The sequence below is a fragment of the Anser brachyrhynchus genome (assembly GCF_964034855.1).
Source record: "Anser brachyrhynchus genome assembly, chromosome: 25".
Taxonomy (NCBI): Eukaryota; Metazoa; Chordata; class Aves; order Anseriformes; family Anatidae; genus Anser; species Anser brachyrhynchus.
This window is the reverse complement of record NC_137718.1, coordinates 5,996,143-6,265,697: the sequence shown is the minus strand read 5'-3', so window position 1 is coordinate 6,265,697 and position 269,555 is coordinate 5,996,143. Positions and strand designations below refer to the sequence as shown.

At 47.2% G+C, this 269,555-nt stretch overlaps 8 protein-coding genes and 3 long non-coding RNA genes across 47 annotated transcripts; 6 read left to right on the top strand and 5 right to left on the bottom strand.

Moving 5' to 3' along the window:
- Nucleotides 1-19,921: 19,921 nt before the first annotated feature.
- On the bottom strand, nt 19,922-33,547 carry LOC308182802. Its single transcript, XR_013942093.1, has 3 exons — nt 33,148-33,547; nt 20,391-24,694; nt 19,922-20,319 (listed from the first exon to the last, which is right to left on the bottom strand). It is a non-coding gene; the product is annotated as an uncharacterized lncRNA (long non-coding RNA).
- Nucleotides 24,369-45,872, top strand: LOC308182801 (uncharacterized protein; the record flags this gene model as incomplete). Its single annotated transcript, XM_080567992.1, has 7 exons — nt 24,369-24,722; nt 26,010-26,115; nt 33,567-33,660; nt 33,845-33,920; nt 34,375-34,452; nt 35,083-38,085; nt 45,097-45,872. 4 exons carry the CDS (start codon nt 24,369-24,371, stop codon nt 33,879-33,881), a joined length of 591 nt encoding a protein of 196 aa, XP_080424118.1. The 3' UTR covers nt 33,882-33,920; nt 34,375-34,452; nt 35,083-38,085; nt 45,097-45,872.
- A 17,192-nt stretch (nt 45,873-63,064) lies between these two features.
- On the top strand, nt 63,065-77,833 carry TMEM45B (transmembrane protein 45B). Its single transcript, XM_080567576.1, has 10 exons — nt 63,065-63,266; nt 63,610-63,822; nt 64,689-64,873; nt 65,768-65,913; nt 66,455-66,568; nt 75,152-75,348; nt 75,619-75,831; nt 76,312-76,496; nt 76,876-77,021; nt 77,248-77,833. The coding sequence occupies exons 1-10, from the start codon at nt 63,083-63,085 to the stop codon at nt 77,372-77,374; spliced, it is 1,710 nt and encodes a 569-aa protein (XP_080423702.1). The 5' UTR covers nt 63,065-63,082; the 3' UTR covers nt 77,375-77,833.
- Nucleotides 77,834-78,716: 883 nt separating this feature from the next.
- On the top strand, nt 78,717-86,612 carry LOC308182800. Of its 2 annotated transcripts, XR_013942091.1 has the most exons (5): nt 78,717-78,863; nt 79,658-79,780; nt 83,906-84,124; nt 85,107-85,230; nt 86,489-86,612. It is a non-coding gene; the product is annotated as an uncharacterized lncRNA (long non-coding RNA). The 2 variants fall into 2 exon arrangements; XR_013942092.1 differs by lacking the exon at nt 78,717-78,863 and having other exon boundaries at nt 79,501-79,780.
- A 6,566-nt stretch (nt 86,613-93,178) lies between these two features.
- On the bottom strand, nt 93,179-141,234 carry APLP2 (amyloid beta precursor like protein 2). Of its 8 annotated transcripts, none has more exons than XM_080567975.1 (18): nt 141,067-141,234; nt 117,517-117,690; nt 116,218-116,347; nt 112,608-112,720; nt 110,906-111,081; nt 110,142-110,359; nt 108,313-108,480; nt 106,132-106,247; nt 105,847-105,921; nt 104,498-104,656; nt 103,968-104,096; nt 101,366-101,465; nt 100,611-100,781; nt 99,977-100,012; nt 97,028-97,110; nt 96,125-96,199; nt 95,519-95,674; nt 93,179-94,726 (listed from the first exon to the last, which is right to left on the bottom strand). In XM_080567975.1, the coding sequence occupies exons 1-18, from the start codon at nt 141,145-141,147 to the stop codon at nt 94,625-94,627; spliced, it is 2,262 nt and encodes a 753-aa protein (XP_080424101.1). In that variant the 5' UTR covers nt 141,148-141,234; the 3' UTR covers nt 93,179-94,624. The 8 variants fall into 8 exon arrangements, with proteins under 8 accessions (XP_080424101.1, XP_080424102.1, XP_080424103.1 ...); XM_080567976.1 differs by having other exon boundaries at nt 97,031-97,110; XM_080567977.1 differs by lacking the exon at nt 99,977-100,012.
- A 193-nt stretch (nt 141,235-141,427) lies between these two features.
- Nucleotides 141,428-158,800, bottom strand: LOC308182798 (uncharacterized protein). Of its 10 annotated transcripts, none has more exons than XM_080567991.1 (4): nt 155,321-157,171; nt 153,897-154,028; nt 146,704-146,750; nt 141,428-143,844 (listed from the first exon to the last, which is right to left on the bottom strand). In XM_080567991.1, the coding sequence occupies exons 1-4, from the start codon at nt 155,436-155,438 to the stop codon at nt 143,833-143,835; spliced, it is 309 nt and encodes a 102-aa protein (XP_080424117.1). In that variant the 5' UTR covers nt 155,439-157,171; the 3' UTR covers nt 141,428-143,832. The 10 variants fall into 10 exon arrangements, 1 of the variants encoding a protein (XP_080424117.1); XR_013942081.1 differs by lacking the exons at nt 141,428-143,844; nt 146,704-146,750; nt 155,321-157,171 and adding exons at nt 152,107-152,497; nt 157,724-157,768; nt 158,700-158,800 and having other exon boundaries at nt 153,897-153,961; XR_013942082.1 differs by lacking the exons at nt 141,428-143,844; nt 146,704-146,750; nt 155,321-157,171 and adding exons at nt 152,107-152,497; nt 157,184-157,273; nt 157,724-157,985 and having other exon boundaries at nt 153,897-153,961.
- A 1,916-nt stretch (nt 158,801-160,716) lies between these two features.
- PRDM10 (PR/SET domain 10) lies at nt 160,717-205,550 on the top strand. 11 transcript variants are annotated; one of them, XM_080567959.1, is made up of 25 exons: nt 160,719-163,929; nt 164,030-166,096; nt 169,533-169,647; nt 169,730-169,919; nt 171,770-171,934; nt 173,594-173,653; nt 176,444-176,563; nt 177,588-177,795; nt 178,161-178,402; nt 179,460-179,663; nt 181,736-181,808; nt 182,285-182,402; nt 183,343-183,472; nt 185,639-185,866; nt 190,411-190,758; nt 192,583-192,738; nt 193,754-193,933; nt 194,695-194,805; nt 195,893-196,093; nt 196,662-196,805; nt 197,904-198,074; nt 199,221-199,361; nt 200,164-200,332; nt 200,949-201,061; nt 202,040-205,550. In XM_080567959.1, the coding sequence occupies exons 4-25, from the start codon at nt 169,827-169,829 to the stop codon at nt 202,274-202,276; spliced, it is 3,612 nt and encodes a 1,203-aa protein (XP_080424085.1). In that variant the 5' UTR covers nt 160,719-163,929; nt 164,030-166,096; nt 169,533-169,647; nt 169,730-169,826; the 3' UTR covers nt 202,277-205,550. The 11 variants fall into 11 exon arrangements, with proteins under 11 accessions (XP_080424091.1, XP_080424085.1, XP_080424089.1 ...); XM_080567963.1 differs by lacking the exon at nt 164,030-166,096 and having other exon boundaries at nt 160,719-160,966; nt 169,536-169,647; XM_080567961.1 differs by lacking the exon at nt 164,030-166,096 and having other exon boundaries at nt 160,719-160,966.
- Nucleotides 205,551-205,829: 279 nt separating this feature from the next.
- On the top strand, nt 205,830-224,529 carry NFRKB (nuclear factor related to kappaB binding protein). Of its 2 annotated transcripts, none has more exons than XM_080567955.1 (26): nt 205,830-206,035; nt 206,688-206,841; nt 207,291-207,492; nt 207,582-207,709; nt 208,773-208,947; nt 209,166-209,267; nt 209,837-209,910; nt 210,320-210,404; nt 210,856-211,036; nt 211,772-211,880; nt 212,367-212,493; nt 213,394-213,459; nt 214,252-214,331; nt 214,422-214,465; nt 214,927-214,984; nt 215,866-216,040; nt 216,651-216,757; nt 217,224-217,347; nt 217,806-217,885; nt 218,590-218,810; nt 218,915-219,188; nt 219,514-219,732; nt 220,243-221,028; nt 221,753-221,859; nt 222,610-222,745; nt 223,520-224,529. In XM_080567955.1, exons 2-26 carry the CDS (start codon nt 206,707-206,709, stop codon nt 223,643-223,645), a joined length of 3,921 nt encoding a protein of 1,306 aa, XP_080424081.1. In that variant the 5' UTR covers nt 205,830-206,035; nt 206,688-206,706; the 3' UTR covers nt 223,646-224,529. The 2 variants fall into 2 exon arrangements, with proteins under 2 accessions (XP_080424081.1, XP_080424080.1); XM_080567954.1 differs by having other exon boundaries at nt 214,924-214,984.
- A 358-nt stretch (nt 224,530-224,887) lies between these two features.
- Nucleotides 224,888-228,677, bottom strand: LOC308182799. Its single transcript, XR_013942090.1, has 2 exons — nt 226,843-228,677; nt 224,888-226,065 (listed from the first exon to the last, which is right to left on the bottom strand). It is a non-coding gene; the product is annotated as an uncharacterized lncRNA (long non-coding RNA).
- Nucleotides 228,678-228,929: 252 nt separating this feature from the next.
- Nucleotides 228,930-260,224, top strand: ST14 (ST14 transmembrane serine protease matriptase). 8 transcript variants are annotated; one of them, XM_080567971.1, is made up of 21 exons: nt 228,930-229,060; nt 233,746-233,894; nt 235,795-236,029; nt 248,224-248,383; nt 248,584-248,711; nt 249,250-249,320; nt 249,787-249,947; nt 250,454-250,489; nt 250,926-251,163; nt 251,398-251,537; nt 251,981-252,078; nt 252,632-252,741; nt 253,693-253,823; nt 254,114-254,218; nt 255,235-255,342; nt 255,761-255,874; nt 256,067-256,192; nt 256,584-256,770; nt 257,540-257,799; nt 258,085-258,221; nt 258,787-260,224. In XM_080567971.1, exons 4-21 carry the CDS (start codon nt 248,227-248,229, stop codon nt 258,946-258,948), a joined length of 2,469 nt encoding a protein of 822 aa, XP_080424097.1. In that variant the 5' UTR covers nt 228,930-229,060; nt 233,746-233,894; nt 235,795-236,029; nt 248,224-248,226; the 3' UTR covers nt 258,949-260,224. The 8 variants fall into 8 exon arrangements, with proteins under 8 accessions (XP_080424097.1, XP_080424096.1, XP_080424100.1 ...); XM_080567970.1 differs by lacking the exons at nt 228,930-229,060; nt 233,746-233,894; nt 235,795-236,029 and adding an exon at nt 236,123-236,366; XM_080567974.1 differs by lacking the exons at nt 228,930-229,060; nt 233,746-233,894; nt 235,795-236,029 and adding an exon at nt 236,427-236,596.
- On the bottom strand, nt 259,412-263,872 carry LOC308182797 (uncharacterized protein). 2 transcript variants are annotated; one of them, XM_080567990.1, is made up of 6 exons: nt 263,674-263,872; nt 263,518-263,603; nt 261,605-261,719; nt 260,915-261,021; nt 260,393-260,751; nt 259,412-259,961 (listed from the first exon to the last, which is right to left on the bottom strand). In XM_080567990.1, the coding sequence occupies exons 1-5, from the start codon at nt 263,707-263,709 to the stop codon at nt 260,733-260,735; spliced, it is 363 nt and encodes a 120-aa protein (XP_080424116.1). In that variant the 5' UTR covers nt 263,710-263,872; the 3' UTR covers nt 259,412-259,961; nt 260,393-260,732. The 2 variants fall into 2 exon arrangements, 1 of the variants encoding a protein (XP_080424116.1); XR_013942080.1 differs by adding an exon at nt 263,023-263,399 and having other exon boundaries at nt 260,393-261,719.
- Nucleotides 263,873-269,555: the final 5,683 nt, after the last annotated feature.

The window sequence follows — 269,555 nt, the reverse complement described above, 5'->3', positions numbered from 1 at the left end:
AATAAACGAGGGGGTGCGTAACAATTCACACACATAGTTCTCAAGTGACTTATTCAAGGAGTGTTCAGTGGGGAGAAAGGATTTCTTTTCTTTTCCCAGCTTCTTGCTCAATGATATTTGAAAGACTTTAAGTCCACCTCATCATTAGCTCTGCAATGGCACATGCATCTGCATCGGGTAATACTTACATGGCAAAACTCCAGCTGACTTCAGTGAAGTGCATTGCTCCACTCACTGTGCTAAGTACTTAAATACATTGTAATCTACAGATTTAGGTGTACCTACAGGTCTGATGCACCTAAATCTAAAAATAATAATAATAATAATAATAATAATAATAATAATAAATCACCAGAGTTGAGCAATGCTCTTTTGTAAGAAACTGAAAATCTCAGGCACTTTATGCAATTTAGTTATTTTACATGGAGATGGAAATGGGAAAACAGATTTCCCTCTCGCCTGTTGTGTTGAAAAATGCAGTCTGTGAGATACGAAGTCCTTCCTCTGCCATTAAGATGTGCGGAAATGTGTTTCTTTGAACCATTGGTCATTCTACAGCGCCGTAACATAGTCATGAGAGGCACAGGGAGAGGTGGCAGAACAGATTTTGGCACTTGTCCGGTTAGCTGGAGTTAGGATACAGTATGTTGTTGCAGATTCGTTATCTGTGGAAGTCTTTTTTCCTCTCCCTCTCTCCTCAAACTGCTTTAGTTCAACCATGTCTATTGGACTTGAAATGGCATTTAATTTAAAAAAGGCCTATAGCCTGTTTATACAGGAATTAGATTAGATGGTCTATGAAATCTATAATTGTCGTGTATTGTTCTTGGATAGTAGCAACAGCACTTATCTCAAACTAAAATGTTTCTACAAGTCTTAAGTGTGGTATTACTCAGTGAGGGTAAAGGGAGCAATTTACTGGAAATAATTTTTCTATTGAGTTTCACCAATTAGTTTGTAAAATAAAAAATAAAAATAATAATATTATAAAGTCTGCAATAGTCCACTAGATTTATTTGGATGCTTAAAGAGGTCATTAAATCAAATTTTCCGTGCAGATCATTCTGTAAACATTTAAAACAAACAAACAAGAAGTCCAACCTGACCTTCAGGGAATGCATCAAAGATATTTTAACTCCTCTGGGTTCAAAGTGGAGACATCTCCCAGTCCATTTTTCTAAAACTTCTCAGAGCTGTAGTGTAAGCGCAGCATTTTGTAAACTTTAAAATGTCAGTACCCTTTCTTTCATCCAAAATGCGTTCCATAAAATGGAAAATGCATATTGGATTTTTATTTTTGTATCTGATAGCCAGGGTGTTTGTCTGTTTGGGGGAATTTTGATAGATTTACATGGGGGTTGGGGAGAAATACAGAAACAGGAAAAATAATGTTCTTCTCCTGAATCAGGAAAAGGCTTGTGGTGTTTCTGTGCTACTCAATGAAAAGGAGAAATATGAAAATACAAAATCTCAAACTTTTTGAGGAAGATAAATTTCTAAATCACAAACAAAGCTGGTCATTTTCCAGCAAAGAGTAAAATAAGTTTTGGGAAATGTCATTTCCCACTTCCCAGATGAAAATAATTGTTTCTGACTCAACCCTACTTTACAGTGGGAACCATTCCAGTGACTTTTTTTATTTGCTAATCCCATTCTAATCACTTATGAGTCAATCTGGGTAAAAATGCAATACTCTAGCTGTCTGGGCTAGTTTTTAATGAGTCCATAAGACATTGAAGATCATTCTGTTCCTCATTTAGATGAGTAGCAATCTTAGCGTCTTATTTTTCAGTGTGATTAAGTGCAAAATTAGCTGTCTTTAAATGCTGTCTCATACTTGCTTACACTAAATTACTTTCACTGGCTTTCCTGGTAGCCTCTTGAATGTTCATGGAAAGCATGTTCTGAATGCATATGTCTGGATGGAAGGAAAACAGCAGGGGATAAGTGGTAAAAACAATGAATTATCTCTTGGATAAATCTTCTTGTTTGTTCTGTGTCGCATCTGCAGCTGGAGAAAAACATCTACAAATTCTAGTAGCATTGAACACTTACTCTAGTCGTTGTAGGTAGGCAAGTGATCCTTTTCCTGTTTTGAGACTCTCCTCCACTGGGTTTATTTCTCCTTATTTCTCTTATTTCTTCTATCTGTTGTCAATACTGGGGAAGTGTTGAGCTCTGTCATGCCTAGCAAGGAGAGGAATTCTTCCTGGATCTTGAGGAGTTTTTGCTGAGCCAAAAGCTTGACATGTTTGTGAGTTTTGTACCAGTCCGTGGTTACTCCTGAACCACCTTTCATTGGGCTAGAGCTGTATGGGCTTTTCAAATTTTGAAAATTAAAAGTGCATGTTGTTCCTCAAAGACCAGACAGGACCACAGCTCTGCAAATACCCAGTGCCCCCAGCACCACCATCCCCAGTCCCCTTTCTGTTAGAAACAGTTTTGTTGGTTCTCCCCAGTTCTGACATGGCACATCTCTGAAGGCTTTAGCAACAAGTTTCTAGGAGACAGAGATTCAGCAGAAGTGCAGGTTGGGCACTTGTCTCCAGCTAATTCACTGGTGCCTATTTAATTTTTCTGTCTCTATCAGCAGTGTTCAGATCACGCCCTGGAGTAGCGATGTCCTCAAACCCCTTGGCACTGAGACGGTCCCCTTGGTGCAAGGTGCAATACTTGGAGATACCACTTTGTCCTGGAAAGAGCCAGAAACCTTAGAGATGAGGAACTTTTCAACAAGTATGCACAAAATGTTTCACCTTTACCAACAGAGTGGCATCAAAGGGCTTTCCCAGTGTCTTCACGCTGGTCCTGAAGACAGTTTAAGCTTTTAAAAGGCCAGTGAGTGTTTGCCTCCCATGTACTGAGACCTCTTGTCCTAGGCTGGTTTGTCACCTATCAGGGGAGTCTGATCAGAGACGTGTGCCCTTGGGGTTGAGCCTTGCAAATGTTCAGGGGTGTTTGGCTTCCAGTTCTAACAGCAAGAAACAAGCCCTGATGTTGAAATCCGAACTCCCCTACAGGGATGGAAAGTGCTCATATCCGGAGTTCTGGCTGGGACCCACCTTTTATTGTACCCACTGTTTAGATAATTTTGCAAAGCACTGAGCTCATCCTACAAAATGGTAAGTTCCCTGAGGTCCCAGCAAGGATGAATGGGCTGTCGTCTGTTTTTTAAAAAAATAGTTTAGCTCCAGGCCAATACAAAGGAATTGGTGTTTGGGTGGATTTTCAGTTCCACTTTCCATCACTTTCTTCAGAAGCAAAATGGAAAAGGGATGTAAGAAAGGAAGGAGTGAACAAAGAGAGGACAAGGATGTGAAAGAAAAAATAAAGCTGAAAACATTAACTGCGTCAAACTATGTGAAAAATAAAAAGTTGGCAGAAAAGTAATTTTGTTGAAAAGTGAACTTCAAAAAAATTTTGACATAAAGCTCTGGCTTTATGTCAAAAGACAGATTTTTCTGGGGTTTAACTATATATGCAAGAATGATAGTTTTTCTGCAAATTTCCTCTTATGCTATATGGTTAAAACATATTGAGTAAAGAACAAGACATGGTTGAGTAAAGGACAATTGGATTGGATTTAAGCTGCAATACAAGACTTGGGTACAAATCTACATCTTGAAAAAGACATGGGTTTGAAGTCTAGATCTCCTGGAATCTGAGGTGTTGGGTGTGAACATCCTGTAAGAAACTTGTTCTTTCTTCTCACGGTGTCATACCACAAGTTAGGATTTATCAGGTTTTACCATAAACTTAGGAATAGGTGTTTGGGAGGCATAAATCTTTGGAACGCAGTAACTTTTCCTGCTTTACATTGTAAACATAGTTGCAACTCAAATTGCTTAATTTAGCATTTTGGTTAAAAGACAAAAACAAACAAACAAAACCTGTTGCTTCCTCTGCTCTGGGAATCCATAGCTAGATGCTAGCTTTAGACTTTGAAATCCTGGAGTTCTTGAATATGATTTTCAGTGCTGGGATGTGAACCCTATGAAAATCTAAAGATATTTTTTCCCTAGCAGAAATAGATTTTTTTTCTCTCGTAACCAGATACCCCATGATTTCTGGGCTTTCCCACCATTCTAGTCCCCTCCCATATTGTTAATCTCCTTGAACATACTTTTCCAATGCACTGGAATAACTCTGCCTTAGCATGGCAGTAACAGGAAGGAAACTTCTTATCGCTGCTGGGATCCATAGGTGCCAACAGGGAGATGTGTGCTACCTGGCTGCTGCCAATGGAGAGAGTTAACCCCTCCAGGCTGTTCTGACACGTCCCTTACCAGCTGGAAACACTGAAGCACTTGTTTTGTCAAACAACTGAGAGTCATAGTTACTCACTAAGAGAGGCTCCTGCAGTCATCCCAGTCCTGGGCCGCCTACTTTCCTTCATGCATCTGCGAGGTTTGGTTCCCCAGAAATTAGTGGGAAACACATTTTTCAAAAAGAAATTTCACAAGACAAAATTTCCTGGGCAAGAAGCCTGCTGAGCATGCCAGAGCACTGTCAAAAGTAGAGGAAGCGACGGTACCCTTTGGGCAAATGCTTGCAATGTTTGCTGAAAACCAAAGTAACCAAACCCTTGTAGATAAAACAAAAGGAAAACGATTTGGGCCTTTTGCACTTCCCAGCTGTGGGCCACTGACATCTTTCCCAACCAGCAGCTAGCATCCTTGTCAGGTGGGAAATGTTAAAGGTTCCTGGACACTGAGGATCCTTGCTATTGTCAGAGCCCAGCTCTTACTGTAGCCAGAACAAAACCTTTGGTTGTATCAGGGCTGTGGCACCCGGTTCTGACGCTGTGCAGATTCTTACAGCCTGCAGTGAGCTGGTGGGGTTTCCTTAGGGCAGACCTACACACGAGAGATCCCCCACCCCTGCAAGCTGTTGGAGAGGCTCTTGCAGCAACCGAATTAAGTTAAAGCAGTGCTGAGAGCTCCTTTAATATGCAGTTCAGTCAGTCACGTCCTGGTATTTATGCAAGAAGCAAGCCCATAAATTGTCAGCAGCATCCTTTCCTGTCACAGCTAGGAGGCTTGGGTGGCTGCTCCAGCCGTACCACCTGGTAGTTATGATGATGTGGTAGTAGTCTTTGTGGAAGTCAGAAAAGAGAGGTGTAAACTGTCATGAAAACGGCAGGGCTCCTTCCTTGAGACTGCTGGATACAGACAAATCCTGCAGATTTCTCTGGCTCTCGAGCGCTGTTTAGCAAGCTTGTGTTCAGAGGGAAGGTGATTTTTGAAGGCAGGTTGCTCAGCTGCTTTCTGTGGAGGTTTCCTGGTGCCTCTGGAGATACTGACTCTCCTGGACGTCTTGTACCTAAATGAGAAACAAACAAGCTGAAAGTGGTGGATTAAAGGGATAAATATACAAACAGGTCCCAGGCTGGGGGTTTCTTGCCCACAGCTGTTCTTCTGGGAGTTTATGGCAGCAGCTCAGTGAAAACAGGTTAACTTTTCCTCCATCACCCATCCCTGTCCCTAGTGTGTGTGTATATGTGCACGTACAAGCCTTGGTGCTCTGGGCACCCGAGGTTCTGCCAGGAGAGATGGGGATTTCCCCATTTACCCAGACCTCGGATTAGCCCTGATTAGCTCTGGTTCCTGCCCCTCTCCCCAGCCTCCTGCATGAGCTCCTTCGGGCTGCGGCAGTATGGGGACAGCACCACTGAGGATGCCCAGAGCCTGAATCTGCCCCCAAACTGCAAGCTGCCCATCCCACTCGCTTTCTGCATGCAGAGCGATTGCTCTGGCTGTGTCCCTCCCTGGATTGATGTGGGATGGTGGAGCATCCCATCCTGCAGGGACCGATCCCTTGCAGCTATCTGCAAACCTCGGGGCAAAGAGCAGGAGCCCCGGCCCCCCAAGGAGGGAGGGCTGGCTTTCCATGCTGGCATTTGCACGTAGGAACCTCTTCATGCTGAAAATTAAATGCAGCTAATCCATAACGTCATTTGCTTCTCCACACGGAGATATTTCTATTATTTGGGTGGGGAGCATGACTCAGAGAAATTATTTCCTCTCTTGTCCGTGCTTCTCATTACTGGAAATACAATGGTATTTTTTCCCCTGTGCTTCATTTTGTGTTATTGAGGATAATGATGCTGAGGAGGTGTCTGATAATGGGATTAGAAGCCCAGACTGGGAGTTACCTGCCTTATTCTGTGTGCCTGAGTGAATATTTACCCCTGAGGTAATAATTAGATCCATTTGTGCAGTGAAAAGTCACCCATCAGGAGCGGTAATATGAAGATGTCAAAGAGCAGAGGCCGGGTTGACGTTTGCTCTCAGCTCCTGCCAGGAGAGATGGAATAATTCATTCGTGAAGTGCCAGCCAAGCATTGTCCCCACTGAACATGGGCTCTGAGGTTCGTTATTTCCCTTGAGCTCTGGCCCCTTGTGCCATGTGGCCACCTGGGCACAGGCAAAAGCCCAGCGTTTTGCTCTCCTTTTCATAAAAGCTCGTCACAGCCGGTGGCACAGCCCCTGTTATCCCCTCCCTGAGGAATGCTCCACTCCCTGGCTCCCAGCCTGGCCTGAATTAGGCCAGATTTGTTGACCTTTTGGACACAGGACGAAGCCCATCTGTTCGAGCAGGAATTCATGGAGAGCCTGAGGTAGCCGAGCACGGGGTTTGGGCCAGATCCCCTCGGCGCTGTGTGCAGTTTGTGTGGGACGCGGGCCTGGGAATGGGGGCCAGGAAAGACTTCAAAGTCTGAATTTAAGACACCCGAGAGAGATCTTGATTTTCAAGAAAGAGATAATCCTGCCTCTGAAGATAAAGCTCCTTTGAGGGAGTCACGAACAGCCTCCTGTAGAGGTGGCTCTCCTAAGTCAGAAGTTACTGCAAACACAGCAACTGAGTGCAAGGCAGGATTTACTTACTTTTTCTTTCAGCAAAGAAAAGTTTTCTACTTTTCAGCTCTTTCCTAATAATTCTTTTTCAAGATCTGCTACCAGCAAGGAAACCGAGCTCCAGTCTTGTAAAATAAATCTGGAGCAGGTAAAGAGGCGAGTGCTGCCAAATCTGGTCCCTGAGTGCTTCTGAGGGCCGCGCAGGCCTTCGGGGAGGATCCTATTTTTATCAGTTTCATTTCCCGCTTGTTCTTCCTAACAGCTCAGTTTGATTAAACTCAGCGCAGTTACAATAACAACAGGCGGAGAAATGGATGCTGGTGAAGTGTGATACAACTATTCCCCTTTCCCTGTGCAACAAGACTCTGCTGATACAGCTCGGGGTGCTTTGTCAAGGTGGGACCCTTTCTGATGGCAGGAGATTAAAGTTCAGGTCTGAAGGGTCCTTCCAGGCTATGAAGCTGCAAATGCACGTTAGTTTGTACTTTCCCTTTCATAAGTATTTCAGTCACTGTTAAAATCAAGAGGAATCATACATTTCTGCTTCTACTGGAAGGCTGGATCAGAGGCAAACTCCTGTGACAGTCCTTCATTAGATTGCCTATCTACGCCTATGTATGTCCCATTTAGCTGTCTTTTATTTTTGTCTTTCTCTAATATTGCCCGCTGGTGCAAACCGCTTTCCCTCTCTGCTGCTTCTGTCCCGGGGTATTTATAGATAGGGATCATATCTCGGAGCAGCCTTCGTCCCCTGTGCTCTCGCAGGCTTGTCTCATGAGATAAACTCCTTCCTCTGATCGCTCCGCTGTCCTTTTGCTGCTACTGTTCCAGGCTGAGTTTATCTTTCTTGAACACGGGTGATAAAAACTGCACACATTGCTACCGCCAAGCAGTACTGTCTCCAGCAGGAATCTGGCTCATTTGGAGTTACATTTGTGGGTTTTTTTCCTACAGGCCACCTGACTTCGGTAGCCAGAAACCTCGGTTAATCATTCCCTGGTTACCACAGGGTATTTTGCTCCTCCCATGTCTCATTCCCCTGCTCCAGCCCTCACTCTCCTGCTTTTCCTGCAGGTTATACAATCCTTTTCAGTAACTGCAATCTGACTCAGCTTTTTGTCATCAGCACACTTTGATGGCTCAGCCCTGCTTTTTCTGCCCAGGGTTTTAATTAAAGTCTTGTATAAAATTAGTCTCAGTCTGAGTCCTGAACAGCTCTGTTAATAAACTTCCTTGAGCCCACTTGTTTCCCTCTGAAAACACATTTTTCCCTTGACCTCTAGCTGCCTCCATACCCTCTCATACAAAACCTCATTTTTGTCAGTGAAGTCATTAATTCCCTATCCAGAATTATGCAGCTTATAAAAATTACTGCTCTACTGCATTTCCTTTGTTTAGAAAGCATTATCTTATTGAAGAGAGAGATTAAGCATAGCAAACTTCTTTCCACACTCTCCCATTTCCCTGTATAGCCTTAAGTACTTTTTAGGGTTGTTGTTGTTTTTTTTCCCCCCCCCAAGCTATTAAAGTCAATTTTCAGTCTTTTTGCTTATTTCAGATTTTCTTTACAGTTCTTGAATACGTGTGACATTTCTCCAGTGCCACCTCTGCCTAGGTTGATTTATTCGAGCTGTTGCTCCTGGATGCGTAGTGCTGTGATAAGCGCCTTGTTTGTAGCACGAGCGCGCTGAGATTTGTTCCTTACTGGATCTTTTAGTACCAGCTTTTCTGCCCTAATGTCCCCCCAGATCTGATTCCTGCTTTCAGCAATTTGAGTATTTGCTTTCCCTTGGCTACATGGAATCGAGGTTTCCATTTTATAGAGGCAAACTTTGCCTTCTATGAGTGTGGCGATGCCCTTTCCCTGATTGAAGAGGTCCCGGTAAGAAATGGGTACCTGGGGGGCGACACGGGGCAGTGGATCTGCGCTGCAAAGTCACATCTGAAGACAGAGCTCCCCAATGCTGACCCAAGCTGTTTCCTTCTGTGAATTCAAAGGTCAGCCAAAAAGGGGCAGGAAATGCGAGCAATCCTGCACAATACAATTTCAAACAGTTTTAATGACAATATCCCTTCGTACCTGCCAGTTGATTTTTTTTTTTTTTAGCTCTTTGGCATTGTTATTCTTTTTTTTTTTTAATCTTTTTTTTCCCTCTTCCTCTCTGTTTATTTTTGTTGCAGATTTATTAGGTGCACAGTTAAGTGCCATTTAGCTTTGCAGAACTGTCATCACCAGCGCTTTATGAATGGGATCATTCACTGACAAAATATTTAAACACTAAAAGGGGGGAAAATTTACTGCTATAGGTCAATGAAGAAGCCAAGATCAACTGAAACTCAGCTGCATTTCTCCTTGAATATAGGAATGTGACGAAGGCGCTCTGAGTTTTCTTTAACGTATCCTCATCCTTAATTTATCCTCACGTGTCAAACTGAATGTCACTCTGTTTTGCAGTGGTATTTTACCTAAAATAATGCCTTTCTTTTTGACAGCTTGCAAGAGCCAGCCCGGAGATCTAAAAATGTGGCTAAACAGGCAGTCACACACCTGCTAATTACGGCTATGAATAATCTGTGACCAGTCATGCAGCCACTGACAACCAGTTCCAGGCAGGGAAATTTTTAGGAAAAAAAAAAAAAAAAAAGTGAGGAGAGTTCTGTGGATCAAATACAATCCTGGTTATTCCTCAAAATAAATAAATAAATAAAAAATCATGCAATCTTTTCATATTTCTGCCCCGTAGCTGGCAGCAGGGCAGAGTGGGGCTCCCTTCTTTCTACCCATAATCTCAGAGCTTTTCAGGCCAGGTAGCAGGGCTGCACTTCCCCGTGGTCACTTGCTGAGGTGTTTTCCCCTCCCTCCGTCCGCCCATGCAGTGTGGCAGAGCTTGCGCGGTTCAGTGCAGGGGCTGCTGAGGTTGTCACAGGCAGTTCTCTCTGCCCACTTTTGGCTGAAGCATCTCATACAAAAAGGGGATCCGTGTATGAAGGCATGCCTTCTTTATTTTAAATGTTCTCCCCACTTGTTGAAAGGGAACCGTCTCCCTCTTGTACTATAACGCATGTAGCCTTCGTGGATCAAGGTCATCTGCTTGCTTGTGTTATTTAGTGTGTTTAACCAGGTCCTTCACATCCTAACCTCTCATATTTGTCTTTAACCAGCAGGGAGTGTGTAAATATATATTTTTATCCTTGTGGGTGAATACATCTTCGAAGCAGGGCTGGACGAGCTCCAGGAGGGCAGCCGGTGGGGACTGCCTGGTGCGGGGTGAGGGAGCTAGGTGGCCTCAGGTTTCCCGTCTCTGATGCTCTGACCCTGTGAATTCCACGGTTTTTTCCCTAGTGAAAGTTTTCTCTTCACCTGATCCCGGGATATTGCCAGGCTTACTGTTCATTATACACGGGGGATCAAGTTGTATTGTAAAGTTGACAAAAATGACAATTTTATATATTTTTCTCCAGCAATTCCACGTTGCTGTGCAAAGCTTCTTGACTAATCCACTCAGATTTAGAGTTAATCCTCATGCGCTTGGTATATTTGTGTGTAGGTATTTGAGAGATTTAAATGGACACCGCTAACCCCTATGGGGTCTCACTTCTTAACATACCTTTAGAAACATAATCTGGTGGAGGAAGATGAGACACAAAGGCTTCTTTTCTGTAGCAATCAGCTTTAATTTTTCTCTCTTCACAGGCTGAAATCAAGAAATCAAGAACTCCACTATCACAGTTTTAAGTGTTTGGCCAACATTCCAGCATTACGTGATGCAGAACTTCTAAATTAGGTGCAGTGCCCATTTTACAGATATGGAAACTAAAGGCACAAAGAGGTGAAGCACATTTCTCGAAATAACAGAAAGAGCTGAAAGAGCTGGCAAGAGTGCAAAACCCAGGAATCCTGTCTGATAGCACTAAGAGCATGAACACGAGTTCAGCTGCTCATAAGAAATGTATTTTAATTCCTTTGAAAGGCTTTGGCTTGTGAACCAGGGTATAAATCTTGCCAGAGTTTCTCGTAAATTCTCTTGAATTCCTATGCTTTTGATGCACGGGGAAATATTACAACAGACTTTCTGGTAGTGTTTTATCACCTGCAACTCCAGCCAAAGTCAGCAGGTGCAGAAGGATGTGAAAGGCAGGGATGGGAGCAAGCTGTAATTTTCAGGTCTGGGGCTGGATTATGAAAGTCGTGGTGGAGCTCGCTGTCACGGCTGACTTTGTGGTCACCCAAAGCTGCCTGTTAAGAAACTCAGCCTCAACAACAACAAACGTGCTGCTGTGGGGCTTTTCATCAGCTTTAAAGTGATTCAGGTCAAAGCCACCAGCCCTTAAAATCTGAAATTGGGTCTTCACACCCATTCCTGGTGAAGCCAAGACACTTCAGATCTCTCAGGCCCCATTACTGGTTTGCCTTTTTGTAAAAGTGTGGTTTGAAGGCCACTGGAGTCACTGGCAGCCTTCGTATTCACTGACTTAAAGCCTCATGGGCCGTGTCTGAGCCTACGTGGCTCACTCTGGGATGCCACAGGAGAGAAGTGAAGAAGGCAGCTCATCCCCTATTTGTGCTTTCACTTCTGACAATGAAATGTCAACAAATTTAATAAAGGGAGGATTCCCATACCCAGATTTCTATATTCATTCATATTCTTAAGATGGATGAACTAATACCAGTGGATTTCAGCTGGATTTAACAGAAATGCTGTCATACCTGCTCAGTGGAAGGGGCTGTGATTTACACTTTTTGCTGGCTCCTTCTCCAGCACTATCCTCCAGTTTCAGTTAATGGTTGGATCACTTTATCAAATTTTTGTTGCTTTTATGGTATGTAAAAAATGAGGTCTCCCAGGACTGACAATTAAGCTGCAAGAGGTGAGTTAAGAAACTTTAATTTTATTATTTTTATTATTATTATTTTTTGGTTAGGGTAGGCATTTTTATTCTCATGTTGAGAATCCGTTGGGCAATGCAACACAGCAGCAGCTTGCAGCGGTCCTCCCTTTGGGTGGGATTCATCTTGCCTCACTTCAACCATCTAAAACATTGCTGTTCGGTTGGAGCTGCCTGTCCCCTTGCCACCTATGGCTGGCAGGGAGAAAGCAAATTTATCTGCTCCTAGAGATGCCTCTGACTGTAGATAGAAGTTAAGTTGGTTTCCTTAACTTAGATTGCCACTTTCTAGACAAAACCTGAAGCCACCAAAGCCTGATTTTCATGTCCCCGATACAGCAGATGTCTTACAGTTTGGCTACGTCATTCTGCCTCACCAAATGCTACCTGCATCATCGAGTGGAAATGGGGAATACAAATTTAGAAAATCGGTGTCCACACAGGAGGCTCTAATTTGTCCAGCTCGTGTCAGCGTTTGGTACCAGATGGCTCCCTCAGATACAAAGAACAGTAGCAGGCAGTTGCAGAGCAATCTCTCTTCCACGACAGCCCTTTTCCTAACCTCTAACAGCTGGCTTCACCCTGCTGCATGATATTGTATACGCCTTCCAAATGCTTCTTACTACTGGCTATAATGACCCTAGGTATTATTATCCACATAAATTACACTTTGGCTCTTGGGTTTCAGGAGCCCCGGGTGGCAGTGGGTCCTGCAGCCTCATTAAACTCTCAAGTACGCCCTTCCTTCTTGCTCCTGTGCCAGTCCCTTCTTGAATGGGTGCACAGACCTGCCCCGGACATCAGCGGTGCACGGACCCGCCTCCCCTCCCTCAGCCCATGGGGCTCCTGTGGTGTCTGTAGGTGAGAGCAGAATCAGGCCATAACCTCTGTAATTGCTGGTGATTTTAATTAATAGAGTTCTATTTTTAACCAGCTTTTTTCAGGAGTTATGGGTACTTTGGCATAATAGCAGCCAGCACATTAAAAATAGGTGAGCTTGCTAAACAGGCTGTGAATAGTTACCTTACCTTCTGTTCTTTGTTTTTGAACTTAGGGGAAGAGGAGAGAAATATCTGTGGTTGCTTAATGGAGTATTAATATCTCACTGCTGTGATTATTCCATCTGTCAAACGTGGAAATGTTCCCCCGTGCTCAGGCACAGTGTTTTTGAATGGAGACAGAATTAACGTGGCTGAGGCTGTACGAATCCTTCTATTCATAGGGCACAGTTTCTTGCTGTGCCAAGTCCCTTTCCTTGCATTCTAGTTACATTGTCAACGAGTTCATTAGCTCTTGGTCCAGAGTCAGAAGCAAAAGAGCCTTAATTGCAGCTTCTGGAAAATAATGTCTTTTGGGGGAGGTGTTTTTTTTCTTTTTTTTTTTTTTAAATTAACATAATTTTGCACACATTAAAACAAAAAAGAGATATAGAAGTTGAAATGACACGCATCTCATTTTTAAATCTGCTGGATTTTCCCTAATGGACAGAATGGATGATGGAGACGGCAGGAGCAACCTTTTAGCAGTGCAGCTAATTGACCATGGCGCAGCGTGCCTAGGTTACGGCGGATTTTCCATTACTGGAAATACTGATATCCAGACGGAATTTCTCGTCTTAAGAAACTTCCTCTAGATATAATTAATTCTGTGCCCGCGTTAAAAGGGAAATGAAGATGGGGGATCACGTTGGCTGCCCTCACCGTGTTACATTACCTCTGACTCCAGTGCTGTTGGGATCACTGCAACTCTTTTGGACAAGGGCTGAATAAAATCCGGGCTGAACACTCGCCGCTGGATTTGTGGCTGGTGCAAACCCTGGGCTGCAGGCAGTGGGGTGGTGCAGTGGGGCACGAGCAGCACCGTGGGGCTGGGGTTGCTCTTTCAGCCCCAGCACATGGTGTGCAGAAGAGCTGGGTTGGCGGCGCCTGGAATTGCTGCAATGCAGTTGGGCTTAATCCTGCCTTGGCATCGTGTGCCTGCCTTTACCCGGCATGCCTGCGTACCCTGCTTTATAAATAGAGGAGCAGAATGCAAAAATTAAAAGAGAGGAGCGTTTAAGGCCCATTACACGGTGTCATCATACAAGAATTTGCAGTGGTGAGGATGACATCGAGCTGCAGGTGCTGCTCTGCCCTGCCCAGCACTGGGATTTCTCCTCGCTCCCATCCCTGCCAGCAGACATCTCAAGGTGGGCTCTGGGGAAGCAGCTGAATGACAGCAGGAAAAGAGGGGAGGGACAGGCTTCCTCCCTTCTGTAGGCAGGACAGGCTGGAAGGATGGAAAATGTGGAGAAGAAGACATCTGTTAGTACATAAGCTTTCCGTCCCTCACCCGGTCTACTTCTATAGAGCTCCCCCTTGGCCATAAAGAAATCATCACCGAGATGCCAAGCATACCTTCTCCACAAGTATCTCCCACTGATCGTAAAATGAACTTAGGATGATTAGCTTTCCAGATGATAAGTTTAGGGAAGCTTTAATCCACCCATGGAGCAGATCCTGAACTTTGGGTGTTACAGCTGTGCTCTTGTGCCCTGCTTTGCACCAAATTGAGTAAGTGATGCCTGGACTCTTCAGTCTGCAAGCAGCTATTCTGGCAGCGAATGTGTCAAATGCCCCATGAAAAACACCCCAGCCTGATCATGCAGTTGATAGTTCCCGAAAAAACAGAGGCTATTTACAATTTCTTGCAACACCCCATTTTCAGCATTCCCAGCTTCAAAGTCCTGGAGTTTGTAAGTAAAATACTGAGGGCTTTTTGTGGTTTATTTATACAAACATGAACATTGAATCCAAGTGTAAGCCTCTTCCTTTCAATGCATGCAGCGTTGTCCATGCAATGTGTCCTCTCTGCTGGATAAGCATTAAAAAAAAAAAAAAAAAAAAAAAGCCAACAGGTGATACTGTGTAAAGAACTTCAAGAACTTAGATAAATAGCTGGTGGGGGTCCCTTCTCTCTCTCTCTCTCTCTCTCTTTCTTTCTTTCTTTCTTTCTTTCTTTCTTTCTCTCTCTCTCTCTCTCTCTCTTTCTCTTTCTTTCTTTCTTTCTTTCTTTCTTTCTTTCTTTCTTTCTTTCTTTCTTTCTTTCTTTCTTTCTTTCTTTCTTTCTTTCTTTCTTTCTTTCTTTCTTTCTTTCTTTCTTTTTAAGAAGATGGCAATATGTAGCCTGTTGAGGCAGAAGAAGAAAACCCCCTCATTCTTTTCACCTGTTGCAGTAGCTTCAAATTTTTTCTTAGCTAAAATTACTGGGTTCAAATGCAGCATAGCCTGATGCTATATAGAAACCCAGAGACATAGCAGAGTCATATTTTCAGCTGACATAAATCAGCGGGGAGCCATTTATACCCTCTGAGTATCTGGCAGGGGATTAGCTATTTGCTCTCCTGCCCTCCCTGCCAGAGGCTCACCCCGTGAAGAAGGAACGGCTTTGACCCAAAGAAGTTGTAAAGAAAGGTCGGGGTTACACATGTATGCTACCGCCGGGTCGATGCGGGTGGGAATTTGCAGCAGGGCAGTGCCCGTGGGAGGTGATTTAGCCCTGCTGTCTGCAGAGGGGACGGCACATTTCCTTTGGCACTGGCATGCCGAGGGATGCCCAGGGCCGGACGGCAAAGGTTTCTGCCCAGGCACCGTCCCCGGCAGAAGATCCCTGCAAGGAAAGGGCAATGCTGGGAGACAATGGGAGCCTTAATTGCAGATAAACACTGGGAAAGTCACATGAATCATTAGCCAATGCATTAAATTGTTACATAAATTTTGGAGAGGAGAAAGAAGAGACTTAGCTGTTGAAATCTGGCATTGACAAAAAAATCTGTTCCCACCTATTATCCTCTGAGGCAGACAAAGGGTGAAGAAAAAGGAAAGACGAGATAGAAACCACATATAAACATTAATTAATGCTCTCCAGGCTTCTTCTTCTTGGTCATGTTAAACCTTTGATCCCCGGGATTTAAAACAGTGCCTTTCTATTGGTCTCCAGATAATGAGTTTGGAAAGGAGTGCTGCGGGAAAGCCTTTGCCTTCACATCCTCACCCAGCCGGCCAGAGCAGCAGCGCGGGCGCTACCGGCACCAGGATGCTTCTTTTCACCCTCACCACGCTTTCTTCGTGTCCACCCCTCTTGCTTTCCACTGGCAGTGCATTAAACAAACGTGTAAGGTCAGTCGTGCCACCACCGCCGAAAGGCGGTAATTTCGCATGATGTATCACCCCAGATAATCACAAATGTCCAAATGCTCTTCCAAAATGCACTAGCAGCCAGCTGTTCCCGCTGGCATTAAGGCGCAGCCCAGGGGGAGCAGGGTGCCTCGGCTGCGTCCCTGCCACGTGGGCTCGGTGCTGCTGGCAGGGAGGGCTGGGAGGGATTTCTCCCGCAGCGCTTGCTGCTGCTCTTTGGCAGGGGAAATGCTCCTTCGCGTGAACTCTGAGGTTAAGCCACACCATTCCTGAGTGTCACTCAGCACTTAAAGGTGCTGTCAAGAAGATGACACAAGAATTTGTTAAGAAACTAATGTTTCCCCTCTTCCCCTGCTCTCCCTAAGGGCTCGCAGGCACCCAGGCTGAGGAAGCGCTGACGAGAGGGGAGGACCCTGCGCACGGCAGCTGCCCCAGGGCCGAGGCAAAGGGGCTGGCTCCATGTGCCCGTGCTGGGGCTGTGTGTCCTTCCTGGGACAGAGGAGCACGATGCACAAGGCCTGGTCACTTTTTTCTGTCCGTATCAGTGAACCTTAACCCCATTTATTATCATTTCTGGGATGCCAAGGATCCTTATTCCGAGCGAAGAGTGAGCTTTGCTGTGGGTGACTGCGACCTGGCTGCGCAGCATCGGTGTCCAACCTGGGTCACTCCATCAAGAAATAGATAATATCCAGATAATACCAGTCTCAAGAGGTATCAAATGGCACATCAGCACAGATGTTTCTCAGAGCCAAATCCACAGGCAGCACTTGGCCCATGACAAGTAGGAGCGAGCCTGAAACGCAGCCGGAGAGGGGGCGATGCCCAGCCCGAGAGGGGTCTCCTCTTTCAGGAGCTGAGCTCTCTGTCATTTGCAGAGCAAACCATTCATTTTCTCTGGCAAATAATGATAGTTTAGGGTTAAGATTTATGGCATGGCTGTTAGTTCCTTGATGGTAGATACGCAAGGTTATTTAGCTGTTGCCGAAGGTGGAAATCCATAAAGATGATGGAAGAGTCTCTCTCCAGACAGCACAAAAGGTCAATTCATTTTTTCTTTCTGAAGATCTCCCCGACCTGGTGATGCTGTTGGTTTTCCTCTCCCATTTCCCTTGGCACTCATAGCTTTGTTCCTTCAGTTTTATGTGCACGCAGGAAAGGAGCCACTCTTCTATATTCTGCCCCTATATATTTGTATTTCTCCCCTAACGTCTTACTCAGGTTCAGACCCCCCCAGTCTGAGCACTTCTGCCACCACCCTGCTGCCGGCCCCTTGTCAAACCCTTCCTGGGGCTCCTTCCCACCCCGCTTGCTTCACCCCACCCTGAATGTTTTTGGTGTGTTTTGCATGGTTTCTTGTTTAGTTCCTGATTGCCCCCTCAAAATGAGCAAATATTTCCCATTGGGAAAACAAAGCGAGAGAAAACCCAAATCCTAGCATGTTTGTTTCTGGGTATTTCAGTGGAAAATAATAACATGGAAAGGGCAATAGTGGTTGGGACTGCATGGGAAACCGAGTCAAAGTCTGTCAAAACGGAGCTCTCTGTCAAAACAAAATTTTGGCTGAATTTTCCCAGGTCAGAAGGGAGCCTCGAGTGTGGGGTTTGGTGGGCAGGCAGTGCTGGTGCTGGCATGCCTGGACCCTTCTCCTCATCCCGCAGCTCCCTGCCGGCGTGGCCCATCTGCAGCCGCCCGGGACGAGGGCACAGCACCGCGATAAACAACAAACAAGGGTGGCGGAGCCAAGCAAAACAGAGGAGGCGAAAGCACCGGTAATTGTTTTGTTTTGGAAAAAGGATTTGAGAGCAGGCAGCGTGTGAGCGGGATGGATCCGTGCTAACACTTGGCACCCCCTGGCACGGTGACGGGGGCGTGCATAGCCCTGGGCCCCCGGCGAGGGCTGTCCCTGCACGCCAGCTGCAACGTTGCTGCTCATTTCTTTCATCGGTGAGGACGCCTGTTGGCTTCCCCAAAACCTCACCTCCCGAAAGACGGGTGGCCTCGAGGAAAGGGGCTTAGCCCATGCCTCAGGCAAACCTGCCCGACATCCATCCGATTTCAGGGAGAATGAGGAGCGCCATGAGAAAAGCCGGGATCCCTGCTGATCTCCTCCCTGGCAGCGGGCAGATGGCGTGGCCAAGCCCTGGACACCAGCCCCAGCCTGAGTGGTGGGGCCAGAACCTGCGGGTGACCCACCAACTGCACCCCGCTGGGAAACACTCCTTTCCCTGCTACACCAGTGGGTTTTGTGGTTTCAGGCTCGGTTAGTCCATTAAATAATTGGAATCGTGCCATGGATAGGCAAGAGAGAGCAAACTGGGCTTTTCTTTTGTGTTTTTTTCCCATAAGCACTGGGTGTGATGTTGACTTAGCTGGGCAGGAACGCACCAGCCTGGAGAGCAATGCCGTGCCGGGTGTGTGCACTGACACAGAGCAGCTGGTGTCTGCACTCCGTCTACCATCCCCAAACCAAAAACGTCCTGGGCAAAGCGGCCTGGGGACAGTGGCCAAACTCTTCCTGCCCAGTTCTGCAGATATTGCAGCCAGAACATGCCATGGAAGCTGGGAGAAGCGCTTTGAGAAGGTGCAGAAACCCTATTGCAACACCTGGCAAGACTATTTGAAACAAAAATATTTCGGGTTCTGCTCTCAGTGATCCCAATTTAGAGAGTTCTTTGAAACAAAATGGAAGAAGTATGCACTTAGTGGGGAAAAAAAGAAGAGGATGGATGGGTAACACCTCATTTTCTTTCAAATCCGATTAATTTGACTTCCTACAGAGTATAATCCATAGACCTTTATGTGCAGTGCCTGTGTCAGAAGATGCAATTGTGGCACTTTATTGTACGAATCATGGATCGTTGCAGGCTTCTGGCCCTGCACTGGCAAAGCAGACACAAGCTCACAGCAGCCGTGAAGATGAAGCAGGGAAAAATGCCTGAAGCTGTGCTCCAAAAGAAGGGTCTAACACATCCCCCCTGGACTTAGTTTGGGTGTCTGAAGCACTGGTGCAAGAGGAGAGGACACGGCCCCGGCGCAGCTCTCCTTGCTGTGCGGATGGTCTCTCAGAGGACAAGGAACGAGACAAGTAAAGGCAGCAGCTGCCCACGCTGTGTCCCTCTTGCTCCTGACTCCCTGCCAGGAGTGGGATGGGAAGGAGCTCTTGAATGAGATGAGCAGGCTGTCTCCTTTGCCTCACCGCTTAGTTGTCTGGTGTGGTGGAAATTCATTTCCCTCCCAGCCTTTTGGGAGAATCCTGCTCTTCTGTCTTTTTTACCAAGGGCTGCATACCAAGCCTCTGCTCATCAGCGGCCGGGCGAGAGTCAGGAAGAGCTTTGCTCCCCCCGAGGCATGGAAAGCCTGAGTGGAGCGCTAGCCCTGCCCGTTCTTGGATGCTCTCTGATAATGATATTTTAATAAAAGATCTGTCACTCAAATATTTCCGAATCAGTAAAGAAAAAAGGAATGAAACTGGGTAATCGGAACCGTAAGCCCAAAGGGGTAATTAAAAAAAAACACCACAGAGTGGGTGAGAGACCCTAAACATCAACCTCAGAGCCAGAATCCTCTGGGAAAGATTTTCTTGTCTGAAATCCAGCAAGGTCTGTGATTCACAGCCTGATCCTGCCCTGCGATGGGAGCTGTGGAGGACATGAGGCATATTCAGGTGTTAGGTGCTCTCTCTGTCCTCCACCACCAGGTCCAGTCCCTGCCTCGAGCTGGGAGAGACCCAGGAACAAGTGAAACATCTTGAGATGGAGCTGATCATGGACCAGACCTCTTGGTTCTTGCTCAGACAGCGCTCCACCAACACGAGGGCCTTGCCAGCTCCTGTGATTGTATGCCGCAGGTTGTGGACAGGTGGCTTTTGCCCCAAAACTGAGGTCCCCTTAGAGCCCCAGTTCTGGGAGAGGTAGAAATGGAAATAAATCATCCCCACCTCTTGGGGTAGCTGGGAAAAGCTTGAAAAAAGGCCTTCTTCAAGAGAAGAGCTTAGGAGGCAACCTTTATTGTATTCAAAATCTCGTAACTTTAAGGCTGATCTCATTATCTGTGGAGATGAGTCACGGGTTTTTGAACGTGTGTGGGTGGCAACATAAAAATTTCATCTGAGTAAGGAGAGTGGGGTTTGGAGAGTGGGCAGTTGGTACTTTCTCTCATCCTCCCACACGAGACAGTGTCACTTCGAAAGGTGATGGAGTGAATCATTTCTTCTTTCCGTGGCAGTTCTGGCTGAAGCATGTGTGCGCAGCCTGTCCCTGTCGTTCGACACCCGTTTAACACAGCCCTGCAACGTTTATCTCAGGGGGCTTTCTGCTAAGGGCCTTCCAGCAAGAGGGGCTTGCAGGCTGGGAGCAGGGTCTCTTCATCACCTTCTTGTCCAGGAGCATCTCCTCCACCTGGTGCACATGGTTAATTCAAGGACTGCTGCAGAGGTAAAACCATACTGCGGTAATTAATCAAAACTTACCGGTACGTAGGCACTCCATCGGCACTTGCTGTGCCTTGGGCTTATTTCACTGTCACTTGATAATGCACTTCTCATCCTGTGAAATGCAAACTTGGGTGGAGCTTCCCTTTTCACCCCTTTGATTGTTCATCTGGAATCCCAAGGGACTGGAAATGAAATACATTGGCTTAAGTGATGTTCCCCAGATCAGTAACTGGATCCTGGGAGGATTCCCTGGGGCAGTTTTCCACCAGGTGGGAAGAGGGATGTGTCTCGCTGCACTGACCCCTGCTAAGGCAAGCACATGCTTGAGTCACTTACTTATTTTTATTTGTGTGATTTGGCGCAATAAATCACGCTCGTGTTTCCCAGCCTGCCCTGTGCAGCAGTCCAAACGCTTTCCCATCTCATTTTGAAGTGCAGCCTCGAGGCTCTCCATCACCCCGCGCTGCCTGCAGGCACTCGGAGCAAAGCGAGCTCTGCCCGGGATTCACATACCTGTCCTCACCCATCGGCAGCACTGGCCTCTGCATCTGCAGCAGTCACCCTGGCAGGGGCAGATTGCACAGGCATCCCCTTGCTTGCCAAAAGGTGCAAAGCAGAAAGGACTTGTCCTTTGGAAAGAAACAGGCCTCTACTCAGCTTCCTGAAAAATATTCTCCAGTGAGAAATGGAAACATTAAAGCACGCAAATTATTCCTTGAAGAAAACGGTCTATTTGGAAAGAAAAGAAAAAAAGAAAAAAAAAAAAGAAAAAAGAAAGAAAAAAAAAAGAAAATAAAAGTACAACGAACCCACTTTTCAAAGATTTTTATAGTTATAGATATTTTGGCCTTGTTTTTCTAGCTCATTTTTCTGTGAATGAGAGCTTAAATGAATCAATTCCATCTTATCCTAACTGATATTATTTATGGTTCTATCTGGCCGAGGTAGATGGAAGCCCATCATTTTAGGCACTGTCTGGATAATAGCAAAGCTGCAAGTTTAGCACTTGCCAGCAACATGCCTAGAAATAATCCCTAAAAATCATGAAACAGAAGAATATACTCACTTCTTCCAGTACACAGAAGTTGTCTGCTTTTGGATACTTATCAAAATAGCTGTTCTGGAATAATTACTTTGGTAGGAACATTTGTGTTCCAAAATAAGAGTCTCACTTTGCCATTTAACTTAACCCAACTTGGAAGCTCATTTCCACATCTCTCGCGTTAGGCAACTTCTCACCAAGATGGCTACACACGGCCATGCGTAATAACACTTCCTTCTCACGCTGGATCATACGCCCCAGGATTTCCAGGTCTTTGACAGTTCACAGCACATTAAGCGAAGTGATTAAGCGCTATTTAATCTCTTCGGTACAGATGGGTAAAACGAGGCAGGAATCGGTGAAGCAACTCCAGGTCTTGCTGCAAGCTGGGGAAGGACCCAAAACCATTGGATTTGCTTTGTTTTCACCACCCAGCACAGCCCGGTCCATCGTGTGTCCATCGGGGCAGTGGGGAGCTGTGATTTCCCCGCTCCTCCCCGGCATCTCCGTGCTTTGGCAGGGCAATCGCATGCAAATGCACACCCGTAAACACATGGAGAAGGTTGCTTGATCCGCCTGGCTTGCCTGGCCTAATTGAAAGCGCAGAGGTCTGTTGTGGTGCCTGTTGCTATAAACACACGGGCAATTTGCACAAGTATGTGACATTGTAAAAGTTCCTGAAAGATTTTATCTCGTTGATCTTGGCTGGAAGCCCTTTATTCACAGAGAAATGCCAGGTAGAAAGACAATAAGCATGTATCCATGTGTATATTTTCAACTTCCTAAAGGCCATCAAATTGGAAAGGGAGTGAGTTTACTTTACTCAAACATCTTCTGACTTGAACACAAGGTAACCCAGGAAAAAGCCTTTCCTTTAAAAAAAAATATTGTGCTTGTTGGTGCGACTCTGTGCGGATTGTCTGGCAGATCTTTAACAATCTCTTGTACCTCTGAGTTATTTTGATTTTAAAATATTAGCTCATAACCAATCTTAAGCTGTCAAAACTAAAGGATTGTACAAAATAGCTTCAAGGTTACATAAACAGAGTAGCTGGGAAGTGATTCGGCAATGCGCATTTATCTCAAGAGCACAAGGCATTTATTTTTTAAAGAAATTTTCCACCTGAAGACTGGCCCTCTTTGTTTTGGGAAGCATGGGTTTGATGGGATTGGAATACTCTGTGTAAGGAGAAGGAAGTTCAGATGGCAGAAGGCAAACTGGACAGAGGAAGGCAGAAAAGGAGCTGGGGCAGCAAATGCCAAGCACACATTCAATGAGTTTTGTGATGAGAAACAACTGGGGATGGGTGGGAGCTGTGAGGCAAGTGGTATAAATTAGGGCGTGCTTGTGCTAATGATGTAAATAATTGGGGGGAAAAAAAAAAATCAGTCAAGGAGAGGAGGTAAGAATGAGCCTTCAAGCAGCCACAGGCCGGGGGCAAATGGAAGGGCAGGGGAGGAACTGCTGGGAATGTCGCCTGGTGCATGGCAGCAGGGCAGAGAGGGAGCTAATGGCAGATGGGGTAGGAGATGGTGGAGGGTGGGCAGGAAAGAGGGGCTGGTGTTTGGGGTGGGAGCGAGCTCAGTGGTGGAAGAAGAGGGCTGGGCTGGAGGAACAGAGATGGGGAGAGACCAGCTGAGAGAGCAGGGAGCTTGTGGTGGGACAGGGAAAGGCAAGGGGCAAGGAGCCCATTGTGGGGATGAGACAAAAGCGGTAAGGGGGCACCTAGCAAAACCCTCTAGTTCTGAGGGCCCATTGCAGTCGTCCTCCTCCCTCCTGGAGCAGGAAATCTTATTGCACAGGGATGTGGGCCAAGGTGAGCTGCCCCTTAGCCCCAGCACACATTATCTCACAAAAATAAGGAGGACTTGGTGTAACAAGTGGCATTGCCTGTCACAGTGCCCTCCTGAGCCAATGCTCCAGCTGTTCCCTCTCCTTCCTTTTCCTCATTATTTTTGCTGCATTTTTTTCAGACGCAAAGTTCTCTGAGCCACTGACTCCATTCATTTAATATTAGTGCAGCTTCCTAGATGCTTACAAGAGATGTGTGTTTATATCGACCCTAATTCAGCAAAACACTAAGCATGTGCCTAACTTTCAGCAGCTGAATGGGCCAAGAGGGGTATTATGTGATTAAAGCCAAACATAACTTGGTGTCTATTCTGTAGAGGGCCTACTCAGCTAATTAGTTAAATCTTCCACAAAAATTCACTAGGACTCTTAATAAAGCAACGGTCTGCAAACAGCTGTTGTGTGACTCTGCCCAGGTCACATTATCTTGTTTGCAGTTTAGATGCCTGAAATATCTGACAACTTCTTCCTCGTCTGGAGTTTAATTGTTCACGAGAAACTCTCCCTCCTTCCCCAGCAAGACCATACTAAAGCCACCGAACATTAATTGATTTAAATACACATGGTACCTACCAGGTAGATGCGGTAAATCACGATTGTCAGGTAATTAAATGCGACCCGTAAATCACATTGGAGCATGTGAACCAAGCATTCAGTGTCAATGCTTTTAATTAATGCTGTAAAACAATATTTCAGGCTTAGATCTAGTTGTACAAGGCAGATAACGTACCAAATGATGGCTAATGAAATCTCAGCCGTGGATATGGCACTAATGACCAGTAGCCGCTGTGATCTGGATACCCCAGTGGCACCCCAACAGGTGGCCCGCTGCTAGCGGCGGCATGCAATGTTATTGCAGGGGGATTACGAGTGGTCATTATACTCTCATTGCTCGTGTAATGCTGGATTAATTAACCAGCAAGCAGAATTATCTCCCCCCAGATTCATCACCTGTTAAAATGTGGCAGCAGGTCATGGAGGATTAGGCTCGGGGGCCTGATTCTGCCTGTCCTTTTGGCTCCAGTGCCCGTGTTGGTTGGTTTGCACCCCTGGAAGCAGCCGCATGTTAGGGAAGTGTTTTACAAGACATAGAGAAAGGGTCAGATCTTAAAACAATGCTATGGAGCATGACACAACGTTCACAGAGGAGTTCTGGTGCTTTTGCAAATCTCTTTACCTGTTTACTTTCCTGAAGGTCTCAGAAGGGAAGATGCTGACGGCTCTGAGCACCATTTCTGTTGCAGGAAGAGGAGGCAGCCAAGCCAGTTTGTGCCTGGCAGTGGTGGTGCTCGAGGGCTGGGAGTCAGGCAGGCTCCCCAAGCATTGCGGGGCAGGACCGGTGCCCGCGTGTCAAGGGCAAGAGCCTGGAGCTCCCTCACCGAGCGACGCGTCCCAAGTCCTGCACGCCCTTGGTGGGATTCTGCCCAGCTCACAGCAAATCCCACTCTGTGCAGAGAGATTTGGGGATGGATCAGTGAGTGGAAAACCTTTGCTTACCATGTGGGGAATGGCCCACAGCTGTCCGGGAGCAGGGCTCTGCTCTGGACTTCACACATGATACAGGGAGGTGAAACTTACCGGGGTAACTGAAATTTGTTGCATTTGAGAAGTATTGAGAAATTTATTGCAAAAAAAAAACACCTTCCTATTCAAAAAAAGTAATGCTCACCCAGCCATGCTAAGAGCCTTTTTTGTTTTTCAACAACAAAAAATCCTTTTTAAAGTAAAAATCATTGCTGATAAGTGAATGTTTTGCTGACAAAACCACTAACCATATTTTTTTTAAGCTAATGAAACACCAAAAGCCTCAAATTTTGAGAAAGGATCAACCCAGATCATTTCAAAATACTCACATTTCATAGGAAAGGAAAAAAACTTCAACTCTAAACCAGTTCTTTGCTTTCTTCTGTTACCTCTATACTCTCCCTAGCTTTACAAACTGTCCTCATCCCACAGAGCATTTCAATTCCATTAGCCCAGTGTTTCCCAAAATAAAGTATTTCAGCATTTCTAGGGGCTGCTAAGCTGGTCTTCTACTTAAATTTATATCTAATCAGTGGTCATGTTCCTTCTCTTCTCTCAGACACTTAGTTATTAAACATACCAAAATATTCTTTATAACCCACTTACGAGCAAATTATCTGTAATTTATTAAGGATTAAGGCTTACCTAAAACATACTGCTCCAGTCCCATATCCATTATGACCCGTATCCATTTTGAATTTATCCTAAAAGTGCTTTTGGCTCGCATAGCTCCCAGTGGGAGGAAGTTTAAGTTTAGACCCAATTTATCACATCCTAAATGCACGGTTGGAAGGAGCCAACATCATCACTCAAGATTTCTTGCAGATTTTGGCAACTTCACAGTGCTCCAAGACCATTGTTAAAAAAAAACACTTGTGCAAGTGAAATCCTGTCCCTATGATGTTCACAGCCAAATTTTAGTTGGTGGTTTGGGAGTGGGCTTTGAATGTGAGGCAGGTCAAGCTGGGTCAGGAGTGCGGGGATGTTACATGGCACCAAAATGGGGGCGAGTGGCATGGAGGTGCCGTGGAGCTGAATTTCAGCACCTTGCCCAAAGACAGAGATGTGTTTAACCCATGCCCAGGAGCAGAGACAAACTCCCTGCCTTCCCAAAGTGAGGACACACAGAGTACCTGCCCTTTTAGTCCCATTCCCAAGGCGCAGGCTGAGCCAACGAGGCTCTGGGCTCTTCTAACTCCTGGGTCTGAAGCTCTCCTCTTTCCTCCCATCCTTGCAGGGATTTGGCCACTCGTCCCCCCTCCACCGATCCCTGCTGCTGGGCATGGTGATAAAACACGCAGCAAATGACAAGGCATGGGAACCGGCGAGCATCGCCTGGCAAGGTGGGTAATTTATGGTCGTCTTTGGAAACCACAGAGCCGGGCTGTGTGTAAGCGGCGGCACAGGTGGAAGCAGCGGTGCTGGGAGGGGATGAGTAAATCATTTTTTTATCAAAAGGGCTATTTTGTCAGCAGGTCTATTGCGGTCTAACCTCAGCAGAGTTTGCTTAGACATCGGGCTCGGAGCGGGCTGGATGAGGAAGGGTATCACTGCGTTTCCTCTTCTGCCTTTTTAATGGTGCCATTGGGATGTTTGTTTTCACCCTCCTTCAGAGCTGCTCCACCGGTCCTCCTGCCTCGGGGGCAAATGGGAACAAATGTGCTTTGTGTGGTTTCTAGATGACTGTCAAAGCGCCATGGGATAAATATGAGTTGGCTGGAAGGGAAAAGGGCTCCAGAAAAAAAAAAAAAAAGCAGATAACCATTTTTTCCCTGATCTGTGACGCCTTTGTTTTGTTTCTTGATGTGTTGGTTGGTACATTGCCTGGTGCTTGCTTACTGCTCATCTTGCCAAGAGGACATGAACTGTTTTCCTTTTCCCTTGAATTTGTTTTTATTTGCTTATTCCTTTAGTATCCCTGGGTGAGGAAAAGGTGAAACAGTCCTCTGGCTTTCGAGACGGCTCGGGTGAGGCTGGCCAAGAGCATCTTACATTTGAATGGAGCTTTTTTCTCAGCTTCACTGCCCACCTTGATTTGTGATGCTGGAGTTGGATGCTATAATTAGGATGGGTCGACTAGGACTCAGAAGGTGCACAGAATATAAGATTAGGGAGAAATAAGTCTCAAGCTCTTTCGTGCATGCCTGCTGATCCACGTGCTATTCCAGATATGTTTTCTAACTTTTTTTTTTCATTGCCACAAAAAGCTGGAAAATAATTGTGAGCAATAGCTGCCATTTCTCTTTCATCTCTCTGCTCCCAGCCTCTCTCCTTCTTGCACATGTGAAGGCTGTGTGCTCTGCATATGCCAGCTCTCTGAGGGGAGGATTGTTTGTTTGGGTTTGGGTTTTTCAGTGCTTGGCACAGCCGGGACTCTGGGTTCTCCAGTAAACATAACAAATAAGAGCACTGCTGATGCTCTGTCACTCCGGGAAGTGGGGCATGAAGAAAACCTCTTCCTATGGTGAGCTGAGCAATTTTAGCACGAGCACTGGCAGCAGCACTGCCGAGCAATGCAGGTAATTTTGTGGCTGCAATGTGACAGTGGGGCCTCTCCTCTCATTTGTATTCTCCTCCATTTCCCTGCTCTTTTCCCTTTCTTTTTTCTTGTTTGCTCCAAATCCCCTGCCAGCAGAGCAGCAAAATAAAATGAACGCAGCCTCGGTGGCTTTCCCCTCGCCTTAGCAAAGCCAACCCCTGCAACCTGCTCAAAGGCAGCTGGAGCAGGGAGGAGATGGGGTGCTGCATGTCACCCCCTAACAGCTCCCAGCCCCTGAAATGCTCAGCAGCAGGCTGGCAATAACCTCCTGTACAAGCCAGCAGGATGCTTTCAGTATTTTAACACAGCCTGCTGTTCCTGGAGCCCAGGCAACAACTTGGGGCTGCTGGAGGTGGCAGCCCCACGTCCCCCCAGGTCAGGCACGACCCATCCCCTGCGCCTGTGTCACATCTGGTCCTCACAGCAGGGCTTACTCCGCTATAGGGCTGGATAAAATAGCTCACAGAGCTTAATTGTTCTTCCACAGAGCTAAGCATTTACACCCCAGGGCTTAATTGTTCCTTTGCGCTGATTGCCCAGTTGCACTCCAGGGCTTCCTGCGGATTTTGTGGGCACCACTTGTGGAAACAGAGGCACGGGGACAAACGGGGCAGCAGCGAGGGATGAGCTGGCTCTGGTTCCCCCTCTTCCTCCCCGTTTCCCGAGCTCTTCTCTCTCCAGGCACGCGTGTTGAGACAACTCGCAGCGAGCTAGGTGAGAAGCTGGCAGAGCAGAAGCTTAAATCTCAATTACCTTCCTCCTCGTCCGTTTGCGCAGGATCCTTATCTCTCCCCATGTAACTCTCTGTATTTAATTATATGCAATGATAATGCTTCACACACTAAGTGCATTATTAAGCAATTCCTAAGATAAGTAGTTTTCTGGATCCCCAATTATGATTAGATATTGGCATTCAAGCTGTCTTCCAGTCTCCCTCCTGAGCTACCCTGCCAAAAACAGTCATGTTTGGGTAGGTGAGACACGAGACCCGTGTGGGAAGCTGCATTGTGAGGAGAAATTGAGGCAAAAAGTGTTCATGGGTACAAGACAGACGTGGCTACTCGCATCCCTGGTTCAGACAATGACCTGGGGGTGGCCTTGCTGTCCCAGCAGGCTGGCTGGATGCAGAGGTGCGAGGTGTGTCCCCTCCTCCAGGGCTATGCAGCCTTGGTCATGACTTGAGTCATGGAAGCTGTGAAGCTGCCACAGCTCTCAGGTTTTGAGGCTCCCTCTTCAGTCTTCACTGTGACAGCCAGGATGGCAGCAGTCTCCTTTGCAGCCATCCCTCAGGACTTCAAGGTCTGAATCTGGAAATGAGTGGAAGTGAGTTTCTTCCATTTCTTCCCATAGTTTGTGTTCCCTGATCCTCTAGCCATCTCCACTGAGCTCATCTGCTCCATCCCTTTAAGCCTGTGCACCTCTGGAAACCGTACCTGTGCTGGGAAGATGAACTTGGTGCTTTCCAAACTTGATAAAGGCTTCCCGCCACCTTTCAGTTCATTTAGGTTTATCCTTCCTTGCCTTCCTAGTTACCCCTCCCAAATGCTGGCTCGCTTTGCAGAGCAGGGATGGGGCAGCAGAGTGTGTTCTGGTGCATGGGGTGAGTGCTCCTGGCCTCCCAATACCCAGCAAGGGGATGCAGTCAGGCTCCAAGGATGGCGGCACCTCTTGCAGTGTTCTCCCTCTTTTGCCCACATGCGCTACAGCATTTCTGGTGCTGTCTGGGGCTGTTTCCTTGAGGTCTCCTTGTCCAAGCGGTGCCCACCCCTGCCTGCTAAACGCGTGAGACCCGCCGTGCTGGCAGCCGGCGTATCATTGCTGCACTACAAAGGGCAAGGGATTATGGGGATTCCTCTTAATTCGGTACAGGAAAATGCTGTTTGTAAGTGTAATTGAGAGGATGGCTTTGGAGTCAATGACTATGAGCTTATGTTGTAGATGGATCGTGTTTCACCTCTTTCAAAGCATTTAAGAGCTTACCAGAAAAACAAATGTCATTGCTCAATCTGTGAAGTGTCTATATGCAACTTGCTGTCTCAGTTCCTTCCCTTCAAGATAAATTGGAAACAGATTTATTTCACGTCTCATACTCTCTGAAGGTTACAGTTGCCCCCTCCTTCAGTGTTGATGCATACGTGTGTATTTATGTATGCGTGTAAAGCGATAGCCTACGACTTGACTGTGTAATTGCTAAGGGTGCTTTCATCCACTCTCCAAGTATTCCTGGTGAAAGAAATATTTAGTTGTAGTTGTTCATAGGAAATCTTTAATCTTAGCTTTGCAATATATATGCTTCTATTAATTGCAGAAGGACAGATTCTCTGGCGGCGGCATAAAGGAGTAGGTGCTCAGAGCAGTCAGCCAGGCTGACTTACCCTGGCTGAACATCAGTCCAGAGAACATATTTTTTTCCCTGCCCAAATATTCAGTTATTATTAGCTGAACCTTGATTCTTAACCCTTTGGCTTTAAAATGCAAATGTATGGAAACAGCTTGGATAGCCCCCAGTAACTTTTCCACCCTATATTTGAGAATTGTTGGACCTCAAGCCTGGTTCTGGGGCTGTCAAAACTATAGAGATCTATGTAAAAGACTTTAAATGTTTGCAGCTTGCAAGCGTTAAACAGGAATTGGGGGATAGGAGGGCTGCAGGTCTCCAGCCAGGGCGAGCTTCACACTCCCAGTGCCGTTTGCATGCTGCCTACACCAGCAGCGCCCAACCTGCCCGGTGCCCCAGCAGGGCTCAGCCATCACCGCCCGCAGAGAAAGAGCCAGGAGCCCTTGCTGGCAACCAAATCATTGGGTAAAGCACCCCGCTTCCCTTCAGGAGGAGTAAGGATTGAGAAACAGCACAGAGGGTAAGCAGATAGCGAGCAAAGAGCTTCGCTAATGTTCCCTGGTGTGCCAACAATAATATATTTTCTGCAGTAATACTTTGCATTTTGCTAGCACATTTCATCGTGCCTCTCATGGTGTTCTGCGAGCAGTAATTAATTACAGTCTCATTACATCTCTGTTAGATCCATTTATTTATTTATGAAGAACTTTCCATCCCCAAGCACTCTGGAATCTGTTAATCACCGAAAGGCAAACAGCGTTCCCCTGCGCCCAGAGCCACGAGATCTGCTGCGAAAACGCAGCCGCTGCTGGGCTGGGGATAAACACAAAGAGGGCTCTTGTGAGCACGGCTCCAGGCTGTGATTTCAGTCAGGGTTTGACTCTTGCCTCTACTCCGCATTTCTGCAAACCAGGTCTCTTTAAACTGCCCATGGCATAAACAGGCTTTTTTTGGGGGGGCTAGTGAAGAGGAAGAGATGTTCTGTCTGAAACACTGTGCTCTGCACTGGGATTGATACTAATTTGCTTGAGAGCAAATTAAAACAGATTACTTAAAACCACAGCTATGGTTTATGAGGAAGCGGACGTTTCTTACTCTGTGCTTGCAGAGCTTGGGCAATTGGTTTTGTGTGGCATTGCCCTGCTGCTGCTTGTAGCTCCCACCTACCCGCTTTTACCGAGGGAGGTGAGGAATGCTAGGAGGAGAAGTTTTGGCTGACAGCAAGCAGCAAGCCAAACAGAAATAAGAGCAGGATTTCTGGTTTGGCTTTATACCATCTCCTTGCCATGAGATTTTAACAGGCATTTCAGTAGATAGGAGCAGGGCTTGGCAGACTGCATGGCGGATGGCATCTCCAGCTGTGAAATGCCCCGACTATCAGCGTGGGCATCGCTCCTGGCTTTAGGAACACGTTTAGCTTTGTTTGCTCACTGGGCTTTCCCAGGAGGTACCTGACCTCCCTGGTGGTATTCAGAGAACTTTACCACCCTCTGACCAGGAGGCTGGAAGCCTGGCCAAACTCCTATGCTATAGACCAGCAGTTCTGCTTATGTCCCTGGTGAGAAGGGTGAGCTGGGCAATGCTGGGATGAAGCTGGGCCGTGACGGGGCTGCCCCAGGACTTGAGCGCAGAGGGTCCGGCCGTGCCCCCCAGCCACTCTCACCCCTGGCCATGGTTCTCCTCCAGCACTAACAGATCTCCTCCGCTCGTCTGAACAAAAACACGCTAAAAGGCACCACACATAAGCAATTAGCTCCCATGAAACTTTCCACCATTAAGAACAATGGCTGGCTTAGTTCTCATCTGATTGAATTAATGATATTCTAACAAGTGACGTTTTTTTCCTTTTAAATTTTCTCATTTGGAAGGAATTGCTCGTCGTAAATTACACATATAAAAATTAGGCCGGTGTTTTGTATTGTTTACAACAAGCACTTCAGGGTTATGGATGTTACTCATTGATTTATAATGTTTAATTTTTTCCCCGCCGTTCAAGCTCTCCATAAATCAAGTGGAGATGTCAACTCTGTGTCAACATTTCAGTCAGTCTGCAAGTTGCGGGCAAGTTGGGACAGCAGATCTCATGGAGAAGGTTGACTCTTCTCCTCACTGTCTTTCCCATTTTGATGAAACAATAAGAAGGTGAGGCTGGCACTTGTCAGTTATTTCTGAGTCACATTTCATTAGGCCTTTTTCAAACACTCCGGAGAACAATGTTTGAGGCAAGCGATCCAAACAGCTCATGTTCCCGCTTGTGCACTTGTGGGCTAGGGCAGCAGCTGCCGTGGAATTACACTGGGAGGCTCAGCAGGTGTCTGATGGTCCTGGACCGGATCCGGATGATGTCAGGCAGCTCTCATCCTGGCAGGCTCCTCTTCCCCGAACCCCAGCGAGTTCCTGGGGTCATCATTTCGAAAGCCTGAAGAGCCTGGTTGTTTTACCAAGGCACCCCATGAGGTGATGGGACTTCCAGGAGCGTCTAAGGCAAGCTGGGTGCAGCTGGGGATGTGCCAGTGACCCAGGGTGGGTGCTTGGGTGAGCCCCAATAAAGGGAAGATTTAAGGAGTTTCAGCAAAGTGTTGCACGGTTGTCAGTGAAATGAACTGGAATTGGGGAGCTGAGGACACCTGAGAGCCTCTGCAGAAGTTTTCTTCATAGGGTAATTCAGGGTCTTTGGAAATCTAGGAAGAAAAACTTCCTTTCTCCAGAGATCTAGCTTAGAAGCACCACAGACTTGGTGAAGAATATCCAGAAATTTGGGTAACTTTTAAAGTTCCCTACATCAGGGCAAAACTGAGCACTTCTGGCTTCTCTCTTGGGTCTACTGCCAGGTTTCTGCTGAGCCCTCAGCATTGTTCTGCTGTCATGAGGGCACCTGGTGTCCACCCAAAAACCTCCTGACCAGTGGTCACAAGATTGGCAATGTACCCCACAGAGTCCGTCCTGTGGGGCTGAACATACGAGGCTTTTCTAGAAATGAGGTCTAGACTTACTGGATTTGAAGTCAAAGTGAAGGATGGAGTCACCGGGCTTACCATACACCGGGGGATGGCAGTCCCCAATTTCTGCCTCCCACCTGCCCCGTACCTACAACAGGCACATTAGGAGGAGCCAGGCCTCACGTTAAAACCAAAGTGCCCAGCAGATGCAGGTATGTGTGTGGGGGGCTATCTCTCATAATTCCTGCCTACTCCATGCCTACACTCAGCAGGCTTATCAGCCTGCCACTTTCCTAAGCGATAGGGCTCGCCCAGTTGTAATAACAAAAGTAAATAAATACATTTTAATGATCCGATGCTGGTAATTAACGAAGCTGAAAAACAGATGTCTCCCTGAAGAGCTCATAAGGCAGCCTATTGCATAAGCTCACCCATTATGTGGATATGAGTTGATTATTAAAAGAAAACATTTAGCAAATGCAGAACAGGATATTCATCTGCTATTACATAATGGTAATAAGCAATTGAATTCAAGCAGCGATAGTCTTCCAGCCCTTACCGAATGCCGAGTGAAGTGTATTTATGGCCTCCGATGTGAAATAGTCCTCCTTGTTTTTCCAAGACGAGAAGAGATCTTTCAAGAGATAATAAAGAAAATAGACTCTAGTTGCTTTAACATGAAGCAAGATGAGTCCTCCGGATTAGTTTGGATTAGTCTGTTGCTAGTGGCATGGAGGTTTGGCGCTCAGCCATTTATTCACCTAGAATACGTACAGCTAATTGGAAAAGCACCTGCGATGAGATGTAGCTCACCACCTGCACTTTGCTGAAATAAAATAAGCCTACATAATTGACTACATTACCTATTAATGTTATGAAATCACCCCCAGGCATTTTTATTATTATTATCATCTCCTCCCGCCTTCCCCCTCCCCAAGCTTTTATGAATCAAACTTTTGTCTCTTGCTTTTTCCTTAGAAGCCTCAAGATTGTGCCACTGTATCAAGACCAGGGCTGCTCCGACTGACTTGCTTCTCCCTGCAGGGGAAACCTGGGAAATTAATCCTCCTCGGTAGGGAGAAGAAATAGTTTGACATTTACCTGCTTGTTCTCGTGGGGCAGAGCCTTCCTCTTGGTCTCTGTCCTTTCTCTTTCTCCCCACAAAAGTCCAATGGGAGTCTTTTGACTGCCCTGTGTGGCTTTTGGGATAACCCTGGTCATGATGATACAAAACGTCTTGTTTTTTTTTTTTTCAGCAAACTGCACAGGGTGGACTTTGCCTACACCTCGTGAGCCGATGTTTGGTGGTTGGTGTTCTCAGTTGGTTTAGAGGCAGGTGGGCTCCATGCCTCTTAGTGATCGCATTTTAAATGCATTGGTTGTGTCATCCCTTGCTGGAAGACCTTGTGCTCTGAGCTGCAAAGAGGAGATGCAACAAGTGAGTGACAGCAGGCACCAGGAAGGGGAGGAGAGTCAGTCTCAGGCGGGCATGTGGTTCTGCGGGCTTGTGTGCTCAACACAGCACAGCCCTGCTCCTGGCAGTGGCCAAGGCTTACAAGGGTTAAAAACCTCAGACAAAAACCTCTGTTGCTGCTTAATTGCTAGGGAAATGAAGACAGAGATAGGAAGACTCATGGAGAAGAGCCATAGGAAATTCCTCCTGTTTTATCTTCTCCCCCTCCTGGCAACTTTGCCACAAACTTGAATCAAGCTCAAATCAAACCATCTCTGTGCGGCTCTGAAGAACCACATTAAGAGTCTCAGGGCATTTCCTTGGCTCTCACAGATCCTGATTGTAGAGGAGAGAAACCCCAAACTCCTGTGGTCAGAGACACCATGCCAAAACTTGGGCCTGATTTCCAAGGTGAGTGGCAGAACAGGGAATAAAAGGTAGGAGCCAAGTTTGTTCCTGAGCTAGCCTAAGTGTTCAGCTTTGCTCCAGTTGCCAAACCTTCATCCTCAGCATGAGCAGCTGGAGATGTTTTGGGCTTCAGCTTGAACAAGCAAACCCAGTTTTTCTTTGCCATTTCAAATCACAAAGGGAAAGTGCATAATTGTTGTTCCTGGTTTATAATTATTATTGTTCTGTATTGGTAATTACCCTCATGACTGCATGTACGATTGCATCGCTTTTGAATTCAATGACCCTACTAAAACTACTGAAGTGCCAAGAATAACCAGGGTCAATGGGAGGACTGGTTAAAATCCCTTTGGGTAGCAAAACAGCAGTAGATGGGGAAAGCTGCTGTCCATGTCAGAAATGTGTGGGAAGGGCTGGAGATGGTGAGTTTGGTGATCAAGGGCAGATGCGGAGGCTGGGATTTGGGGTTGAAAACATTTGTCCAGAAGCAGCAGAGAGATCTGAGCTCTTTTGAGCACTGAGCTTGCTGAATTGGCCCCGTTGGGTGCCCGAACAAGGAAAACTGCTGATTTTTTTCCTTTCTTTCATTAGCAAAAACAGTTTTCTGCAACTAGATTATTTATATATAAACAGGCCTGCTCTGAACATTGAATGCAGGTCGTGGAGTGTTCTCCCATGCAATGTGGTCATGCGAAGTCCCACCCATTGACTCACTGTTTGGGCCAAAGTGGTAACCTTAGTCTGGCTATTCGAGGCTGTGTGTGCAACGCGCTACAGCTCAGCAAACATTCAAGACCAGGCTGTGCTCCAAAAAGCTCCTAATCCAAGGAGGAACTTGCAGCAAGAAATAATGAACTCTCGCCTGAGGGCTGGGGGTAAAAGCCAGAGCTGCACAGCGCGAAGCTGAAGGGTGTTGGGACTTAGGAATCCAGCTCAGCTGCGGATGGAGCCAGCTGTGAAATACCATTGCCAATCAATCTTCCGGGCTGCACATGTTGCAAGACATCCCCTTTCACTTCCCAGAAGCTGTTTAGACCCAAGGGGTAGGGTCGGGCCCGGCATTAAGGGACATAGCTGTGATTTCTCGCTGGGGCACAATTTCCTCCCGTCCCTCACGGAAATATCTCCGGCGGAGAAGAGCCTTCGCAGCCACCAAGCCACATGGATAAAAGAAATCTTGCCACATACCCTGGGAGGCCCTAATGGGTGAGGGCCCCTCTGCAGCTGAAAAGTGCTTGGGTGCGCTTGCTGGAGGCCTGTGTGGGCTTGCTGTTGGCGCCTGTCGTGTTCCCATCGCTGTCACAATGGCCCCGGCTCAGATCCGCCGGCCGCTCGTGTTCCTCCGGACGAGGTCATCTGTGGGAAATGCAGTACCAACAACGAAGCTTGGATGTCCCCTCATCTCAGAGCATGTGTGCTCATGCCAAGCTCCTCTTTGGATCTGAATTAAATTTATCCAGCTTTTCTATATGTCCCTCCGATTTGCAGTTTGAGGATTGCACCCAAATATTCGAGGCAGGGACGCCAAAGCCAACAGGATCACAAAGGGTCCGGGACCCTTGCTGGCAGAGCTAACCTTCCTCCCTGGGGACACTTAGGACTCACCCAGCGACCCTGGACCTTATCTACAAAAGCACAAAAGATGGGCTGTTAGCTCAGGATTTGCAAAGCGTCATGCAGGGCAGCAGGAGATCCCACTGCTCCTACACCCAGAGCCTTGGCGGCCTCTGCAAATCCCTCCCATTCAGTTACAGCGCTCGATTCCCAGCCTCTCTGCTTGCTCACAATTATTTATTGTGTTGGGTTTGTTTTCTGTTTTCCAGGCAAAACAGGAAACAGTTTTGTCTGAGTTTCCTTGCTTTGAATGCCGGTGAAGTGTGTGTGTCTATGGCTGTATGTGAGGGAAATGAGATGCATCTCTCATAATACTGAAACCAAATCCAAGTTTCCCACAGTCAAAGCCTACTAAAAATGCAGTTTCTTTCCAGCAATGAGAAGACCTTGAAGACAGTGTGTGTGCCGTGAATCAGAGCAGATTTGCCTCACTGCAAGCTTCCCAACACGGGTTTGTAGAAGACAGCTCAAGGTGCTTCCAGCCAGGGAGCCACCGGCAGCACCGAGGTACTAAGGTTTAATGCATTACCAGCAGGAAGGTGGCTTCAGCAAATACATTTAATCCTGCAATTGCCCAGGGCTAGAGAGGAGCACCCAGGCAGTGCCTGCACCGCAGCTGACCGACGGCGATTTGCCCAGCTGCTCAGTGGCCCTTGAGTTTTTCCCCATTGCTGCCACTGGAACCGCATTTCAGGGCATCTCCGCTGCCAAATCAATTCACTTTGCTCAGGTGCACAGCACTGCAGCAATTCATAGCAGGGAGACCAGAACCAGGCCTCCATGCACCAAGGACTAAAGGTTCGATAACCCAAACCCTAGCATTGCCATGATAGCTTTTTTCTTCCTGAGGCTCCTAATTATTATTGCTCTTATTATTTTAATTGACCTCTGAGAAAAGAGCAGTGTCAAAACAGGAGCTCAGATTACCGAAGTTATTATCCTGTTGTGTACAATGAGTGATTATTTAATATATATATATAAACTCTTTATTTTGCAAAGGCAGCAGTTCAATAAATAATTAATGTTTCTTAATCCTGTAGCTATTTCTCTCGCTGTAAAAAATTAATTGGTTTTCCATCATCTGTTTCCCTCTAACCTGGAGGTATCTGGCAAAGCGTTCGTGCCCCTGCTTAAACATGCTCCTTGTAATCTTTGTCATGCCCATGGTACAGAATCTGGGGGATAAACAAACTAATCAGAGATATTAGAGGCACCTCCAGGAAGATTTAGTCATCGCAACACTTTGCGCTTATGCAGCATCCATCTGTCTGGGAATAATTAAGCCTCTCAACCCCTGATGAGGTAAATGCTGTGCTCATTGGTGTGCAGACTGGTAAACAGAGTCACAGAGAGGTTACATGGTTTGCCCCAGACCACACAGTAAGTCAATGGCACTGCCAAAAAGGGAAGATTTCCCCAATTTCTGTGTCACTATGAGGCCACATCACCTCTGAGACATGCTGAAAACTCAGGGGTGAATGTGAAGGGGCTGCAGTTTGTCCACCAGCTCCAGGAAGCACCTGGTATTAACAGTATTAACACTTAACATCTTGGGAATGCCGCATGTGGACATAGGCGAAAGGCAGAATGGCTGGCTCTTAGGTTGCAAATGCTTTTACACCCCCAAGTGACAAAAAGTAGCTGAGTTGTGGAAAGGGGGACTAACTCAGAGTTCCTGGCAAGCCCATACTGGATTAAGTGCTTACTTCTGCTCTGTGTGCTGGTCATGCACAGACGACCTGGCCCACAACCTGCCTTCCATACGGTGGGGACACAGCCAGGGACAGGGGGCTCAGTTGGGAACACAGCACCAGAACCCCCTTCCCAGGGCTACCAAGGCCACACTGGGGTTGTCACATTCCCTAATCACCCCCACCAGCCCCATCTGCCGCCTGGGGCTTAATTGTGCTTCACATGTGCAGCCTGTTGCTGCCTAATCCTCTGCTTCTTAGCCCCTGGCCTGCCTCACAGCAACCTCTGGCACTGCCACATCCACCACCAGCAGGGAACAACAGCGAGAAGGTAATTTTTACTGAACGACAGGCATATTTAAGACAAAAGTTTAGAGAAAAAGTTATTTCACAGGAGGGAAACAGGACTTGCTCTCACTGCCTGCCAATTTCTTTCAATGCTCCAGGGCTGCCCTCAATCTCAGTCTGTTCCCCAAAGCATTTCTGGTCCCTGTTCTTCTTCTGTAAATGCTATCATCCTTCTGATCTGCTGTATCTTCCAGCTTTCACCCCTTTGGCCTCAAACTTTGCAGGCTGATGAGGGAAATGAGAAGCCCTTAAAGCTTCTCAGCAGCCTCCCTAACAACCTTCAAGTGTTTGCTGAAGGGTGGCTTTGAGACATTCAGTTTTCTCCCAGCTTATTTCTTCTCTACAAAGCTTCTCAGCTGCTGGCAGATGCAGTTCACCAGGAGAGCACGCGGCATTCATAAATCCTCCCTGCATTGCCCGTGACAGCAAAGCTCTGCCTGAAGCTCCTGCCTTCCCCTTGAGTGCGTCCTCGCAGGTCGTGAGGCTGGTGTGATGTAGCAATGAGCTACTGCCCCCATTTAGCAGGGAAAAACGTGGAACTGCAGAGAGAAACAATAACTGCCAGCGAGCTGGGAAATGTGACTTTTGTACCAAATAGTTGATGTCCTGGCTATTTTCCATATACTGCGGAGAGCTATGCTTTTGGGTCTGGTGGCTCGTATGTCTTAGTCACTGTTGTTGGCTGAAATGGCCATCGCTGCTGTCGTTTCATCAGTGTCGTGGAGATAAAAAGCGGCATGAAAGATGCTATTTCAGGCTCCTGTGGTCTTGCATTAACCATTGTTCTTGCTCCCATCTCTCATGGGAGAGCAGGGAGAGATGCTGCCTGCGTGGGCTGAGGACAGGAGCTTGCTTTGCTGCCTGGGGGACTCTCAATCACTGTTCATGCACAGAGCGTGCCTGAAAGAGTTAACTGATGGGAAATGAGAGCCAGTTCAGCCTAGGGGAGCTAGCAAGTACAAGCACTTTCCTAATATGAAGCTTTGTTTAATTACGTCTGATGAAGGCTTCGGTGGGAGCCATCACTGCCATTGCATTTTCTGGAGCAAATTCCTTCCCTTTGATTTGTAATCTGCTAACATCCCTACCGGCCAATCTTGTACAAACAGCCCTACAGGCTGTAAAATCAAATGGAAAATGTGGGCTCACATGGCACAGCTAGAGTCTGAGCTGTAAGGGTGTGACAGGGGAGGCCGGGAGGTTAGAAGGTAAAGATTCATGCTTGAAACCATCTCCACACATGTCCAGACTGAGCTCTCACAGATGTCTAGAGATCAGGTCCCAGCACCCTGGAGCAGCTTGCCAGATGCTTGTCACAAATTCATAGAATCGTGGAATGGCTTGGATAGGAAAGGATAAAGGCCATCAAGTTCCAGAGTCCTGCCATGGGCAGGGACACCTCCCACCGGGTCAGGTTGCCCAGGGCCCCATCCAGCCTGGCCTTGAACACCTCCAGAGATGGGGCATCCACAGCTTCTCTGGGCAACCTCTAAATGGGGGTGTAAAATTCAGCTGGACGCTCCCAGTGTCCCCAAGCCCCCTGGGAACACTGTATTGCAAGCAGAGTTTCCTCTTGAGAGATCTTTGCAATGCTGAATTGGGAGGGGCTGAGGCTGGAGCATAGCACATAGGTGATGGCAGAAGCATCTATCACATGGGATGAGCTCGGGCACAATCCTCGTCCTCTGTCAGGAATGTATTAGGGAGATGCATGCCCTGAAAGAAAATGTACGCAGTTCTGAAGTGTAAACAAAGTTCTGAAAGAAAATGTACACGGATGTTTAAAAAAAAAAATTCTTTAAGTATATCAACCCCCATCCACCCTGTTGCAGATAGCTTTGAAACCAGTGTGCAGTTAACTGGTTAATATAGACAAATGATTTTACAGTCAGAAGCAAATGTAATGATTACCTAGGCCAGCTTCTTGCTAAATCCGGTTCAGAAAAGAATAGATATTAATTCCTACATCAAGCCATTACCATTGGGTTCATTTATAATACCACATTTGAAGAGAAGCCTTGTCTGGAAAACTAACAAAAAAATGCCTCATTCTACGTGAACTCTTGATCCAGTGGTTAATTACTTTATCTATTACCACTTACATCTTACTGCTAGTCCCACTTTGCTCTGTGTCCTCAAGAGACTCGGATCATGATCCTGCACTATGTAACCCACAGAGACGGCAGCATTTCCCGGTAGGAGCCGAGAGATCACAGCATCATTCCCCACGGGAAAACAGGTCTAGGAAACCTCACCGAGACACAGACTGCATAGAATCATCCCGGATATATTTATATATTAAAAGGTAGCAGAAATGACATGATAGTATAAATAACTGCATTTACTCATTACTCATACTTTGCCTTTGGAATTTTCTTCTTTTATTGCTGTTTTACAGTAGTAGCAGTAGCAGTTATAGTAGGAGCAGTAATACTACAGAGCATCTATCTAATTACACTTCAGTTTAATTATCACCCTTCCTCATGGCTCCATTCTAATGAGGTCTTAGGGTTGTTACTGCTGATGAAGAACTGGCTCTAGAGGTGTTATCTGCTTCTCACCTGAATAAAAGCCATTCCAGGCAGAGACCAGAGAGGGCCCTTGAAAGGGAGGTGTACAGCCTCTCTCTGCATTGCACACAAAACAATCCAGATTGTGAAATGCCTTTTGGAAAGGCATATTAAAAAAAAATTAAACAGCCACAGGGCACCCAGGTTGGTGGATGGGTTCCAGAAACATTAGGTCATACATTAATTTTTTTTTCCTCTCTCCCAAAATACTCTCCGGCACTTTTCCAGCAATTATCAAAAGTCACTTTTTATAGAGAGGGTGTCTTCTACAGCACAGCTCTCCAGATTCTCTTCCATTGGCTTTGTTCTCCTCTGATTTCAAAGCTTTTCTTTCTTTATTTATTTTACATTAAGGTGGAATGTCTCTAAAGGCAGGAAATCAGTTTTCCCTCCAGATCATCCCTGCTTAAACCAAAACGAACACCCCTAAGGTCCGTATGCTACTACCTGAACAAATTATCCTCCCTGGGAGCAGGGCAGAGGCCTTGCTATGCTTGCTTGGCTTGTGCTGTGGCCTCTGCCACTTAGGGCTTGTTTTCTGTTGACATCCTACAGGCTAAATAGCAAGTGGGGTAGAACCTCCTCCTTCTCATCTAAATAATTATTCCCCTGGAAAAACATAGACACAATTAATAGTCATTGCGATGCATTACTACACTGAACAAAAATCTATTACAGATGCAGAGCAATGCCATCGCTTTCAGTCCAGATAGCGTTGCTGAATGCTGCCTGGCCCAGCAGCCGGTCGTGCTGTGCTTTAGCTTCTGCCTCTAGTCTGGAAATCGAGGGAGGTGAAGCGGCTTAACGAGGGCTGTAGGAATCGGTGACAGAATTTGGGGGAAAACCACCAATAGCAGGGTGGCTGAAGAGCTCAGGCAGCAGGGTCTGCACTGGGGTAGCACAGCAGGCTCAATGGTCTTCTCTGGTGCATGGGAGCAATTCTGAGCAGCAGTCCCACCTTCGGGTTGTTCATGAAGCATCATGTCCCTGGAGCTGTGATGCAAATGGCAGGGTGACCTCATTCATCCCCGACATGGAACGAAGTTTACAGACCAAACTGTCGCTGTGTGTCTGCTACTTGCATAGTTTGGTTTCAGAACTTCTAAAGTCAACTAAAGATCGGGGGGCAAAGTCTTGTGCATAGTCTTAATCCAAGCTTCTAAGCAGCACTCCTGCTGAGTTTTCTTTAATGACTGATTATAAGAAAGAGGAGGATTGCTCTTACAATATCTGCTGTTGACTCTAGTGCTGCAAGATCTGTAGACTGGTTAAATACATGTCTAGCTATAAACATCCACTTCAACCCCGATATTGACAGTGTTGTACCCAAACGTTTTCTAGGAATTCTGGCAATGACAGAAAGCGGGGATGGAGAGCAACCTTGAATCACCTTCTAACCTACCTGTGCCCTCAAGATGCAAAGGCAGAGACAACTCCATCTAATCCATGTTTGATGCTTGTCTTTCCTATTCTTAAATGGCTCAAATTCCTTATTTCCGTAAGGAATCTGTTCTGCTTTTTAAATTATGTTTAGATGTTTCCTAAGGGTCAGCCTGATCCCCTTCACTACAATTCAACTATGCTCCTTACTCATCCTATTGAGGCTGAAGAGAAGCTATTTCACTGCCTCACTTTAATATTTTGCATGGCTTTTACCTCTCTCCCTCTCTCTCCCCAAGCTCCCTTTTCTCAACTGAGCAACCCTGTCTTACTTGGTCTTCCCTCAGATGTCAAGTTTTCTAGGCTGCTCATCAATCCTGCTGCTTATTGTGTTGCATAAAGCAGATGGATGATTGTCCTCAATCCACAAATTGAAATTCTTTTAAATCTAAGTAGATAATTGAAGCTTGTTGGATCAATAGCCCACGATGATCTAATATATTGACTATAGATAGCTATCTGAGCAGTAATGGGTTAGTCATCAATGCATAAATATAAGGGCAGTCACTTGCGGCCAGAGTCAACCTGGGCTTACAACACCCACATCCAGGACAGCTACACACGTAATTTGGGCTCCTGCTGACTCTGCAAGCACTTGCCTGATGATGGGGGCTGAATCAAACCCAGGCAAACCCCCATTACTCTCCTTAGCTTTGACTAGAGACCAAATACGAATTATGCATTTATATCATCCATCACAGAAGACTGTCATAGGGGGATGAGACAAAAGCTTTGGATTCTCCCATTTTTTATATAGCACTATGCCTCTCCCTTAGCAGGGCATTAGAAAGCTTTTTTCCCCTCACCGTGCAACTGCTGTTGCCTAAAATAACTGAGGTGGTCGGAATTACTGCCTCTCTCTCTGATGTCTACAAAGAGAGCCTAAGTCCTGAGGCTGAGCAGGGTGGGATGAACCTGGCTACCACTGAGTGCAATGGGATTTGGGCATGCTTTCACACCCAGCAACAAACTTCTCCAAAAGTTCCTGCTACTTCCATCTTTAGTCCAGGCTGTATTACCCGTCAAGCACCTTTCCACAAGAGCTGTGTTGCATACTTAAAACATCTAATCCAGGAGCTTACAAGCCACAGGGTATCTTCTGCCACCTTAAGTAGGCGGTGAGACATGGGAATCTGAACACAACCCAAATAGCCTGAGATATATCTTATACCATGATGTGGATTTAAAAGGAAAAAAAAAAAAGAATATATTAGCACACAAAATATTAAGTCATTCGTATTTTCTGCAATTAATTTATCTGTCATCAATGGACTCATAAACTATTTGACTCTGTGACAGCTTGGAAAGAGAAGATGCCAACTTTTCCTGCAGGTGTGCATCTGGTTGGGAAGACATCAGCAATTGTACGTGCAGGGAGGGAGGATGATAGGAGGGAAACAGAGGGGTTGTGAAATAAGATGGGAGTGAAAGTGTTGGCAAAAATGCTGGCTAGCTGCATTTGTCCTCCTTAAAGATGGGAAGAAAGGTTTGAGAAGCCCTCGGTTTCAAACAGCCTTCCCAAAAGTAGGTTGAGGGCCCCTTAATGCACAGTTTTATTGATCTGGCTTCAGGCAATGAACCCATAAAAAGAGGCCAGGACACTATAGAAATGGTTTAGCACATTTCCCATATTCAGTGTGATACTTAAAATATGTATTTAGCACCAGAGATCTGGTACTTACATGCCAGTGTGATCATAAATCCTCCTGATTTCACTAGGAGGTAATTTCCTTTATGTTTTTTGCGTATCTGCTCTTCAGAGCTTCTCCCTTGGCACTTATGTGTGTACCTCCACACTGAGCCTATTTAACGGCCATGAACAAAAAGGCTTTGGGGCTTGGGAGATTTGGAAAATGACACAAGTGAAGACAGATTTGATGATTCCTGGTAACGATCAAGTGCCAGTGGAGATGGGTGTTACAAAAACCAGGCAGAGCTATGAGTGAGCACCCCATCTCCCACCAGGCTGGGCACAGAAGAAATAACCCCGGGATATCACTGGGTTAGCATATCTCAGGGGTTTTCTCTGGACTGGAGCACCATGGCTTGGAGGAGAGACCTGAGCATCACTTGGGGCTCTGGGAACTGCCCCCCACCAACACTTTTGGCTTCATTAACAGAATGAAGCTCTGGGTGGGTAAGTCACAAAACAGCAGCACTGGCAAGGGAAATGTCCCAGAGCAGGGTTTGGGTCTGGTTTTAAATACAGCATTTTGTATTCCCCCCCACACACGCACCTATCTGGAGGATCCAATGTTTCACCCCTTGATTTCTGTTTTTAAATAATATGGTGCCAGATAATGTTGATCCCCAAGAGTCTGAGATACTTTTGCATTCAAATGATATAAAGGTTTTCTCCTCTCTCCTTGTGCAAAAAGTGAAATGAAATAAAATAAAATAATAAATAATAAAAAGGTGGGTTGGGGAGGAGAAAGCAAAGCTATTACAGCCACAAAAACAAATAACCCATGTGGAAAAGTTCTGATTTGAAAACTGTCAAGAGGAAGAACAGGTAATGGGTCTCAAAGGATAAAGGAAAACTAGTAGTGAGCCAGAGTCCTGGATAGCTTTTCGCCCATCTTTTGGCAGAAAATGAAGGAGAAAGGTAAAAGTAAGGGACTACACTGTCGTTTGGGTACCAGAATGGGAAAATGGGAAAAATCTGCAGTGACAAAGCAATTAGAGGCTGGACTTATGAGATAATGAGTGTGCTTAATTCCTGCTGAAGCCCAAGCACAGCTGAGGAAGCTGCAGGCTGCGAGCTGAGACATTTAAAGCGAATCAGTCTGCCCAACAAGCTGGCTGTACTGTGCATTCAGTATTAGACGCGTTGCTGTATTGCAGATTTGTTGCCCCCTCACACACACAAAGCTTAATTTTTATGTGTTACATGATTTTCCATCCTTCTGGGCCAGAAAAGAGCGGGGTGTGCGGGCAGCCAGCCTCCTGCTGCGCTCGAGTCCCACCTTTGTGTTTGTTACCAGGTGCGACGCTGTCCCGGCTCTTATCGCAGCATGCGGAGACATCTAATGGCCCCATAACACACTGCAGACAATTAATTGTAGCGCACAGCATCTTGCCAGCATGCCTGAGCAGTGACCTGGAGCTGCCACCTCTGCAGAGCTCAGCCAGTCCCACCGGCAGCAATGCAAGCAAGGCGTGAGCTTCGTGCCAGCCGCCACGATGGACTCTGTGACAGGTAACTTGTCACCAGCACGCCCACCTCGAAACTCAAGAAGAAAACGTGTCCTGGGTTGCAGAGGTTTTGAGTCAAATCCCTGTTAGTTGTTGCTCTGCATCACAATTGCAATGCTTGTATCCAGCTCACGCAACATGCAGTAAGTTGGAGGGGTGATGGAGCGATGCTCGCTGTGGATATAAAGGTGAATCCTTGATTTTGTGTGGCAAAACCCGGGTGGAAAGTGTGAGCGTTTCCCACTGGCTGCTGAAATCTGCAGTGAAATGTTTTACTCAGCATGCTCAGCTCTAGCGGCACAACCCACCCCTGGAAAGGAATTAAATAAAAATGGGGGGAAAGGGGAAGAGCAAAGAACCAACGCAAGGAATTTTACTCCACAAATACGGAAACGTCTCGAACGTGCCACTGGCGTGTTGCAGCAGACAGCTTAAGCTGAGAGAGAATTCTTTGGCAGTGACATCAATCCAGCAGTAAGTAATGCATTTTCTAGGGCTGAAATTCAAGTTAAGGTCTCTTCGGTGAGTGGAGTGATTGAATGGTATTTATAAAAAAAAAAAGAAATCAACAAATGAGACTCCTTTTGTTAGGCTCTCATTTGCCCGTAATTTAAAAGTTGTTTTTTTCCCTTTTTTTAACTACTTGAACTGTGCCACATGTACTGAAGTCTGCTAGAACTGCCTGGAACTTGGCCTTCTTTAGAACTTGCCACCTAATCCCACACGTCTAGAAGTCGACAGTAATGTTTTTGGATGCTGAGTGACTAATCCAGACTTTGAGGATCTTGGGCCCATTCACATTCACCCCTTCCGCCAACATGTTGGGACCCAGCAGAAGCCACAGGCCCTCTGAATGCTGGGGAAGGAGAGCAAGAAAAGGACAATTCTGAGCTGTGCATCCTGGAGAAATATGGCCCAGAACAAACTTTTTGTCCAGTAAATCGTGCAGCTTTCAGCAGTCAGTGGTTTATAGCCTCACTAAGCCAAAACCTGCCTCTGTTTAATAACCCCTAGCGAATCTCTCCTCCAGAAATTGTCGCCTTTTTTTCATTCTATAATATATATATATTTAAATAGAAATTGCCATAATTTTATGAGGGAGTTCTCACTGCCTATGAATTTAAAACTAGCCTGGATAATGCTCTGGTGAAAAAGCAGTAAAAATAGTTTTGTACCATCAAGGGAAGGGCTTAAAAGTTTATTTTATTGCTGAGTGACTGGAGTTAGGCAAAACCCATCCCCAAAGGTTTCATTGCTGGTGATGCAGCTGTAGGGATTGCCAAATACATACTCAACAGAAGACTAGTTTTCTAAAAATAGTGATTAGATCGTTAACTCTGTCTCTCTCTTGATCCAAATTAAGTCTGAGGACAGATCTGGAGCTGGTCTGAAGGGAGGGGGTGCCGCTGAACTTAGCACTTCCCACCAGCTCTGTCCCCTCGTATTCTATGGACCAGGGCTTAGGTGAGGCCTGCAGTGAGCAGTGCAGTGACACCACCAGATATCCATCTTGAAATAAGGTTTGGTTTAGGCCAAGGCACTGCTACACACTGGGGGAAAATGGGGAGAGCCTCAAACTTGGGCCGTTTTGGTGCAAATTCATGCATAGGATACTGTGCTTTTGTACAGTCTGCCATGCCTGGCTGCACAGGAGTGAGCAGAGTCTGCCTCTTGCTGGTAAAAGGGATTTTATCTCATGTACCTGTTTGCAAATGAGATGTTTAATTGAAGCTGGTTGGAAATGAGATCGTTGCTGGTTGTCTTGACTGCAGCAAAGGGAGATAAAGAGGGAGGTCAAGCCAGCAGCTCATCCCTGCTCTTACAGACACGTCTCTGTGGCCAGGGTGAGCTAATCCCTGGTGCTGCTCACCGGGTTTCACTTCTCTGTGGGTGGCTGCGTGTGGAAGGAGATGGTTTCGAGGTGGTCTGCAGCTGGACTGATTGGGCTGTGAGATGGCTGCTGGACTAAGAAGGGCTACAGAGGGTGCTGGAGGCTCTTCCTGAGCATCTCCAGTTCCACGTGAGCTTGACTTCTGAGAGATGTGAGTGCTGGCTACTGAAGTCTTCTGACCTTGCAAACAATGCCAGAAAAATGTGTAATTGTGTCTGAGTGCGAGAGGATGGTTTTGCAGAAAAGAGGGTTGTGGAGGGATGATCCAGACACAGTGCGGCATCTGTCCTTGGGGAGGGGAGGTGCACCGCTGGGATGATCTCTCCCAGACATGATCCTTCAGGTCCAGGTTGGAGCACTCCGTGGGACAAGATGTAGAAGAAGTTTCCATAGCTGAGCTGCAACCCACTCCCGAGGCACCTTATCTTCATCTCTAATTGTCTCTATTCACATGCAATCAAAAATAGAGGGATTTGGGATTAGATCTGCTCTGATGTTACCCCAGGCAAAACAGTGGCTGGGCGCAGTGTTTATTTTGGGTCTTTATGCCCTGGCAGAGGAAGAGGTTGCAATGTAAAGTGGGTGCGATGTAAAGCACGTCGCAGTTTCATGTTGTGGCTGGGCTTTGCTTGATGAGCGCAGAAAGCAAGGAACTGCAGATGAAGTCTCCTGTCTTGCCTCCCTGCCTTGCTGGTGACCACTATAAATTTAAAGCCCAATAAAATTAAATGCTGGGGAAAAAAAAGTTACAATAACACCGCCAGGATTAGACCAAAAGAAAACACGTGCCAGAGGAAAACCCCATTTAGAAATCAACCGCCACTAAATAATTCGTCTCTCTCCCACAGACCCCATTGTCCTGCCTCGTGCTTCAGTGACTTCACCATGTTGGTTTATAGCGTCGTCTGGAAAAAAAGGGGGTGGGGGGAGAAACGTTGCTTAAAAAGTAAGTCAGAGGCTCCAACATGTGTTCTTGGTGGGCTGAATTCAAGATGAGGGTTTTAGACTTCCCGTGGGAGCTCCCTTTCACAGCTCTCCCCTAATCCTCTGGAAATCGCCTGTTCCCTACAGCTGTCGGTGCGCCAGATAAACTATTTGTTCAATTATTCTTGGCCGAGATGGCGCGGGCTGCCTCAAAGCTGCCGGCCCCATCGCTCGGCCCACTTCAATCGCCTTTGGAGGAGCCCGAGCCTGTTTGAAGGCCACCGTCCTCCTCGCAAGACTGTCCCCGCTCCCGCCCCCGCGTCCTTTTTATCTCGCCACGACACCCCCAGGGCAGCCAGCGATGCTCCCGCAGGGACGGACAGGGAGGGCGGCTCCGGTGTCGGAGCGCCTGGGCGAGAAAATAATTACAAATGAAAGAGAGATTAGCAGAAGCTGTTGCGACAAATGCTCCCGAAATGGTTTCTGGAGCACCGGCGGTGGCTTCTAACGGGAGAAGTCAGCTGCAGCTGCCGTCCCTATGGCAATGCAGAGAAACACGGGCCCCGCTGGGACCCCGGCATGAAAGCCTAAGACCCGACAAACCACGGCTCGGGGGACGAGGTGACGGACCGGGACAGCTTCACGTCATGCAAATGGACCGGTAATTAATGCAATTTTTTTTCACATTTGTCTCTCCCCCTTCCGCCTCCAACCCCCAGGCTCGGCTTTTGCAGAAATGTTCAAACCCATCTAATAAATGGCTCGCAGCTGCTGAAAGATGGCTCTTGCCTGGTGCTGGGAATTGCTCCAGGTTCACCTTGCGAGGGGTCCAAGCCTCTCCAAGGCGGCCGCACAATCTCCCTGTGATTTGTCATGGCTCTGGGTAGGGCTTGTACCAGTTTGCCAAAACTCTTCCCATTTAACCATCAGATCAGGACAACGCATCACCAATAGCTGGAGATGTCAGTTGTACAGGACATGCAGGGATGGTCTTTGATGGTCTTTGTATGAGATCATATATAGTTGATACTTCATAGAGAGAGCTCCTGGCAAGTCATTCCTACTGAGAACAAGGCTAAAAGCATCCCATACTTCTCCCCAAGCACGACTTGGCCCAGCCAGGTGGGTATATCTGATGGAGTCGAGGTGTGAAATGGGTAGGCATAGCTTGCACTGCAAGAGAGCGGGTGATGAAGTTGCACTTTCTTCAACCACGTGGTGGTGGAGGAGCTGCCTCAGTCCTCCCGTGGAACCCTAAAAGAGAAAATAGAAACTCTCTGCCTGTGCCTGCTTCTTTGCAGACAGGAGGTGAGTGATAAATGAGAGCTGTCAAAAGTGGCAATTCCCAACTTTGATCAGCATGCCATTTTTATATATATATATATATATATATACATTTATTTATTTATTGTATTTTCCCAAAGAAATCCAAGTTCAGGACTAACTGTGGTGCCTAGTACTTCTGGAAAAGGGAGGGAGGAGTTACTTGGGGAGCAGCACACAGACAAATGGGTCTGCTGTATACCAGGCTGTTCATTACCAGTCTCCTGGGGGGGTTGACTCAGGGAGCCCCTGGAGGCAGAGGCAGTGGGGCCACTTAAGGGGACAGGAAAGTCACTGGGATGGATGCAGTGCTGGTAATTGCTGGGAATCTAAATGTGGGAAACGGGCTGGCAGCATGCTTTGGTGGCTTGCAGGGAAATGATGCAAAACAAAGCAGGGAGAGCACAGATCTGGAAGAGCCACCCCAGCTGAGCATCCCTTTGTTGTTCTTGTTGATAATTCGGAGCCTCACGGCTCAGGCAAAACCCTCTTTGAGTGAGGAGCTGGGAGCAAAGGGTCCTTTTCACCAGCAGAAAGCAGGTCCCTAAGCTTTGCTACAGCCTCTTCCCCAGGCTCAGAATCAGGGGACCGTCAGGATGGAGAGCAATCCTGCCCGTCTGCAGGCAGAGCAGGACCAGAGGGCAAGCAGGAGACCAAGAAGAAGACAGCATCCTTGTCTTCTGCTGGCCATCCATCCTGGCACCTCATGCTGACCAAAGGGAATTAAGAGTTGTGTTTTTCTTAGGGCTGATGAACACCGATAGCATTTTATCACCAGCTCTAACGCCATAGGCAGCAGGAAGAGTATTGGCTTTTGGCCTGGAGATACGGGCAAGCCCTTCCTTGATATTGCATCAAGGCATGGTCAAAGCCTGCTCATCCCACAGGATTAGGAGATGTTAGCATCGCCTTTTCCCTCCTCTGTTTCCACAGGTGAGCAGGACGTGGAGCCTCACCACGTCTGCACCCCTCTCCCTACCGGCTGCAGCCCCGTGCCTTGCGCTAAGCACCGCGAGTCCCTGGGCTCGACCGTGGCCCCCCGTCACCCCGCACCCACCACCCCCAGCTGCTCCCCGCGTCCCCCCAAGCCCCACGGATGGCTCTGGAAGCCCCGCGTCAAAACACCATTAGCGTGGCATCTCCCCACTGTCCAACCCCGGCCCCCTGGCCCCCTGCCCCAGCCGAAACGGCGAGGACAGGCCGGCGCTGCGGCATCCCTCTGGCACTTTGATGCGCCCGCCCGCGCTCGCTGGGGACAGCTGGGCCGTGCCACAATCCCCTCGGCCCTTTGGGCTAAGCCAACGTTTTAAAATAGTCGTGTGTGTGTCCCCCCGCCCCCAGCCCGACGGTGACAACTGCGCAATTATTTTAGATGCTGTTTACGGACTTGTGGAGTAACCGGAGCCCGCGGGCGGCGCGGAGGAATGGGAGGCGGTAGGCAAGGCGGCTGGGGGCGAGGGGGGCAGACCCGAGTGGGTTTCAGCCTAATGAGCAGCCCCCTTGGTTCTCACAGGGGCAGCTGAGGGTGGTGGAAAACCCATTAATGCATGCCAAAGTGGCAGCACCAAAGACTTTTATCCATGTTGTCGGCTGAGCCCGTCTGTGTCTTGGCCCTTAACTTTCAAAAAAATAGATTTTTTTTTTTTCAGTTTTAGAAAAAAAACACAGTTCCACACCACCCTAAAGTCATCCTCGGTAAAACTGTGCGTAACCTGGAGTCTGCAAGCAGGGACCGACTCTTCATTATCTCCCATCCAAAAAAAAAAGTAGGCAATATGATTTGAGATTCACCGCTAGGCAAGTTCAGACCCCAGAAGGGAGTTTGGCATTTGCAGGAGGGTTTGACTGCCTTCCCATTAATTTTGGGGCTGAGCAACAGCCCAGGGCACCTCCTCGCTGGAGAAGCGCTGCGCTGCGCTCCAGAGATGAACTGGGACAGGGATGGGGACGGAGACTGCGCGGCGCTCCCCTCGTGCCTCAGTTTCCCCACCAGCAAAAGAGGGGAGCGCTGTTCCCAAAATCGAGGAGCCTCCCGGGGGCGTGGGGCCGGCTCCACGGGTGGAAACACAGCGAGGCGAGGCGAGGCGATCTGCGGGCCCCCAGCACCACCTACCGGTCCCGAATGGGGCCGAGGGTCCGTGCCCCCAAGGAACCCCCCGGGCACGGCTCTGGGGGGGCTGCCTGGGAGGTATTGCCATCGCCCAAGGTCCCTAAGGAGGGAGGTTTTGCTCTCGTCCCCCCCGCCGCGGGTACGGGTTTGGATAAAATGTAATTTGGGGGATTGAGCAGAGCGCTGAAATTGGCCTAAATTAGAAATGTTTGCTCAGGAGGGCTGGGGAGGAGGAAAATAGCAGGCAAAGAACTGTAGCCCGTGATAAATATTGGAAAGAAGCGAAAGTAAATATCGGTATTAACAATGACACTTCCCAAATTTAATTAAAAACAGCGAAGAGCTCGGTGTCAAAGTGCCAAAGCGACGTGCTGATGCTCCCTGTCTTTTCAGAAGAAACCGAAGATGCTGCCAGCCCCTCGCACCTGCAGCTCCCGAAGGGCTTCCCCACCAGCCAGCAACGTCTGGGCCAGCCCCAGGTGTTCAGCACCAGCAGAACCCCGAGCAAATGCCGCTTTTCCCACTTTTTCTGCGTGATCGGGGAGGTGACATTCCTCCCTCCGCCACCGAGGTGTGCCCTTGCTCCACTCACTGCTGAATGGCAGCTTGAAGGAGGGGGGAAAAAACCCAAAGCCCTCTGGGAGGTTTTGTTTTATTTTATTTTTATTTATTTTATTTTATTTTATTTTATTTTATTTTATTTTATTTTATTTTATTTTTATTTTATTTTATTTTTATTTTATTTTTATTTTATTTTTATTTTATTTTTATTTTATTTTATTATTTCTGGGTTGGGTTGGGTTTTATTTGTGTGGGTTTTTTTGCTGTGCCCTTCCTCTCCCTGCACCAGCTCCCCTGAGCCCACTCAAAGGGCCTGTAAAAAAAAATATTACAACATATTTTGCCAGGAAGTGCTGCCACTGTGCAAAGCATGACCTGTGCAGCTGGAACATGGGGCAGCATCTCTTCGCTCTCCTGCCTTTTTTGCTCCATGTCAGCCGTCAGTTATTTTTTCACTTTGCTTGTCCAATGTTAAAATCTCCCATGGAGTTTTGCCTGCTCTGTGCTCCCTTCTCCATGTGATCTCTTCCGCCTCCATCACCTCTCTCTGTATTTCCCTTTGTGCCATCTCTCTCTCTTTTCTTGCTCTCCACCTTCACTTTCCCTTATATTTCTTTTGTCTGACCACACTGTTTTATTTCTAGTGATTTTGCTGTCCCTTTTTAATTGCTTAGCATTTTCCAAGCACTGTGCAGTGCTGGCATCCAGCTGGGATGGATGCGGCTGGAATCCCACCGTGGCTGAGCTCTCCCCACTTTTATTTAATCCCAGTCCCCTCTTGCCTGTATTTACCCAGAAAGGGGCTCAGATCTGTTTGGGGTGGGGGCGGTTATAGGAACCTTTGGGGTTTGCTTCACTTGCATCAATTTTCTTGGCCAAGTTCTGCCCCAAAGCAATCCCTTCTCAGCGTGTTTTCTCTCTGGCCGTGCACGGATCCTGTTCGCTGTCCGCAGCTGCGCTTTGGCGTGCCTTTGTGGGCCGGCCTTGGGAAGCTGCTGCAGATGTGCTGTCTCGGATTTATTCATTCTCTCCTTTTGCCATCTGGCAAACTTCTTGCTAGACATCTTTGCGAGGGAACAGGGTGTTTGTCAGAACCAGGTCACGTTTCACGCACAGCCCAAGGAGTCCCTTGCCATCTCCTTCGGTAACTCCCAGCCCGCACCTCCTTGGGGCACTTTCCACTCCCCAAATTTCACACCCTGCCTGGGGACTGGAGCCACCCGAGGTGAGGTGTAAATTGTGCTCATGGCAGCTTGGAGGCAGCCGCAGGACTTTGGCATCCCTGCAAAGCCGTGCGTGGGCTCAGCACACAAATGGCTCCGAGCTCTGGAGTTTTGAGCAGGAGACGAAGCATTGCTTATTCCTCAGCGTTATCCATCAGCCTGCTTTCACTGCTGCCCAGAATTTCAAATCCAAAGCTGTCCGCCCCTCGCCACGATGCCTGAAATATTGTTCTCGGGTTGTGATGATCAATTTTGGGATTGCTGCTGCAGTACTGGCTTATCCTGCACTGCAGCAGCAGCAAAGAGATTTCCAGACCCTTCCTGCCTGGTGCGTAACTCCGCGATCGGCTCGGGGAGAGAAAAACACTTCAAGTGAATGAACTTCTACCGGAGGCAAGATGCCTGAATGAGACAGTGACTTTGGAGTCTCATTTTCCTCCTCAATTTTAATTTGGCTATCAAAGATATTAATGGACCATCTGGATATATTATTAGCACTTCTACACAAGTTAATGAGATGAGAGGGTGCTCTGAAGGGATGCACACAGCCTATAGGGAAGGCTGATGTGACAGATCCGTTTGATAGTTATATGCGGGATGTGAATCCTTTCTGAGGGGCCAAGTCAGGTTTTGAGGGATTTAAAAGCAGGAGGCATGCAACTATTTTCTTGGAGATACGTTGCCCACGGTGGGTGCTACGCTGCACAGCACCCGCTCATTTAGGTGGGGTTTGTGCGCACCCATAACACTTCTGCACAGGTGAAAGGAGTACAAGATGTAACTACCTACTGCGGCTGGAACAACATCGATGACCCGGGGGGGGAACCATGAAAGTGTCTATGTCTGGGCGGGTGTGCCATGCAGCTCTCCAGACCACTTTCCAGTTTCCCCACATCCTAAAGTCTCAGCCAAGCCACGCAGCTCACCTCTGGCTGTGTGTCCGTGTGGCAGGGGGCTTGCACCCATCCCCTGTGCCAGCACACGGAAACGAGGGAACTCATTTCCTGGCTATAACGCTCCGCACTTCCCCCATTTCTCCGAGCAATTAATTCTGATCCCTTTCCAAGCTATTTTGTACATCCTGGACTAGGAATCATGAATTTGTGCCAGGACTGGTTTCACGTCAAGGTAACAAAGTTTGGGCGAGCTGCCGATCAGGACTCGAGCCCTGGCTTGTTTCTGCTGCCTGTGACATGCAGCGGGGTCACCCCAAGTCCCACCTTGGGTGGGAGCCCCACGTCTGTGGCTGGTGAGAAGCCAAAATCTGGACGCAGGCTGGATGAGGTCCAGCCTTTATGTGTGATTTCAAGGTCACTGAAGGAGCTGCGAAGGTTTTAAGGGGTTGCTGAACATTAGCGGAGGTATAGCTGTAAATTAGCTGACTTTTTGTCTGTGTTTTACTAGGAAATGGTTGCTGTGAACCATGGGGAAGTTGAAGAGGTTGAACACATTCAGATTCAGACTAGCCACCTGCTCAGGGATGGTGTTTGCCACCATAAATACGCACGCAGAGGTTTCCTATTTCCTTATAGTAAAATCCACCCCCCACAGGCACCATGGTTTCGTTCTGCAAATATTTTGCAGTGCAAATTTCCTGGTATACAAGGAACACCAGCAACAGGCAGCAGAGCATTCGCTAAGGGCACATTTCAATTTCAGAGTCAGGTTTCTGCCAGAGTAGCTAAACTGAGCCCTCTGAGATGAGGGGAGCCGTGGGATTTATAAACCCAGTCTAGCAACCTGGAATTTCATTGTCAATGGAAGAGCAATGCAAATTTTTGCACAGCACTTTTGGTGCTTCATTTACATTTCTGGACATCCTGTGGTTTTTTTGTTTGTTTGTTTGTTTCATAAACTTGCTCAGGAGAACTGCACCTCCCCAGCTAAGTAATTAGTTACATTTCCAGGCCCTCCACATCACACTCATTTTCCTCTCATTAGTTGCTCAGCCTCCCTTTCAGGTGCAGGGCTTTGGGGATAAACCTAAAGACCCCCATGTGTCTGCTGCAGAGATGATGTAAAAGTGTCCTGATCCTTAACCCATTTTATTCTGATTTATTCCAGGCTCACAGGACTGGAGTTAAAATGGCAGCAGGTTCCTAGGGCATCCATGAAAAAAAATTAATGGAGGAGCTACGTAGCTGGAGCAGAGAAATGCCTGCAGCTTGGCTTTTCTCTATGGAAAATGTGAGTCGCCCACCTGAACGAACATGCAGAGCTCGGGCGTCCAACCCCAATGCCGCAGCAGCTGTCAGGACGAGAAGCTGATAAAATCAGCGGGGAGAGGATGCCTGCAGGATGCTTTCTTCCTCCCCCGACTCCAGCAGCACACACCTCTAGAAAAGGGGAGCGAAGATGAATTAACGGGGCGTTATTTTTACAAGAAGACACCTGTTTAAAAAAACAGCACAAGATGGGGTGAGCGAATAGATTTGGTTTTAATAAATGCCCCACTTGGAAAAAAAAAAAAAGAAAAAAAAAAGTGCCAGGGGATAGCTAGACAGTGCTTCTAACTGCGAAGTCGTTTATGAAATGCAGTGGATATATTTAAAAATGTGCCCGGACAGTACGACTCGGCTTTCTCACTACAAATTCCCTGCGGCAGGTGTATTTGCTGCCGGTGATGTAAGTACCTGAGCTGCTCCATAAAAGTGAGTTAAACCAAGGGCTGGCGGGGCTATAGCACAGAAGGCTCTGTCAGTGCTTCTGTTACAAATAGCGATAATAATGCTTACCTCTCTCCCAAGGGTGTCGTGGGGGTTAATTATTTAACATTTGTAAAGCACTTGCAGGGCTGGGGATGAAAGTGGAAAGTATTATTAAGAATAAACTACATTTTATAGGAGGTCTGGTCAGAAAATTGCGTTCGGAGTTGAAATATGGGTTATGATCGCGGATCCCTGGAGGAGCATCTATCACAACCTGGGACGCAGGGAAAATGAAGTACACAGAAGCCGTGAAGCTGTTTGGTGGGTCCCCCCTCAACGTCCCAGCATTTTGGGGGCTGTGAAAGGGGGAAGGGGGGAGGGATGGGGTGGGAGGGGGTGATGCCCCAGGCACCCTGCACAAGGACAGCGATGCAGGGGGAGGGTCTGGAGAAGGGTATTTGATACTTGAGTAAAGAAATGGGGATTTGGGGTTAAAGATTTCAGCTGGAGCGTGGAGCCAGCGGGGCGAGGCACGGGCAGGGCTGCGGGGCGGAGCGCAGCTCACCTGGGCACAGGTGCGGCTGGAGCGGCCGGGCAGGTACCGAGGGGCGGCCGCGGGAAGGGGCTTCGTGGGGGAAAATGCGGTGGGAGATGGGGTGGGCAAATACACCCCGTCTCCTTTTTGGAGTGGGGCCTCGTGTCGGGTGGCTGGGAAGCCCCATGGATTGGGTTCCCGGGTGGGGTGGGGTGGGGGACCCCCAAATTCGGTGTCTGGACCAAAGCGATGAGGAGGGAGGTGAGGGATTGGGGTGGGTGAGGCTGGACCAGCTCCCCTCAGGTGAGTGACGTGGAGGGGGGGCTCTGCACAATGGGGTGTCCCGGTGTAACGGGGTGCAGTGGGGTGGCGGAGGCAGGGACTTGCTGCTGCCTCTGCCGGGCGGGTGGGAGGTGGCAGCGGCACTGTCTGGGGAGAAAGTTGGAAATTGAACATGATACAGGGGGCTGAAGGCAGCAGAGGTGAGACAGGGGCAGCCCGGGGGGTCCCCACGAGCCCCCCGCGCACCTCGCTGGGCTGCCTGCGAGAAGCCCTCCCCGGCTGCTCGCTCTGCTCCCAGCCAAACGAAACACAAAGGCCCTGTCCAAGAGCTGGACCGAAATCGCCCTACGTGCGCTGAAGCAGAAGGTCTTCCCCCACCCTCCTCTCCCTGCAGAACTGCCCAGAACGGTCTCTTTTAGCACCTGAAAACGGGGCAGGTGAGGAGGAAATGAGTCCGGGAACTGCCCTTCTCCACAGCCGGTGCCTCCCTCAGCGGGACGCCGCTGCAGGAGGTTTCTTCCTTCTTCCTACCAGCACGTCACCAAACCTAACAGCGTTTTGGTGTGAGCAGGGCAGTGCCAGAGCTTGAAGCCAGGCAGCCACAGGTATCCGATAAACCGAGGCACGCCGGCACCCGCGCAGCAGGCGGAGGTGAGGGTGTTTAAGGTGATTAATTGGCTGTGCCTTGAATAGGTTGAAACTGAAACAGTCTCTTTAATGGTTTTCTTGGGGAAAGCTTTTTCCTTGAGGGTTGTCAAAGGCAGCACTCAGCCTGTGTCCTATGGTGGGCCTGCCCAAAATATCCCCTGGGGAGCCCAGGCAAGGCAAGGGGGCTCCTTCCCCTGGGCAAGGGATGCTCGTTAGGGCTGGGCTCCCCCCGATAAATGGCAGGGGAGGAAGGACAGAGGATGAGGAGCAGGGAGCAGCCACAGATTAGTTGTTAAAGAGACGGCAGCAAGCGCCAGCTTTGGGACAATTTTAGGACGTGCAACTGTCTCGTCTTCAGAAAATACGGACTTGGCGGCGTTTCTGGTGGCAGCAATGCTGGTTTGGGGTCACGGCTGTGTGCTGGTACCCATGAGGTAATAGGGGCTCGCGGAGTCAGGGCGATTTCATCACCGTGCATCACGGGAGCAGGCGAGACCTTGGCAAGGCGAGTCCTATGGCAACCTCTACCTTCAGAAAGCACTTTAATCCCTAACGCAGAGGCCGAGAAAAATGGCTTTTAGGATGGTAACATGCATTTCCCAAAAGAGATCATTTTTAAAGTCAGACCCTGTTTCCTTAAAACCACAAATAAGCAAATGCACGTAGTAAAGAGAAGCAAAAGATGACAAAGCGCCTGCTCTGAGCCTGTGTAATTAAGATGGCTTCGGGTAATTTGTTTTATTGCTCAGCTTTCTCCGCTGGGCTGTGGCTGAGCCGGAGGGCGGTCGCTGCTCTGGGGTCCTGGGCTCACGTCCCTCACCACGGCCGCTCTGGTGGGGTAAAATCGAGCACAACCAAACCAAACAGCGGCACAGCAGAAGGCCAGCAGAGGAAGGGCGGCAGCAGGGAGCAAAAAAAAAACCTCCTCTCCTTTCGGTTTCTCTCCCCCAATGTCTCTTTTCATTAAGGTCTGTTTTGTCTATTACACAGACCACGCTGGAAGCTTTCATCACTTTGAACTTCCAGGTTTAATTTTCCCACTGCAAACCTAACGGCAAGCCTGTGTGTTAGGATGCGCTCAGTCTATCTCATGCCTCCATCCACTCCTGCTGTACAAGCTCCAGCAATGGAAGGTCCTTCAGCTATTCCCCCGCAGTTGGGCCCAGCAGGTTCCAATGCCGCTGATGATTTGTAACCTAAGACAAAACCCCCAAACTACCTTTTATAGGCAGAAAAGTTGCTTTCTTGGTTTTGCAGATGCAGCCAGGCTTGGGAGTATTAGCAACAAATAATATGATTGCTCAGTGTCACCAACACTGCCCAGTGTGGATGGAGGCAGAAATACAAGAAAACCTGGTGATAATGGGATGAAATGGTTCAGAGTGGGGTTTCAGGCTGACATTAATGCATTAGGGATCCAGCTCCTAGGGGAGCTAATGGAAGAGCTGCTCTCGTTAGAAGTGCCCCTGGGTCTGCACAGACAAACAGGACCGAGCTGGTAACGGCACGGGGCAGAGCACAGACAGCGGGTGGCCAGGACACGAGATAGGGGAACTGCCATTTGTCCATACACCTGGCATCTCCTGGGCGTCATCTTTGCAATTTTTCTGTCTGCAGCGGTATAGCTATGTCACTGCCACGGCTGCTTCTCCAGGCACCTCAATGCTGGACCATTTCTTTCCCTCCCAGCCTTTTTTTTTTTCTGTTTTTTTTTTTTTCTTTTCTTTTTTTTCTTTTCTGGTAGATCAGGCTGCGGGGTTATGTTGAATCCAGCACAAACCAATGTGATGCACAGGGAGAACGTGGGGGTGGGAACTGGGCTGACAGAGGATTTTTTTTGGCCAAAGCACTTCGGCTGCTGTTGGTCTCTAGGTCTGGCTTGATGCCCTCCTGCACTCTCAGATTCAGCACAGGGAGGCCAAAACCACCTCGAGAGGGTCAGAAATAGCTGCATTACTTCCAGACATGCACCTCAGTGGCATTTCCAGCTGGGATCCAGACCGAGCTCAGCCTTTTTGCGAGCCGAGGACATTTCTCTTCTTTACTGAGTCAGCGTTTCCCCCCGGGAACGCCACTGTCACACGAACGCGCCCTGAAAGCCACGCAGCAGGTCCCCCAGAGAGCCAAACAGCTCTGCTGGCTCTGAACTGTCCTGATTTGTGGAGGTTGAAGGGCAGAGTTAATTGCACGGTGATGGCTGTGAGCTGTTTCCAATCGCGAACTTCAGACCGTTAATTTCCAAGCTGGGGACGTGGAAGCAGTGCCCTGAGCAAGCCGTTATCAACGCACTAATAAAAACCTTTGCAAAAACAACAACAAGGAAAGGAAAGGAAAGGAAAGGAAAGGAAAGGAAAGGAAAGGAAAGGAAAGGAAAGGAAAGGAAAGGAAAGGAAAAGGAAAGGAAAGGAAAGGAAAGGAAAGGAAAGGAAAAGGAAAAGGAAAGGAAAGGAAAGGAAAGGAAAGGAGGGAGGGGAGGGGAGGGGAGGGGAGGGGAGGGTGAGGGGAGGGGAGGGGAGAAGAAGAGAGGAGAGGAGGGAAGGGAAGGGAAGGGAAGGGAAGAGAAGAGAAGAGAAGAGAAGAGAAGAGAAGAGAAGAGAAAGAGAAGAGAAGAGAAGAGAAGAGAAGAGAAGAGAAGAGAAGAGAAGAGAAGAGAAGAGAAGAGAAGAGAAGAGAGAAGAGAAGAGAAGAGAAGAGAAGAGAAGAGAAGAGAAGAGAAGAGAAGAGAAGAGAAGAGAAGAGAAGAGAAGAGAAGAGAAAGAAGAAGAGAAGAGAAGAGAAGAGCACACTCAAAATGTTAGAGCAAACAAGGCAAACTCTAAAGGCCCTGGGGCTGGCTGAAAAGAGACTGTCTGGGGCTGTCACAGGGAGGTGGAAGGAGGAGACAAAAGTCTGGCCCCCTGTCCTCACCTTCACTCCAGACTGCACCAGATGCCTTCCTGGGTGATTTGGTGCATTAGCTCTAAAACAAAAAGAAACCAACTCCTTTGGGGGGTGATAAGAGCAGATGAAAGAGTAAATCATTAAGCCAGCTCGGTGCACGGCATTGTAATAAACAGGCAGTGGGGCAAAGAGCATTAATTACGTGGGAGCAGGGAGACGGTGCGCTATCGAGTGCACAGATCAGATGAGTAGGAAACATGGCAAAGTCACGCCTCACAGCGATGCCCTGTGGCAGCAGTTGCTGGTGCCAACCCCGGCACCAGCTGGGTCTTCAGCTTTTTGATTTTTCCCTAATGTGGGGGACCACAGGCACAGCCCCGCTGCATTTGGGGCTGCATGGATAAACAGGAGCCACTTGCTCTGGGGTGCTCGGGGTTGAAATCTGAGCTGTTGGGTTTTTCTCGTGCTTTTCTTCATCCTACAAACGGGTTGTGTGTTTAACATCTAAAAGTAACCTTTAAGTTTCCCTGCTTTGACCGATCACTGTATCCTTTAGGTAATCACATTCTGACTGCATTGGGCTCATGTGGGAAACCCTCAGGTCCTATTGAGCACCGACCTTTAAAACATAACTGCTGGAGCTGGTTCGTGGAGTTAAATATTTGACATATAGGGTAGCATTATAACATGGTAATTATCGCATTAATGCAGTACGGCTGCAGGACTGTCTTGTCATGGTATTCTGCTAGGGGTTTAGTTATGTTAGGGGTTTAGTTACATTATTCTGATATAATACCTTTGCATGTACGTGATGTGGCTCGCTGCTCACCCAGAAAATACAGACTGTTCAGCCATCTCCCCAGCTCAGGCATGTTGCTCCCTTTGTCACAGGGATACGGGTAGATGTTCTGATTCCGTGGTCGTCTCCTTCAAAGGACTAAAGAGGCTATTGTATTAACCTACTGGACTGTGCCAGCAGTGCTGGTAAACAGCGCCTTGCTTTGATTTCATGTTTAATTACCCAATGCGCCCATTGTCAATAAATCCTTGCTTTTAAGTCATGAAATAAGGCAAAGCCTTGCAGTGCTCTGAAAAGCTGCCTGCAAAGCTGTTCTCAAATGCAGTAGGGAATCATGTTTTCGTGCACAGTATTTCCACCCAAGCATTAAGTCCCCTACTCATTTTTTTTTGCAGGAAAAGGTTATAGGCATTTGGTGAAGGCAGGACCGTGGCACCAGCTCGGCACAAGGTGCAGTCATGGTTGTGCAGGCAGCTGCATGCACTGGGGTGGTGTTTGTGCCAGAAGGCGACGTTTGCTTGCCTCGAGGTGGTGCATCAGCTGCTTTGGTTAAAGCAGCTCTCACCTGGCAGCAGCAGGTCTGACCCAGCCTGGCGGATTTTCCTGCCCCAGGACAGCTGCCTGCAGGAGATGCTATCTGCACATGGCCAGGACCCAGCGGCTTGGGCTCAACGGAGCGACACAGTGTCTTCAGGACAAACTGACCCCAAAATAGGGGTTGATAAAGCCTAAGCAACAACTTGCACCTCTCAAAGGCCAACAGCAGCAAGCTGTTTTCAACCTCATCCCCAAATTGTCCTTTACAGCAGGAAACAGCAGGAGAAGGGTGTGTTTTGCTTTGTCATACCGACAGGTGGGGACTGAAGCCCAAATGCAGCTGGGGGAAGCAAACCAAGGTGGTGGGTGTATGGGCAGGTTCAGCACCAAAGTGCGCAGCCCTTTGCTGTTCCGATGGATTGCATCTGTGCCATGAGCAAGCTGGTGTTCCTGCGGCTCAGCACGGGTGGGAGCACTACCGAGCAGAGGAGGAGCTGCTCAGCACCGCCAGCACAGCCTTTGCTATCAATTAAAAACTCCTAATTGACCAGCCCGACGCAACCGACCTATAGGCGCGCCAAGGCAGGACCCTGAACATATGCTCGAGCCCACATCAAAGAGCTAATCGTTTCTGCACCTAATTAAGCAAAGCAGCAAATGGTAAACAGGAGCTGGCTGAGTTTTAATTGCTGCAATTCTCCTAGGAGACGGATCCCCCAGCTCTCCTGCAACCCCTGCACATGTGTGCCAGCACCAACGGGTGCAGAGGCTCGAGCAAAGGTGCTGAGCAGCTTGGGTGGGATCCCCACTGCAAAACCCGGTTTGGCGACGCTCTAGGAGGAAGCAGTGACGCAGAGAGAAAGTTGTTTGTTGTCCGGGAGCATTTCTGAAGTTGTTTTTAACAAAATCCTTTGGCTTCATGAAATAAATGCATTTGGGCTGAAACAATTGCAGGAATTTTAAACGCTTTTCCTTAGAGCACACTGGTCCTGTGGCTGTTCAAGTTCTGTAGGAGCTGAACAATCCCACTGGTGGTTCCCTTGCCCCCAGCTACAGCTTTCCCCATGTGTTATCTCTCCTGCCTGGTCCCACAAACCTGACCCTGTCCAGGTCTGCAGGGGATGATGCTCTTGCTCAAACCCTCTGAGGGTTAGGAAGAGCAGGAGCTGCTGCTGGGCGGGATGAAGCCCACTTTGGGCTCTCCGGGGGCTGCAAGATTCAGGCTGCTGGGATGCCAGATTACAGCAGACACAGGGCTCTGCTAAACGAGTCTGGGCTCTGGCTCTTCCAGTCCTCTCCAAAAGGCAAAGGGTAAAAATCCTCCATTTTGTTCCATAGTGTTACATCAAATATTGGTACGATTTGTGTAATGACATTGTTTTTCTTTGCCTTTTAGTTGGAGGACGTTTTCAGGATGGCAAACTTCAAGGGTCATGCGCTTCCAGGGAGTTTCTTCCTGCTCTTTGGGCTCTGGTGGTCTGTGAAATACCCACTGAGGCATCTCAGCCAGAAGGCAAGCAAGAAGTCCCAAAGGAATTACTGCTTCCAGCGTGTGGATGCCATCGAAGGAGCAGTCAAAATCGTCTTTGCTCTAATAGGTAAGGGTTATATCAGAGTAGCTGTGCTGGTAGCTTGCCAGCCTGTAGTGATGGCTATGCTGGAGCCCTTACTCCAGAGAGACTGGCCCAGATGTGGAAAGATGCATCTCCTTAATGCTCATCTGGTCTTGGTCTCTAACAGAGTTTGATGCAAAAAAAAAAAAAACAATCTCACACTGCTTCCCAAGGACGAGCTACCATTAATCCAGGCAGTCCTGACTTTTATATCCAGTCCTTTCTCCCTACCCCCAAATCTTCAGCTCTTGCTTTCAGAAAGCCCCCGCAGCAATGTGTGGCATCAATCATCAGAAACACAGTGGTGTGATCTTGCGTGTCTGAGCAGGGATGCTGGCAGAGCAGTTTGTCCCGGACGGTCCACACATGTACCTCTACAGCGGGGAGAAACGCGACTGGGTGAAGCTGATGAACTGGCAGCACACCACCATGTACCTCTTCTACGGACTCTCCGGGGCGGTGGACGTCCTCACCTACCTCTTCCACGTGGTGCCGCGGGGTCTGGACCGCCTCATGCTCTCCGTGGCTGTGTTCGTCGAAGGTCGGTAGCAGGTGGCACTGAATTTGGGGACGGGTCTTGGAGGGTGAGTCAGAGTGGGACCAAAATTTCCCAGACTGAGATATTGCTCTGGACACCCCCAGGCAGGACACATTTTAGGTCTGATATGTTATCAAAGGATTGTCTGTAGCAGGATGGGAAACACAGGCATCAATAGGTCCTGGCTTTGCCTGTTTTGGGGTTTCTGGGGTGAAAGCAGTACAAAGCAGAAGGCTGAGTTCCCTTGTTATGATGAATGGCTGGTGGATGCAGCATCTATCTGACATCCACGGAGCTGTTTGTGTGCCCTGCGTTCCCCCGAGAGCCATTAATTGTGCTGCAGGCATCGTCATTCTCATCTGCTTGCGCTGCACGTGGCAAATTCAAGTGACTTATTCTGGCTTCAGCACATCATGAATATCATTTTATCTTCAGACTGTCTTGCAAGTTGTGAGCCAGGATTTCAGACCTCTTGGCTCACACAGGGCAGGAAGAAGACACTAGGAAATGAAGTCCTTGCTTTTATTGAAAACCCCTTAACCAAGGCATGTCTCCTGATATTTTCTTTTCCCTTCTCCCAGTGGTCTTTGAAGTAGCAGCACAGACGGTTCAACGGGTAAAGTTTGGCATGTAAGAAAAGGAAATAGATCTTGGAGGGGGCCTGGGTGCTGTCTGTGGCCTGCCACTCATTTCCATGTGACATTAAGAAATGATTTCACTTCCTCATCCTTCAAGCTTACTAATTGCTCACATTTCCCATCTGCTAAAGCTCACTGAAATCTAGGTGGGACAAGATTTACTCTACCAGGGCTCTGTGGTCTCGGCCATTGTGCTAAATGCTGCTCTAAGTGGGATACGTATTTTGGCAGGTTGTCTCTTCTATTACCACGTCTTTCACCGCCCCATGCTGGATCAGCATATCCATTCCCTCCTGCTCATCGCCATATTTTCAGGGGCCTGCAGCACCATGCTGGAGGTCTTCCTCTGTGACAACATTGTCCTGGAGATGTTCAGAGCTGGTGTCACCATCATCCAGGGAACGTGGTTCTGGCAGGTCAGTTCTGGCTTCTCTCGCGGAGCCGAGCACCGAGGTAGGAGAGCAGTGGCAGAGAGGAAAAGCAGCTGTACATCATGTATCAACCACGTGTCTCTGAAGAATAATTTTGCAAGGCTCACTTCATAAATAGATCATAACCCAGAATGAGAATTTACTCAGCGCAGGTCATCTCTGATGGCTGCTCCAGCTGAAATAGCTGTTTGTCTCGGCTTATTGCTTCTCTGGGGGAAAGGGAAGAGGCAAGTGCTCACAGTCAGCAAGCAACATTTTGCAGTACCTAACAACCAAGTACTAATTGCTTAATGTGTCTAATGCACCCGGCAGCGCTCCCTCTGTTTTAGTGGAAAGACGCAATCCTCACCGAGCAATCAAACGGCTGAGTAAAAATTAGGCCACCTGATTGCCTTGGTAGGAGCTGGAGAAGCAAAGAAATCAGGTAGAGATAACCACTCCCAGAACTAAATTGCCAAAATAAGTGTGAGCTCTCCTCCTCTGGCTCATTCCCAGGACTGCTTCACTGACTCAAACCACCTTTCATCCAGAGGTTAAAAAACTGTGCTGAGCTTGTAAAACACTAAAATTGGAGTTTTTAAAGGGTGGCTAGGAGTCTGTGATGCAGATGGACAAACGTATTCAGATTTTGTGCAGAAGAAGGGAAGCTGAAGGTGCAGGCTTGCTTGGCGTGGCTACAAAACTGCAGAATCTTCTCAAGCCCAGTTTGCCTCCAGAGCATCTCCGTGAGGTTAAAAGCCATAACCCTATTTTCAGACCAGCCTGGGGTCATGCACCAATCTCATAACCAGGCTGGGCTTCAAGGACGGGCAGAAATATGGTGCAGAGCCTCAGGACATCAGTTTTTCCCCATGTTAATGAACTGCTTCCTCCACCCAGATCGGGGTCGTGCTGTTCCAGCCGTGGGGAGGTCCCATGTGGGATGAGAGCGACCACGACAACATCATGTTCCTCACCATGTGCTTCTTCTGGCACTGGGCAGCCGCTGTGGTCATCCTGGCCATAAACTACACTGTCGCGTACTGGTACGGCTGGGGCTCGGGGCTGGGCAGGAGCGGGGATGGGGACGTCAGGAGAGGGATGTGCAATGAGCAGCCTGTCCTGGAGTACAAAGTCACAGGTGAATAAGCACCCTGTGGCTCCCGCAAGCTTTAGAGCAGGCGACAAGCGTGTGTTTTGTTTGATGAGTGCACAGAATGCAAAATAGGGGCAGGAAGAGGCACGGGCATTAAAGACGGAGAAGGCAAATAAGCGAGCCCCCGAGCTGCTCCTGCGAGCCATGCGCTGCTTCTGCTCTGCACTGACAGCTGAAAGACAGCTTTTAATTCAATAGAGAAAACAAATCATTACCAGCATGCCCGACACTTGGCCCATCTTTGTCCTTTCCCTTGCAAGGATTTCCAAGCATTTGACACTCATTAAGTTATTAGTGGTGCAGAAAAGAAAACCAGCTTTTAGGACCTCTACAACAGTTTCTCTCCCTCTGTGTGCTCTTACAAGTGCACTTTGCTTCCCTGAGCACTTTGGGAGTGTGGCTAATGGTGATTTCTCGCTCGTGTGTTCCAGCTGCATCCAGAGGTGCAGGAGAGGCAGCGGCGAGCCCTACATCGGTCTCGGAGTACGGAAGCAAAAGTGTGACACGAGCTCCCAGGCTGCTTTCTTAAACGGATCAGATGAAGAGTGAGGATGGTGCAGTCTCCTTCTCCTAATATGTGAAGAATCAGTTTTTCAGAAGAAAAAAAAAAATCTAATGAAATATTTATGTTTGGAGAGAGTGGAGAGGTGCCACCATTCTGCTCTTGGGAAGCCCGTTGTGTGCATGGGTGGTAGCTGTCCCAGCCTGTACCCAAATATCACCATCACTGTCCACAGTGACTTTTAGCTACAAAATGAAGTGCAGAAATTCAGCATTATGAGATCGTTTTGTCCTGTGGGTTCCCATGTGTGTCTCCATAGCGAAGGATGGCACCCTTTTGCCGGGTGACTCTTCCAAGCCCCTGCTGGCCTGACCTGCTGCGACTGAAGGCAGGGAAGGTCCAGGCTGGGGTCAGGTCTTCCATCACCTCGGCACCAAAACGTCATCCCAAGAAGGAAGAGCAAAGGAGTGCCGGATGTGGAATTATGTCAAATTTGCAACATCGCAGCTTGATTGAACACAATACAAATTTTATTACCAAAGCTTTGAACTAAAGACATGTTTTAAATAGTTTTATATTCACTTAAAGTCTTAAAGAGTGAATAAATGTGAATTAAAAACCCTCGTTGAGCTGATATCCTTAAGTTTAAGTCTTATAAATTATAGAGTGTGCAATAATGGCTTAGACAAATCCACTTCTCAGACCTGCAAAGCCTGGAGGCCTGCAAGACACATGGCTGAGCAGCCAGGATTCATGAGACGTCCCACTTTTCCACTGAACAAAACCCCCTCGGCTGGGAAAGTGAGATGAAACAGGCACACTTTTCATTTTCAGCCTGCCTTTGCCAGATAATTACTTGCAAAAACATCACTTCCTAGATAAGAGGAAGATGTGCCAGTAGTGAGTATAGAGATTAAGAAATATATATAAAATAAACACCAGCACAAGCTGAGTTACAGCTGTTCGGGTCTCAAACCCTCGGGCCAGGAGGATGCTCTGCACTGAAGCCTTCTCAGTGTCGGGGGGATGGCAGCAGGGTTTGTGCTCCTGCACGTGGCTGATCCAAAAAGCAGCTGCCCCTCTGCCCGCAGGTCCCAGCCCCTTTCCTCTTGTGCACAGAGGGTGCTGCAGACAAAGGGGGCTGCAGTCAGGCTTTTATTGCTTTATAGCAGGGCTGTAAAGACTAGCTTTCCTGGAATGCCAGCTCCCCTGCGTTTCCACCACTTTGGAGCAGGTTTATTTTGCAGCATTGGATATCGGGAAGTGCCAATAGGGTCAGTGCAAAGGGAATTAGGCGGCAGAGTAATCCGCCACTGTAAATCCATCTGATAAACACCATGCCATTAAGTCTCATGAATTGTAACTGGTGAAGACAACAAGCATTTCGCAGATACTTATTCTGCTAAGAGGTGATTGGAATATTTTTTTTTTCTAAACTGTGGCAATTCCTCTTGCTGCTCTGATGAGACGTGACCCGGGGAGAGCATTTTGCAGCTGCTGACTCCTAGTGCACAGAGGAAGCCTCATTTGCAGCATGACAAACTGAGCACCTAGAGTGCTCCAGGACAGAAAACAACCTTAACTGAACAGCAAAAAAAAAGTGTGGTGCTCTGAATTATTTTCTTTAAAAAAAAAAAAAGACAAAAAAAAATCATTCTTCCCATTAAATAGCCACATGAGGGCAGCACCAGGTGGCAGAGCTGGTGCTGGGCGTGCCAAGCTGCTCCAGGCTGGCCGAGGTCACCCTCACCTTGCAGGCACTCTCCTCCTTGCCGTCCCCAAAAGCTGGAGGTTATTTCCATCAGAGAGGATGCAGCTGAAAGCTGACCTCGTTTTTTTTTTTCCAAAGCACTCGTTGCTTTTGAGCATGAAGGTGGGAAAGGGTTTATTGAATTCTTCACAGCTCTGTTTGTTGCTCTTAATCAAGTTGCAGTCTCCTTTCCCTCTGAGAGCTCCTCCAGCATTTTCTTGTCCCCTTGTCACCATGTGGCCACAAAACACTTTTCCCCTCTGTAGCACCGAGAGTCTGGAATAGCTTCTGTCTGCCTCATTAACTCCTGGTCCTACAAACACCCTAGGACTGTCAGTATAGTGCTTGCTAATTTGTTTTCCTTCTCTGGAGCACATTCTTTTCCAAGGTATGAAGGTCAGCAAAGGAGGAGAGATACAGCCTGTGATTAAGTTAGAAGAAAATACAGGTGGTGGTTGCTTTTTGAGGAACTTGTTTTTGGGTGAGAATTAACAATTTGTGTTTTGGCTAAAAAACATGTTTGTAAATAGCTTCGGTACCCAAAGAAGGGCATGACGGCTGCTGGGTGCCCAGGGCACAGTAAGTGGTCCAGAGATGGCTTATTATATCGTGAAGTGCAACCAAAAGCCATCCTCACATTTATTTCTTACATGACAGACATACCAGGACAGTCCTAAATGGAGCACTACTTTTAACACAGCTTTACTACCAACCAGCACGTTTTTCACTATATAAATTGAATTACCAGCTAGCATCTTGAAACTTTGTACTGGGCAGGCTGGACTGAATGGCCATGCAGCTGGCATGGACCCGGGCTATGTTTGTAGCCATATCTGGCGTTAAAAGGGCTGTAATGCCCTGGGAGATGTTTGGGGTGGTTTGGTTTTTGCCCTATGTCACCGCAGCCTGGTGCTGGTGGACGGTGTCGGTCAGTGCGGGGCGCTGCTGGTGTTGCAGAAATAAGGAACCTGCCTGTTCAAGGCAGGAAGGTGCTGCTGGTTGTCCCAAAGTGATACCCAGTCCCGTTTCTTCAGCCTTTCTCATTCTTCAGTTTCTCAGCACTGAGATCCCCAGCACAGCCCGTCCACGAGCTGCTCATTTCATGGTTCTGACCAGAGATAGGATCTACCGCTGCCACCCTTCATGGCCACGTTTATGTAAGGCCGGAATGATAGCGTAGGAAGCAGAACAAGCCCTGCCTATGCTTTTACCACCTGCTTCACCTCCCCTGTTGCCTGTTTATGAAAGCCTGTCTTAGCATTCGTCATAATAATAATAATACTTTGCAATTCCCTAACAACCATCCATCTGCAGAGCCTGAGCTGCTGGCAAACCTTTAATTAGATTGTGCCTCCCACCACCCCCAGGAAGTAGGCAAACATTATCACATTTTTTCATTAGCACCGAGGCCGATGATGAACCTTCAGGGAGAGGATGTTGCAGTTACAGCCAAGAAAAAAAATAAAATAAAAAATGAAGTCAAATTCAGCTTGGTGTTGAGCTTGGGAACATCAGGGCAGCTGTACGGTTGCTGGGACTATCCCATAATGTTCCCCCTGCCCCAGCGGTTTGCAGCTCAGCACAGTTCATTGGCGTGCATCCGTTCATGCTAGCTGTGATAGCTGTGATAGCACCCATGGTGTGCGGCTGACCCCTTCTGTGATCTGGGGGGGGCTGCCAGCATTTTGTCCCCTGTTCCCAAGCACTTCTCACAGCCTCATCCTCGCTTTTTGTTGTGGGGATGCCTTAAAAGGCTGGAAATCCCTTTTCCCCAAGCATTTCGTGCACTGCCAGCGTTTCCCAAAGTCTGCCTTGCGAACAGACTGGCAGGTACTTTATTTTGAATTACCCTTTCACAAAAACCTTTCTCTGCTGGTTTTGCTCCTGGCTGGCTCTTTAACCTCCATGGCAAGGGGCAGGCACGGTGCAGCTGGGCCTCGTTTTTTCCCCTCTTCCCCCAGCTGCTGGCTCCCAGCTCGTGTTCTCCTGCAGTCCTGGGGGGCTTTGTTCCTGTTTGGTGACCGGCTTTGAGCTCAGCTGCTTTTTGGGATGCTGCTTTGTGGAGCTGGCTGTTAGCAGGAGGAAAAACACAGACACAAACCGTGCTGCTGCGCTCCTCCACTAACCTGCACGCTCCAGGTAAGCTCACATTGCTGTATTATTTTTGGGTGGATCCATAGGGAGGGCTGCTATGGGGGCTTAGGGAAAATGGCTGCATTTCTCTTAGTACTCAGTCTTAGTGGACCCTGCAAGCTCCTGAAAGCTTGGCTTGGTGCTCGTGCTTTGGCAGCCCCTCTGCTGCTGCAGGCTTCCCTGGAAATTAGGGATCCCCTTCCACATGTGCTTGGCTCCCACCACGGGTTTGCAGGACAAGCAGCACCTGCAGATGAGTGCAGTGTCCCCTGCCCTGCCCCTGTTTGCATTTCTCCATCCTGCGAGTACGGAGGTGCCTCCTGTTGGAGGTGAGCAAGCCCCAGAGCGGCGTGCAAGAAGGGCCGGTGGCAGCGGTGCAGCACGGCAGCACGCCAGCAGCTGCCTGCTTTTCTTCCTTCCTCCTGCTTGCTGCCGCTGATAGGGAGATAACGCGAGTAAACAAGCTCCTGGCTATGGCTCGGTGGACTTTCTGGCTGTGCTGGAGAACAGCCCATCACCTCGGGGTAGGCTGGTTTGCCTCCTGCTCGTCCAGCCTCGGGGCTTCCTCACGGCACTGGCTCACGTGCACGGATCTTGCAGGGCTGAGCGTTGGGCACAGCTTGTCCTGCACCCCGCTGGGGAGGTTTTTGGGTTCACAGGGAGTTACGTAAATGTTTGCAACCCAGAGAATTACCAGATTGCAAATGCAGTGAGTGGCTGTAGATGCCCAGGTCTGCTCCTTGAGCAGCGCTGCTCCTGCACCATAAACCCAGTGCTTGGAGGGGAGCTGGGGACAGTGGGGGGAGCGTTCGCCTCCAGGCACCTGCATTGCTCATCTGTGCGGCTGGTGAGGTGCTAAGGCTGGGCATGCAGGAATTTGAGGCATGCTTTGCAGGTCAGTAATAGTTTGTGGCTGCAACTGCTTGGTGTTGGGCAGTGTTGTGTCAAATAGGGGAAAAAAGGAGTAAAACCCGGCTGCTGTGTCCTGCCAACCCTTCTTTTTGGGGAAAGGGTCCATCCTTCTCCTCCTCCTCTGGAGATTGAAGAGATGGATATTGAGCTTGCAAGGGCTCAGCTCTGGTTTGGGAGCCCCTGAGCCCAAACTCCTGCCTACAGACACCTTACATAAGGCCAGACCCCATAAAGGGGTTACTGAGTCCAGTTCTGGGGCCTCGGAGCCCTTCCAGCAGAGCCTGGCGCTGTTGGGCGATGCTGCATCCTTGTCTTTCCTTGGCTCTTTCCCCAGCCATCCAAAAAATAACATGATAACTGAATATATGTGGTTGCCATGGGAACAGAAATTGGCTGCTCTTCCTGATTTTGTGGCAAACTCCAGGAGAATTCTTGTTAATAGCAGGCCGAGGTGCCTCCGGTTGTGAAAGCCGGTTGACTCAGCGCGCTTTGAGCTGTCCTGCAGGATGCTCGCCTCTAAACATCCTGTCTGAGGGCCACCTCCCCGCCGCTTCTCCCTTTATCTGCCACTTCTGAGTAATAACCGCTCCTTGCTGCCCGCATCTGGCGAGGGAGAAGGACAGGCAGAAGTCACAGGTAAACTGCTCTCTTTCCCCATAAAGAGAAATGGGCGGCTGAGCTGTGCGTGGGATGGATGTGGCTTCCTGAGCCCACTTCTTCAAGAAGAGGTTTTACGTGATGGCAGCCACTGATGTCTCCCGGCAGTCAAGGCGGCGTCAGAGTTTCTGTGGCTTTAGCACTTCTGGGGGTCATCAGCTTTTGGAGCTGTGCCATGGTGGAGGATTTGCAGGAGAGGGGACAGGCTGGGTGCCTCTGCTGCTGGGCGAGGGCTGCTGGCACAGGAGAGGTGTGCCTAGCGGAGGTGGAGGAGGATCCACAAACAGGTATATTTAGGACAAGACTCTCCAAATGTCCCTGGCTAGGCTGGTTGTCCTGGGCTGCTGCTTTTCCCTGCTGGGCTGATCTTTTCACCCGCAGATACTCCTGTATCCTTGTGGACTGCATCCTCCCTGCAGCAGCGATGTCCCTGCATCAGCGGGAACAATCCCCCGTGTGGGACCGAAATCATCAGAGGTGCCATTTGGCTGGACGTGTGCTGGAGCTGTGATGGCTCTGGGGGAGAGCCTGGAAATCAGGCAGAAACGCTGTCCTGCCCAAACGTGCTGTGCTGTAAGGAGGGAAGGCAGCTCCCGCACGGCTGCTAGAGCAAAAGCATCGCGGGCTGGGAGCTGCGGGGGGAGAAGGGCAGCTCAGGTAATAACTTCTGACTGCAGCCGCATTTCACGTCCTCTGACAGACATAGTAGCTTGCAGGAAAAATAAATAACCCGAGTGCCTCTCTCTCAGCCAGCACCGCATTCAGGGGCTGCGACTCGCCTGGAGCTCAACCAGCGTGTGTGTGAGCCTGGCCTGGGGTGCTGGGGGAGCTGGTGGGCGAGGTGGGCTGGGTTTGGCCTCGGTGGGATGGTTGTGGGGACGGGGGGGCGTTTTGCTATGCCTTGAGTATGGGAGCTGTGCAAGTGGTTTGTTGCTTGGAAACGTGTCTGGTTTCTCTGCAAAATAGTGGCTGTTTCTTAAAATAAGCTTTTGGGTTTGCTTTTTGAGAGGGCTACAGCCAAATGTCTGCTTGACCAGACGGTGGGCTTGGGGCATCTCTGCTGAAAGAAAGATGCACCAGAACATGCTTTAGGCATGAGAGAGGCAGAAAAATGTGCTCTGCACCACAAGGAGCTAAGTACATACAGGTCTGCAGTCTCTGCGGTGGCTGCTGGAGAGCTGTGTCCTGGTGGAAAGAACCAAAGGGGACACGTGAGAACTGCCTGAAGCCTTGCGGAACTGGGAGGCTGCAAAGCCAACTGTCCATAAAGGAGAAGAGTGAGGCTATTGCTCTGGGGAGAGGGATGGTCAGGGCAGAAGAACCTAGGGTCAGCTTTGAAACAGTGGTTTTGGGGCTGCTGCTAATTGAGATGAGGGGTGGGTGCCCTGTGGATGTGGGGGGATAAATCTCTGGGTTGAATCTGGACACTGGTGTGGCTCAGAGCTGCAGGTGGGACGTGTTGGTTGTCATTTCTGATGCTTGGGCGCTGGGATATTTCTGCTCTCCTGCTCCTCTCCTCCAATTAAGCATGTAAAATTAATGTTCCAGCTATGTATCTTGATCGGGGTATGTTCCTGACTCCAGCTTCAGGTTGTTGTCCTTGCAGTTACAGTCCCTGCGGGGCAATGGTCAAATCTGGTTATAGATCGTGCAATTACACGCTGCTTAAATGTGATTTAAGAGCGTTTGTTCTTAGTCACTTCAGCAAGTGGGTGCAGGTGCTAGGAAGATATGTGCCCTGGCCTGGGTGTCCAGACTGTAATCAGCAAAGACATGGGCCCTCCTGGGGCATGATCCACTTCACCCTCCCGTAGGCACCCAAAACACAACAAAAAGCCACCACCAGCTCCTGAACCAGCTGCTGGGACGGGGCCGATCTCATCAGTTGAGTAACTTCCCTCCTGAGAGGAAACCTTAGCACGGCGTGAAGAGCTGCGAGCCTTCCCCGCATCGCCCGTGTCCTGGAGATGCGATGGGTGACACAGCCTGGAAATCCAAATCCTGCCCTTGCCCACACTGAGCCAGTTCGACTGACTCCAGTACTGCAGCCAAAACCTGGCCGGGGACACCTCGCAGAGCTCTCCCTCACCTCAGGCTCTTGCCCTGCCACATCCTACCCTAATTTCGCAGCGCCTAATTACTTTCTCGTGTGGGAGGACTCGGAGAACGTGCTGGAGTTGTTCATCCAGCCTCTGCAATTTCCTTTGGTATTTATAAACACGAGGATGTGATTTGTGATGCAAGGCCCTCCTGATGCAAGGCGGTGTGGTAGCTCTTCCGCGGGTGAGTAATGCTCGCTTCCGCACAAGTGCGAGTGGTAGGGAAGGAGCAGAGAGCCCGAGAGGAGGGAAGGAGCGAGACCTCCTCGAGCGATAGATGTATACAGAGAGCAAGGAGAGAGGTCTTGCTGGAGGAGACAAGACCATCCCAAGGTAACATCAACGTGCCCCGATAACAGCTGGAAACCCTCAGATAACTCCTTATTCCTTCTGTGCTTGCTGCTCTTTCTTCAAGTTTCTCCTTGCCTTCCTTGCTGCTACTCGGTGCCCGGTGGTGTTGGTGCGGTGGCGTGCCCTCGGTGTCTGAGCAATTCCTTCTGGAGATGCAATGCCTTTCCCTGATGTCCCGTCACTGCTCACGTGCAACATGGGTGTTGCGGGGAAGCTGCACGAGGCTCCTTTGGGGAGCGGTGCTGGTGCTGGCCTTGCCTTCTGCTGCGGGGCCCAGCAGAGCCGCGGCTGGCTGGAGCTGCTGAAGGTGCCGGCTGGATTCACGCCCTGGTATTTATCTGGTTTGGAGGGAGCTCGTGTTCCAAGGAAGTAATTGTGCTGTTGTTTTTTATTAGCAAAAAACTTCGTTACGGTGCCTCTTCTAAAAGCTGCTGTGTTTTCTTGGGTGCTAATGCATTTTTCTTTGGCACAACGAAGTCCTGATTCTTGTATGCATACAACCCCATACATATATACATATATACATATATACATATACAGTGGTGCACGGTGGCAGCTTCTCCCTGGTGACTTCACGTCTCTGGCATTCCCTGTTTGCACCCAATGGTGCAGCGGCTCGGTTGGGTGCAGCTCCCCAGGGAAGCCAAGCAAACGAGCAGCCCAACCTCTCTTGGGGATAATTTGAATTTCTCCCCAGGCACTGTTTGTCCTTGCAGGCCCTGTGAGTGAGCCCGATGACATCGAGTTTCCTCGGCAGTGCCCTCCGGGGCACCTTCTTCCTCGTTTTTGGTCTCTGGTGGTCTGTGCGATACCCCCTGAAGTACCTCAGACGGCAAGTGAATGCCGAGAACCAGCCAAGCTATGGAGTCCAGCGCGCAGAAGTCTTTGAAGGGACAGTCAAAGCTTTCTTTGCTCTGGCAGGTAAGGGATGAAGAGTCTCTGCCCTGCAAGGCAGCAGGACCACACTGCAATCACTCTCCCCCATGAGACCGGGCTGGTTGGGATGGGATGCTGCTGCGGGAGAGCTTGGGGACAAGCTGGTGGCACGCACTGTGGTGGGACCCTGCTAGCATTCCTATGGATAATGCTGGGCAGATATTGTTATGAATTCCCCATCTCAAGAAAACATTTCCAAGCTTGTATTTTCCTCCATGTAAAAGGAAAAGCGTGACCTTTCCGCTCTCTGCCTAGGGATACTGGTGGAGCAGTTTGTTCCCTCCGGTCCCCACATGACGCTGTACAGCCCCAAGACACACAGCTGGACAGACCTCACCCACTGGCACTACACCACCATGTACCTCTTCTTCCTCCTCTCTGGCATCGTGGACGTCGTCTCGCACTCGCCACTGAAGCTGCCGCTTGGCTTGGATCGGCTCTTGCTGTCTGTGGCTCTCTTCATGGAAGGTGAACGATGTGGGGTGTCTGGGGGGGGGTCACCAGCTGCCAAAAGTCCCCCAGCTGTGCTGTGGCTGGTGACAGGGTGCAGGGTGCGCTCTCCGTTCCTCTCCAAACGTGAGCCCAGCCACGGCTGGCTGCTCGTTGTGCACAGGGATTTGCACTTCTCCTGGTGACAAGCAGCTGTCTCTCTCTGGAGTCACAAAAATGTGCTTTCCCCACCCAACACAGAGTGTTTGAGGTACCTTGAGGTCCCCAACCCCTTCCGAGCTGAAGGTGCCCGTTGCTGTGCTCCTGGCAGTTCTGGCTGGGTCACAGGGCTGCCCACGGCTCTAGGGGCCACTCTATGTGCAGAGCACACCGGTGGCTCTTCCCATCAGGCAGATCACAGCAAGACCTGGAGAATAGTCGCAATATTCAGATGTGTTTTTAAAAAAACATGCACAAATCCCACAACATCCTCTTCTAATGCAGTGTGAATCTTGGCAGGCTTGCTCTTCTGTTTCCGTGACTACGGCGATGCTGCGCTGGACCAGCACCTCCACTCCCTGCTGGCCATGGCTATCTTTGCTGGAGCCCTCTGTGCCCTCCTGGAGGTGTTCCTCCGAGACCACGTCATCCTGGAGTCCCTCAGGACCAGCACCTTCCTTCTGCAGGGCTCCTGGCTCTGGCAGGTCAGTGGGACCCAGTGATCTCCTCTGAGCAGTGGGCTTTGCCCCCAGGAAGGCAAGCACAGGGGTGCTGCCCTGACCCTTATGGCACACCTGATGGGGTTAAACTGGATGGGATATCTTAGTAAGAAACTGGGGGAAACACAGGTTAGTGCCAGAGCTGTTGTTGTGGAGATATGAGCACAATGTTGGGTCCCAATCTGAGTGGGGAGGTGAAGGTGCTGAGGGCAGTGGCCTGGGTGCTACTGGGATTATTTTGCCTCCAGCCTGTGGTCAGCTGCAGCAGTTTGGATACAGAGATAAAAACAGGAGGGAAAGCAAAGAGCGACGTGCTAAAGCCTGATGTGTACTGATGCCTAACGCCTCCTCCGTCTGTGACCAGATTGGGTTTGTGCTGACCCCACCGTGGGGAGGACCGGGCTGGGATCAGACCGACCGCAGCAACGTCACGTTCCTCACCATGTGCTTCTGCTGGCACTACGCGGGTGCCCTCGCCGTCCTGGCAGCCAACGCGGCCACGTCTCGCTGGTACGTGGGTGAGAGGGGCACAGAGGGCCAAGAGCACCTCCAAAACCACGTGCTGCCCTGGGAACCCCAACACCTGTGTCGTGGGTTAGGAAAACCGCGTGTCCGTGGGGAGCATGGGCTGCTCCGTGGCTTGGCTGGGAGGGATGGGGAGGGCTAGGTGCTGCTGCAGAGCTGACAGCTCTGCTGCCCGTAAGCACCTGAGCCGTGTTCCTGTCTCTCCCTGCAGCTGCAACGAGTCCTGCCAGCTGAAATTTGGGGACATCGACGTGGAGCTGGACTGCGGCATGTGCATCCGCAAAAGCAAGGGCTCCAGCGGCGCCCTGCTGCCGGAGAGCGGCTTGGATGACAAGTGAGGCTGAGTCGGGTGTTTCCCTTGTGGAAACTCCTTCCTGCTGGTCTAGAGCTACTGAAATGAGAATTTGAGTTTTGCCTTGTTGACCTGCACCGACGCTTGACGGGGGAGCACCAGAAGCGGGAGGCAGGGCCCCAAAGGCAGAGCGCGGCAGCGGGCACCGAGCTGCTCCTGCACGCTGCCGGCATCCCGCTGGCAGCAGCACACCCAAACCAGGCTCCTCGGGGAGGGTGTGCCTAATTTTCTCAGGCTGCGATCTGCGGGGATGGTTTGCTGGTGGAGTCTGCCTGGTGTGGCTGATTTGGCTCTTATTGAACCTGGCCCTCGCTGCTGGGAGGCAAACTGCCTTGTGAGTCCGTTCCAGCATCTGTCGCTTGCTCTGGTGTTAATGGAGGGGTTTTTGTACAAAGCTTAATGTGCACAGCGTATACGTGACCACCAATAAAGTACTTTAACAAACCGTGATGATGGATCGCTTTACTGTGACGCCTTGAGGATGAAAGCATGAGGAAGGCAATGTCTGGCTTCCAAGCTTGGGGGGTGAATGAAAATCAGAGGGACCGGGCTGTGGGGGGCAATATCGCCCAATGTCCCCAGAGAAAGGGGCAAGGGTGGAGAGGATGGGGGTTGCCTGATTGCAGGGGCACGTAGCTGCAATTCTGCATGTTTTCAATTAAAATTTAAGAGGGTGAAGGAGGTAAGTGGAGCAGTCTCTTTGCCAGGGATTTTGGTGTACCTGGGAGATGGGGCATTTGACCGGCAGGGTTCAGTGTGGAGAGAAAGCCTTCGGAGCAAGATGACGGCTTCAGCAGGACTGGGTTGGACGTACAGATACTGCTGGTAGGTCTCTGAAACCTGGACTGTGCAGCAACCTCAGCTCAGGTATGGCTTTTCTTCTCAGCCAGCTGTATTCCCTCCCCAGAGCTGGTCACTTCCAGCGCAAACAGCAACAAAACCTCGGTGTCTGCTTTGCACTTGGTGCCCATGTTGGCTTTTTGTTTTCTCTTAGGTTCTTCACTTCTTTTGCAGTTGAACAGCATAGGGAGATGCTTCCTGTCGTCAAGATCAAAACCTAATTTAGAAGTAGTCATTAAACAGGATTAGTGAAAGAACAGCAAGTTCATCAGAAAGTGGAGACGTTTAAAGTGGTTGTGCCATGTCCCATTTTAAGGGCTGGGCAAACGGCTTTGCTGTTGTTTTTAACACCTTTGCTGAGCTTCTCCCCAAACACGCATGGAGACAGCTTAGCCCAAACTCTACCGCTGGTCTACACAGTTTCAAAAACTCAGCCAAGTCTTGGGAGGAAAGAAAAACCCACCCTGGCTTGAAGCAGTCAGTTCCCAGCCCTGCACAGTCCCTGGAACTGATCGCTTCAGATTTCATTTCACTGCATTTTCTCCCTTTGGAGCAGGGCTGGAAGAAGTCCAACATGTGCTGCTGGCAGCGTTGTGCCCATCGAGGAAAGGATCTCGAGGAGCAAAGGAACCAAGGTGAGTACAGCATTTTGGCCTCCCGCATTTGACATGGACACACGTGGCTCTGGCTTGTATTTGGGGTAAATTTGTAAATCTGGCTGGCACGCGTGAGCCGTGATTTCCCCAGGAAATCTGATTTAGTTAGCTGGTGCTGATGTACATCTTCTGCGCCTGAGTGGGAGCTTCAAATGTGCTACGCGGAGGTGATGTGCTCTGGTTATTAATAACTCTCTTGGGACTAGAAGCAGGGTCATTCGGTCAACTTGTTATAGACTAGCTGCCATTAACGGGAAGCTTAGTGCATAGGTCGTAACCCCATGTACCGTACTTTGATTGAAAAGAAGGGGAAAAAATCCTCTTTCCCCTTTGATCAACTAATGTCACTTTTTTCCCATTTTTTCTTGTCTTGCTATTGTCTAGGGAATGTGGATTCCCTCTCTTACTGAGGTTTTAGCTATTTAAAGCTTAGATCTTTAGTAGGGATGTTTCTTCTTCCCTTGAAGAAATACAAATAAGAGCAAATACTTAATGATCGTTTTGACGAGCTTAGCAGGACCAAGTTCTGAGCCTACAGTGAGTGCCCAAAGGTTTCTTTGAATAGCGTGCACAAAATTACCTGCCATCTAGCTGGGTGATAGAGGTCCCGTATTTGAGATATGACTCATGTTTATTGGGTCAATAGAGTAGAAAGAAATAAGCAGATTGTTGTCACTGTAATTGCATTGTAGAGCAGTTCCTAGCCAGCATGCATATGGAATTTATATCCTCTATAGCAAACCTTTAACCCAAAGCACTCCTTCCCTTTGAAGCTGGAAGACGATAAAACTCATCGACTAGACGGCGTTATTGGTTAGGAAAGTCTGTGCTGTCTGCCCCAAATCTGGCCGTACTGGTCCCAAACTGAGGACAGAGATGGGTGATCCTGAAATCAGGTGGGTGTACAGACCTGTGACATCCCTCTCCCTGCGATCCCTGCCCCTTCGAGGTGGGTTATGGTGTGTGCCTGGGTGGGTTTAATTACCGGGGACCTGATAATTACACTCAGCTCCAGTTTCTGCTGTTCCCCTGCTGGTGTAGTAGCACTGTTTTGTGCAAGAACATCCAATTCCTCGTGAGGCTCTCATGGCCCATCTGTGTTTAGGTCCCCAGGGAGGCAGCAGCGATGTGGACGTGCTGCTCCGGGGCTGAATTTTTTTCTCATGGTCTGAGGCTTCTGGAATTACCTTGGCCAGAAAACAAAGCCTCGATCTGCACGTTTGTAAGTCATTAATGCTTAACTAAATGGCACCGCCAGAGCCAGGAACTAAGGTAATGCTTACCTGCTTTTTATCACCATTTCCTGTCCATTAGCATACCGAGACCAGTGTTTTTAGTGGCAAATGTTCTCTGTTGCACAATTACAGTAGGGAACTAATTCAGCTACCCAGAGTGCATGCATGCTGAAGGACCAGTCCCTCCAAACAGCATTTGGTTAAGGATTGCAAGAAAACCAGGGAAAGGGGGAGAGAAGTTTTTCTATTTCCACAACTGCTCTGCTGAGGGCAGGTGTCAAGGACAGGATTTTTCCCCACGTGAACATGGGAAATTGGCTGTGAAAGCTTTCAGAAGAATGGCCAGTGAACGCGAGGTGTGATCTGAGATACCCCCTCGAGCTGGAGGGAAGGAGAAACTCCTCGAGACTCTATGGAGAGGGGCTGCTAGAGGACTTGAAGGGTTTTTCAGGCTCTTGGTATCTGGCATCCTCGTGCAAAACTTTTTATTGTTATTGCTGAGAGACTTGCCGGAGATTCATGGTTAAAGAAGAGTTGAAATTAGCATTTAATGCACCACTAAAATCTACTGTTTCATTTTAATTAAAAAGTCTCCAAACTTAGTGTAATTGCTGTTCAGAGGACAATTTGATTTTCTAGGTCACTTTACTCATCTAGAACAAGTATATTTTAATAAGTCTTAATGTATTTCTTGCCTTTCAACTCAACTGATTTAAGTAAGAACAAAAACCAGCACATGCTTACCCATAGTCTTTAAGGATGCAGAACTTGAATCTCCTCTAAAACTCACGGGCAGGCTATATATGATAAAACAAAGTGCTAAACTGCTGATTGCAGCTATTATTGCGTTGGCTGGGCCCTAGCTATGCCAACTGCCTGTGCGTGGCACTACTGCAGAAGGGGTCCCCCAGCCACTGCCAGCCCACCTACATTCGTGCAGGGTGTGCGTGGGCACCTCTGTCATAAGCAAATGCAATGTGCTGAAAATCCACCAGAGCGTGTAGGTTGGCAAAACTACATTTAGCATGCATGCACGTCCAGGCAAACAGCCCCTTTGCTAGGGGCTTAAACAGGGGGATGCACTGAGAGCATAAGGCATGAATTATAATTCAGAAAAAAAAAAAAAAGCAATTGGTAAGTCTTGCTGCAAGCAGCACCAAAATATCTGGCTGTTTTCACTGCTGCTAGGTGCAAACCACCTGGGGTCTTCCACACACCGGCCACTTGCAGCAAGAGAAAGGTTGGCTCAGGGAGGCAGCCCCAGCCACAAAAGGGGGATGTTGGTGCCTGCTGAGGTGTACAGCCACATGAGGAGATGGGAGAGGGTCCAGAGAGGTGGACGGAGGCTGAAAATCTGAAGGCAGATGTGTGCATCTCTCAGAGGCTCAGAGAAATAAGGTGCAGGAAGCATCTCAGCTGCTGTCCTGCTTAAGGAATAAGAGAGATTTCAAAAGGAAGCAAACTGAGTTTGGGTTTTAATGAGGTGTCTGTGGGGGAAACCCGATATTTGTCCCAGGACAGGCAGAGTCAGAATGTGGGAAACCTCCTTTATTAATTGTATTGGAGCCATGCAAGGCAAGTGTAAATCTTTCTCACTGTTAATGAACATACTGAGAATGTGGCTGCAAGAAGAGGGTCCAGGTATTCGTGTGAAAACCAAAGCATCCAGATAAGTGCTGTCATCCCGCCAGGCTCTCCAGCTTTGGCTGGGGTGGCTTTTTCTGCTGAGACAGATTTTTGGGGTTCCTGGTGCCGATGTGTTTGCTCACACATGGTGCAGACATCGGGTGAAGTCTGGCGGAGGCGAACAGCCCTATACCAGCAGCGGGGTTCTGGCTGTAACAGGGCAGAGCAAGGCGAGGCTCTGGCTCAGATCAGCTGAATGATGGCTGGTGATTGCTGGTGTTTCTGTAGTCCTGAAAAGAGCAGATGCTTTTTTTTTTTTTTGTGCCTTTTTTTCTTTTTTCTGGGCTTTTTTTCACTTGCTGACATTACTCGCATAGTTTACCTTCTGGAAGGCTGTTATTTCGGAGGCTGCCCCTGTTGGTGCAGCTTCTGATCTGAGGGCGGGATGCCTGAAGGCTTGGGCTTTGGAAGGTCTGGTTTTGAGCACGTGCATGGAGATGTGCTGGCCGGCCTGCTGCGCTGGATGCAGCCTCCCCGTTTCCACCAAGGGCTGAGCACCCTGCCCAGCTAAATGGGCGATCCTGTAGTTCTAGTGGGGCTGTTGCATTTTACTTCGGTCTTAAAACTTGGGTTTCAGCGTTTCCCTCGTTCAGGCTGAAGAATTTAGCACCGCGGTGGGCCGGGTTCTTGGCTGATGGGGGCTCAGCAGCGCAGCTGCCGGGGCTGCGTGTGGATGGCGTGCAGGAGGCTGGTGTCGTGATGCTCTGGCTGTTCTGCTGCTGCGTAATTCTGGGTTTCAGCAGCAGTTACACAACATGATGGAGACAAGAAACTAATCGTTAATGTATTTGCGAGACTCAAACCCAGCAAACGCTTTGCTGAATGCATGTGTGTAACACGATGCTCATAAATCATGCTGCGTGAGAGTCCCAGTGACACTTACATTAGAGTGGCTTTATTGAAATAATGTTCAATTTTCCCCTTGAAGTATTGTCTGTGGAATTTAACCTGTCTGGGGCTGCTGGGATCACTCATGTCTTGCCTGACATGCAGACAGGTATATGAATTTCTGGCAGGTGGTTTTTCCAGTGCTGCTTTGAAAATAGATAGGAAAAACTGCAGTTGGGGGGGGGGATGTAGTAAAAACTAAGTGTGCTGATGTGTTTCGCAAAATAAATTGCTGTGTTCATAGGGCGTCCTTCAGTATCAAACAGCAGCACTGTAGCTTTACGGCTGCTCAGCAAACAAGCAAGATGTAATGTGAATATTGCTTCAGGTGAGAGCAGCTGCCTTCTAAGGCATAGAAGCACGCGGGCAACTTTAGGTGAGCCCAAAACTTTGGATATAGTGGTAATATTTCAAATCAAACTCAAAAAAACCAATTCCAGTCTGGATTTTAAACTAAAGCCTGGTAGTAGCTCTTTGTTTTACAGGACATGATGAGGTACAGGTAGGGTGTTGTAACTCTGCTCTTGGGCTAGCTATCTGTGCTGGGTGCTTGTCTGAGAAACACCTGGCATATAAATCCATAGAAACGTGGTGACCGTAACTGGTTCTGTCCTTCTTCCAGCTAAGCCTGCTTCCTAAGTGCTCCTAGGCAAATCCACGCTGGTACCTGGAAAGGTGAATTAGATGCTTAGGCTGGGCTGTGCAACGTACCTGGAACAAGGAGGGTGCCGGGCATGTTAGCTTCAGAGGCAGCACAGCTGATGAGAAGCGCTCTCTGAAGGCAGGGATTTTAACCGTAATGGACAGAATAGAGCTGGCAAAATGTCAGAAGGTAACAATTTTTTTAAGGGCGTTCTGAGGCAAACAGTCCTCCGCTGTAATGGCCAGACTTGAGGGACTGGAAAGCAGGTTTTGCAGACAAAATGGGATTCAAGGCAGTGCCGCAGGCAGAACAGGAGTTACTTTGTTCAGGTGTTCTTCCTCAGCATGCTTAAATAGTTTTTTGCCTCCTGTGTGTGGTACGGAAAAGCAGGACAGGTGATTTTGGCCCAGGCAAGTTGGGGGACTGAGATACACCCGTCCTCTTCCAACTGCAAAATCAAAGGGAATAAAGTGAATTTCTCTGGGAAGAAAAAAAAAAATGGGAAACTTGACATCATAACATGTTGTTTGTTCTGGTTTTGTTTGTTTTCTCTCCCCTTTCTTTTCTAGGTCAGCTGTGGGGAGGGAAGCTCCTCCAGGAACAACGCGGGCTGAGCAGGGTTGGCACGGGTGCTTCCCAGGGAGCCCGGCCCAGCCCTGCTGCTCTGATCTAGCGAACCTTTAGCCCTCGTTATGTCCAGCACAGCCGAGGCAGCAGGCTGGTTCATGGCTGCAGCTCTTGCTCTGGGTACCTGTGGCTTCTTATTGCATGTGCCAAGGTGTAAGAGGGTGGGTACGAATGCCACAAAAGCTTTCTCTTAATGCTATTACAAGACTGTCATTCTCCAAATGTTTTCAATGTGTGTGCCAGGTAGGAATACCCACGTGTGCCACGTTGTGGTGGGGATATAAGCGTGAAACAGCTAGATCAAGTAAAGAGCTGCCAGCACTGACTGGTGACGCAGCTCGAGCCGGTAGCACATTCCCATCTGGGGAACTGGAGTCGTTTTTTTTTTAGCTATTCACCAGAACTGGTCATGAAGGAAGAACAGCAGTTGCCTCTTATTCCTGTCCTAGCTTTCTTTCCCTGGTGAATTCCATCACTTCTCTTGGCTGAGGGTGATGGTTTTACTTGTGAATCTATGTGATAACTTTTTTTTTTTTTTTAAACACTGTATTTGTAATGCATCTTTTTTGCTGGTCTGACAGCTTATGGTGTGCCGCTGCCATCAGTGCACCACCAGGTCCCTGTGTCACTTCAACAGCTCCATCACCTGGTGAGGACCATAACTGAGACAGGAGGGTGAAAAAAAAAATCTCAGCTTTGTTCCTTGCATTTTCTTCCTGTGGGCTAGTGGCATGTGCTGGGTATGGTACAGCTCCTTTTCATCTTCAGGGAGAGACTGTTTACAACCAGATAGAGACAAAACAAAACCTAGTTCCTGAATTTGTCAGGAAGGACCTACCTGGAGAAGCTGTGACATGGCTCAGGGAAATGGCTTTCAAGAGCTGTCTGGGTTTTAACTACAGCTTGGACCCCAGCAGTGTCACCTTGTAAACTATTTGCATTTAAGAATAGAAGTTTTGTTACAATGAAACTTGTTTAGCCTGTCTTTAAATGCAAAATACTTATCTTAGATCAAATTATCTTGTTCTACACGTGGTTAGTAAAAAAGTTTCTGTGTTTAAATAAGGATTTGTTTGTTTCTATGCTCCTGTTGTGTTTTAGTTGAGCTGTTAACTAACATTGCATCTGATTTATTTGTTACAGGAATCTTTGGGAGCTGGTTACAGAAGTCTTTGGGAGATGCAAGCTGAGAAGAGTCAGCCTAACCATGCACCTACCTTGCCTTTCCAAGAGGATCTGATGAAGAAGAAAACTGAAAAAAAATGAGGTATGTATGCATGTATCTACAATTAGCTATGACTTAATATCTTAAATCCTGCAACTGGTGATTGGAGCTGCACTTTCCACCATCTGTAGTGAGGTTGTTGTCATCTGAGCACTTGAGCTTTTGGACGAGGCTTAAATGCAATGATGGAGACTGTCCTGGCTGACAGACAGCAAAGGACATGTAACCGTGGCTGTAAAGCCCATTTGTTAGCTCCCTGGGGATGATGAAGAGTGAGTGAGGGGACCACCATGCCTGTTTGTGTTTCGATGGCAAGCTTTTATTGTGTGTTAGGCTTTATCCCGTGTGCTGCCTGACTTCCCTCGGTGCTGTGATGTACCTGTTACCTACAAGGCGCTTGTAAAAGCTTCAGAATAAATGATAACTCACTAGAATGGCATAAATAACTCAGTCCAGCTCATGTCCTCTACTTTAACTCTATTCAGGTAAAACACAAGCCTATCAATCAAAAGGGACATATTACTTAAAATAAAAACATTTTGGTTGAACCTTTCTTCTACTGGCATCAGGAATCCTGCAGAACCTCTTGCCATAGCCAAAACAAAACCAAAAAGCTAAAGAGATGAGCAATAAGAAACACCAGGCTAGAGCCTTAAAAATAAAATAATAAAAAAAAAAATCAGGGCCCCGTCTCCTAAAGTTTTTACATTTAAAGAAAAAAAAAACTTCCCTGCAAAATGAAATTATAAAGTTAAGCATTTTTATTCAGATATACACGGTAAAAATCATACAGAACAAAGAACACCATCTGTATAATAGCTTTTTTACACACAAAAACATCATTATGCATACATAGTAAAAAAGTGAAATATCTTCTGTGTGAGCAGAAATTGAAACTTCAGCACAAAAAAATAAACATTTAAAAGAGAAGACAGATGTAGAGCTTTGCTGGACAGGCTCAGTCCTGTCCCCCTTGCTGTATTGGCTATATAGAGCTGTAAAAGGATACTAAAATCTCTTCAAAGTGAGCCAATTTCTTAAGAAAAATTGCACTGTCCCAAACGTCTAAAGCAAGAGCTAATGATTAATGATACCTCATGATACTTAGTGATACCTGATTGTGTCCAGCACAGCACTGCTGCTGTGCTGGACTCGAAACTGATTTCTGGGGAAGACTTAATGCCACTAATATTTTTGGTTCACAAGAAATTCAAGTGTTATTTATTTTTACAAAGAAACTTAAGCAAACGGGCTTGTAAGTAAAATATAAGGATCTTTCAGTTTCTTCTCTGGCCTACAGTTCCTGGCACATCACCTTGAAAAATGAAGAATGCCTCAGCACCCGGAGCAGTAACACCTTCGCAGGGCCCTGATGTTCTCGATCCTCACCCGTCGAAACAAGCAGACAGCAGTAAGAAAAACCTCCCAGAATTATGGGGAGGGAGACAGCAAATACACCGTCTTTTCGGAAGGGATTATCACGTTAAGTAAGTGTCGTAGCTGCAGCTTGGCTGCGTGACCCCGCAGCTGTGGTACCAGAGAGCTCAGCCCAAACATCTCTGGAGAAGCACCGCGGGCTGGAGCTATGCTCAGTGCCACAGGAGCAGCAAGTATTACCTGCAAAATTCAGCCCAGGAGCAAAACCCCATTCATTTGCCCCCACCGTAAACGCATCCTAGCAGAGAACAGCTGAACCCTTGCCTTGCCCGCAGCATTTCAGCACAGAAATGCATTGCAATGAGCTGCTCCCAGAAGCTGCGCAAGGAACATCTGCTTCCTCTGGCCTTCAGCACCTGCTGAAAGCTCGTGTCCGCAATCGCTTCTTCCCAGGGCAAGACCAAGTCTCGAGGCCTGTAAACCAGATTAGAGAGAAGAGGTATCAGAAATTGACACCCAGGACCCTTCATTCAACTCAGCTTCCCCACATGACACAGAAGTCGGGTCTAGCGTCACAAGGATTATGTCCCTAGGATGCACGCTAATGAGCGCATCTGCCCAGAAGGAGAGAAAGGTTTCACTTAATATGGCAAGGGAATTCTCCTTCAGACTCTACTGACCCAATATAATAACACAGCTATGGTTTTGTGCCCCCAAACCCACAGACGGGGTAGGGAGCAGCTGCAGGAACAGGCACCGTTATACTCAGCCCCCTGCGCTCCCACTCTGACTCCGGAGCCATCCCTTTCCGCAGCAGTCTGCAAGCTGCCCTCCAGACGTCCCCTCCAACCCTACATTTCTCCATGAGCCTGCACCAGCTGCAGGATTATTCCCTGCCAAGGCACCACGCTGGAGGAAATGCTTATCGTTCACCTTGTGCTGGCTGATGCAGCGCCAGCCCGGGGAGATTCGGCTTTGCTCTGTTCTCGTGCCAGGCTGCGCTGCGTAAACCACAGGCCCAAATCCGCCCAACACAGCCGCTGTCCGAGCCGCCCAGCGACAAAAAAGCCTGAATTACAATGCCTCTTTTTAACCAGATTGGCTCTGCTGCTGCTTGCAGGACTGCTCGCTGTTCACAGACCCGGCCTGGGGGCACCGCGCACGGCTCCACAGAAGAAGCCGGCCCACAGGCCCACCTCGGTCCGTAGGCCCCAGTCCCTGCCTCTGTCTGCTCAGAAAAACCTTTACACCCCTTTCTCCCTGCAGGCCCTTGCTCCAAAGCTAATAAATAAATAAACAAATCCACCCTGGCACCATCTCATAGATCAAAACTGGGTTTTGGGCTTCCCCGGCTAGCCAGACCCCTTTGGGGAATCCTCCTCTGCAGGAGGGGGCTGGATAGTGGCTCGGCTGCAACCCTAACACCAAGCTGATCTACACCGTCCACACAGGCCAGTATGAGCAGAGCAACCAGGCACCCCCTCAACCTCTTTAACATTAGAGCCATAATGTACAAGGGAGGGAATTTCGAAACAATTTAAGCTCGTACTTATTTCTCCCCGTACAAGGGGAACTGTGTTGCCAGCCCGCCCATGAGCAAATACCTACCGAAGGGCACCCAGGCTCCTTCCTGCCATCACCTCCCCAAAAATTCCTCAAGTGAGAGGGGAGAGCAGGTGAAGAGGCCCTGCTAAAGGCAGGGCTTGCTATCGCGTGGCAGCGCCATACCAGGCACTGCCAAGCACAGGCTGGCTCGCACGGACACCAGCCCAGCAGGCAGCGGCGCTTAGCTGGGGCGACCTTGGGCTCAGCGATTTGTGCCAAGGGTCTCAAGGCCACAGCACCAGAGATGCCTCTCAGCTCTACAACCACGTGCAGATCCCTGCAATCACCACGGCTGACAGGTGAAGTAAAATACCTTTTTGTTTTGCGATTAGCTTCATTTCTTGCAGGAAACGTGCCCTCTTCTTCCTCGGATAGAAGAAAACCCGGAGCTCCTGGCAAAGCCCATGGCGTGCTGCAGTCTTGGAAGCAAGCAGGCTGTGCACCAGGGGCAGCCTTGGCGGTACAGGCAGAAATTGCATCCTTCTGCTCCCCCGGAGCACAGCCCACGTGAGCAGCGGTTTCAAAGCAGAGCAAAGCCTCCGCTTATCGCTACGCAGGCGGGCAGGGAAAAGCCACAATTGTGCGGGCAGGGGCTCGGAGGAGGCCTTGGCCATGCAAGGCTTTTGCACATCCGTGCTGCCCCCAGATGGAGGACACAAGTGCTCCCTGCTGCGTAACACTCACAAGAGGAAGGTGAGGAGGCTGAAGGGCTGAGGGCGCCTTCCTGGGGAATCCTCGCTCCTGGATGAAAGCAGGGCACGGTGAGAAAAGTAGGGTATGGTGAGAAAAGCAGGGCACAGTGAGATCCCAGGGCTGGGCTGCCTGCGGGGTGGCCAGGAGCCCACGCACAGGAGGGAGGATTTGGACCGGCTTCTGTTGCCGTGGAGACAACGGGGACTTGGAGGATGCTACGGAGAAAATTCACAGGTAAAACCGGCTGCCCCTGCCCCTTCTGGTCTCAGACCAAGAACAAAAGGACCATCTGGGGAAGGCTAAGGCACGGCAAACACATAGGCTAAGTCATGTACTTTTCCACAACACTCGCAGCCCCACAAAGCCGAGGGAGGGAGGACAGGGAAGCACAAGAGTCTGGAAAACAGGAACATCCCCAAGCTGTTCCTGGTACAGCTAGCAATTTTGGAAGAGGATATTAAGCTTCCTGGACCGTGTTCAGTTATCTCCTCAGCTCTTAACTCTGCTGCTGCAGAGTCTTTACCCCCTCCCACTGCCATGCATCACAGCAACCATTTTGAAGATGGGACCGCTCACCTTAGGCCCCAGCCTTTCCCATCACCCTGAGTCCAACGCAGCTGAGCGCTGGGTTTACTTGGCATGCTGCTGGCAACAGGCAAGGCAGCCTCTCGGAGAACCTCCCAGGTGCCATCCAGAGGCTGGTTGATGCTATTTAATGAGCGCCTCATTCAGTGCCCAGCCTGCTCCCAGCTTGCTCTCGGGAAGAAGAGCTGCTCGAAACAAAACAGTCGGATTTAAATTGTCCTGGCAGACCGCACAGATAGCCCACAGGCCAGAGGTTAAGTACTCCTGCAGCAAAGCACAGGCCCCCCACGGGTCACTGGTAAATACAGCAAAACTCTTTGTTGTTTTTAACCTGCTCCTTCCTGCAGGATCGAATCACAGGTACGTACAGTAATGCCTCGTCTCCGCTGTTTGCTGCACTCGGCAGAGCCTCCCCACCACATCTGCAGCGATGCTGCTGGTTGGTGCCTGCTCCGCAGCTGGGATCACCGGGGGAGCTCGAGCGGAGACATCCCAGGCACTGCACGGGTTAAGGATGCCCTAACTTCACGCGCTGGAGAAACGGCTTTCAAGCCTGCTGCCTTACAGCTCCCCTGGGCTTCCAGCCCGTGCTGTTGCCAAGGCTCGCAGCCAGGTGATTTGCACGTGGTCCCACAGGGGCTTGAGGCTCGAGAGCACGGGCGGCTTTTTGCGGCGGCTGAGAAATCGCTGCAGAGCCAGCGTGACGCGGACAGAGCGGGGCAGGGGGCTGCGGGGTCAGGATTACCGCTCCGCCTGGTTGCCGTCCTGCATACAGCTCCGAGATCGATGCTCATCTCCAGCAGCCAACCATTTCTCAAAAGCTTAACTATTTTCACACTTTCCAAAATACCTAACTTCAGCATTAAGCTCCACTTGCCCTCAATTTCTCTGTCTCACTCTTTATTACTCTGCTTGCCAGCTACGTGTTATTATGTCCTATAAAAATGGGCTTTCTCCCAGCTCATCTGCTTTCAATGTTTGACCCTGGCCGTGCACATATAAAAGCCTCTGCCATCTCAGTAGAGTACTGATGCCAAATAATGAGTTACGACTGCTCTGGAGAAGCCCAGACACAAAGAGTTCCCTGCCTGCTGACACCAACTTTAAGCACCACGCTAACCTTGAGATCTACAGCTTGCTCCCAGGAACAGCGATGCTCAGTGCTAAACCATCACAGCTGTAAAGAGAGGATGCGGAGGCTTTATGTGCTCCAGGTTAATGCTTCTTTTTGATGGAGCAGCACAGGGGAAGGCACCGCATCACCATGTACCTTGCACATCTCTCCTCAAAAACACCTGCAATCTCTTCGGCTGACCGGGGCTGAAGAATGGAAAACATGCTCCGTGAGCATCTCGGTAAGGATTGCTTTCCACATTAAAAACAAGCGAGGCTGGTAAAATCAATCCGCCCACATTACATCCACCTACCATCGTGCACAGAGTGGTTCCCGTGTACATTACCCCGCTGCACACCCTCAGAAAAGCAATTATTAATGAACAGATTTACAATAAGGAGACAAACTGATCCAGTGCTTCTTCCTCTGCTCCGTGTTCCCAGTTCCCAAAGACACAACCCTGTACAGCAAAAACCCTTTTTACTTAACCACGTCATTGCCAGCAAGACACAAACACAAGGTGCTCCAAGCAAGACAGCCAAGGCAAATTGCATCGGTCAATTCTCCCAGAAACACGCACCGTCGGGGGGGCGGCGAGCGTGCTTCAACATCAGGAATCATCTCTGTGCCCCATAAAGGTCTGGGGTTTGAAAGGCTGTGGGCACCCGTGGGAATCTGCTACCCATTTCACCCAGCTACCTACACCTGCTTACTCCATTCACCACCCATCGGTGTGTCCAGGTCTGCCACTTGTGTTAGGGAGACGCAGAATAAATTCGAGAGGATTCGGTTCCACCTTAATCCTTCACTCTGCCAACGCACTCGGAAAGGGAGGACCACATAGCTCCTCTTAAAAGGTTTTCAAATCACAGCTTTCATCTGACATGCAACCTTCTGAAACACTCCGCAAGGCTGTCTTTTATCAACAAACTGTTCCACTGTACTCTGGAGCATGTAATTTTAAGTGTCTTACCGTGATGAAAGTTTTGACACTTCCCAAATGAAGGCCAGTATCTGCCCTTCATTTGCATGGCTGATACCAGTACCAACTGGGAGATGTTTTAGCACCGATCTTCTTAGCGCTTCTTTAGCACTGATCTAGAGAGCATTTTTAAACATTTTACTTTTCAGAAGCTGCAGTCAAAATCTATCATAAAGAATCGATCCTGAGCACTCAGCAGTGTGCACCAAAGCATGGAACTAATAGACTTTGATTCAGGCCTGATGTATTTATTTTGTAGGTCTAATAGAATTTATTGAAGGAAAAATATAATGCCCAAATTCAATTCTGGAATTCAATCCACAGCCTCTACAGTTTGTTTCTTTTTCAGGTCATCCCACCTGCGGGTGCAGCCCAAGAAACAGCTTTGGATTTGAGATTTGCTCCAGCATCATTTAAATGAAATTTACAGTTAAAAATCAAAACTCTTTCCCAAGTAGTTGTGACAAGCCAACAGACGGCATTTTCTAGGACAGCATCTGTTCTTTCCTGCAGTCTGAATAATTTAGCCAGAACATGGAGGTTCCAGTGGAACCGAGGAGCCCACGTTTAAGGAGAAACAGGACACAATCGTTTCCTATTCAAAGCTGTTAAACCTTCACGTTTCTTCCTACCTCCGCTTCCCCTCTTCATTCAGACCTACTGGGAACTGCTCAGGTCAATGCAAAGGAAGATCAAATCTGTCTCTTGGCTTCCAAAACCAGTGCTCAAATGGCAATGACTCTTCGGACATTTCAGTGAGACGCAAGAGAGGAGAAATTTGTGCTCGAGGTCACACTTCAAAAAGGGAAAATAGAAGAGAAATGACAGACACAGGCAGGGACAGCTGTGAGCTTTACAGGCTGTTAGTTTTAGGTGTTCTAGAATAAAAAGTTGAGCCAAACACCCAAGTTCCCTTCCTAAAACAGACATTAAAAGTGATACAGTAAGTGCTAATTACAGTCAGCAAATTATAGCCATTGGCTCTTACATCTTCAAAGTATTTCAGATCTGGCCATCAACAACAGGAAGAGTTCAATGAAATTGTGTCACCATTTGAGACCTGGCTCCTTGAATGCCCTCTTAACCCATGAATTCAAAGATCTCCTGCGGCACCCCTACTTCCAACTTGGAGCTGTTCCTACAGCCAGCCAGGAAGGGCTGGGGGACTGCTGAGGAGCAACAACAGCTTGTTCTCGCAGAGAGCTTTGGCTCTGCTCTCCCTGAGAAGCCGTGCCAGTGGCTGCCTTCATCCAGGGAGCAGTTCTGGCATTTTATCACCACTTCACAACATCTCCTGCAAATAGCCAGATTACAAACAGCAGCCACAGCTCTAACTGACCTGCGCTCCGGCGTCTAACAGCTGCAGCGTGGGGATATAACGCTATTCACGAGTCCTGCGCAGTGGTTTAGTTTCACGCCTCCTTCCCTCCAAAGAGCTCAGCAGGATCTGGAAGTACCACAAAAGACTCTGGGCAGGGCAGAACAGACAATCTCAGTATCAGTACATCCTTCAAAGATGGGAGGTGAAGGAGAGGTGGGAAAAGAGGTGGGGAAAGGTCCCCACAGGTTTGGCAAGGGCACGGTGGGAGGAGAGGGAAACTAAGCGAGTCCGTGAATAAAGAAAAGAAACCATCTGGAAGTTAAAGTGTTTATTGATGTGTTTAAACTTTGTACATTCCCCACAGACCACACTAAGGAGTTTGCAGGTAAATCTGTGCATAGTGGGAAGAGACATGGAAGGGAAAAGAAAGTAAAGTCACAGGAAAAATAGAAAAAATACACCACAGGTTACCAGAACCTCCAGATTTAAAAAAGCCGTGAGCATTAACACCAACTATACAAGCATTACAAAGACATGATGGTGAGCGGAACGATACCCTTTTTGTTCTTCTCAGGGCCTATGCATCCAATTTCCCTTAAAGCAGGCAGTATCCCTTTCTCAACTTATCCCTCTTCTCTCCCCTGTTAAAGTGAACTCCACGTTCATCAGCTCCCAAGGTGCTGATTATTGCAGTGATTTGTCATTTCTGGGCTAAGACCTAAAGCCGTGCCTATGGCCCAACATCACTGGAAGAGATGCAAAGGCTCAAAACATTGCGTCTCTTTAACTACTTACCATGTTGGTGAGGCAGGAGAGCTGGGGAAAATTAGAAAGTAGTAGCAAGAGGGGGCTGTTAATGCCAGGTGAGTACTGAAGGAAACTGGTTCAAGAACGGAGGATTTAAATTCAATACCAGGAACTTCCAACTCTAGAGCAGAACTGAATCTGAAAGGGGAATGTGCAGACCCCAGTATGCACAAACCATGTTCTAACATTCCACTAGAATAACTATAAACAGAGATGCTAGAAGCCTTTTAACTCCTTGCCTCCAGGGAGTCTTGATTCCTAGAGCCCTAACTGCTAAGCAGCAGGGTGCACACCACTGGCGTATGAGGATGGGTTTTTCTTTTTTTTTTCTTTTTTTTTTCTCATTATAAGGATTTTTGTTAGTTACCATTCCAAATTGCTTCCTTGCTTATGCTGTCATAGTTCCTATCCCTAAATTAATCTCTTTGCAACTCCCAGCAAAATTCACTTAAAAAAAAAAAAAAGAAAAAAGAATACTGCTTTATATATAAAAGCCAGAATGACTGAAGAGCCACAACTGTCTCCTTTTTACAAGGTGGGCTGGTACAAATGACCTTCAATATACAGGTGGTCTATCAGAAATAAAAATCAACATTTCCCATTTTATATATATAGAGCTTGTATCAGACAACAGTACAACGGAACTGGTATTTTTCAGATTATTTAAAAAAAAGAAAACTACATCTCAGTCAAATATCTGCAATAGATCCATTTTTCCCATTTAAGGAGATTTATATATCATATTGTTATATTATCATTTCTTCACCCATTTAAAAGAATGGAAATTGCAACTCTACAGTAGTAATTATAGTCTTAATGATCCAGGAGTTCTGAATGTAAGATGAAGTCCTCTTGAAGCAACTGTTGGTCAGTAGTTGATCCAAAACGCTGGACCACTTTGGCCCTCCGCCCTGTTCCTCTTCTGGTCAGGGCTGTTGTATCTTCATCTCTTTTATATCTGCATCTGCTCCAGGTATTTGTAAGTGGGATTCTCGTAGCCATGGTTTTGCATCTTGCTCAGATGCCGCTCTTCTGGGGTAAGCATTGGGTCAACCTTTAGAAAGACCAGATGGTTACTGCTCAAAGGAGGGACTCGCAGGCCTCACTTCATATTAAGGAGCGCTAATCGACAAATGCTGGATAAATACCGTGCTGAGTGGTAAACAGAAAAAAAGGTAAACCACAAAAATAACGTGCTTAACAGAATCCCTTGGTCAGGTGTTAACTCCTACTGCCTGCATTTGCTCCTTTGGAGATGTTCTCCCCAGATCTCTAATAAGTTAGTTAACATTACAAATTTGGGACCCATTTCTCTCATTAGAGAGGTCATTATAATTTCCCTCATCACTTGATCAAAGGGGAAGAACACCTTGCTTCAGACTCCATTAAGTTGCCATTAGCGGTGTGCATATTGGGAGTTGAAGGATTAAGAAAAAACTGCTTCTCAGTGTTCAGCTTATCACGCTCTTAATAGTTGCTGTATTAGTTGGGAGGACAAATTACTGTAGATTGACTGACTGACTCCCCTGCTAAAGATATCGCCTGAAAAGCTCATTTACTGTTAAATCCTATCCCCAGCCAGACAGGGAAGCCTAATTGAATTCCTTGTGATAAGCAAATACAACTGTGAAGTGACAGGTCCCAGCATGGCACGCTGACAAGCGGTACCTGCATGCTAATAAATAAGCGATGAAGATGTCAGCCTCAACAGAGTTAAGTCCCATCTAGCTAGGAGCGGAGCAGTTGATGTCTTGGCAGCTACTGCCATCTTCGCCCCCTACACACAACATGTGATTCAGCGCTGACTATTTTCATACTCGGTGATGGAGCAGGAGTGGTTTCTCACCTCCACAATTCCATGGCTGATGGTCCCATACTGCCTCTTCCTCAGCATCACCAAGCTGATGACTATAACAGTAGCTATGGCAACAGCAATCACCAACAGCCCAATAAGGGCACTGCTGCTGAAACTGAAGTCATCACGAAGCGAGTTGTCATTATCCTGGAAGGAAGAAAACAATGGAGCAGGTAGAGGAGGAGTGATGTGGGAGTTGCCCTGCTAAATGCAGGCCTGAAAGGAGGCCACCAATAAGGTCTTCAGCCATCTGTGGTATCGCGGCACGACCGATTATACTTGGCGGTATAAATATTTCATCCCTTTCTGTCAAAAGGGCAATGAACACAAAATCGTTTCCCCATTTAGGCATTTCTGGACAAGCACTGACTCACACTGCTTTCATACCCCACAAAGCACTTTTGCAACAAAAGAGTCAAGTTAGCATCTAATGTTTTTACTGTTATCTTTATGCAGAAATGCCATCCTGCATTATGCTCTGCATGACTTGCCATAGCAGAGTCAACACATTGAACCCCCGGAATTCAGCATTATGCAAGAACCAAAATCCAGTTTCAGGAAGTCATCGATCACCAGACACAGTAGCCATATACATACCGGCTCGTCCACCAGCCCACCAACACGCTCTGCATTGAAAATCATTTCCTTCACATCAAGGGTTTCATCAATTACCTGAAAACGGTCACAAAAAGCATTTTATGAAAGGAGCTGTAAGAAACAGGTGGGAGAAGGAGTATGAAACCAGACAAGAGAACTTTAATGAATACAAGCAAGAGCTCAGAGCCACCTACCATTTTTCCCCTGCTCTCCAAAGCATGGGATCTTCTCCAACTTTTAGAGCCAACTGAGCTACTGACTGCAACCATTTGGAAGCCTAGACTACCTCACACTAAAGACACAAATTAAAAACCTAGGTCCCTGCCTTGGACACAGCATTTCTGTCATGTAAGATCTAACTTACGGCTATAGAACGATTCTGAAAGTAGGCTCTGAGAAGTCAATTTTATATTTTTTTTTAAGCCACGTAACTGGGGCAAGACAGCTGCCACTATGACCTAGTGAATTTTTTACACTGCATATAAAGCTAATGCCTACTGGGTCACGTACCTTTACAAGAAGATGAGATGTACCTTGCTAGGAAAAATACGTGGGAAGGCAGGTGGAATGCACCAGCATTCAGTGTACTCAGACAGAAAGCTACCTAGCTAAAATAAAGGTGTATCAAAGGGTCTCTGCTTGGGAAAGCAATTACTAAATCAGACACTTCTCCAGCTCAGACTGCCAAAGATCCAGATCTCTCTCCTTCCCTCACCCTCCCACCCTTCTGATGCTAATCAGTATTAAGAGCCTACAATAGTCAGAAAACTGACTCCCCCACACCATATGGATAATGAACACACTGACATTCTGCTAGCAGGAAGGAGACATGGAAATAAGCCACTGCTATTAATTAGTGTCCACGGCAGGCTTTGCTTTACAAAATAAAGGTGGAGGGCTCACCACATTTTCATCCACTTTGTTCTTGCTGTTAATCACTTTTTCTTCAGCGCCAATCAGCCCGTCCAACTCCGTCATGCCAGAACCTGCACCAAAAGAGCAAGGCAGTGACCGTTAGTCAGCCCTTAGTGACATTTCCGAAGGATTACCTACTCTTTGTAGAGCTGCCATGGCTAGTGCGTTTAACTGCATGGACCGCTGATTATTAAGCTGTCTTCATGCTGTTGTGTCAGAAGGGGAGCTCATAAGCTATGCTACAGTGACAAGTGATTGGGGAGGTTCTGTTAATGAAGGGAAATGAGGTGGCAATGAGAGAAGCAGACAGGACTCACCAAAACAGGCTGAAGTGTAAATCCAGAAATACCATACTGTTAAGTACTGCTGTTAGAATGCCCAAGGCAACATGTAACACAAATTGTGAGCGTGCAATTCCTTTCTGCGAGTGTCAGCCAGGGTCACCACCACCCCCGCGTGACCCCACGATGGAAGGGCACATCTCCCCTCTGCTGACAACCAGCACACAGGGAAGACTTTTCAACCGCACGGTCAGCATCACCCATTCTTCTGAAATCAAGTACATCAGCAAGCGCCTCGGGAATGAGAATTTCAAGGTCAACCAGCACAGCTCTGTAATGAGCTTCTGTCCCGTAGCTGGCACAAGCCCAGAAACAATAAATCCCAAGGCAAAGGAGGAGCAAAGTACTACACTAGCCTTTGTACCAGAACATCACTCACCCACTTCTAGGCTAAAACTACTACAAGCTGAAGAGAAGAATATCAATTAACAGAAGGCAGCTGCTCTGCATAAACTGTTTTGATCTCAAGCATTTATAGAAAGATCAGATCAATAACAGTCTGATGCAATATACTCTGACCTAACGTAACAAGTTAGGAGACTGCAAGTTTTCCATTATTAGTATGGACAACGTAATGTCCTTCACAACATCTATGCCTCCCTAAAGCTAAAGCAGGAGGACAGTGAAACGTCAGCCCTGCACAACTGAATTCTTCCAATGAGGAGCATGAAGCGGGGGAAATACCACTACAGCACTTAACACTGTGACTGCATACACCTCTCCACAAACTGCTGAGCTTGCAGGTTGCCTAAGACATTATGTCAACCCGTGCTGAAATTGGCACATGTTCCTTAATGAGATGCAAAGGAAAGGATAGTTGGCTCCATGGCAAGTTTTTACTGTGACAAGCTTCTTACTGCGCAAAAATGCCAAGGAAACTAATGTTTCTCTCCAACTCCTCCCAAAAGAAGCATCTAGGGCTTTACTGCATCCCTTTTTCCTCTACAGTTCTTTGGAGACAGTAATCAGATTCCAAGCATGGCCAAGACTGCCCGCCTGACTCCCCACGGCTGTTGAAGCAGGTCATGTTATGAAAGTCAATGATTTGGATTTTCTGGACAGACCAGAAATAGCTTTTAAGAGAACTACTATGCCAGCTTTTGGCCTATGGCTGCTTTATTCAATTCTCAAGAGCCAACATAACAGTCTCCAGGGCTGGGAGTTCAGTTGCTGCACTGAGCTTTGCTATTTGTCACAGCGCGCTGTACCAAATAACAGACCCAGTTCTATGTAGCTCTAAGGCACAGTTTAGATTATACACTTCCCAGGGAAAAAAAAAAAGGAAAAAAAAACAAACCGCACACACATACACAAAACAGAACTCCCTAGCAGCCCTTGTGAAATTCAATGAAAAGAGGAAGAAGGAAACACAGGATATAATCTTAGTCCCCAAGTCATCAGAAACTCTTTTATTTACCCAAATGGGGAGAGGACCAGCTTATGCTTATCATCTTTATGTCAACACAGCAGTCATCAACCAAGAATCAAAGTAAAGGCTGTCACAATTCTTTCCAGAGCAGTCAGTACACTGACTTAGCTGTGAATTGCTCCACAAGAGGGATGAAGGTGACCTTTGTAAAGAGCTACTGGTAATGAAAACAGTTCAGCTGCCTGGCCTTCACCACATTACAAAGTTATTCGTGCTCATATTAAATGGTTATTAGCAAAATCCTTTACTCTGCTTTGAAATTCTGCGCGACGTATTTGGAACCAAAGACAGATGAAAGAAAACGACTGGTTTACTCCCCACGCTCACCTCACATGCCACTGTTCTGCGAAAGCATTCTGACAATCAGCCTTCCATTTCTGCTCTGGGAACTAAACCTGTTAGCAGATCAGCTGGGGCTGATCCTTACCTGAGGCTGTATCTCTGACAAAGGATTTACCACCAATATCTCTATGTCCATTTTAAGGGCCAGTCAGCCCCTTTTTAGCCAGGCGCTCTGTTACTGCAGAATCAATAATGAGCTAAAGGAGAAATGTATAATCACACTGGACTTGGCTCGTATGGAGAGATGCTACTTCTGAAAAGGGGATGCTGAGAAGACAAACACAGAGGAATCTCCTACTTTACCCGTCCCAGAGCAGCTGTACTCCATAATACCTATGAGGACATGTAGCTGGGAAACACACCCCATGTCTTGGGGGGGGCACTCTCATTCCTAGTTCAGTGCTGTTGTCAGGTGGCAAGTACAGATTCCACAGCATGCAGAATAGCCTCTGGACTATTTACCACCAGCAATGCAAGGTTTATTTTGAGAATTGTTGACCACGAGTACAAATAAAGAGACGTAAAATACGGCATGGCTTCAGACAAACTGCTCAGCCCACATTTCTTGTGGGCAAAGAAACTAATTATGTATTCTGAGGCACCTTGCTAGCCCATCAGAGAGGAACACACAGAATCAATTGGATATTCAAACTAGCTTCTTTCTTTATCACTAGGCCTAAACAAATAAAATAGAAAGTTACTGATCTAAATGAGGGCAGGGAAATGAAAATAGAGGTGAGTATGAAACTAAAATGAAGCTATCAAGCACACAGAGAAGGTAGGAGAGTGATAGAAAGCACTGTGAGGGAGCAGCTTAGAACCAACCTTTTTTCATTGGATGGTACAAATCCGGCTGAGGATCTAGCAGGAGGGAAAACAAAAACAAAAATAGCAGAGAAAGGAGATTAAGAGAGAAAGGAAAAAAGGCTTGCGCATGATTTCTGACTCAGTCCCTGGGAAAGCTTTTAGTCCACAGCTTTCTTTAAGCTCAGGACTCTGTTCAAGCATTTTAAAAATAAATACACACGCACACGCCAGATGTCAACACCCGCTGATAAAAAAAAATATAGATACATATTGAAAGAAAAAAAAAATCCTGTGGCCCTTCAGCAGGTCACGGCACGAAGGTTTACATGAGAACATTTTGGTTAAGGACTGACAATGAATTTCAGAATCAAGCCACAAAGCAAAAATTTAACACTCCCTGCAAAATGGAAGATACCAAGCAGCCTTGCAACGAGCAGAATCAGGAAATCAAGAGAGCAGCTCAGTGCAAAGTACAAGCAGCACTGCCTCTGCCAAAGGGACGGAGTCTGAGGAGTACTGCTGGGGCAACTGCTTTGCTCTTAACTGACCCAAAGGGATGGAGCATCCTGTGCCACCGAGCTGAGCTACCAGTTCAGAAAAAGTGCCTGCGTTCTGTAAAAACAAGTGAACCCAAGTTTCCGGTTCTACATACCTTCATTTTCAGGCAAGGCTGGGAAGGTTTTCACCTGGAACGGACGGAAAGGTTTGCCCTCCAGGGGAATTTCTTCGCTTTCCTCAGAGCTCACTCTGACATCCACCTGGGATTCAGAAATGGAGGATGTGAACTGATCCATGTCTGCACGTTGCTCCTGAAGCAGCTCATCTAAAAAGAATAAGAGGAAATCTTACACGGACTGCATGAAGCCTGGCAAGAACAGAAAGGGGCACAGATGGTCTGAACCTAGCTGATGCAGGGCTGCAATAGGAACACTGTTCTGGGCTGCCACGTTATCTTATCTTTTCTGCTTTCAAGTCTCATCTGGAATCCTCAGTAAAGGCGCTGGCTAGAAAAACGTGCTAATAAGTGCCCAGAGGTTTGATGTGGCTAGAGGTTTTGGCAAGAAGGGATTAAAATCCTATAAAACAGGAAAGCATCGTATTTTTATGGATCTTTTTTCATCTGCCTTTGAAAGAGAGCTTTGCAATTCCAACTGTTGCTTCCAACTGTTGCTGACTTTTCTTACGCAGACAGTGGAAGTTCTTAGCACAAGCTATTCTCACTTGCTGCATTGCAAAACCCAGGGAATATCTGCCCCGAAGTACCTACACCTAGACCCAAGTGCTTATTGCTAAGGGTATCTTCAAGGGTTCAAGGGTGCTAGCAATCTTTTTGCTATCTACTTCACTTGAAATAGGAGATCCTAGTCTAACACTGTGGCACGGGGGCTGGCACACAGAGACACTCACCAATCTCATCCTGGATTTCTTCAGCCACATATGGCACCTTGTAGAGCAGCGACAAGCTTTGATTCATCCGCTCCTCAATCACATGGAGATGTGTCATCACCTGCAAATGTACAAGAATGTGTTGGGAGTGGGCAAAAGCTGCCAGTCACTTGACTGGTACTGATACTCCACTTATTTAATAACAAATTTACTACTGGGGGCTTTGCCATGACAGACAACAGAATGAGACCATTCTGTTGGCCCATCTAGTTCAATACTCTGACTGATGCTTTCTAACACTTCATACTTCACTGGAACTGGCTATTGGTACATGGCTCTTTTAGTATTCTGGGAAAGGCTGGGGAAGAGAGAGAGGATTCAGCTGACTCTTGCTGTAACCAGCTCTCTGTTGGAAGCACTGAAGCTGCTATTTTCCATATCCCAGATACGGTCATAATCCATTGCATACAGCAACTACACATTAAGTGCTTTATTAAACGGATTACCATTCCCGATTACTAAAAAAAAAAAAAAGATACCTGCAAAGGGAGCAGACAATATTATTTATCACCTCTCTTTTCAGAACAAAGGTGCCTTTGTTCTGCATGGTGGCATTGCATATGTCTGATGCTCATTACACCCCCCCACCTGCAACAGCTTTCTCCCTTCATTTGAGACATAAATCCAAACCTTATGCAACCTCAAATCACTTTTCCCTAGCATATTAAATTCATTGGTGAAGTCAAACCTGACCTGCAGAGGGTGCTGCATAATCAGGGATCACGCAGACCAAGAAACACATTAATACAGACAGTTAAATGTTAGAGAAAAGCTAAGGAGTTGAATGGACCTGTTTTACAGTCTGAGGTGTACCTGACCTTTAAGAGCAAGGATGAAAGCAATTTAATTTTACATGTGGCAGCTTGTCAATCAAAAGAATCGATTGAGGAGCTTAAAGTGCATCTGAAAAGTAAAGCGAATGGAAATTGAACTGTACCACCCACATCCCTCGCATGTCGATTTGTTGACACTGCAGCCTTCAGAATGAATTAAGGACTGTTTAGGTTTTGGCTTAAGAATACAGTTCACGCACTCCCCCCTTGGGCTTTGGCAGCATTAGAACAAAGGGTCAGGGTGGACTGCATCTGATATGCTAAGCTGTCTGTGAAAATGCTACTGTATATTCTGTATCATGAGCCAAACACCAGTTTGTAAATATCGCAGTTATACCATTATTTCTGAGGGTGTGCAGCTCAACCAGAAAGCAGGAATCAGTGGCAGAAAACCAGAGAGACAAGAGTGAGAGGTACACCACTATCACCTAGCAAATCAACATGAAACCCATGGGATCAGCATCTCCAGGTGTGAAGTTTACTCCTGAAAAGTAACTGCAACACTACTCCACACCTCACTGGAGATGACAAACAGATTCTAGCCCCAGTCTTACTCTTAAACCACAGTATTTCTATCTATTGGTTAGACAGCAGAGTAGTAATTAAGCATTTTTTCTTTCCATTTGGGCAGCACTGGGTGTGCTCAGTTGCATTGTCTCCTTGCAGCTCTCCATTCTTTTTGGCTCTTGCAGATCTTTCATCCACTAAAGAATTAAAAGACATTTCAAAGCAGTGGACCAGCCACAAACTGAGGCTGGTAAAATGCAGATTACATATCTAAAGCTATAACAACTGAGCAGTCAGTTCTCTCTGCTTCTCTCTGAACTCGTGAAAGGACATACCCTTCTGAACAGATCTTTCCATATTAACACGCCATTCTTAATTTGTATCTTAGTTGGACATTTCAGTACATCTTTCACCATTTTAAGAGCAGGGTTCTAAAAACAAGTATCAGGAGATAACCTGAAAGCTTTGTAGAATATCTGCATCTATTCTTACAATTACACTGGACAGGTTTGACACCCATTTGAAGCAGCATATTCACATACACTATCCAGAAGAAGGAAAGAGACTTATTGGCTATTCAGGAGTAAAATGTAATGCAACAAGGCAAAATAAACTCATCAAAACAGACCTTTGAATAGAGCTAGGAATGATGATAAACTGCTTGGCAAGGGTTATGTATGGAAACAAGGCAATAACTCTGCAGAGGCACAAGAGAACTGCCACATACCCAAAACACAGCCATCATAAAGAACAGAGCTAATGAAATTTAGACAGAAGGCCTTGAAAGAAATGAAAGACAGAAGGTCTTGAAAAGGTCATTTAGACAGAAGGTCTTGAAAGAAATTAAAGTGTGTTCAAAGATGACCAAGTTCCCAGCAAATAATTTCATCGATGCTTGACAAAAGGAAACACAAAAGTGGCACCAAACTAGTTCTAATCCCTAGACTTGCTACTGTGAGCAGCAGTAATCCACAGCTAAAACCAGATGTTCCATGGTAGTATCTCAGTCCTCAGATTTTTAACACTGAGTCATGTACCAAGGCAAATGGTACAGAGTATCTGGTGACAGGCAATATGCATACAGAATGGGAGATCTCTACACAAGTATGTCAAGTTGCTATAGTACCCAGCAAACTAGTGTAAGGACTTGACGCATGCCTTCTAGAGTCTCTGACAGCCACTGCTGGATAACAATGCCTCCCTTGATAGAAACATACTCATACCTGAGATTTCATCTGTGCAGCCTTTTCTGGGTCAACTGCCAGGACGTGCTGGTAATGGCGGATGGTGTGCAGACGGTCCTTGTTCTCAGCACGAACGTAGCGCTTCAGAGCTTGCAGGATGCGGTGGGGCTGTAGGAGTTGGGGAGCAAGGAGTTAAAATTCATTTGATTCAAATAAAAATCTGATTCAAATGAAAATCACAACTGAAATACAGCACTTGAGACGTAAGCATGCTTTGCTACTGGACAGATCTGTGCTCACCTCTTATATAATTTCCCTTTACCCTAAGCCTGTTTGACTCAGAACGCTGTGCCCTGTGAGCACTAAACAAAGCGGACGGATTTTAAACAGACGGAAAGTAGAGTGAGTCAATTAGGAGACCCACTGCATGTTCAGCAGGAACAGCCACGATGGGAAAAAGCTTTACTGGGAACCTATTCCCAGCTTCTGCCCCAGCAGGCCAGTCAGTTTTCTCACCAAGCCATTCCCAGCACTACCCCATTGTAAAATACCGCTGCAAAGGAACTCACCCGTGGTGGGTCAGCCTGCAGGGCAGCCAGGTAGTTCTCCAGAGCAATCCGACGTCGATCGTTCAGCATGGCTTCCACACGAGCCAGGTGAGTCTCCACAAGCTGCTGCTTCTCACTTGCTGCCTCTTTCTCCAGAGATTTAACCATTGCCTGGAAGTGCTGGAACAGGGAACAGAGTCTGTATGAAACACTGTATGCGTCAGTATCTCTCTCACGTACCTCCTTAGAATAAATGGAGTCTGTCACATTGCACATCTTAGACATTTAGAGTAGGAGAGAGGGGAACTGACAGATGTTGATGCAGATTTCATATTTGCAAATTAAATAATGACAATTTACCTTCCAAACTTCCTTCACGATCCACTTCAAAGATCTGAAGAAGGCATATGGCCTTGCAGATAAAGATCATTTTTGAGGTGGGAGACCCAGACTGTGCTGAATGAATGCCATAGTATTAACTCTTTCCCTCAACTTTGTAAAACATGAACAAGATAGATCCCTTCACCCTACAGCCATTAATCTGAATTTGCAGAACTCAAAGGTATCACATACAGGTCTTTTCATCAGCATGCCTTCAGATGACATCTCTATATATGCTATTAGAAAGGTCATAATGAGCATCTCCAAACGAACTACAAGAGTCCATTAAGTGCTGCTGTATTTCATCAGAGACAATGGAAAACTCTTTTTGACTTGTACAGGTTTCAAAAGGTAGCTTATTCTAAATAACGTACAGAGAAAACTGTGTTCCAGGATAAAATCCAAAGTGGGCTTATGAACTGGAGTCAGTCACTTAGCTGTATACTGGTTTGAGGGAACTTCACCTGTTTGTCACTGCCTCTAACAATCCCATATAAAGCATATCCCTGGTTAACTTCATAGTCCAACTGAACTCTAATCATAAGGCAGAAGACTGGCATTTTGGCAGCAAACCAGCCTTATCTGCTGTCTAAGTGGTTTTCACTAAGTCTGCCCAAACAGGAAATGTGTGTCCAGAGAGTCAGGGCCAATCTGAACTGGGCTGGGAGGCCACTGGTTAGTGCAATGCAGGCCAAAGGTCTGAAGTTACAGTTTGACTCTGCTGTCGCTAGGCTCAGGGGATGAGATAGCTTCCTACTACTTGGCTTGGGACAGGACCTGGCACAGTATCAGATCATCTCCAACTTTAAGAACAAAACACGCAATTCAATCAAATCTCCTCTAAAAGGCAACTGCTGACAGAAGAGGAAAAGATACTCTTCCATTTCAGTCATCTTTTAGCTTACAATATTAGCATCTCTCATTTAGTTTATTGACAAGATGAAGGCCAAGCACCGGTAGCTTTTTTCTTTAGGTCCTTCAACTCCTACCTGAATGAGAGTCTGTCTTTCTGCCTTGGGGAGATTTACGGCTTGGTGTTCTGCTTCCTCCCATTCCTTCTTCACCTGGGCAAGAAAAGGACAGAACAAATCAACACGCCACAAATTTACATTAGATTTTTGGAGAAGTGAAAATCTAACTGCCACAATGTGGTCACGTTGCAAGGAACTCAAAGAAGCTGGTGACTGAAAAGTCATTTCACTGCCAATTTGTTCACAACAACAAGGGACAGCAACTATGCAGGGCAATAAAAAAGGCTAAAGCTAGATGCTCACCCGGTCCATGCGGTTGTGGTGTCTGACCTCCAGCTGCTCCTTTGCCTTCTGGAAGCGGGCATGTTCGTTGTCATCAGCAGGGGTTTCAAAGTACACATCCACATCGTCAGTTGGCACTGCAAAGAGAGGGTACGGATAAGTGGGGGTTCAGAAATCTGTGGTCCTGGATTGTAAGAGACAGGTAGGGAGAGGAATCTCCATGCTTGCAGCATTAACAATCTGGCAGGCTGAGCTTACTGAACCACCACCTACCAGGAGTCCATTTCTGTATCTCTAAGCTGCCAATTTACCGCACAACACCAGTTAGTTACATCATCCCAAACACACAGTAATGCACTGCGGCAACCAGCACCTGTTCAGTCTTCTCATTAGTTCTGAGACGAGCATTATTCAGCTCCAGCAACAGAATGACTCGGATTGCAGAATAAAGAACTTTTATTTTTTTTTTCCCTCTTCCCTTTCACATTGGCTTTGGATAGTTTAAATGACATTTTGTGCATTAGCTGTTCACTGACAAGCTGGCTCCAGACATCATTAATGTGATTAGGGAGCTTGACAATAAATCTGCACAAAACACTACCCAATATTTTACACTTCAAACCTACCTTCTCTACCAGACGCACCGTACAGAACTAACAGGCAATGATATTAGACAAGACAGCAACAGAAGGAGGCTCAGTGAGACAAATTGACTTGTCCAATAATCTGAACGGCTTGTATCTTTAAGACATTCAAATCCAACAAGGGGAGAAATAAAATTTTAGAACTGACAGTTACAAGCGCCTGCAAAATCCACAACAGGAGGTCTGTACTCCACACACTGCAGTTCGAGAAAAGCTGAACCAAGGTTCTGGGCTACGATTTTAGACACTGCACATCGCAGAGCTCTTTCTCAAAGGATCTGTGGCAAGCAGGATGCACTCTGTCACTGCCCTTTAACAGACAGAGGGCAGAAAGGGAAAATTAAGGCAACCCTTCAAACATCTTTATTAATTTGGATAGATAAAATCTCCGACATCACAGAAAGGCAGCATGCTTTGGAGAAAAAATTTATTTGCGCTTTAGCGTGAATGAAGGCTAAGAGTTTAGCGTGCCCTGGAATCCACAATCCTCTATCCTAACTAGGGAAGGAGGAGTGGAGAAGGGGAAAGAATTACTGCATGAAATACTGGCGACATACAACATAGGCATTATTGTTGTGTGCAAGGACAATGACAGACCAGCACTGTACTCCGGGCCTACTCATGGCAGTTCTGAACCAGGCTTTGACACAGAGAACTCTTTCCAGCCCCAAATCCCTCTGTAACAGGACAGACTTTTGTACAAAAAGCTCCTGACATCCGCATCTTTTATTTCATCACTTCAGTTAGATCAGCCCAATCTAAAGCACTTGCATGAAGCCCATTTTGTAAACAGGATTATGGCTGTACAGTCAGACTGCCAAGCCCCAGATAACACAAAAAGCCTTTCAAAAGGCTTTAATGGTAGCTGAAGTGGAAGTGCTGGAGTTCAACAATAAGATTAATAAGGAGGTTAAAATGTTTTTGGTAGTTTTATCATCTGACATAAAAGCCAGTTGAAATTGGTGCCAAAAACCTCAAGCTCTCAAAACTGCAGGGATTGAGTCACGATTCATATTTCAAACTGAGCTGAAAGTGGGAATCTGAATTCTACACTACTTCACTGATGTTTTCCCAAAATATAATAGCAAGAGAACGCCTACTACCAGGAGAATGGCGAGTAGCAGCTTGCTTTTCAGGACTGACTAGTCAAACACATGCACGGTAATATAACTGGGGAAAGCAAGTGCTTTCTTCCACATATTTGAGGAAAAAAAAGCCAGTTACACAAAGAGGCAAGCTACATGTTTTCATAACAAGAGGGTAGAGACAGCCCCCGGTCCCTGCAATAAACCCAGAAGATAACTAAGCCCTCGGTAAGAGCTGCAAACCAACCGTGAGCACAGAAAGAATACATCCAGAGCCACCTTCCCCAGGAAAGTCAAACCTAAAGACCTCGAGAAGCAGAGACAAGAGGAGACTGCTGCAAAAGGACAGACACCAGAACCAAAAGGATGGGCTATACACGGATCCTCTCTTGACCCACGCAAGGAGGAGGAGACACCAAACGCCAGACAGACAGTGGCTAGCTGCAAAAGGGCCAGTGGGAGGCAGGACTTACTCATCTTTTTACACACAGCCATACAATACTCCTCTGACTCAAAATTGTTCCTGTTGCCTCCGCAGCCTCCATATATAAAGCGAATGCACTTTCTCTTGTTAGGGTCGAAGTACCAACGAGGCATCACAGCCCGGCAGGGCCCTGTCATCGCCTCCTGGGAGCAGACAGCTGTGTGGAGACGGGTTAGAACATGAGCTAGTGAGGAGCACAGGCCTCGCCAAGCGACTTACAAAGCAGTGGTAGCTGTAGTTCACACCTTCCTCTGGGCACCTGTGCCAGCCTCAGCATTACTACCTCATCGGCCCTTCATCAAAGGGCTCGTGTCAGTTTTGGGGGGATTTTTAACATTTTACAAGTGTCCGTCACAAGGGTTGCCAGCACTATTCGGGGAAGGGCCTGCACGTCCTGCTTTGAGGCAAACGTGCAGCAGCCGTTGTCTCAACATGGAGCTTTCATCTGCAAGAGTGATTTCACATTAGCTAGTGGCAGAAACAGCAAGGACCTCTTTTGCTGATGCTAGAGTTATGTCTTGAGTGTCCCAATGGTAGAGCCTCCACTGTATAAAACCAGCATGATGGAAAGAAAACCCATTAGGGCTGCCTAAAGCATTCGGTGATGTCCTGTTCCACTGCACTCTGCCTGGATAGATGCTTCACATCTTACAGGTGAGGTATAAAAGCAAGTGAGAAGGCAGGCTAAGCACAAGGAACACGATCGCCACGACAATCAGAGCTGTTAGGTTTTCAAGTTTTGAAACATCTACGCACTAAATACCGAAACTCCAGGTAGCCATGGCATGTGGACTGCTTTACAAGAAGCAGGCAGTATGAGCCACCGGGTTATTTTGAGGCAAGAGAACAGATACACTGTGTAAGGTAGCAACTGTTCACAGCACTTTGAGAAAACAGACTGTGTACCCCCAAAACAGACACCCCATTCAACTGGTTCCAAGTCTGTTTCGACATCTGCAGATTTGTAACAGTCCTGTACATATATGATCTAAGCCGTGTTTCAGCACGTGAAATTATCTGCAGCATGCTGGCGGTTTACCAGCAAGATGCAAGAACTGCTGGCAACGATTCAGTGATCTGTAGCTAATTGAATTTCATTCCCTCTCCCCCTCCTCCTTCCTCTGCAGACACTTCATGCAAAGCATAGGGCACTGTAACACTGAAGCACCACACAATCAGCAGATGCCCTCTGCACTGGCACCTACTGCTTAACAAAAGCTACTGGAAATGCTTATATAATAGAAGTGGGGCAATCGTGCTATTTTTCTTACTTTCAGGAAAGAGAAGGGTTTATGCAAAGGCTATTATTGTTTAACATGGAGACTAGAAGGGGAGCACCAAGGATATTCCTCAACCTCAAACGGCCAGAGGGCACCTTTAACACCACTTCTGCAGAATATGCCCCCCCGCTTTAAGCTTCCCTTTTGTAATCCGGGTACAAAACACCAAATTCAAGGCAATCACCCAAAACTAGGGATTCGTACTGTACCCCGAATGCCTCCTTAAGATTTTCCAAAATTAGTAGACATATTATTTTCTGACTCAACACTGCACCTTCATGGAGGTGCCTGTTCAATGTGCCAAACACTGGGCTTTCTGCCAGCGGAACTGCTGTTTATCTAGAAACATATGGCCCATGCTCTAGAGAGTTAATTTCAACACTTGAAACATAAGCATCATCAGCTTTCCTCTGTTTGCTAACTTATCTGGCAAATGAAACTTCCAAGTGGCATTTATTGACTTCAGAAGCCTATCGCCAACTGACAGCAAACAAGAATACAGGGAAGCAGGAGGCCTGTAGGCTAGAATGTGACTTACATTTCATATCGCTGCTAACTTCTTTTTCAGAAACAGCCTTGTCACTGCTAGGCTCTGTAGTGGTCTCTTCAGTGTAGTCGTCTACTTTGTAGCTATCATAATAGTAATCACGATCCTCCACCACATCCTCTTCTTCCTCCCCTTCATCTTCTTCATCTTCATCTTCCTCCACAGCTGTTCCTGTGAAATCTTCTACACCTGCCTCTGTAGGGAACTCACTGAAGGGATACAGTTAAGTTAGGGGGGTTAAGCTAATGCTAACCACTTTGTAGCCAAGCTTTGATGTAACAGAATAATGATTCTCTTTTCATCTGCTTTAGAAACACAAGAGATGGGAAAATAAATGTACCAATTGTTGATCAGCCCATCAGCCACAGCAGTGGGACTTCTCCTGTTACAGACACGCCTGCTCTTACAGGCAGAGCTACTCCGTGCCTCTGGCTTAGCGGGGGTTCCTAATATGTTTTTTAACAGTTCCTTTTCAGTAAGTGAAAGCCTAAAATGTTTGGGGTTAAAAACCTATTGTAGCAATCAGTCCTTTTGACTGGCTAAAGGATGGAAGGAGGGGGCTGTTTAGCTCCAGTAAAAGGAGCATTACAAAGTCAACCTTCTGCAAGGCTTTTTCATGTTCAGGATGCTCCTCTGGGAAATTCAAAAGCAGAGAAATTCTCTCAATCCTCACCACCAGGGAGTCACTGCATGAAACTGGTGACAGCAACTTCACATAGAGCTACTAACATCCACGCCAGCAGTAAGAACCTCACCTTTTATAAACGTCATAGTCTTCATCCTCGTCTTCATCCTCCTCCTCTTTGGACAGAGCCTCATCCACAACTTTTGTCTGAGGACAGCATACATATTCTGTTCCGTGGAACTGGTCTACTCCACAGGGCAGCAGCATGCCGTAACTGTGCAGGATCATCCCTTCTGTCAGGCACGCCTGGAAGAGGAGCCCACAGGCATCACTTCAGCACTGGTCTCTTACTCTGGATAAAGCCAACGTTTGCCTACAAGAGGTCCCAAGGATGCTACCAAGGGTCTACTTTTTGCAGCAAAAACGCAATAGCGACACGTGACCTAAGTCTGAACACTAAAGACAAATGGATTTGAGACTCGGAGCGTAAACAAAATCCCCAGAAAAGTCAGATTCAGAGCCTTGCAGTGCTTCCTGGTGCTCATGCACCAACCCCAACAGCCCGCCCCTACCAATTGCTGACTTGTCAGCCTGAGTTCTGGAAAAATAACGAGGCGTTTTGTGCCAACTCGAGGGAGAGAGCACTTGGAAGGAAGAGAGCTGCTGTTTGCTTTTCTGGGCTGGCCATTTCATTAAACTTTATCTATTAAACTTTACATTGCAGTAAGTGAGTAATTGCTCAAATGCACTTTATGTCAAGATTATTTTAACACGCTGTAGATGAAAATCAATCGGATAATTCAAGAAAAAGCCCAATGCAAACTGTGATCGGACATTATGTCTATATACTTCTCTTGAACTACGGAAATATATCGTTTTGTGGTGCCCCCCAGAAAGGAATGGAGTAAGAAAGGCTTTGTTATGCACATCGGAACTCTTTTGTGTTTTGTTTTGTTACAGCACGGATATAAAATGAGCCAAATATTTCTGGAGAAGTTCTCCAATTATGTTGAAAGCAAATGATTTTAAAATTTTCTGGACGTAAGCAAGCTTGCCCTCAATTAAAAAGCGATTCCTCTAGCACAGCTTTATTACGATGGGCTTTTGCTCCCAGGAAGTTACAGAAATACAAGTGTAATCGTTGCATCCGTAACGCCTATTTACTAGCACTGTCACAATTAAACATTGTGTTGCTCTTTCTACAAAACAGAAAACGTGTACATTTAGTCACGATCTTGTTTTAATTACTCCCAGCTGAAATAGGTGTGCAGAGAATTTGTAACATTTTCGCTAGTCAGATAAAACAAACAAAAACATCAAAAAAACCCAAGGGCTAGATTTATTCTGAGAAGATAATCCATCTCTTATGTAAAACCTCCACTAACCGTCACTACATAACTCACATTGCACTCCAAACCAAATCCCCAGCAGCGGCACCACCAACATTAATGCAAAATATGCAAGAAAATTACAAAACATCCCACGACCACAGAGGCCATCCACCCCGGGAAAAAGGATGAGCCACTGGTTAGCGATATATTCCAGGGACCTGATTTCAATTCCTAGCTCCATCCTAAATATGATCTTCAGCAAGCTACTTAGGACAGCTTTTCAGGAGTGAAAAATAACTCAGCTAGCTACACACTTTTTTTTTTTTTTTTTTTAAGTCACTTGAGTTCTTTTAAACGTTTTTTCATTTCTGTCTGCCTCAGTCCATAGACTACAACATGGGAATATGAGACCCCAGAGATAAACATTGTTATGCTCCAGTACTCCAAGCATCTGAGTAGACAGATCCAGAGTAAATATTCTTGCCAGAGCAGCTCAGTTACCTCTTTTGCTACTGTGTGCCAGTGCTGATGACTTTCACACACATCCATCCGCTCCTTGTGGAAGAATCGGCACTTCTCCGGGACCAGCAGGACGTCGCTTACAAATTCGCCCACTGAAAAACAAGAAATGCCCACAGGACAGTGAACAAGAGTCCATTTGTCCCATCACAAACATCCAGCTCCAAACAGAAAACAAAGCCAGTATCAGAGGTGCCCAAAGTACACTGCTGTTAGTGCCTTTAAAGTCTGCCTAAGGCATATTCTTTAGGGACACAGCAGCTATCTATGCTAATTTAGTGGAAAATCAGAGCCTCAGAATTTCCAAAATGAAAACAAGAGAAGGGGCCGATGGCTGAAACATTATGCAAAGCCCAAGGCTGAACTGAAAGCAAAGTTTAAGATGCAAGTGAACAGTTGTTCAAGGAACAGGCAGGATTGACTGAACCAATTTCATGCAGATCTTTGAAAACATCGCATCTGCATACGGAAGTTTTCAAACCACTTAATCACCAATTTCTAAATGAGCTGTATCAAACCAAAGCCAGTTCACGCTGCCTGGTGCTGTAACCGCTCAGAAATTTTTATGTGCCACGAGCGTTATCTGTGTTTTCAGTATCTGGGTATCCGAGTTAGTCTTGTTTGTTTTGTTTTTCAACAGTTTCCAGATGGCTTAGTTCAGGATCAACTGCAGCACATTCCCCAACTCGGACAGTCCTAACCAAAACACAGAGGACTGGAAAATAAAAGCCATACAGACCAAAAAAACGGAGTAAAACCAAGACTCAGCAAATACACTGCATTCCAACATTTAGAGAGCCACAACCTCACCAACGTGATGAAGTCTTGGCACAATCTTAAAACCAGACTTTTGCTTTTGAGGAAGGAGGGAAACAAAGATAATCAGCCTGCTCTACAGCTTTTATATCAGTTGGACTTCACAGCTATTTAACTTAAATATCCACCACAACCCAGTTTAGTACCAGCACATGTCAAATCAGTATCAGAACTACATAAGCATTACTTGCTGTTCTCACTCCACTCCTAATAAACATTGTCACTGGAGTGCAAAATATTCAATTTTCTCAGAGTTGAGATTCTTCTTTGCAGATTCGAATGCCGCTTCCAGTAATTTTAAAATAAGGAAATACTTATATACCCTAAGAAGACTAAGAGAAGGTCTTCAGTCCAAGTGTTTCACAGCAACACACCTGGCACACCTGACTGGCAGCTTTAGGAATACTTTATTAAATTGGAAAAAAGTTCTGTAGGTAAATGTTTTTTTCTCTTGGAGTCTCCAGAGAGCAGAATTTCTTGTTCAACCAATCTTCAACATTATCTTTTCAGAAGAAATTTAATATATTGAGTGACCCATTTTAATGCAGCCCATTAGCGAAGATACCAAAGGCTGATGAACACTTCTGTGCTCTGCTCTACACACAGAAGTCAAAATAGAGTTTGGGGACAGATTATCTTGTGACAATCATAAGATAATGAAATCAGCTAGCATTCATCACCCCTTTTAAATTGGTTTAATTTAAAAATAGACATAATAGAGAAATGCTATTTTCCCCTATTTTCTTCTCTGAAAGCAAGCCAGATACAATTTTGAGTTAATAATCTCTCCTCTTTCCCTCTCACAAGAGGTTAGTGGAAAGTTTCTGATAAATAAAAAAAAAAAACTGACAAAACTTTAAGATCAAGAGTCTGTGGTTCTGGGGTCTGAAGGCAGAAGATTCAAACTGATTAGAAACGGTAATCAGTAATAAACAAGAGCCACAGAAACAGCTGTTTCTAGCTGCATTGAATCCTGGCATGAAGGTTTTCTCAGCTCAGCTTATAATTGGAAAACAATTACACACACCTTCCCCATTCATGACCACGGCTAATAAAAAAATAATCCTCTCGCTTTTAAAATCAGAGTAGCCAGAAGAGGTGTTTCCATGCCACCTAGTAGCTTAGCCAGAACTGTCAGCAGTTTGTCTTTTCACACCTCACCAAGCTCAGCCCTGCTCCCATCATCCCATTGTTACCTTTATTTTACAGTTCAGTGAGAGTGCTAATGGGTTCTCCTCTCCCCCCTTCACCTTTGAAATACAAAAGAGCTTTCACTGGTGGGGGAGAGGCAGGAGAAGGTTAAACATGGCAGGACAGCAAAGATCCTATCTCAGGATAGTCTGTGCATTAATGTAGCAAGGAAGACGGCAGCAGCAACAGCAATAAAAAATGTAGTTGGACTATAACAATAATAAAAAAAAAAAGGCACGCGTACCCCAGAAGCACACATCATACGTTTACAACGAGCAATGTGCAGACTGATAAAGGCAATGAAAATGTATTTTATGGACTGACTTGCAACTCAGATCTTAAAAAATAAAGTCGCCTTACAGGCTGGGCCTCACAAGTCAAGAGCACTGTGGAAGATGACACTAATGAAAACCTTTAACAGTTTTATACTTATCACATTTTAGGGCAGTGTCACTAAAATCAGCTTAATTTTCAGCTGAAGAATAGGCTTGGGGGAGGATTATTTTTAAAAGAGATGACTCCTTATAAATCCAGAGATCTTGCTTTCATCCTTATTTCCATTAGCAGTACTCAGTATAATCAGCTGGGTTCGGCTGCTTCTCAAACCTGAATTTCCACATCTATAAAGAGAAGCATCTTTCTCCCAGGATGCAACCACACAAAATTTTTGTGAGGTGCTTTGTGATCATCTAGTGGAAGGTATGACATACAGGAGAAGAGTACCTAGACAGTTCTGCAGATTTGGTTGTGCTCTTTTAGGACAAACCACATGCTACCCTGAGATACATCTGCAAATTATGGAAACCGGTTCCCACTGACTGCTCCCAGCCATCAGACTCTCCAAGATTGCACAAGACTTCTTGCAAACTGATAAACAAGCCTTTTTCCAGCGGATAACTGAAAAGAGATTCAGCCAGCTGAGACGAAGCTTACTGCTAAGGACACGCAGCACAGCAGTGTCAGTCCCAACCTGCAGGTCAAAAGCTGCCAGGTAAACAAGCTGAACACATTGCCTGATTCGAGTGGGCGGACAGACTCTGGGAAGTACAGTGAAATCCATCACCGTTTATCTAATATTCCTTCACAGTTCAAAGTAGGGACATGGGATACAGCTGCAAGAAGCAGGGCCTCTTTGAAGCAGCTAAGTTTAAATATAGTCGTTGGAATAGAATAGAGATCTCTTGCCAAGACCGAAGCAGGAAGCCTGAACACTATGAGCATTTAAGTCTCCACGGCAACAAAATATTAAAGCTCCACAAAAATAGGATCAGAGTATTAAATCCCAGTGTCTTTGTGATACTCAAATACAATAGCCTTCAGGTTTTTGTGGCAGTTGCAGAGAGAATGGGGATTTCTTTTTCACGCCAGGCACCATTATTCCAGCACAGCTGTTATCAAGCTGTCGATCTGTTGGAGAAAGGCAGAGTTCCATCTTGTGGAAATAAAAACATTTGACTGGAAGTTGGATGTGGAAATGGCAACCTGATACGAGAGAAGCTCTGTAAACTCAGTTGTTCCCTAAGAAGCCAGGAGGCAATCCTCTACTCCCCCACAGGAACACACGAAAAGCACATCACGCACTCACCCAGGCACTTGTAGGGCACAACAATATGAGTGTGGTCCTTGCACTGCTTCTTCCCCCTCTTGCACCAGCTGTCGATGCTGACGGGCTGATTGGCTTCCACGACATTCGTAATCTGAAGGTCTGGGTACATCTGTTTAAAAAGACCCACACAGACTTACTTCCAGAAAGCACAAAAAAACGTGCAAAGCGGCTCCTAACCAGAAGCAGCCAGGCTGACTCTTTAAACAAGAATACGTTCAAACGTGCACACGGATATACATTCTCTTCTGGATCATGCTTACAACAGCTGAAGACACAAAAAAGCCCCCAGCTGTTTGTCACACAGAGCATCAACAGAACATGTCACCACTCCTTCACAGGCGGCAGGAGGAAGCCTGGTTAGGGGCAGGAGCTCAGCGCTGAGGCGTTTGGCTCTGACAGCAGTGGAGGAGGAGGAATATCCTCACCTGTTCCCTTCTGGCTGGCGCAATACCCTCCGGAAGAGGGCAATCACCAATAGGATTAATAACACCTTCAGACTGTCTCAGCATTTGTCAAGCTAACATGCACCTAACTCCTCAGGTTTCCTTATGCCTGCTCCATTTATAATTTATTAATATGATCCCTACGTTCTGCTCAAGTTCTCAAGTCTGGACGCCGATTTATATTTAGGCTTCCGCTATGTGAACATCAGCCTTGTAAAAAAGTTTTGAAAGTTTTCCAGTCCAGACATGGTGTGCTCTATCACCTTCCCATTAAAAAAAAAGAAAAAAAAAAACAACATTCCTTGTGGTATTTTACATGCCTGTTACCTCCAAGGAATAATTAAAGACACTTATCAAGGCCAATATGCTGCAGTATCTGGAGCACACTGAAAGGAGATTAAGGCCTTTACAATAAAGCATGAAGAACCTAAAAATACTGCCAACATTTTGATGAAAATATTTTTCTAATATTCCGGCTGTTCTGAACACATCACCAATAACAACACAACCCCACTCCGACTCAAATAGGCATCGGGTTCCCTTTTTGCAGATACGGAGCAGCTGCTGCTCTAACTAGCTCAGAGGAACCTCCCTGACTTACAGACCAAGGACCTTCACTGGCTGCATAAGCTGATCTAAATCAGATGTAGCTCCTAAATCCCACTGCAGCGTCCCCCCTGCTCTTCCTGGGCAGTAACACAGCGGGACAGTCCAGGGAGCAGAGCTAGTCAAACACGAGATGCTCTCCTGAAGGGCTGCTTTGCTACTGACTGGCTAAATTCAAACCCAACTCCTCAGCAGCAGTGAACACGCAGGATCACACAGCGATCCTCACCTCCTGGCAGTACTGCAGAATCTCTTCCTTTCTTCCAAAGCAGCTCTTGGTCCCAGAAGTGTCAGGTTCCCATTTCCCAGTCTGGATATTCACATGCATATTTAGCTTCCCGCAGAACATGGCAATTTGAGGCTCTGCCACCGCAAACCCTGTCCCAGCATTGGCTGCGAGTGCCTGTGAAGACAAACAGAAAGAAAACATTTATTGCTTTATCTGATAGAAAGCAGAGCAACTCAAAGAACCAGAAAGGCTCTGGCATCTACTCAGAGCGCTCCCACTTAATCCAGAGCATCAGTGGAGTCTTGCAAATGTATTTTGCAACCATATTCCTTAAAGCTGGTGGGCCCACACCAAGTTTCCACCAGCAATATATTTGTTTTTCCAAACTCTATTTTTATTATTGCAACAACAGCTCACCAAAAGCAAAGAGTAATTTCACACTTAAAGGTTGTGCCCACAAAAGCTAAAACAGATGTCTGAAGAACTTAAAAGAGCTCCCTTCCGTCCCCAGCATAGGGAGATAAATAACTAATATCATTAACTCTTGGCAGAAACTCCTCTGAGGCTACCAGCATTGCTACTGCTAATAAAATAATTACTTCCCACTTCACGAGGCTGGCTCAGACTTTCAAGCCATGTGTTTTTCCAGAAATCTTCAAATATCTGGGATGGAAGCACCTAGCTTTCTTGCCCAAACATACGAGTAAAGATGACTTCTGCTGAATCAGAGAAATGTCCCTGTTGCAACCGACCCCTCAAAGCCCGCTGCCTCCCGCTCTGATGCGCATTCTGTGCTCTCCCCACCTGGCACCAGCAGACTGAGAGCACAGGACAAAAACCCGACAAGGCAGACCCACGTCCGGGTCAAGCTGCAGACCGATCGATGAAAACAAGGTCAGCCTCCCTTTCTGAAATCTTGCTGGCTGACCGGAGGAAGAACAGGGGATTTAAATTAAATTGCAGAGGTGGGGGGTTTCTGAAAGGCTGAGGTTATGCTGAGAGTTGAACGTCTTCTCCCTGCGTAACTGAAAACCCTATGAGCAACGACAAACAAACCCACCGCACGAACTCCCACCTCGAAAGCTCTTGCAAGTGTTTTTGGAGGAGTGAAATCCATTTCAGCTGCTTCAGACAAGGCAGATGAGAAACAGCAAGACACAAGCTTCGGGGCACCACTGCCCCTAACCCTCTGCTCCTCTGGAGGCAGCACCACCCAAGGCCACCAGTCCTGCCTTCAGATTTAACCTTTCAAGCACTCAAAACTGCATACATTTCTGCAGGCGCCGTTCGTTCCCTATTGCCTGCAGATCCTCATCAACTTACACTGACATGCGTATGCTCGCAGCAAGTATAAAAGTGACCAAGAGGTGATTTCAACCCGATAACCCTGCGTGCAGCTCCCGGTGGCTGGATATTAGCAAAAAATTAACTCCCTTGTGATTAGCCTGCTTCCCCCCTCCCCTCTCACACACAAGCACTGCCTGCAGATAAGGCACTCAGGATCACGGCCTGCTTAGTGCTGAGCACGTGGCTGTGCTCAGGGGGTAGGACCAACCCGAGGTACAAAAGCACGGATTCATGCCTTACCTTCAGAAAAATTACCCCTTGAGTTTTAAGGACTATCCAACAGCGCGTTGCCTTTAGGAGAAACATTCACAGAGAAGTGGTTTCTGTTTACTCTAACCCCTTCCACCAACAGATGCTCGTGAGAGCAAATTGTAGCACAGATCACGAAGTAATAAAATATTGAACTATATATAACAGATACCAGTACCGATGTTCCAGTAACAAGCTGCTTCCAAGTTCAAAGCACCGCTCACTTCTCTGCGTTTAGCACAGCTGAACATGAAGGCCTCCTCCTCATTGCAGCCTTTCAGCTCCATGCCGACAGCGGAGAAGCATCCCTTCTGCCCCTAAGAGTGATGTCAAGCAACAGTTTTGCTAAAACCAGCTACTTTTACTTGCTATCTACGAAGTCAAAGGCCCAGAGTTACAATACGCGGAATGAACACATCCGAATTCGCACGTAATCTCAGCTCTTCCAACAGAGACTTAATTCGCTGGCTTGCTCCGTAAGAGGCGTGGAAAGGGCCAAGCTCCGAGTCCTCCCCTGCTCTCCATCAGGTCTTGGAGGGAGTACAGGAGGCACAAGTTAAAGGGCAAAACCTTCGCTTGTTATTCTCTTCTCTTTTGACCTCCTGGAGTATGGAGTAATCACGATAAAAACTACAGACTTCCAACGGGAGAGTAACGCCACAAACATCGTGCTACCTAGGCAGCTGCATCAGTAGGGCAGTGAGAAGCCAGTTAGGCATTTCAGGTCTAGGAGGATCGATAAATAGGCTGAGGCTTAGGTAACGGGGTGCAGTGCCTTTGTTCCTTCAGAAACCATTTAACCAACACGTGCTTCTAACAGGTGCTGACCGGCACCACGCAGCAAAACCCAGGCTCTCGCTCTGCCTTCCTCGCTGCCCTATTGTGCCAGAAGAAACAGGCAAGTGGAGAATGATCCTTTGTAACTCTATAAAAACACACGCACACGAACTTGCAAGAGGGCCTTTTTATCTCTCTGCAAACAAACACCGCTTTGGTACCAACAACCGCTTTCCAGAGAGCACAAGACTTGACACGTTAAAGGAAACAAGCCACAACAAAACTTTGTTTTATGACAACACCACAACTGCATCCAAGATTCGAGCTGAATTCTGAAAAAAAAAAGAAATGCAAGATCAAGTATGCGCACAGCATTAGCCCTTGTAAGAAGAATACAGAGCATCAAAAGCGAATAAAATGTACGTGTTAGGAATGGTTCGGACATCACTAGCACAGCCTGTGCCTTAAAGTTCTCTTCTTCAAAAGAAACTTCACCAGAGTGCAGCAAAAGAAGGTCGGGGCACAAGCAGGAGAGGTGCGGGTCCCGTCCAGAGGCAGAAACATCCATAAGTAATCCCCTCGCCACCGCTCTTGCATGAGCAGAGCTCCTGTTCAAACACATACCAAGCTCCTGAAATCATGGCCACCCCGTATTTACATACTGATGTTAGCTGCTGTTTGTTTTTGCTGTCTCTCCGGCTTGACACCTCTGGCACTGTGGCAAAGGTATCATTCCTCCTCCCGGATTGTTCGAATAGTTTGCATATCAGTAGAGGGCTGTTGCTGTAGCTACCAGAACATGCTAAACCCCAATTCGCAGCTGAACAAACGAGACTAATTACCTGCTTGATTTCACCGCTTTTAATCAAATGGCAGAATCTTGTCTTGAATCACACAGTTGAGTAAATTAATGAACTTTGCACAGAAGTTGAATCTTTAAGCCCAGGGTCTGCAAGGTAAGGTTTTTGAGTAACGGGCTTCGGTTTTTCACCACTGACAATCCGCTCCAGCCACCAAACACCTCACTTACTTCATTTAGCATTTTATCTCATTCTACCTGCAATGGCAGAGCACAGCACAAACAAACCCCTGTAACACTGCCACTCAAGGGAAGAAAGTCACCTACAAGGGTTTTTGGGGCAAAGACCTTTCCTGTTGCCCACACAATTGCCCTCACCATACCAAAAATAAAAGCCGATCACTCAGGCTGACCAGGCTTGAGGTTAGTTACCCAACACTCCAGCATTATTTTGCAAAAGGAGGGTTGGGGAACACGCAAAGGAGAAGGAAGAGCAAGGCAGAAATTGCCCTTGGCTAAGCTGCTCGGTATTTCAGAGAATTCACCCATTCCACATTGCAGAGGGATGAAGAAACTGAAAGCGCATTTCTCCCTGGGAATTTCCCAGCCATAAATGGAAGCAGCCACCTCTCTTGGTGCGAGGGAGCAAGTACTAAATCCCTTAAATAAGCAGGCTGACAGCCTGGGAGGAGCACCGTGCACAGCGAGGAGAGCTCACCCAGCGGTGCACATCCTCGGTGAGCACTCCTTCGGTGGGTGTTACCCTCTGAATACACACCCGTAACGCGGTGGCTGCTATTTGGGAAAAGACTGTTACATAAACCATCGCTTTCCTTGCTAGCACTTGAATTTACAAAACAATTCATGATAAATTTCGCTCTGCCTTTTGGTATAGTTCTGTAATCCAGTTTGCTTTCCAAGACCAGAAAAGCATTTGATTCCATAAACACATAAATCTCTGGCCAGTTAATGTCAGTTAAATTCCTCACCCTGTCATGCAGGGCCTGATTTACGGTCCTCAAACACTGGAATTCAGACATCTAAATCTTCTTCTTCTCTGATGGAAGCACCTCTGCCTGAGCATCCAGTCTTTCATTTGCTCCTAACCTCTTAAATTTTGGGAAAGCGGCTTTCAAAGGTGGGTTTTACCCATCCAGAGGCTTGGGCTCTGTACTCCAAAAAGGGTCACACATTTTTTTCCCCTGTAAGTATCTACTGTCTCAAATGAGAAACTCGAGACTTAGAAGTAAGTCTGGAAAGACAACTTGTTAACCCAAATTGGTCTTCTGAGCTGGTTCATCACATGGCTGAGCGATGGCCCAAAAGAGAGACCTCTGTGGGGTCAGGAAGAAACCATCCCTGCTTCTCCTGGAGAACTTGCCAGCTTCCTTTTGCCAGAGCTAGGTAAAACTGAAGCCTCTAGTTATCTCGTCAGGCACGTCTCAGTAAGTTAAGAATTTCTTGGAAACGCTGCGTGCAAAGTGACTGCTGTGTCCATCTTTTTGATTTTCTGCTTTCAAGACTTTCAAAGCCTTCCCTCTCATCTTCCTTCTCATTCTTCTAGAAGAGAACTCTTAATTAGTTGTAAAATGCTTTTGTAATTTAAATTAAATTGGAGGTTCATAATGTGCCTCTAAGATACAATGGGTGACTAAAATGTGGCATGGCCCAAACTCCAGCATTAAATTCACAAGCTGCACATCACGAGGAAGCAGTTGTATAGATGGATGCCATCTTGGTAGCATCACTGCTGCCTGCGAGGCTTTGACCAACTCCAGGAAACAATTTTGATCCATGAGGCTGGGAGAAACAGCAGCACAAGAGAATTATTTTAACCTGCAAAACAATTTTGCACCTTCACTAGAGCATCTCAACACTCTCGTAGCGGATGCAGTCCTTTAATCTCTTATTTCATTCTGAATTGCAGCCGCAAACAACAGAGGGTATGGGAACACCCAGCAGTGCCTCTTTCAATCCCCACTGAAACAAACATGAAAAAATAGCCATTTTCCTTTGCCGTAGATTTCCAGGATCTGCTAAACCTCATCACAACACAGCGTATTGAGCAGGCTGGCTATTCTGCTCACTATCAAACGCTGTTCAGGAAAGCCTTCTGGCATGCTGCTGGGGGCTTCAGAATACAGGCGGCTGGAGTTTCTTTTTTGAGCTTTCCTAATAGCACAGGTATCTGCAAAATGTCAGATGTAACTACATTCTGAATTTTCTGTGAGGTTAAACATTAGACTAACCTCGCTATCTGATCAGATTAGCCAGAATAGGCGTCTTTATTCCAGCAGAACCAGGGTGCACAGGAGCTGAGCAGAATATCTGAGATTCACTTCTTATTTATGCTCCAGAGTTCACGTAGCATATTGCTTCCAGAGAAACATTAGGAATACGCAGTATGGAAAATCCTGGTCTCCCCGCTAGCGTGCACAGGGCAAACAATTGACAATGCAACAGACACCTCCCTTTGTTTCGAGCTCACTTTACATTTAGGCTTCCTCTGCAGCAACACAAGCAGATGTTTTAAAACTGAAACTTCAGCCTCCAGGATTCCCAGGCTGCTGAGGAGACCTCCGAGCATGAACTGCATCGACAGCGGCCAGAGGACACAGACCGATACGTGCCGGGGACGTTCCTGGCCTCATAAGAAAATGCGCAGCCCTCTGCAGCATTGTCCACGGGTCAGATCAGATTTCCTGCTCGGTAGAGTTAAATACTCCACAACTGTTTGCTGCTGCACCGACAAGAAATGCCAGACTGTACTTTGAAAGATTACTTGCACTGTTTATTTTTAATTAAGTAAAGCTTCTCAAAAGAAAGACTGCTTACTAAATCATAATGTACGCGAGGCATAAACCAACATGCCATCCCCATCTGGCACAGACCCCACTATCCAGATAAATTTCACTTCCCACCTTTACTTAATTAAAAGAAAAAAAAAAAAGCTTTTCTGGATTTCATTGAAAAGAATATGTTTCCCATTCTATCTGTAGTGCAACACAGGGATGTCAGCACTGCAGCTCTTCCCAGGCCTGTGGAATAACCGCAGATAGGCAGAATATAAATTGAACTTCTTCAAGACCGCTCAGGAATTCAAACAGCTCCTCTGACCCAAAAATGAGTCCTGCTACCTTATGAGCCTCCCTTTGAGCACAGCCCTTGAGGACCGCCCCTTCTAAATGTGTGTTTTGACTTTCTGCCCCTTCCTTGGCTGAAACCTGGCATGCGCTTTGTGCAGGGACCTGACTGCTTCTAAGCCCCAAGTTTCTGCTGTCTGCAGGGCAGACACGGGGATCCCTCCTGCCATAAGCAGAGGCCAGTCCTTTACAAAATTAAAGGCTCAAGAGATGTTTACTCAGAAACTTCACTGCTGCAGTCCGATGCGAAGCGTTCAGCTGGAGCTCTGGGGAGGAGGAGGAGAAGACCCCGGCTGGAATTTGGAGCTGAGCCCCCCAGTCTCCAGGCACCGCACAGCCCTTAAACCTTACATTGATCGCCTTGAGTCTCACCTGCTAATGAACTGTTTATGGCAAGCTAGGATTCAGGAAATCAACACTTGGATTAAAAACTGAGGGAAGTTGGCAAAGGGATTTTATGCACAACAACTTCTAAACAGAATATTTGAAATTCCCCTGTACTTGGATTTATAACTTGTAAACATGAGCAGAGCCTCCAATTCGTGCTTCAGATGGTGTTCCACACTTTGTTTTCCTTAGCTTCTCTTCCTGCTTTTATTCAGCAGATAGGTGGCTTGAACCCAGGAAGGCTAATGAATGTCTGACACAGCAGGCAGTAAATCTACAGACTAGCAGCTCATCCTAGCTCTATTGCTTTATTTTTTTTTAAATTGCTGATAATTACAATAATGCACGCGGGCAGGGGTCCAAGACAGGAAGAATTATTGTCTGCAGGCAGATCTGGTGTGAGCTGATAATACCAGCCTGTGTTTGCTTTTGAATTTAAATGGCAGAAATCTCAGTAAAGCAGTCTTTGGCTTACTTTAACTTGCTGGAAGGGGCGGCATTCTCATCGGCTCGTCCTTTACTGACTTTTGTGGTAGAGAATCCTGCACCGGCCAAAAACTGGAAACCAACGCCGGAGCTGCAGCGCTGGCCTGGGTGCAGTTTATATTTAGATCCCCGCTGTCGGTGGCTAGCACGCAGCCTTGGACGCTCGGAAGTTCCGTGACAATAACCCATGCGCTTTCAGATGTGCTGACAGCAGCCGTAGCACCGCAAAGACCCAAACAGCGCTGAAGCCTGGAGCATTTTCTACTGCTTCTGCGCCTTCCTCCGCCTTTCTGCCGGGGAAGGGGGAGATTCCACGTACCTGTGACTCACGGGCAGCCTTTCTGCCCGTGGAATTTGTACTAATTACACAGCAGATTATCGCCCCCCCCCTCCCCCTAGTTTATCACGCTCCACAAACCAAGCCTTGGTGAGTCACCGGGCAGATAATCTGCTGTCAGACATCTGCGGCGTACAGATAGGGGAAGCGGCACCGCAGGCAGCGCGGCTCCTCGCAGGGAGAGGCGATCCCACCTAGCAAAGCCAGGATTCGGGGCAGGCCGGGCTCCCCGAGGCCGGTTGTGTAACACGGCCGCCTTTAGCATCGCCTCTTCTAGCCCTGGAGAGGCAAAGTTCAGCGCGACTCGGCTGGAACATTCCCCGAGCAAACGGCACTGCACCCAGAGCCGCGGCCTGTAAACAGCCCAATTGGTAGGCCTCAAGCTTTCAGCACCACGGCTTGCGCGTAATGGCTGCGGCCAGAACAGCTTCCCACAGAGCTATCCTACAAACCCAGGGCGTGGAGAAGAGGTGGGCAGCACTGTGACCCCGCCAGCGACCTGAAGGCAGCGCACAGGAGGGTCCGGACACGTGAAATCGGCCGGGCCGCCTTCCGCCGGGCGGAAGAGCCCCAAGGGCAAGCTTCACGCAAACTGCTCCATGGCCGCACTCACGGCCACCTCCTGCCTTTTTGCAGCAAAACACAGCAACGGGGCTATTTAAAGTGCCTTCTTCTGGAGCGATTCTAAGCCATATCACAGCACACGCAGGCGGGACCTATTTATTACTGGGCTAAACCGAGGCACAAAGTCAAGTGACTCGCCTAAGGTCAGCCGTCATTGGGGCAGGCTGGATTCATCCCCAGCCCCTCCTTGCTCCAATCTGTGCCACCATGCTGCCTTGCACAGCAAGACTAATTACTGCTTTCCCACTTGAATTATTTGGGCATCTGAACCACAGAGACTCAAGATGTCCAGTTATCTTGCCAGTAAATGAAAGCTTCGGTGCAAGTTTATGTTTTCACATACACTAAAAACCTAGGAAAGGAGAAGGCCGTGGGGAACACGCCGCATGGCTGCGAGCACAACTCTGTACTGGTTTTATAGAGCCAGGCTGGAGATGGATTGCAAACCAGGAGATGTCTAAGAGCACACAGATGGGAAATCCTAAAGCCTGCAGGAGCTTCCTCAATCTCAATCCTTCCTCAAAGGCCACAGAGAGACCAGGAAGACTTTGCCTTCCTGGACAACTGGAAGACTGCAAAAACTGCAAAATACTGTGCAAGAAGAGTGGCCGCAGTTTAATCCTGTTTCGCTTTATTTAGGAAAAGAAAAAGCACTTAAGTCTCTTTTCAGATCTAAATTTCATTACTGAGCTGGCTGCTAGCACGGACTATTACTGTTAATAGCATAAAAGCTTCACTGACACCAGCACTACATGAGAAGTATTGAGACATGCTATTTTGTAAGTAACTTCTCCATGCAGTTTAATAATGAATCCTTTCCATCTTAAGGCACTTTAGCCCTGTAAGAGTTAGTGAATATAACCACAGGAGTAACTAGCACGTAGAGATTCAATCACAGGAGTAACTAGGATGCAGAAGGTCCGTCATACACAGGAAAGTACAATTACAAAATCTTTCATCACTTCAAAACAGAATGTTCATTCCAAAAGTAACCTCCAGACCGATGCTCATCACGAATCACAGACATGCACTTGTCCAAGTTTTCCTGGTGGACAAAACTGGCAGAAAGGAGACCGAGAGAAGAATGTATTATCATCAAGCAAGCAAAAGCTAACAATTAAACTGCTGATGCAAACTGATCTAGCACTCCAGAGGAAAAATAAATTGTAAAAAAAATCAACACAAATATTTGTTTTAGAGACCTCAGAAGCTCACTGGGAGCTTCACAAAAAAGCCTGCAGAGGAGACCACTGCAGGAACCTGTGGTTTCTCAGCCTAACCATGCTCCTCACCACTCAGATGTCAACAGATAACAAGGCTGCACAGATTGCGTTTTTATCTGCAACACAAATATCCAAGAAGCCAGCAGGAAACTGAAGAGCATATTTTATTAGAGCATCAAGAATTTGACGTGGCAAGTAAAAATACCTGGAAAAAAAATTGCAAGATAAAGGGAAGATAAGCGGGAAGTTTGCAGTGCAGGCTTACGTTGCTTTCAGCCATTTGTGCGCTCGAGTTTACCTCCCTTTATGGACGTCGTTCAGCATCACAGATTGGCTATTTGCGTGCACAGACTGCAGTTGTTTTGGAACATGATAAAATGCTCACTTGGTATCTTAAAGTCCTGCAATTAGGTGACAAGTTAACTTCCTTTGGCACGCAGGAATAATTCCACAGGAAGTGCTCTAACCACGCTGAAGCTCTGCAGGTTGTGTTGCTGGCTTTCCACCCCCAAATTCACAATCTTCTGAAAAACACGTTAATTGCTAATCCTGACATACAAACAGTCCAGATGAAACTTCAAATCTGGAAGGGGAAACCGTGAGGTTTTTAAGTGCTGGCTGTCCAAGCCACCCTAATGACCATCTTTTGAGAACAGGAATCCCACGGCTCAAATCCAGGGCTGCTCTCAACTTTGCAGTTGCTCCCCGAGCTTTGCCAAGTATTTGCTGATCCAGACCAAAATCAACACGTTACCAAACTAATTATGGAACAGCCTTGCTGTTTTTCAGCGTCCAAACTGAGGGTATATTTACCCTTAAAACTTTTAAGGTTCTGTCAAAGGTAGGGGTTAATTCTATAAATTACAGGCCTATGAGAGTAAGTCAGCTGTTAGCAGATATTACTGAGATGGGGTAAATTAGCTCTTACAAAATATATTTAGAAAATAATGCAAATTGGGATCTTAAAACAAAAACAACTCCCCACACGCCTTCCCACACACCTCTTCCTCCTACTGTTATTTATTCGAAGAACTGCTTATGGCTGAGCATCTTTCAGGCAGCACCTTGTATCAGCGCTCGCATACAAAACAAAATCCTTTAAGAATATTTAATGTGCAGGGGCGTAGAAAGCAGCACTTTAAAAATCTTTGTATTTGCTGCTTAAAGATTCCCACACTGATATTCTCAGTTTATTCAGTTACAGTAAACAATATTTTTTTTCTTGAAGACAAAACCTCAATGCCCTAAGAAAGTTTAGTTTGCATTTAAGCTGCTCATTAGGAAAAGTTCCTACCACTTACGGGTAAAAAAAAAAAAAAAAAGGCAAAAGAATTACTTTAGCAAACCCATCTCAACTTCTCACATAAAAACAGCCCTTCAATTTTCCTGACTGCAGTTATTTTTGATCCCAGTAAACAGCAACAAAACTGATGAAAAGCTGCCAGTTTCCTTCCCCTAATACTGGCAAACTGGAGTTCAGCAAACAAGCATGCAAGAGCAGAGTTGTGTGCCGGGTTTTTAGGTTTTTTGTTGTTTGTTTGTTTAAAATAAAAGCCCAACACTTAAGTAGCAAAAAGGCTGAAGAGCAGGAAGACGGCTTTGGAGCAACACAGCTCAATTCCAGCAGCCAGACAGTGGAAGTTTATTTGTTTATTTCTACGTTTGTCACCCCAGAGCCAAACACCTCTGAAGCATCCCATTACTAATGGCAGAATTCAGGCTGGAATCTCACAACTTACTTTCTTCTTTCAAAGTGCAGTATAAAACGGGAACTCCAGCCCCTAAAGCTCCCACCCCCAGATTTAGCAACCTAACACAAGAGAGGGGTCAAATGGCAAGGAGCCTTTTGAAGTACCCCTGAAGTTTTGTCAGCTGCTGGGTCACAGCAAGCGACGAAAGGACCTCAGTAATGGCTTAATGGATTTCAGTCTTTTACTCTTTGAAAGCAATCCTGACTAATTTAGCAGCATTTTATTTCTAAAGCATTAATTTATCAGCCGGGGTTTAATAGTCACAACGTCATATCGTAGCTAAGCCAGCATACGGAAACTCTAATGGATGTATTAAACAGTTCCTTTAAGGGAAGCAACAGACCTCTACTTAGAGTAACTGCTTAATGCTATTAGAAAATTAAGCAGTAATTTATAGCACGGCCTAAAGCTGGCTAGGTTCAGATCCCCTTTACTGATTTTGCTGATCCAGAAAGTAAAACTAGTTCAACAGAAGTTAGCACAGAGCCTCAAATATGTCAAGGCTGCTGTTCTGCAAGAGTTAACTGACTTTGCGTGTTGCACAAGCACACTGACCTCCAGGGTTTTCTAGGTCTTGGGTCTACTGAGCTCTATCAGATTGTGAAGCATTACAAGGAAACAAACGAAACGGGAGAACTGACTTTCATGCATGATAAAAGGAGATTTCAAATTTTGTTATCAATTTCTTCCTGCTTTCAGCGGGAAGAAGGAACTCACTGTACACTGATATCCTATTTCCTCGAGGTTTCCTTACGCACTTCCTACAAATTTTCAAGGCAGGTGTTAAGAGAGCAGTGCTCTTTTTTTTTTTTTTTAAACTTGAGCTGCAATTAAATACAAGATGGGTGGAAGAAGTGGTTAGATAGTGCAGCTGCTACTTCTGCTGCTTAGCTCTTGGACAATTTTTTAAGAAATACGACACTTGAGTTAGGTCTTCCAGCACAAAACCATTATGAGCCAAAAGCTTTATTCCAAAGCTGGAAGCAAAATCACCCATTCCACATCAGTGGGGGAAATTACCCTTTGAAAAAGAACAGGCAGAACAGTTTTAGCCGATCTAGTTATGCCTTCAGGAACAGCAGGCAATATACACTGAGAACTCCCATCGCCTCCAGAGAAGTTCCTCTTCAAGGTCTCCAACAGGGAGCACTACTTTTTTTTTTTTTTTCAATTTTTTTCCCAGAATACACCGTTTAACTCTTTATCCAGTCTGACCATCTCAGCAGCAAAGCTATTTTTTTGGCCTAAAGATTTAGCATCCTCCAGCTGCAGGATCAGCAAAGAAAAAACTTCAAGCCGCGTTGTTCTGAACATGAGGATTCCCAACAACTCTCTGTTTCCAAGTAGCCTTGGAAAAGGCTATTAGCAGAAAGGGACTGTTTACTTTTTCTTGCAGAAACTTTTTTGCCTGCTCAGATGCTCTTGCCCAACACTTGAGTGCATTTATCTCTGCTGAGAGCCAGCAGAAAGATATAAAAGGTCGGCTGTCACAAGCAAGTTTTACTTTCTTTGACCCTACAAGCAGATATGGACGGCAACAGAAATGCTGACTTAACACATAAATCCCATCACTAGGGCGGCGATTGGAGGGAAGATTGATCTGAGTATTGATGCAATAGGCCACTCACCATTTTCCTAGCCATAGGCTGAGTAGCTTCAATAGAGTTTTCTCAAAGTCAAAGGCTGAAAATGTTGCACAAAGTTCTCACCCCTGGGAACGGTGGTTCCGTTTTTCATTAGTTGACTTCAGACATGGCCCAACAAGGCTTTTTATAACTCAGATACGCGGCTGTGCGGGTATCTCAGCAGCAGCCTCACCACGATGAGGCAAATCACTGTGGCGGATTCGCCCTATGGAACATATTCAGATGCCTCACATCGTAAGAAATCAGCCCTCGAGAAAAGAGCCGTGTTGAAATAGTAGCTTGATGATGCAATAGCACCAGGCAGCCAGAAACATCTCATTCTAATATCCTTATTTTGGATAAATAAAAACCCTCGTCGGCCCCAATGACCTCCTTCCAGTCTAGGTCTCAACGTGGCTGCCTCTCCATGCAGCCGTCCCTACCAGCAGTGATCCCAATGCTGGCTGAACTCATGTCACCAGCTTGGGGACAGCGAGAAGATTCTGAGAATACTGCACTGAGAAATTTTGTATCAGATTGCAAATACACACCAGTTGGTGTAGAGGAAAATGGGCAGAAATAAAAGCTGCTGTGTCGAGGCTGCATTGCAATTCTAAAGCCTGGGCAGCAGCAATGAACGTCCTAACAGCAGAGCTGCACAACTCCAGTTCAGATCATCTGTGTTTTGACAGTTATACATGTCAATGAAAGGGACAGGAATATTTGCATAGCAGCTGGAATACCAAGCACAGTCCGCTTCGTTGAGGCCACTCTTTGTTCCCAAGGTTAGTCCTCATCACTCCAGGACTTATCCTAACAACTAACCCACAGCTAAGCACACAATTTTAAGTTTCACTCAGGAGCCTAGGCGCTTCAGAGGGGCTCCAACTATCCGTTCCTACACAGAAGAAAAAAAGCAGAAGTGTTTGTGCAAACGCCAACAGACTGAGTGTTTCTGTATGCCAACTCAGCACCAGCTTCATCCTTCAGCAACACGAGCATTTGAAATTCAGCTAAAGACGTTCACATCCTGATGCATTCCGATGGATTGCGCCACTCTGGCATGTTCAGTCCATATCTTTATTTCATACTTTATATGACACGTGGCGCATTTCGCAGCTTAATGACTGTTTTGATCCTCTTCATCACTGAAGAACGTCATCTTAAACGCGATGTAGGTACATATTCTTAGGTGAATGCTGCTCAGAGAGGTATTTCAAGAGATATTCCGTGCCCCAGAAGTCCTTCCAAAGCAAATACTATGAAAAAAAAACCTCTGCTTTACAGATGTGGAGTATTTAAGCTATCTGCTATAAAGAGTCAAAAATGACCAGCCCCCTGTTTTGGCCTAAGAAGCAGCTTACAGGCAGGTCAGGAGCACTGTCTTGAAGTAACAGCAACGTACCTCAAAGCCAAAACCATGGGAATTGCTGCTGGAAGTTCAGCTCCAAACAGCTGTGCGCGTCCTAGACAGTCAACTTCGCTGCCAGCAGTAGCTAAATGTTTGTTATGCCCTTGGTTTTACCATCCAGATAGATTTAATAATCACAGGCTATTAAATACAGTAACAGAACAGTTTGAGTACAGCTATCAGCCACTTACATAGTGAGGAATAACAATTGAACTTTTTGCAAAAATCTTTAAAGATAGTGACAAGAAATACAAAAAGCCAAATTGAAACCAAGGGCAACAAGGCAAATGAAGCGAAGTCATCGTTTCTTTTGCCTTAAAAAAAAAAGGCCATTTAGAGTCTTAGCAAGCGGTGCTCCCAGTCCTTCTCTTCCACAGTTCACATGAAGCTTGCAGCCCAGTTTGTGGATATCTTCACAGCATGCTTCTCTGGAGCAACCAGTTCAGCTGTTTGCATACACCTAACTAACAAGTATGCCGCTGGCCTTTTCAGAGCTGTAATACCCTTGAAAAACATCAGCAGCTATTACAAAAGGGCCACAGTGATCCATTCTAGTCAGTGCCCTGCAATGAAAAAGGGAATTAACATGCTACAGATGCCCTGTGGAAAACCTCCCATGTGGTTATACTTTGAAAAGTGTTCTTCACACCACACTAATTCCCGTGTGGAGCAAGGTCCAAAGCTTGCTTAATGTAACCGAGGAAAACAAATCCATCCAAACCCAGGAATTTCAGCCTGGACTTCAAAATGCCTTTTGTCTGTATCACAGGTTTTACATTTAAGCAAATCTGAAAGAAGATTTCCTGCTGCCTTAACAGCCCTGGTGCATTAGGAATCCAGCTCTTCTCGTTAGTCTCCCTTGGAGTCATGTTGCTGAGCGAAGGAGAGATGGCAAAAGGCCTCCGAGGTGATCGGCTGGTGGGCGTTTATTTATTTCTTTGTCTCTTACCCTGAGAACCGAAGGCGTTCTGAAGCAAGATGCAAGCATCGAAAATGAAGGATTCGCTTATCCAAAACATTACGCATAAAAGCAGTACTAGGGATTCAGACATAAATAATACATGTCAGCTGTTGCGCTTAGTGTAACTCAGACACATTTTGAACATGCATACAATGAAAAGACTGATACAAGGACAAGCACGCAGCCAGGAGGCGGGGAATCCAAACCCCTCACGAGCTGTGCCTTAGCCCATACAGCCAGCTGTGGACAACGCAGGGTTACAGCCGCACAAAATATTACATCGCATGGAGCCTGCACTCTGGCAGGCCATTCATCTTCTGCCTCTGTTATTGGTAAATTGCTTCCGAGAAAGCGTCTGTTGCCCTAAACAGAACATCCACATACTGACTAGCTTTGTTGCAGAGCAAGTACTGATGCAATTGAAGAAGGCAGAATTTACGAGGAGCCTTATGGCAGAAGGTGGAGGGGACGGGGGCTGCACCGCTGCAGTGCACACTGCAGAGCCACCATGGATGTGGTGCTGCCGTCCTGTGCCCCTGGTCGGGGAATCACTTGGACGCTCTGGGGACGGGCTCTGGCCCCACGCCAGTCCAGAGCAGCACAGATACTCGTGTCCAAAGCAGATCTCCAACACACCAACACGTTTCACACGTTTCAAAAAACAAAATCATGATCTTCTGGCTGGCTACCAAGGAAAAGCCTTCGCCACTGCTCAACACTTCCAGTGCCAAGGCTACAGAACCCTACTTCAGGACTCTGGAAATTAATGATCTGTCTGAAACCCTGCACCCCAAACTACCTGGAGGCTCTTAGTCCTATTCCAAGAGCCATGAACATCGTGCTCCATTCAAGAATAACAACTGGTTTCCATGATAACGTGCACCCTTAACAATTTGTCTCCCTTTCTCCTGGCAGGCAGCAACACTTAGCAAATGCGTGAGCACTGCCACGCACCCTACATTGAGGGTTAATTTCTGGCCAGGACTGTTGCACAGGCTAAGGTGCTTAGCTTGGATCTCGACATTGTTTCATTCTTTTGGGTTTCTAAACGCGTATGTGATCTTGCTGCGTAAAATGAAGCAGACATCAAATTCAATTTCTTCAGCAAGGGCTTTGATAAATTATGCAGAGAAAGATTCGCGTTCAAATGCCGATATACTCGCTGGGAACTGAAACCACAGGTTTGAATCAACATTTTGCATTTAATCTTTTGAGAGGAATACTTAGCAGATTAAAGCAAATCTGCCCCTCTCTATTTCAGGCCACTATTATCGTAAGACGACCAGCGTAAGAAGTCAGCCAGCCCGCAACCAATGCTCGGTATTAGTGAATTAGTATAATTCGTGCAGATTGCTCTAGGACCACTTTTGGCAAGTTATTAGTCCCAATATGAATGGGAAAAGATTAAACACCAACAAAAAGACCTACTACTTAGACCCAGCAATGTGTCAGACCAAGTGCAAAACCATATCGAGAATTTGGTGATTAAAAGCTTTATACTGGAGGCTACCATACGTCTAAGCAGAAACCAGCTTCTGTTGTGAATACGCAATCCAAATCCGCTTGAAATCCAGCATGAGTGCATAATGTTTATTGTAACAGATGGCACGGGCAAGATTTTTCTTTTTGTTGCTGTCACTTCACACTACGCAATGACATCATAATTAGCGGGATTCGTCAGCCCAACATCCAAAACAAAAGGGACAAAACTTTTGGCAGGGAGCTGGATCTAAAAATAACGTACAAGCCCTTACAGAGAAACCCAAAAATTAAAAGTGCAAATGTCTGGCTTTTGATTTAAGCATCTCAGTATTGAAGTTAACATAGGGCAACTCCCAGAAAATACCAAGTAGCTCACCAAGCCTCTGGTCCATCCTTGCAAGAACATCATCAGAAAATGATTTTTGAGGTCTTGGCACTATTGCAGTGCTTTGAGGTGGTGGATTAAACAAGCCAAGCACAACAACAATGTGAGAAAATGCATGCCTGTTAGACTAAAAAGTTAACAGAAAAATACCTTTCTTTAGTGGAAGAATTAAAAAATCACTGGCCAACACCTCAGAACATATCAGACTCTCAAAAATACAACCTAATCAGTGAGCGTTTGGTTGTAAAAACAGACCTAAATGACTAAGGGCGCTTCCAAGGTTAAACACTACTTTTATTTAAACACTTCTGGTGTGGCTGGTTGTCAGCCTGCCTGATGTGATCAGCAAGGAGTCTTCAGTAAGGAGATGATAATTAGCTACTCTTAAATGGAAACTTCACTAAGTACCAATCTACTGTTACAGGAAGGAGGAACAAGGCCCCAGCCGCTCCGTCTGTGTGCATCTCTCTCTCCATGTCCTTGACCTGAATCAGACTATACTTCTGACTGCTGTAATTTTGTTAGAGAGAAGCTTACTGTATGAAATTACTTAAATGCATCCCTGTCACTGAGCCAAAGCCTGGGATCCCAGCGCTGAAGCACGGTTATCGGCCGTGCCGCACCTCAGCGCGATACCCGTACGAGGGAGGCCGCAGACAGCGGGGTGAGCGGTACCACTACCTAGGACTGTGCCTTGGCAGAGTTCGGACATGTGAAGCTTTACCAAGGCAGCCAGGGAAGAAGGGTCAGCTCCAGCACCTCCGTTTTTTGTTTATTTTTTCCAGGCTGCATCTAAATGATGCGGGTAATTGTTAAGCCCTGCGTATTTGGTGCTTTGAAAAAACTCAAAGTCATCATTTCATAACGATTTTCAGTTAGTCTCAAAACACAGAAAAGCCATCTGAGCCAAACAATTATTGATTTCGTCTCCTCTGTAAACTTCTCTGAACTCATGTACCGCATGGAATAGCAACCTCAGGCCCCCTTGGTAAACTAAAGGGCCTGTACAGCCCCAGCGGCCTGCTGCGCTGCTCAGCTGCACGGGAATCCCAGCAGCCAAAATCTTCCAGGGTTCAGATGATGAACCCCCAGAAGGGCACCCTTAAACGGGATCGATTCAAACTCTATAGCCAGACACTGATCAGCAGGCTTGAAATCCAAGACTTCCCCAAAACTACTGCTAAAAATTACTGCAAGGCCTAACACGGTTCTGTAGAGAAAAAAAAATAGGGAAAAAGCACCTCAGGCGAAACCATTATCCTTGCAGTCAACACACCAACATCGTGGGAGCTGAACAACAAAAATTCTCAGGCTATTCTGTCAGTAGGCCAGGAGAGATCAAGTATTGATCTCTAAAATGGATAAAGAAATACACGTTCAGGCATCAGGACTGCCTGCAGCAGAAAACAAAAGACTACACGGACCATGCCTCATCCACGAGGGTGCTTTCACCATCAGTTCTCTCCCCGTGAAACACAGAGAACGAGGACGTGATTTGATTTTCCAAGAAAAATGGAAAGTGAGATCAGACATCGGACGCCACCGACAGCGGCCCCGCATGACTCCGCGCACTGGTCAGGAGACAGCACGCTGCTGGAGGTACCAAGGCTCTGCAGTGCCTCAATTCCTGCAAGAGCATGATCATTGCTGACAGCACAGAAAACAACAACCACACATTGTAACGAGGTTTAATGCATATATGGGTTGATCCCTCAAAAATAACGAAGGTATTCTTTTCCCCGCTGGCTATACACAGAACAACCGCTGTAATACGTGGCGATGAAGCGCTGGTAAGCAGCTTAGCTGCATGCGTTTCTGAGCAGGTGGACACCTGATTACGTAAAAAAAGCCGAGCAGGCTACATTTTGTGCTAGAAAGATTAGTTTAACACCATTTGCAGAAGATTACCATTTTGATCATTTGTCTCAAGTTGGAGGTTAAAGTTTCACAAACGCAGATAAAGATGAAGTTTTGAATATTAAAATCAGCCCAGTGAGACTGCAGAGCAAGCATTATGACTCACTGACCATTGTAGAGCCACGAAGAAAAAGTGAATTTAACTTCCCTCTTCTCTTTTCTATGGGGATTTTTCATGTTCTCATATGGGGCAGAAGAGTTAAGTACATATTCCTGACTGTTTCCTTAACTGAAAAGAAGCTGAACAAGTTAAACAATTGTTATGCATATGCAAAATCTAACTGGGGAGTTAGTTCTTCACCACTGCAGAAATTCATAAATTCAAAGTGCAACCAACTTAAGAAATTACTAAAAAAAATAAAATCCATTTGTTTTCCCTGAAATGCACGTTTCCTTGTGCACAGGCTCTCAAGAATGAAGGTTCATTTGCTTTTCTTCCCCCTTGTAGCACCCAACTTAAAGCATAACTTGTCCCACTGACATAACGGTGGTAATGTGATGAAGTTACCTTCTAGCCCACAGTATCCAGAATAAGAAGCCACCGCGTGTCATTTTGGATAAACCACAGTAAACAGAAGCCTGATGATTTATTCCATTCACTAAATAAAGATGCATATCTGGAGGAGTTGCTCTGACTTTACACAGTGCTGTCAATCCATGTCCTCTCCTCACAAACCTGAGATTTAATGGCACAACTCCTTCCTGTAGACGATGGAAATCAAAACTGGAATGCAAAATGCAAATAGCCTATGTGCCTCGCAGGCTCCATTTAAGGTTAAACCAGTGATAGGAAGTGCCATTTGCCTGTCACTGCCATTAGCAGTGACAAACTCACTGCTAGCAGAGGAATCGAAGCATGCCCATTATGGGCACAGACAACACTTTTGGAGAAAAAAGGGCCAATCTTGTAGAGCTGAGTACAGTTCTGAAGTAGGAGCCTTACCAGAGTGGTTTATAGGCCATTGCAAGTACCTGAAGTACTCCAATTAAGAGCCAGCACCATCTTAATTTAACGAGATTTCAGGGGCACTGACTGCATGAACTAAATTTAAAAGAAAAAAAATCAATGGCAGTAAGCTTTACTGCATGTAAGCAACATGAGAGCAAACAGCTGAAGGATTACGTCCATTTATACACCGTAAAGTAGTTAACAAGAAGATTCTGAGATGCTAAAGCACAGAAAGCAGCTTTCTTGTTCTACCAAGAAAGGAATAGCTGGGGATAGCATACTCCTTGTATCTTCAGCTGAAGAACAAGGTTATGGTTTGAGCACATTTGTACAAGCAGATGCTACAGTCAAAATAACTTATGTTTACAAGATTGAGTCCATACGCCTCCAGAAGACACATACAATGGAAAAAAGCAAAGGCAGTTTTTTTTTACAAGCAAAATCTAGAGAGGAGCACGACATACACAGAACAGGCACTATATTCTTTCTTGCTTGCACTGTAAGGCACTGGAGAAGGTGCAATATATAACAAAACTCAAATACAGCTTAAGCTACCACCCATATAATATATTTTGAATAGCTCCCAGGTACTGCAATGGACATTAACAACAACAACAAAAAAAACACTTAATCCAAGGTAGAGAGATAATAACACCTAAATAACACACAAGAGAGGTCATAAATAAGATGCCCTCGCACGTCTAGCACAAGGAGAGCTGAAGGCCTTCTCCGAAGAGCAGGGCTTACCTTCACATAGCCTTCTACAATGCAGCAGAAATTCCAGAGCCTCTCTGCAATACCAGCTGCCCACCTGATTCGCTTTATTTCCTTACACGCATCTCTGCCCCTGCGAAGCTCTGCTTTAGGCTTAGATGAGGCACTGCGTCTAATTGCTTTCATACGAAAGTATATTTCCTAACACTTACTGGGAAGTGAAGTTGTGGGAACTGAAAGCAAACTAAAGGCCACGTTCAAGACTGGAATTTTACTGAGCTGTTTCTACTCAGGACTTCAACACAGAAGTGGAAATTTCCCCTAGGTGGAGTTCTTTGTTCAATGCAGCAGGCAATTAGAAGTCCCTAAGGTCTGCAGAAATGGCACAAGACTGATATTTTCGTTAGTGAGAATTTAAACACACCATACAAAAATAACAAGAACTGCACAATTCTGATGCAAGACCGCATGTTGTTTTTCTCACCCCAAATCTTGGTCATTTGAGGCAAACAGGTAACAGAAACATTCAAGATAGCTTTGGAGAAAGACCACTCAAAAAAAAAATGAGATTAAAAAAAAAAGGCTGTATCAAGTCTGCATTGCTCAGATTCGATTACACAAAAAGGTCAAGTGATAAAAAAGAAACTTTGCATCTTTAAAGGCCTTGAGGGCACAGCACAAGTAGTTAATCATTGGAATACAGATCAAATTAGAATAGATTTATTTTCTTTTTTCAGTCGGCATCAGTGAACTATTTGAAGTTCTCCAAGATTTCACAAGCAAAACACAACAGTCACTGAATTCAAATACATCCTTAGGACGTGCATTGCTCTGGGAAGAAAAACCCATTATTCTGCTGGGTATCCGTGCTTTCTCTGAGCTCTTATATTCAAATTCATTCGAAGAGAGGCTGTCAGAGGTTATCTGCCAGCACCACGATCTGAAAGGGAGACGGCCACCAGTGACAAGCCCCAGTAAACGCCCTATTCAAAGGTTCATCCGCCAGTAATTAAAAAATAAATAAATCCGCCACTCCCCTTCCCCCATGCATGCAAGAAAGAAAAACAAATTGTAGTCGATAAGAAGATTACCGGGTGTTCCAGGGACAGGGACTGGTAGCTAAGATAATCGAGCAAAAGAAAATCCACCTAATGGGACCGTGCCAATTCGACTAAACTAATAAATACAGACAATGCTATGTATTTTCCTTAACTCTAGTACACTTTCAAATGTCTTTTTGATTTTTAATCAATCACTTATACGTTTTTCATCACATTACCTGGTACCCTCCAGTAACGATGATGAAAACAAGAACAATAACCATTTCACTTCCTAAGCTCTGCGTCAAGATAATATTCTGGAAAAAAAATTTGGCAGCAAGAAAGCCTCGAGAGCTGCAGCTCCCCACGGACAAGACAATGGTAGAGGATGCAGTATAAAAAAAAAAAAAAAGAATTAAAATGTCACGACTGACATTTTGTGTCAGCAGACCAAGGAGGCTGTCATGCCTTTGGAGGACGCGGATGCTGCGGCAGGAGCAGATCGCGCACACACCTCCGAACGCCGGCAGCCCGCCGCACCAGCGCGGCCCCAGCCTGGTGCTGATCTGTGTCAGCACGCACCGGCCTGCCGCAGCCTGGGAGCGAATCCACAGCTCCTGAGCCCTGAGCCCAGCCCCGCCACGGGCACGGCGATCCGCTGAGGAAGGAGGCAGGAACCACTCCGGGTGCATCCTCTTCCAGCAGCTCAGCACCCCGCACCGCGGGGCTGCCGGGTGGGTGCCGCCGGCGCGCTCCCCTCGGTGCCAAAACCTTCGCTAATCCCATTCTGAATCCCGGGCTCCGCTTCTTCGGCTGGACTCAAGGCTTTAGAATAAAACTACGGCTAGGTTTGTTTCCCGAGGAGGAAGTCGGCTTTCTGAAAGGCGAGTCCGTGAGCAACTGCAGCCTCCAGAAGGGACGTGCCACTAGCAGCTGAATTTGCCTCGGATATGCCAGAGGAAGTGACCTACAGCTGGAGGAGTTTCTCAACAGGTGCAGGAGATCAGATTAGCGTGGCCACCACCCAGGACAGTGCCCCGCCACCAAGGCAGGAGCACGAAACCTGACCGCGGCATCAGCTGGGGTCCCTCGGACCAGCCCTGCTGAGCCTCGGCATCGTCCCTGCAGGATAACCTCAGCGCAACTTTTTTCCCCAAGAGGATTATTGCCTCGTTCCTCTGATTTACAGCAATCTGACAAAAACACCAGTACAAATTAGGCGGAATACTATTCCTTGGCAACGGCTGAATAAGAGGGCAGAGCGAAAGCCCTGGGCTACTTTCGCACAAGACACAAAATATTGAAGGGCCGTGCCTATCGCCGGTTGGCAACCAACAGCTCGGGGCTCGCGATTTTCGCATCGCAGCGAGGCAGATGTTCTGCTTAACCAAGCCCGTTACGTTCCAGGCCGTCCGCCAGCAGCCACAACCCGTCCCCGAACAACGCGGAGCCCCCGCAGGACGATGTGGCAGCTCTGCCTCCCCGACCAGCGCTCAGGCGTGGTTTATTAAACTCTATTTACTCGCAGCGCCGGGAGCTGGGCGCACACTTCGCTCTTTGTTTTGCCGGCTCGCTCCGGCAGATCTCACCGCGTCCAGGTTTTAGCGGCCAGGATTCCCTTCCCTACCCACGGCGCGCAGACAGACCACGGTAAGTTTTTTATTTCCAGGGGAGCTTCCCTCCCCGAATTACCCCTGTGCGGAAAGTTGCGTTTCTGCAAACGGGAGCTGCAGCGCTCGAGCAGCTCCGCATAAAGCACGCCCTTGAAGCCCAAGCATCGCTCCCAGCCGCACGGTGACGGCGCACGCCGGGGGATTTACGGGGCTCCCCGACGCAGGCAGCACCCCCAGCCCGTTCCTCCCCCGGGGGCTCGCCCCCCGCAGCCTCCCCCGGGGCCCCGCTCCCCCCCGGGGGGTCTCCCCCCCGCGGCACCCCGCACCCACCTCGATGTAGCCGGCCAGCGCGGCGGCGGGGCCGGCGAGCCCCAGCAGGAGCAGGAGGGGGAAGCGCCGCGCCGAGCCCATCGCCGCCGCCAGCCGCCGCCCGCCACCGCCGCCCCGGCGCTACTGCGGCCGCCGCGCCCCCCCCGCGGGACCCGCCTCGCCAGGCCCCGCCCCGCGAAGCTAGGCCCCGCCCCCGCCGAGCCGCCCGGCCTATCGCAGGGAGAGGCGCCGAAGCGGCCGCCAATGGGCGCGGGGTGGAGGCGGGGCGGGACGCTCGGGGGAGGAGGGGGGTGGAGCCGCGCTGGGCTCAGCCAATAGGAGGGGGAGGCGCCGGGGTGGGGGCTACGCCCACGGGGAGAACGCTGCTGTGGGGCCCGGGGGGAAAATGGCGGCCGGAAGGCCCTGAGGCGGCCCTGGCAGCGCGGCGCCCTGTGGGGCCGTGGGGGCGCGGCCAGAAGGCCTCGGGCCTCGTGGTGCCCTGCCCACCGCCACAGCGAGGAGCAGGCCGCCTAGCCCACAGGGGAAATGGGGAGGTTTCCTCATTTAAAAATAATAAAAAGCGGGGATCCTGGGCTAACAGAAAGCCAACTCTGTGTCTGTGTCCTCTCACAAACACTCAACCTATTGGTACGCTGGGCACCTTCATTCTTCACCGTAATAAAAAGACACTTCAGCTCTTTTTTCCCTTTTTTCCACTCTTTAATAAAATACAGCTAAGACAGCACAGTTAGGTGGCTCCATCCCAGCAGCCACCCCAACAGGAGCTGGCGTTCGCGTGCCCGCGCCCAGAGAGGCTGGCACTACCTGACGAGATTACCGCCGCACACGCTGCTGCCTGCTTCTGTAAACATAGTAAAGCTCTCGGTAAACTTTAATAATAACAGGTACTTATCCCAGTGATACATCATCACCTTCTGCTCGTGCGCCGCTTGGCGTAAAGCGGCTTCGCCTCCTGTTTCTTTTGAACAACGAGCACGTGAGCGGTGGCTTTCAGTGCAGATGTTCTGCCACAGCTGGTGCCACAGTTTAAGGACATGTTTCTGCCTTTAAAACCAATCGTACCACATTTGCATCGCCTGCTTGAATTTCACCACGTTACTTATAAAAAGAAATTTAAGCAAAATGAAGCAAGCCCTTCAGGAATAAAGCACAGATACCAAGCACAGCTGCTGACACAGAAGACTTTACATTCCAGTGCAAAGTATTTATTAGTCCCTTTTCAGTAGCTCTTTGGCTTCCACAAGAACATACCTCAACTCAGGGAGGACAAATGCCCACCCTCAACACGTAACTACTAAAGCTCCTACTGGTTTCAAAGGCAAGAGCAGTGTTTAGGTAATATGACACCTTTAAAAAATTGATTTAACCCAGTACATTTTAGACTTGTCATTCTTTAAACAGTAACAATCACGAAATCAATTATGTCTGGAAGGGAATATTCTATAGAATCTGTAGATTCATTCTTTGTATGAAAATATATATGCCACTTGCATGGCGTGGAAGAAAGATCTCTGTACAAAATGTCGCATAGTTATAAAACATTTACATTCTCAACTTCCGTATTCTTTAGTGTCTCTTAGAAGTGCTATTTTCTGAAATGGTTGAAGGGAATATTGCCGAAACGTTGCAGATGGGGGTAAATCTGGACGATAGATCAATACATGGCCCAGTTTTAATTAAAACAGCTGACTGGTCCACTAGTCACTTATTATAGTCTCTTTTTTATAGTATTTGAAAGCCTTTAAATCTTTTTTACTGCAGTCCTTTGGCGTATATAATTTTCTTTTCAACATGGCCAAATTCAGTTGGAAAATTGAGTTAGTTTTTTGAAAATTGATACATTTTAATGTAAATATTTTATTGTGCAATATAAATACACCAGTAAATAACTGAAGATATTGAGAGTTAAGCTTTGTTTTTAAAAAAAAAAAGTAAAAGAAGGTACTTTTCTTTCTCCCCAGGCCAAAAAGTACAAGCTAGTTATAAATCTTTGGATAGAGGCTTTCATTCGTGGTTTAATTTACACAGCACTTAAAGTGCTATATAAATTAATACACTTTTAATACTTAGTATTTATATAGCGCTTGGTGAATATTAATGCTCACAACACCTCTGTGAGCTAGCGTATTTTGCAGATGTCAGAAAGGCTGCAAAAAAAATAGGGCTTGTTAATTGTTAGAGTATGTAATGGCGTGATTCTTGGAGTAAAGCAGAAACTGAAGTAATTGGCTGCAGGTTACTGAATACTTCTAGAAATAAGTCACAAATGTCTAAGTTCAGAAGCATACAAAGTATGAGGGTCCTCACGAGAGTGAATTTCAATTGCCATTTGTTACCCATGTGAGAAATCAGAACAATGGTCCAACTAGAATATACTTAAGTCTTTTGTCTCAAGCTATTTAGTCACCTATAAAACTATTGTACAATAATGGCTGTTAACACACACACCGAAAAAGCAGCATCCACATCCACAGACATACCAAATACTTGATCCACTTTGGAGTATTTTTTATTTATTTTTTACTGAGACTGTCTTGATTAGAACAGCATTATCCTCATTTTTCCCTGACAAGCCATTGCAATCTGGTGACTTTTATGGAAGTCTCACAGATAAGCACGAGGTATGAACTCAGCTTAACTTCTCACCTTCAGTAACAAATCCTTCTCCTAGTACTACACTGCAGACACACCAACGTGTAAGAGCTGAAGTCCTATCACAGGGCTGGAAAACAGCATATTCTGGTTCAAAAGCAAGACCATCAGTGCTCAGTGTACTACCTAAAAAACACGCAACAAATTAAATTTGAATTCATTAAGACTAATTGATTCCCCTTCACATGGAAATCAGTCCTCCACAGAAAAAAAAAAAAATTAAACCAGGAGATCTTGTTCTTTCCTTCGTGGTCATCAGGAGCTCTGAATACAACTGAATTTACGTGACTGCTGGAGGGCGAGGAGAAAGGGAGATTGAGACAGAGCATAGATCTGTCACTAGAGCCATAGGGCACATAACAGTGAAAGAAGCAAACAGGGTGAGTGGATTTACCATTGCCATGATCCATCAGCTATTATGCAGCCTTCATGGAGTAGAAGTGCAAGGTGGTGGAGTGTCAGGCTGCAGCAACGGCTGAAAATTACCTTCCAAAGCCCACCAATGATCTGTCACATCTCGTAGAATCACTTGCGCCAAGCTGTTCAACCCTGGAAGAGTCTTTCTAGGGCCACCCCATTTTGCTTGGCATTAATGTGGAGACGGTGTTTAATATATATGCAGTGAGGCACAGAAAGGTTTCATTAATGTCAGTAAAACCCTGTAAGATCCTCAGGTGAAAGGTTCTATGGAAGTGCAAGTAACTCACACGCTTTTTGTCTAGAGCCTCTTACTCCTTTTTAACACAGTATTTATAACTTCTGGAGCTTTCCATACATCGTGGATGAGTTTCTGTCCTGTGTAGCAAAAATGCATAGCACAGACTTCACAGCCAGTGGCCTCATAGAGTATCATTTGGCTCTGCTGTGAGATGGCTGTTCTGGGATCGGAGCGATCTCCCTCATCATACAGATGGTTGTCCAGAGCTGCCTAACAGCATGTTTACACAGCAAAATGCAAATGCAATTCCAGCAGTTAAAAAATAAAATAAAAGCACTTTCGGCAGGGATCATGAAAGCTTTTGGTGGTGGTTGCTTTCAAGTAAGTACTAGTCAACATCATAACAGCAGGTTATGCTGCGAAACATGAAGCCATGACCACTGCGTGTCGACGTTTTCTGTGTAGATATATTCCAGATTAGAACTGGTAGTTATCGGTTGTTGCCTCTGACAACAGTACCACTGAACTGCTGCAAGGCTGCAGCATTCCCTAGAATGCCTTTTCAATTGCTAACCCTGTTAGGTAGGTAGCAGCTTTCATTCCCTTCCAAGAACCCTATTTTATATGCTTGGTTCCAGGGCTTTTAGCGTCCTTTTCCCAGCACACCTATAGAAAAGATGCACTGAGAATCTTGTGCTCAGCCTTGGCTGGCTTGGAGAGAAAAATCCTCCAGTACTGCTTATTCTGTAAGTAATGTTTCAAGCGAGCACCTCTCCATTATTACTGGCAAGACCACAACTGTGTAAATGGAACGAGCATATTTATGATCACAAAAACATGCCCTAAAAGGGCAATGTTAAACTCTTGTTAAAAAGGGTGAAGAGAAGTCAGTGAGGAATGTGTCTGGTACCAGTAAAGTCACTGGGAGCAGCAGCTTCAGCAAACAGATGTGCTGAGATCACGCCAGCACTGGAGAATGAGTTCACAAAAGTGAGAAAGCCTTTGAATATTCTCACCAGTCTCTTAGACTCCACAAATTAAAGCATAAAGTTGATCTAGCCTGTGAACAGTAATGTTATCCAGCTCTTAATTAAAAAACTTGATTGAAGATTTAAATGGCAGATCATATCACTCATACTAGCTCTACATGACAGATACGTGCAAGTTAGAGGTTGCGAAGGTAGAGCTGAGCCAGCCTTGGTTTTAGGAGGTAAAATGCAAACTCAATTTAGAAAACAACCACAGCATATGGTGTGCTTCAGTGGAAAGAACTCCTAATTCAGTTACAATTCAGCAATAAGAAATATAAAGAGTGCTTGAAGGAAAAAAATAAATTAACCAACCTGCATGGATGATATACAGTTAACTGCCACAACTCGTCATGAGCCATACTGTGCTCAGGACAAGTCCTCTATTGGTGAACAAGGCTGTTTGAGAACCGTAAGGCAATACAAAACTTTTATTAGTAAACTAAAATTCAATCCAACATCCAGCTATGTAAGTGCCTTTGGGAAATAACACTTCTCCAAAACCTGTAAATAACATCAGAAAGTTGCCAACCTACTTTGGTATTGGACATCTATATTTGGCTGCAAAATTTCGTTGTGGAAATCTAGGGTTCCTGCAGTTTTGTTTTGCAACTCAGACTTCCATCTGTAACTGAGAAAGAAAACATGGCAAACAAGGCACAGGAAGTCCAGCAGCAGTGCAAAGAAGGAAAATTCACTGAAAAAGAATGGAGTTAAAGTATACGGTACACACAGAGGATGAAGATATTCCCTAGAAAGGAGATTAAAAAAAAAAAAAAGAGAGACCTTCTAGGCCTTGAAAGATAAGGTGAAACAGATAGGAGTTTAAAATAGTTGATTTATACAGAAATACAGTGGAGTTCAGAAGAACGAAAGGATGAAGAATAAATAAGAACAGATACATTGCAAACAGTCGTACCTTAAAAAATAAGAGTAATTGCAGGCATGAGGAAAACTAGCAGATGAATATGCGAAAAAGGATGTGATACAGTAAATAGTGGTAGACAATGAGCCTGTTTCTCCTCAAAGACATCTTTAAAATGGCTTGACAGGGAAGGGAGGAAAAGTCTACCTGTTATTACATCAATGAATCCTTAACTCCTGATGGCCATTTTCCTACTGCTCTGGTTCCGTGCCTAACACAGTGCCAGATCTCAAGTCTGATGTGTTTTCAAAGAGCTGTAACAAACACTTGATTTGACACATGGAACTCAAAACACGAGAGGAGAAGGGAGGAAAGAAGCTGCATTGCAGAAAATACTTTGTAAATTCTCCCCCTTTGGCATCATACTATCTTACCACAGCGGCCTGAAGACTCCCTGTCATCTTTATCTCTTCTACTCCACCTGAGAAGACAGGAACGTTATTTAGTCTCTGAGAATGGTAGGATCACTTGTTCATATGTTGGTCAAACATTGCAACAGGCTGCCCAGCAAAGTGGTGGAATCCCCATCCCTGGAGGTATTTCAGAGGCGTGGATGGGGCACTAAGGGACATTGCTTAGTGGTGGAACTCTGTAGGTCAGACTGATGGTTGGACTTGCTCTTGAAGTCTTTTCCAACCTAAAACTACGATTCTACATCATGGGCAACCAAATCATTCCAACTTGAATAAGCTGAACAGTGCAATTTGTGGCAGAGAAGCCATATGAGAACTTAAAGACAATTAAAAATCCACTAACAACTGAGCATATTTTCCAGTTATTGGCTCATTATGATGCTTAAATTTCTCCTATTGTCCTTGGACAACATTTCTTTCTTCCCCTTGTCTGCTTGCCAGTTTCATTCAGACTCTCATTTCAGCAGTGTAAAAGGTTCTTCATTTTATAGAGGTCTTTCATGAAAGATGAAAATTCAAATATGTTATAATTAGCTACAGTTCCACATAAGTCAGTATTATTGCATCTTTTATATTAGATCTGAATTTGTCCCACAAATGTGTGTCAAATATTACAGTAGGATGATTAATGACATCACACATAATGGAAAGATTAAGCATTGATGCAGGAGAGTTGCTTGAGAGGAACAATTTTTAACTTTTTCTCTCATAATTTATTTTTGTCCTGTGCAGTAAAAGAAACCTGAAATTGAAAATAAAAATGGCTTGTATTACTGGCAAGCAAAAGAAGATATCTGATTCACGATTGAATTCTTCATTCAGTATTCATTGGTGGATTAAAAGCCAAATCATCTGAACAAATGGCACGGCAATGAACAACATAGAATGTAAAAATTCAGGACTTTTTCCTGCTGAATAAACGTAGAATCATCTGCAGCAGCTTTGAAGATAAGTGCAATTCAACAACAAAATCTACCCCTCCTTCTGCAATCAGGTCTGATTCAGTGCGTGTTTCATCAGGCATCATGGAATAACCTGTGCTAACAAGCTCTTTTGTGGCACACTGAAGTCACCTCATTTCTCCCCCATCACTTGTTTGTACAGTTACTCAGTTTGCAAGCAACAGGGTGTGTTAAGTAGTAACACGAGGCAGGAACAGACAGTAAGGAATTTCGAGAAGCCGAGGAGACATTTCACGTCTATTGAACATTTCATGTCTGATGCTGCAAAGGTTTATTTCTAGTAACTGTTTTCTATCAGCAGCATGATCCTTTAAGTACTTCTTTTTTTCCTAGTGCACTTAAGAGCAAAGTGACTCCACCAAAAAAGCCCCCCTGACTCAATTGGTATCACAGATTGCTGCAGTTTGCATCATTCTGTTTAAACAAATATTAAGACATTTCCTGTTGCAATCATCATTAGGAGCCTCATGGCTTCCAGCTACCCAGTCATTCTTAAGTCAACACAGGAATATTTTAGTTTCTTGAAACGTGCAACCTGGAGACAAGGGCAACAAGCATGAGGCAGCAGCGAAGAGGACCTAGAAGCTCTGCCTCCCACTTCCTGCCACCAGAACACATTTTGGGAAGGAGCTGAAGGGTCTTGTTCTGACTTAAAGCCTAATCTTCAACCAAGTTGGAGGGAAAACTGGTGGGATTTTGGAATTCCTAGGCACAGGGATTCATACTTGCAGACCCTGCGCTACAATTGGGTCCAGATACTTTAACACCCCAAAAATAGAAAGTGCTCTCTAGTACTATTCATTTATAAACTCATTTAAAAGAGTGGCTTCATACTCTACACCATTTTGTTTTTTGTTTATAACCTTTGAAACATGCAATTCTTTGGAAGACCACAAGAAGCTAAGTAGCAGCAGTACATTCAAAGCTTTTAAACGCCTTCAGCAGGAAGAAGTCAGAACACAAGATCTCTTGGCAATAAGAAATGAAGAAATACATGTATTTGAAGTCTGCTTCAGCGGAATGAAGACATAAAGCAAGACGCAGCTAAAGGAACTGGGACATGTGAGCAGAAGATGAATCCCAATGTCTCCAAGGGAAGGAGTGGACCATCTACAGCTTCCACCTGCAAACCCATGGCCTGAGGGGGAGAACAGCCCACTTCATTTCTTTCCTGAATCACATTTTCTCAGAAGATGAGTCAGCCCCCGGGAGATCTTTGTTTTAAGAAACCCATCTTGCTCCTTCTGTAACTTACCTACTGTTGTTTCCCCCGTCTTGCAAAGGGTTGAACTAAAAGCCGCCCTGTATTTTACAACAACTTTTTAACTATGATTTCCCTTCCCACACTGGAAGAGGGAGCAGCCTGTTATCTAGCCATCCTGGTTTGCCAAAGGTTGAAGGTCTTTGCCCCCAAAGGCATTCCATCCCACACTCATGAAAGCACTGCTTCACAGGAGAGCTTTGCACAGATACCAGCATATTCTGCATTATATAAGGCAAAACAAGGCGTATTCCAAGTTTTTCTGACTTGTCTCAGTCGACTCCAAGGCCTCCACCAAGATGTAGCTCATTGGCTAAGGTATATAAAAGGAGTCTGAAGTAGAGCACTCTATTGAGGTTTGAGTTTTCACTTTAAAATGCAAATGGCTGGTAGTGAATTCCCTTCGGGGATTTAAAACCTGAATTTAAAATGGGAAGTGATGATACAAAAATATACTTCAGAAAGCATTGCTGTATGAGTAATGTAACACTTGCTACATGAATACAGATTCTTCTGGTCAGCCAGATATCTTCATTTATCTTCATTTTAATAATTTCCTCCCAAACTGCTTTTGGCTTATTTTTTCCTCAACATACAACCCGGTGCAGTCTCAAGTGGAATACAATGAGGGCAAGATGTGACCACATTTTCTCTTTTGTAAAATTTCTTGTATCAGCACATTTAAATATATCAGTATTCTATCAGGTACTGCAAATATCTCCCCTTCTCCATTCATCCTGAAAAAATAGTTGGATAACAGACCTGTTTAACAGCTCCTTCATTGACCAGAAAGGCCAAAAAGCTATCCAAAAAAGTGTTTATCTTGCAAAGATTTTAAACTAACATTTACTTACCAGTTTCAAAAGGAATGTCTTCCATCTTACATTCTTTCATAATAACCAGTTTACTTTTAAAGGGAAAAAACACAATTATGTCCTTCTATCAATGTATGCTTAAACACGTACATATACATGTGTACATATAGACACACCCCTACAACCTGACACAGACCCAGTGGGTGTGAAGTGCTGTAGCCTGCGTTGAAAATCCAGAGAGCTCCACTCACTCCTTGAACGACCAGGCCTTAAGTAACTAAACTGGCTTCCCTGTATTTGTTCTGTCTTCTGGAAAATATACCTTTACATAATCCTTCAGAAGGATTCATTTCTACGCACACGGACACTGGCACGAACACACACACCAGTTTTAATAAGCCTTATAGCAGCCCAGGATGGAAGTGTGTCATCGTGATACGAAACCCCAGATCACATGCCTGAAAGGGAACAGCAAAGTTTCTAGCCTATGTATAGAAGAGCCCAACCCTGTGATTCAGTTAAAGAACTAGAAATTATTCATATTTGGGTACGCTTGCTTAAGCGAATGGGTGCAGCACCAGAGCTCTGGCTAGAGACCACGCAGAGTGGTGGGGAACAGGAGCAGACCCCAGCCCAGGTCCCCCCAGCAGATCGCCCTGTGACTAGAACAAGGATAGATCCCTTGGCAGGGTCAGCAATTAAATACCTACACCAGATCAAAGCCTGAACAAAAGCAAATCACACAAGTATTATTATTTCATGTTTTTCCTCTGTCTACGCAAGAAGAGACGGGATATATCAAATATTCAAACTTTTTCTTTTTGCTCTTCTTTTGTTTCCATGTTTTTCTGCTAACTGCATACTGTCCAAGTTCTCTGGGCTCTGTTCCTTCTTTTTTGTTACAGACTGACTTCAATCAAGGCCTAGATCTAAAAGCCCCCAAACAACCAACAAAGAATGTATTTCAGTACGCTAAATTTGAGAAGTCACAATAAGGACTGTGGTATAATACTGTGATATCACTAACAAAGAACTATTACTTCGTTGTGAATGAAAACAGCATCTGGCATGGGGCAAGAAATGATTTACCAGAAACGAATCCAAGAAGTACAGCAATGAAAAATAAGAATCAAATGAGTTTATGGCTACATAATTTGTTCTCTTCCTTAAAGGCTCTTGCATTGGGAAAATATTTCTTTAAATTAAGGGAAGGAAAAATACTGCACACGTTAAATCTGTTTTTTGCCTTTGACTCAAACACTTGCCAACAGCTCTCCAACAATTGCATGATTCACTATTGAGTATTTCATCGTGAAGGAACCCTGCATTCTGTACGGTAGAGGGCTCTTTCATTCATTTTTATTTTGTATTTATGTTATCAACCAATATGTCAGGTGTTAAAGAAAACCTGATGAAAGATTCTGAAAGGAGATAGATTCCCAGAGTGCTTTAAAGGAATACTGAATTGTTTTTTTCATCTTGATTGTGTCTTTAACATGTTTTTGCAGTGTTAGAGTTGCTCTCTTTATTTGAAATAGTATTTTGTAAAATATTTTGTACAGTTTCTGCAGCCACCATGACAGAAAGTGAATGGGTCAAAAAAGATTAAGCAAAGGCAAGATATAGTTAGCAGCATAACTGCACTTTTCAGTTTCATGTTTGGCATTGTTTTTTTTTCGCTTAACTTTGAGAATGGAAATCAAACACAAACCTGAAACTGGAAAAGTAAATGAGTTTTAAATGACTGCTTCACAGGAAGCAAATGAGGAGTTCACAAGCTGTCAAAGTATTGCTACAATGATTTCAATGCACAGCTAGCACATAGTCATTTAATTAATTTTACTGTATCTACTTTAACAGGAACTTTGTCTGAGGAAGGACCAGAGAATCAAAACCACGCTCTAAAAACCCCAAATTAGCAACAAGCCATTTCTTTATACATTTACTGCAGGTTCCCTTTGCACTTCTATCCTCTAGGAAGACAGTGGTTTTGTGATGACTAATGCATACCTTTGTTAATACCTCTAATACCACTGAGGATGCTCTCACACTGACCACAGCAGACAATACCACTTTACCTAGTCCTGGCTGAACGCAGTAATTCTGTTTGAGCCTAGTAAATTGGAGTGATGGAGGTAATATAGCCACTTTGAGAGCAGGACATCCTTGGGCTGTGTGGATATACCGCCTTGTGATGAGCGCTAACCAGGTATCCTTTCTGGCACTTACCAGATTAGCAGGAGGACTATCTGAATATCAAGGTCAGTGAAGAGAAAAGTTTTCTTCTCAGATATTGCCTACACAGTAAAAAAACACTACTCCTGAGGAAACAGTAATAACATCACTGTTTACCTATGTCTGAAGTTGGCATGGTACGTGCATTTTCTCATTCTTAGTCACAAGGTATTGAGGTTTACAGAGGAGTAAGATTTAAACTCATCCAACACGCTTAAGTCACAAGAAAGAGCTCAAAACCCGGTCAGCACTAAAATATAATTTGCCCACTATTACAACACCTATGGAGGCCAGGCTGGTGTAAGACGTCCTGGCTGCATTCATCCTGGGAGAAAAAAGTACCAGGGCTGCACTACAGCCTTCTGATCCAGGTCTGTGAAAACTACCTATTAAACAATCTCCAGCACATTTTGCTCCTCACTGCAGCTCCTTGGTGTGCTCAGGTAGGCAGCTGGTTCCTCCTCTTTCCTTTTCTTCAGGCCCTGCTTGAAGCAAGAAGTCATCTCTTACTCAGACAACCCAGTTCTTTCCAGGTGCCTGCTTCAACCCTTCCACCAACACCAGCCTCTGCTGCTGGAAGGGGATTCAGAAAGCTTGGCAGATCACTTCTTCCCCCAGGTCACAGATTATCTAACAAAAGCGTGTGTGAAAAACAAAACAAGAACACAAAGATTTCTCTGAGTTCAGAGCTAACTACCATTTCAAACATTTGGGCTAGGAAGAGGGATTTCGAAGTGCAGGACACCCTGCTTTAGTTGCAATGCCAGAGAGAAGTTTCATGTCCCTGGTTCCAGCAAGGCAGTCACTTGTGATTATCTGTACCTACACAACAGTCTGGAAAAGCACGAGCCACAGACTTAACTCTGCATGCCAATAGCTTTTGGGCTGGGAGTTTCTAGCATTTTAAAGTAGGGTGGAATGTTTTGAGGAACTTGTGTAGGAAGAAATGAAAACAGGTATCACCGGCAGGTTTCCTAGAAGTTCTGTAGAGAAATAGTGAGCAGAGGGCAGAGAAGAGGAGCCATGCTCTAGAATTCATTACAAAGATTAAGGCAGAAGGAGACATTTCATTACAACCTTTTGCATTTGAGAAGGACAGCAAGAATGTGAAGTGGCTCATTCAGCTTAATAGGATATTCTTGAATGAAACAGAACTTACCGGGGAGATTAATTCAGCCTTATCAGACTGATCTCAGAAGTGTAAAATAACCTAATCTTAGGTGTATTCCTGTCCTTTACCTTCCTAAATAACTCAGCACTTAAAATAACAACTTTCAGGATAATCTAACCATGGTGGCAAAAAAGACACTTGAGTGCAAAAATTGGCTGCTTTTTGGATGGGCCTGCAGCTGGCAAGTCTCTTGATCAAAATGACTGCAAATTTGCTTTAAGAAATAGCCCTGCTATTACTCTGGTACTCTATTATATAGTCAAATCCACTAGACAGAGAATTTCAAATCATTTTGAAAATCAGGGGTCAAATTCTGGGATCCTTTGATAGAACTTACAGCACAGATTCAGCCTGAGCTCCAAATATAGTTTATTATCTTTAAAGATTGCCTCCCTGAGCAAATGGATTTTAGAGCACTGTGAAATATCAATTCTACTGAAGCAAAACTCTTTATACAAATTTCCAGAAGGGCTCCTGCAAAATTAAGGCAGAGCAAACCTAACGTGATGCAGGACACACAAGCACTGTCAGCTGGAACTGCAGCAAATATTTTATTGTGAGCTTCATGCTCAGGCGAGCAAATCCTGAATTTTTCCACTGTATGCAGGCTGAGGTTACAAGAGTTCAAAGCAACAGTTGAACAATTCTGTAATAACAGAGAAATGCTAAGAACTATCATAATTGTTTGAAAGAATGAATGCTTGCCTTACCGTGTAAATCCACTGCTTTGAAGAAAACACCTCTGTTTGGTGGCTGGCCAGGTGCCTGGGCACACCTGGAAAACATAACATTTGGGTGCTCTTGAATAACATCACATGAGCTTTGACAATGAGGAGTATTTCCTACAATGAAAAACAACAGGAAAAGAAAGGGAAAAAAAAATCAGGTAAAATAACTGGGTTGTGTTCCATTCGCTACACTAAGATTTCTTAAAAGCAGGTTAATACATCATTTCCTTGCAGAGTACAGTATCTGAATCCCTCCTCCAATGTCATTTGTCTGAAGCATGGTCTGGGACCTGCCAGAATTCCCTGCTCTGGGCAGCTCTGCACTTTTCCTCTGGGCTGCTAATTTCCATGTTTTTCCTGTCTGGCTGGCAGCAGGAGTTTTTCATTTGCAGCCATCTGTACCAGGGCAGAGGCTGCAGCTTCAAGCTTAATGGCTGTCTCAGATGATACCATTTTCTTTTTGTCAGTTTTAGAGATAAGGTAGCATTGAACTCACTGACAAATCTTGGCACTCGCTATACATTTGCTCCATTTGCTACCTACTGTTCTTCTAAGACACTCATTTCCAAAGACATTCAGGTATCTGTCTGTAGTGTGGGTGGAATACACTTACCTTTCAAACTCTGTTTAGTTTCAAAACATCCCCTCCTTTACACTAATCAGTCACCAGAGTAAACATTTCTCTTCCACTGAGACAACTATCCTCTTGAAGGACATACCCAACTGCAAAGAACTACTCTGCAAAAATATTTTGAATGTAATCCAAAGTGACATCTAAATCAACACAGCCCCATGCTGCTGCAGGTGTCTGCTTGTGCAGCTCTCTCTGCAGGGTCAGTTATTCAAACAGGACACTGCAGTCTCAGATACCAGAGATGTTGATAGCAATGCAACATCGCCAACATTACAAAGGTTGTTTTTCTTACGCTTAACAACGAAATCCCCAAACCCTCCGGGAGAACATCAGTGGTAGCTTTCTTTTTAAATCTCCAGCTTCCTGATCGTTAGGAGAAGGTTGGGGGGGGAAACTTGAAAAATGCAGTATATGAAAACCTCAAGCTTCAAGGTGGGGAATAAACAGGCATAAATAAAACACACAACCACCCCTGAAACTTTAAATTGCTATTTTAGCTCAGGCCCATAGGTTTTTAATAGGAAAGGGGAAGAATAATAATATTAAGAGAGACCCCACATCAAAACATAGAAGGCCTAGCAGAAAACCCAGAGCTGCTGTAGGAACAAGGCTTTACCTGCAGCACCTAGACAACAACACAGCCTGTTAGTGACCTGGGGCCACTAATAAATCTTCCTAACCCTAAACAGCCCCACCCGGGGCCCCCACCCATGTGCCCACCCACAGGCCCAGGTGCTCCTTTTAAGCAGAGCCCTGGGATTTGACTCCTCACCTGAGTGATCCTGGAGGAGCACGGCTTTGTTGTAGGGCAACAGATTGACTAGTGACTGCTGTGTTTTGTCTAACCTTGGCTGCCCTTGCCAGGCTGTATCGTGGCCTGGGGGTTTCATTCCTGGCTGTACTGACCTGCCTCATCTCCTTGGGGTCGCTCGATGATCTGGATTTTCGGATGGTTCCGGTTGCTGTCTCCAGGTTGGGCTCTGCTGGATGGGGCTGTGGCTGGTGGGTGCTCTCACAAGCTTAGCGATCTATTCTCTTGTAAGGAGCTGAAGACTTTTAAGGGGAAGCTTTCTTTCCTTAAAAATCAATAAGGCTTTCTGAAACTGCTTCAAAAAATGTATCACATAACTTAAACTGTTTTTCAAACGTTCTGTTATGGCGCTCCACCAGAGGAGCTAGTAAGACAAAGTGGAGGCTGGAGAACATATTGTACAGGAGAAGATAAAAGGAATGTGACTCGTGCAGTCTAACAAAACAAACTCCAGGAGAGGGTATGACTGCTGTCTATAAATACATCAGGAGAATAAACACTGGGGAAAGAAAAAATAAGTCCCCTCTTTAAGCAACGCAAAAATCTTGGCATGAGAACAAATAAGTAGAAATAGGCCTTGAAAAAAAAATTTCCCTTACTTGTCCTCAGTGACGCCCAGTGGAGTCTCCCGGTCAAGGCTACAAGAAAAAAAACTCAACTTCCCTTAAGAGGAAGCTTGCTCAGGAGATACGTCGTGGTGGCCGTGATGCAAGGGATTCAGTGGCTGGGAACCCCCCTCTAACTCCTACACTGAGGAGAAGGGTCCGACTTCTGAGCATCTGGGGAGGAGACAGACTAACCATCTTGGTACATATTGAAATTAATGGTGGATTTTCCCCAGACGGGAAATTTATTTTTTGCTGTTTTACAAAAAGCCCGGGTACCTAGCATCTGTGGTTGGCGCATACCTAAATTAGGTTACCAAACAAGGTTTTCAGAAAATGTGGCTGCAGTTCAAGCATCAAACATAACATCACCAAACTTTTTCCATGTTGCCTTTCTTTTTTATCAACTAAAGGTATCCAGAAGTAAGAGGAATATCTCTGAAGGATCCCTTCTTTCCCAGCAGAGGCTGGCTAAGCCTGATTTTATCAACTCACTCTCTTTTTTGAAAACAGCTGTCAAAGGGACCTGTACTAACAAGTCCTTTCCCAGGGCTGGACACAGGAAAATGCTCTAGAAAAATGAAGTCCATTAAATCCTTTGCAACGAGTCTTTATTCTGATGCCTAGATACAGTACTAATTCTGAGAGAAAATATTTGCTATTTCTGGTCAACCTTTTTATTTCTAGCAAATTCAGAAATATCAACAAACATCACGAATAGTTTGCAATCATCCCAGCCTGCTTAACGGAGAGGAAATCAAGATATCCTTTGTTTACTGTGGGGTTGATGCACAAGGTATCTCCCATAACGGCAGTGCTCCTGCGTGACCAGGACTGGCTGGTGGTGGCACCCGAACCTGAGCAAAGCTGGCTGCGTCCCGCTAAGTGCTGCGGGGCTAATTGCGTGCAGGCTGAACGTCCTTCTCGGGGAAAGGGTTTGTAGGGACTAAATGAAAGGTAATCCGAGATCAAGTGGCTGACCTGGATTTGAAGTTGAACTACATCTGTCCAGTGCAGGCTTCTGGGAAATGCTCTAATTAGAAAGTCTTGAAATGCAAAAAAACCTCTGGTGCGTCAGCGTTCCCGTATGTGTCTGTGAGCGCGGGCATGTACCGCGGCCACAAGCTGCTGCCTTGCCTATGGGCCAGGACTCCCGAGTCACAAAAAGAATGAAAAATGGTCCCTGCTCTGGAGAAGCCTGTGAACAAATGCAGTTTACCTCGGATCTTGTGAAACGCCAAACTTTTGTGGTTGATTTTTCCCTCCTACTGAACTCAGGTCTCAAGACGCCTTCAGAAGCAGCGGCCTTCTGTAACAGAGGAGGGAGATGGTGGCATGCGAATGGCAAAGGGCTTTTCCTGCAGGCATTTCTGCAGCCAGAACACACTTTCCCAATTCATACACCACGGCATGGCTCCTAGTAGGTGTTCATGGTGAACTGAAAAGCTGCCTTTTCCTCAAACTCGATGTGCTTCTTACAAAAGGCACAATAAGGATTGTTATGGGGCATGTAAATTGTTTTGTCATTTATTTTGCCTGCTGACCATATTTATTTAATGTTGGGGAATGAATGACAAAAAAAAAAAAAGGTAGTCAAAAGTGAATGTATGTGATGAAATGCTTTCTTTAATGGTATTCCTTTCACTTAGTTTTAAGCCAAAGCACTTTTGAGATTATTAGGTAGATGCTATTAAAACACAGTTACAGCCAAACTTTTTTAGTGAAACTTTTTCCTTGCAGAATAAGGGGAATAATTTACCTTGTTAAAAAGAAACTTTTTTTTTCTTCTCTGCAGGGAATGACTCTGGAAACCAAAACAGGAGCATTTTGTTACATTTGTATGTTTTACATGAAGCAATCTTAATTAAATTTTCTTTGGCTTACTCTAAATCAGTAAACTCATATCATTACCTTCACCGTGTTTTGTATTCTCCATGCAGGATGTAAAGTAATCACATTTCAGTTGCAATATAATTTAGAAGGTTCTAACAAACATTTTCTTCCATCTTCTAGATTAGTATTTTAAATCAGCCTTGCACAAGGGAAGTTCAATGGATACTACAATGCACAGCCCAATGCCATGCACAGTTTAATTTGCAAACCTGGATGCAAGTGCCTACTTATCATGCACAGATGTAGTCTGGAGAGGTCAACAGGGCCAGCGAGGCACGGTCTGCTTACATAACTCAAATGAGTTTACAGCACTTGAGCATTTTTCTTTGTCATGTTTTAATCTACATGCCTCTCGGAATGGGACAACGTCATGAAAAATCAGTCCCCAACAAAAGCAGCAACAGAGAGATATAGACAGGAAAAGAACAGAAAAGCTTTGGCGGTCTGAAAGGAGGCTGGAGGGTCGCCGAGGAGCTTTAGGGAGCGGTGGTCCTGGAGAGAGGAGGTCTGGGGGTTTGCTTGTTAAGGCAAAGACTTGTGAGAGTGGTTTTACTAGGCGATGGAGATGCTCAAGAAGACGAGTTGGGTCAAAAAGATATTTGCAAGTAAATGAAACAGGGCGGGGTTGCAGCATCCTTTTCCAGCTGGAGCCTGAAATGAGAGCACGGCCCTCGCTGGGAGGATGAGAATACCCACGCTTGCGTGGGAGACAGCGCTGCGGTCCAGAAAAACGAGCCGTGTAGGCCGTGGGGAAGACAAAATAGGCAAGGCAGGACACAGGCAGCAGAGGCAGTGCTGAAACAGCAGTATACAAACGAGACGATGCAGATGGAGATACAGACCTGATGACCCAGGAGATGAGAGAAAGGAGGATTCAATGAAGGGTTACAGCACCGTTCCAGACAGGCGAACAGGGAAATTATTTGGACTATCTATGAGGACTAGAAATAAATAAATTAACCTAATGTGAAGGCTTCTCTCACTCTGGCAGCACAAGGCTTTTGGAAAAACAAAGCCTGTGCTGGAGCATCAGAAAGAACACATTAAATGTGGGAAATACAATGGGCATTACATCAGATTCCAGATACTGCAGATGATGAATCAGAGCAGCATGCTTGTTCTGCATCTGGCAGCCTGCTACATCCACTGTGCACTTGCCCTGAATCAGTCTTTCCAAGCTAAAGGAAGAAAATATCCCCAAATAACTTTGAGAACAAGACCCATGTGCCAGGAAAGGACAGCCCTGAAGTCCTAGGCTGTTTTGTGCTCAATTGCAGAATGATATAGTTGCATGAAAACATGACACAATACCACACTTGTATCCAAGTCAGTTCTAAAATGTTTCAGGTCTTCAAAATGTTAGGGAGATTCTCAGAAATCCCAAATAAAAATACAACAGCATGAAAATGCTTTCATTTTCTAAGATGAGTACAAATCGCTGTTAAGACATATGGGAAATAAAGCAATTTTGTTTGGTCTTATATTTTTTCTTGTGCTATTTGTTATCCCAGTATTTCAGCGTGGTATAATGAAATTGAAACTGTTATACAGGGTAGAGGAAGAAATTGACTCCATAGCTTCCATAACTCAAGTTAAGAGAACTGCCCAGAGGAGCTGAGAAGAACTGTGGAGAAAAAACAGAACCAAATCGGGTAAGCAATTCCACTCGCTTCAGTTTTAAAAATCTTTCTTGGCTAAAGATTTAAGTTACGAAGCACAAGTTAGAAAATTTGCATCTCTGATTTTTATCTTGATTGCTCATGGAAGGGACAGGTCAGTACAAATGGAGATGACTTCAGTATACACGTGGGCCTCAATTTAAAAGACTGCATCAGGCTTTTAAAGACAAAGTGGAGAAGTAGCTTAATTGCACCGACAACTGACCCTGTTGTTATTCTCCTAGGGCAGAGTAGGAGGAGAACCAGTTTTTGTAGAAGCTGTGAGTCATCTTTAACCAAAAGCTACCCTTCCTCCATCACTGGGCTTTGGGTCACTTGGCCAGGAGAGCCCATCGCAGGGTGTGCAGCCAGGACCAACGCTCGCTGTGCGTGCTGGTGCGCGGACACGGCGCGCGGAGCGCTCGGCGATAAGCCTGGAAGAAATCTCTGCTGGAGAAATCCCTGCTGGACCGCATGGCTTTCCGAGCAGACGCTAATCCCAACTCCGGAATCAACAAAGCTGTATTTTTCCGTGCCGCCATAATACAAACGCTCCTTTAGGAGCAGCGACAAAAATACGGCAATAAACCCCACCGGAATGACCAAGTAGCCAAATTCCCAGCGGCAGTAATCATTGCCCTTGCTCGAGCCGGCATGTGGTGCTCAGACCCGTGTACCACCGTGCCAACCCTGAGGGGACCCCGGAGCCCCGGGGAGCATTTTTGGGTGCATTTCCTCAGGGTTTGGCCATTCACACATTTTACTAGCTGTGGGCTGAGGCGCGGCTCCGAGGGGAGCCCGCGGCGAGGAGCACTGAGGGGGCAAAGGGAAGGGGGTGAGGCGTCCCCCTGCGGCGGGAGCCCACGGGGAGCTGCGGGGTCGCCCCTCGGAGGGGCTGGGAGGGGAACCGGGCCCCGGCCCCGTCGTCCGCCGGCCCCGGGGGCTGAGGGCCGCGGGCCCCCGCCGCCAGGGGGCGCCCCCTCCGCCCCCCTCCACACCGCCCCCCTCAGCGGGGGGCGGAGCGCCGCCATGAGACGAGCGCTCGGATTGGCGGGAAGGGGCCCGGCGGAGAGGAGCGCGGATGAGAGCGGCGCTCTGATTGGTGGAGGGCATCCCGGGGGGAGTGAAGGCCCGGGTAGGGGTCTCTCCCCCCCCTCCCGTGAGGATTGCCCCCCCCCTCCCCTTGCACCCCGGCCCCCTGACCTGCCTGCCTCCCGACTCTTTTCTTGACGACTTTTGCGCCCCGTCTCGGCGGGCAGGCGCGTTTCAGCCAATCAGCGCGCGGCGCCGCAGACTGTTGCCGGGCAGATTATGGTAATGAGGCCCGGGCGGCCGCCCCCCCTCCCGTTCTGCAGCTACCATTGTGAGGTGAGGACAGGTGGGGGGGTTTGGGGCCGCCGCGGGGCCGCCGCCGGCGGCCGGGACGCGCCACCCGCACGGGACCCCCTCAGGTAACGCGATGGGACGGTCCGGGAGGGAAGCGCGGCCCGGGGGCGCCGCGGGGCCCCGCCGGGGGTTTTGGACTTGTTGTTTTAGTCGCACCCAAGATGGCGCCCGGAGCTGGCGGCTCCTTAGCGCTGCGGCCGGGATAAACCGTTCGCTCCCGCGAGTGGGGGGGGGGGAGGGGGAACAGCGCGCACTCATTCCCCTCCGCCCCCCCCGCCCCCCCGCGGGAGAGGTACGATCCGCTCCCCCCCCTTCCCGCCCTAGCCGGGATCCCCCACCCGGCCCGGCCGGAGGGAGAGGGGGCTGCCCCCACCCCTGCTCCCCCCCCCTCCCCCGATGGTACGGTCCGGACCCCGGCACCTCAGTAGCGGGGGGGGCGGGGGGTGTATGCTGGAGCCATCTTGTTCCCCCACAGCACTGTGGGCGCCTCAGCCCTCCGTGACGGCGGGCGGCTCGGCTCCCTCGCCCCGTGGTTAGGCCGGTTCCCCTCCCCTCCGCAACGCAGCACGGCCTTCGCTGGCACCCCCTTCCTCCGCCCCCCCGTGCCCCAGTGGTTGGGGCCGACCGGCCGTTGGGCGCCCTCACAGGGGGCTGCCGGGGCCTCGCGCTTTCCCCCCCGGGGGGGGGGCGGACAGCGCTGCCTGCTCGTCCTGGGGAGCGGCGCCGCGTGATGGGGGGGAGCGCCTGCCCCTCCTGATTGGCCGCGTGCCTCGCGCCCCCGTTTCTCATTGGCCTAGTGGGAGGAGGGGGGCGTTGCGCCCCCTCCCCGGATTGGCTGCCGGTGGGGACGCGGAGGTTATATAAGGGGGAGACAGTGGGGGGGCACCGCCAGTCAGGCCTGTGAGGGGCTCGGGGCAGTGGGGTCGTGGTCTGGGGCCACCATGAGCCCCCCCCCCCCGAGCCTTGCGGGGAGCGGGGACCCAGGGGAGGGCCCGGGGCTGTGGCGGGGCCGGGCCTGGTGCCCCTCCCGCTGCCTGAGGGGCCCGGAGCTTCGCGGGCTCGAAGGAAGGAGCGCAGCCACGCGGCTGGGCGTGGGGCTGTGAAGTCTGGCGCTGCCGTGCCAATACTGAGCTTTGTACTGGTTTTAGCCCCTGCTAAATACACCTGTGATAGAGATACAACGTGTGGCTGTCTGATTCCTGTTTATTTCTTCGGTCCTACGGCTGTCAGGTCTGTGGTGCTGAGGTGCCACGTCCTTTCCTGGGGTACTGTGGTGTTGAAGCAGTGGCAACTTGTTAAATTTCTTGCTTGGAATGAAAAAAAAAGAGACCCTGGTCCTTTGCCTGGCAGCCCTAAAGGGCCAGCCGGTCCCATAAAGGGTCACTTTGCCTGTACGAAACCCTTCAAGCCAGGCAGAATCACCTCTTACCTCTCAGCTGCTTGTGGCAGGTCCTCGACGTGGTCTTTCCAAAGTTTAAAACCCTCTGGTTTAGGCTGCTGAGCTTCACAGCCCCCAGAGCAGTCAGTTTTTGGGATGCGCTTTTTGGTAACCGCACCAACGCTTCTGGCGCGTTGGGGATGTATTCGTGGTTCTTTGGAGAATGAACAAGCTCAAGGCTGGGTCTCCCAGTGAAACGCGTGTTAATGTTTCTCTGTAAAAGATCCAGTCTCTCATGGAGACTGTATCAAACGCTTTCACTTGCTTTGTCACTTTTCATTTCAAACGCTGATTTCACAAGAGGGTTATTTGAGTCTTTGGAAATAGCAATTGACGATCTGAAGCTAACACCTTCATTTTGAGTGGGGAAAAAAAGTAAGGAGGTGTGTTTCTCAGCCAGTCCCGAAATGGAGAGCTTGTCTCCTGAACTGTGATGCTTCTTGGCGCTTTGCTGCATGCACGCTTCTCTTGTGTACTAGGTGCTTCAAGTGAAGACAGCTTTATTTCCTTGGTTATAGGAAGAAATTCAGGTGTAATTGTTAATATCTGTTGGAAGAATTGACCACTTGCTCTTTGAGAGGTGTTGGTGTGAGGAGCTTGCTCTCATCTGGCACCCTTACTGTTAACCTGCAAAGAAACTCCTTATGGTAATTTGCTCTGTTGTTAGCAGCTACTTTCAAGTGTGTTTTTTGACCACCTGCAGCTGCTGTCAGCTGTGTACACTGAATTTTAATTGACTTATAAGTGTACCTAATTATGGAGGCTGTTTTAGTATTGTGAATTTTGTTTTGACTTAAACATGAGATCAGGTCTATTTGCCACTTTTATTTTCATGTTAGTAGAACAGAGAAGTAGAGGTTATATTACAGCCCTCAACTGGCTTTGTGTGTTAAGTAGCCACCTGTTTTAATGCACAGATAGCCTGATTTGCCCTCTGGGGTCTCATGCACTTCAGACAAGCAGCTATTTTGACACAGGCAAGTTTTTTGCCTTTTTTTTTTTTTTTAATGTTCAGAGAAGTGGTAGTTCTGTCTTGTGAGATCTTGAAGCGCAGCAGTGATTTAATGCAGAGAGGTGGGAGGGAGAAAGCAGCATGAGCAGTTTGCGGGAAGGGGAGCGAACTCCACCTTGAAGTGGAGGTAGCTTTGGGAAGGTGCCTGAGCAGGAGGAGGAATAGGAGGCAAAAGGAAGCTGGAGTGAAACTGAGCGCTGTGGGGGTGGTATGGTTTTGTTGTCTTCTCCTGAGCCATGAGAGTGTCTCCTTGAAAACTGCATTTGCAGCTCTGTAGATCACATCTCGATACAGACTTGTTCTTTTCCTTTTTTTTTGCTTGTGTTATTCTCGAGTAGGTGTCTTCCCTGTTTTGTTCCCTTACCATATTTCTCCCTCTATCATTAGTCAGCCAAATCAATTAAGTGAATGGGGTCACTGCCCCAAGCAGCTGAAGCCTGAGAATTGCGGTGTGTGGTGGTAGCGGACAGTGATATCATGGGGACTTCAGAATACGAAACATTTGAAAGAAGGCGACGTGAAGAACGCGGTAACACGTTTAGGAAGCTGAGTATGGGAGGAAGACGTCGGTTATTGGAGTGGGTATCTAGTGGTGGAGCAAGTGGGAGGAGAGGTGACTACAAAGAGCATCACGTGTATCTGGATAAATCTAATGAACTTGTCTCTTGTCCTACACAGAAGGCGAAGGACAGATACAGTGAGAAACACTTGGTTATTCAAGAACTTAGATACACAGAAAGAGGGAGCCGCGTCTCCAACGCTGTCCGTGGAGCCCCCCTGTAGGATGTCAGTACCTCCTGGGGTTCACCTGCACTGGGTGATGATCTCCTGGGTTTTGTGGTATAAGCAGTTAGACTTTTAGCTACTTACGTGATGCACTGAGAGAACAGCGTGGTTGCACCGTGCTGTCATGCTTTCAGTAAGTGCTGTTGCTATTTTGGCACTCGGGCAATGTCCTTTCTGTTGCACGCCGTAGCGGAGGGCTGGCCTTGGAGATCCAAGAGGCCTCCTGCACTGTTGCTGTGATGATGGATGTGATGCAAGGATATGGGTAGATCGACTCATTATGCACAATTTGAGTAAAGAGTGAGTTTGTGTTTGGCTGAGTTCTTCTATTTATTATATGACTAAATAAATTGAAGCCATTTTTCCTTTTGTGGCAATAAATAATCTCCGCTGCCCCAGCCTGCTGTATGATTTCCATTTCTAACTCACCAGTAAAACATAAATATTGGGCTCGTATATTACCTGATTATTAACAGTCAGCCAAAATGCACGGGAGCCAGAGTTCCTTGAAACAATATGTGCTTTTGATGAATGAGGATGCAGAGGAAGAGACAGCAGTCGTGACTCAGTAGTCAATGAGGTTAGAAACCCAGCGTGCTTCCCAGCCCTCCTGCTGCAATGAAAGCATCTTCTTGCCAAGGGATCTCAGGAAATGCACCAACTCTGCCTTCTAGGCAGGCTGGGGTAATTAACTTAAGTGTGGGATATAGCTTTTGCAGACACATGTGATGTTCCTTTTGAGCATCATAAATCATTTTCATATTAAAAGCTGGAGGAAGACCCACAGCCATAAATCCCCTTTTGTAACAATCTTGCTGTCCTTGCATGTGGTTAACAGTGAAGAAGAGTGGTCAGTGAGCTCAGTGCTTAAAGGATTAAGCTAATAGTCGCTGCTCTTATTGCTGCAGGGAACCCCAATCTATATGCGAGCCTCTTTTACACTAGGGAGTAAATCACATTAGCTGCTTTATGCACCATTATTGTAAAGTGGATTCTCATTTGAGATACTGCAGTGGCTTTATGGCTCCCCAAGAAGGGAAGCGGACTTTTCCCCTTGCCCAGCTTTAATATTCCCCCATTCTTGTCATCTCAGAGGAGGGACAAGAATGGATGTTTGGCAGCTGCTGGCTCGGGTGCTTTCTCAGCAGAATATTCTTAATTGGACTTGGAGAGGTCGCTGCAGATGAAGCCCCCAGAGCTTTTGTCTGTGCATCTTCTCGTAGAGTCCCATTGGTGAGAGAAAGCATCCTTCCCTAACAGCAGGGGTGCAAGGAAACACAGGTGCTGTTGGTGATGCCTTTCTCTGAATTTCAGAACTGAGCTTCCCTTTGAAGCGCCGTGTGCTTTCACTGTGTTCGATTTTCGTCAAAAATTCTTGCGTGCCAAGTACAAAAGACCAGCGCCTGCTGTCTTCTGAGGTCTTAAAACACCTCTCCTTCCCGTTCCCTGCCTGGTGGGGGTCCCAGAGCACCACCAAGGTGGCGTGGTTGGGTGCTGGGCTGCTCTCAGGGGTTAGGAAGGGTTCTCAGCAGCACTCCCACCCTCCGGGAGGTGGCTGAGGATGTCTCCTGCTGAGGACAGCGAGGCTAACGAGGACGTTGGTGTAGGATGGGGAACGAGGTTTTGCCCCTGAGCAGCAGTTTCTCATCCTCCAGAGCCGAATCCAGGGAAGGGGGAGAGCTGCTGGCTGAATAACGCAGCCTCAGATAAAACGAGGTGCTGCAGGAACAGGAGAGGGGTTGGGGTGTGTTGCGGTGGTCAAAAGGAGTTTTCAAGGGAGATTTCCAAAAGATGACCTGCTCAGACAACGACCCAGAGGAGCTTTCCACGCATCAGGAGCTGCAGAGGGGAGGCATCACCGTTAGCGGCGTTCGGGATCGCATGGAAAAGGCAGGAACCGAAGAGGAAGGCCAAGGTCTTTGCCAGCTGCAGGTCCCCAGAGGGTATTAAGAAAGGCAGGTAAATGTGAATTGCATCCAGACGTGAACCTGTTTTGGCCTGAAGAGGCCGTTGGTTTGCTTGTGCTCACCCGATGAGGCAGGCGGCTGGATGTTCTGGGTGCGCAGGCAGGGCAGCTCTCACCCTGCCCCGCGTGTCTGCCGGCCGCACCAGCCCCGACCCGCGCGCTCCGCAGCGGTGCTTGGTGCCCGGTGCCTGTGCTGGGAAGCCTGAGGGAGAAGCGGAGCTGCCCGCAAGCATCCCTGCCGACCTCTGAGCGTGCTTCTGCCCCTGGAAAACGCGGGCAACACCCCAGGGGCTCGAGGGCTGCACCCATGGGTGCTATCTCAGATTGAGCGCCGTAATCAGAGCCCCGGCAGGCAGGCAGGCAGACAGACAGACCTAAAATAAAAAAAACTAACAAAGCTTTGAGGTAGACCCTTTGAGAGAATGTTTCCTTACACACATCTCCCAAACTGATTAGCGTAGACACCACGTAGTCTAACATGCTCATCCTGATTCCTCTGCAGCTAATTTGGAAAAAAATAATAAATACATACCGTGGGTACATGTGCTGAGCTGGGCATCTGTTGCTTCCCTGTGCGGTGAGACATCTCTGCGGAGACAAGTCCCCAGGGAAATAATTAGTGTCTCGAGGCACTGTGGCTGTCAGTGTCACAGCCGTAATGGGTTTTGTTAGGGGGATGTGGAGGAGAAAAGATCACGTGGGATTAATGAGGGAGAGTGTCCTGCGTCAAAGGGCTGCAGAGCAAGTGACTTGTCTGCCATCAGCGCTGGCAGACCTACTCAGGTGTTTGTTTTCTGGTAGTTTCGTTGTCTCTGACTTTGGACTGGGTCGTGCTCTCCAGCTTGACCATTTCTCAATGCCCTAACCATCTCACTGACCTTGACCAGCCAAATTTCAGAGCTTGCTCCTGCCTCGTGCCCTCTCCACTGCCTTTCCTGGGGACCTCAGTGGGACGCTGGCCGCTCTTGCGCTGCCTTCTTACTCAGCAGATCCAGGCTTCCAGGGAAACGCGTCCTTCTGCGTGCTTTGGTGATGCTAGCAGAAATGCTAAGGATTCACAGAGATCCTGTCTCCTGTGGGAACGTGTACCAGAGGCTAGATTTTATAGTACAGGAGCTGAAGGCATCAGCAAATCCCGCAGCTCCTGATATCGTCTGCTTGGTATTGCTACGCAGGTGGCTGGGCTGAGCAGTATATACACTTTTTATTTCTGTGAAGAACAGCAATAATGTAACAGGACCATTTATAGAAACGATAGCACTGAGCCACCCAATTGCCTCCACCTTGCTTTTTTTTCCCCCAAGACTGAGATTTTGCTTGAGATGTTAACCCTTAGAACCACTGCAAAACCTGAAAGTACCATCGTCTTCTTTCCTTTCCGACTTTTTAGTGCTATTTTTCGTAGATACGAATCTTCGTGTCCAATTTTGTCTGTGAAAGACCCGTCTGAAACCTTGAGTCTCCTTTCTGCTCAAGTTGTAAGTTATTTGTGCCTAAAGGAGTCTGCAGGAGTGAGTCAGCAGCTTCTCACAGACCTCCAGTGTCTGCTTGTGGGGACGTCAGCCAAAAATCCCGCTACTTGTTGCACCATATGGGATTGGCCATAGCCATACCTTTCTCTTAATCACTGCTTAATTTAATTGCATTCTTGCTAACAAGGTAATTATATATTAAAAACAAAACAACAACAGCAAAACCTTGAAGCCTAGCGTTCTTTAATTGTTCTGAGCAATTAGGTATTGCTTAATTGATTAAACTACTGGATAGTGCTAGTGCAATTACCTGAATTGGCTCGTGGCATCTCATGACGGACAAGAAAAAAAAAAAAGAGCTATTTGGGATGAACAAAGCCAAACAAAATTGACAGGACAGGCATTTAATTTTATGCAAAATGGTTTTTAGATTGTGTCACCGCCATAAACGCGGTCACGTTTCTCCCAGCGGTTGTGTGGTCACCCAGACCCGGTGGAGCGAGCGATGGAGTTGGGTGAAAGCGATAGGATTAGATAGGAGGAAATCCCTGAATTAATCCTTAACAACACAGCTTTGAGATCGCTGGATGAAAGGTACTGTGTATGGATGGATAATGCTGCTTAATACAGCAGAGCTTGTGGGAGCTGGAATATATAAATAATATTTGTAAATGACCCAGTTCAGTACTCAGAGAGCAAGGCTGGGTGTTTGTCCCAATCATTGTTTGTTCCAGTTCACTTCTCATCCTAATGGGATCCCCTAGCTAAAGCGTAGCCAGCAGGTACATATATTTTCTTCCTTTTCAGTGCTTTGCTGGATGCCTTGTGTTGAGAAATGCGGAGCCTAGTAAGAAGTCCGATCAGCCTGCAGTGCGGTGGGTGCTGCTCAGCGTGAGACAGCACACGTTAGGCTCTAGCAGTGCCCAGAAATATCTTAGAAATACCTTTCCCAAAGCTTCCCTTTGTATATGTGGAAGTAATGTGATTTTTGTGATCCCTTCCCTCCTCTTTCTGTTCAGTGATGTTAGCCTGAGACATTTCTGCACCGTTAATTTATGGGTTCTGGCCGAGGCCCGTGGTGTGGTGCAGCCCGTGCTCGGGTCCACAAAGCCCGCTCGTTGCTGGTGAAACCAGCAGAAGACAGAAAGTGCCTGCTGCTTTTTTCCTTATCTTTTTTTAGCTTGTCAATGACAAGCCAACTGCTAGCATTTATGGGAATAAATTATGACTAAAATAATTTGCATTTAAAATGCAAATGAATGAAAGCGTCAGCAAGGAGCCTTCTGCTTTCTTCGTGGCGCACAGACAGGGTACTGGCACGGGATCAGCCCGGCGAGGCACTGAGTATAAAATAAAGTTAATTGGACTGGCTGAAAAATGGAATGGGCTCAGCTTCATGCTAATTCCTGGGCCTGTGATTTAATACGACATTAGAGAGGAAGAGCTGGGAAGGTGCTGAACCACCGACTAAACGAACCACCAGAGCTGTAAATTACCCTTCCGAGATTCCCAATGGCAGATTGAGAGGCCCCAATAAAATTGCAAGAGGTGAATAAAACCTAGCTTGGAAGCAATTTGTCAGGATCTTCAGGCTTACATCACTTAAAGTTTCATTGTTCTTTTTCTGGAAGTTGTCTCTCGTAACGCTGCCCGAATACCAACGGGCACCGCACTTCTGTGCAAGGTGAAAGCTGCCCGTAAGTGTGAAGCCGCTTGGTTCTTGATCAAAGCCTCTTCCAGATGAGCTGGGAAACCAGCACTGTGTCTCTGAACGTGTTGTTTCCTTGTTAGGAGCTTGAGGTCACCGCTCTGCACCATGTGTTGATTTCTGGGCCCGCGTGTGCCAGGCGGGCCGTGTGCCTGTGGGCTGCTGGCGGCTGAGGAAGGAAGTGCAGGAGGGATTCAGGAGGTATCGTTCAGTGCAACTTTGGCAGCGGTTGACTTGCTTCCTCCTTAGTAGGGTGTGGAAAATAGTATATGGCATATCGAGAATGGAAAATGTGAATCCACGTGCTCGTAAAGCTGACCCCGCTCTACTCTGGCAGTGCGTTCCTGTAGCGCAGGAGCTGATGGTAACCTCATAGCCCCCTTCCATTGCAATGAGAACTGACTGCTGCACTCTTGTTTTGATGTCTCCATCTCCTTTCTTTGTAGCCATGTTACTGAAGATCCCCTTGTCTTCTGGAAGGAGAAACACGGAGAAGAGATGAATCTACCCAGCCAGACATTCCTCCAGTAGATACTTCTCACCATGGAGCACCACGGCAGGGAGGAGATGGACTCGAAAGAGGAAAGTCCTCAGGTGTGGCCTGACTCTGCTGAGCAGGAGCAGAATACTGCTCAGGTGACTACTGCCTTCCAGAGCTCCTGGTTTCTGCTTACGCTGAATTAGGCTTGGCGTGGTGGCTTAGCAAGCAGGCGTTCCAATTCGGCTGGTTTTTATGGTCTGGAAACTCAGTCTGTGTTTGAGAAGAAATACAAACACGTCTGCGGTGATTCCAGATTAAAGCTTCAGAAAGCGAGCTGCGCAGGCTGCGGCAGTGAATACACAGACATCTGAAACGAGCTGAATGGAACCAGCTAGTAGCTATACAAGGTTCAATGTCCAAAAATAAATATACATGTATACGTATATATAGCCACATGGGAAAGTGAAAGGGTATTCAGATTAATGAATATTAACAAAATCTGTGGTCTGCGGCAGCCCGTTCTGTTGGCATCAGTCGAATCAGTTGGAACTGTGGGTGGACCTTCAGGAAAGTAACATGAGTAATTTTTTCCAGTCAGACATCTGGGTAGTGGGGAAGGGAGAAATGTTAATTTTCACTGACTAATGCAGTCAGATTATGATGTATGCAGCTAGTCCCTCTGTCTCTGAGACAATGCAGCTGAGAGTTTCTAGAAGACTGTAATTCGATTTATTCTTCTGAATATGTTATGAAGAGGGTGCTGCATGTCAGCTGAGCCACAAGCCGAGACATCCTGTCTTTCCTGGTAATTTCCACCTTTGAAATTTGCAAAGAAAAACAGCTTTTAGTAACCTGTCTTCCATTATCTATAAGGTGGGGATCACCATGCTGTTGTTTGCACATGGCAGCTAAAAGGTTTGATTAGTCTTTGCAGAGTGCTCTCCAAATGTGAAATGCTGTGTGCATCCTTACCGTAGTGTTTGCATAAGGATTTATTGTATGAAATCAGTGCTTAGCATCCCCTGGGAAGTACCAGCTGTCTTCTGAAACGTAAGCTAAAAGGTGAAACAAAGTAAATAAAATATGTAAATGTGGCCTCATTTTATGTGGAAACATACAGTTGTGGATGTGGATACTAAAGCTAGGTTTCCTGATAGCTGCTACTTTTTCCCATGCACTAGAACTGGTTTTTAGTGTATAAAAGGTGTCAAAAGATGAGTATTCCTATTACCAATGGAATTAGGTATTCTACCTTGTTTAAGGTAGGCCACTGATCATCATTTATGATCCTAATGTTCTATCAGAATCAATTTATTTGGATTTGAACAACTGCCCTGGAGGTAACTTGTTCGCGTAGCCTTCGGAATCACTGCTTAATGCTTTCAGTTATATGCTTTTCTGTTTAAACAGTTTAATTTTCTACTGATACTGCGTGTACACGCTACAAAGAAGCCATCAAACACATGCTATTGCTGCCTCTTGATAGGTGCAATCGTATTACTTGAAGCAGCAATCAAAGTTAATAGATACTGCTAGCCATTTGTCAAACAGAAAAAATTCTTCCAACTACAGAGCTAGCTGAATGAAGTAATTATCATAAATCTAGAAAGCGAACTGAAAATAAACGGAAACAATGTACCAATGAATCTTACACATAACACCAGTTCAGATCTGAACTTTTATGAATTTACAAAGGTTGATTCAAGAACTAAGTATTAGAAGGCATCCTTTATACCTGTTGGATCTTGAGTTATAATGCAGAGTAGAAACAGAAACCAATGGTAGTTTTTATGTCCAGAATTCTGTTTTGCTAGCATCATTTAGGTGAGATTTTCAGTTCGTATTATATAGTGAGATTTTTATTGTTTGCAAAACAATTGGTTAGGTGTTTGGGGCAGAAGCTTCTCTACACTCTCCAAGGTGCTGCTGTCGCTGATGTGTTTTGTATTGTTTCCATAGGTGTATCTCTGCAGAAGTTTCAGTACAGGATCTGTTTTTCTTTCAGGTGCACTTTGTCCCCGAAGGGGGGGCAGTGGCACAAATTGTGTACAGCGATGAGCAGGACCGTCCCTCGCAGCAGGTCGTCTACACGGCGGATGGCACCTCCTACACCTCCGTGGACACCTCGGAGCACACGCTAGTTTACATCCATCCTGTGGAAGCTACGCAGGCATGTGTGGTTCTGAGCCCACCCCGTTCTGGCACCGAGAAAATGAAGTGATCTTGAGATTAAAGCCAATTCCCAGCCAAGTGATACGACTGGAAAATAGCAGGCAGTTGTTCTTAATGCTTTTATCTGCCTGTTGCTGAACAGGGACTTCATGCTGTTCGCTTCAGTCTGATGTGCAAATGTGGTAATCAAAGGATGTTGAGGCTATGAATTGTGAAATGCTTGTTATTTCACTAAAGATGGACGAGATGGTAATTAAATCAAAGGTGTTTTCCAAAACACCGATAATCTCTTCAGAAATTCTGCCTCTGCAGTGCTCAGTAAAAAGCTGAGAGATCTGTGTGTCTTCTGGAAGAAGAGTCCTTGTTTTGCATAGTGCAGCTTTAATAATTGATTGCAACATTAACAGCCTTGCTTTTTTGCAGAGGATCTCAGTGTATTCAATCGAATTTTGTAGTTTCTCTTCAGAGAAGTTGTTGAGTGCATAGGCCTAGGTTTTTTCTTCATAATTAGTTTAAATACTAAAGAGCTTTTTTCCCCTCTGACAGCATGCATTTATATGGAGTTCATATAGTGTGCATCTGTACCTCTGTGTGGACAGATTAAAGCAAAACAAAACAAAAACACAAATAGACATGCTTCATCAAGAGTGTTTTATGTTCTTTGACAGAATAGACTAGTAGTGCCACGAAGTGCATGTACTTGACACCAGCAGCGCTGGCATAGCCTCGTGTGGCGTGGTCTTTCTCTTGTGCAGTCCTTAGCTATTACATAAAAACAATTCTTGCATGGTGGGATGTTTTGAGAGGATGAGGTATTGTGAGAGGATGTCTCCCAGTAAGTTACTGACCAGGTGACTCCAGAACTCTTTGAGTATTATCACCTTGTCTAAATTAAAAATGGACTGTAGTAATAAGACACTGCCATGCAATTGGGATGAAATCATCAAAAAGCAACAAGGGAATTCTTCTTATATTTTCTTATATCATTATATATTCTTTATTTTATTGGTGCCAGACTGCTTCAAGCTTTAGTATTTTGAATGTTGGCAAAACAAGCAAGGCTGACCACTGTCAGTGCATAGTTTTCCTCCAAGTTTTGCTCTTCCTAGATGGAAGCTCTCCCACCAGGGCTGTTCTTGCAGACTACCATAGGAATATTGGTGTTGCCATGTCTTTTATGAAATAAAACCCAACACCCTAGCCATAGCAAATTCACATGGAGGATGTGCCTGATATCTGCGTGCTCTCTTTTGAAGAGCTCTGTTGTGATTGCGGAAAGATAAAGTTAAGAGTTATCTTCTGTCCTGCCCTCAGTATTATTTAGCTTTCACACAGCATTTCATCCTGTAGAATTTATCAAATCATCAATTGACAAAGTGATTTCTGTGTTTTAAAATAAATCACATGAAGCATTTTGGATATATAGATGAGAAGTGCAACATAAATGTGATACTGTTTTTCAGGAGCAGTACCCAATTTCAGTTTAACTTCTGTGCGTGTAGATTCACATGGTTAAGATTAATTCATCTGCTGTGTTAAAATCTAGCAAAGGAGTTATTCTTACATGGATCATTTCTTGGTGTCAGGGTGATATTTGTGTGAGGTGGGAGTAAACAACCCCGAGGCCAATTTGATAAGCCTTTTTCACTTTGTCTAGACTCTGTTTACAGATCCGTCCCAAGTGGCTTACGTCCAACAGGATGCCACTACACAGCAGGTAAGAAAGACATCATTTTCTCTGGCCCTGGAACTGTAAGGAAACTGGTACAGAAGGTACAGGGACATTGTTGTGGTGATAGAGCATAATGAGCTCTCTCTCTGGATTTGTCGAATGGCAGTCTTCAGCCATTGACAGTCGTCTGAGTGATCATGAGCAAGAAGTGCATGTTAACAAGCTGCTATTATCTTGACTTCTTTGTGCATGAATGTCAATGAAAAGATAAGAGAATTTGAATTTAATTTTTAATTCTTGTTCAGCAAAAATACAAATTTACTGCCCCAGATCTCATGAAAAATCTTTCAACAGTGTTGCTTTAAATAAGTCGACAGACTGATGCAGCTGACTTTATTTTAATGTCATTCTGGGAAGACTGTGTTTGTGGTTGTCCTCATGCAGATTCTGATCCAAAAGCCTAAATGTTCATTAAAGGCTTTCAAGGGATAGAAGTTGGTCTTGATTCAAGTTTCAGATCTACCAGAAACTTCACAGGAAAATAACCATGAAACCTGAAGAAATTCAATTACTGGTTCCCTTATCTTACCAGGGCATCCCAGGCGTTCTGTCTGATGTGTATGCCAGTATGAAGTAGACTGGGAGCAGAACAAAACTGGAGGCTTTGCTTATAAAGTTTTGATGATACAAAGGTTTTGATGACTTTTTTTTTTTCATTCAGTATGGGTATGAGAGTTTTGTTGTTATTTTTTACTATTATCTTTGGAGACTGCATTGTGGTGGTCAGGTGTAGGTATTTGCAGTTCTAGATTTCGAGTTCAAATTCTACTCTTTTCATAGAGACTTAAAATCATTACTGCTTGTTGACTTTTTAATGGCATGTGTGAATCAAAGTGTTAGGTCTGAATCATTACCATATTACTAATGCTATCATTAAAATGTGTACTTATTGGCAGTCTTGGGGCAGAGTAAAGGGTTGAATGTGCATTGAAAATCAAGTTTCTTCTTGCGAAAAGGAAGCGGCCTAAACTGAGGCACAAGCAGGAAACTGAATGACTCAATAAAGGTGTTAGCTGTTTTCTTCCTGTTCTCTCAACATATTTGAAGGTGTTGTTTTGGATTTTTTTACCACATCATTCTCCTGTTATAAGGAAGCCAAAAAATGCTATCTGATTGTCTCAAAGCTTATTCAACAAGCTTTATCAGTAAATATATGATCAAATTGGAAGGACAGAATACTTACGTGCAGTGTAAATGGCATTCTGACAGCAGAGGATATGAGCTGTTGCTGTAATGTGTTGAGTATCAAGGGCGTAAATACCTGTCCGTGTGTCCTCAGCCTGTCTTCCCTTCCAACCCCATGACAGCAGCCCCAGCAGCGTGGTCTCGTGGCAGTTACTGCCTTTGCAGGTGTTTTTACATCAGCATTTCGTGCAGGACATCCCTGAACTAATGACAAAGCTTAAAATAATAATTAAAGCCCCTCTTGTCTCTGAAAAAAATTTACTTTAAAAAGAAAGGGAAAGGTGGTGGGTTTTTTTGGTGCTTTTTTGTATGCTTATATTGCTTGCAGTGTCTGGAAGTGACATGGAAATGAAAGTAGAGATGTTTGAAGGGTGATTAGTAGAAAGAAATGCTAATATATGGTACAAATAGACATAAGCTTGTATGAACTTCTCATTGCTGGCAGACCTGGAGGTGTGCTATTGAGTAATGGTGACTTTTCTGTTGCCACTTGGCATCAAAAATGTCAATAGCAGACAGTCAGGGTCAGCCGTTGTCCTGGAGGTTTCCTGTTCACTTTCACATGCTTCCCTGAAGTCTTTTTTTTTTTTCTGCAGATTTTTGAGCAGTTTCATAAATTACTTTTAATATATCTTTAGCAACTAGATTTAAGTTTTAAAACTGTCTACCTATGTTATGGATTTTCTTGTCTGTTCCTTTACTGTTGGCATACTTCACTGTTCTCAGTTATTGATATTTATTAAACACTCTGTAGAGGGACAGGACCTTTAATTTTTGCGTAAAAGCTGTTTAAAAGTCAGAGACACAAACTAGTAGCCACGTAATGTCAGCTGTAGAGAAGGATGAAAAATCATGCAGGATAACCGTGCAAGTGGCTGTATAGATAAGCAAGACACAAAAGACAGGGGAGGTGATTCTTAGGATCTTAATTCTGATTTGTTTTTTATCACTGGATGGGAGCAGTATGTGAGTAGTATGCAAGAATTTCTTACTACATATATAAATGAGTGCAAAAACAACTCAAAAAGTATGGTGTGACCGAATAATGTAATAAATAATTGTTGGAATCCTCTCACTTTGGAGTGCTTGAACTTCCAACAAGGTCTATGCACCATTTTGTTTTATAATGGGTCTTGGTTTGCTTGAGAAGAAGAAATACAGGCAAAATCAGGAGAAGATGCTTCTTCAAATTTACTTTCTTCCTTTTTCCTTTTCTCTGGAAAAATAAGATGGAGATGGAAAAAGAAAACAAAGACTTGACTCAGTGGTTTTACCGAGAGCCAAAGAGCTCATCACGTTTGGTTTTAGTCAGCTTGAATTCCAGGCTGGATGGCACTTTAATTTAAAGCCAGGAGTGGGACATAAGAAACCCAAAAGCTGCAAAGCCTAGATGGAGTTTTGGCGCTTTTCTCTTTGTCCCTGGCTTTTCAGGCTTTGTGCAAATCCGTCATCCCTGCTACCAACATCATTAAAATGCTGCAGTTTTTGACCTAACGTAGGACTTCAGGGAGCTTTGCATGCAGGGCACTGCCCATATATAAGTGACTGATGGAAATGATGCAGTGCTAAAATGAGTGCCTATAATTTTAGGTAACTGTGCTCTTGCCTGCTGCTGCTCAGAGCATGAATCCCACCAACCTGTCTGTGCTTGGCAGCGTTGCTGAATCCCCCCAGCAAATGGCTCTGGAGCAGGGTCAACAAGCAGATAGAGTAAGTCGCCAGGCACCCTTTTCTTTTCAATGTGAAAGTACGCTGATTTCGTTGCTCCATTGTCTCAGGTGGTGAACCGTGTCTGAGCGATATGGGAGGAGATACAAAAAAAAGCTGTAGCACAGATTTGTGCTGTCTTCCATCATCTCACCGTGGAATGTGTGGGGATTTTTAGGAGAGATCATGTACCTAATATACAGAGAAACCTGTTCTACAGATTGTCCTGTCTTGAGCAACCACCTTAAAATACTCTTCTCAGCTTTGAAAAACACAGTTAACAGAAGGTGTAGCTCTGGCTGTCGCATAGGACCGGCATCCACTGGGTCTTTTTGCCAGTCTCTTAAGACAGCTTTACTGTGTGTGGTGTTTCTTGTTCTACACCTGAGAAACCTCTGTGGGTGATGGATATTCTGTGCAATGCACACCAGTTGTTTTTTAACTTTTTTTTGTAGGGAAAGCAAAGGAAAATCTTCTTTAAAAATAGTGAGAGAATACAATGCCCTTAAACGTCTTCCATGTCTCATAGATTATATCTAGTCCTGGTGTTATCTCCTCCCTTATTGATCTTTACATGTGTGCTCTGGGGATTGTTTTCGTTTGATTGTACGATAGGAGAGAAAAGATCATGTGCCAAAGTACAGGACTCTCCAACTCGTACAAAAGAAGCTAAAATACAGCTTTAGGCTCTGGATAATTTCCACAGAGCCTGGACTTTGTTTAATTGCTGGAAACCTTCCACGAACCGTCCAGAAACTTCTCGCTTTGGTTTCTTCTCCCTTGAAGTCAGCCCTTGTGCCAGGGTTGAATTAGGCAGTGACAGAGCTGTCCTGGGTGAGAGTGTCAGCAGCAGGGGTGTGAAACATCCCTCGGCAGTCATTTGTTAGGTAGCTTCGCTTCCCTTCCTCCTCCCGCTACCAAAGGAAGCAGAAAGGGTAGACTAGCAAGAGCCTTCATTGCTTGTCCTTGTAAGAGTGTTTTTCCTTGTGAACCGGTTTTGACTTCTTGTTGTGACTTCTGTCCTCAGGCATCGTTACCGGTGCACAACCAGGTGTTACCTCCTATGGAGGCGGTGGATGGTTCTGACCCTTTGGCACCTCTGCAGAATCAGATGGGAAGGATGGAAACGAAAGAGGAAGATGACGAGGATGATGATGAGGATGAAGACGGGGAAGACACTGACATGGATGAATGGGATCCAGATCCACCTCGACCCTTTGATCCCAATGATCTGTGTAAGCATGTGAAGCAGTGTGTAGTGTATCAGCCGCCCTTCCCCTTTCTGTTTTCTGCTTTCACCAGCCCTCTAATAAATGGAGTCAAAGACCATTCAGACTTTTGCAGTAATAACTAAAGTCCTTTATATCCGGAAATGTATGTTCATATTCAGTTGTCACGCTTAAAAGACAAGATTTTTGTCTTAGGTGGAAACTGTGAACTGCTTTGTTCTTTATTTTGTGGGAGGCTGGCCTGCGTGTTTTAAAACGTAGACAAACCGTTGGAATAAACATTCCCACAGCTGAGCCAAAGATGCTCAGAGAGATAAGACCATAAGGTGCGTGAGTGTCCACCTGACAGTCGTGTCCTCTCTGTGTTACAGGGTGTGAAGAGTGTAATAATGCGCATCCCTCGGTGTGTCCGAAACATGGACCTCTGCATCCAATCCCAAACCGGCCTGTGCTGACTAGGGCAAGAGCCAGCCTCCCCTTGGTGCTCTATATAGACAGGTTTTTGGGAGGCGTGTTCTCCAAACGGCGTATCCCCAAACGCACACAGTTTGGACCTGTGGAAGGACCTCTGGTTAGACAAACTGAACTCAAAGACTGCTATATCCACCTGAAGGTAAGGGGGTGTGTGAGGAGGAGGGAGGAATTTGTGTTTAAACTTCGATTTCCATGGATTTGAACCTGTGGCTCTGATGGGCTCAGTTAGTTCTCCAGAGATGTTCTCTTACTTCATCTCTGAATGTAATTCAGAAGCATCCAGCTTGCTTTGCTCCAAGTCTGCTCTGCTGTCCAGGGAGACACAACAACCGTGGTGAATATTCCGGCATCATGGTGTTGTGATGTACGGTACTCATAATATGAAATACGAAATGCTGTGAATCACTCTCACATAGGCTGAAGCAGCATCTGGACATAAAAATAGCAGTAGACAAAAATAGTCTTGAGGATGTTTTGCAGCCATTTTGCATCATGCCGTAACTTAAGTTAAAAATATTTTTTTCTTCCCTTTTCCCTCCTTCCTCCCACAGGATGTGGGGGAGAAGAGATTTTCTCTCTCCTACTCCCCTTGCCAAGTCTATTGGCATGAGGTAAATGGATTTAACTAACTTCTAGCCATGTATTTACTGGCTTGATTATAGGAGTTAGTCCATTGCTTGCAGGAGATAAGGTCCACAGTCTTAAGAGCGCTACTCTCCGTGGTGGTCAGTGTCCAACGAGGACCACAGGCAGATTCGGTAACCAAACAAAAGTTCATCTAAAGAAGTGCTTCTTCCAGCTTGATGCATTGCGAGTCAGGGAATAAAGGGAGAAGTGGGTGAGTCAGATAGAAACATCTGACAGCAGATGCCTTATAGCCTACTGAAGCTTCAGCTTCTTGTGCCTCAGTTATAGTCGTACATCAAGTACTGTGCATGACCCTTTTAATGAATGCTTCTTGCTCATGAAAGCCATGGAAGGGTGCGCTGTGCCTCTCTAGTTAAATCATTACCCGTTTTAAAGTATTTTCCTGTGTGCTGCCTGTTTCTGGATCCCCATTAGTAAAGAGAAAATCTATGCCTTCATCGCTTTCCTAATGTAAAAGTTGTGTAGTCATAGTAGCGTTTTTTTGAAACTCAAAATCTTTTGAACCTGCTGCCAGAAAGTTAGTCATATGTAATGGGATTTTATTACAGGTGTCTCTTGATAAGGGTGACAGAAAAGACAGAGATTTGCAAGAGGACCTGTGGTTTGAACTTTCTAGTGAGGCTCTTTGTAACTGGATGATGTTTGTGCGTCCAGCTCAAAACCATTTGGAGCAGAACCTGGTTGCGTATCAGTACGGCCACCATATTTATTACACAACCATTAAAAATGTGGAGCCCAAACAGGAACTCAAGGTATGGCATTGCTCATGTTTTGAGACTTATTTTTCTACTGATGTAGCAACTCTGAGATTGATTCCCTAATAAATGTACTTCCAAGTGTCAGAAATGATTGCTGTTAATAGTTGGAGCAATTTTTTAGGTCTTTTTCCTCTGATAAAGCACATGCTGGCCTGAATCAAATGCCACTGAAGTCAGTAGTCAGCCACTTATGGATTTTAAATGAGCTTTGGCTCAGATATAAAATGAGGAAGCTTAAAATAAGAGTATGTAAATGATTTGCTTGTCACTGTCATGCTTTACACTGCATATATTTTGCTGATGCAATCTAATTTTTATTACAGTAGTCTTATTCTTTTTAGTTCTGGATGCCCTTTCCAGTTAGTCCTATGTGCCCTTGACATGTTTTCTGGTGCCTTAAGTGAATGTGGTCTTTCACTTTACCTGGCTTTCCTGGAACTTTTGAAACTTTGCATGTGGAAAATGATAATGGATGTTGTGACTTCCCTGTGAGTTACTTTTTGTTCCCTCTAAAAATGTATTGATTACTTTCAGCTCAAAGCAGCATGGCTGGTTTAGATGGCCTTCGTTTTTAACATCCAGGGAACTGGAGCAGGGGGGTGGGAGGGGAGGAACAGAATTAAAAAAAAAAAAAAAAAAGTAGCAGAAAATTATTGGAATTTACGTACAAGAAAAAAACATTTGAAGAACAACAATTTAACAAAAAAAAAGTTTTGAACAGACATAGCTATACCACAAGCCTGGTTACACACTTGTTGCTGATTTTTTTTTTTTTTAAGAGTAGGATCTGTTTTCCTCCCCTGAAATCAGTCTTCAATTTGTTTAAACTGAATCACTAGGAACCTTGTTTATCCATTTTAAGCATCATTTTTCAACTGTTCTTTAATCAATTTGAAATCAGACCTTAATTAAATCTGTACAGACCTGCCTGTAGAAGCACCATTTTTCTTGCTCCATGTGTTAGTAATGTCTTTTGGGGTAAAATCAGTTTGATAATTGGCAGCAAATTACCCAAGCTGTACAGTGTGTTTTCCTCGCTAAGTGGATATAAGGCATCGATACAAATTCAGTCCAAAGATCGAACTAGGAGGATCAGGCAGTTAAAGTTGTGGAAACTTGTGCATTGCACGTCAGGTGAGTAGTTTAGGAGCTCCAGGCTTCCACCTTTGTCCGGCTGGTGAGGTGGCTGCGAAGTAACACACACCTGCTGAGTGAGTCTTCGAAGGGGTTAGAAGTGTTGCTCTCACCGCTGCTGTGAAAACACCCGTGGCCCACTCCAAGCTTAAACTTGCCCAGGTTTCTCATGCTGAAAACCTGTTAATGCCTTCTTGAAGATATCTCTTTCAAAATTGAGTTTTTGTAATAAAACAGTAAGATAAGACGAGAAATGGTGCAAAAATTCTTAGTTAAATGTAACTATCTGATTTTAGGCTCCAGTAACCTTTGTCTTTCTCCCTTGTGTTGGTCTCTGCTAAAAGTGTTCCCCAAATCGCTCTTAAAATGCAAGTGGGTCCAGCCTGCTGCACTTTGGCAGCCAGTCCTCTGCTCTGGGAAGCAGGACCGTATTGCTCCAGTCTTCTGGAAGTGGAGGAACACTTTACATGAGTCTCTGCAGACCGTGCTGCCTGTTGTCTGTGTGTAAAGAGAGCAGAAAAGAAATGGGACATCCCCTCAATTTAGAACTGCTCCATTCCTCGTGGTAGAACTGCCCTCTCAAGTTGTAGTGCCTTGCTGGCATCCGTGCTTTACAGTCATACAGTCAGATCCAAAGAGATTAATCCCATTTCCTTTAGAACTACTGGTAGCCATGTGTGAGATTAACATTCATATTAGGAGGCTATACCTTAAAATTAAATGGATATGCTTTCTAAGCAAAGCTCTTCTATTCGTCAGCAGGGGTATATTGATCTCAACAGGCTTTATTATCGAGAATGAAATGAGCAATAAGAATAAGAGTTGAGGTGAATAAAGTAAATGTGTTGCCTAAAAAATGTTGACAAACACATTCCTCTTAGTTCTCGTTCCGTCTAAGAAAGTGTTACGTTACCTTGGATTTCCTGCTGCAGGTGTGGTACGCTGCCTCGTACGCAGAATTTGTGAACCAGAAGATCCATGACATATCTGAGGAGGAAAGGAAGGGTAATAGGCTTTTCTGCTTTCTGTGTTTCGGGTGTAATGGTGCTTGGGTGTTGCATTTCTCGGTTTCAAGTACAGGGCCTATATGCTGCTGGAAAGAAGTGTGTTTCTGTGCTACTGCTTTAGATTGAGAAATTTCTGTTGACCTCACCTAGCTTATACCAGAGCCACACAGTCCTGTAGGTGCTCTTCCACGCAAGGGTTTGCTTCAAAATCTTCTTGAATTTCAAGCAGTGTATGGAGTCCATGTGAATTTTCCCCAGTGACCTTTTTATATTTCTACAATGAGCTGCAATCATATCACAGTGCAGGGGGGATAAAAGCAAAGCTAAATGGAGTTGTGCTGGGTATTCTGCAGTCTGTCTTACCTTCAGGGGAGAAATATGGCCCACAGAGGATAGAAATGCTTGGGAAAAAAAATGAAGCATTTAATTGGTGGTGACTGAAATGCTGTTATTGACATTTCCGATGGAATATAGTTCTCAGAGAGCAAGAGAAGAACTGGCCGTGTTATGAGTGCAACCGTCGCTTCATGAGCTCGGAGCAACTCCAGCAGCACCTTAACTCCCATGATGAGAAGCTGGACTTCTTCAGCAGGTACTGAAAGCTTTAGCTTTGTCTTTATATCACTGTGGTGCTTCCCAAAATTTGCAGAAGGAAGGGGTTTTGCCCTACAGATCTTACTAACCAACTTGGGGACACATGAGAGAATGGCTCAGCACCAGAAGGTGAGAATATGGCACCAGGAAGCTGACTGGTGTAAGGGGCTTCAGAAAAGAAATAGTGTGAAGAAAATAAATACCCCCATTGAAATTGGTGAGTTTTCTGGGTTTTGTTTTTTTCCCCAGACTTAAACTGCAGTATTTCATTCTAACTAGTGAAATACTGATGCTTCTCCGATGTACCCAGATGCAGAGCTCAGAGAGTGAGACCTCTAGTGCTTTGGCTCCCCACTGAGCTGAGAAGATAGTTACCCCAACCTATTAAAAGCTGAATCTAGAAACATCTTTCAGGGAGAAAGAGACATCGGTTCCTTCTTTTTCCTGAAACTTAGCAAGTGGCTGCTTTTTTTGTTGTTGCTTTTGTTTTCCTTTACACAACGTTGTTCCCTTCAGCTTACTGCCTGACATCAGTGGCCAAGTGCCTTTTTGGGGAGGGATGTTATGGCTTCAGGTTTTAAATTGGTTTCTTTGTGCACTTGTTCCATCTACCTGAAAGTGCTTTTCAGCACACTGTACACTGGGGTGTTGAAGTAGGAGAGTTGCCATGGCTGAGGACTTGCTAGAAGGCAGTAGTCCTTTCGGTCCCACAATTTTAATGTGTTCTGGGCTTTGATTTCTCAGAGTGCAACATAAATAAGTACCAACCGATGCACTTTTTTTTGCCAGAATTTCTTCAAGTTTTGTTATTTACTGCAGGCCATTGTTACTGAGTTGAATGGGTGAATAACAGTTGCTGAGAAAGAATGAATAAAATGAGTGGGGATTCCAAATTCATCTCTTTTTGTCTCTAACCTGGAGCACAATGTGTTCTGCAGAGCAAGGGGCAGAGGTCGTGGGCGAGGAAAGAGGAGGTTTGGACCAGGCAGACGCCCAGGGCGCCCTCCCAAATTCATGCGTATGGAAGTAACCAGTGAAAACGGAGAAAAGTGTGAAGAAGGAACACAGGTATATTTGGGGGATGGAGAGGAGGAGAAAAAAAAGATACCGTGGGTTATAAACTTCCAACGAGAAAAACTAGGGCATCGTTGAGGGTGTACTGCTTTATCCCCATGTAAATCTTGTTTTTTCTAGCTGTGATTCTTTGCCAGGGGAACATGCCACTTTCCATCTCTGAAGTTTGTAAAACCTCTTCCATTTCTACAGCAACTTTTATCCCAAAGCACTTAGCAGTGAGATAGGTTATTGCGGCTGTTTAGCAGCATCACAGAAGTAATTTAGACAATAAAACTGTAATGGGAATTTAGGTTCACATTTGTCCTTTCTGGAACATGAAGTCAGAGTCTGCTCTTATAACTGTTGCTGGTAGAATTAAATCAGTTTGAGCTATGATTCTTTATAATGTTTTAATATTAACAAAAGGTCCTTCTGTAGGCATAGTTACTGCAAAAAGTTCTTTTACAATAAGTTGGTTATAGTTGGTTTTGGCTGCTGGTTATATTCTGTAGGGACCTAATGCGATGCACGGATGTAAGTAAAATGCTAAAGTCTGTCTAATGCTGACCAGGCTTAGGGTTACCACCAAGTCCTTTTATGAAAGGTGTCACAAGGAATCAATGGCTCAGTTTTATGACTTAGCTGAAAGCTGATAACCGGAGTGGTAATTTTCCTCTGGCATCTCGCTAGGTCATGGTTCAGTGCTGCCTCAGAGGAAGGAATGTATACATTGCCTGTGAGTGCCTGCTGTTTGTTTTTTGAGCATGCAGTATTGCCCTAAATTTGACATTAAATGCAGACAGTTGCAGACGACATCACCCTCTTTGCAAATTGAACCACAAATCAGCTCCATTTAGGCAAGTAAACATAATGCTGCGTTGTAACTCTTCTCTCCAGAGAGACGAGGCTTATTGGGCACGGTCCCACACTAATGGGTGTGAGTGGCCTCAGGGCTGGAGGTGGCTCGCATCCTCTGAGCTTGGAGCATGGCCCAGAGTTAGCTCACATGTGTCTATACAGATGAGCAGGGAAATGGTTATGTCCCTGGTCTTTGGAGGTCTGCCCATCTTGCTAATGACTAGGCACAAGCTCATCTGCCTGAGAACTTGAGATTCGAGATGTCGTGACCACAGTTTAGTGTCAGCGAGTGAGGAAATTTGCCACCTAGACCAGGACTGGACTTTGAATAGTATACTGCTCTGCAAGTCTCTCTGTCTGGTAAGTGTTCATGGTTTGTAACAGCTGCACTCCTCTGGCATCTCACTGGTTTTCTTCTCCCTTGCCTGCCTTTGCACTTTGATAGCACCAGCGTTGAGCTGATACTTCTGGTGCTCAGTATTTGTAGCTTGTGCTTTTAAGTTGCCTTAGTTGAGTTGTAAGTGACTTCACATAAGGATCTATATTTTTTTTTTCCTTCAAATACTGGAGGCTTACATCCCAGAGGAGTTACTGGAATTTATAAGGAAAACAAATGTAGATTGTGGCATGTACTTCCTGCTCCCAACACCCTCCCTCTTTTTATGATAATGTTAAGGAGGAGGAAAACAGCTTTGTGTGATAAATATAAGTAATGTATGCAGCTGGGCAGATGAGAGTATGCAGAGCTTGGAAACTGGATAGTAAAACACACTGCACAGTATAATGATCTCGTTTGTCACTCTCCAGTTCATCATTCCAGCTAGTTTGCTAGAAAGGAGAGACACTGCATATCAATACATGATAATGTTTCAAAATGTCAACAATTTCAACAAGAGAGAATTTCTCTGCTTTTCCTGGAGGCCCGGTCTGTGCTACTCACTTTGGTCTTAACATTTCTTACAGGTCAACCTACATCATCTTTGATTAAAGCAGTAACGGAGTCACTAGTGCAGAAGAGTTTGTTTGGCTATTAACAGCTGGGTCCCTTTGATTGTCCGTGTCCGATCAGCTGTGGATAATACGATGGCCAAAAAAGTCACCTACCTGCAGCACTTCTTCCCCAGTGCTCTGAATGTTGTTGCTGTAGGTGGAGGGGAACTGCTGAGAGCATCAAAGGAACACATTAGCAAAGAGTTAGTGTAGACACATTTTGTTTATAGCTTGTGATTATGTAGAAATCTGGTTGTCTGCTGAGTAATATCAAAGCATTTTTCAGTGGGTGGGGGGAATAATCACTGGTTGTATGATTTGCGATTTCAGGACTTGCTGCATTTTTCCAGCAAGGGGCAGTTTGATGAGGCCGGACAAGCAACACTGAATGGGTTGGAGCAGCAGGAACAGACTCCAGTGCCATCAGAGACACAGTCGGCACTGGAGCAGCAGTCAGAAAACCACCCACTACAGATCCAGCCGCAGCACGATGAGAGCACGGTGCCTACGCAGAGCACCATGACAGCAGATGACATGAGGCGAGCAAAACGTATCAGGGTAAGCAGAGAGGATGGCGGCTCATGTCTTCTCTCACCCTCTCCACTTGCTGTAATGCACAGAATGCTGGACCTGCCCGCAAGGAGCAGCTGGTCCTTTTTTCCCACTGTAGTATCCATTTCCAAGTCCTGAATAAAGCATCTCATTCCTAGCAAACTTCTTTCTTCTGAGAGTAAGACAAATACCATGTAAAGAACGGGTATCTCATGAGATGCTATCGAGAACTGGTCACCAATTGGAGCTGATTCAATTCCAGCACAGTAATTCTTTCACAGGAGCACAGTCCATCCGAGCTGGCAAGCAGGAGCGCTTCAAACAGCCGGCTGGATCATGGTACTGTGGCACAGACTAATGACTTGTTCACAGCACCATCTGTCTCTCTCAGAACTCTTGGCTTGCAAATAGTTGCCAAAAAGGAACCACGACCTCTGTTTAGATCCACTTACTTGATGATGATAGTGATAAAATACTTTCTTGGGGTAGCAAACCTGCCTGTTTGTGAGATTAAAACCTATGCTAACAACTTTGTGTACAGACAGCAAATGCTTCAAACCTGAGCTTTGTGTCAACTGGGTGAGCTGTTTTTTCTCTACTGTGCGTGGGAGGGAAATGATTCAAGCAAATAATCCTTCAAGCCATGTAACTGTGAGATTGGTTTATTTAGCCGAAAATCTTTGTGTGTCTTCCATGTGTAAAATTTTGATTACAGAAAGGAACAGCTGCAATTGGGGTAAGACTTTTGCTTTTAGGGGATGAGAAAGGATTAGAAAAGAGTTGAGTAACTGTTCTGTATAGGAAGATGCTGAGCCGAATTTTGATCTCAGTTTAGAGCAATATGTGTGCAAGACCAGTGGTGATGGTGCCCCATAAATACAGAAGGAAGATTTTGGCAAACAGTAAATGTGGGAAGAAAAGGAAAGAAATTCTGAAGTTATTTATTTGTTTTGTGGCTTAGCTTTTGTTCCCTGAAAACTTACACAAATGTATCACAAATAAGAGGAGTGCAGTGGTGGTTTAGTCCTCAGTGACATGTTTGTATCACCAAATCCCCCCAGCTTTGTATATATGCAGCAGCTTGAGTTCAGCAGAGTCCTGGAGATGTTTCAAGATAGGGGCATTGGCAGAATGGCACACGGGTTGTTGCATAGCACCTTTCCACATTGCGTCAGGCTGAGCAACAAGAGTTTGAGATAACAGGAAACTAGCTGCATTACTTTTTAACCACTGAAAAATCACATCGAGCTCTGGCACCCTATACATGCTCATTCTGTCCAACTATTCACAGCACCTTCTTATAATAGCACGAACGTAGTATTATAAAAGAGCAAATACTTGGTTTTATAAGAGCGTAGTATGTCATTAATTTCCAAAGAACAGGTCGAAAGTCTTGACTGTTGCTTGTGATCTGGAGACCTGTGTAGCTCTAGTTCTTACTTATGACTCATGTAGCACTGCATTTGCAGAAACAATGATCCTTTGTGAATTGCTCCAGCTTTTCTAAGGTTTAAGGCAGTGATGTTCTGAGAGTGCTTTCATTCTAGCTGGAAGTACTGAGCTCTGGTGCCCTAGGTTCAAGTCCTGATAGGATCAGTTCATTTTTCAGCCTCTGCTTTAGAGCCTGTGGAGTTTCCTTGGAGATCTGACCTTAAGTATGGCAGTCCTTCCTTAGTATTGAAAAGAGATACACCCACCCAAGTTCTGTAAGAAAATAGAGCTGCATTGTTGTCTGCAGACAAAAGGAATATATATGTATTTTTAATTTCAGCTCTGGGCAGCATGCAGGGTACTTACAGGGTGATCTCAGAAACTCCTGCATTTCCAAATGGCTTTTTTTTTTTAACGCACGGACCTGATCCTAACATGTCCTTCATGTAGGTGTCTGCTTTATTCAGAGGAAGCAACTGGCATGATAGGGATATGATTTGGAAGGTACAGTCATTTCCTTCATTCTGAAAGAAGAAATGTAACAGGTTGTATAACAAAGGGTACAATCAGTAAGATGAGGTTCAAAAAGTCCCCATGCCTCGACTTTCCACCCTTCCAATCCTTGTCTCCTTGTCTTCCTGCCCTAACTATTCCCTTTTGCTAACAGCATTTCATTCTCACTGTGGCTCCGCAGTACACATTACGTCATTATAATCAACTCTGAATCTGAGAAAACATAAAAGGACACAAAACACCTTCAAGATTATCTGTGCTTTTTTATCTTCGCCCTTTAACTCCTCTTGGGCAGTTATTAACTATAGGGTAAACCTTGAAGATCTGTTTAGTGTTTCCTAAGGCAAAAATCTCAATGGAGAGAAAACTCTAGCTCGAAGAGCTGGCCCTCATAGTGACCCACAGAAGGAGGACTACTGCAGAAGTCAAGGCTTCTGTTTTAAAGTCCATTGCATAACATAAGTATTTTTCTCTCCCTCAATGCTGCCTGCTCAGCTGGAGCTGCAGGTAGGTTTGTTTTTTGTTTCATTGTGTGGTTTTTGTTGCTGTATCTAATCAAATGGTACGTAACAACATTGCCTTCCGTGTTTTGTCCAGCTTCTGTGTACTGTCTCCTGATTGACCCCCCACATCATCAGTTGTCTTATCTGTCCTTCTTTAAGCAACCAATGTCCAGAACTGTTACCTGAATAATAATTCACATTTTTCTAGTCATTTTCATATTAACTAATTACAAATTGAAGGTGGATGTTTCCATTTTACAAACGTCTGGTGTCACTTCCAGCAGACCCCTGTGTTTCCCATTGTCTCCATTTCGTCATCTGTAAAATGGAGATGGCCGGAAGGGTTCATTTAGCTCTCCTGTCTGAAACTGTTTGCTTTTTATGGTCTTTGGTAGTAAAACAGTTGCTATCATGTTCCTTTTCCTGGAATGGAAATATAGGTTTACCTCTGCAGTTCACATGGTAAAAAGGATTATTCAGGTTCACTAATTTAGTCTCTAGCACAGCATTTCACAGTATTCCCAAGCTGTTTCCTCATTACAGCAGAGGAGCTCCTAACTTGACTTTCTCAATGTCAGCTGCTGGTGCAGACTTACGGGACACAGCAAATGGCAGCCCAGGCATTACCACAAGAAAAGGAGAGAGGAAACCAGGGAAATCTGTTTGCAGTAGTCTTGACTGTGTCTCATGCAGAAGTATGTAACGCTGAATGTGGGTAAGCATAGGTGCCAGCAATATTCTAGCACTATTTCTCCTAACTATCATGATGTAGATCCTGTGTATAACATCTGAACAGAGAAGGCATCAGTAAATGACAGGGTGTAGATCTTACTTTGCAGAAGAGTAAATGCTCCTCAGATTTCTTGCAGAGAAATAGCAGTATCATGGTCTCTTTTCCATACCATATGGGTGACAGTCTGCTGTGATATTTCATGCATCCAGACATACGATTTACTTCAAGCTTTGCAACTTACCAACTTAAGTTATCATCCGATATTGATATGCAGGCCCGGAACATCCTCACCTCTTTCTGTAGCCAGCTTGTCCATCACTAGCTGTTCACAGCTCTGGTATTGGGACTGGAATGGCTCCATTGCTTTAATCTAAAGTGGGGGGAGGGAAGAGGAATAATGAAATTTTGCAGAAAAGCATACACCAAAACAAAGCAGGGATTGGGAAGCGAAATTGCATACAGTAGAAAAGTGCAGAAAAAGGGAAAGAGCAGCCTAGTGTATTAAATCTTCAAATGAATATTTGCACAACTCACATTATGCTCAATTCACAATATTCTTAGTTTCTTGCAATACCAAGAAAAGCAATTTCAAGTTTGACTGTGTATAATCAACTACCCTTTTGAGTAGCCAACAAAATCTATTGGATTTTCTCTTGATTTAGCACTGTGTGTTTTTTCATTCATCTTCTTCATTTTCAGGCTCTCACACGTGATAGATGCTAAACGGCAAAGAAGTACAAACTGCTCACAAGTTTCCTACCTGTTGCTTGTAAATCTGCCATTCTGCCCCTGCTGTAACGTTTTGAAACTATTCCTTTCAATAACAGCAAAATGGTTTAGGCCAGCACCTCTCGAATGTATATTCCACCAGAAGTTTTCTAGGCAATGCTAAACCACTGCTGCACATCTCTGTGGTGATCTCTGCAGAAGCTGATTTTTGGAACGGGCTGTCGAATTTCATAAGCCCTGCTCCTGCATGAAAGGCAGAGCAATAGGATGGTGGCTGAACCATGGCCCAGTCCTGAAAAATGAGCTGGAACTGCAGCTCTCTTCTCAGGCCAACGTCTGTAGTTTGGCGAGGGATTTAGTTTTATTTTACAGAAGAATGCTATGCTAAAGACAAAGGTTAGCTAAGTCAGCAGGAAACAGGGACAGAAGAGGGAACTTTGGCATTCCCTTTTCCTAAGTTGGTGCATAATTGCAGGTATTTCCTTTAACTTCTGTCCGTCACAGCCTCCTCTTCTGTGAAATGGAGACTAACTCAGAAGTGTTTTCTGAAGTTTAAGTTCACTGATCTTCTGTATTTTATCTTGAAAATATTTGTATATGGGCTCTGTGCATAATAATAAATGCTCTGATGTTTCTTTCAGAATGCGGCTCTTCAGCACCTGTTTATCCGGAAATCCTTTCGCCCGTTCAAATGCCTCCAGTGTGGGAAGGCGTTCCGGGAAAAGGACAAACTGGATCAGCACTTGCGGTTTCATGGACGGGAGGGGAACTGCCCTTTGACTTGTGACATCTGCAACAAGGGCTTCATCAACAGTGGTGCTCTTGAGAGCCACATGAAGTTCCACATGGACCAGAAAACGTACTCCTGCATTTTCTGTCCTGAGTCCTTTGACCGCTTGGATCTGCTTAAAGATCACGTGGCCATCCACGTTAACGATGGGTATTTCACCTGCCCTACCTGCAAAAAGCGCTTTCCAGATTTTATCCAGGTGAGATGCCATCCTGATTTAAAGTCTTGCCTGTTGGGTTTCTTGCAAGCTACTCTGTTTAAGAATTTTTCAGTACTGTTTCTGTATAGTGCTGCATGTCTGGGCTTTCTTACAAAATAAAGGGGCCCATGTCTTCCAAAATTAGGAAGAATGACCAAGCATTGCTAGATGTTGTTTTATGCTGTTAAAATGCTTTTTCCACTGAATCGTTAGATGTGGTATTTCAACATGCATTAGAACGCTCTGTACTGCTGGAGTCCCTTATCCCCTGGAAATCTCTAAAGAAAGAGGTCTCAACTACCTTTAGTCAGCACAAATCCCGGGCACAAAAGGAATTTTGTGTTTTGCTAGATCCAGCTTATACTCAAATGCACCTTGTCCTTTTTGTTAAACCTCTGAATCAAAAAACAACAACAAAACAAAAAAACACATGGTGTTGCATGTTACAAATGTTTTTTCATCCCTTGACTGTTTTTTCCAGGGTAATTCATTTGAAAACCTTGCAGAAATGCCAGGGCAGATCAGTACAGTCTGCCTCCTGACTTGTCCCTCAGGCTGGGTAGTTTATTCTTCCCATTCTCTCTGCATGATGCTTAGGAGAGGTTGTGCTGGAGTAGTGAGTAATGTACCTACTTTGAGCGTTGGAGAAGACCATCAATAGAATTTAAGTATGTTATTTTCATGGTTGGTAAGGGAAAAAAAGCTGAGATGTACTGTGCACGCAGTCGTTACACTTCATATGGACAAAGAGGTCCATATGTCTTGCTGAGCTGCTTGACTTAAATTGAAATGTAGAAATCTAGTTTATGTCAAGTAATAGGAACTGATAGACTGTTCGATAGGCTGGAGATGAAAGGATGGGGAAAAGTGGTTTACTAATATAATTCCATCACGGCAAAGAAACTTCATCTTCTGTAAATGTTGAACAAGGAAAAATGTTGATGATTCAGAAATGCTTTTCTGCAGCCTAATTCCCCTTAAACTTTCCTGTGAAATTGACCAAGGCAGAAGATTGCACAGCTTTTTTCCAGCTATTTGGCCTTGTTTTGAAACTTAAAGATGAATTTTTCATTTGGTGTTACATGAATAATTAAGTTTAGTCACCATAGATCACCGCCTACTTCTTAAATGCTTCTCTGAGCAACAGAGCTGTTCCTTGCATGATCAGCATTAGAAGATGATAAAGATTTCATTGGAAATCCAATTCTTGAATAGTGCTTGGATTTCATGTCAAACCTCATTAGTTATTTTATTGAAGAAGAAAGAAAAAAAAAAAAAAGGGTGCTTCAAGAGGTCAAGAGTAGTCCCAAAGTATGCAAAAGTAATTGCCATTCAGGAATCCTTTACAAATGCTTTTCTCTTGGCTTGCTTTTTTGCCAATTGTAATTGACAGCTCATTCTTCCTGACTGAAAGGAATTAGTCCCTGCACTTGGATTTCTTACAAATGAAGTAAAGATAATGAACCTTATATGAACATGTTAACTCAAGGATGATTCAGTACAACCAGTACATCATGGACTTTTGCTGGCCATTGAGTACTCAACTGTGCAGTAGCTGATGCCTTCAAGAATCAGTCCTGAGGAAATTAAATCGTCTATCCAGACGCATAAGAGATGTCATGGCTTTATAGAAAGTATCACCAAGATATCAGCTGTTCTGATAAACTTCAACTTCCTTTTAAGCTAGAGCAGGTTAGAGAACTCTTAGAACCCTTTTTCCTTTTTTGGTAAGGATTTCTGAGGCCGTTACCTGTTACCACACACACTTCCTTTTTTTTTTTTTCTTTTGAATAAATTCCATTATTCTGTGATCTGCAATTCTAGGTCAAGAAACACGTACGCAGTTTCCATTCAGAAAAGATTTATCAGTGCACAGAATGTGACAAGGCTTTCTGCCGTCCTGACAAGCTGCGCCTCCATATGTTGCGACACTCAGACCGCAAAGACTTCCTGTGCTCCACGTGCGGCAAGCAGTTCAAGGTGAGATGACTCTTGACTGGACCGTTCCTGATACAGGTGCAGAATGACATTCTTTGCTCCCCTTTCAAAGGTAAGGTCATTCTCTCAGAGGTGGAAGAAACCAACGTGTAAGCATGCGAGACTTGCCTGCAAGGTGCACTGCTTTGTGTAGCGGGGGATTAACAACATACCTTTCTGACGGAAAAGGGGCAAGATCCAGCCCAGCATGCTCTGCCCTAATAGGGCGTCTCATGTATCAGATCTTATTTCTGATAAGTTAATTTAATAGCAGTTTCATCTGCTCATTAAGAACTGGCTCATTACACAGCTCAATTGCCAAGTGCTTGTGTTGTATTGCTTCTATCAAGTTAGCTAAGAAAACTTACTGATATCAGTGGATTAATAATATTCATGGCTGAGGTGCCTGGGTCCGTGGAATGCATCTTGCCAGCACGTAACATCCAGACATCTTTCCAGATCTCTCCAGAACAGATGGAGCAGGCTGAGCCACGTAAACCGTGGTGGCAGCAGCCTCTTCTTGCTAACTTAGTTTCCCATGAGGTACTAAGGGACTTTTGGTGAAGAAGCTCTGGACACAGCACGTGCCCACAGAGGCAGGGTAGCATCTGGACAGGCTCAGTACCATTGTGGGGCATGAGGCCATCCATCATCAGAGAGCATTAAGCGATGCAAGTTTCTAGGCATACAGAATTACACCTAGAATATAATATTTTAGATTAATTCAGAGAAAAGCCAGAGTGGAGGGGTTCATTCTTACTGAAGCCACTAAATTAGCATTAGCTTGGCTTCTGCTTCTGTGGCTGAGCAACCTCAGCTTCTTTTGAATGATAAAAGTAAGGCCAAAGGGTTCCTGCTGTGCTGCCCAGCGCATGCAGCTCTATCAGCAGCACCAGAGAGAAGTCAAAGAGAAGTCTGAACGGCTTACATCGTAACTCCTGGAAGGAGTGAAGCAGGAGAAGCAGGAAGCAGTGCTGATATTACTGTTATTTATTCCCTGTGATTGGTCTTCTCTTAGAGGAAAGACAAACTGCGAGAGCACATGCAGAGGATGCACAACCCAGAAAGGGAGGCCAAGAAAGCTGACCGAATCAGCCGCTCAAAAACTTTCAAGCCTCGCATAGCTTCCACTGACTATGAAAGCTTCATGTTCAAGTGCCGACTGTGTATGATGGGTTTCCGCCGGAGGGGAATGTTGGTGAGTGTCTGTGTGCTCTAGCTTCTCGCACAAATACTGTACTCACATCTGAGTAGCTGAGGAATAAAGGTACAATTCCAATGGCTGGAACATGAGGATGCTGTGAAACTGGGATAATTCTGTAGCTGCTTTGAGGTTATGCATCTTCTTTAAACCTGTACGTCTTCCCTCCTCAGCAAATGTGTGCATTTATGTATTTCATTGCCTGTCTTGTATGTCTGCTTGTCACCGCCATATCTCAGCACTGTGTAATGTTGATTGATTTGGAACGCGTTTAACAGAATATGTGATTAATATATCGCTTAGCTCAGCCTTAACTGCCGCTCAGCTTTCACGATGGTCTTCCCTGTTCTTTCCTCCTTCTCGAGTGGGGCCTCTGCTGGCCAAGCCCCGTAATTGCTGCGGTGGCAGGATGTTTGCAATAAGATGTCTTGCTGCATATTTTATGAGGGTTGTGATCTCTCCTAGCAGAGGTCCTTTGCATTACCTTGTTCTCAGCTACGTGAGGTTTCTGACAAGTTACTTTACCCCTTCCCATCTTAGTTTGAGAGAGACTGTAAATGAGATCTAGCAAGGCCATGTTTACCTTCAGTAGCTGATTGTGAATGCACAATAACCCTTGCAGTAGAAAATGCTTCTGGTGCTGCTGGCTAACATCACTACAGTTTTGGTTTGGCAGTTATCCATGTCTAGGAGAAGGAGCAATTGTTTAGCTTCCAGATGTAATATGCTCTCTTGTTCTTCTGTTTCTTTCTCCTAAGGTGAATCATTTATCAAAGAGACATCCAGACATGAAAATAGAAGAGGTGCCAGAGCTCACGTTGCCCATCATCAAACCCAACAGGGATTATTTCTGTCAGTACTGTGATAAGGTATGTAAGGAAGTCAGCCCTCAGAGGGTAGCTCAGTCCTAGACCCCTATGCAGGCAATTTGTCTCTGCATAGCAACATCTGGCAGGGTTTGCAGCTCTTCTGAGGAGCTTGCAAGCAACGTTCCTGCAAGCACTGTCCAAAAGAAATTGAGATGAAATGCACTTAGGGCAAGACATCTGAATACTAATAGAAAATTGCTGTCCTCCTGTGGTTGCTGTGTTTGGAGTAGGTACGATGTAAATACTCTGATCCAGCAAGCAGTGACCCGCCCTTAGTCTTATATCACTTTTTGCAACACAGGACTAAGTATCCTACCTAGCTATAATTCCTGAGCACTGTTTTTTTTTTTTTTCTGGTTTCTGTATCACTTCTAAAAGTGAGTCTGTAACTCCTTTTTATTTTAAGCAGCTTACTTAGTCACATGCCAGTAATTCCCAGTGTTCAGTAGAGCCCGAAGCTGCTTCTGCACTTTGGTTTCTGTTCTTACTCTCTGGCCTTTTGCTTTTTATGTATGTGGGCCTTTATTTACCAGGAAATATATTTTGACTGACTGTTCTTACCCTTACTACATGCTTCAGTGATGACTCCTTCCTTTCATTTAAAGGGAAAAAAAGGATAGTTTTTAAGTAATGCTATAGCATATTCATTTGTTTGTGCCTACTAAGTTGTTATAAAAAAATATTTCAATTACTGAACGCTATTAAAGCAATTTGATGCTTCATGCAAGAGTGGATGCATCACCCTTCATGACAAATTACAACTTTTACCAGTGGCTTCCCTGACATTTGCACTTCAAGAATGAACTAAAAAGGTCTTCCTTTCACTTCCTGTCCTGCTGTGATGCTTTGTTCTGGCATACAGCATGTTCTCAAATAGCTTCTGCGTCCTACACAGGTAGTTACTTTTATAGGCTGATTAAACACTAGAATGTGTATGTCTGTCCATGTGCGATGTAATTCTTTGGGGTTTTAACTAAACGTACTGTCTAAAGCAACGTGCGGACCTTCCAGGTGAAGACAACTGGTATCTCTTTTCTGTGCTGACCTTGGGCTTATACCATTTTCATTCCAAATTTTCACCCCGCAGGTGTACAAAAGTGCCAGCAAGCGCAAAGCACATATCCTGAAGAACCATCCTGGTGCTGAGCTACCTCCAAGCATCCGGAAGCTGCGCCCCGCAGGCCCGGGAGAGCCAGATCCCATGCTGAGCACCCACACTCAGCTGACAGGCACTATAGCCACCCCTCCGGTCTGCTGTCCTCATTGTTCCAAACAGTACAGCAGTAAGGTATGGGGGTCATCTCCTGGCCTCGAAGCACAGCGATGCTCTTTCACCTTGGTCTTTGTGATCTGTCAGTCTGTAAGCAAAGCTCTTTTATTCTGAGCCACAGTGCTGGTTTCGTGCTGCGTACTGACAATGCAGGCGCAGCCTGCTAGCTTTGTGGCAAAAAGATTCCATAAATAGAGGACATGAGCTTGAAAGAAGAAATGTAAATGCTGCCAGTATGTGGTCACGAACAGAAAAGCTTGGAAGCTACGCACTTGTTAGTTGCAAGGGAGAAGGGTAAGGAAACAAAATGGGGGGAGGGAAGTGACCCCAAAATATTTAGCTATGTTGGGGTTAAAAAAATGCTCATGGGTTCTTTTGAGGCAGTGCTTCAGTATCAGCTAGCTCTAATCAACAGAATTTTTGTGATCTGTTTCCTTTTTGCTGACCAGAAAATTCTGTAGTATGAATCTTCGTGCTGCTTTACTGAGGGAAACCTAAAAGCTGCAGTCCGCGTGGCTGTTAGATTTCAGTTGACCCGAAGCTGAGAGGCCAACCATCTTTCTAATGCTCTTTTGCATCTCTGTAGACGAAGATGGTACAGCACATTCGCAAGAAGCACCCGGAGTTTGCTCAGCTCCCTAACACAATACATGCCCCGCTGGCGACAGCTGTCATCAGCTCCACTCCTGCCGTTCTAACCACTGACAGCACTACTGGAGAGACTGTTGTGGTAAGGATTGAAGATGTTAAATCAGGCCAATGGAGGGAAACAAACAGGACAGAAGCCCTCTGGCTGTAGTCTTAGTGTTCTTGGCAGATATCATTTCAAAGCATGTGTTAGGACACTACTCGAGGTCACTTATGTTCTTGAATCTGTGCTGTGTTTTTACTCGTCCAGGAGTTATAGTTCTTTCTAGAGCTCTAAGGATTTACCTTTTTTCTTACTCCATTCCCTTCAGACATGTGCTACTGACTCCACGTAATACTTTTACATATGCCCAATTAACTCAGGAATTCACATCGCATGGATTTTCACTGGGGCTGTTCTCCTGGGGTGCTGATGATCACAAGGACATGTTAAACAATGATAGACAGAAAACTGGATCAAACTCCATTCAGAGGAGTCAAAATTCTTCTGTAATCTTCTGGGCAGTGCAGTACGTAGTGTTGTGAACCTCCAGTGGTTGATTTCTCCACTGCTAATGCATCAACTGCTGCAGAAGTCAACGTGGAGAATAGAAAATCAGTCTTGTGTCCTTTAATGATGCTGGGATGCTGCAAAGTTTTTAAAAACCATGTTAGCAACATTTTAAAACTCCTATTTGAAGACTGAAACTGGATAAGAGACTGTTTGGCTTGATAGTGGGCAGATTCACCCATTAAATGTTACTGCAAATTTTAGAAATGCAGTTGTCAAGAAAAGCATCACTCTGGCAGGTGAGAAGGAAAGGTGGAGTATGTCTGAGGAAGCAGTACTGTATTTGATAACAAAAATCCTGCACTTGGAAGCGTTGTCTTTTAGCTTCCCAGACAAAAAAGTGTTAAGTCAGAATGTTCGTTTTTTTTTAATGATTATTGTATGTTAAGTTTACCCTGGATGATCCTGAGTAGCATTTGGAGAATAGAGCAAAACTAGCAGATGATCCCTGGTAATGGCCTGTGGCCCCATCAGCCATGCTCTGTATGCTTTAAGCTCTTGTAAAGAAATGACTAGGCTCAATGGTATAAGTGTTATATTCAGTGCAGTGAAAGAATTACAGCCCTGCAGAGGTATTCAGTCCAGAAGACACTATGAGACATTTTTCTTTCAATCTTTCTACCTGCGCAGACAACAGATTTGCTGACGCAAGCGATGACGGAGCTGTCCCAGACCCTCACAACAGACTATCGAACTCCCCAGGGAGATTACCAGCGGATCCAGTACATCCCAGTGTCTCAGTCCACGACGGGCTTGCAACAGCCTCAGCACATACAGCTGCAGGTTGTTCAAGTGGCCCAGGTGTGTAACCAGCTGGGGAACTTTATCTGCTTTTTGACCTTCTCATATCAGGCCTGTGCTTCCTTGGGGCTGTATTGCTGGGAGGTTTGTTAAGGAGTAGTTACTTAAAAAATAAAGTGGTGTAGGAAGATTGCTTGATGATGGATAGAGGTTCTATCAGAAACATTCTGTACTGGGCATAAATTTTCCTATCAGTCTTAGTCACCTTGATGAAGACTTTATCAACAGAGTCCTAATTTATTTCTATCTGGCCAACTTCACGTGAGTCTTCTCTAGGCTGGCTTTCCAGCAACTGGAAAACTGGGTCAGTGGGTGACCTGCTTTTGTGGTTGTGAGGACTAATTTGTACTTCCTTTTCTCAGTGAGCCAGAGCCAAAATTTAGAAGTACAGAAAGCATTTGCTTTTTCATTCGTATTATCTATTAGAATATTCCTTCTCTGTGATGCTCAACAGCCTCCTAAAAATAAAAACAGAGTGTAGCTAGAATAAGTGAGCTGAGGAAAATTTGTATTCAGGCAACTATAAGAAATCACCACAGCCTTCAAATCCAGTAGGCACTGGATGAAGTTGGAACTACCATGTCTTTGTATATGAGTCTGAAATTCAGTGTTCTCTCACCTAATTATTACCAATTTAGTTATGAATTTGGTTGATAAAGGCCTAAACAACTGCCCTAGTTAACACAGACCATGGTTGTTTTTACAACATAAGAGCACGAATCCAATACAGGAGCACAAATTCCTGCAGCTGATACTAAATTTATCAAGATCTGAGACTTGTAATTAAACTAATTATTATTAACAGGTGTTGCTCCAGAAAGCTTTTAATCAGTAAGACTGAACACTTTGTCTTGAGGCACAGATATGTCAAACTATAGTACAAGAGATGCAGTTCTTGAGTATGTGTGTACTTTATGGACAGATACTTATAAAGAGGGATGGCCCAGTGGTTGTGACACTAATCCAGTTTTTCAGACCCTTTGGTTCCCATCTAGCCTCTGCCACAGACAACTTGTATGACCATGGGCAAGTCCTTTCTGCTGATACCACCAGGATGCGACCACCTCAGTGCTAAACAAAGAAGTTTAAATGGCTGCTTCTGCAAAGAATGCAAAATACACACCTCTGCTTCGATTTTCTGTCTAGGCTACCTCACCTCACCAGTCCCAGCACTCCACAGTAGATGTTGGGCAGCTTCATGACCCCCAGACGTACACACAGCATGCCATCCAGGTGCAGCACATCCAGGTCACAGAGCCATCATCAGCAACTCAGCCATCGTCGCAGGTATTTCACTCTTCTCTGTGCAGCTGGCATATTACATACTGTGATGCAGGACAGAGTCTTTTCTATGTCAGTTAAAGGACCACACATGAAATGACTGCCACTTGAGCATCTTTGAGATCATCAGGTGGTTCCCAAATGTTCCTAGGGCTATTTGTTAAGTTTTTAGAGCATATATGTGGTAGAGATAAATGGCTAGAAACGGACAAGTTTGCAGCTATTTGTGGTTAAATAAATTCAATATATTGGTATTGAATATCTTCATGCTCTGGGATAGTTTTAAGCCTCTGGTTTCCATCCTCTGTCAGACTTGCTATTGCAGAATCATAGAATATCCTGAGTTGGAAGTGACCCACAAGGATCACTGAGTCATGGCTCCATGCAGGGCTACCTAGAAATTAAAGCATATGTATGACAGTGTTGCCAAAATGCTTCTTGAACTGCAACGGGCTTGGTGCTGAGACCACTTCCAGGGGAGCCTGTTCCAGTGCCTGACCACCCTCAGTGACGAACCCTTCCCCAATATCCTATCTGAACCCCCCTGATGCAGCTTTGTGCCATTCCCTTGGGTCCCATGTATCCTTTGGCAAGCCAGGTCTCTCTTTTCCAATCTTTTCTTACTGACCACAGAGAGACACAAGCCTGGGGGGAGGGAGGAGAGCTTTGCAGTTCTTGTACTCAATATGCTATAGAAACCCCCCATACCCCCATTTTCCCTTGATAAGGAGGCTATGCTTATAACAGTGCAGAAGCATGCAACCCTCGGCATGCTGGAGAACACTTACCATTTTTTTTTTTTTTTTAGGTTGGGGGTCAACCTTTGAGTCCCTCCTCACAACAATCTCAGCAGGAACTTAGCCCCTCACAGATGCAGACAGCTACATCTACACAAAACCAATCCCTCCAGCAGCAGCAAGGGTCTTCAGTCCAGCACACATATCTTCCCAGCACATGGAACTCATTTCGGAGCTACTGTAAGTGTCAGCAGTAACTGGAAATTTGGCTAGTGTGTAGAACTGCTATGTTCTCCGTTATACCAGCCAACAAATGGGAGAGCATGTCTTCCAAATGGGAGAGCATGTCTTCCTAGATCTTTATGAATATTAAACAATTTTAGACAAATGAAAATGGTTGTATTAGCTTTTTTTTTTTTTTTTTTTTTTAACTATATGTCTATAATTGCTTGGTATGTAGTCTGGACAGGCAGACTGGGCACCTTTAATGCAAGGATCCTGCATTCAGCAGGAATCCATATAGTGGATAGCAGCTTGTTCAAATTTGGATGGATGCTTCAAAGAGTCATACAGGAGATGAGGGTGACATGAAATGATTTCATGTCCATAAAGCTCTGGATGATAATTCTGTGATTTCTTGGGGGTAGAACAAGCTGTTAGTTATATGCATGAAGAGAATCCTCAGCCAGTGTTAATCCGGTGTAATTCTCTTGAGCAGAAATTCAGGTTGCAAAAAGCCTTTTAAAACTCCACAGGCCTCAACAACTACTCTTGTTATTGATGCAAGACTTTATTATCTTTCAAGGTGGTCTTTGAGTTTGATTGAATATTTTGATTCTCCAATTTCAATTTTCAGCATCTGAGATTCAGATGATGGCCATTCCTCAAGGCCAGTATGTGATCACAGAGACAGCTGTAGGTACACCTGTCACCACTGTCAACACAGGGCAAGTGAAAGCAGTTACTCAGGTAAGCAAAAGAATCATGGCCTTTTCTTTTTGTCTAGAATAATGTATCATGCTTTTAAAGCCTTTAGATTGAAGGTTAAAGGAATGCTAAAATGATGACAGGGCCACAGAGAGCAACGGTGCACCTAGCGAGGTCCCTAGTGTATTGTCTGAAAGGACATCGGCTTTCTGTAACGATTGTAGTGAGTTCCGTGCCGGGTAGAATCTCTAGGCAAAACAGCTAAGAAATGCTGTGTCATAGGCTAAGGCGAAAACTGCTACTGGTGAAATCTAGTAATGTTGTGGACTTCGAGGTTACAAAAGGCAAGACATAATCTTCTATGCGTAAGGGAAATCATATCCTTTTTCTGAGGTAGCATCATATTCCTTCATGTGTCAAGAACAAAGTTTTCTGCACGTAGACATTTGCAAGGCCCATGCCTGTCAGACCCTTGTATGACCTCCTTGAGGTTTAAAGTGTTCACTTATTCACATTTGTAGGAGAAGGTATGATTCAGTGCAGTAAAAATATTTACAACTAAGCTGTATCCATGAAGCCAAGTTTCATAAACATTTCTGAGAATTACTATCTCACCTAGGAAACAATACAGCGTACACAAGTGTGGTAGTTTTACTACACTGATATTGGACACTAGAAATGAAACTTCTGCTAGAACATATGGAAAATGGAAGAAACTTTCAGAATAGTTGCATTATAAATTGCTATTTTAATTTCTAATGGTGGATTAACTGTATAAATAGTTTAACTGTTCATAACTAACCCAAATTTCAAAGTAGTCCGATGTACTTCAAAGCAAGGGTCTGATCTGTGTTACCTTGGTCTCAGAAGTAACACTTCAAAGCATTATGTCCTCAACTTCAAAATTCCTTGTTCATACCACAATGTCTTTCAGCACAGCAGCAGGAAAGTTGAAGATGGTTGCAACAGAAAAGTTATGGAAGATGAAACAATTACTTATTTTTTATATTCTTCATGCAGACTCACTATGTGATATCTGAAGGTCAACCTGATTTGGATGTCAAACAAAACTCTTCGCTCTCCGGTGAGGTACAGGTTGGTGTTTCCCAGCCGCCAGCCCATGCTGATACGTTGGAATCTCAAACGAGTAATCAGCAGCAAACAACCCAGTACATAATCACTACAACCACCAATGGGAATGGGGGCAGTGAAGTGCACATCACTAAACCAAGAACTTTCTCAGCAGAACATGAATGAAGAAGCCTTGCATTGTCATTTGCTTGTACTTTCCACCTCCCCCAGAAGCCCAAATATATGGGTGTCCTGGAGCTCAATATGTTTTAAAGTATATGCTCACTTAACTTCAACTAAAATATTGGAGCTCTTCTTAATGCTTTAAGAGGGTTGAAGTCCTCAGTGACCATGAAGAAGTACCCTCAAAATCCTTCTGGGATACTATTTTATGCAGCTTTTAACAAAAAGGACAAAAGGAGAAATTAAACCTGCTTGCCCTGGACTTTTTTGGCATGTCTGCTGACCCTTGTTTCTTCCTGCAGGGAAGTGTCTCTGGTAAACAACTCTTATTTCAACTGGAAGGGAAAAGCTTGCCCAGCTGAAGGCTAATTGGCAGATTATGTTGTATGTGTATTTTTAATAGGAGCTGTTAAACAAGAGTATGGCAGAACCGCTTCTTCTGTCTTTGTTTCAACAGCCAAGGTGAAAGGGAATATATGCTTGAGAGCAGACTGCCTGAAGAAAAAGGGCAGCAGCAAAGCAGTGACTGTGTATGTGTGTGGGGATGGATATAGCAATGAAGCTGTGAAGACGTGCAGAAGCAGTCCATTAAATTATTATTTTTCCAACCCCTCAAACTGTTTACATGCTGTCTCCCCTGCCCTACTTTACCAAGCAGTTCCAGAAGAAGGAAAAGTGCAGTCTTAACCCCATGTTTGGAACAAACTGATCAAAACCCTAGTAGCACATAATGGTAATACAGAGCCACTGTTATCTCTTTTCCCCTCCGGAGTTTGCAGGGAAAATTGCCTTTTTGCCTGTAAACAAAAAAGTTTCACCTTAGCCTGCATAGCAGCTTCTGCTGTGACCTCTAGCGATAGTTTTGCCAGGAGAAGCAGGTACAGGAGTACACCTCTGAAGATGCAGGGTAGTTATCTCTGTTGCCACCTCAAAGTGGATGTATTTTTCTCTTGAAGACTGAATGGAGAGTTGGTTATGCTGATTTTCCAAACACCTTGTTAACAATGCACTGTTTCATAAAATGACCAGCCTTGGACTCAGGAAACAAGTACAAGAAAAACACCAATGGACCACTATTTATGGGACACAGAAAGCCATCTGCAAGAGTTGCCTGCTTTGGTAGACCTGGTCTACGTACAGAACTCATGTTATTCTTAGGGACCAGGAGAAAGGGAAAGTTTTATCTTTTAAGGCAGTGTATTTTTTTCTTACATAATTCCCCTTCATGGGTCTTGTTGGTTGGTTATTTAATGCATTCTGGTATTTGCAAGAATATGACTACATCTCCGTTTACTGTTGATGGGATATACTGTTTGTGTCTAAACCTCCATTCACTCTGCTTGAAACCTCATCCCAGAATGTCAGTGCACCATAGGATACATTTATTTATAAAACAAAAGCAAAGAAGTAAATTTTGTCTTAATGGCCCTTGAGAAAGGCCAGAACAACTAAGAGAGGATCTGTTTTTTTTTTTTAAATTAATTTCTTCTTACATTGCATCAAGCGTGAATCTGGAACTCTTGTGTTTGTACTCCCACAGATTGAGATGAGGATTAACCATGTGAGTAGGTGTTACACATGTTTACAGGTTGTGGTGTCAGGCCTTATGGAGTTAAAGCTCTTAGATATGAGAGAACACTCAGACTCAAAAAGTGGATGTCTTGTTACTTGCTGGCAAAGCCTTGTAGCATGTATTGCTTCGGTAAATAACATTTTAAATATGGTATGGAAATAGTGACTGTGCATGATGAGATAAATCCTGTTTAAAATATTGGACAGCTCAGAACTGTTTCAAGGTAGCTTGAAGTGAGTTGCCAAAACATAGATTAATTTGTGCCTGGGATTTCTCTTCTCTTACTGCAACCACTGTACTGGGGCATTAACTAACAATTGGGGCATTAACAAGATTGGTAAAAGTTAATGAAGACCTGAGCTCCCATTTAGTGTAGTGCAGTGATGAATCCTTCAGTTCAATGGATTTGGGAGGTCATCTACTTTAGCAATGCAGCCAAGCAACTGCAGTTGTCCTTGATTCATTTGAAGTCATGTTGCTGAGCACTTCTGAGTAACAGGCCATTACGATGTTTGTCTGGGCAAGCAGAAGGGAGCTCTTGGTTTTGGCTTTGCCTTGTGGCATCTTTTTCAAGAAAAGGGTCTGTTTTCAGACTGCTAGATTAATAACACGAATCAAATGTGGTACGAGTAATAGGAAAATAGGAAACCTGGAAATGGGATATTGCAAATGCACACTGTTCTACAGGAGCATTTTTTAAGTCTTAAAAGCTCTATAGTCTTTAGAGATGATCAAACTTTGTCTTTAATGATATTGCGAATGTGGGATTAAACAAGAAAATAAAAAAACTTTGTTATATTCAACTTTGTCAGAAAGGATCACAGAATGAGGTTGCTTGTTCTTGTACCAGTTATTTAAAGCTGAAAACTACAGGGTGTTCCAGAAAACAATTGTAAAACAGCATCTTTGAACTCACATGTTCCTTGTCAGAGTTTCTGCTCTGTCCCACAGTAACAGTAGTATACTTATCCATCAGCTTGACACCAGCATTAAGTGATTCACTGTGTCTTAAGTCAAACTGATGCCTCATTGGGGGAGAAGCGTCCCTGGAAATCAAGCGTTGTGAGTTCTCATTCCAAAGTAATAAAATATAGTGATTACCCAGACTGGGGGAGAGAGCAGAACAGCCCCACAGCACAGCTGTGCTACAGGGACTGCTTTTAAAAAGAAGACAAAAACAAAACACAACAAAAATAGCCAAGTTTGCATTTTTTTTCCAGTTTCTGCAGTGCAGAAGGCATAGGATTTACTATATTTTATTCTTTTTTTTTTTTTTTTTTTTTTTAAACCAGAACCACCCCAAACGTGTCTCTTAAAATAATGTCCTACTGGAGCTTAATGCTGCAGTACTCTGCTACCTGCACAGGGCACGTTTTGCTCAAAGATGGGAATTGCCATGGGCCCTTCTGGGGCCTCAGGCTTTTCTGTGTAGGTGTTTTAGGTCAGTTTCTGTACCCCCACCCCGTTAAAAATTAAAATTAAAAAAAAAAAGAAATTACGCCTCTCAGACTGCTCGGGCACTTGGGACGAAACGTGGCTGTTTCCATGGGATGCTGCAGTGGCTGTCCCACATCGCTCTGCCCGCTGTTATTTAAATGTGTATGTTTATTGTACATTCAGTGACTGTTCTAGTGTTAAATAGTCTTGTGCTACCTGGCAGGTGTAAAAACGAAATTAATAAATTTCTTTTTTTTTTTTTCTAAATACTGAGCAGTGTGATCTGTGCGGGCTTCCCCTGGTGTTCCCCCCTGGGTGAAAAAGGGGCTTTATTTATTTACTTCTTTATCCACACCCGGGCTTTATTTATTTATTTATTTCTGTATTTATTTATTGATTTGCGCGTTCATTTATTTATTAGTTCCGGTTTTAACCGCCTTTTCCCACCGAGAGCCCTGCCCTTTCCGGGCCCCGTCATGGCGGCGGGGAAGCGACGCGGCCTCCCGCCCGCCTTCCCCCCCCCCCCCCCCCCCGCGGCTCTGCGCAGGCGCGGCGGGGGCCATGGCGCGCGTGCGCGGGGCCTTGAGCAGCGGGCGGCCTGAGGGGGGCAGCGGCTGAGGGGGGCAGCGCCGCCGGCCCCGGGCCGCGTCCCCCCCGCAGCGGGGGTCGGTGGCTCGGCGGAGGGCGGCTGGGGCTCGGCTCCCTCGGTCCTTGCGGCCCCGGGGTGAGGAGGAGGGGGCGGCGCCGCTGAGGTGAGGAGGTGGGCTCCGAGGACGGGGGGTACGGGGGGGACTGGGGGGGGACTGGGGGGGGACGGGACCCCTGTTTTAAGTGTTTTTTTTTTTTTTTGGTGTTTTCTCCGCGAGGTTTGTGCCTTTGGGTCTGAGGAAGCTGAGGGTTGTGCAGCTGTTCCCAAATCCTGACCCCGGCCAAATCCCGGGCTGTAAATTGAGCTTGAAGGAAACCTGAACTTAGACCCGCCTTGAGCTTTGCGTGCTCAAAACCCTTCAAAATGTAAACGTAGCGACTTATTTGCGGTGCTTCCTCCTGCTAGTGACAGCCGCCGCGGGTAGGAAGCGGCGTGAAGCGCTTTCCTGTCATGCTGGGAGGGTCGCGGCTGGTGGCCCGGCGTGTCCCTGGCAAGAGCACCCCTCTGGTGCCACGGGCAGTTCGTGTCTTCCTGGGGTCTGCGTCCCTTCAGCAGGCTGTGCAGCTTGTGCTTAAACCAGCATTTAAAATCATGGAATATCCCGAGTGGGAAGGGACCTACAAGGATCATCGAGTCCAACTCCTGGGTTCACCAAGTGCAGTGTTCGCTCAGATGTTGTCAGCCTGGGATGGAGCCGGTGTGGGCGCTCTGGTGGGTACCGGTGGGTGAGGTGAGGGTTTGCTGCCCTTGCTCAGGAGCCGCAGAGGGAGGAGAATGGACTCCCTGGATCACATGCTGACCGACCCCTTGGAGCTGGGGCCATGCGGGGAAGGAAATGGCACGCGGATCATGGAGGACTGCATGCTGGGCACAACGAGGGTTAGTCTGCCCGAGGACCTTCTGGAAGATGTGAGTAGCACTACAAATGTTTTACGTTCCCAGAGCCTTGACAAACAGTATGTTTATCTCCTGTCCTGGGGCTTACAGAGGAGAGCAAACTGAAAGGGGATATGTTTCTGACCCCTGGAAAGGGTGTTGAATAGCAGTTTGAATCATGTCAGTAAAACGTCTTAAAAGACCTTTCTGTCACATTACTTTTCTAGATAAAGATCCCTTTTATTTTACAGTTATATTTGAGAATAGAATAAAAATTTTGTTTGTTAAAAGTTTTGAGTTTATTTGCTACTTGATAACAGTATTTATTTCCTCAGCTTTCTTCCTTACATTGTTGCTTTCTGTGTTTGATATGAAACACTGTCTCGTGTCCTGTGTTACTTAACTGCAAAAAGCCTTGAGGGATAGAAAGTTGTTAAAGATGTGTCCGCATTTTCTTCACTATTGTTTTTTCCTTTCTGTAGCCTGAGATCTTCTTTGAAGTTGTCAGCTTGTCGACATGGCAGGAGGTGCTGACAGATGCGCAGCGAGACCACCTGAAAACATTCCTGCCTCGCTTTCCTGAAAACAACCGAGAGCATCAAAACAAACTCATCTCTGCGTTGTTCGGTGGCGAAAACTTCCGTTTTGGAAATCCACTGCACATTGCCCAGAAACTCTTTCGGGGTCAGTGAGTGTGATACTCTTTTGTGTATTTTCGGTGTTAAGTTCTTAACTTGCCGTTAATGAAAACTGAGGCGATTTTTTTGTTATAGATGGGCACTTCAATCCTGAAGTTGTGAAATACCGGCAGCTCTGTTTTAAGTCCCAGTATAAACGTTACTTAAGCTCTCAGCAGCAGTACTTCTACCGCCTGCTCAAGCAGATCCTTGCTTCCCGCAACGTGAGTATCTTGTCTTTGGGGCCTGGTCGTCGCCTTCTTGTGTTCTGTAATGAATAGGCTGTCTTTACAACGAAGTGTCTTGGTGTTTGTGCATTCCTAGTTCTCAGAGGACTTTCTGTTACAGAATGCTGCTTTTTTGTTTTTCCAGTGGCCTGTATAATACAAGAACACTAGAAGCATTGTTATGTTTGCAAAGATGCGTATCAAACTTCAGATTTTGAATCTCTCATAGCTCTCACTTGTGTAGCGTAGCATGTTTTTTCCGTGCCCATCTCACCCCCTGGCTTCCTTCTTGGCACTTCATTTTAACAAGTGAATCTGCCTCAATTTTTCTGCCGTTTATGTCATTGTGAAACAAGTAACTTTGCTAACTAGGTATTTGTGTTAATTCCACAGCCTCACTGGAGACTGGTATAGAATAGATAAAAAAACTCTGATTCTGGTGCTGTAAATCCCTGATGAAGTCTTCCTCTGTAGATAGTGTTGTCAGCTTATCTCTGCCACCTGAAACGTGTCCTTTGTAAATGCTTGCTTATCATTTCACTAAGCTTAGGCATCGCAACATACGGTATGCATGGATGAAGAAGAAAGTGGCTTTATTAAACACCCCACAGTGAAACAGGAAAAAGAATACAGAAATGTATAGGAAGCTATTTCTTGTATAGTCATAAGGGATAAATCTTTTCTTCAAAAGAGTGTTCCATGTTTGTGTTACACATTTGGTATGGAAACTGTACAAGTGGATACAAGACCAGTGGTTAGGGGCCCCTGAACAGTCCACATAAAGTGACGGTGAGGCATTGTATGTGCAGATGAACATGCAGAAATTTCTTATTAGCTCCCTTCTTGCCTTTTTCACCACTTTAAATGATGGTCTAAAATACTGGTTTTAAAGTTGCCAATCTGACAAATTCCCTTACGCTTTAAGGGTTGTAAAGAACTGAGCTAGTTAGCACATCAGCTCCAAATGTTAAATATCCTGGAAATGTGAGTTAAGCTTAACCACTCTCACTTAGAGACATGTAACCAAGATATCTGATGTCACTCGTATCTCATCTTCCAGCACTTGCTGGAGTTAGCTAGGAAAGGAGGCCCTGATATGACCCTGAGGAGAAAGCATTTCTCACCATCATATGATGCGGAAGAACGGGACAGACGGGCACATCGGCGCTACTTGAAGATTCTGAGGGAAGTGAAAGAGGAGTGTGGAGATACCACCTTGTCTTCTGATGAAGAAGGTAATGCCCTGTACTCAAGGAAAGATTTAGGTGTGAACGGAGAAAAAACATTTTTTTTTTTTATGTGAGGATAGCCTCTTCAATAGAAGAATGAAAACTGGACTCCAGTTTTATTGGCTGCACGCTAATGAACATGGGAATAGGACTACCTAGGTTTGGGGGTGATAAGTCTTGCAGAAATGTATTTATTCATTTATTTATTTATTTGCATATTTAAGATCTAAGCACCTGGCCTCCAAGTTCTCCAGCACGTTGTCCAAGTCCACCGATTCCCCTGAGAGTGATACCCACGTTATCAACCTTGGATATGAAAACGGCAGGTGAGAACCAAACCAGGTGTCAGTAAGGATTTGGGGATGAGAATTACTTTGAGAACCTGCAAGGATTTGGCTGGGAAAGTCTGTTGTTTCATGGGAAGTCATGTAATGCGTCTTTTTTGTTGTCCCCAAAATGTCCAGATCTTCTCACGTTTTAGTTTTCTCCTTGAAAAGCTAGTATTTTAACATAAGTCTTTACAGGTTGTGTAATGCTACTGATTTTTCTGTTGTATTTTTCCTTAACGGACGAGCGATTAGTATAGCATGGTTTGAGCTGTTTTGGAGTATGTGCTAAGGGACTCCCTCTGAAGGTTGCTGTAATCAAGCCTGCAAAGCCTTTGTGCAACACACCTGGTTCTCACTTTTCATTTCCGTGCTTGCATCAGCGAATAAATCTGATCAACCAAGGAAGAAAGCGTTGAAACAAACTGGTTGATTAAAAGACTGAATTTCCTTGACTTACTGAAATTTGAAGATTACTGAGAATGGGAGCAAATAGAAAATGGTATTCTATAAAGTAAGAAAAACAAAAATCTGCAAATTATCTGACTGTTTTGTTGTTGTTTTTGCAGACAGGATAGAACTTGGGGAAAGTGACTTGAAGATGATGCTGAGGAAGCACCATGAGAAACGAAAACGTCAACCTGTAAGTTGACAAAAAGTCTTGGGGGGGCTGGTACTAGGTGTTACCTGTTTGTCTTTTTTCTTTTAGCTGTAAAGTGCTTCTGGGTGACAGGAAGTGTGTGTGGCCACCCTTCGGTCCTTTAATGTAATCTATATTTAATCATTGGAGGACATATACAGTTCTTGTTTATGTTTACCTGCTTAGAAGTATTCTGTAATTTTATTGATGTGTGATTACTAAACTTAGTCAATGAAAAAATTGGATTTCAGGGTTGGAAGCCTTCCCTGTTTTTATTGCAGTGAATAACTTTATATGCTGATCCCGGATACGTTTGACACGTTTCAGTATTTGGTTATCTGCTGTACTCTTGTTGCTATTTTACTGCTTTTTGCTTTCCTGATTTTCCTTTCTATCCCGTTGTACCGTGTAGGACCACCCAGATCTAATGACAGCAGATCTGACTCTTGAGGACATCATGACTCGTGTGAATGCCGGCAGGAAAGGTTCCTTAGCAGGTCAGTGGCTGGAACTGGTCCTTGTGCATTGCATAAACACAGGGTATCAAAAGCTGGGGATGGAGGAAGTCTCTCCTGAATGCTCTTTAGGTAGCCAGCTAGCTGCTCTGAAATTGTAAGTTGCAGTTGCACACAGGTAACTCCAGTTTCTATTGAGGGTGCTTCCAACTAATTGATGGAATTTAACTTGTATTTCTGCTCTAAGCAGTTACCTTCACCTTTCTGATTCCAAATATGTTGGTTTAAGAAATCAAGTTTTTCTATAAAAACAGTGCGTTGAGGGGAAAAAAAAACTCATGGAAGTAAGTAGGAGGATGGAATGGACTGGTAGTGAATGAGTTTGCACTACGTACGTTTTTGAATATATGCTTAACAATATAGTTAATGATCCTCACTGAAATATAGTAAGATGTTTTCTCATTATTTTTCTTACCTTTTGTCATACCTAAAGCCTTATTTGACCTTGCAACCCTCAAGAAAAAGGTGAAAGAAAAGGAAGATAAGAAGAAAAAAAAGCTGAAGATGATTAAATCTGAGGTGGAAGATCTGGCTGACTCTCTTAGCAATGCAGACGGGATCCCATCACTGTCTCAGGATCCTTCCCCCATCCCTCTGTCATCTGTCAAAGAGGAGTAAGTGCTTCAGGGGGCCCTGAATACTTTGAGGGGATGAAGAGCGCAATGGATGTCGCAGCTCAGATTTTTGCAGTACCTTTGCAGATCTTACTAGGTGTAGTTACCTCTGTTTCTGTTTTGTCGGGCTCTTTCACCCATGATGGGATGAAGCAGCAGCAGAATTTCAGAGCTAAGAAGAGAAGGCACACTTGGAGGTGTGCCTTCTGCTATTGATGAAAGGCTGAGAGAGCTGGGGATGTTCAGCCTGGAGAAGAGAAGGCTCCAGGGAGACCTCCTTACGGGCTTTCAGTACTTAAAGGGGTCTTACAAAAAGGATGGAGAAGGAATCTTTGCTAGGGTGGATAATGATAGGGCAAGGGGGAATGGTCTTAAACTAAAAGAGGAGAGATTTAGATTAAACATTAGGAGGAAATTCTTCCCTGTACGGGTGGTGAGGCTCTGGCACAGGTTGCCCAGAGAAGCTGGGGATGCCCCATCTCTGGAGGTGCTCAAGGCCAGGCTGGATGGGACCTTGGGCAACCTATCTAGTGGGTGTCATCCCTGCCCATGGCAGGGCGGTTGGAGTTAGGTAATCTTTAAAGTTCCTTCCAATCAGAGCCATTCTATGAAGGATGTTGTCTTTGGTTTTGTGCATCTTGGAACGTGTAAAATGTGGAATGTTCATCTCTGTATATGAAGGCGTATATTTACTCAGGAAACTTGTACTCTGCTTGTGTTTTCTTTCATTTGAAGACCTCTTGAAGAGATGAAGCCATGCCTTGGTGTAAATGAAATATCTTCCAGCTTCTTTTTCCTTCTTTTGGAGATACTGTTTCTGGAAGGACCTGCTAGTCTCTCTGTGGTAAGGAACCACCCACGTATTTAGGAATCTTTGCAGAAAGCAAAATTAGGTTTTAGGATTTTTTTTATAGCTCTGTAATAGTGATTTTCTCCAGAGGTGTCCTGCTCTAAATTACACTAGCACAGATTCCACACACACAGAAAAAAGGCAACTCTTTGGGAGTGCATATCACATTCTGTTTTTTAACATGTTTCATAATTCTAGTCTATTGCATACGTAAATCTTTCCATATCTGTTTTTAGATCGCAATTAGATAAATTCTTTATATCAAAGCTGGTGATGGTGGAGAATTTTTTCTCTGTTTTTGGTGTCTGTTGTCTGAAATACCATTTTATGGTTACTTGAAAAAGTCAGGAGATCTTTTTTTATGAATATAAAATCTTTCTTTCCCTGGACGCGTTTAGCTGTTTTGCTTTCCTCTTCTATTAAAAAATTCATAGTTTAAAGTGTGAGATCTTTAATAGAATATTTATTTTTCCTTTTCAGCTTGAGGATAAAGTTCTAGATTGGCAATCTTCTCCTGCCAGTGCACTAAATAACTGGTTCTCCTTTGCCCCTAACTGGTCTGAACTGGTTTTACCTGCCTTACAGTACCTAACAGGTGACAGCAGAGGTAAGAATGGCTGTTAAAGATACTTAGGGTGCTTGTATCTCAGTTCCAATCAGTGCTGGTTTATATTATACCTCCAATCAAATTTTAATTCATCATTACAATAAATCATTTCATTGTTGACAGTGTTTTTATTATAAGCTGTATGGCTTTCTTTTTCTTGATTGTGGTAGACTCAGTTTGCATGTGGATAGTAGATAAGACCCAGCTCGATTCCAGTGTATGTGAAACTGAAACAGGCAGTTTCTCTTGTTTAGATTGTGTGCTTCAGGCAGGATGTTTGGAGCGGGAAGAAATTAGCCTTTTCCCAGTACAAAGAGGTTATGGTTGTCTTTGGAGATAATGAAAAATAAACTAGATGATGCCCTGAGCAATCTACTGGAAATGTGAAGTTGGCCCAGCTTTGACCTGGGGCTTGGACCAGCTAAGCTCCACATATTCCTTTTAAACTAAGTTATTCTGTGGTTCTGATTTGTTTAGTTGGAAGTTTTAAAGGGAGAGACAATGTATATTGTTGTGGTCATTGCAACGTGGATCCTTAATGTTCCCCACAATACTGGTGAATACCATAAATCTGAAGTTCGTTTCATGTGAGCTCAGGAAGTAGTTACCATACAGCAGCAGTTCCTTGTGCCTCACAGCGTGTGAACAGGATCCCATCTGGCAGCCTGTAGATGAAAGGCTCATTATCCTGTTCTGTTCTTTTCTTGGGATTGCACTGTTACTCCGAGATGCTAACCTTCCCTTTGGGCAAGTATAAATTTAGAGGTGCGCTTACATAATCACTTTAAAATGCTTTATTTGTCACTATGAGTCTAACTTGACAATTTGCGTTACAACAGTAGGATTTAGAGGGTTGCTCTTGTTGTTTGCTGTCTCTGAAATGCACATCTTTCATTGTAGATGTTCCATCCAGCTTCTCGCCTTTTGTTGAATTCAAGGAAAAAACTCAGCAGTGGAAATTGCTTGGTAACTTGTACTTTTCTATGATTTCTACTATGGTAAAGGTTGGTGGTTTTCTCCAGGACTCTAGCTTGCTACAGCCCAGAGAGAAAGCCCAGCAGAGTTATTACTTAAGTCGTTAGGCCTTTTGTGTTCTTTTAGCTGAGTAAAAATGTCTTTTACGTTCAAAGCTTTCACAATACACTATTTTCAAGAGCAGACAAAGAATAAATGAGCAAAGGCATTGAACTTTATTTATGTTGCTGACATAACCATGTTAAATGTGCCCAGACTCATACTGAGTGAATTACAGACGTCTAGCATTTTTTATTTTTGCTTTAGCTACTAGGCAGAATTTTTGATTTGTAACTATAGTGACTCTTGGTCATATTCACAGGCTTAAACTGGCTGAGATTTGGAGTCAGGAAGGTATTCCTCCGGCCCCTTCACAGCCTTTGGTGGAGGTTATGTAGGCACTTGTTTCTGCTCAGGGACTTGGTGACTGGGTTCACTTTGGAAACTGGGGACCTTCTGCAAATGTAACGTTGCTGTATCTCAAAAAGTATCTTGGCTGCTATGACTAGAGTTGGAGCACCATCCTTCATACCAACATAGGGGACTTAATAGGTTTTAGCACTTTCCTGAGCCTGGATGTGCTTAAGTAGTGAAACTGGAGCATCTGTGAAGTGTGTAAGACGCCTTGTGACTGGTGATGCATAGAGGTTGGAAGGGAGTAGGAGGTGGTTGGGAAGTACAAGCAGCAGCTGGCTTAATAACAAATTATTTCTGTTTCCTATGTGTCTTGATTTCTTGGACTAGGTTCTTGCCAAGATCATGAGAAGGAATTGGCAGCGCTGTTTCAGCTCTGGTTGGAGACCAAGGACCAGACTTTTTTCAAAGTGAGTCAGAAAAATGGTATTTTAGCAGCCTAAAACCTGGTGGGTTGTATCCAATGCTGACATGTCTGTTGTTTTTTTTTTTTTTTATAGGAAAACGAAGACAGTTCAGATGCCACAACACCAATTCCCAGAGTGTAAGTACATAATGCTGCTTAAAAACTTCTGCGGTATGTGCTAAAGCTGTGGAGTTTGGTCCTTGCACCTCTAGATCTGAGCAGCTGTCTGCTTAAAAGAAAAATATTTTGCATCGTGGGGCAGGAGGGAATTTGTTAGTGTGAGTTTATAGATGTGTTAACTATACTTTGCAAAGTCAGCTGAGTTTTCCCAAGTTTGCCTGTTATCTGAGCAGACGTGTAATCTAACTTGCATCCTGATTACTGGGTTATTTACAGTCCTTGCTTACTTTCAGGTAGGCTGTAAAGTGTACTTTAAGATCTCTGCGGGACTTACTTATATCAGCATAAATGCTTTCAGAATTTGTTCTGTGGTGCCGGAAGAATTTTCAGTAAGGGTGAGGTGGCTAATCCTTTGGGATACTCTTTGTGATTGCTGTGGGCTTGTTGCTCAGAACTGATGGTGATCTTTGTTTCAGAAGGACTGACTACGTAGTCCGGCCTAGTACTGGAGAAGAGAAACGCGTGTTTCAGGAACAGGTGAGAAGATAATCGTTTTAATTTTAAATACACATACTGAGAGATTTGGCCGTTAAATCAAGAGAATTTGTATGGGATGGGAGTTGTATACTCTCCAAAAACTTTGTTAATACAAAAGATTTACATGTTTTTTCTGCCTTGAAATAGGTGTCTCAGCCTCAGATAACTTGCTAACAATATAGCTCAGCTGCTTATCTCAAAACCAGCTGTATTTCCAATGGGTATTGGGCAAAATTGATATTGTTAGTGCCAACATTTCTCTCTACTCTGCCTTCTCCTAGCAGATGAAGGTGACATATCTATATTTTTTGAACAAGTATGAGTGTAAAAAGCAGAAGATAAGTGGCAATAAGTGCACCCATGCATTTAGTCATCTTTTCTGTAGTAGATACAAGTTTCATTGTGTCTTTAAGGCTTGTGGCCTTGCTGGAAAAATGTGTATTTTATAGGGTAAGCACATGATGAGGAGTCTTCTCCCTGGGTACATGTGCTGTTTGCATGGTAGACCACCCGGGTTAAATTTTGGGAATCTCTCTTGCCAGATGAGAGGAGGAAGAAATGGCACATTGCCACTGCAAGCAGAGCTGTTTGCTGGGCAGAATGCCTGTCTCTGGCACCTCTGCAGTCTGCGCAGCTACTTAAGAATGAACCTGATATATTGCACCTGGGCACTTTGTTTATGTGCTGCTTTATATTCTGCTTGAAGTAGATAACACTTGTATTGATCCAAAATAAGTTTATACAGCAATATTTGAGCTTTTAATTAAAAAAAACCCACACTTTATCTACAGAATGGTAGTAATTTAACCCATATTCAGTTGCAAGCTTCAAGTCTTTGCATCTATATACGCTAAATTCAGTCCTCTCGTTTAAAAACACAGGAACGATACCGTTACAGCCAGCCCCACAAAGCTTTCACTTTCCGTATGCACGGCTTTGAGTCAGTTGTTGGTCCTGTGAAGGGGGTGTTTGACAAGGAAACATCATTAAACAAAGCCCGAGAGCATTCTCTCCTGCGATCAGACAGACCGGCGTATGTCACCATCTTGTCTCTTGGTAAGGCGATGGCATCCTTTGCCAAAAATATTTTTTAAACAAAAGAAAAAGGCACCCTTGTCCACCCAAACAATGACTTTAGGAATCTACATTATAAAGGGAAAAGTGGATGAACTGGTGTGACGTAAGTGAAGAAGAAAGAAGAAAAAAAATTTTGAAATAAAGCTGATGAAATGCTGGGAGCAGGAATAACTAGAAAAGGAAGCATCTGTTACTTTTCATCTGAGACAAAATGGGAAGCGAAGAGGAGAGTCCATGAGGCTGGCTGAAGCTAAGGCTCATATAACTGGAAAACAAAGAGCGGTGGTTTAAGCCGGTTGTTGTGAGATTGGGGCATTGCGAAGTCATTCAGGGTTTGAGTGCTGGTCTTCACGTTCGTTGTTCCAGGCACCAAGCCAGCTCAGTTGATGTACTTTAAAATGATCATTTTTATTCTCTGCTCATATAGTCATCAGAGGCCCTGAGAGACCATGGGTACTAGCTTTTAGTGAGCAAGTGGGCACTATAGGAGTGGGAGACAAGAAAGCAGTACAGAAACGTATTTGTCGAAGTATTTGAATATAGCTATCAGGTTAGGGATGGAAGCTTAAGCTCTAATTTTCTATTTCAGTTCGTGATGCTGCTGCTCGCCTTCCTAATGGAGAAGGAACCCGTGCTGAAATCTGTGAGCTGCTTAAAGATTCCCAGTTCCTAGCTCCTGATGTCACAAGTGCTCAAGTAAGTTGGATGCTATCTAGGAGAATCAATTGTATTCTCGTGGAAAAACACTTCTGAGACCCAGGCAGTATGCAGTGACAAAAGCCCAATAATTTTTATGCTGCTTCGACTGGAAAATGAGAGCTCTGTAGTATTATGGTGAGCTGCTGCAAATCTGTACTAAATTCTGGAGGAAGGAAAATAGCTGGAAAAGCCACAGATTTGACGCTATGTCATACAGCTGCTCCAATATGAGATTCAGAACCAGGCAGTTTTCAGAGCCCTCAGGTTTGGTGAAGCTCCATTTAATCCACAAAGGCAAGCAGAACCCCATGCTGCAACATCTGCTCTCAGTCAGTTCTTACTCAAACGAAGATTGGTAGCAACTGACTCTGGTTTTGTGCCAAATAGGATTGGCTTTTCTGTACATGACCTCTGGCTAGCCAAACCTGGGACATCTTGTAATCCCGTGAATTCTGAATTTCAGGTTAATACTGTTGTTAGTGGTGCTTTGGATCGATTACATTATGAGAAAGATCCCTGCGTGAAATATGATATTGGACGCAAGTTGTGGATCTATCTACACCGGGACAGGAGCGAGGAAGAGTTTGGTAAGCCTGGCTTGGTGGTACTGCTTGGTTCTGTATCTTCGGAACTGAGAATGTCTAAATCTCATATTGTTTTTCACTTGCCATGCTCTTGAGCTTCTTCAGTCCAGATGGATAATGGACTCACGGTCTAGCCTTTTTCTCTAGTCACTTTGCTAGTGTTAGTCCATCAACACTTAAATCGAGTCTTGCAGAGCAGCGTATTAGTTTGTAATGAGTATTTGTTACAAAAATAGCACTCTGCAACTCTAGATTTATTTAGGTTGACAACTTCCAACACATCTTTGTTCCAGCCTTTCTGGGCTGATTTGCCTTGGTATTTTTCTTTGTGCTATTACACGTCCCCGTGTGCATGTGTGTTTGATTTCTTTTCTGAAGATGAACTTACAGTTTTGGATGGCCCCTTTGGTAACTCAGTTTGCTTGTGTTCAGGATCCCTAACCAGTAATTTGTATTTGCAGAGCGGATCCATCAGGCTCAAGCTGCTGCAGCAAAGGCCAAGAAAGCTCTTCAGCAGAAGCCAAAACCTCCAGCTAAAATGGTAAATTTCTTTGCACAGATGCTTTTGTGATTGGGAATGAGGTATGGGTTTAACTTGATCTGTAAATTCTGTATCCAACGAGGCTGATAAAAAATTACCACCTATTTTATTGCTTTTTGAGTTAACAGTTCATTATATTGATGAATGTGAGAGTTAGTCTAGTACCAGTGCACAGAACGAAGTAGTAGAGAAGGAGCTTTGCGTCTCCCAGCTTTGACTGTAATCGATGTTGATCTTAGGAGAAGAAAGGTCAACGGAGTTCATTTGGGTTCCTCATCTTAGGGATGGTCTCTTCAGATCCAGTTTTGAGGTTAATCTGTAACAGAGCATGTGGAACATGTCTGCTGCTCTCCCTCTTGCAGTGCTGAAGCTGTCAGGATTTGGATGTCTTTTTTATTTTTTTGGTATTGATATGAAATATCTCCAAAACAGTCACAGCTGGCAAATTAACCAAGGTGGATATCTGAATCTTTTGAATGTTTGTCACTGCTGAGATGCCCTTCTCCCTGAGAACATGAGCAGCCACACTGACCAGCCCACTTGTGGCTGCAGGTGAGGAAGGCAGACCATCACTCATCTGTGACTTCAGGAGTTTGCACCAGGGCATCACTTGTAACTGTACAGATCCATTTAAAGTCCTCAGAGAGCAACAGTCGCAGCCATTTTTTGTAAAGACCTTCATGTGTGGCATGGTTTCTTTGCAGAAATCTAGTAGCAAGGAGAGTTCTGTGAAAGCACTCCCCAGCAGCGCGTCAGAGCCCAGTCAGCTGAGCCTTAGTGACTCCAGCATGCCACCAACTCCAGTGACTCCTGTGACACCAACTGCACCAGCATTGCCAGCAACGCCTATTTCACCCCCACCAGTGTCCGTAGTTAGCAAGAGTGTATCTAGTGCCTGCTCAGAGCCAGCAAAACCCAGCCAAAGGTACGCTCCCCTTCTGTCTCATACATCACGTATGAGTGTTCCTGGTTCTTTCTCAGTTACGTTCTGCATCTGTACTGACCTTCTGGCTTTTATCTTTTCTATAGTGTTCTTCTGGTATCATCCCCTACCATGCCACAGCTTGGGACGTTGCTTTCCACAGCCCAGAGCTCACAGACACAGCCTGGGCCCCAGGCACCTCCCGCCCGGGTGGTAAGTCACACCACGTCCTCGGGACTGCCGCAGGTCCGGGTGGTCGCTGCCCAGTCCGGCCTCCCAGCTGTGTCTCAGCAAGCCCCGGTGGTAACGCAGCAGCAGCCTACATCAGTGCCTCAAATCCGTGTTCCAGCTACAGCCACACAAACCAAAGTGCTGCCTCAGGTAAGACTGGCTGCATGGAAATGCGGGAGTAGCTCTGACTTCTAACCTGTGGATCTCCCTCGTATTTCAGTACGGTGCTCAGGGATTACTTGCTCTCTTGGGACATGCAGTAAATGCATTACAGAGCATGGAAACTGTTACGTATAAATAATGCTGTTTGGTGTCCCTTTTTTGTCCCTGTTGCCAGTTTATATGGCACCATTAATTTGTGCATTGCAGTAAAAAGTACAGAATTTGCGTGCTAAGGCACGAGACAGAAAGAGCAAGTATTAGTCAGGCTTGTGTTAGCCTGCTCATAAGCTGCCTCTGTGTTGTCTTGCTTTAGGCTGTGATGACTCTACCAGTAAAAGCTCAAACCAGCCCAGTGCAGGTGCAAAGACCAGGAACCTCCGTGACAGGACAGACAGGCATCACCGTGACAGGACTGTCTGCAGCGCCCAGTCCCGCTGTAAAGCCAGTAACCAGTTCTCCAGGCAGTTCTGCCCCGAGCACCTCCTCTACCACTGTCATCCAGAACGTGGCTGGCCAGAATATCATCAAGCAGGTGAGAGGGAGGGAGAGACGAGGGTGACCAAGCTGTTTTCCATTTGTTGTGACGGACATGATATGCAGATGTGAAAAGAGTGAAAACTACAGTGAGCTCTAATGTCTGGGGTGACGGACCATGCAGCTTTAGGCAAGTGCTGGTTTGCTGTATTTGAGCCCCATTTTCCTGCACAGTGTTAGCGCAGCAAAATGTGTTAGCGCAGGTTCTTTAACTTAGGTTCTTTAACTTACCATCTTCAGATGTTGATCTTTTTCATTTGTGTTGTTTGAAAAAGGAACCAATTCCAGAGTCTTTCATACAGTTTTGTGAAAGCTATGGAATGAGCAGCCGAAGCTATTTTCAGCAGTGTAGTGAGCAGTAGCATCCTGTTGAATGCTAGTCGCTCCAGTCCTCACAGGAGAAAAGAACACTGTGCAAACATCAGCCTGTGGGGAAGTTTTACTTCTGTCTGGCTGTGCCTTGGACTGCATTCTGGTTTGATGTAGTTGTTTCTCTGATCTTTTCCAGGTGGCTATTACAGGGCAGCTTGGCATGAAGACCCAGCCGGGGAGTGGCATCCCACTTACAGCTACTAATTTTCGGATCCAAGGAAAGGACGTGTTGCGCCTACCGCCTTCCTCAATCACCACGGATGCGAAGGGACAGACTGTGCTGCGTATCACCCCGGACATGATGGCCACCCTGGCCAAATCTCAAGTCACTACTGTCAAACTGACTCAGGACCTCTTCACAGCAGCTGCTGGAAGCAGCAGTAGTGGCAAAGGCATCTCTGCAACTTTGCACGTGACATCCAATCCTGTCCAGGCTGCTGATTCTCCGGCCAAGACTAGCACGGCCACTACTTCTTCTTCCAGCCCAGCTGGCAGCACAGTGGTTAAAGTGACTCCTGACTTAAAGACTGCAGAGCCAACAAGCTCCGCTTTCAGGCTGATGCCTGCTCTGGGCATGACTGTGGCAGATCAGAAGAGCAAAGCCATTACTACAGTGGCATCCACGGAGGCCAAGCCCGCTGCTACTATAAGAATAGTGCAGGGGCTGGGGGTGATGCCACCCAAAGCTGGGCAGACTATTACCGTAGCTACTCACGCAAAGCAAGTACCCTCTTCCTCAGCAGTGACCGTGGCTGGCACAGTCCATACCTCAGCTGTCTCATTACCAACCATGAGCGCCACAGTTTCAAAAGCAGTTGCTGTGGCCTCGGGAGCTGCAGGGACTCCAATAACTATAGGCACAGGAGCCACCGCTGTGCGGCAGGTGCCTGTCAGCACCACGGTAGTATCTACGTCACAGGCAGTAAGTAACGCTGAACTTTTTGTGGAGGTGGGTGAGAAAAGGAATGATGGTGTATGAGTGATGGTTTCTTTCTGAAAACTTCTCTTTATGTCCACAAAAGCTCAAATTAAGTACTGTAGAATGCAGCTCTGCAACTAATTTGATGGTATTGGGATTGTAACTAAATACTGAATAACCAGACAACAGTCAGCTGTCTGTCTTCCATTAACTCCTGTTGAGAGAGTGAGTGAGATCAACTTGGCTCATCTAAAGTTCTGCTTAGTGCAGTTCAGCATCATGCCCCACGCCTCTGAAATAATTTCTTTTGGAATGGGGTCACAACTAGAAGTGCTTGTTACTTGGATTAACATTTATGCTGGTTCGTACGTTAATACAATCTTAATGCCCAAAGCTGAATGTACTGTAAGCTGTATCGTGAAAGTTGAATAAGCTAATTGATAGTGCCATGGTTTCGTAAGGATAAAAACTCTGTGCAGATGCAATGATCCTTCCCAGAGAAATATTGTGGCACAAGGATGATGTGGGTTTGCAGGTTTGAGGCAGCTGGGAAGTGAATGAAATGGAGGTGAATTTTAATTAGCCTGAAACAGCACACAGGTTTCATCAGCAACACTGCTGTTGGTTTCTACTCCCGGGGCTCCTGAGCAGCAAGCTGAGTGGTAATTGCATGTTGTCAAGCAGTTTCTCTCCCTGTGGCTCCTCACGTGTTCTTCAACTTCTCCAGGGCAAGCTACCAGCACGAATAACGGTGCCTCTGTCAGTGATCAGCCAGCCAGTGAAAGGCAAGAGTGTGGTGACTGCCCCCATCATCAAGGGCAACCTTGGGGCCAAGTGAGTACTTTGCATCCGGTAGTTTTGCTTTAGGAATAGGCTGAGGCAGTTCTCTGCTCAGTTAGGTTCCTGGGGCTTTAGCAAGCAGGCGGTGGTAGTGACTTAAATCTGTTGACAGGCCCATTAACAGCAAGAAACTGAAGGAATATGGTGCCTGGCAATGAGAATGGAGTCTTTGTGTAGGTGCCCTGAGATGTAGGTTCTAGCAAGAACAGTGAAGAAAATGTTCTTTGCTTTGAAACCAGCTATTAGATTAGTTCTTTGTTTGAGCAGGAATTAAGCTGGTGACGTACCTAAAAATATTTGCAATCTGAGACCATCTCTGTTAAAGAAACTAGTGCAGTGTTAACTGCCTCAGTGCAGGTTCCTTCGGCATTCAGGTATTGCAGTCCTTCTGTTTATTCTTCCATAAATTCTGGTAGCGTCTGCCTCAGTTAATATTTCAAGGCAGAACGCTGTGCGCTTAGCTGTTTTCTGCATTCCTTGGGAAGTGTTCGGGTCTGGTCAGACTAGCAGACACAGTTCAGAGTTAGAGGGTTTGGTTTGTGTGATAGGTAATTCTCATCATGAGAAATGTTGACAGAAGATTTTCACTTGTGTATTTGCCAGTGTTGTGAGACAAAAAAAAATAATAATTAAAACCATTAGTAAATTAGCTAAGTAACTGCAATCTCCTAGCAACTGAAGAACAATTTGTAGAACTAGCCTGCTCTGCTGTTTATTGACCTTTCAACAATTCTCTTTCCTTAGCATCAGTGGCTTAGGTAGAAATATCATCCTGACTACGATGCCAGCAGGGACAAAACTGATCGCAGGGAACAAACCTGTGAGTTTTCTGACTGCACAGCAACTGCAGCAGCTGCAGCAGCAAGGCCAAGCCACACAGGTAATGGCAAGGAGAATGATGTTGTTATTTGCTTTTTTGATGACTTGACGTATTCACGAGGACTTTACGTTTGATGCATGGGTTTCCATAAAAAGTACAGGTGCACGGCTTGGCTGTAGTGTCTGCATTAAGTACGTGCACTGCATCGTTTCCTTTACTTTTCCTGCATCCAGTTATGGTTTTTAAATCCAGTTATGGTTTTTGAAGTTCTGATAGTATAATGAATGTAAAACTAGAAGTCCTGTCAGGAAACATTTCCAATTGTTTGAAGGATTGTTTTTACATGCTTGGTGTTTTTTTGTTTGTTTTGTAGCGCTCTCTGCTTCAGCTTCTGCAGGTCACCATTTCTTGAAGAAATCACATCGCTTCTTTGTATAACCATCTTTCAGTCTGGAAACGTAGAGTTCTGTAATTCCAAAAAAAGTTATCTACTTTAAGAGCTGCTAGTAACAAGTCTTCAGAAGTGAAATATCCAATGGATACAAGTCCTTCTGAAAACTTGTAATAGCAGCTGACTTATAGGTTTTTATTCAAATTAAATTTTAGTTCTTCTTCTCTAATCTTGAGACTTCTTGCCACCCTCCCAAGTGTACAGTGGATGGAAGGATATTCTTGTGCCATTTTCTGCTCCTGATGTGTTTTGGTGCTTGGTCTTGTTCACATAACTGAATTTTTGGTGGTAGAAGCAGTTAAGTTAGCAGTGTGGTGCAGGTGCAACGTGTCACCAGGTTGTTCTTGACATGAGTTGAATTTTTCTCTTTCCATTTCAAACAGGTCCGAATTCAAACAGTACCAGCCTCCCATCTCCAGCAGGGAACGGTGTCTGGCTCAACTAAAGCAGTTTCCACTGTGGTTGTGACAACAGCTCCATCTCCAAAACAGACCCAGGATCAGCTATGAACACTGGTTTGAAAACAGATTGCTTTCCAAGAGCTTCCCTGAATCTGTTGTCATCTTCCATCCTACCGCCCAAGGCAACCAACCACAGTCATGGCTAGGGATTGGACTGGATTCTGTCACGTGCTGAAAGCAACACACATTGCTTGTCTGGAGTCAGCATTGTGTTGTCTAGGTAGAAATTCCACAGCAAAAGATGCTGTATCTATAAAACAAGATGTTTCAGTCCAGAGCTGTAGAGCCAAGTTCTGTGGCATTCAGCATTTAGGAAATGTCCTCCTTTTCTTTGTTCTTTCCATCTGAAAGTCTTTTTACAAATGGCCATCTGTCATTTCTGTGCATTTTGGGTTGTAGACAAAGCAGTTAATCTTCCTTAAGGGTCTTCCTTAACCAGGAAAACTTGCTTGGAAGGGGTAGCTCAATGGTTTTTCAAAGTCATGAAGAAGAGGCATCATGCATCCTTTCAGTGGAGTCTAGCTGTCACTGATTTTATGTATGTGACTTAAGATTGTGGCTTGGACACCAGGGTTTGTTTGTAACATATCCTGGAAGTAGAATCCTAGCACATTCAATGTAATATTTATATAGAGACTTTTAAAATACCTCTGCCCTATCTCTGAGCTCAAACTTCTGGTTGAGCAGATACCACTTCTGTGTCAAATTTCTGTCAAGGGTAGTATGAGAGTCCCTGTTCAGGACGGTTCTTGCTGTAAATAAAAAAGCTAGTACCCGTGAGAAGAATGAGAAGTGGAGGAGATGCAAAGAGTCACTGTGTGAACAAGTCTGTCAACAAATGAGAGTATATTGGAAAGGAAAAAGAAAATGTTCACCAGAAGCATCCTCTTTTAATTTTCCACAACAAATAAATCTTTTTATCAGTCAAAAAAGACTAGCTTGTTTTAAAAGTTTGGAATATGTTTTCAAATATACCCCAACTGTAGTCTCTTGGACTCAGAAGAAATATTTTAACCCATGATCCTGGCCTTCAGTTTGGTTTTTATCTTTACAATTTTCTCTCTTTATAAACTTGTTTGAATTTTGCACATACCGGAGATGAGTTTGTTGCTGTTCTGGTGTGACCTTGAAGCTATCTCAGAATGAGATCTGAAGAAATGTTGGACCACGAGAAGAATAAAAGTGCAGAAAGCCTTGCGAATCTCTCTGCCATCTCCATTCAGTTTTGTACAGCTTGTTGTTTCATGTACATGATTGTCTAGCTTGTCAAGGGCTAATAGATTGTCCATCTTCCTTTGTAAGATGGTTCTTTCTAACATGGTTTCTCTTGTGGTCTCTTTTTTTTTTTAAATGTGTTTTGCTCTGAGTTACGTCTTATTAAATATAATACATTTAAAGAGCCAAGCCTTAAAGTTCAGCGCTTTCCAGTGCTGGTGGAGCTTCATGACAGAAGCCTCAGCTGGAGCTTTGTGTGTTGCTGTTCGGACCAACTGCAATCAGGCAGAGCAAATTGTTCTGCTGAGCTTTGGGCTGGGTGTGTCAGTCTGTCTGTACAGTAGCTGCCCTACTTACGGGTGGGCTGGAGGAAACTGGGTATTTAAATTTACAAAGTAGCTAGCTGCAAGCATTGAATAAGCAGAACGCCAATACACTGTTTTAAAGCAAGCGCTTCAAATAGTTTCTATGCCACAGGAACAGGATATGGGGTGACAACGCTCTTTTGAATACCTGTCTTACTTTGTCGATTGTTGTGCCTCTTGTACCTTAAGTCTGTCAAACAAGTAGACAGCCAAAAGGCTGTGGACTAGGAGGTAGGCGAAGACATTCTTAAGTCCTTGTACAAATCCTTTTAGTTGTGAAGCTAAAAATGAGAAGCGGAAGAAATACAACTTGCTTGTATTGCTTATGTGAAAGAGCCTCTAAATTCAAAGAATAATCAAAGATAATCCCGCTCTGTTAGTTCTATTTATAATAAAGTTCTCAGTGTCAAAACTTACAATCAAGTGCTGAAAGATGATTACAGTGTGAAGCATCTTAGATTTCTGTGAATCCTCTTGCAAGTAGCCCTGTGACTTTGTCTCCAGCATTAAGTTTAACAAAACAAGAAATGTGCATCTAATTGCATGAGTTCAGTGCGTCTCCGAGATTGTTGCTGCTGAGTTTTAAGCGTTCTGTTGTTTGAATCATCGCCATCTCCTTCCCTCCATAACCGTCTGCTAAACTGGTTGCCTTCATGAGCTACCTTGACATGCATGACTGCTTGACTGGAGCCCATTCTCTTTGCTTTTGAAGCCTGTGATCTTTGGGGAAAGAGCATCAGTCACTGTCAGTTTCTGATGTGGAAGAGCTACATGCTGGATGGAATTGCACACTGCCTTGCGAGAACAAAGTACAGCCTGTTCCATGGTTCAGCTGCCACCTGTCTGATGAGTTCCTTCCACTTTGGTTGAAAAATAACCTTTAAGCTACTGCAAGTATAGAGCCTTTGGTTTTAATAAGTAACTTAATTTCCACACAATATACTGAAGGGCAGAGAAGGGCTCGAGTTAGTTTTTTGGGTGTATGCTGGGACTAGCTGAGGGTATATTTAAGCTAGGCTGTGTGTCTAGGTGGTGTTTGCTCCTATGTCCCCTTGCACTGGGGAGTGAAAACTGCTCCAGATGAGTACTGCTGAGCTGCACCCAGGAGCACACACGCGTGGGTAGAAGCCCAAGAGAAAGCAGTATGCCAACAGTAGCCCTTTTCCAACAGTTTGGCCAGCAAAGGCCTGAAACTGAAAGGGCTTTCGGTCTGATACATCTCTGCCATTACCTTTTTTAATTAAAAAATGGAAGTGCAGCCTGTTTCCGTCACAGTGAGATCCTCACTAGAATTTCACAAGAGCCTTAATTGTTTCTTAAAAGTTGTGGGGTAGGTTTATTTCTACCAAGAGAGTATCATGTAATCATTGCTTACAAGAGCTGAGTATGCTACACAAACTGCCGCAGGCCATTTAAAGCCACTCTAACCTTTAACAACTGCCCATTTTATTTAAATTGTGGGGGAAATCTGTATTTATATACCTCAGTAAGATGCCCTCATAGCCTAACGAACTCTCCTTGGCGTTGCTTCAAATGTTCCTTCTTAAAAGCAAAGAGTAAATTGAGCAACAACCTTTTTAATAGCTGATCTTCATTTCCAAATTGTCTTGAAGTCACCAGCACAGTTTTTAGGTAAATACAGAAGCCTTGTTACTTGTTTTTCACAGGGCAAAACTGAACCATAGAAACAAGAACAAAGTAGCAGCAGATGCAGCTTTTGCACTTGGTTCTTCCTCACGTGAGTGCCTGATATCGGGACCCTTCTGTCTGAGTACTGTGCAGTATATGATGGCAGTCTGCTGTTTAGGCTTTTCCCCCACAACCTTAAACGCAGCGACCTGTGACAGTAAGTGGGAAGAGACGTGGGGAAAGGAGAATGTGCTGCTGTGTCCTACGTGCCAGCAGGAAGACCACCTCAAACAGAGATGTGTTTTGGTACTGCAGTTAGGTAGCAACGAACTAACCTCATTCTGAAACTTACTTGAATCATAGTTACGTGGTAGGTTAGATGTGTTGTAAATCAAATGGCATCCACAGTGCTACGCTGGGCCATTCAGTGGTGGCTAAATACATCATTTGCTCCTTTTTATGGCCACATCCAAGTGCAGCTGTGGGAATTGCCACCAGCAGAATGGTTAAACATTAACACTGTCCTCTGCCCTAGCCTTAAATAACTCAAGGAAAAAAAGAAAGAAAAAAAAAAAAGTACTTCTGTGCCTTGATGGTTAGTTTGCATATTGAGGTGCTCCTCATGGGCTGGTTCAGATGTTTGTACAATGGTGCGAAAACTTCCGTGAGCCAGGCAACTGGTGAGTGCTGGAACTCGCCATCGTCTGTTAACCTTGTATTTCGAGCCGCGCTGAGTTACTGACCTGGTGCTTCATTCGATAAAAACCTCAGGGTGGCATTGCTGTAGCTGATAAAACTTTTGAATACAACCTGAGTATGGTCATTTAATGGGCGTTCTGTGAACGTGTACTGGAATAGAGGGTCATTTTTGCAAACCATGGACGCCGTTCCTCCCACTGTGCCTCTCCGTGTCCAGTCCTGCTGCGTACCAGTAAGTGATGGGATAGCCAGGGCTAACAAGGAGTAGAATAACGGCGTGCCAGGAGAAGCAGGCGGTAATCAACATTGAAAGTGCAGTGTGGGTGGATAATATGCTGAGTCTGGACTCCATTAGCACTCCAGCATCTTACAGTGGCACAGCGTATCTCCCGGTCTTTGCTGCCAGGAGGTATGGAAGAGATGTGGCATCTGTTTGCAAAGGGAAATGATGGCTTCCAGAGATGGTAGGCTGGATTCATCTTCCTTAACTTGTGCTTTAAACTTCTAGGTACAGAATCTGAATTACTCGCCACTGAGACCTCCAGAGGCCGATTCATCTGATCTCCCCCAGATTCTTCCTGTAGGATGAATCGCTCTCTGGATATAACCAATTTTTTCCATGGACTATAAAAATAATTCTGGGTGACTAGCTTTTGGCTTTGACTAACTAATTTGGGCTTTTAAGTAATTAGCTTAGGGATGATGCATCTTATGTAAAGTGACCAATCCAAGAGTATGTGGGAAGATTGTGGTAGTACAAGGTATTAAACTCAGATCTCTCGGATTCCATTTAGTTTTATTGCTAAATTATTCTCGTTTGTCCCGAGACATGAGCCTGTCAGCTGACAGAGCTCTCAAAGTTTTAGAGTGTGATTTTTTCCCAATATAGTGTAAACACTTTGCCTTTAAAATGATCTCTGACACTTGCTTTCCCACACGTCCAACAGAGTTCATACCTGTGAACTGTGGTAAGACACTGACATTCTCATTCGTCTTTTAGAGGAGCCCTAATTTATTTTCAGTTATAAATGCTACCAGCAATTTCCAGTTTGAGCAGGGATTAATCTTGTGTAAGGTGTGTAAGTCCTGCATTGAGGCAGGACTGATAAAACTGATAAATCGGAGGTAAAAGTTTTAAGGACCAATTTGTTCACTTATGTCTAGAAGTATCTGCCAAACTAATTTGGTAAGCCTTATATCTGTGTCTTGTAACGTTACTTTTTCTTGCTGTCCTCCAGTTTGCAAAGCCTGGAGCAAAGTAACTCACCTTCCAGAACCAAAATCCTTGAGGGAGGAACATACTGGTCTTTAATAGCTCCAGGACCAGACAGTTTTGCAATGATGCTTAGAGAAAACAGAAGACGTCACCAAATCCAGGAAGGGGCGCTGCTAAGTGGATGCACTGATCCAGAGCAAGGCGGTGGCGGCCCTGAAAGTAAAAGAGCAAACCTGCCAAAGGTCGTGTCGTTTTACCTGCTGTGCTGATGCTGCAGAAAGAGTTAACAAGGACCTGGAAGCAAGGACCTGGAAAGATGCTGACGTTGTTTGGAGCTGGGTAAGTGACTTTAACGTGGTGATGTGTCACTCTGAATGAATTTTCAGCAACGGGAACATTTTTTGGTTTGTCCCTGGGGAAACAGTGGTTAGTTGGTATTTATGAGACAGAGGGAAACACTACGTGCAAAAATATGCTTGATTACTTATAAAAACATTTGCACTGAGGGCTCTTTGACCACTTAAGCAAGCTGCCTGAAAAGCCCGTGGTGAGAATTGTTTCTTCCTTGTTCTCAGTTACACAGTGAAGATATGGGTATGGGCAGACAGTCAAAAGCCCTTGAGTCACTGCAACTTTATAAATTACTAACATCTCTTTGCACTGCCTTATTCTGCATGGAAATAAGTTCTATTTCGTAGCTGGGTGACCTGAGTGTGTGTAGTGTAAATGCCAAGCAGTAAGCTGGTGAGCTGTTGTGTCGCGGTTTGCTTTTAACAGTGTTCCTGTACTGAAATAACTCTTCCAACTCAGGTTGTCGTGTAATGACTCTGAAGCTGCCTTAGAGCTGGTGAAAAGCAGAGAGAGACAGTTATCTGTTCTGGCAGTTGGGTTGTCACAGTGTCATATGCGGTCTCTGCAGGATGCTGGCAACTTAACAAAAATCATAAACTTCACTGAGTTGTTCCAAACGTGCTAGGATAGCGGGGCAGGCAGGAACATGTTAATATGCAAAACTGACGATTCCCTAAAAAGCCCTAAGTGCTTTGCTGTCACAAAAATAGCACCCTATGTCTTTGAAAGGCAATGTGAAGGTGTATTTAGGTAGCTGTGGCCAGGAGGAAGAGCCCACAGTCAGAGGGTGAGTCCTGCAGGGGCAGTACTTCTACAGTCTCTGTCTCCTGCTAGAGCAGGACACGTGTAAATACAGGCAGTAAGGAGCACTGCTAAGCGTAAACCAAGCTGCTGTTTATGTTTTTATTTACACTTTGTAATTAGAAAGCTGGGTTTGTGTCTGGTTTGATAGGATTTATTCTGGTTTTGTTTTTAAACTTGTGTTATGGCTGTGAGTCAAAGTGACGCAGACACGGTGAAAGGGCGCTGTATCTGCCCGGAGTCTGCAAACTCAGGAGCTCCTTCCTTAGGGACAAAACAGTGCTGCTCTTGCAAGATGCAGGAGACATCGGAATGGCTCTCAGCTTCAGGCAAGCCCACACCACCATCACGTGTTTCAGAGCAGGCCGTAAGTAGCTGAGTGGATTGGATTGCCTCTGCTGGGCGTACGGCAGCCGTGTCGCCAGCTGTCGTGGTCCTATTGCTGCTACCTTGAACCCTGGCAGCATCCCGGGTGGGAGAGTGCTGAGCATTTCTGCTGTGCCAGAGGGGCTGCGGACGAGGTAGGTGGTTGGCTTCGTGCAGCCAGGCTAACAGGTTCACCCAGCTGCTAGCGTTCGTGCTGTAGCGATGCAAGGAGAGTCCCGCAGGAATAAACTGCAGGGACAAAAATCCTGACCAAAGACACAGAGCAACCGAGGGAAGGGAAGAACAGCTCTACTATCTGTCATAGGGCAGGCTTCTATAGGAAGTTAGTGTCTCTTTTGGAACAAATACATATATACTTGGAAAAAAACAGGCAATAGGTTGTCTTAACTCCGTAAATACCTGTCAATTTTTCTGAAGCTAGAAAGCAGACACATCTGCTTAAAGCTTATCTAGGAACTATGGCAGGAGAAGTTCTTCAAAACCCATTAAGCAGCTTCTCCTTCTTTTCCCATTATTGAGGGAACTTAGTATTTGTTGTTTGTAATGGCATACACTGATCCCAAGGTGCTACCGAGATGGGTGAAATCCCTCCAGACTCCCTGTCATAACACACATTTGCTAGAGAGCGAGCACCTCAATCTCTGCTAAAAGCAACTGCAGATGAGGATTCTGGCATTTGCTCAGTTTTGCATTAGAGCTGTCTGCTGGCACAACTTTCTTTTCCTGATTCAAAGTCATCTGCAGAGGGTAATTTTTTAATCAGCTTCCTTTTTTTATTCTATTACAGTGTATGGAAGATATTTTGGATGGTGGCAAGGTGACCTTCATTTTCAAAATCTTTTTGTCGTGAATGACTAGCTCCTTTTGCAAAAGGGCTCTTCCCAACAGAACAAGTAAGAAATATCAGCAAAAGATAGGAAGTATAAATGAGCCGACAAAAATTCCAGTACACTTGAGATTTCCATATTTCTGATTTCAGTTGGCTAGGCAACAGTGTTTCCTAACTGGCTGGAACATGCAGAAGCACTAGCAGGAAAACAAAGGCCATTTTAGGCCACATCTCTCCATTGTCAAGGCCATTTTTTCTGCCTGTTTTGTGTGGCACAGCTAGCGTGATAAAAAAGGATGCTAACTGATGGGTTTTGACACATGCCAAGAGCCGGGGAACTCCTTGATATACTGTTTTCTGCCAAGGTTGTTTAAGGTCATTTGGCTCTTTTTCCTTAAAACTTAAAACACGTTTTTTGAGCTACAACACACTATACAAGCTCCTGTGACCTGCAGGACAGGTATGTTGTCTGGAGTGAAGCTGCAGTTTAAGAATCAGTGCCAGCAAATCCCAGGTTAGGCTGGATCTAGCTCAGGTGCCACACGTGCTTGCATTTCCTTTTGGGTTGGCCAGAGCACCCCACAGAGCTCTGGCCAGCTTTGTGTTGCCTCTGTGGAAAGAGATCAGATTGGAGCAGGGTGGGTAGGCAGCAGCTGGCCCTGCGTGGAGCTGGTGTTGGCTGATAGATGGGAAGTTAAGGGAAGGCTCGGAAGAGAAGGTGAGCGTGCCCTTAGTGATAACTGACGGAGATGTTGAGATAGTTTATTATATCAAATCATCTTGCATGGCATGGCGCTCCTTGTGCAAGTTATCTTTTCTTAACCACACTGTTGTTGTTCCAAAGGGCAACCAAAATGCCTTGACATAGCTGCTGGTAACCAAATCCGTAGCTGCTGGCAGGCTTGCGATTTCTGTTGAATTTCTTAAGGAAAAACTGTCAGCGTCTGTGCATCTTCTGCCGTAAGGCTGTTTTCTCCCTTGTTGAAAAAGGTGATGTGATAGAGTATGAATAAGTCTTGCTTTGTCTGGCAGGGCTGCACCAAGAAATATTTGGAAGATTCAGGACAAGCTTCTGGGTTGGGAGGCAATACTAAGCAAGCAGACTTCACCAAAGCCCTGGGTGTTTAAGCAGAGAATTCACAATAAAACATCCACCTGTTCTGATTCAGTACAGCGTAAAAAGAGGATAATTGCCTGTATCCAGTGCTGCTCACGTTTTGTAGCTATTACTGTGCAGTCAGAAACATACACTGGTGTGGTTGAATCAGCACCCTCTGGCCTGGGGGAGGGAGAGTACTGAAATGCTAAAAAGAGAATTACTGGAATTATCCAAGCTGCTCATCAATAGTACTGCCAAAGGAATGTGTCCTACGGGAGGATCACCTGCATCGTATGTATAAATTCACATATATGTATGTACATGTATATGCGTGTAGGATATATGTAATAAAGCAGCTCCTAACGATACATACCTCTGTGCTAGGAGTGCCGTCACACCCAGTCCTCTCGGTCAGCAGCTTACCACAGTCAGGTTCCCTTTCTCCCTCTTGCTGTGTGCTTCAGGTTGGTGGCAGGCAGCTGCTGTTTTCCACCGTGTTCCCCCGTCTGTGCCAGGCCCCCCTGAGGAGCAATCTAAACTCTCCCAACTTGTTCAGGGCAGAGCTCGGTACCAAGAGGTCTGTCCCCACTCAAACACAAGCGAGTTGATAGCTTGCATCTGTCAGTCTAAATTGTGCACGGAACAGGACAGAAATGAGGGTGAGGATTATGTCTGCTCTTACACAATAGGGGCATTATTCTTTAAGTCAGGTGTGGTCGCCCTTCTGGCTGCATGACCTAGGTGCAAATGCTGAGATCAGTGGTTCTTCATTTCCTTTTCTGCCGTAGCCAAGTGCTAGTCCTGCTACAGATATTCAGTACAGCCTCAGCTAACTTCTAAAAGGCAGGGGGAAGCACTTTAGTCTTTCAGAAACAAACTGCAGGGATATGGATGTGAGAACTTCCAATAAGAAAGTCTGCTTTTAGAAGCAAAAACCTGGCACAAAATCCCTCGCTCTGTCATTATGGAAAGGGACTAACTAAAACTTTGGCCCAACCAGGTTTAAACTTTAAATATTCCAGACGAGGTACCTCTACCGAGGGGTTTTGTGCCTACTCCAGGGCCCCACCAGGAGAAAGTTATAGGTGAGGTTCTTTGTACCATAGCATATCCTGGTTTGTTATGAGGTGAATCAGTTGCTGATGACAAATGCTGCTTGCTTCCACGTAGGTTTTTCTGTGAGATTTCCCGGTGCTTTTGCTATTGGTACAAAGTGTATGCTCCTCCTTTGTGTAACTGGATTTAAATGTATGCTGTATCTTGATGCCATAAGCCTACTGATTCCCTGCTCGTCATACAGATTTTCAAGGAAATGTAGCTGAAGAGATTACTTTGTTATGAGAGCACAAGTCAAAAAACCCTGATACAAATCACAGAATTAACCTGTGCCCTACACAGAAGTCAAGAGATGCCGTCTGCTTGTAGGAAGGACATATTTCAGCTCTTACTGTGTTTATAAATCTGCTGTCTCCACCACTGTACTTAGCACTGCTGCCTCCTATTGTGAGTGCTGCTGCAGATGCTAGACACTCTCCCACAACGTGTTCTCCTTTGCAGCAAGATCTACACAGCTTGCTTGCAGTCAAAACTTCCCCGTGAATACTGCAGAGCTGCCCTGTGCTGGGGCTGAGACAAGTGACAGTTCAGGTGCCACCCAGGAGATCTATCAAGTGACATGAAAGCAGCTCCATCAGCAGCAGTATAAGGTACGTAGCCTCTTCCTTCACTGTCCTCACACGCCTGTGGCAGAGGTTCATCTTCACCAGGGCTGCCATTGCTGCCCATCCCTGAACAAGCTTTTTTTTTTTTTTTTTCTAATCTTTTCACTGGGTAGAAATGGTGTGTGTGTGTGTTAGAGGAGAGCTGCTGCTGCTCAGCAGGTTTCCAGGACCCCATCTCATGCCTAGCAGTGGTTCCCAGCCCCTGCTGAACTTGGAGAGCCCTCTTGCAGCTCCCTTGGTCTTCCATGCCAAAGGCTGCTCGTCCCTAAATTAAAGGATCAGCTTCTGCCTGTGGAAGTGTCCTTGTCCTTCCCAGGATGCCCATATCCTCGTTTTGCTTCTGCTCCTGCACTGCTAAATAGAAAGTAAGGTCACCTAATGCTAGAATGGATTGTCTTGGGAGGAGGGGAGGCAGACAAACGTGCATAGTGATCTTACTTTTGGGGTGGAGAAAGGACTAGAGCAGGTCCGCAAGCCTGATCTAGCCAGCAGGGTGTTTCATCCACCCTGCTACCTCATCCTGGAGAGTACTAGCAGCACCTAGGACAGCACGTATCGCTTCTCACCTCTGGCAGACTGAACTCTGTGGGTGAGTTCGCGCCAGTTTTCCTGCTTTAGGGTGGGCAGGTTGACAGCACATGCAGTCTCGCCATACCCCACTAGAGGGATAACTGGAAGCACACCAGGCAGTGTGTTGGCTGAAAGGCAACAGAAGCTGGACCGTACAAACTTGGGGAAGAAAAAAAAAAAGCCTATATAACCCAGTATATACCATATCCCTCACCAGCAAAGTGAGAGAAATAAGAGAAATAAAGAGGAATAAGTGAAAACTCAAATCTGCATCCTTTTTTTTTTTTTTTTTCCGGTTGTAAACAGCTGAGGTTACACCCCCACAAAGTCTGAACTTTTTATTTTCTGTTGAAAATGAGGAAGCGTAGCATGTGGGCACAAGTTAGATCTACTTGTTTGTAACAAGCCGAAGAGATATAGGCAATTCCAATGCATTGTCTGCATTTCTCTCAGCCCTTATGCATTTGTAGCTTGTCAGGCAGACAGAACCTTAACTGACTTTGAATCTTGGGCGTGCCTCAGTGTGCAGCTGGGTTTCAAAACACACAGTGACAGAAACCTGGCAGTCAAGCTTGTCCACTCTATTGCACTTACAGTTTGGTTGGCAAACTCTGCTGTTGCTGATTCAGAGCTCACTGAAGAGGTTCTCCTTTTCATGAGCCATGGAAGCGCTCAAGAAAGACCCAGCAAACTGCAGAGTCCTGGCAGCAAGCTCACATCCTGTGACGTATTTCCTAGCCCTTTGGATTCCCCGTCCCACAACTGTCAGGTGGCTGGTTCCACAGAGACAAAAGAAATTATCCTCCTTAATTTTGAGAGTGTTTCTCAGCTGTCTGGGGCATGCTGGAGAGCTGAGGGTGGACTTTCTCATCGCAGACTGGTTTCATGCTATCACATCCTTTGCTCACTGCTCACGCCCATACCTTCCACAGGATGGAGCTGGTCATTAGTGCCCTGTGTTCTGGCCAGCTTTCATGATGTCAGGAAGGCTCTGTAATGAGCGCTGATCTGGCTAAGCACTAAAGCAGGTGGAAGTGGCTGGTATTACTGATGTAAGGGGCAAAGCTACTTGTGATCCCTGCCAAACTTATCTTCTGGAAGCAGGACTCCCTCTCCAGAGCTCTTGAAAGAAGCATTTGAGACCAAAGGTTAAGTTCCCATCCAAATTAGACAGTAATCCTTGAAACGCTTTCTGAAAAGTAGCACCACAGCTCAGCTCTGCCTTCATCGTATCAAGTGGCCAATTGAAGGCAACTTGCTGCACTTTTACAGGTCCCATTCTCCAAGGTCAGTAATTATTCTCCTTGCATTACAGATGGAGGGGCTGAATCACACCAAGACAACTTGCTTCAGGCCTGAAAGCAGGAAGAGCTGTGCCTGTGATCATCAGTTGAGTGGTACCCAGTGTTCACCACCAGGTCACGCTCCTTTGCTCTCCGGGGGCTGCCGGTTCAGCTGAAAACCACGGTGCTTCAGGATGACGTTTTCCTCTCCTCCCACTGAATCAGCCCTTTATTTACTCATTGGAATGCAAAGTAACAGGACACCCTGTGAGTTTTATCTCTCTCCCAATCTTTTGTATCGCTGTCCAAGTTGCCAAACCGGATTGAAAGTTTTTCGCTGCAGACATATGTGGGGTGGTTTCAGGCTTGTCTGGCAGGAATCTGGGTGGGAGGGCACTGTGGGTGAAATTTGAATTTAGGAGTCACACTGAGAACAGAATCCTTGAGACACTGCAGTGAGGAAAACCCTTTGTCACTGACCGAATCCAGCCCTTCGCTGGTGTGGCCATGTGGATGGACGGTGCTCCTTGGTGGAGCTAGAATTTCTGGGAACCGCCTCCACCAGACGACGTTTCCCCTGCAGGCAGCCTCCTTCGCTCCTTGTGTAAGCAGCTATGTTTTCCCCTCTTTTTCCTGCATGGCATTTCCAGGGCTGGGAGCTGATGTGGAAGTATTCTGCCAGTTCAGGCAGTGTTGGCTGCCAATCCCAGAAGCCAGTCCACGTCTCCTTTAGGACTCTCCTGGGGGTCGAGCTCGCTGTGGTTTAGCTCTTGCAACTTGTGTACGCTTACAACAAAGGCAGACTTGGTTCTACGAGTTTTGGTTGTACCTAAAGTAAGTAATCTCCTTCTTCCTAAAGGTGTGTTAAACCTTGACTTTCTGCTCTCACGCTGCTGTTGTGGCCATACTGCTACAAAGAGAGGAGGTTAGGTGGAAGAGGTGACAGCTTTTATTGAATGAATTGATATAAGTGGGCAGAAATGGAGGCTTTGTTTGTTGCTGACTACTACCATTCCAAGTGAGTAAGTTGCTTGATCTTTCTGCTTCAATTACATCTTTCTTAATAGTGGAGACTCTGACTTGCTGGGCTCAGTCAGACTGGAGAGACACATGGAAGTGTCTACTACTGCAAAAGCACGTGGCAGACTGCTTATTGAGAATTGCTGCTTTGATGTTTTGGGTCTTTATAGTGGTCAGAAGGTGGGGGCCATCATCTACCGTGGTGACTTAGCCAGTACTACAGTTCGACTAAATAAATCACTGTGCTTCACCAGCAAAGAAATGGGAATCCTATCATTTAGGACTCTGGACTGACTGCCTCCCAGCTATATAATATTTTATATTTAGCACATGTATTGCTTTCTTGTTTTCCCAGCAGCGATTACATCCCCTTGTTCAAAGACCCATCTGGGCTAATGAATTAGTTTGTAAAATGTCAGTGGCTTGAATAACAGGAAGCACGGAGCGTTCACAGCTCCGTGTGAAACCAGGAGTTGTGGATCTTTGCAAGACACCTTAGGCCTCAAAGAGTGAGTCTGCGTCTAGCCCTCATTAGCCACATCCCAGAGCACAGTGTTTGCTTGGCACCTGCCTGGAGGAGATGAACTGATGTGCAGGAGAGGACGAGAAATTTGCAGAAACAAAGAGCGGTGGTTCAGCTCGCGGTAGCTACTTTGTACCTGAAATATGCTGTTTCACTGGGGTGTTAAATCAGACTGGGGCACCTGCAGTCAGCCAGGGAGGGAGTGGCTGTAAAACTGGAGCGCTGGGCTGGGCTGGGCACCAGCGAGAGAGCTGAGAGCAGCCCTGACATCAGCCAGCCAGGTAGTTTCAGCAGGCTGACTAACAAAGCCACCTTTTGAAGGGGAATACCTTAAATCCGGAGACACTTCCTGCTGCGCTGTGCTCAGCAAGCGGAGGGGATTCTGGTAGCTGATGAGGGGGCTGGGAAGCAGTGGCAGAAATATTTCTGTAAGAGCGCAGAAGTGAGTTTTTTCACCTAAAGAGAAAACAGCAGGATCATAGACCTGACATCATCTCTTTTCCCTGCGGAGACACCTACAAACGGGACAGGAAACTTGCACTCTGCAGGAGACATTTTAGAGCAAGGGCAAACAAAGGTAACCCAGCAGACATCTCCCTGAGGCACTGGCAATCAGCAAACAACTTCTCTTAGGCCAAAACCAGTTCTGGGACACGCGAATGTTCGGTTGTGGAAAAAATCAGTTTCAGGGCTGAAATTGGTGTAAAGGATGGCCAGTTCAGACTTGGTATGTTGGCACAGTCTGTCACGTGTAACACAGAGGAGGGAAAAGTTTTCCAAGAAAGATGGTATTGGTTCAGCTGTCTTTAGTCTTGACTAACTGTTGAATGTAGGAAGCCTAGAAGTTAGTGTGTGGCGGCCACCTTTCCGAGAAGAGGAAAATGACGGAGTAAGACCATGTCAGGAATGCAAATCCTGGTGTTGAAAGCCGTCTCTCAAATCTACATTAGAGCATTCTCAAACCCCAGGTGTTTGCCCTTTCTCGTCTGGGAGCACCCTTTAATACCAGACCATCCAGGAGACTGCAGATCCGTGGGCAGGCCTCGCAGCGCACGATTTGCACGCACGTGCCGTTACTGCTGCCTTGCTTGTCGTTTTGCATCTGGTCTGCCCTGGTCGGAGGCGGCTCCTTCCTCAGGTGCCGCAGCCTGGCAGAGAGCAGCCTTCAGGCTGCCATTAAGGAAACATTCGGCTTTGGCAGCCCTCGAGCGTACCCGATGTGAGCGTTTGGAAAGGGTGGGCTCGGCCCTGGGGGAAAACCGTGCGGGGCGGCGGTGAGGGTTGTGTCTGCGGGGAGGTTTCGAGGCAGGACAGCCGCTGTCCCCCCGGTAGGGGTTGTGCAGAGGGAGCCCTCCCGCTATGAAGGGACCCTCCTGCCCGACGGGCCCGTCCGTGCCGAGCCTGGCGGGGCGCAGGGAAGGGCCGCGGCCGTTCTCCCCCGGGCAGCCCGGTGGCGAGCGGCGGCCGGCGGCCGCCCCCCTCGGCCGGGCACCGGGCGGCCCCTTCCTGCTGCCGGCACCTGCCGGGCGGCGCCGAGAGGAGGAGCCGGGGCCGGGGCCGGGGCTGGGGCCGGGGCCGGGCCCGGCAGCGCGGGGAGCGCCGCGCCATGGCGGCCTGAGGCGGCCCCCGCTCGCCATGGAGCCCGCCGGCAGCATGAAGTACAGCGCCCGGCCCGAGGTGGGTGCCGCGGGGGTCGGGGGCAACGGGGCCAGCGGGGAGCCCTCGGGGGGCGAGGGGAGCGGGGCGCTGTCCCCCGGCCACGGGAACCGGGCACCGCAAGGCAGCGGGCTGTGGCGGTGCTAAATCCCCTCAGCGGCGAGTGGAAACGGCTCTGGGGTCGGCTCAGGGCGTGGGGCCGCGGCGCGGAGCTGGGACGGGGCGGTCAGGGTGGGTATCGGGGAAGGGTCCCTCACCCAGGGGTGCTCGGGCGCTGGGACGGGATCCCCAGGGACGGGGGCGCAGCCCCGAGCCCTACAGAGCTCAAGGAGCGCTCGGCCGCCGCTCTCAGACACACGGTGTGGTTCTGGGGGGGTCCTTTGGGGACCCGGGCGTCGGGCTCCTCTCCCTGAGGGTCCCTTTTTTTGAGGGTATTTTTTGAGGGTATTTTATGGTTCTGTCACTGCGCCGTTCCACCTCGGGTATTTTTATAAAGCACGCCGTGGTGCGACGGAGGCAGGTGAGCCGCAGGGAGGCGAGCAGTTTGCCGTGAGTGAAGCCGGGTTGTTTGGCAACAGCCCCAACTAAACCAGTTCGAGTCGCCAGCACGCCTCGCGTTAACCCGGGGCTTTGGGGCTTTGCTAATTAACCGGCGTATTATCTCTGGGCTTTGAAAGGGAGCGACTTTTCACTGCAGTCTTTGCTTTCTGAGGAGATCTTCCTGGCCGAGGGTCGGGCAGGGACGGCACACCACATCACTGTTTTGGGGTGGCGCGGCCAGTGCTTGTTCAGTGCCACAAAGTCGTTTGAAAACCGGACTTTTAAATTAAACCACGACCGTAGTGTTTTCCAGCTCACCTGCAGGCTGTTTGGTGTAGGTCCCCGAGTTCAGGGTTTGGCGGTTGTTATCTGACGGCGGCGAGGCAGCAGGTTGTTTTAGCACTGGGAAAGCTGCCCTACAGCAAGAAAAACAGTTTTCCTTGCCTCCAGCCCCGTGGTCTGCGTGCATCGGGGCTGCGGTGACTGCCGGGAGCGCAAGGAGTCGCTCACGCTGCCGCCGCTCTGCCTCAAGTCCTTGTCCCCCCTGTGCCGAGAGCGGGTTGTTCTGCAAAAGGGTGTTCGGTATCTGACGGCCGAGGAGCACCCTGACGGTGTCTTAACGCCACAGGACAGCCGTGGCTTTGGTACGTCCTCACGGCAGGGCCGGGCGCCAGAGCCACCCCATTTGTGCCAGGGCCGAGCTGCCAGGACGCACCGCGTCCCCTCCCCTGGTTCTGGGTACAGGAGGAGCCGATCTGCTCTGGGAGGTCTCCCCCTGCAAGACGAGTGCTTTTGAACGCCCCTGGGGGCCCTGCTGCTGTTGGGCTCGGTGGGCCTACAAATACCACGGCAGAGCAAACGCGAGTGTTTTGCAAGGGCCGTGCTTCCTCCTGCGGCTCTCTCGGGGCAGCGCGAGGGGAAGCTGCCGCTCCGCTCGCCCTCGGAAAGGTGCAGAGCTTTTCTGCCGGTGGGTGAGCTGCTGCTCGGGCCAGTTTTGCTGCTCTTCTTGCCAAAGGCAAACAGGGATAAGGAAGGCACGACGAGAAAGAGGCTGGGGCTGATCGAGAGTACGCGAGACCTTTGCTCTGTAAACAAAAGATCACTTTGTAAAACTGTTGAGGGAAGAGCGAGAGCGTTATTGAGGGCCTGACCGGGGAACGTATCAGACCAAAGGTTCTCGCCTTGCCGTTTCCATCCAAAGGCCACCAGGGCCAGCCTCACACACAGGTGTGCTGTGGTATCTGGGCAATATACCAGGGCAGAGGAGAGAGCAGCTCCCAACGGCTCGCAGGGACGGACCTGCTAGGAGAAGGCTTTGCCCGGAGGAGGTTCTGGTGTTTCCCCTGCTGTTGACCCCAAGCATTCAAATGCCTTGGCCCAGGGCCACGTCAAAACTGCCCGAGTCAGTACAGAGCGTGGGTGAAATGTAATGATGAGCTTAGGATGTTTCATCGAGGTCTGGAGCGCAGCTGTTTTTGTGAGCCTCCTTGAGAGTATTGTTGTTGTTCAGACAGTGCTCTCTGCACCATGGAAGATTTAAGAGTGTTTTAAATAAGCTATTTACATCTGTGGTGTGCTTCTCTTCTGGTCTTTCGAAATAAGCATCGTACAGGGAAGAATTTCAAGGCTCAGAGCTGTATGTATCAGGCCTATAAGGCAGCTTTAATTCCTTCTTCTCCACAGGAATTACAAAGTCTTACATGAAAAAAAAAATCACTGCTGTAACAGAAACACAAATAAATGGGGTCACTTCTATGAGCTGCTGCATTGCATGACACAGCTGCGCTGATAAGCCCGGTGCGGGGCAGCAAGCCAAGCCTGTGCTGTCCTGTGCAAACATTAACTTAGTTTCTTCTGTAATTAACCTAAAGGAATTGAGTTTCTCGCATGACTCAGGATGGTCACAAGACAATTGAACGCTATAGAGACTTGAGCTGGAAATCCGTGTGTGGGATAGGTGTGTGACTTGTGCCTTTCACTATTGCACTTGCCCTCAGTGCCTGGAAGGTGGGCAGTCTGTCTGCAGGACTCTCTGTCCCTTATTTCCTGCTCCCTGCTCCCTCTTCGGTTCGGGTGCCATCGTTTTATAGTGCAATCGCCCTTAATAAGGAACTGCTGAAGAAAAATAAAACACTGGCAACGTTTCGAAAGTGTTTTACTGCCAATATCGGGGCAACACGGCATGAATATGCCTTAAAGAAACACAGCTCTTCTGTTTGCTATTTCCATGTATTTCTTATCAAGAATTTGAGAGAAGATTATTCTTATCGGCTCTCTTTCTGGAGCAACACCAGGGCTTTCAGCAAGAGCTGGTGCAGGCGTCGATCTCGAGAGCAGCGGAGCTGTACCTGAGCTACTGGGTGAAGTGAGTTGCACGCTGTGCACGCCGCGTGTCAGCAGCTTTTAGGTTTTGTTGGTGTGTTTGCTTTTGTTGCTGTTGGGTTGGTGGTGGTTTTCAGTTGGAAACTAGCTGGTTCCTCTAATGCCAACACCATAAAGCTGGTTTTGGCTTTCAGCGTGATCTGGGAAACTTGGGGTGTTGGAAAAAACAACTCTGTGCTCTTCCAGCACGGCAACAGGTTAGCCTCACATGGTGTAAACCCCTGTGGGGTCCCTAAGATCCGAACTGCCCTTCTGAAACGTCCATTTCTCTGCCTCGGCTAGGCTCAAGGAATGCACTCGGTGCTCACGCACTGCTTGAGCCGTAGCTTCCCTTTCTGCACCCCCATCAAACCTCAGGCTTGAGAGAATAAAATCCGTTTCCAGATCTGCAGTGAGAAGTGATGGGGTCCACGGTTTGCTCAGATAGACACGTGAGGGACTTGTGCCCACTCCAAAAGAGGGAGCTTTGATGCAGCAAAGCAGCTGGACGTGGTTGTAAGCAGGGATGGGAGGTCCACGAGCCCACCCCCTTGATCCTGAAGGCTGCAGGGTCCCAAGCTGTGAGCCAGGGTTGCTGGTTGGTGAGTCGAGGGGTTTCGTTCCTCGCATTTCCAGTACCACGCTGCTCATGGGATGTTTGTTTCAGATTTTATTGAACGCCTCCCGAGGCAGGTGTGGCTGGAAAAGGGGAGGTGGGAATTGCCTCTCGGATCACAGCCTGGGATCTGAAGGGTGTAATTACCCGAGAGTCAAGCCACACGGCCCGATGACTCTGCTTCATTGGGGACCTCTCCCAGGTTCCTTTCCTTGGCCGTGGACACTTGTGTCAGCCTTTGGCAGAGTCTTTGTCCTGTGCAAACGTGGAGCAGAGGGAAGGAGCCAGGCTGTGGAGAAAGGGCTGCGAGCAGAGCCCGGGGACACTGCCTTGGCTCTTCCCTCCCGTGATCTGTGTGGATTTGTGGCCTGAAAACCAGCCTGTGTGTGAGATGCTGATCCCAAATGGGCCCGTGCTTTGTAAACCTCCCCAAAACCTCTTGCTGGGGAGAGAGCTGGCCTTTCTGGGATTCCCCATTGCGGGAAGATCTCTGCTTTCCAGTAAAACATCTCCAGTCCAGAGTGTGCTGTGGCAGTTCCCACCCTCCCCGTGTGCCTGCTGGATTTCCTGCTGACAGAATTAGTCACTTCTGCAGCTTCTGGTTTGTCCAGTCGGGCGGATTGCAGTTGCTGTCTAAAAATACACCGTGTGGCTGGGTTACGGAGGAGTGGAGAGCTCTGCTTACGCACGGGACTTCTCCCGGAGCTCTCATCGCCGAGGAGCTGCATGCGGGAGACCTCCAGGCACGATGCGAATCCCTCCGTGCACGCTCCTTTCCCAACCTTCCTCAGGGAATTTCTGCTCCGGGGGAAACCGAGGTGTGGAAGAAGCGGGGTGCCCACGAAAGCCAGATGTAGAGCACAGGATTCCCAACCCGTGATTTGTTTGTGGGAGAATCGAGGCTTTACAGAGACGGGAGGGACGTGTCGGAGGTGCTGTAGGACACTGCGGTTCCCCACGCCACAGCTCCAGCGTGGGCTGTCACTTGCTCTTCCAGCTCAGGAAGAGGCTCGGATAGTTAAGTGCTGAATTCCTGACTCGTTACCACCCCCAAAGGCTATTTTTGAGAAACCCAAGCACATCCTGATACAGAAGCAGCTCCCTTTTGTCATCTAGTGGCTTCTGGCTTGCGCAGAGGGAGTTTGCTGCTGCCGGGGAGTCCGACGGTGGTGTGTCCCGGCTTCTCATCCTGATGGGGATTTCTCTCTGACTCCTCCACCCGATTGGCATGAGACTTCCCTCCCAGGGCGCAGCACCAGCCCAGCTGATGCTCCAGGCAGAAACCTCCGTTCCTGCTGCAGGGAGCGGTGACGTTGAGGGCTGAGCGAGGAGGAGCAAGAGGAAGTAACTGGACCCGTGACTAACGCGGAGAGAACATCAGGAAAGGTTTTCTATTAATGTTTATAGAAGTAGTTTCATTGGGACGGGTGCGAGGAGTCAGACCTTGAGTCAATTTGTGCTGGCGACTGCTTCTTGGGGAGCCATGGACAAGGTGAGAGCAGGGCGTGCGTTCGCATCCTCCCTGATTTCCATCCGCAGATGCGTCGCGATGAAGGGAATGCTCAGTATGTGCCAGGGAGATGCCCAGCAACCGCGAGGAGATAAAAAGTCTGGGTGCCTCTCGATATATCTGTGATCTTTTGAGTGCTTTTGCTTTTGATTCTGTCCCGTTTCTGCCTAGCTGAGAGCAGTGGTGAGCAGCACGAGCTATTTCTCCCTGACGGGCAGGAGCGGCAGCGGCAGAGGGGCTGCGTGGCACAGTGCGTGTGAGGGGCAGAGGCTGAGCTGTGCTGTTTGGATACAGACGCGTCCGGTCCTGAGGTCAGGCGGGTGCTTTTCGTGCTGAGCAGGGCAGGGACGATTACTCAGAGGTCAGGACGGGGCCTCGTCTGAAATCTTTCTGGCACGATCCGATCCGGCATTCCCGTAGTGCCTGGGAGATGCTTCAGATCCTTCGTATTGATGAGGATCTCCGCAGGGGTTGCTGCTGCTCGCCCGGCCTGCTGCGTGCAAAAAAGCGGCCTGGCACAAGTGCCAGAGGAGGCTGGGGGCCGCAGCGGTCCTAGGTGGGAGTGGGGGCGAGGGGATGAGGCCTGGTGCTCAAACCGGAGGGCGGGGGCAGGAACCTGTTGGAATCCGTTCTCATACCTGACTGTAATCACCGAGTAATGTCTAGCCAGTAAAAACATCAGTGACGGCTTATGCACCTTATACAGGAGTAATAATGATAATAAATAATAACGATACTAGAACTCATCTGCCAAGAGTCCCCACGCTCCTCTAGTTCCCCTGGGTGCTGCGGATGTCACCGCTGTCTCAGCAGTGTGGCAATGACTCGCTGCAAACTCCCGGCTTTAATACCCTTCGTCCTTTCTTCCGAGATAAGCAGAGACGTTGTCTGAAGACAGATTTATTTGTAAGATCTTTTGCCTAACTTGCTTTGGTTTTGCTGCAGCCGCAGGACTGGTGTGTGTGCTTATGTGTAGAGGGGGAAGGAAACCGCGTTTGCTTTCTGATTTAATCACTCTGGTTGTTCCTGTCTAAGAGCTTTCTCTCTGCAAAGACGCAGCCGTGAGCTCAGAGGGTGTGAAAACGCTCGGGCCACGGAGCCGAGTGTTTCGCAGCCTGGCCTCGTACAGCAGTACCGTAAACTCGCAGCCGAGCCCCAGACTTCTCCGCCAGCGTGGTCCCCTCACCTGGCTCGATGAAACTGAGCCCTGGGGAATCATACAGAGGGCTGAAAGCGCCCGTGGCCGGAGACGTGGCCACGTTCCTCCTCCTCCTCCTCGCAGGGACCGGAGCTGGAGCGCGTCGCATCCGCTGAGCGGTGCTGGCCGGGCGGTCAGCGCTCGGGGAGGAGGACGCTGGCTCTCCGTGCTCGCTGTCCCCTGTGAGCACCGCCGCACAGATGGCAACACGCCGTTTGGATCAGCTCCTCGGGGCGGCCAGGCTTTGAACAGGGCTTCCTTTGCTCTCCCAGCTGCTGCAGGAGGCGATTCCTTCGTGTCGTTTTACCACTGCCGCAACCCTTCCATATTATGCAAGCAGCGCAGGATCCCTCTCTCCGAGAAGAAACGCGTTCTGGCCGAATTCGGCCTGCCAGGGGAGGGCATCGTTAGGCTGAAATTTAGCAGCCCGTGCCCAGAAGTTGTTACCCAGGCTGGATACAGACACGGCGTTCCCCTCCGAGCCGGGGCAGGCGGCTCTTCCTGCTCGCCCCGCGAAAGCTGCTGCTACACGAACACCACCGAAGCCCTGGAGGCTGTTCTCTTGCCACAGGCTCCTGCAGGTGTTAGAAGCGGGTTCAACACTTGCCTTCTGCTAACAGCAGCACATCGGAGGGTGTGCCAGACTCCGGGCAACCCCGATTCTGACTGAAGAGTGTCTTGATCGGAGGCATACGCGTGTATTTAAGTTCCATTTGCGTGCCTCCTGTTAGGAGTTTCCTCGGTTTGTATTTTCAAGTTTTCCCGTGTGATCGTAGAAGGGAGGCAGGCGAGAGCACCCCCGTGGCGCTGTCCTCGTGGCTCTGCAGAGCCTTCTCTTCCTTCTGGCGGTGGCTGGATGGTGATGACAGAAAGCAGTCGGGCACCTCCGGGGTGCCGCGGTCTGTGCTGGTTTCTTTTTGCGCAGTAATAACTAACACGAGTGGAGGCTTCCTTCCCCCGCGCTGGAGCGGAGAGCCGATCAAGGGTAAACGCAGGTTGTTCCGAGAGCAAGTGATGTGAAAACGCGCAGGTGGCTCTCATCTCGGCGGCCTCGTAGGCAGTGTTTGCAGAGGGTTACGTGCACGCAGCCTAACAGAAGCGGAGGGCAAGGTGCTTCCCCTGCCCTGTCCCAGTTGGTTTGCGAAGGGCCTCCCGCCGACGCGTCGGGAGGAGAGGCTGGGAGGAGCCTGGAAGAAAGAAAAAAAAAAAAGATGCTGCAGGAGAGGACAGAGGTTGGGTGAGGAAAGGGCAGGAGGAGCGGGAGGGTGATGCAGGTGTCCTGCTGGGACAGCGCACCTAGCAGGGAGCATTGCTCCTCGTGGGGGTGCCGTGGGCTCAGAGGTCTCTGCCAACATCCCGTGTGCTCTGCGCGCTTCTGGGCGTCTGTGACATTCGTCTTCGTGCAGCCGGTGATGTTTCTGAGCTCTTACACCGGCTGACAGAGGGCAAGCAGCATCCGACCCGGCCCCACGTTTGCAGGGACGACGTCCCCCCCCTTGCAAAGCGCACGAGCACGTTTGGAAGCGGCGAACGCGTGCCGGTGGGCTCTGTGTGTTGTCGCGTCCTCGCTGTCATCCAGAGCCCTGTGCCCCTGCCTGGCCACGCAGCCGGCGAGCTGCCAGATCCCTGTAAGGCTCAGGACGGCGGGGCAGTGGCAGGGACGGCGAGGTGTCCCCTGCTTTGGGCAGCTCGCAGCGGCCAGAGGGATGCTCCTGCCCGGGGCAGGCACCGGGGAAGCAGCTGGGGCAGGGGGAGCAGGTCCAGGGCCCCAAATTTCCCCGCACCAAGCGAGCTCCGGGCTTTCTCTGGAAACAGCCGGGCCTGCATCGTGTGCCAGAGCCCTCCCTGTGTTACGGGGCGGGGAAGGAGGGACTGAAACCTCTTTCTGGAGGACAGTTCCAAATTCCTGGCGTGTGGCTCGGTTCTCCCAGCTACGCCCTCCAGATTTTGCAAGAAGAGCGTGAAGTAATCCCTCCTCCTTCTTGCATGGGCCGAGCGGCCACGCGAGGCAAGCCTGTCTCATCGGGGCAGCGCTGCGATGGGAGCGGGTTGTCCCTCCCGCCTTGCCCCTCTCTGAGGATGGGGCACGCTGCTCCGCTTCCCTCTCCGGCTGGCGCAGGTACGTCGGCAGGGCAAGGATGGAAGAAGGTAAACCAGGGCCAAAAGGTGCAAGAAAGGGAAACTCCTGGGCGCCGAGGGCTTGCTGACATTCCTCCCCGTCCAGTGGTTTCATCCCGTGCGTGCAGGGCCCTGGGCTGTGACCGAGACCTTCCTCCCGGTGAGCCGGGCGGCGCGGGGCGGTTATGGCTGCGTGCTGCAGGTGGCATCAGGTGGCTGCCTCGGGGACCCGCTCTTTATTTTCCGTCACGCTTTGTCCCGAGGGCCTGGCTGTGGGGATTCGTTCTGTGGTCGGCTTTTTGTTTTATTTTCCTTTACCAGGCGTTTGCTCCGAGGGGGAAATCCGGGCAGAGTTGTAGGAGCGTTGGCCCCACGGATGCACGGAGCTGCGTGGATGTATCGGGAAGAAGTAGCTCGTTTTCTTCCTTTACAGGAATGCTGTTTATAGCAGGCTGTGTCCCTCGGGGTGAGGGTGACACGCCTGCCGCACAGTGGGCATTTCGGAGGGCTGGACCCGCGTCTGCAGTTTCGTCTGCCGGGAGGCAGAGATCTTGGAGGTTCTGGGGCTGCGACCTGCCGTGGTCATGGGGTGTGCAAGGGACTCGCCCCGGAGTTTGCTCGGATTGATCACCTTGGGTTGTGCCCAGAAGGAAGCAGCTACTTCCTTCTGGCGGGTGAGGAAGAGGCACGTGCTAGCGCTGCGTGTCTGCGGGCAGAAGCCTTCGGGGTTTGCCCTGCCGTGGGTGGCTGCGGAGCCGCTGGCAGCGAGGCGTGTTGTGCTCTTGGTGATGCTCCGAGGCCGCAGCTGCCGGGTGGCTCTGCTCCGTCCTCGCGTGGCGGACTGCCCTGGGGCTGGAGGTCTTCAGGGCAGGCTTTGGGAATGGCCTCTCCATTGTGCTGCTCTCCCTGCCCCTCCTAGGACATGAACAACGTGGAGGAAGGGGTGGAGTTCCTCCCGGCCATGAACTCCAAGAAGATGGAGAAGCGTGGCCCGAAGCGACGTGTGGTCGTTGCCATCGTGATCGTTGCTTTTCTGCTCATCTCCCTCGTCACCGGCCTCCTGGTTTGGCACTTCAAATGTGAGTGTGAGGTTCAGCCAACTCCAAGAGGTGGGGTGGGGGCATGCCCCGGGGGCATATCCCTGCTGCCCTGGGCTCGGGGGAGCTTCGTTACCGTGCGTTGCTCACAGGGGACCTTAGCGGCAGTGACAGCTCCAGAAAGCAGGGAGCCCGTTTCTACTTCTTCTGACTGCCTTTCTCTGTGAAACGTCGCCTTCCAGACAGGAACGCGCCCGTCCAGAAGGTTTTCAACGGCCACCTGCGGGTTCTGAACTGGGACTTCATTGATGCCTACGAGAACTCCAGCTCACCAGAGTTCATCATGCTGGCCAAGAAGGTGAAGAGCACGGTAAGAGTTCTCTCGGATCCCTCCACCTCCTTTTTTTCTCTTGCCCCGTGGCCACGGGGTTGCTACATGCAAGACTGCTTGGAGCTGTCTCGCTCCTCTTAACTCTCCCTGCTCGTCACGAGTTGTTCGACTCGCTGAGCTGCGCACGGGGAGCGTGCCTTTCACCTGGATCCTGGTGGCACAGCTCCACCCCAGTGCCGCCGTGCCTCCCTGCAGCTCAGCGTGCCTGCGGGGCTGCCTGGGCAAACCCCGGCACCGAAGGGTGAGCCAGGTCTGGCGGTCAGGGTCAGAGAAGAAATGCAGCTCTGCGGCTGAGCAGGCCCTGGGGCTGGGGGCTGAGGCCAGAGCTGGCTTCAGGAGTCAGGACACTTCTCCCTTCTCCTTCTTTCAGCTCTCCTTCTTCCGCTTTTTGGCCCCTGCAGGTTCCTGCACCCCAGGGATGCTGGGTACGTGCTCTGATTTTCCTCTGTCTGTCTTTAGCCTTCCGCCCCCCTCGCTTCTAGCCGTGCTGAACATTCCTTCTTTAAACTCCTTTTAGGTGGAGGAGATCTACAGGAGTCATCCAGATATTGGCCCGTACCACAAGGAGACGATAGTAACCGCGTTCAGGTGGGTGTCAGGAGATGCTGCCCCGGGGTGGGAGTGTAGGGGGAAATTCTGGGGTGTCACACGGCCACAGACCTCTTTGCTGGGCTGCTCTGGGAAGAGGTGGCTGCTGAGGTGCAATAGCCACCCCAAGTGACATTTTAAAGGGTGGGCAGTGAAAAGCAACCTCAAAAGCCTCGTGCTGGGACAGCGTATTTTCTGCCAGTCTCTTTCTCGCAAGGAGAGGTCTTGGGGAAGTCGAGGTGTGGTGCAGTACAGCCCTGTGAACCACTGCCAGCTCGGGAAGGGATTCCACGGGCTGGTGGAGGCCTCTGCTGGGCTGCAGTTTGCTCAGCTTGTTATTGAGACTCTCCCTTCCCCGTGGCCATCCTCCAAAAAGGGCTTACCAAGTAGCCTGGCCCTCTCTTCTGATACATCAGCCCTCCTGTGTCTGGCCTTGCTCTCACCCCGTGATCTCCCTCCTCTGCAGCGAAGGCAGCGTCATTGCCTACTACTGGTCAGAGTTCCTCGTCCCCAAGTACCGCGAGAAGGATCTTGACAGGGCCATGGCAGACAAGCAGAGCCTGATCCAGAAGCTGAACCCGCGGCTGCGAAACCCCGTGCTGATGGTGGAGTCGATCGTCGCTTTCCGTGAGTGCTGTCTCAGTGACTCCTGGGCCTCTGCGTGGGACTGGGGAGGAAAGGGGGGGCTCGAGGCGCCTGGCGTTTCACTGGAGGGGTTTTGCTGCCAGCTGCAGCCCTCCTTTGGGTGCCTTTGGCTGCAAGGGCAGCTTGAAGGGTGAGCGTAAGGACCCGGCTTTCACGGCGCTGCTTTGGTGGTCCACGAAGATGGAGGAAGGCTTGCGGGTCGCTCCCGCCCATTTGAACACTGTCTTCTCCTCTGAGCCCCTCTGGAGAGGGCCGGGGATCAATCCTCCCTCCTGCGGAGGATAAGTTCGGTCGCTCGGGTTCCTAGGGCACGCACTGGGGCTCTGCTCGTGGAGGCAGGGGAGGGAGCAGCTGTCCCCTGGTCAGATTGCCAGGAGGCACCCCGTAAGCAAAGCCGCGTCAGTGCAGACCCCAGAGACCTCTGCAGCTTTGCGCACAGGGACTTCCTACAGCTCAAAGGATGACACCGCTTCTGTTTCCTCCTGCAGCTGCTGACCCCAGCATAGCTCAGACTTCTCGGGACAGTAAGTACGGTTCTTCTTCAGTCTCCTAATGGCCTGTCTGCATCCCCAGGGGTCTCCAGGGTGGTGGTTTCCCTTCTGGGGCGAGGAGGAGCCTGAAGGGAGGTGCTCTGCCTGTGGGGCAGACCTCCGTGTGCTGCTTGGAGCTGCTTTGGGGTTGGCCAGACCAGCTGTTATCTAGCAGTGGTGGGTTGCCCAGTCTGTCCTTGCCCTTTGTAGACCGAGGGAGATAATGAGGGTGGCTCCCCAAAGGAGGCATCTCCCCAGGGACGCCCCGCAGGCAGGCGAGGAATACTGAGTGCCACGCTCTGCATCTTGGGGAAAGGCAAATCAAAACCCCAGCGTGTCTGCTGTCCTCTTCCTTGAACCCTGCACCCACGGGAAAGATCTCTCTTCCTCCTCGTTTGTCCTGCTAACTCTTCCCCATTCTCCCGGGCAGATAGCTGCCTTTTTGCCCTCCACGCCAAGGAAGGGGAGGTCACCAGTTTCACCACGCCGGGGTTCCCCAACAGCCCGTACCCCAACAACGCGCGCTGCTACTGGACGCTGAGGGCAGACGCCAATTCCGTCATCAGCCTGACCTTCAGGACGCTGGAACTGGAGCAGTGCACAGATGACGGTGACTACATCAAGGTGTACAACTCTCTGAGCCCCGTGGAGCCCCACGCTTTGGTGAGGTGAGCAGAGCATCCCCAGGGTTCGGCGCTCCTCCGTGGGGTGGCGAGATGGGGAAGAGGGCGGTTCGTGTTAGCTCCCCGTTACGTTTCTGCATGGCGCTGGAGTGGGGTGGCAGGGTGGTGGTGAGCCGCACAGGAGTGCTGCTGGGAGCGGGGCTCCCGTCCCTGCTCCTTGGTGGTCGGTGCCACTGGAGGCTTCTCTGCAGCTGATAGATTTTGTCCCTTCCTCCCTAGGCTGTGTGGGAATTACGCCCCTTCCTACAACCTGACCTTCCTGTCCTCCCAGAACGTTATGCTCGTCACGTTGATTACCAACAAGGAGGGGAGATTCCCTGGCTTTAAGGCTGAGTTCTTCCAGCTCCCAAAGATGAAAGGTAGGTGTAGGCCTTGGCCCAGTTTCCCTCAGCATCTCTCTGCCAGGGGCAGCTAAAAACGGAGGTGCAGCTGTGGCTGCAGTCAGTTTGCCAGGGATGTTTCCAGGGCTGGGAGACGTGGAAGCAGGTCTCGTCTCGGCTCTTTGAGCCTGCCTTGTGCACAGTGCTCTTGGCTGCTGTAATGATGTCCTGTGAGGGGGGCAAAATAAGAATTATGTTGGATTAGACATGCAGATGGATGTATGCAGGAAGCACCTAATTGATCTCCTGGGTTCTCTCCAAGTCCTGGAGCAGGAGCTGCTTTCTCTAGAGATCAGCTTAACCTTGTTAGAGGCCGATGCATCTGCCTCCTTTCCTGCCTCAGGCCATAGCCAGCAAAGCCTTGGGAAAGCCGCGTCTCTTTGAATCTCTAACCTGTTTTCATCCTCCTGCTTGTCTTCCAGTTTGCGGTGGGACTCTGAAAGGAGAGAGCGGCACCTTCACTACCCCCTATTACCCGGCACACTACCCCCCAGCCTTGGACTGCGTCTGGAACATCGAGGTAACACAGTCCCCTCTTAGCCTGACTTAGTCTGTCAAATAAACCTGCTCGTGCAGGACACAGTGCGAATGAGCTCACAGCAGATGCTGCCTAGAGGCTTAGCCTGACGTGGCTGGAGGGAGGCTTTAGGACTGGCGTCCAAGGCAGGAGAGGCTGAGAGAGGCCTGAACCCTGTGTGACGCTCACCGTAGCCCCCAGTCGCCGTAACTTTACACAGAGCACTTGAGGATTTGGGCTTCGGGGCGGACCTGCCGCTTGCTGGTAAAACCGGTGGCAGGGCATCCTTTTGCCCTGGGGGAGCAGGCACTGTTGACAAAGGCCTGGCTTCAGCCTCTGCTTTGTGCTGGGATCCTGGGGTGAGCAAGCCAAGTGGCTGTCTGAATGACAAGGGGAGCAGTAATGGCTTTTGGGGAAGGGAGCTCTTCTTCTGTTGACTTCTTTCTTTTTTTCAGCTATCTTCTGTCCCTCCCCTCAAACACAACCTTTATCCCATGAAACTTATTCCCATTTTCTGTGCTTCAGAAAAACAGCGTGCCTCTGCTTCCATCTGCAGGTTCCCTCTGTAAAGAACGTGAAGGTGCGTTTCAACATGTTCTTTGTGCTGGAGCCGGGGATCCCAGTCAGCTCCTGCCCCAAGGACTACGTTCAGATCAACAGCACGAGGTAGGTGTCAGGCTGTCTGTCTGACCTGTGGCTTCAGTCCTTCGAGTGGAGGGGCTGCGTTTCGTTATATGGCACCTTGTGCGTTCCTTACACTTGCCGGGGGAGCAAAGGTGTTGCAGCTCTTTGGAATATGATGAGGCAGGAGAGTGCTTGGGTCTGACCTGCTCTCATAGCTCAGTGCCCAGTCTGGGGATCAGACAAATGGGTTTGTTGCATGCTGCAGCTGAAAAAAAAACACAAAAGGTGGGCTATAGAATATCACATATCACATCCTAGGCATCACATGCAGAAAGGCAGATCCGTGCAGAAACATCTGGCCCGATTTCGCTTGAATGAGTATTTCTCCATTATTAGGGTGACTGCGTTGCATTCTGTGATGCACTTACTGTTAGGTTTACTGTTAACTCTTACGCAACCTAATGGAAGCTGGATTGAAAATACAGCTTGGTACTGCGTATGGGAAGTGAGCAGGGTTGTTTCACAACATTCTTGGTCAGAGAGCTGGCCCTTCCTTGAGGAGGAAGGGTTTCAAAGTCAGAATCTGTGGCTGCGGCCCTTCTAGTTCCCGCAGCGGTGCCTGTGTAACAGGGTTTTCTACCAGCCTGCCATGGGGTGGGATCCGGGGGCTTTAGGGGCTGCACACACCCAGAGACCTGATGGGTCCGAGACCAGAGAGAGAGCGATCAGCGTGCCGTCACGGATCTAGATGAACTTGTGCCTGGCTGTTTTCAAGGCCCCAGCCTTCTGCCAGCTGTGCTAAAATTCAGCTCCCGTGTGCGGCCCTCAAGGTCCAGCGCCTCGTGCTGGAGTTGGACCCGCGCTCTGCTCCCTGCTGCCTTAGCTGGGTGTGAGGGGTGACCCTCTGTGGCGACGGGGAATGCAGGGATGGAAGAAGGGCTGCGCAGTGCTGATCTACAGCACCGCACCGGTCTTTGTGTTGTCTCCCTTCAGGTACTGTGGGGAGCGTTCCCAGTTTGTGGTGGCCAGTACCACCAACAAAATCGAGGTCCGGTTCCACTCAGACCTGTCGTACACAGACACTGGCTTCTCTGCTGAGTACCTGTCCTACGACTCCAGTGACCGTAAGTTGAAATCTTGAGGCTGCAGAGGGAAAATAATTTGCCAGACGTCTGCTGCAGACTAAATAACTTCTCCTCTGCTGCCCTGTAAATCGGGAAGCACGCTTTTGGGGGCGATAGGAGCATGCTTTATTTTCCTGCAAACCTCCTTGTATTCCTCCGTTCTGAGGAGAAGCTGTTTTTAATGGTGGGTGCCGTAGGCAGGCCACCCAGAGCACCAGGACTGTTGTGTGCTTCGGGGAGGTGCCCCGGAGGGGAGGGCTCACATCTTTTACCCCTTTCCTCCCTCTCAGCCTGCCCTGGCAAGTTTGCCTGCAACACGGGCCGCTGCATTGAGAAAAGCATGCGCTGCGACGGGTGGCTGGACTGTGTAGATGGCAGCGACGAGAGGTCCTGCGGTAAGTCTGGCCTTTCTTTTGGCTTTTGCTCAGAAGGGTGCACTGCCCCAGGGGGCTGGGGGTGGTGCTGGGCTTGTTCTGGCTAACGTGCTGTAGTGCTGAGCCCTGCAGGTGAGCTGCCTGCCCGCACCAGTACTGCCTCACCCTGCACGCCAGAGTGAGAGGCCGTTGGTGTGGGGATCAATTCGGGATCCTTTCCAATACAGGAGACGTGGGTTCGTGCCAATCTAGTCCTCTCCCAGTGGGATCTCCCTTGCTTTCCGGTCCCTCCCAGCTGGGAATGTGTTTTTCCATTTAATCCTCCTGGCTCTTGAGGGTTTGGCTGAGGCTGTCTGAGCTGGGTGGATGCGTTGTGTTATGGAACTGGGCAGGAGCTGCGGAGTACATGTGGAAAACCCGTGTGATGCATGGGTGTTGTTTCTTTGTGCAACAGTTTTTCCTCTTGGATTCACAGAGCAACCCCATAGAAAATGTGATTGTCCAGGGTCTGAAGTTAATTAGAGATTTAGAGATGAGAGCATCTCCTGCTTCGGGTTCTTGGTCCCCGGTCTGGGGCTGTTTTCTGAGGGAGTGTGCTGCTGGCCTGGCTGCCCTCTCGCTGCCTTGGGTGGTGAGGGGCCACCCCGGTGATCTGGGTATCTCGAGTGCTCTCCCACTGTTATAACAACGTCTTCCATTGCAGTGCTGCCTCTGCCTGTCCTGCTGGAGTAATGTGAGCTTGAGCTTTACCATTAGCTTAAGACATTTCAGCTCTCCAGATAGTTGTGTCTGCAGGGCAATGGAAATACCGCTTTGTAGCTCAAGTGCGTGTGTATTTATGGACGTGTGCCTGGCCCCAGGCTGCTGTGATGTTCTGGTGCACCTGAACAAGTACAAGGTCGTGCGCTTGCAGACCCGCTGGGGGAGCCACCCAGATCTTCCTGCGATGTTACGGCGGGCGCGATGGCAGATGTGTAGCTGGTGACCCACGGGTGCCCTCGCAGGCCCTCCCCTGATTCCTCTCCGTCCCTTTGCAGTCTGTACCGAGCAGCAGTTCAGGTGCCAGAACGGCTGGTGCAAGCCCAAGTTCTGGGTCTGCGACAACGTGAATGACTGCGGCGACGACAGCGACGAGCTGCAGTGCAGTAAGTAACGTCCCTGCGGGCACAGCGCTGAGGGCTTGAGCAAGGTGAGGGGGGTGATGGAGGCGCGTGGTGCAGAGGAAGCCGGGTGCTGTGCTGGAGCCCAAAATGGCACGGAGAGGCCTCACCTGGAACACTGCAGGGGAGCTTCCCTTGAGACAACACAGGTGGGAGCTTGAGGATGAGTAAAAGTGTAGGAAATGTAACGTTTTGGGAAAGGAAGGATTGCATAAATTGGTGCTGTGCAGTTTAGAGAAGAAAAGGCTGGGGGCACAGGCGATGGGTGTTTGTGTTGTAGCTGCAGAGGCTTCACCTGTCCTAGGGGAGAGAGAGGCGGATGCAGTCATGTCGGTTTTGTGCCCTGCACTTCCCCGGTGAGGTGTTAGTGCCCGGCTGTTCTCAGGAGCTGCTCTTTCCCCAGGCTGTGGAAACAGCAGCTTCAAGTGCAACAATGGGAAATGCATCCCCAACACGCAGAAGTGCGACGGCAAGGATGACTGTGGAGATGGGAGTGATGAGGGCAGCTGTAGCAAAGGTGAGGATGGGTCTGCACGGGACCTCCCTTGAAATGCAGCCTCTTATGGATGTGCTCCTGGCTGGGCGTCCCGGAGAGCATTCCTGCATCTGGCGGCAATGTCCTGGGGAGGGCAGTAGTGGTGAAGGGCTCCCGAACAGCACGATTTCCCCAGAACTGGGACTAATCCTTCTCCCTTTGGCCTGCCTGCAGGAGGTGCAACAGTCACCTGCAAGGACTACATGTACAAGTGCCGCAGTGGACTCTGCGTCAGCAAACAGAACCCAGAGTGTGATGGCGAGCAGGACTGCGAGGACAATTCCGATGAGGACAACTGCAGTGAGTACCCACGCAAAGGGGGAACGAGGCTTTCTGGGATGGACCCCTCAGAAAAACACTTAAAGCGGGGTGGAGAGAGCCCCTGGGCATTTCTACACGACAGTTCAGATCTGGAAATACCTGGGCTGTGTTGTGCTGAGTGTCTGTGTTGTGCAACACATTCAGAGAGGGCTTACACAGATAACAGACAGTAATTTGTCTGCACATTTACTGACTTGGCCAGTAAATGTTTTAGCAAATTTGGTGTTTGTGCTCCTAAGCTGATAGCATCAGCCACCCTTGGTGTAGGTAATGGGGCACTTGTGCTGCAGGAGGTGTCCCAGAGGAAAGAAGGGGAGGTGCTGAACAGAAACCAGAGTATTTAAGTGCCCCCTCTCCTTCCTCACCCCAGACTGCGGGACCCGCTCCTTTAATAGGAAGTCACGGATCGTCGGTGGGCAGAACTCGGACATGGGAGAGTGGCCGTGGCAGGTCAGCCTCCACGTCAAGGGCCAGGGCCACGTCTGCGGGGCCTCGCTCGTCTCGGAGACCTGGCTGGTGTCTGCAGCGCACTGCTTCCTGCAACTGCAGGACACCAGGTAGGTGGGAGCCGAAGGGCTGCGTCTGCCGGGCTCACTGAGCTGGGGACCACTTCGCTTTGCTGCAGAGCCTGGGGCCGCTTGCTGCAGCTACTGTCCGTGACAGATTTTGGGCTTGGCCACTGCCTGATGTAGCACCCTCAGAGACAGCTGGGTTTTGGGAAGAGTCTTGTAGCGAAGTGGAAGCAGACATTTGAAGTACACAAGTGTTCATTTGCTGAGATGTCAGATCAGTGCCCTGCGCTCTTGCAGTCACTACAGTGATTGACACATGGTGGGATTCAAGGTGACGGGGCACCCGGACAGCTGCACTCCCACTTTTAGCCATTTGCTTGTCTCGGAAAGAAATGACCGTTTTTACAGGCACTTCTCCAGAAAACTTTTTAAGATTGCGGGCACGGTTCACGAGCTAGGCTGTCTGCGCCAGCTCTGCGAGCCGGAGCCTCACGCTGCCCCGTGCCTTGTGACTCTTGCAGCTGGCAGCACATGCAGAGAAAAAAATCAGGAAGGCCTCAAGTTGCACCAGGGGAGGTTCAGGTTGGAAATGAGGAGACATTTCTTCTCAGAAAGAGCAGTCAGGCACTGGGAGGCGGTCAGTGCCCAGGGAGGGGGTGGGAGTCACTGTCCCTGGGGGTGTTCAAGGAAAGGTTGGACCTGGTGCTTGGGGACATGGCTTAGTGGGTGACATTGGTGGTAGGGGACGGTTGGAGCAGATGATCTTGGAGGGCTTTTCCAACCTTAATGATTTTGTGATTCTACTCCCCCCCAGCCAGTGGACAGCCTACCTGGGCCTGACCGACCAGGGCAACCGCAACGATGCCAACGTGCAAACGAGGAAAATCAAGCGCATCATCTCCCACCCCTACTTCAACGACTACACCTATGACTACGATATTGCTGTGATGGAGCTGCAGAGTCCTGTCACCTTCTCCTCTGTCGTCCAGCCCATCTGCCTGCCCGATTCCACCCACCAGTTCCCCGTGGGCAAGGACCTGTGGGTGACTGGATGGGGAGCAACTGTGGAAGGAGGTGAGCACCAGCAGTGGATCTGGGGCTGCGTGTGGCTATAGGGAAAAGGGCAGAGGGGCGATTCCAACTTAAGCAGAGCAGTTTGCCTTGAGGCTGGCATCAGATGCGGTTCCCCTGGGAGTACACGCAGTTAATGTCTCAGTTCTGCTGGGAAAATGGTATTAGGAAAAAGCAAGTTGTGGCAGAGCCTGGGGCCAAGAGAAGCGCACGGGTTGATGTCTGCGCAGGGGAGGGAACTGCTGCTCAAAAAGACCACGTGCTTGAGCTGTTCCTCTGTCCTCGCAGGCAGTGGTGCCAGCATCCTGCAGAAGGCAGAGATCCGGGTGATCAACCAGACCATCTGCAACCAGCTGCTGTCCGGGCAGCTGACGCCACGCATGATGTGCGTGGGGATCCTGACGGGAGGCGTGGATGCGTGCCAGGTAGGCAAGTGGTGCGACAGCACTGGTTTAGTGCTGGTAGCAGGAGGCGTAGCAAGCCAGGCCCTTTGCTCAGCACTTTTTATTCTGGCGCACTGACTCGCAGTTCCCCACTTAACACGCTACACAGCTATGTGGAGCCTTCTTGGTTCAGACAACAACTTGGAACGCTTGTCAGCAGCAAATTGACTTAGTCTCAAAAATGGCTCCCCAGGTAGGAGAGCGGTGCAGCTGTCCTCTCCTCTGCTTTATCACTGCTACCGCGAGCCTTAGTTAGCAAGACAGGCCCTTTGTTTGGGTGTTCTTATTCTAGCATTTTGACTCATATTGCCACACAAATATTTGTTACAAATCTGTACGATTCTTTCTTGACTCAGGGAATGGCTCAATTGGAATGGATGTGAGCAGGAAAGTGTATCGATTTAATCTCAAAAATAATTCTTTGGCCTTTGAATGGAAGCCTGGCGTTAGTGGTTATTTCATTCTACTTTGTGATTGTTTTTGTCGTTAATACTTTGCTAGACTTTGCACTGAGCTGGTGCTTACGGTACTGTTTGTTTTTGTGCAGGGAGACTCTGGAGGGCCCCTGGTCAGCGTGGAAGCCAACAGTCGGATGTTCCTGGCTGGCATCGTGAGCTGGGGCGACGGCTGTGCACAGCGGGAGAAGCCTGGCGTCTACAGCCGGCTCACCGCCCTGCGAGGGTGGATCAAAGAGCACACGGGCCTTTAGGGACACGCTCAGCCCTCTGTGGACACGAACGTCTCTTGTACACCGCCGGCTGGACACTGACCCAGCCGCAACCAGCGGGCCCGTGGCATTGTCCTCCCTGCACGTGGCGGCGGTGAGCAGAGAGCTGCCTCGACTGTGAACTTCAACCCTCCCTCTACCTCACTGTGAGTGAGTGCCTGGGACTCCCAGCCTTGGACTGCTGTCCATATTTAAAGCGTGTGTGTACCGAGCAGCCAGAGCTGATGTAGTTTAGGCCTTAGTACTTCCGCCCTGAACCCAAATCTCAATTTTGAAATCAATGCCTAGATATAAGAAATTTCCCTTCGTGGGCAAGCTTGTGCAGCTCCCATGAAGAACGTGAATGAACAACCAAATACATACAAAACTAAACTAAAGAAAGAAGATTAAAGATTTTTTTTTAAAAACTGTGTTTTTAGAGGCAAATTTTACTGTGACAGGTTCAAAATCAAGCTTTCAAAATATATTCCACCTTCTTTGCTTGTTTTTGAACTGCCATCTGCACCCCTTTGTCTGGTCTTCAGTGATGGAGGGTGGGGGGAAGAATTTCTCAGGGGGGTTCAGCCCTTTGGATCCCACCACTGGCGCTGTCCCGGGCCGTGGTTTCCTGCCGTCCTTTGCCTGACTTAGCTTCTGTCCTCCTCTGCGCCCAAGGCCTTGTGAGGATCCAAGGCCCGCAGCACTGAAGGAGAGCAGTGAGGCTGAAACGTGCTGCCACTCACCTCGAGGGAAACCGTGCAGGGCTCTGCCAGCGCTCCCTGGGTGCCATCTTCTGCCTTGAGGGCTGGGCAGGGTGGCCTTACCCGTGTGCCGTAACGTGATGCTCTGGGGTAGCCGGCAGCTGCAGCTGCTTGTTCTCACCAGGCAGCCCCGCACTCCGGTAGCCGTGTTGGGCAGGCCCACCACACGGTGACTTCCTCGCTGAAGGCAGCCTCCAGGGACAAGCTGGCGAAGGAGCCGAAGGGCTTGACTGAACGCGTTCCTGCAGCTTGTCCCTGCAATGACAACGCGGGTTGGCTCTGCCGGCTCCAAGGCTGACAGACACCAGACTCTTCTGCTCTTTTTACTTTTGTAAAGAAAAATGCAACAATGTGACTTCTGAATGTGCTGATTTGATTTCTTTTTTTCTGTGTAGCCAGGTCCTTGCCCTAGAAGAGCACACTCCCATCAAGATTAGTCAGACCATTCTTTACCTGTAAATATATCTTTTTGTAAAACTCTATGAAGTGGAGATGCTCTAATAAACTGGGATATTTTCTAATCCTCTGGCTGTGTGATTCTTATGTGGTTCTTCATGGGCGTCTGTGCAGGTGTTCCTGACCTAGGGAACCTGCAGCACAGAGCCCTAGTCCCAACCATTCCCTGTGAACAGCTCTCCAAGGAGGAGGCTGAGCATCCTAAATAGAAATACTGCAAAACCCTTTACCTCTCCTATCCACAGCAGCTCCGCCGGGCCCCAGCATGCTGTTTCAGGCATCCTCAAGGACAACAGCCAGGTTCCAGTGTTTACAGAGGCTGGAGAGGCCCAGGAGGGTGTTTTTCGCACTACTCCACGCACAGCACACACGGAGGGGCGCTGAGCACTGACACGGGGCAGTTCTGGAGGCAGCTTCCCACCTGGAGACACACAGCAGCATCCCCCCAGCCCAGCACTCGCCTCCCATCAGACCAGTGGGAGCTGGTACAGGTCACCACGCCGAGCTGCTGGGCTTCCCTCCACGGCTGGCACCAGTGCCATCGGGGCACGCGAGTGCGCTGCCTCCTCCTCATGTGGGAAAGCGGGCCCTAAGGAAAAAGCAGGAAAACAAACAAACAAAACCCCACAGCACCGACCTGTTTCCAGCCTGGGTACAGGGTGCAGCTGGTTTTGTGCAGCCCGTGGCTGCTCTGTTCCTGCCCCCTTCTTTCTCCAGGTGACAAAAGGATTTTAACTGCTCTGTAATCTCACCACCGAGCTTCCGAGGAGGAGATGGCCGGCAAGCTGGAATAGTGTCCAGGCACGCCAGGAGCAGGGCTCCGAGGGTTTGTAGGACACAGCCTCAGCCTCGCTTCTCTCTACAAAGAAAAAAGAAGAAACCTTTTAATATCTGTGCTTCCACAATGCTGCAACGGAAAAGTGTTTACCGTGAGCCCTGATCTGTCTGACACAACACCGGCACCTGGGTGGCCCAGGGCTGAGCTGGGCGCCAGGGGACCCCCAGCTGCAGCTCTCCCTCCTGGCCGAGTTCTCAGCAGCTCCCTTGGGAGCGACGCCGGCTCTGGCACAGCCGTCCTGAAGCCGTGTGCCAGATGTCCTGGTACAGGGCGCCTCTGCCGCAAGGCACGGCAGTGCTGGGAGCGGCTGCAGCGTGGGGGTGTGCTAAACCCACTCTGCACCCCAAGGGACGGACTGCAGCAGGAGGACCCTGCCCAAAGTCACGCTGTAGCTTCTGCAGCTGCCTGCAGAGCCGGGCTGCGCGTTGCTGTGTGGCGCCCTGCGGCTGGCACCTCAGCACCTCGTGGCAGGAAGCTGCCGTAGGCACAACATGCAGCTTCAACGCTGCTTCTGTGTCCAAACCACTCTCTGCTGGGGGCTGCCCTGCTCAGGGGTCTTCCCTCTCCCCACACACCCTCTTGCAGTTCCTGTAGTTTTTCCTACCTCTGTCCTATCGCTGCGTGGCTCCAGGCGTGGGTGCGGATGAGTCCCGCGCTGGCTGTTCTTTGTATGCAGGAGCCGTCTGCTGCCTGCAGCCCAGACCAGGCCGATGGCATCACTGGAACAGAAACGGGATGGGAACAGAAAAGTCATCCAGGCCCCAAAACTGCTGCTCCCCACCTCCCGATCGATCGAGCTCCATCCAGAGGGGCCCAGCCCTCGTGGTGACGGGCTCTCCGCAGAGCAGGCAGGAAACAGCTGCTTTGCTAAATCCCCAGCCATGAGCTCTCATCAGCATGAGAACAGGAACCTGCCCTGGGGCTGGAGCTGCCTGCCTCGGCTGGGGCACTGGGGGCTTCCACCCGCTGCGGGGGGACGCCTGCTGAACCACAGCCGCTGGACTGCTGCAGCACGCTGTGCCCACTGGTACAACTTGCCACGGATGCGAGGCCACCTCTGAATTCCTGCAGGCATGAGGCAGGACAGGGAACGGAACAACGGCCCTAATATTTAGGACTTGGTGCTGTCTCACAGAGCTGGAGCGGGCAGGGCAGAGTCACTCTGCTCCCGTCACCCCCTGACCTTGGGAGGCAAGGCTCTTCCTCACGCAGTCAGACCGAGAAACCTGGCTTCAAAAGTTCCTCCCTGCACTGCACCAGCTCTGTGACACCAGGCCTGGATGCCCAGCACCACTCTTCCCCAGAGGCCTGATCCTGCTCGTGTCTGATGCAGCAGGTGTTACCCCAGAGAGAATTCCACGTTTCTGCATGCAGAGGGGCCTGGAGAGCCTGCTATAAGCCTCTTGTGGGACAGAAGCTTTTCCTTTTCCTCACTAAATAAATAAATATCACCAAGTGAATATTCCACTGCTATTTTTGAAAAGATTGGCCATCAGCCTGAGACACTGCATTTCTGCTACCAGACTGCACGCAAGTGCTTCCACAAGCAACACCAATTCCCTCGGCACTTTTCAAGCTGCTGCTACCCTTCTTGGTGAGGCACAAAAGCCCCGCAGTGCTTCTTTTCCTCCTTAAAAGCCCGGTGACTGGTACGAAGCGGACGAGGGGCTCTGAGGGAACAGCTCAGTCCCACAGCAGCAGGGTGGTCCCGAGAGGCTGGCTCCGTGTGCAGCCCTGCCTCGGGCTGGAGCACGCAGCTCAGCAGTCGGTCTCGGCTATCACTTGAGATAGGCTCTACGCTAAGCATCATCTGCCCTGAATTATTGGGGGGAGAGAGGGGGGTGTTTCTTAAAAGCCTTTTTGGCTCACGCGTCAAGTTCATCCCTGCTTTTGCCAGCACATTTCCTTTATGCCCCAAACATATGCGTAACCAGACTCTGATTGTCTGCAAGGGGCTGCGCTCGCTTCTGCTCCAGACCACCCCTTGGTGACCCCGATGAAAAAAAAGCTCCTTCCTCCCACCTCTGCAGGCTCCCAGCATCACCCAAGGCAGAAGGGGGCAATTGCAAGGCTTTTGTAACACCGTCTGATGCACGAGGGGGGTGAGCAGGGGAGAAAACACTGCGTTCACTCCTGGCATAGATTTGGGTGTGTGTTTACTGTGCCTGTAACACAAGATGAGTCTTGTTTGCGTTGTGGTCTTGAGGGTTTGGCAAAGCAGAGCTCAAAGAAGTGGTTGGGAAAAGAGCCGAGAACGTTAATGGATGGCTGAGCTATGACTCCAGCGTCACCTTCACCTCACCAGAGAAAGACCAGTATCCTCAAATCTGCCTCCAGGGTTTGATAACCCGATCCAGGGCATTTCTGTTGTACAGAGAGAAGAACGAGTGCAATTCCCCCTAGAAGAGGGAGGAAACTGCCGTTACAAGTGCTCTACTCCAAAGCTTTGCAAGGGCTCACTGCTTTGAAGCAGCGCACTTACTGCTTTGGTTCCCGCTGCCCAGTTTCTGTGCTCACCGTCTCCTGAGGACTCGTAGGTACAACACAGCGCGGCAGCTCGCTCTCAGCTGGGTGAAGCTAACGGCAGGGGCATCCAAAACCTCCTGTAGGAGACAGGAGAGAAGCAGTGGAGCAGCAGAGAGCCCAGGTTTGCTAGCAGTGCCCAGTTCTTACCTTGGCTGTTGGCTTCCTGGTGCTGGCTGCTGACATGCTGCAGGCCCAGGAAGGGGGCAGAGAGACCAAGGGGAAGGTATTTTCCCAAGAGGATCCAATTTCCTCCTTCACTTCTCGTGTTCCCAGCACTATACCTGGGGCCTTTGCCAGCACGCCCTCTGCAAGTCTGTAGCTGCATCTCTTACACGGAGGCTCCTCAATGAGGCTCAACGAGGAGCCCCCGTGTAAGAGGTACCTTCCTCCTCACGTTCTCCTCCCTGCTGCTCTCACTGCCTTATTTCAGCCTGATATAGCACGGCGGGGAGGAGTGCCAGGAGTGGGATTTCAGATGAAACATTACCGATCATCCCTGTCCTGGAGACGCTCAGGGGGTGAGGGACTCCTGGAGGCCCAGCTGCAACCGGAGCGAACAGGCCCTGGGGGGTAACAAAAGCTGTTTTACAGGCACATTCCTCACCGACATGCCCCTCTGAAGGCGACCCCATCCCTCAGCACCCAGGTGACGACCACCTGGGCTCCCAGGGCCCAGCGAGCCTTGTCACGAGGCAGGGTTTAGGATGGAAAACGCCTCCACTTCGGAGGGGACACGGACTGACAGGGCCCAGGCAGGCACCTCGCGGTGCCGGAGGAACCGAGCGCATCCCAACCGGCCTTCCCACAGCACCAGGTGAGGAAAAACCCAGAGGGACCACTTGGAAACCTCGGCTCCTGCTCCGGCCCCTCACTAGGACTGAAAATAAATGGAGGGGGGAAATAAAAGCCAGGCAAACCCCAGCTGCGCCCAGGAGCGCGGCCCCACTAGGTGTCTCCCTCAGCCAAGGCACCAGGCCCCCGCACCAGGCACCTCTCCCAAGGCCAGAGGGGAGGGAGCCAAGAGGAGCGAGTGGAGAGAGAAAGAGTGAGCAGGCAGGGAAGGAAACTCGTGTAGGAGAGAGCCAGGCAGCCACAGCAGCTGGCCTCGCCTGCCAGGTGCCTCAGTGAGTTCCTCGTTTCGGGGGGAAAGCGGCTCTGAATCAGCCCGGAAAGTCCCCCCCCTCGGGTTACAGGTGCGAGCTGGTGGCCAGCAGCCCACTTGGTTTGTTCCCCAGATCCCCAGACGGTCCCAAACTCTTTCCCCTCTGCAGTCGTTCAGATCGCAGAGCTGAAAGGTGTCGGAGGAAGCGCTCCTCCTCCTGCTCGTTATAGAACGGAGCTGTAACCCCAGGCTGCACGGTGCGTTTCGGTGCGGGGCATTTCTGGTACCGTAGGGTTCAGGCACCACTCGGGAGGAAGAACGGCCTTACGCTTGTCACCCTCTGCACAGCCCAGCCCAGCGCTTAAACCCAGCCCAACCCCAAAACCCAAAGCACGAACCCCAGCATCCACAAGGCTAAGCGATATGAAGGTGGTGGGACACCGTCCTCATCATGGTACCTTCAGTCCCCGCTCTGGCCTCGTCTTTCTGTGCTTCCTTCATCTCCCCCTGCCTCAGCGTCCCCCAGCTGCGTGTCCCACCTCACCTGCGAGGGACAGGCACGACTGCGAGCCCTGGGCTGCGGCAGGGCCGCGAGTGAGGCCGGCAGCAGCTCCCTGGGAGAGGTGGAAGTGCCACTGCTCAGCTCTCTGCTCCCCAGAGTCCGGAGAGGATCAGCATTCCTTCCTGCAGACCCCGGACCCAGTCCCCACGCGGGATGGAAGCAAAACGCCAACACAAGCTCTACAGAGGCAGCGGATGAGACCTGAAACATCCCACGCAAGTCAGAAGCGATGTAAGCCCAGCCCGAGCTCGTACTCAAGCAGGTAGGGGTGAAACGTTGCTGAACTGGGGTTGGGAGCTGTTAGCAGTCACACCGAGCAGCGGAAACACAAGGTTTGTATAATCCAGCGGCAGCTTGGCGGTGGCGCAGGCAGCCTGGTCCCCAGGCACACAGAAATAAGAGGGTTTGACATTTGTGTCTCATTGCACCGGTTGTCTTAGAAACTGTGAGAAAAGTAAAGAGATCGGGGATCCGAGCGCGATCGCAGGGGCAACCTCTCACCCCAGGGAGCCGACACAAACACCGGGGTCAGTGAACAGGGAGCCGGGAGGGTTTTGTGCTGCTGGGAGCCCCCCGGACACCTCTGGGGACGAGGAAAAGCCGCGTCCCGTGGAAGTGACCCCAGGCAGGGCCGCCGGGAGGTCAGCTCCTCGAGAGGCCAGTCCCAAAGGGGAACAGATGACACGTGGAAGGCGAGCCACCAGGAAACATGCCAGGTCTTCGGGAGGAATTACAGCCGATGAATCAAAGGAAAACATCCCACACGATTGTTTGGAAAACCTGCCCACACCGCCTGGCGGGGCAGCCTGGCTGCTCCCGTGGACATGCACAGGACCGGGTCTGCCCCCGGGTTCTGAGCTGCACAGAGCATCCTGCCCCACAGCCCTCGTGGTGCTGTTCCAGGCAGTTTTACCAACAGAGCAGCCTTGGGTGCTTAAAAAGCCCTCTTGGGCTCAAAGAGGATTTGACCTAGGGCACCTGAAGCATTTTCTCCTGCTCTCTTTTCCTGAAAAGCTTCCGGTTTTCTCTAGACAAGGCACAAAGGCTCAGCCTCACTCAGAGACACCCCACAGGGTGCCCACGTCCCGACGACCAGCCTCTGCCAGTCCTGCATTTTTGGCAAGTCTCTGCCTTCTCTTCCTGCCCCCCAGCAGCTCCTCCTGCCCCAGTCCCTGTATCTCACCATACGTGACCGTGTCCTTTACAGCCCTTATCCCAGGCGTTTGCTCCCTTCTGCGACCGAGCAAGGCAAGGTTTAGAGACCCCACTTTGCTTCCTTCTTGTCTGGCACGTGCACGGCAAACCCAGGGGGAGGGAGAGCTGCTACACACTTTTCGGAGCAGGCAAAGGGCAGACAGCACATCCTAACCGTGGGGAATTCACTGTGGCAAGGGCAGGTGAGAGCAGCAAACCTCACGTTGCCTAAGTGGAGCTGAAGGGGGGACACTCTGCAGATGTTTTAGGGCTTTGTCTTCTCCGGCAAGCAGCCTTTTGTGCAACCACAGCCGCCTGCCCGCAGCAGAGCGCGCGTTCACGCTGCCAGGGAGGGAGGTGTGCTCTGACACCAGCCTGTCCCCACTGCTCCTGAGCGCCGGAGAAAGCAATTAGACAAAAAATAAGCGCAAGCAGTGAAGCGTCTGACATCCCTCACAAACTAGTAGGCTCGGGGTCTTGCCTTCTTCCTCCAAGCCATTTCCATCATCCCAGTATCATCCCAGTACCCCCCCCCCGGGCTGCCTGGAGCCTCCCAGTACCCTCCCAGTAATACCAGAACCACCCAGCACTGCCAGAACCCCAGAACTGCCTGGAGCCCCATTCCCCTCCAGTACTGCCTGGAGCCACCCAGTAACTTCCCAGTGCCTTCCCAGACTGCAGAACCTCCCCCAGCACACTTCCAGCACCACCTCGAGGACCCCAGTACCACCCCAGCGAACCCACTACGGCCTGTAGCTCTCCAGTACCCTGCCGCAGTAGCCCCAGTGTCCCCCAGTGCTGTTCAGAGAACCCAGTACTCTCCCAGTGCCCTCCAGTACAACCTATAGCCCCCAAGGATTTTCCTAGCAGCCCCCAGTATTGTCTAGACCCTCCTAGTACACTCCCAGTATTTTCTAGAGCCCCTCAATAATCTCCCAGCACCCCTGGTGCTGCCTACAGCTTCCTAGTGCCCCCAGTGCAGTACAGAGACCCCCCAGTACTCTCCAAGTGCATCCCAGTATCGTCCAGAATCTCCCAGTGCAGCCCAGTGCTTTCTAGATCCTCCTACGGAAGTCCCAGTGCCCTCCAACGTTGTCTAGAGATGCCCAGTAGGCAGCGGGAGGATGCAGGGGGTCTCTGGGCAGCACTGGGGGTCCCTGGGAGTTTGCTGAGTAGCTCTAGGCAGCACTGGGAGCGTACAGCGAGGATCTAGGCGGCACCGAGGGGCGGTGGGAGAGTTCCTGTGCCATCACTGGTGTTGTATCTGCATGTGCTCGTGTTATCGTTCGTGTTACTGCTTGGCAATCACCGCTGTGCCAGCAGGGGGACTCGCTTCACATGCCACCGCCTGCGTGTTGGTTTGTCTCCCGACATGTGTTCCCCAGCCTGCCGGTGGGGAGACGAGCAGAAAAAGAACAACCCCCACATTAATCCCCCCCAGCACCCAAGCTTCCGAGGGGACTGCCTCCACGCCATCCTTCGGGAACGGCCCCCTCAGCCCTCGGGCAGCCTTCCCACCTCCCAGGTACTCGTTAGTTTATGACGGCTGAGGGCTCGCTGCAAACACCCGATGCCTTGGCCCCGCTCGATTTCCGTGTCCAGCAGGGCAAGAGGAAAATACCTTTTCTCCCCTCCAGGCCTCGGGGAACGTCAAAGGAAACTGCTGACAGACGGGGCAGCAGCCGCGGAGTTCCTGGAAAGCGCCTGCCCAAAGACACGCGTCCCAGCTGTCTGGCACAGCCGCCAGACAAATCGGGACGGACCCGGGGCTAGGATGGCAGGGCAGGGACGGAGGTGCGCGAGGCGGAGGGGTCTGCCCACGGTTGGGAGCACAGACCTTGTCAGAAAGGCAGGAGCAGGCCATCTGTACGGGGTATTCCCAGCGGCTGCCGCTCAACGCGGAGCAGACGAGCAAGCCGCCCACGCAGAGCACCGGAGCTCGCACCTAACCCAGCACCGTCCCTCCCGGAGCTCACAGCAGGGAACAAGAACGACCCCAGGTTGTACAAATCTGTCGCCCACCGGGAGCAGGAGGTGCTTTGGCAAAGACTTGTCACCACGTCTAACTCCAGCTGCCAGGCGGTTCAGCCGCTCCGACAGGGCCTTTGGCTTTCTCCAAGGAGCTGGGAGTCTCTCACCCCACACCGGTGACCCTAAGATCAAGGGCTGAAGTTAGATGCCTGCTTTCAAGTAGACAAAACTGGACAGATTCTTCCAGTCTAGGTCTGCATGGGATCTACCGGGGAGGCAGGGAGGTGCGGTTTGTCCTGTATGAACAGCAAGGAGTTTTCCCCTACCTCGCTCACCCTAAAGCACTGCAATACCCTCAGCAAGAGCCAGCCCCTGGTTTCTGTATGACCAACAGACCAACAAGGAAAGCAAACAAGAAAAAAGCCTCTCCGTAGGCTGCAGCAGGCAGAATGAAACCTGCAGCCTTTCGGTTCCAGACCGACTTTCAGCAGTGGCCAGCATGGCACTGCTGAAGCTCGCTTCTCTCCAGCACTGAGCATCTATCAGGCCTACTCAGAGGACACGGTATCCACCCTCCCTGATTTACAGCCTCTCTTAGAGCAGCCCAGAGGACTTGTGAGGGGATGCTGGAGGCAAGTAATTGCCCCTCTGACCTGCCAGGTTAAGCACCCACAACAGAGGGTGGCTGTTCCTCCAAATCAAGCAATTGGCAGCTTCTGCTCAAAGGAAACCCAGAGCAGCCCCCACGGGACGTGGCAGTAAGCTGCAATTTGGTTGCTTCCCTACCAGAAGGGCTCACGTTTTAATCAGTGAGAAGCAAATAACTGCAGGACTGGTAAATCCACCTTGGGACCAGCCATCCGGGAGGAATTCTTTCTGTGGCACGTCAGCACCGCAAGGCCTTGCCTCAGCAGAGCTCTCGTGTGATCCTCACGGTCTCTTTGTGCGAACGCAGCTGGCTACAGACGCGGCATGCAGGGCAGGAGACATTTTGTGGCACCACGAGCAGTGCCCTTCAGAGGGACGTGGGATGCCCACCGCAGCGCCGCTCCTCTGAGCGGCGGCGTCCTGGCCTGGGGTTCGTTGGCACAGGTAAAAAAATCTTTCACATCTGCTGCACTTACAGTAAGAGGGATGACAGCTTCGTTACGAATGCACAGAGCTTCCAAAGAAGAACAGCATGGAGGGTTGCCTTGGAGA

What these genes read in the sequence shown, in the direction of transcription:
- TMEM45B (XM_080567576.1), top strand. Translation starts at nt 63,083, where the DNA reads ATGGCAAACTTCAAGGGTCATGCGCTTCCAGGGAGTTTCTTCCTGCTC. An exon ending in AATCGTCTTTGCTCTAATAG is followed by an intron (nt 63,267 to 63,609) that starts GTAAGGGTTATA and finishes GTGTCTGAGCAG; the next exon opens with GGATGCTGGCAGAGCAGTTT. An exon ending in TTAAACGGATCAGATGAAGA is followed by an intron (nt 66,569 to 75,151) that starts GTGAGGATGGTG and finishes GCAGGCCCTGTG; the next exon opens with AGTGAGCCCGATGACATCGA.
- APLP2 (XM_080567975.1), bottom strand. Translation starts at nt 141,147, where the DNA reads ATGGGCTCGGCGCGGCGCTTCCCCCTCCTGCTCCTGCTGGGGCTCGCC. An exon ending in TGTGCCCTACAAGTGCCTGG is followed by an intron (nt 112,721 to 116,217) that starts GTGAGTGCGTGA and finishes CTTGTTTTTCAG; the next exon opens with TGGGCGAATTTGTAAGCGAC. An exon ending in AGTTAGCAGCGATATGAAAT is followed by an intron (nt 108,481 to 110,141) that starts GTAAGTCACATT and finishes GTCTCCACACAG; the next exon opens with CTGTCTGCTCCCAGGAGGCG.
- LOC308182798 (XM_080567991.1), bottom strand. Translation starts at nt 155,438, where the DNA reads ATGAAACCCCCAGGCCACGATACAGCCTGGCAAGGGCAGCCAAGGTTA. An exon ending in GCTCCTCCAGGATCACTCAG is followed by an intron (nt 154,029 to 155,320) that starts GTGAGGAGTCAA and finishes TTTTCATTGTAG; the next exon opens with GAAATACTCCTCATTGTCAA. An exon ending in CAAAGCAGTGGATTTACACG is followed by an intron (nt 146,751 to 153,896) that starts GTAAGGCAAGCA and finishes CTGTCTTCTCAG; the next exon opens with GTGGAGTAGAAGAGATAAAG.
- PRDM10 (XM_080567965.1), top strand. Translation starts at nt 169,827, where the DNA reads ATGGAGCACCACGGCAGGGAGGAGATGGACTCGAAAGAGGAAAGTCCT. An exon ending in AGTGTGAAGAAGGAACACAG is followed by an intron (nt 183,473 to 185,638) that starts GTATATTTGGGG and finishes TTGCGATTTCAG; the next exon opens with GACTTGCTGCATTTTTCCAG. An exon ending in AGGTTGTTCAAGTGGCCCAG is followed by an intron (nt 198,075 to 199,220) that starts GTGTGTAACCAG and finishes TTTTCTGTCTAG; the next exon opens with GCTACCTCACCTCACCAGTC.
- NFRKB (XM_080567954.1), top strand. Translation starts at nt 206,707, where the DNA reads ATGGACTCCCTGGATCACATGCTGACCGACCCCTTGGAGCTGGGGCCA. An exon ending in CTGTCATCTGTCAAAGAGGA is followed by an intron (nt 211,037 to 211,771) that starts GTAAGTGCTTCA and finishes TTTCATTTGAAG; the next exon opens with ACCTCTTGAAGAGATGAAGC. An exon ending in GACCTGCTAGTCTCTCTGTG is followed by an intron (nt 211,881 to 212,366) that starts GTAAGGAACCAC and finishes TTTCCTTTTCAG; the next exon opens with CTTGAGGATAAAGTTCTAGA.
- ST14 (XM_080567967.1), top strand. Translation starts at nt 238,665, where the DNA reads ATGAAGGGACCCTCCTGCCCGACGGGCCCGTCCGTGCCGAGCCTGGCG. An exon ending in CCAGCTCCCAAAGATGAAAG is followed by an intron (nt 251,538 to 251,980) that starts GTAGGTGTAGGC and finishes CTTGTCTTCCAG; the next exon opens with TTTGCGGTGGGACTCTGAAA. An exon ending in GTCCTACGACTCCAGTGACC is followed by an intron (nt 253,824 to 254,113) that starts GTAAGTTGAAAT and finishes CCTCCCTCTCAG; the next exon opens with CCTGCCCTGGCAAGTTTGCC.
- LOC308182797 (XM_080567990.1), bottom strand. Translation starts at nt 263,709, where the DNA reads ATGTCAGCAGCCAGCACCAGGAAGCCAACAGCCAAG. An exon ending in CCAGGAAGCCAACAGCCAAG is followed by an intron (nt 263,604 to 263,673) that starts GTAAGAACTGGG and finishes TGTCTCCTACAG; the next exon opens with GAGGTTTTGGATGCCCCTGC. An exon ending in CTACGAGTCCTCAGGAGACG is followed by an intron (nt 261,720 to 263,517) that starts GTGAGCACAGAA and finishes TTTCTGTTCCAG; the next exon opens with TGATGCCATCGGCCTGGTCT.